General features: G+C 40.9%; 3 long non-coding RNA genes and 1 pseudogene across 5 annotated transcripts; 3 read left to right on the plus strand and 1 right to left on the minus strand.

Annotated features, from left to right (window-relative positions):
• The first annotated feature begins 473 nt into the window (after positions 1–473).
• On the plus strand, positions 474–5,961 carry LOC120540407 (annotated as a pseudogene).
• A 3,420-nt stretch (positions 5,962–9,381) lies between these two features.
• On the plus strand, positions 9,382–54,688 carry LOC120541534. Of its 3 annotated transcripts, none has more exons than XR_005636022.1 (7): positions 9,382–9,423; positions 26,716–26,892; positions 36,353–36,942; positions 37,150–37,224; positions 47,953–48,045; positions 51,922–52,073; positions 54,089–54,688. It is a non-coding gene; the product is annotated as an uncharacterized LOC120541534 (long non-coding RNA). The 3 variants fall into 3 exon arrangements; XR_005636021.1 differs by lacking the exon at positions 9,382–9,423 and adding an exon at positions 25,488–25,636; XR_005636023.1 differs by lacking the exons at positions 9,382–9,423; positions 36,353–36,942 and adding an exon at positions 25,488–25,636.
• Positions 54,689–59,173: 4,485 nt separating this feature from the next.
• Positions 59,174–74,048, plus strand: LOC120541535. Its single transcript, XR_005636024.1, has 3 exons — positions 59,174–59,383; positions 68,380–68,456; positions 73,899–74,048. It is a non-coding gene; the product is annotated as an uncharacterized LOC120541535 (long non-coding RNA).
• A 1,020-nt stretch (positions 74,049–75,068) lies between these two features.
• On the minus strand, positions 75,069–157,305 carry LOC120541536. Its single transcript, XR_005636025.1, has 7 exons — positions 157,110–157,305; positions 148,060–148,252; positions 104,333–104,467; positions 101,253–101,427; positions 91,388–91,559; positions 82,950–83,043; positions 75,069–78,799 (listed from the first exon to the last, which is right to left on the minus strand). It is a non-coding gene; the product is annotated as an uncharacterized LOC120541536 (long non-coding RNA).
• Positions 157,306–288,358: the final 131,053 nt, after the last annotated feature.

The raw sequence follows: 288,358 nt of genomic DNA on the forward strand, positions 1-288,358 counted from the left end.
CCTAAGGTGTATTTGAACTAAATAAATTAACCAGTAAATGTGATTGTCCAGAAATAAATTTAACTCTATTTTTATACAGTTTCCATTGAGGTGTAAACTTTTCTTAAATAATGAATTAACAAAAAGTGATTCATAATTCATAATTTTTTATTAAAGCACTATTGTTTTGTGAAGGACAGATGACATTTTTTTGCTTTTGATGTTTATATAATTCTTTCCTTTCATTTATAAGAAATGATAAGATGGATCAAACTGGAGGACAGCAAGCAGGTCAACCATATCTTTTAAGTTACCTATTACCTCAACGTCAGAGGATCGACAGCGGAAATATATACACTAGTGTTACGAAAATTGCTATTTTTAACACCTTATAGTAGAGAATGACACAACATCTGATAAGAAGAATATATAAATACAGAACTATGGTTTGACGGTACACAGTTTCCATCCTGCATCCTGCATCATCCTGCATCATGTTGTTCTTTGTAATTGCTGCTCTGATCGCCTCTTCAGGTATAGTAAATCACAATTTTATTGGATATGTCTTTCTTTCTTTCTTTCTTTCTTATGCAAAATGGTTGTAAAAGAGAAGGTAATGTCAGTAGCAATACCTCTCTCTTTCCCAGTCTCAGGTTCAAATCTTGTTTGAATAGCAATATATGGAACTTTCCATGTTCTCACTGTGTCCACATTTGCGTCTGCACCCAGCTCTGACTTATAGCCATATCGTGAGCCTTAATAGCAGGCAAACATGCACCAGTGAGTTGTGTGTACAAACCAGTACTCATTTCAGTCTGGTCTGCTGTATCTGCGATAAGAAGTGACACACCTACTGTATAACATTGACTACTTCAAATCTGTTTGTTTTTACACTTGGAAATTTGTATTACCCAGAGATTTGCAGAAAAACAGGAGCAATGTTGCTTAATGTTCTGTATTTGTGAATTAATAGTAGGTGAGGTATGTAGATGCATCCATTAGTGTATCACCAAATCATACGTACTGCAAGTCAGGTTGCGATGCTGAGGGTCTAACCAAGTGTAGACATCCAGTTCTATAAATACTCATTAGCCTATTAGAACTTTAATCAGTTTTTTTGTTGTTCACTTCTGATTTACCAGATCACTCCATGTTTATCTTACTTAGAACCTTACTTAGTATTTTCTTCAAGCAGACCTGTACAGCATTATGAGCTATGGCAGATTTTCATGAGACATGTTCAGTGTACTTATGGTTTTGGAGCCCAGGTCTTCATACACTGCTTAACAGAATGTAACGTGGATTTTGATGTGTCTCGAAGAAATTCCTTCCACAGTTAGTGATCAGTGCTGTCCATACATTTAGGAGATCTAATACCGACTGTCCTCTTGCTCTTTTTCCCCAGTGGCCTTCCCACTTGAAGATGATGATAAAATCATCAATGGCTATGAGTGTCCTCGACATTCACAGCCTTGGCAAGCCTTTCTGACCACCAACAACAAACCCTGGTGTGGAGCTGTTCTCATCAACGAGTGGTGGCTGGTGTCTGCTGCCCACTGATATAAACCGTAAGCACTTCTTGCTAAAGCGCTTTACTTTATTTTGAAAAAGGGGCTAATAGCATACTAAGTGAGATATTCTTTACCAGGAAAGTTCCTTACTCTATTTTTTTTTTTACCAGTTTGCTATGCTACCTCAGAAGTTATTCTGGTCATTACAGCACAGCCAATTAATATGTCTATCATACAATTCTGGTTAACTAAAAATGTAACTTATTTGTCAGCTTTTTTTACAGTTACATAATCCCATTCATATTTATTATTTGTAATCTAGGATTAATATTAAATTATCCTACTAATGTTGCAAGTGTAGAAATTTTGGGCATCATTGGCGTGACTCGTTAATTTGGTCAAGTGCTGATGGTTGGCGGCCATCACTATTTACCTTTGGATTATCCTATTTAAGGGGTTTAAATATCCTGCTAACTTTTAATTTCTCCTGTTTGAGATGATATTGGAGCAATCATAGTTACCTTTGAAAAAGCCAATTTGAAAAGGTTCTGAGTCAACTCTTTTAGTTTTCCTGGATGAGAAGGTGCAGGATCAGTCCGTGGTTACCTTTGCATTTACTTGACTGATTCACATTTATTTTAATTTAGTGTGGTGCTCTGGACCAAATCTGTTTACCTGGCTAAGAAGGTTCTGTGTTAGTTCTGGTTAAGAATTAAAGAAAGAGAAAAAAAAAGATTTAAACAGTCTATTCACTTCAAAACGTCTGATGAATTTCTATTCAACTAGCATGAACAAAATAATATGCTGAATTAGGAACCCCATGGATTCAGGGAATCAAAGGTCAAAGCCTCCCACTCCTAGGACACCACACCACATCTCACCTCATCTCACTTCACCTCACTACTCCATCAGACACACTCCTATTGAACAGCCCATACTTTTACGATAATAATAAATCAGATATACAGTCTCATAAACATGGACCACCAGACACCTGCTGTGATCGTGCCCCCACTCACATTAACCAACCAAGGCTCGCATTTCTCCTATGAAAGCTTTTCATTTCAGTCTGACAGGTTTTTCAGTTGAGAGAATTAAAGTGGGATGGATAGTGGATTGCTGTGAATGTTTGTGAAAATTCCACTTATTAGGCATTTTTCTCACATATATATAAAGACCCCAAGTCATCCTCATAGTAGATCCAGCCATGTTTGTCTGAAAAAAAAACTGCAATGCACACTCTTAATGAGCTTCGATGTACACCCTGGTGTCTTCATTTTGTAATCTCTTCATAATTTAAATATCTTTACCTTCAAGTATAATTTTTAAATGAATTTATAATTATCACTAGATTATTTAATTACCTAATACTGAATAAACTGCAAGTCAGTAGACATAATGTATGCACTATTGCAGCACTGTAATCAAATTAAATTTAATATCACCTACACTGCCTATCTAGGGAGCAAGAAATCAGATTTATTATGAAGTGCACCTTCATAGATATTGAAGAATCTGAAAGATTAGTGAAGGTTCAGCATATTTAATTAATGAAAAAGCCTTAATAGATGGCTACCATTCTGTAAAGAAACTTTGGAAAGATCCTTGCAAAGTGAATTTGATTGTTTTTCTACTGTAGTTTGAATTTAAACAGGACATCTCTTTCCTATTTTGTGACGGTAAATGAATTAGGATTCTTCCAGTTGAACAAGACAGGGTGACGTGGTAGCAACAGAGTGTAGGTTACCACAACAGACTGTTCATTAAGCACTGATGTATTGCGACAAAGAGAGATGTTATAGATGTGATGAGTAATTCAAAATATTTTCCAATAAGATCAGAGTAGTGAACATTCAAAAATATGTGCCCCAATGAGGTAAAACCCAGACAACAGCATTCTTAATTAGAATCTTAACTTGGGTATATTTTGGGTAGTCTGTCATTCTGAGATGTCTATCTCTGCTCGATTTCAGCCCCAGCACTTTGACCGTACACCTTGGGGAACACAACCTTGTTGAGGAGGAAGGCACTGAGCAGCACATCAAGGTTGCCAAAGCCATCAACCACCCCGGCTACATCTCCTGGACGGATGACAATGACTTCATGCTGATCAAACTCCAGAGACCTGTTCAGTTCAATGAGTACATCCAACCAATCCAACTGGCAAGCAGCTGTGCCCCCGCAGGCAGCCAGTGCCTGGTATCTGGGTGGGGAAACCTAAAAATATCTGAAGGTAGGCTACCTTTTTATTTACTATTTAATAGAAAGCAAAAAACATTTAAGTGGCAACATCTCAAATTTCGATTTGGCTTATAGCATCATGACAGAAACAAGATTGTAAATCTTGTCACCCACATCCGACATTTGTAGATGGGCCCAGGAGGAAACTGGAAATGACAAGTATGAACAATTATGACACCATCAAGTACAGTCACATCTATCTATCTATCTATCTATCTATCTATCTATCTATCTATCTATCTATCTATCTATCTATCTATCTATCTATCTATCTATCTATCTATCTATCTATCATTACAAAGAAAGCAACTCATTCAGTAATAATGTAAAATGCATGGGATTTCTTTCAAGGACATAAAGAACATGAGTTTACTCTCAAAACAGCAACTAGTTAAAATTAATAACATCAAGAGAAATGCCAAGTTTTGATTCTGCCTGTTTTTAATAAAAATTATTAGCTATGCCTTTAAAGTACCAGAAGACGAGAGAATCTATTCTGATTTGACTTTTATTCTATTATTTTCAAACAATTTGTATCTATTATTCTTTTTTTCAGTTCAGTATCCTGATGTTCTTCAATGTCTTCAAGTCCCGATTCTCTCTGATGCAACATGTCGTCAAGCTTATAAAAACCAAATTACGAGCAACATGTTCTGTGCCGGCTTCATGGAGGGTGGAAGGGACTCATGTCAGGTAAGATCAAGGCATCTTCCACTTTGTCCTGACGTGACATTGTTTGTGTTGAATTAAAATATCTGGCTTTTTAGTACTGTTTTATTGTGTTTAAGTATACTGTATACCATATTTTAATTATATAAGATGTGGTAGTAATGTAGTTTGAGCAAAGCAATTTTAAATTATTTTTCGGGCTGTGTTTTTACTGAGGCCCAGTTGTGATTGTATCTAAAACCTACCATTTAAGCTTTTTATCTCAAGATCCACTGCAAGCTGGCATTTTTCCTACCTTGTATGAGGCACCATTAAGAGACAGCAAAGTTCATGCAGCTTTTTAATTACTAAGGGTCCTTGTAGGTAAAGGGATATGTTTAACGTGACCCCCATGTGAAGTTACCTGACACTGTGAGGCTGTAAATTTGATTTTATGTGATTCTAGTAATGCTGGCATTTTTCAGTCTCATCTTCTCTGGACCCCGGCTTGATCGTCTCATGTGGTGCCTTCCCTGCATTTGGCACAGTCTCCTTAAGTCTTTATGCCTGCTTTTCTTCCTATGTCTAGAATCTGCTTCATAACAGTTGAACATGACAATTTATTGATTGTTGTGTGCATTAAGGTGTTATACAACATACTGCCATCCCAAATACAGACTTTTCCTTTGCCTCTATAGTTGCTGTTTGACGCGCCTTATTTCAATATTTAAAAACTGAACTAATCAATAGCTCTGTTTATTAGTTTCTGTTGCTGCTTTTTCCACTTATGAGTTACAGAGAACTAGAACCAGTCCCAAAACTTTGGGGATCAAAACCAAATACGGTGCCAGTCCATTACAGGTTGTACTCACTCATACAAACACACACACCCTGCCTCATTAAAGGTACGTGTAAAGATGTCTGCAACCATAACATGCAGTTATCTGAGACATGAGAAAAATATGGAGTACCCTAAAATCACAACGCTAATCACTTTGCCACCATGCATCTAGGTATTTATTACTGCTATCTACATTTCATTAGCTACTCTAAACAGTGTGAATGTTCAGGACGCTGACACAGGGCCTGTGCTTTCATGCAAGTGATTCTGAGGTTTATCATGAACAGGAGTGCAAATTCTGAATAAATGTCTTTACAAGACTAACAATCAAGTCAATTTTCAAATGTCCTGTCACGTGTCACTCTGTATTTCCCAGGAAAACACAACTCCCAGAATTTTTTTTCATTGTCATCTCTCATCTCCTGTGTAATTTAATTTGGCACAGAGCTAACAATTTGAAAATAAACTGAAGTGTGTGTCACATGTGTGGATTTGTGTGACTGACTGTGAAGGGAGCAATGAGTTCACTGCATGGAAAAGCATCTAAGATGCTAGTAAAAGCCTAATTTGTTATTTTTGTTCTTTTAACAGGGTGATTCTGGTGGTCCATTAGTCTGTGATGGAGTGCTGCAAGGCGTTGTTTCATGGGGAGATGAATGTGCCAAAGCAAATGCACCAGGAGTGTATGCCAAAGTATGCAATTATAACGCATGGGTCGCAGAAATTATTGCAAAGAACTAAATGTATGAATGGATTGATTGTATTCACTAATAAAAGTTTTGAAAGCAAAAACGTTTTCTTGTCTTTTATTATTTTAGTGTATATGAATGGTCATGGGAATAATGGTGACCAACATTCACTGCATTTGGCACATCCTCCTTAGTCCTGTATATCTGTTTTTCCTTCTAAGACTATAATTTGCTTCATAACAGATAAACATGATATTTTAATGAGTGGTGCATGGACTAGGGTGCTACACAACACACTGGCATCCCACAGGCACAGACGTTTGCTTTGCCTCTATAGTTGCTGCAAGACTCCCTTATTTCTATATTGCAAGAGGAAAGTTTAGAAACTGGACTAACCAATGACTCTGTTTATTATTCTATGTTGCTGTTATTTTACTTTTGGGTACAGGAAACTGGAGCCACTCCCAAAGGTTTGGGGATCAAAATTGAATTTGGTGCCAGTCCATGTCAGGTCCTACTCATGCATACACACACCCTGTCTCGTGCAAGTCTCGTCTATGTAAAGATAAGTGTTACCCTAACATGCACTTGTTTGGAATATGAGAGAGAAATAAGATACTCTAACTGACAAGAAAAAAATCACAACTCTAATAACTATGCCACCATTCTCGCCGTGTATTTATTAATGTTGTCTACATTTTAAAAGCTGCTGTAAACAGTGTGAAATTTCAGGACAGTCACACAGAGACTGTGCGTCTCTCTATCATTAACCTAAGTGCAAATTCTGAATAAACGTCTTCACAAGATTAACAACTACACAGGAGTCAATTTTCAAAGGTCATTTCCACTTTACTCTTGACGCTTATGATGAGAATAAAGTCAACATGTTGACTTTATTCTCGACATTTCCACTTTAATCTTGATGCTTATGACAAGAATTTCGACTTTATTCTCGCCGTTTGTTGAGATTAAAGCCAACATGTTGACTTTATTCTCGCAATTTCCTATTAGGTAGAACATCGTAAACTAAACTTCATCTTAAAATGAATATTTAATTTACTAGATTTTTCCAAACCCCATCATAAGTTATGTAGCACATTAAATGCTTTCTGTTAAGTGTTCCCTGACCCATGTTAATCGGTACGTGCTTCTTAAACTGATTTCCTCTTGCACTAAGAGGAGGTGCAGGGAGTGATCATCACACAGAATACATTGATTTCATGATATTCCTTCTCCCTGAACATTTAGAATGCTAAGATAAATACTTAATATAATTTTCATGATGAAATGCATTAAAGCATGTATTAAATACGTGGGGGCACAGTGGCAAGGAGGTTGCACTGCTGCCTTGCAGCAAGGGGGTCCTGGGTGTTCTCTGCCTTGAATTTGCATGTTTTTCTGGTGGGTTTACTCAGCGTGCTTCAGTTTCCTTTCAAAGTCATATAGGATGTGGGGTTTTGTTATGCTATATTGACCCTGCTAGTGCATGTGTTGCTCGTATTCACTCTGTGATGTGCTGGCGCCGCCGTTTAGGATTTGCTCCTGCCTCGCACACGATGCTTGCTGGGATGGGCACAACCCTGAATGGAAGGCATAATTAAACATGTATAACGAAGATTGTTTTAAAGTTCTGAACACTCTGTGATCTAAGTTTATAACTAGTTTTAATTTCACAAAAATGTTTATCGTGTGATGATTGGTTATGTGGAGAAAGAAAAAGGAAGGATAGGAACTGAGGTTTTGGTACGTCAGATAGAAACAGCATGTGTGCAATAAATGAAGCCCGCTGAGAAGAACATCCATTGAATTCTGTGTTTGTGTCTCCAACCACCAGATCACAAACCCAACATTTACACAATATTTAAGTTAAACCTGTGCGATACCCATTCATACATCCAGTTTTTTGGAGCCTCATCACACCTGCCATAAAGTTCTCTACACCGAACTTAGACCTGGGAACCCTTTACTGCGAGGGAGCAGCACTAGCCACACCACCTTGCATGTTTGACATGCTTTAATGCATTTCATCATGAAAATGATATCAAGTATTTATCTTAGCATTCTAAATGTTCAGAGAATATAAGAATATAAGTGAATGTATTCTGTGCGGCGATCGGTGCCAGCGCATCCTCCTTGCACGAGGAAGTCAGTTTAAGAAACATGTAGTGATTAACAACTGGGTTGGGGAACAAAACACAAAGCATTTAATGTGCTACATTAATTTATGACGGGGTTTGAGAAAATCTAGTAAATTAAACATTCATTTTAAGATGAAGTTTAGTTTACGACATTCTACTGACAAACTACGAGAATAAAGTGGAAATGTTGACTTAATTCTTGTCATAAGCGTCAAGATTAAAGTGGAAATGTTGAGAATAAAGTCAACATGTAGACTTTATTCTTGACATATAGTTTTTTTTTCTTCACTGTGTCTGTATTTGACACCCCCAACACAGGTGAGCCCATTTTCCACTAATTTTCAACTGAGTCTGACTGCACCCAATGGGCGAAGAGGGGGCGGGACTACACCGCCCAGTACTCGAACCCAAAAGGCTGCTAAGACTATCCAATAGGATTTAGAGGAGATGAAGAAAGGGAGAAAGATGTCATCTGCCACCAGTACTATCCACTTGCAGAGACACAGCACCATACGTCACCGCAGTTCTAGACCCACTGTTGTAGACCCAGAAGTGACGACTCTGTTGTTTCAGGACTGAATTCGTAAAATTACTTTTGGAAACCAGGTCTCGGCAAAGCCTGGAAAGTAACGTCAGGAGAAGGACCCGTTCAGAAATTAAGCGATAAAAATGAGAAGGGATAAACAGTACATTAAACCAAATAATATGCATCATTGCAAAGTTCAGAGGGTTTCTGCCATCACATTGTGTCATACATCAAACTAAACAATACGGATCGTTTCTGTAAAGTATTAATATTAACATTTACGTTGTGTTCGGGTCTGTGGGAACAATATAACATGTCGACAAAATTAAAATCATCAAGATCTGTGTTAATTGAAAATAGTTTTTTGTTTACATTAATGAAATTAAGTATACAATATGATTATAATGTTTACACCACGTTAGAGTTTAGTAAAACATTAATAATACAAGTGATTAAGTTTTTTAAAATGTACTTTGCATGTGTGCAATATTGTTCTAAATCAATTTAGAATAAACATTTAAGCCAATCTAATATTTTTAAACATGTATGTGAAGAAAACGGCAATACATATTTTACACTGAATTATGCTGTATAATAATTGCATTATATAGAATTACTCTAGTTTTTGTCACTTATCTCTATATATAAAAAAAAAAAATCCTTGAATGAAAAAGCAAGGCAACGATACATGATACATGACACGCCCTTCTTATCAAATAAGAGCACGGAGAGCCAGCAAAACATTCAGTCATGTAAAGTCACGTGGCACACACAGATCCTGTGCTCTCAGCAAAAAGAAAGAGCAGTGCGGAGAAAAGAGACCCAAGGCGCGATACATATGGAGAGAAAGGTACAGAATATGAAAGTAAAATTCGAAAGTATTGTAGCGTCCCAGCCAAGTTGAAGCCTTTTTTGTTTTAAGTGACTTTTAGGTTCGATCGAGGGAGGGCAGAGTGCAGCACGGAAGACTGATAGCTGGGTGCTGATTGATGCGGTAAGGGGGTGGCGAGACCCGTGGGAGGAGGGGTTGGAGAGGGTGCTCGAAAGTTGTGTTTGGGGTTACGCAGTCGCCGATTGTTAAAGTAGAACTTTTGTGACACTTTATTACATCAGTCGCTGCAGTATCAAAGAAAAGACAGCACAGATCGCATTCAGAGAATTTAAAAAAAACGGGGTTTAACTCACATGCAGTTATTGGTTACTTTGCAAAAAAAAATATTAACTGCTGATGATGTAGATTGTTTTGTCTGTGCTGAAATTCCATACAGAGAAACGTATCCTAAATTATGGTACAAAGTCATTAAACACAAGTCTCACAGACCTCCTTTAAAAGATTCAGCATACTGGGACACGAATGATTCCAAATATTGTTTTTACAGAAGTTCTGAAATAAAAGTGAAACTAATGAAATAGCAACAATTCAAAGGAAAAAAATCTTACAAGTGTGTATCCTTGAAAACCAAACACGGGAGTTGGCGAGCAAAGCAAGCAGGGGGCAAAGCCCGCTAGTTATTATAAATGATGGGCCATCAAAAGAAAAAAAATAAAAATACTAATAACACTATTTATATAGCACCCTTCCTATGCCCAAAATTCAGAAAGGACCTATATACCATTGGCTACAAATAATATCTTCACTAAATAAAGATAAATACAGGATATACAAAACATTCAAATAGAATGCATAATAACTTACTTTTACACAAACTGGGACAGTAGCTCCTCAGGAGGAAGGTAACAATACTTAGCACAATGAGGAAAAATAAGCCAGAGCTCCCATCTCAACTGCTGGCCACACAGAATAGTCCAGTGAAGACCTTCACGTTTTTCTAAACAAATAACACATCCTTGGTGCACAATGTGACCTGAACAGGGATAGGAGATGCCATGGCTAGAAATGATAATGGACTATAATGCTACAAAAAGATGAGTGGAGAATTTAGACAAAACATTATGCTGTATGCTGGCCACAGGCAATTTTTTCAACATATTGAACATCTCAGAAAAAATACTTTTGTCATCTGGACAACCTTGAACTGAGACTGGAACAGGGAAAAGGAGACAAAGCCTTCTTGAGGAGCAGGGTAAAACATTGGTGAAACTCCGGATTCTACTGGAACAATATGTGCCAAAGACCTCAGAATGTACAGCCATTGTGCCAATTCAACAGTCCAATCCACAGGGGAACCAATGATGGCACCTGTAGTACAGTATGTATGCATAATGAGTGTGTTTGTGTGTCTCACTGTGTGAACTGTACAGTTATTAGAGTATTGTGTAGAAAATGAAAATATTCAGTTCTGCTTGATAAACAAATAGAATGTGATCTAAGGGTAAAGAGTAAACAGGTTATTTACATCGCTTGTTAAAATAAAGTGACCATCTGATTTAAAAAAAAGTCCCTCAATAGTACATATGTAGCAAAACTGTAATCATAAATTGAGATTCAGCACAATTATTTTTCATGCTTCTTAAAGAGAAATTAAAATATGATGTTTGTAAACTACTGCATTTGTGAAGGACTGAAGTGTGGGGCTATCTAAAACTATCATTGAGTGTATTTCAGTAATGTGTGTAGTGACTTAGAAAACCGCAATATTACATTAAAATATGCTGCTCAGATAAATTAAAGGAACCTTTTTTAATCCGAGTATAGCATCAAGTCAATTAAACTTTTGGGCTATTGATTTGGTCAGTGAAGTAGCAGAAGGGCTGTTATCAGTTTCAGCTGATTTGGTGCACTAGAGGGTCAACAATGAGAGATCCCCAAACAGGAATGAATTGTTCACCAGGTGGAGGGAGGCCACTGACATTTTTCCCTACTCATCTGCTTTGTCACTCATTTTGTATTTGGCTATGGTCAGTGTCACTACTGGTAGCATGAGGTGATACTCGGACACTACAGAGGTGGCACAGGTAGTTCAACTTCTCTAGGACGTTATGTCAATACGTGCCATTGCCAGAAGGTGTGCTGTGTCTCCCAGCACAGTCTCAAGGGCATTGAGGAAATTCCAGGAGACAGGCAGTTACTCTAGGAGAGCTGGAGAGGGCCAGAGAAGGTCTTTATCCCATCAGGAGGACCGGAAGAACAGAATGAGCACTGGCAGAGCCCTACAAAATTACCTCCAGCAGGCAGGCCGCTGGTGTGAATGTCTCTGACAAAAAGAAACAGACTTCATGAGGGTGGCCTGAGGGCCCGACATTCTCTAGTGGGCCCCTTGGAGCTTGAGGGTCCACCACTGGCACCCTGTGCTTTTCACAGATGAGAGCAGGTTCACCCTGAGCACATCTGACAGACGTGAAAGGTTCTGGAGAAGCCGTAGAGAACGTTATGCTGCCTGTAACATCGTTCAGCATAACTGCTTTGGTGCGGGGTCAGTAATGGTCAGTCTGGGGAGGCATATCCACAGAGGGACGCACAGACCTCTACAGACTAGACAACAGCACCTTGACTGCCATTAGGTATCGGGTTGAAATCCTTGGACCTATTGTCAGACACTATGTAGCTTATGTCATGTCCAGGGCAACCCTCGTGCCTTAATTTATAATATAATAATTAAGTTATCTTAATTTTATAATAATATAATCTTATATCACAGCTCCAGCTGATTCAAAACTCAACTGCAACAGGCCTGACACAGACTGGCAACAGCGACATCACAGCCATCCTGCTGCACCTTCACTGCTCCCTGTGCCTTACAGGATTGAATATCAAATTCTGTTATTAACCTGCCCACTAAGGTCCTCTCATTCTGTGCCCCTCACTAACCTGTACTCTGTGGGTGACAGCAAGGCCTTCAGCTCTATAGCGCCCAGACTGTGGAATGACCTCCAAAAATGAATGACATCAGCTGAATCCATTCATTTGTTTTTAACTCATTTGTTTAGGAAGACATTAAACAGACCTGACATTCTTCCCCTTCTTTCAGTTTACCACCTTTATCTGTCCAGGTACTCAGGGTTTGCATTTTTATCACAATTTATGCAATTATGTTCAAGATTTTTTTGTAGTATTATATGTTGTATTTTAGTCTGAATTATTGTCTTTTATTTTATTTGAATATTTTGTATACGGTGGCGTGGTGGGTAGTGCTGCTGCCTAGTAATTAGGAGACCCGGGGTTCGCTTCCTGGGTCCTCCCAGCGTGGAGTATGCATGTTCTCCCCGTGTCTGTGTGGGTTTCCTCCAGGTATTCTGGTTTCCTCCCACAGTCCAAAGACATGCAGGTTAGGTGCATTGGCGATTCTAGTGTGTGCTTGGTGCATGTGTGTGTGTGTGTGTGCGCCCTGCCCGGGGTTTGTTTCCTTTTATTTAATCACTTTTATTATTAATGTTTTACTTAACTCTAACATGGTGCAAACATTGTAATTATATTGTATATTTTGTTTAATGAATGTAAACGAAAAATGTTTTCAAATAACATAGATCTTGATGATTTTAATTTTGTCGACATGTTAAATGGTTCCCACAGACCTGAACACAACGTAAATGTTAATGGGGTATTTCACAGAAACGACCCTCATAGTATTGTTTAGTTTGATGTACGATACGACGTTATGTCAGAAACCCTCTGAACTTTACAATGCTGCATATTATTTGGTTTGATGTTCTTTTTTTCCCTTCTCATTTTTATCGCTTAATTTCTGAACGGGTCCTTCACCCGACGTGTCTTTCCGGGCTTTGCCGAGCTTTGCTGAGACCTGCTGAAACCTTCCAAAAGTAATTTTACGAAGTCAGTCCTGAACCGACAGAGACGTCACTTCCGGGTCTATAACTGCGGGTCTACAACTGTGGTGACGTATGTTGCTGTGGGTCTACAAGTGGATGCTACTCTCTGCCGCTGGTATTGTCAATGAGATTCGCATATGGAAGGCCTTCTCAGAATTGAATTGTCTTCTTGATATCAAAATTCAAATTTCTGACATGTCTTTGAAATTTAATAATGACAAGATATCGGCGTTTTTAAAATTGATATTAAGTTTCCTAATTCTGTTATCAGCATTTTAAAATGTGACATCTGGGCTGACAAGACAGCACAGTGGCGCAGTGGTTTCGTTGCTGCCTCACACTAAGGAATTTGCCTGCGTATGTTTGCTCCGGGTGCTGCGGTTTCCTCCCAGTGTCCAAAGACATACAGGTTAGGTGAACTGCTGAGTCTGCGTTAGCCCCAGTGTGTGTTTGTTAGCCATCAGAGCACAGCAATCCATGTCATATGTCAGTGGTTAATAGACTACGTCAGCCTACATCTGATCTGATCACTGAAAAATTTCTTAACTTTTTCCGTGGTAAAATTATCCACCCACTCTGATTTTCTGCAGAGAATCATGTCTGGGTCATTGCTTCAGGAGTCTAAGCAAAGACACCCAGAATTCTCTTTTTCCTGCCACGTGCTCCAAATCCCCAAGGGGGACACTGATTCATTCCCACCCAGCCTTGGTTTTCACCGAAGTCCCCTCCTGGTTGGACATGTCTGAAACATCTCCCCAGGCTGGCGTCCAGAAGGAGTCCTATCAGAAACATCTCGTCTGTGCTCCTCACCCCTTCTCGAAGGCTAAGCCCAGACACCCTGAAACTCATTTCCACCGCTTGTATCTGTGTCTAAGGCTTTGGTCGATACGGACAGTATATGGGCATAGGTGACGGTAGGAACTTAGATCGATCAGAAAATCATTGGCTCAGAACCCTCTTCATCACGACTGACTGGGACAATATCCATAGTCTGCTCTGATCCCCCAGTTGACCCCTTCTTCCCTCACTCGTGAACAAGACCCTGAGATATTTATACTCCTCCGCGGGAGACAGTACCTCAGTCTCACGTTCTCTGCTGTGACACTGCTAGCTATACGACATTGACCACCTGTCACTTACTGACTAGGAGAATATCAACACACCCATCGAATGGGCTGCAACAAATAGAAATGCATTGTGATAGACATGGTGAGTATAAACCAGGCTTAAAAAGAAGGCGGATGAAGGATTTTATCCCAATGCAACTCAGTCACAGCACGATGTTTATTAGGAGGCTAAACCTGTGCAAAAAAACTTTAAGAAGCAAACTTGAATAGGGGGCTGGCATCCGTGAATAAGTAACTGTGGTCTGGCAGAGAGATCAAAATAATAAAGAAATTCATTAACTAAAACATTAGCAGCATAAATACCCTAAACTGTGTTTAAATTGTACAAAGTTGGGATAATATTTGAATGTTTTGTTTTCAAAATTGTGATATTGTGAATTGTGATATTTACTCGTGTACCACGCGCCCTCGTGTAAGACGCGCACCGTAATTTTTAAAAAGAAAATCGCGAAAAATTTTTTGCCCTGTGTACGACGTGCGTTGTGATTGTATAGGAAGCATTTAGAGAGAGAGAGAGAGCGCTGTCGAGCGAGAGATAGAAAGAGTGCGAGTGCACGAGCAAGCGAGCAAGAGAGAGAGACTGTGAGTGTGCGAGCAAGCGAGCCCAAACAGAAGAAGTAAACATTACAGAATTACATTTCCTCGTGTATGGAGCGCACCTGATTTTCTAATGCTAATTTTCGGGAAAAAATGTGTGCGTGGTACACGCGTAAATACGGTACTTACTGTAGAAATGAAACTAACATGCCGTCAGTCCTCTATAACCAACTGATATTACATACTAAATGGAAACCCAGGTTAATAAAATGCAATACATTATAATGAAATTCCATAATAATATATATATCTTCTTGGTAAACTTTGGGTATACTTTCCTGAAAACAGAACATGGACTCCGCTATGGTTGTGTAAAGTATAAAGCAGATATACTGCCCCCTAGTGGTCACTGTCTGTTCAGACTGGTGTATGACAATAACCTCTCATTGCCAGGTGTGTCACCACCGACCTCTTCACGCCTCACGACAGGTCCTTCTCATGTCTCCTACCACCCTGGTGGCCCCCTCACCAGCCAGTCAAATCTCTTCAAGAGAAAACCCAGTAAAGTTCTTTCAGAGAAAACCAGCACATGGAAATGCAAAGGCTATGATTGGCCTGAAATTAGGTGTACCAAGGGTTCAACACACCCTTAATGTTTAAAAAGACTGGAAAAAGGATAAAAAAAATGTCAGAAAAGTTTTTATTTAAATTGCCTATTAGACCACAAGAGGGCAGCATTTACACATATCCAGTGTTGGAGGTTTTTAATTTGCATATTGATTTTCCTTTATCTTAAACTATTTGTATAAATATGTTTAGATTTAGATAGAAATATTATTGTAGATGCCAGTGCAGATGTGGATGACCACTGTGTGCTGGATGGTCACTGCATGCAGGTTCTGAGTCGATGTCCAGTGTGATGGAGTAGAATGTGGAGACCTGAGCTGAAACCCTGAGCCCTGAGCTCCCCGCAGTGAAGAGACTCCTGATAAACAGTGACACTCGGAGGGAATTATCTGAATGTTCACTTTGGTTTTCTTTACAGAGGTTTTTAAGCCAACATTGGGTTCCTTCTTCACTCAAATTTAACTTGCCGTCACCCTTATTGCTCTGCCACAAGAAAGCAGGTTCATTTTCAATGTTGACCTTGCTGTTTGACCCTGAGAGAATCACACCTGCTTGAGAAACTACAGTGTGAGTTTCCATTAGTAACTGTAGACTGTATTGTCAACACAAAAGGCACTATATAACACAGAAAATCTTTCCCTTTAATGGTATTATTATTCTCCATTAACTCTGCAGTATTTTCTTTATATTTTTGCTCTTTTTAATATAATCAGTTCATAAATCTCATCTCACTGAATAAGTCAAGACATCACCACTTGACTGACAAATGACACGGGATCAAATTCCTCACTGTTTCTTCATATTCACTTCACTGATTTGTATGACAAAGTGTTTAAATTCTCCATTCTGGATGAGAAGCACCATTTCTGGCGCCGCGCAAGTGGCAGCCATTCCAGCAGCTCCGTGTATGACTTTATCTTTTTACCTTTTTTTCTATTTTTCTTTATTTCACTGATCACCTCTACCACTTTCTTTTATGTGGAATCGCTCCCTGGACACTTTTTACTATTTTTACTACTTGACATGGATTTTTACACTCTGAGACTCGCCTATTCAAGTAGTCAACTTAAAGCACTGAGAAGAAATGCTCATGCCGGTGTGGTTCCCTATTTACCTGACGAGGTAAGAAGACGATATCGGGGCAGCCGAGCGGTGCAAAGATAAAAGATAAGATAAAAGCCAAGCAGCTTGAGAGAAAATGGCGTTATAAACCGTCGGTGCCTTCTGTGATCCTTGGAAATGTGAACTCACTACCAAATAAAATCGACGAACTGGCTGTGCTGGTGAAAAATGTCAGAACCTACAGAGAATGCAGCTTGCTGTGTTTTAATGAAACGTGGCTAACAACTACCATCCCAGATGCTAACGTGGAGCTACCCGGGTTTAGCACAGTTAGAGCGGACAGAGACGCAAGTACCTGTGGAAGAAGAAAGGAGGAGGACTCGCTCTCTATGTCAATACAAAGTGGTGCAACTCAGGACATGTAAGCGTTAAAATCTCCACTTGCTGCAGGGACATCGAACTGTTGGCCGTAAGTCTGCGTCCCTATTACTTGCCAAGAGAGTTTGGACACGTGATTGTTGTTATTGTTTACATCCCCCCGGAGATAGCGAGTGAAGTCATCCATTCCGCAGTTGCTAAGTTACAAACGCAGCACCCTGAGGCTCTTGTGCTAATCGCTGGAGACTTTAACCGTGTGCACTGGACAAAACATTACCTGCCTTCTCCCAGTATGTGGATTGTAACACCGGGAAATAGGACTATTGACCTACTGTATGCAAATGTTAAAGGCGCATACAGTGCCACCCCTGCCTGCACTTGGGAAAGCAGATCATAACCTGGTTCTGCTTCAGCCTCACTACAAACCAAGAGTGAGGCGCTACCTACAACCACACGCTCATTCAGGAAGTGGTCCCTGAGGCAGAGCAGGCTCTGAGAGACTGCTTTGGAACTACAGACTGGGATATATGTTGGGTCACATAGTGAGAACATTGAAGAGGCTGTTGACTGCACAACTGATTACATCAACTTCTGTATGGACATTGTAGTTCCAGTAAGAACAGTACGCTGCTATGCTAACAACAAGCCATGGATTACAAGTGACATCAAGGGCCTTTTGAACCAGAAGAAAAGGGCTTTTAAAGGTGGTGATCAGCATGAGCTCAAGCGTGCAGAAGGAACTCGAGTCCAGCTCAGGGTGAAGAGCAGTACAGGAGAAAGCTGGAGCAGAAGTTGCAGAATAACAGCATGAAGGAAGTGTGGGATGGGATGAAGATCATCACTGGCTGCAGCTCGAACGGGGTGCCACCATCGAGAGAGACGTGGAGAGAGCAAACCAAATGAACAACTTCTTTAATAGGTTTGACCACCCTAACCCACTCTCACCTCGGAGTACTGCATCCTCCAACCATCCTTCTGCTGATACCAGCATAGGTGAGACATCCCCACCCACAATTACAGCAGCCCAGGTGAGCAGAGAGCTGAGGAGACTTTGCCAGCAAAGCAGCGGGTCCAGATGGTGTATCGCCACACTGCTGAAGGCCTGTGCGTTGGAACTGGGGAGTCCTCTACAGCATCTTCAACCTGAGCCTGGAACAGGGAGAGTCCCAAGGCTTTGGAAAACATCTTGTATCACCCCAGTCCCAAAGGTATCACGTCCTAGTGAGCTGAATGACTTCCGGCCTGTTGCTCTGACGTCACATGTGATGAAGACCATGGAGCGGCTGCTGCTTCACCACCTGAGGCCACAGGTCCACGCCCTCGACCCTCTGCAGTTCGCATACCAGGAGAAGGTGGGAGCGGAGGATGCCATCATCTATATGCTACACGATCCCTCTCCCACTTGGACAGAGGCAGTGGTGCTGTAAGAATTATGTTTTGGACTTCTCTAGCACCTTCAACACCATCCAACCTCTGCTCCTTAGGGACAAGCTGACTGAGATGGGAGTAGACACACCTGGTGGCATGGATCGTGGACTATCTTACAGACAGACCTCAGTATGCGCCTTGGGAACTGCAGGTCTGACATTGTGTCAGCAATACAGGAGCCGCGGGGACTGTACTTTCTCGGTCCTGTTCAGCCTATATACATCAGACTTCCAATATGACTCGAGTCCTGCCACGTGCAAAAGTTCGCTGATGACACTGCTATTGTGGGCTGCATCAGGAGTGGGCAGGAGGAGGAGTACAGGAAGCTAATCAAAGACTTTGTTAAATGGTGTGACTCAAACCACTTACACCTGAACACCAGCAAGACCAAGGAGCTGGTGGTGGATTTTAGGAGGCCCAGGCCCCTCATGGACCCTGTGATCATCAGAGGTGACTGTGTGCAGAGGGTGCAGACCTATAAATATCTGGGAGTGCAGCTGGATGACAAATTGGACTGGACTGCCAATACTGATGCTCTGTGTAAGAAAGGTCAGAGCCGACTATACTTACTTAGAAGATTGGCATCCTGCAACATCTGCAATAAGATGCTGCAGATGTTCTACCAGATGGTTGTGGCGAGTGCCCTCTTCTACGCGGTGGTGTGCTGGGAGGCAGCATAAAGAAGAAGGACGTCTCACGCCTGGACAAACTTGTTAGGAAGGCAGGCTCTATTGTAGGAGTAAAGTTGGACAGTTTAACAACTGTAGCAGAGCGACGGGCACTAAGCAAACTCCTGTCAATCATGGAGAATCCACTGCATCCACTTAACAGTGTTATCTCCAGGCAGAGGAGCAGCTTCAGTGACAGACTTTTGTCACTCTCTTGCTCCACTGACAGACTGAGGAGATCGTTCCTTCCCAACACTATATGACTCTTCAATTCCAACGGGAGGAGTAAATGCTAACATTATTCAAATTTATTGTCTGTTTTTTTTATTACTCTTTAATTTAATAATTTTTTTTTGTTGTTTTTTGTATCAGTATGATGCTGCTGGATTATATGAATTTCCCCTTGGAATTAATAAAGTATCTATCTATCTATCTATCTATCTATCTATCTATCTATCTATCTATCTATCTATCTATCTAGAAGCTCTTTTTCTGATAACATTTCTGATTGATGTGTTGTGATGGCTGTTTAACACTCAGTAGAGTGAATGGAGATCAAGTAATCTGAGAACGTCAGCAGTCAACCACCTAGAGCAGACCTGGTGCCCTTAGAGTTTTACTTTAAGTCGGTTTATTGTATTAACTCATGTCTCCACCCGTCCATCAATTTTCTAACCCGTTTATCTCTTTATACATTTTTATTTGTTTTAGTTTGCTTCTCACCTGTCCATCCATTTTCTGGACCGTCTTTTTCAAATTTCAGATTTTAAAGATATTGCAGTCTCTACCAGCTGCAGTGGGCTCAGAGCAGGAAAATATAAACCCAGATGGCAACCCATCACAAGGGGATGTCATTCACTGGTCAGGGGTCAGATTGGAGCTGAAGGATTTAAGAAAAAGCTGACATGAGGAGAACATGCAAAGAGCACGCAGACAGTGGCTGAGGTACCAGAGAGTGAAGATGTGAGACAACTGTAAATTTTAGAAAAAGTTTGTCTGGGTTTTGAATTCACAGTTCATATAGGAAAGTGAACTTTTAACCATCCTTTAAACCTATAGCATTGGTTACCACAAGTCACAACATCTGAGGACACTATCCTAATGATGAGCTAACAAAATGTGGGCAGCAGTAACAAACTAAAATGGTAGCCAAAATTAAAAAATCAAAAATATATAACACAAAGGGTAGTTGAATATTTAAAAAAAAAAAATCAGTAATTCTCTTACACAAAAAACGACAAGTGTGAGATCAAACAAAATGATGACAATACAAGAGTAAAAATGACATAATTTGAAGCGTAATTTCATAGACCAAAGATACCCTGTACCTAGAAGAGTGCCTGCAGTTGCCATGAGTTAATAAAAATTATCATCATAGAATACATTAAAATATTTATAAGACAATCATCCTATCTTATAAGCTTCCTTCAGCTGTTTTCAAATGGGGAATAAAATTCATACTTGCCTAAAATGTATTTTCAAAAAACATTATTATTTATTAATGATCATTTACATTTTATCATTATTTGGTTAATTATCATCTTGTCACCATTTATTTAAATTTTATCATTATTTGGTTAATTGTCATCTTCTTACCATTTTGTTTCTCATGTGCGCCTCCATTTTGTGTGTTTCCCTGTATTGGTACCACAATTTTGGAACTTTTGATGGCTATATTGCTCTGTGGCTGTTAAGCACATGACGAGTGTCACTAAGACACATTGACTCTCAAAGTACTGGTTTAAATAAAGACACAATACTCTACTCACTATTCATGATTTGAATAAACAGTAAAAACAAAACCCTTACTTTATGTGTTTCTAATCTTGTTCTGATTTTGAAGCTTTTCCCCTTCTGTCTCCAAACTTGCTTAACATTCTTGCTTTTGGTGCTCTGCTTCTTGGTTGTTTGGTAATGACTCTTTCATTGGTGTTTTGACTTTGATTCATTTCCTGGTACAAAATATTCATTTTGCTTATACTGCTCAGCAACTTGAATGTACAATCAGCCAAGGATATAGAGAACACTGCAGGGCCAATTACTCCACACTGCAGCCAGAAACAGGCTGGCAGCATGTGGCATGAAGACAATTCCAAAAACCACAAAGAGCAAGATTTTGCTAGATAAGTAATTACATTGAACCTATGATAGAAAATTGTAAAAAACAAATGTCCAGGAAGACAGCTTAGGGATGTTAGAAACATTTTAATAATGAGCTTATTCCTTATTTTACACAATATCTGGTAGGGGTGAGTAGCGAGCAGAAGAATGAAAGTGGCATCTCACACACACACATAGAGTTTTACAGTGTCTGAAAAGAATAGCCGATAACTAATCAAATTAGTCAGTAAAGTTCAGCTCGAGTAAGGCCGATAGTGCAGACAGCTTCACTTACAAAAAATTCTTAGTTAATTTAGAATTGGTCAGGAAAATACACACATTGGAGGACCACGTTAGAAACTTCATAGCAATTAGGCAAACTGAAAACTGAATAGACTCGATATGTTTTTACAATTTGGTTACTAATAATTTGGCTTCAGTTTCTTTCCAGGTCCTATTGTAGTCAGTGTGAGGCTGAAATCAACAGCACCAATTCAGCCGCAGGGTGAGTAACAGAACAATGAGATGGCAGTCTAAGAAGCCAAAATTTAGTTCCTCTGCACCCATGTCACCAATTTGGTGGCACTATTCTGGACACTCTGCAGCACACCTGTGGATCCTGAAAAGAAAAAAGGGGTCATAATTGGTAATTTCATATGCATAATGTCAGAATTCCAAACTATGTTAAACCAGCAGTTAAGGTTAAATGACTTCTAGGGGTGAAGGTATCTGACATTCAAGGCTAAATTGGATCCTCTGGCCCATGATGAAATATCTACCTTTTTGCTACATGTTGGCACTAATGATATTTATTTACAACAATATGAGGTACAGTAATCCCTCCTCGATTGCAAGGGTTGCGTTCCAGAACCCCCCGCAATAGGTGAAAATCCGCAAAGTAGAAACCATATGTTTGTATGGTTATTATTAGATATTTTAAGCCCTTGTAAACTCTCCCACACTGTTAACATTATTAGAGCCCTCTAGACATGAAATAACACCCTTTAGTCAAAAGTTTAAACTGTGCTCCATGACAAGACAGAGATAACAATTAAAAGAATGCAAACATATCCTCTCTTCTAAGGAGCGCCGTCAGGAGCAGAGAATGTCAGTGAGAGAGAGAGACAGAGAGAGAGCGTGACAGAAAAGCAAACAATCAAACAATCAATGCGTCTTGTTGGGCTTTTAAGTATGCGCACCGCGATAAAGCAGCTGCAAAGAGGGGAGCAATGTGAAGGTAGTCTTTCAGCATTTTTTAGAGTATCGTCCGTATCTTCTAGGCAAACAGCCTCTGTGCAAACAGCCCCTCTGCTCACACCCCCTCCGTCAGGCGCAGAGAAAGTCAGAGAGAGTGTAAGAGAACAAGAAAAGCAAACAATCAAGCTCCGCTCGGGAAGCGCATCATATATCATTGAGGAGTTTTATTTAATATGTAATACATGCTCTGAATGGGTAGCTTCTAAGCCATCCGCCAATAGCGTCCCCTGTATGATATCAACTGGGCAAACAAACTGAGGAAGCATGTACTTTAAATTAAAAGACCCATTGTCTGCAGAAATCCGCGAACCAGCGAAAAATCCATGATATATATTTAGATATGCTTACATTTAAAATCTGCGATGGAGTGAAGCCGTGAAAGTCGAAGTGCGATATAGCGAGGGATCACTGTATTAATATATGCACCATAGCCAAAACAAAATGTTGGAATTGAATTGTATCTGGCACTTTACCAAGATTATATAGAGGGGATGTGATTTATAGCAAATTGCATCCCCTTCACTGTTGGCTAGAAACCTGGCATGCAAATAAAAGAACAACTGGGATGATTTTTGGGAAAGCCCTTGATTTTTCAAGAGAGATGCTCTTCATCCTAACTGGTGGGGATCTTTTGTATTATCCCAAAATATGGCAGTACAACTATGTGGTTGACTGATTAGACCACCATCCAGACTGCAGTCTTGTGATCTTAAATCATAAGCTGTTGTTTATCTGGAGCATAGATGAAGAACAACAAAGTTGCAGGTAACTCAAATTGCATAGACGGAGAGTGTTAAAAAATATCAAAAAGCTCTCTTTAAAGTTCGCTCAGACTACTATTCTAAAATAATACATAATAATAATAATCCTTGTGTACTGTTTAGAACAGTGGCTGATTTAACAAAGGTGAATTCAGAACCACGGTTCAAAATACCAACAGACATTAGCAATACAGACTTTATAAACTTCTTTAATGATAAAATTAAAAATATAAGATCCCAGATCTCAGCATCACAGTGCAAACCTCATACTAGCTTGGCAGACCCTGTCTAGCCTGGCATTCAAAACTTTAGAAATTTTAATCCTGTAACAGAACAGAAAGCCTTAATTTTAATTTCTAAAATGAAACCTACTACTTGTTCTCTAGATCCAGTGCTAACAAAACTAGTAAAATTCACAATGGGTGTTTATGCAGCACCAATTCTTAGAGTTATCAATAGTTAATTATTGCATGGTACAGTACCTGATGCACTGAAGGTGTCAGTTATCAAACCTTTATTTAAAAAGTCAGACTTTCACCCACATATATTTAATAATTAGAGACCCATATCAAATTTACCCTATCTCTCTGAAATACTTAAAAAGTAGTTGACAGTCAGCTTTAGTCCCACACTTATGCATCACAATTTATTTGACAAATTCCAGTCTGGGTTCTGTACTAATCATACTACAGTAACTGCTCTAACGCGTATTGTAAACGACATTCTGCTATCATCTGATGTAAGAAATTCCACTGTAATTACGTTGTTAGACTTAAGCACAGTATTTGGCACAACTGACCATTCTATTTAACTGCACAAGGCTGGAAAATTAAATTGGGCTTACAGTTAATGTCCTTACCTGGTTTAGTTCTTATTTATCAAATCGATTCCAGTACATACAGAAATGCACTGACAGTAGTCCATCATTATACATAGAAGTTCAATATGGAGTCCCACAAAGCTCAGTACTGGGATCTTTACTGCTTTCACTTTTCATGCCTCCACTGGGATCTATCATTAGAAAACATAAAGTTAATTTTCAATTATATGCAAATAACACCAATTATACCTTTAGACCAAATAACTTTTCTCCGATGTTGTCTTTAATTAGATGTGTTAGTGAATTAAAGGAGTGGATGGATGAGAACTATTTGTCTTTAAACACAGATAAAACAGAGATGTTTATTATTGGAGGAAATAATGCTGATTGCAACAATATTTTATCATTATTTAAATTGGTTGGAATCACCATTAATTTTACTGAATCAGCCCACAATCTAGGTATTATCTTCGACTCCAAAATGTCATTTAAACCTCACATTACAAAACTGTCCAAAACATTTTTCTTTCATCTTTAAAAGTTTGGAAAATGAAGGTGTTGTCTAAATATTCAGGATAATGAGAAATTAATCCATTCATTTATTTCTAGTAGGATTGACTACTGCAATGTGGTGTTTACTGGATGTTAAAATTGTTCTTTATACAGCTTTTAGGCAAGATGTAATCATTGCCTGATTACATCTTGCCTGAAGAAGGGGCCTGAGTTGCTTCAAAAGCTTGCATATTATAATCTTTTTAGTTAGCAAATAAAATGTGTCATTTTGCTTAACTTCTTACCACATCCATAATGGTTAACATGGTACAACACCCAAGTACTATAGCTTTCAGTTAATTCAAAATGCTGCAGCATTAATTATTATAAGAAAATATGAACATGTTACTCCAGTTCTTAAGTCCTTACACTGGCTCCCGGTTAACTTTACGGTAGATTTCAAAAATCCTACTTTTAACATGTAAAGCCTTAAATGGCCAAGGTCTGGCTTACTTATCTGAGCACATCAGTACTTACAAACCAGAGCACACATTTAGATCTTAAGATACCTGTCTGCTTTTGATTCCCATGCTTAAAAAAGTAACATTGAGAAGTTGAGCTTTTAGTTACAAGGCCCCTAAACTATGGAATAGTCTGTTGGGTAGTATAAGAGATGCCCTTCAGTTTCAGTTTTCAAATCCCTGCAGAAGACTAACTACTTCAGTTCGACATACCCTGACTAGAGCTGCTGATTAACTGTGCATCTCTTTTGTTAGTCATTAGCACTAAAATATAAGTAGTATGATATTTATAATTTGTTAGTAACGCTCACCTATTCTGTTTCCCTTCTCAGTACTCAAATGTGGCAATTGGTGCCACTAGCCCTACTGCCAGGATGTTTGCCTGCCTATGGAAATGTCATCTCTGATAGAGGAGCAGTGGAATCATTGGGTAGAAGGGTCCTTTTATCAAATTGGCTGGCCCAGCACTGACTCAGCTAAGGAATGGCCAAGGAGGGGGGAGGTAGCTTGTTGGCCAATGTCTACAGGACTCTTAACAAAAATGATTTTTCATACAGGTATATGATATACAGTAATCTGCTCTTGCATTTTTGCTTTGTACTAGTACTATTACTGTTGTACTATTGTATTGTATTTCTGAAGTGGCAATGATAGATAGGCCATCTAGATCTGTGAAGAGGATTACTCGTGTTCTGTTCTTTGTATTGTATTGTATTGACCTCATTTTTTGACACAAATTGCATGCCCAAAGCGGTCTCTCACTAAATTGCCTTTCCCAAGATTACCTCCAATTTTCTCCCAACAAGTGATTTTCGGGAGCTGTTCTTGTCTTCTTAGGGAGTCAAGGCTGGGGGGCTGTCAAAAAACAGGGCCTGTTAAAGGCCATTGTGGCATTCCTTGTGTGATTTTGGGCTATACAAAATAATAAATTAGTATTATTACTTTGCAAAAGACCTAAGACTTGTATTTTCTCATTGTGAGATGGCACTTTACAATCCCTTTTCGCTTTCCAGTGGTTGTGTTGATGATTTTTTTCACAGAAACAAAGGGTGCACACAATGTGATGTGAAGGACCTCACAGTACTTTACAGTTGGGGATTGAATGGCTTTTGTTTAGAGACATGCCTGGCAGCCCCTGCTGTTGTGTCCGTGTGTGTCCCGGTCAATAATAACAGTTTCTCAGGTTGAAACTTTAGTATCAGTGTACTGATCACCTACAGACAGTCTCTCTGTGTGTGTCAAAGCCCTTTTGCTTTTTGGAATTTCTGGCCTTTTATTTTGTTCGATCTGTGGTTTGTTGAATACGCAGATGTGCAACCCGTGCATATGAACTATGTGTGTATGTAAGAGCCAAACTCCTTAATTGAATGTCCTTGGTGGACCCTCAACAGCAGACAAGAAGAAGTACTGAGGAGAAATCTATTGTAATATCTCACACACTATTCACATGAAGACTGACTTTCTGTAATGGGAAGAATCCTAATATTGTCTGAAATTTACAAAAATATATGAAACTCTCTTTGATGAAAAGTTGAGGAATGTCAGCCATTCATTATTGGTATGGTAGAATGTCATCTAATTATTAAGCCTGATGCAAAATAGAAAAAATGTACAGTATGTGTATTATCTGTTTCAGGTGACACACTCATGAGTGCACAACAGTGGATGCTGAGCCTTGAGAGGCAAGTGGTGTGTAACGGGCAAAGTTCTGCCACATCAATGTGAGTGCAACTGCAGACGTCTTTTCAAGTTTCTACATTTTTAACTTTGCATACCAAGAAGAAGCCTCATTAACCCTTGAATTTCTACAAAGGTACAAAAACAATATAATTTCATGTCAATATTTTTGCTCTTTTAAGGGGTGCCAAAACTATTCAGTCTTCTTCCTTTGTTTGGTTCATCATATTCTGTAAGTTCTCATGGAACTACTTTTTCTTATTAAAAGACTTGTTCATAATGGCATGCTGGGTTACATGAAATGTAATTGTTTGGAAAATCATAACGAAAACCTTTTTAAGTAAAAGCATTTTGTTTGTAATTTAACAATTAGAGACAACAGTTATTCATATTTATTTGATTTCATAGTATTGTGACTTTGGCACATAATTGTCTTCTGGGAATCAATCCAGAAAAAAATTCCAAAGCCTGCCATGGGAAGCATGTCATCCAGCTATCTGGAAGAGTGGTCCAAAAACGACTGCAGCCCTTGATGCGTTTGTGGGCTGTCCTCTCAGAAAACGTAAAGATTTCGAGTGGAGTGTAGTCTAAGAATGGTAAGCTTTGTTTCAGTAGAGCAAAGAATAGCAAAAGCGAAAAAGACTCTTATTGTCAAGTCTCCAAGTTTAGATTAACAAATTTCACTTAATGTGGTGTTGTCCAGGTGGAACGTTTAAGTTTACAAACTTGTCTGTACGCAGTTTATTCTTTCCCCTTTATGCTTGCTAACTGATGTCTTTTTTGCATTCATATTATTTTCCAATTTTCTACAAAAGACAGTGAAAAGATATAACTTCTGCTAAGCTTGATTTGTTGAAAACAGTGATATGTACACATACACACACATTTCCAAGGCACTTATCCCCATTTCTCAGGGTCACAGTAACTTAGTAATCTCTGGCATCATAGGGTGTTGGGCAGGGGACTCCCTGGAAAAGGTGCCAACTTCATCACAGGACACACATAAACAGAGAGACACCCAGTAACATACACAACCAGTGTCGCCTCTACATGCCACCTAACATCTATGTCTTAGGATTATGGAAGAAAACTCATGCAAGGACAAGAAGAACATGGAAACTCCAGCCAGACCGCATTTTACCCATTAACTCTGGCACTGAAGAGCTTCAGCGCTAAGCAATACACTACTGATCGACAACACTGCCAACCTAATAGGGACTTGCTGAACTAAAAACATAAGTAGTGATAATTATTCTGCTTCCATTACTTTCACACATAGAAAGTAAAAAAGTGTTGCCTATATATCTTTATATTATTTGTTGCTAAACAGGCATTATGGAATACTAAATTGGCATTTCATAGAATGTTTCAAAACTGCAATAACTTTAAAAGTACAAAGGGGAAAAGGTGGCACACCATCTGCATAACAGGGCCTCAGCGCATGGCAAATTGGAACCAAAGCAACGTGCAGGCACAAACCAGTGAAGTCACAGAGCAGTCTAAAAATGTCAGGTTTTTCAGTGTTTTCCTTGTGAATGCAGTCAAACCTAGTTATCTCCAGGTCTACTGAGTCACCTCTGAAGAAAGAAGATGTCGCTGTGCTCCGTGACATAACAGTGTCCTTGATGTTGAGGAAATCGTTATGTGTCATATTTATGCAGACATTGTATTCATATGTTCCTACAGTTTTATTCCTATTCCACCAATTTAAATCACTGTATAAGTGTATTGTTTTTGCACACTTGCCACCATATTGTCAGGTCGGGGTTTGAAATGTGCCAGTGTTCTGACGATTTGTCATATTTGTCGAAGTATCCTACCGTAGTTTATTGTAAGTCGTAACATTAAACTTATAACGTTATACCATGTCATCATTTAACATGTATTTAGAAGTCGTCCATCAAATTTATGGAAATGTTAATATTTCTCAATTTATTATATATGCATCATTTAATGCCCGAAAGAGACACAGCCTGATGCAAAGATTTGACAAGACGGTCATTACTCGTGCATGGATACATTGGCCTGTACAAGACTAAAAGTCACACATGCAAAATATACAATTTATAAAATGTTGACAATAAATACCTATGCAGTAAACTGTAATAAATGCATTAATGTAGTAAGGCTAAGTTGCGTAATTTTGGTCTGCGCATGTGTAGTATCAGTGAGTAGATCATTTCGATGGGTAGGATATTTCATTAGAACACCGGCAGCTCGCCGTCTAACGTGGCTCTTTGACACCTGTGAGTAGTCGCTACTTCTGTTCGTGAAGTATTCGGAAAGAATCGGAAGAGCATAAATATGAGGGTGAAGGCAGGGGATCATAAATGCTAATCATGCAGTGGTAGAACATTACGAGACAAAGAGCGATGTGACGTGTCGTGGCCGAATTGACCTGTGCGCTCCGTTATCTGCGCTCTTTGATGCCTAATTAACGGCATAAATGAGACACTTGAATGCGGTTGTGTCTTTTCTGTGTTTTAGGATGGCCGCGTTACCCGGCTCTGCTTGTCCTTCTCTTAATCTACTGTATTATGTTAGCCATATAATGGCGCTTTTCCACTGCATAGTACGGCACAGCACGGTTCAGTACAGCTCACCTTGGATCGGCTCAGTTCGGCTCGGTTTGCGTTTCGACTGCAGTTTAGTACCGCTTTAGAGTGGGCGGGATTATTCACGTGTCGTTATAGTTGCACCGACTTCCTGAAAAACTTTTTCATTCCGCGTCGCCCCATCCAGCTCTCACTGGATCCGCTCCTCGGCTACCAACGAGAGGAACGTCTGTACTTCCTCAATAGACCACAAAACAGCCATTTTTGGTTAAAACAAAATGGTGCGTCCGAACCTTCGCTGGCTGTGCTAAAAATCTAGCGAGTCTGTTGTGTCTCGTGTCGCAAGTTCAGTGACGCAGTAATGACGATTTTCTCCGGCCAATCAGTGACCAGCAGAGTTTACACGTCACGCTTTGGTAACGGTTCGGCGCTTGGAACCTCGGCTGAGGTGGTACTAAAAAAAGGACCAGGTACTGTTCCCAGTGGAAAACCCCCCAAAAGTGAGCTGAACTGAACCGTGTCGTGCCGTACTACAGTATGCAGTGGAAAATCGCCATAAATGAGCTTTTAAAGCGGACTTTTACAGGGAAATTCAACATCAGAGGACACAAACGAGGGAGGCCAGTGAAGTGAAAGGCGAACTTTGGCGTCAAAAGTCCGACAAACGACAGCCTCCGCTTTTCTTTTGGGATTGGACTTCATAGAACTGTGGAGCACAGGGAACGGACAGGTTTGAAATCGCTCCCTTATGGATTCAAAATCGTTGGATATCCTGATAGGATTGATTTATGGACAATTGTTACTGGCGTTGTAAAGCGAGGAATTCGTAGCCGGCGTGTCCGTCATGAAGGAGAACTTGTAAGGACAGACCACAAGATTCCATGGAGGGAGTCCAAGCTTTTACTAAACAAGGCATGTCTGCTTTGATTTGAGGGTGGAGTGGGTTGACTAAAATGTGGGGTGGCTTTATGCTTATTGTTTAACATGGGCTTACAGGGACAGTAGCATGGGGACATGGTCAGTTGGTAGTCCCCAAAAGAAGTTTTTGCAACAAACCAGGGTCATCTTAATGCATGGGAATGCTGGGCAGTTGCCTGGGGGGCCCACTAGCATAGGGGCACCATACTACTCAGTTTGTTGTGACTTGCTGAGTGGTTGGGTAGGTAGGGGCCCCAGTGCACTGCTTTACCCCGGGGCCTATAATGCTGTTAAGACAGCCCTGCAACAAACCTGGTGGGTTTGGTGGCAGCATTTTTCACAGAATTATTTCCTGAAAATTCACCATTCAGTCACCTTAGGCACACATTCTTTTTACTCCTTTGTTCCTGATGGTGTGTGATACTAGTGTGACACGTGTTGAGTATTTCTGGGTATAGTATTCTGGGATAGATTGTTATAGCAATGGCCAACAACCGCCCCAAAACCACAAACAAATATGTCATTGTGCCAAGGTGGTAAATTTCAACTTTTCTTATTTGTAGATTCCTTTAAGTTCAAACATGTTGTGGGGGGAAAAAAATGAAAGAATACTAATTGTAACAATTGGCGATTGGTCCCTGGTGTCTGGCCATAGTGATAGAAGCCTGAGAGATGAAGGTTTCATACTAGTCGGGGTCCCCAACTCTGGTCATGGAGGGCCTCGGTGGCTACAGGTTTTCATTCCAATCCTTTTCTTAATTAGTGACCTTTTTCTCCTAATTTTGAATTTTATTTTACTTGCTGTTGATGACTCAGACCCCTTGTTTGTTTTCCCTTAATTATTAGCCAAACAATAATGAGATATAAAATGACCCACAACATGACCAACATTGTTGATCATACAATATCTGGAAATAAAGAAAGATGAGGGTCTCAGGAATACTGTTCGGCTCAGGCCCCCAAAACATTTATGGTGCTTTTTAGAAAAGAGAAAATCAACAATTTCTGAAGTGTATGCCACTGCACAATGAGAGCAGCAACAAGCCATGCCATTAAACAGCGGGTTTAGTTAACAACTGGTTGGAGTTTCAGACCCTGACTTAGTTGGTCTTCTGCTGGCTTACTGACTTCACATTTCATTTCTGTTTGGGTGTCATTTTAAGGAAAGAAATGAAGCAATTCAGAGGAATGATGAAGAAATTCAGGGAACAAATAATAAAAAAAGTAAATTAAAATGTATTCAAATTAGCAGCAAAAACAGGTCACCAATTAAGCATTAGAATTAAAACCTGCAGCCCCTGGGGCCCTCCAGAACTGGAGTTGGGGACCCCTGGTTCATCGTGTACTGCTGTGCTACTGGGGTTGTGTGTGGTGGTGGTGTGTGGGTTTTATATATATATATATATATATATATATGATGCATATGTTTAATGTCACTGTCCAGTATTCTCCCAGTATCTAAGTTGAGTGCTGTGTGTTTCACTTTATTAACACAGCTTGCTGCTTATTTTGCCCATAGCATTCTTTGTGATACGAGTTTAGAACAGACAGTAATTGTATTTTATCTTTTGGTGTTCCTTCTGTTTTTCATTTTTTGACAATGGTCTTGCTCTGGGCAGATAAGTTAATTTAGTACTAACCTCTTTACATTAGAGAGAAAAAAAAACAAACTTTCAGGACATCTTCCCAAACAAAGACGATATTTTCAGACTTTTCGTAATGTTGTCTGTCACAAATGCATTGCTGAGTGATTGTCATCCAAGCTCAAGCTGGTCTCAGACCTCCATGACAGACTGAATCGTTTGACTCCGATGTCCACCTTTGAAACCGTGATCTGGTCAAGGACTTTGTTAATTTTCTAACCTGGTTAATCCAGACCAGGGTCTTTTGGGGGGTGGGGTGTTTGCGTTTTGGGCAATGGTGGGGTTTATCCCAGCTGGTACAATGCTGCAATTGAGTAAGGCAAGCCTTGTGTTCTTGTACAGTGTTTGCCATTCCCGTGTTTGCAGTTAGGTCTGTAGTGGGCTCTTCAAACCTTGGTCTGTAACGGTCATCTGTGCAGCAATGGCTAATGAAGATCTCCACTTTGATGGAGCACAGATTGTCTCATTTTGGAGAGGCAGTACTTTCTTTATTATGTATTAGATGTCTGCCATTAAATTTAAAGCTAAGCCTCTGTAGTTGTCATCATTGACTTTACTTGGTGTGATTCTGAGACCTTGATGTGTGGAGCACTCAGTGTTTTGGGTAGGTGGCTCCCCAAACATGTGTGTAGCCCAGGAGCCCTCAAACCTCCTTAATGTGGCTTTAAGGACTTTTAGATTGTCTATTGGAATGGCTGATCTGTGTGCATTAAATTCACAGCTGATGTTTCTTTTGTTCCATTATGGAAGTGGTGATTTGGTTTTGCAGAGTTTATTAATGAGAAATAGCGGAGATATTTTATGTTTAGTAAATAGTTTTTTTTTATATTTAAGAGGACCCTGATGCTATGAGACAATCAAGCTCCTCTTAATTACAGTATTTATTTTAAAGCTATATTGTATTTGATTTCTTTGGGGTTGTGAGCATCCTTAAGAAGAAATTTCCCTGAAGTTTCTCATCTTTATCACATGATCTCTTATGGTCAGCATAAACCCTTCTGTCTCTCCAAACATCCTGCTGCATATTAGCCAGCCGTTGGATGCCATAGCATATCCACACCAGGCTGGATATTTGAGGATGTCTGGCAAGTGATGTAGTTCTGTCTGTCCTCTGATGTTGACTGTGGTGTGGAGCTTGTGTCTGCTGAAACTTGTGCTGTGTATAGTCTTTATGTCTGCTGTTTTGTGGGGAAAGAAGTCTCTTAAATTATAAATCTGTTTTATATAAATTAGTGACATTTAAGACACCATCCTGCAGTTCTTTGGCTGCTTTGGTGGGCTGCTGTTGGTATCTTTCTTTTGGTGCTGTTGTATGTCTGCACTTGGTGCCACGGCCCACCTGCCAAGTTGTTTTGCCTGCCTAAGGTAAAGTCATCCCTGATGGAGGATCGCAGGAATCTTGGGCTAGAGGGGTCCTTTCATCGGATTGGCTGGCCAAGCAATGTTTCAGCTGTGGAATGGCTAAATGGGGGAGGCAGCTTGATGGCCGAGGTCTCCAGGACTCTAAACAAATCCAAACCATATTATGTGATATCATCTACTGTTAAATTCTGCTCCATGCTTGTAAAATTCTTATTTGTTATACTGTATTGAGGATTTGTTCTGTTCTGTGTATTGTATTGTATTGTATTGACCCTCTTCTTTTTGACACCCACTGCACGCCCAGCCTCCCAGTAAAGGGGTCTCTTTGAACTGCCTTTCCAAAGGTTTCTTCTGTTTTTTCCCTACAAGGGGATTCCTGGGAGTTTTTTCTTGTCTTCTTAGAGAGTCGAGGCTGGGGGGCTGTCAAGAGGTAGGGCCTATTAAAGCCTATTGCGGTGGTACTTGTATGATTTTGGACTATACAAAAATAAACTGTATTGTGTGTGACCAGTGTAGGACTCTGAAAGAGTATGCGAGGACTGGCGTGCTGTGTGTGTTGATGGCTGTGATTGTGCGGTCTGCATATTGGTGTGATTTTTTTTTTTAGTATGTGCTTTTGTGTAAGGTTACACTTCACTAGGTTTGGTGACAGAACCACAGAGTCATAAGGGTGTCTTTCTGGATGACACCTCGTCTTATCTGCATTGAGTCAGTATGAGTGTCATGTACTTGGTATATCCCATGGAGTGGTGGTCTGAAGCATCCCGTTAGTTTTTGTACAAGGGAGACCACATAATAAAGTCCAATTTTAGCCTGGTTTGGCCAAGGTTTCTAGAATTCTGCAGCTTCAACTTGGAGCACAGAATGATCCAGGCAATAAGTGTGATGTGTGTACAAATAATTGCACAGTCGGAGTATCTTCATTTTTAAAAGTATTAGTAAAATTCAAAGTTAAAACTGTTCCCACTAAAGAGAACAATGAATATTTCAAATATCTTGTATACAGTTCTGTTTAATCCCTGTAGTATTGTTAATTTCTTTAAGCTCCTATCCTACACTTGCAGGACATGCAATAGGTCCAGATGTCTATCCGTATGGTCACAAATCTGCCTGCTTTTGCTGGTAAGCTCACAGTCCTTGGTTCTAGCAGAGAGGTGAAGTTCTTCCTGGCTAATTGTTCTTCAACATTTCTGTAATAAAAGAATGTTGTATTACAGTATGTGTTTGCATATGGGCTAGGCAATTATATCACTATCAAAGTGTATATGTGCAATTTAAATTGCTGAAACACTTGGGTGAATTTGAACAGTCTTATTTCTAAGATTGGCTTTTACAGTAATAATTGTGTTAGCCACGTGTCGGACACTGTCAAATGCGTTTTGGTTTTATTTGTGGTCCATTTTGTTTATCTTTTGTGTTTTGATTTGCTTTCTTATGCATGTATTAAGTATTTTGTATGTTATAGACAGACAGCTGATAGATCTGTTTTTGTTGTCTGTGGTGTCTTTCGACTTGGGTTTCATGTTTGTGATGTCATCTATCAACCTTCTTGGTGGTAACACAGAGTTTGGCTCACACTTGTAATTATGCATAAATATGGTTAAGCCAAAGTCATGCACGGGGAGACATGTAATGATCTGCTTTACCGTGGTAGGCCTGAATAACTCTCTTGGGCCTGTGTTTTGCTAGTGGGTAAAATCTTGCTTCCAACATTTGAACAATTTTCGTACAGGCAACAACATTTATTTATATAGCACATTTTCATACAAATAATGTAGCTCAAAGTGCTTTACATGATGAAGAAAAGAGAAATAAGAGACAAAGTAAGAATTAGAATAAGACAACACTAATTAACATAGAATAAGAGTAAGGTCCGATGGCCAAGGAGGACAGAAAAAACAAAAAAAACTCCAGACAGCTGGAGAGAAAAAATAAAATCTGCAGGGGTTCCAGGCCCAGTCCCCTCTGGGCATACTACCTAACATAAATGAAACAGTCCTCTTTGTATTTAGGGTTCTCTTGGAAGGACTTGATGATGGTGGTCATGCAGACTTCTGGCTTTTAATCCATCAATGTAGGAACATCATGGTGCTTTGATTAGGTGGTGGTGGCGCAGGTCACCACCACAGAAAATCAGGAAAAGAAACAGAAGAGAGAGTAGGGGTCAGTACAGATTTTAGAGCCATCATGAATAGTTATTATAATGAATTGAATATACAGAGTATCAGGATTAGATGAAGGTGAAGTTATGAGAAAGCCATGTTAAAGTAATGAGTTTTTAGCAGTTTTTTAAAGTGCTCCACCGTATCAGCCTGGTGAATTCCTATTGGCAGGCTATTCTAGATTTTAGGTGCATAACAGCAGAAGGCCGCCTCACCACTTTTAAGTTTTGCTGTTGGAATTCTAAGCAGATACTCATTTGAGGATCTAAGGTTACGATTTGGAATATAAGGTGTCAGACATTTGGATATATAAGATGGAGCGAGATTATTTAAGGCTTTGTAAACCATAAGCAGTATTTTAAAGTCAATTCTGAATGACTGCCTGTGCTGTTGCTGGTTAGGTTGAGTTGTTTGAGTACAGTTACTGTGTAATGCGCTCTTTCTCTACCTCTTTTAATCTGCTTGAGGTTTCACTTCAAAGGAAAGCTGAGCATTTGGTAGTATACCACCGAACTGCAGTGAGATGCCGCAGTCCAGTCCTGTGACTGCGTAAAGCTGTGTCGTGGTGCATGACAATCGGGCAGGGCAAGAAAGACCTCTGTCTCCTAAGCACTGTTCACATGCAGCAACTGTCCATGTTGGTGTCTGAGGAAGTCATACTAGGAGTACGTTTATCAAGTGGATCAACCTCTGATGTTCTACCCTCATATGCAAGCAAGAGACCAAATATTAGAAAAATATCTTTTAACATCCGCTCCATCTGTGTCTGTGCATTGAAGACTCTTTTAAAACATCACACGAAGCACCGATACTAAATCTAATCTGCGTCAGTACACCATTGGACTTTTGACATGCGTTTTGTACTGTGTTTATGTTGATGTTTTGGGATTTAAATGTTTCTTTTACATGTTTATTGGCTTATTGCGTTCTGTTTTTTTTCCCCTTCCCCTATACAGTCCCACAGATTTAATGGAGAACAGCAGTCGTGAGCATCTAAACATTGATGCAGTAGTACAGGTTTTGGAGGAACATATACTAAAGTTTCTCACTGGCTATAGGAATTGTGATGTAGTGAAGCATCCTGAGCTGGCTTCTCTTTCCAGCAATTGACTGCCGGCTTTGTCCATACCCTAGCAGCTCTTGAAGCAAGAAAGTATCTGTTATACCTGTGTGCCCACTTAGGATGGAGTGTGTGAGCACCAAACAAAAAGGGGACTTCCACCTCAAGTACCCAGAGAAGAACTGCAACTTCAGCACAAGAACAGTGTTAAAGATTTCAAATGTAGGCCAGCTGCCTGCCACGGTGCTATTATTTTGGATACTCCATATCTGAAACCTGGATTGTGCAGTTCTTCCCAGAACACTTGCATCCTGCTTTCCTGGGGCACATGTTCTGCCGATTTATGCTGCACGAGGACAGAAAGCTCTTTAAAAAAAAAAAAAAATGTCGGTGCTGTGGTTTTCCATGTGGGAACAAATATTCACAATTTCAGGTTAAGGGTACAGAAAGAGGACTTTGGATCACTGCTTCACATCACTCATGAAGGTACCTGGGATTTTCCTCTCTGGAACATTGCTGATGGTTAGATAATACCTTTATTTATATAAAATGTATTATCCAAGTGTCATAAATTGTTGAGGTTAAGTTGAGGCTTTTAGTTGCTGGTTTTCCTTCAATGCCTGTTTGAAGTCTTTCTTTGCTGAGTTTAGCCTTTCCTACATTGACAATTTCACTTTGTTCCTGGTGCAACAGGGTTTTTCCCCATGAAGAGATGGACTACATCTGCACAGGCCAAGCACCCAGGTCCTCTCAGACAATAACGCTAAGGTAATTAGACAGTTTTGTCTCTTTAAAACCCATAGACATAGTATATGTTAGTTCAGCTACCAGTTTGGCTAAATTTGAATTGTCTAAATAACCTTTTTATATTAATTCACATGTAACCAATATACGCATTAAAAACTGTATAGGGTGAGGGATTCATGTCCACCGTCTAATTGATATTCTTGTCATTGTCTGGTGGACTAATGCCAGTCCATGACTTCAAAACTGTCCTTGCATTGCTTCAGTGCTTTAACTTTTTGGAAGGGTTAGGTGTACAGGACTGGCAAGCTTTGGTGGCTGAATGGTCTGTTCTTGTCCAGACTATACTAATGTTCTAACTAGTCATTCGTTCTGTGTTAAGTGTGATGACGACAGTGGGGCTGATTTAAACAATCTGCATAGCTGGAGTATAAACCTCTGTTAGGATCTGACCTATGGATGTACCCTCTGTTGGCGCTACAGTAACGCACCACAGTCTCTCTAAAAGGTCTGCGCAAAGCAGGATAAGCATGAATGACTTTGAGAAATTAACACTCCTATACATGCTGTGCTCTTTTGAGCCCTTAAATGTGGCTATACTTAATATCGGAGCATTAACCACTTAGACACATTTCACTCAATGTAAGAGAGTTGGTTTTCCTGACACTTAAGATTGTTAATGTAATAAGTCTGAGTAGTGACTGTGGAGCCATGTTAAGTGTCTGCAAATTAGGTTTGTTCATTCTGTTTGCTGAGATAAAGGCAGTGCTATAGTGAGTGTTTTCTCAAGCCATTTAAACTAAAGATGCCTACTTTTGTTTTGTGTCCTTAGATGATCTTGGCTTAGTTTTTCAAGGAGTGACATAGTCTCTTGTATTTACTGTTAACATTTCAGAGGTCTATTATGCATCTTTCATTGCTCTCACTTTGAACTAGTTATCCATAAGAACTAATTACGATAAGCTTTACGATTAAGACTATTTGAACAAACATAATAAGTTTGATACATAAAACAAGTTTCAGTCAGATTTTTAGAACAAGTCATAGTAGAGAAACTGCATTGGTTAAAATCATATAAATGACCTGCAGGTTATTGAGGATGGAGACCATGGATCTCTTCTTGTTCTACTTGAGCACATCATTTGTCACCATAGACCACTGTATTCTTTTAAATCATCTTAATCAAAGGATGGGCCTCTAATCTTAATGCTCTCTTTAGTGCAAATTATCTCAAAACATAAGGCGAGTTGCCACAGCTATACAGATGACCCACAGGTTTACTTCTCTGTAGCACATAACCCTGATGTTCGCTCACTTAATGTCGGTCTGGTGTTTCTGAATGGATGAGTATTTCTTTCCTTTAAACTAAATGTACAGACAGAAATCTTAGTCGCTTTTGGTAATGGTAATAATGAAGGTGTTAGAAATATGCTTGATCTCATAGAATGAAAAGTCAAGGCACAAGTTAAATATTTGGGTGTAATCATTGACTTTGACCTAAACTTTAAATCACATATTAACCAGATTACGAGGACTACATTATTCTATTTAAAGAACATTGCAAAAATTAGGCCTCTTAGAACCTTGTAAGATACTTAAATTAATTCAAGCTTTTGTTCTTAGTCGGCTAGTAATGCAGTAAAGACAGAAATTGGCAGTGCAGTAAATTCAGAATGCAGCAACAAGAATCTTAGCCAGAGAAGAAGACAAATCTGAGCACATCTTACAAATTTTAGTATCATTCCATTGTTTATCCATGTCTTTTAGAATTGACTTTAAAATGCAACTAATAATATATAAAGCCTTAAAAAATCTTTGATCCTCCTTATACTTTGGCATGCCTGCCCCCCTACATTCTCACTTGTACCCTTAGATCTTCCAATAGTTGTCTGCTGATTATTCTAAGAGCCAAGTATAAAAAGTGGTGAGGACACCTTTTGCAGTTTTACATAAACAATCTAGAACACTTTACAAATAGAGAAATGCCAGGATAACACTATATCATTTATATATATATATATATATATATATATATATATATATATATATATATATATATATAAATAGTCCTAAAATTCTCTAATTTAGGGTGTTTGTACCTACATTTTAGTTCTACCCTTAATAAAGTAGATATGCATAGTGTTAATACTCTTCATTGAATCTGCAGCCTTGATTTAATCAAAGTCCTGCGCAGCCACCTCTAATGACTGAATGAAAGCAGATACCCCCAACCTGCCACAAGCATTGCCCCCTGCATTGAATCCTTGAAGTTGAAGCCTAAAAACCAATAAAGGAACAACTTGAGAAGATTTCTATTCGGTAGAATGGCTAGTTAGAGCTAGGTGGTCATTTGCCCCAACCACACTTGAACCCCTGCACATTTTTTATTCCCCTTCACCTTAACTTTCTTTTTATTCTGAACTTTCTTTCTGTCCACCCTGGCTATTTGAGCTTGTCATAGGGTCATCATTTAGAATCTTAAACAGTTCTAAATTTAAGGACTCTTTCTGTTAAATGTCTATGTAAGTGTGCATTATTAATTTGTTCTTTACTATTTCTGCATTGTTATGCTTATCTAATTTTAATTTGTTTTTCTTTAAGTCTTATAAACATCTTGTAGAGTAATTTGAATGCATTATTTGTATGAAAATGGGCAATAGAAATAAATGTTGTTTTTTGCAAACTTCAAAGCTGTTGCCTTTTTTTTTTTTTTTTCTGGGATAAAAATATTGCTAAGAAGACTAAAACCTGGTGTGTGTTATGAGTTGTGTGTACTGTCCATCGATTTCTCTGCAAGTGGTGAACCTATTTAACCATAACTTGTAACCTCCATCCATGCCAGAACCTTACAGCTTTGTGTTCTCCTCATTATTCCTGTGAAATCTGCTCAGGTGTGGATTGTGTGAAGTGCCTTGGCGCTAAACTGGTGGTGTTATGTCACTCCTCTTCATTCCAAGCTGCTGAACATCATGAAAGCAGAGGGCAGACCAGGGGCATCATGCATAACGCTGTGTGTAGAACTCGCACTATAACATGACGTAAGCACAAAAGCCGAAATGTGCTTACACACAAAAAAATTCCAGAGGCAGGAATCTGTGCGTTCACCAACTTCCACGTTTCTTCCGCTACATAAATCCCGGTCAGTGTGAAAAGTAACGCTCGTGCACGCGCCTGCTGTCCCGCCTCAACTCCTCCCAGAATTATGCCTCTTTGAATATGCAAATCAATATAAATAGCCCTTAAGCTCAGCGTTCTGTGTAAAGGCAATGGCAAAAGCACGGGGGGAATAGAAGAATTTTAGCGAATACCAAGTGGTGGCAAAGAAAAACGTACTATTTGTTGGTTTAAACAGTGGTATAAACAACAAAAGTAAATCAATCAAGTGACATAGCGTGTTGAAGAAACTTGAAAGCTCAAGTTCACAAAGTCGCACAGTGCCGGAAATAAAAAAGAAGTCACATATCAAAGTCGCTGTGAAAAGGCGAGTTGTAGCCCTGAGTGTCGTATGAAAGCTTATTATGGTACAGGGAAAAAAGCATGAAATGTCAACTTTAATCTCGAAATTTCCACTTTAATCACGTAGTTTATTTTGTCATTAAAGTAGAACATCATAAACTTCCTCTTAAAATTGTTTAATTTATTAGTTTCTCAAATCCCATCGTAACTGAAGTAGCACGTTAAATGCCTTGTTTTGTATTTGATCTTCTATGTGCTCTATGTGTGTGAATCACTATGTGCTTCCGGGCTTTCTCTTCCTCCAACAGGACACGGAATCCATTACATTCGTGATATTACAGCTCTCTGAATAATTAAAATACTGAGAAGTATACATGATTTAATTTTCATGATGATATAAGTTAAATCATGTTATTAAACATGGGAACACGATGGTGCAGTGATTGTTCAGGTCTCCAATGCTTGCTGTGCCATGCGCGACCTTCGATGAAATGCTTTAGTACAGAAGTACTGTCTCTTTCAAACGTACTAACCTCCAATTCCTGTCCTTACTTTTCTTTCTCCAAATTCCCAATCGCCACACAATCAGCTCTGTAATAGACGTTAAGCCATCTGTAAGCTTAGAACGCCGATTCTTCAAAACTTTTAAGGAACATTGAAATATCTTCATAGTACGTGTTTAATTATTCTATCCATCTATCCTTCCAGTGTCATGCCAGTCCCAGTAAGAATACAGCGTGAGGCAGGAACAATCCGTGAACAGAGCGCACGCTAATAGCTAACGCTGCGGCACTGTGTCCTGGCATGTTTAATTATTGACAATATAGATTATTTAAATGAAGTTAAAGTTTTATCTGTATGATATAATAAACATTTTGCTGCATTTCATCTTAAAAATGATATCCTCATCATATGTAAATACGCGCTTTATGAAGTGCCTCAGGTTGTGCAATATTATAACTGTATCGCAAGTTTACAGTGAGGTGATTGTACTAATAAGTATAAAGTGTTCTACAAGGAGCACTTGATGGACTGATTGAGTGCGTTTAGAGCTCTTGGGATGAAACTCTTTCTGAACCGCGAGGTCCGTACAGGAAAGGCTTTGAAATGTTTGCCGTGTGAAAGCAGTTCAGTAGACAGCATGGCTGAGGCAGCGTGTGCTTGATTCTGTATACCAATAATTCTCTTTCTCAGCTTCTGTAGATCTTTGATTCCCCACTCAGATACAGTGATATAAATACTCTGAGTGTTGCAGTGAGAGTAATATGGAAAAAGATGATCCGCTGTGGCAACTCCTAATGGGAGGAGCTGAAAGAAGAAGAAGAAAAATAAGAAGAAGAGGAAGGTGCGGTGAGAGTAACAACGCTAAAGCAGCTATGGAATTTAGCATAGTTTGACCATTCTGTGCACCATTATATTGTTACAGGTTAATTACAATCGGATGCATTAAACTAATAAACAATATGCGGTTAATTTCAGTGTATTCATAAAGCCGCGTCAGGGATGCTGATCTAAAAAAGAAAGGGTAACCACACAGGAACAGTAGCACTGCTCTGACGCTGGGTGTCGCAAGTCTGCAAAACCGAGCGCAGAACTTGCGTACGACAGGGCATGAGGTACTGTGGAAATGTGCGTGGCTTTACGCCAAGTTTAGGTTTTATACATCGGGATTTGAACGTGGAAACGTTCTTACGCTACATTTCTGTGCATATGCACCATTTATACATTGTTTCCTTTTAAGGCATTAGCTCTCCGTAAATGTGTTCTTTTAAAATTGCACCACATTAAGTAACTAAACAATATAGTAATATGACAGAAAAGGCGATATCCCTCCCATCATGATTACGGCGGTATAAGAATCACATGAGAAAAATATACTTTAGCTTACATTTACTGACGGTTGAAGCGGTTACAGACGGGAAGCATATGACAGACTTTATGCAGGCGTGGGAGTCTGGATCTACGCAGTCCGCCATTTTTCGTCACCACGCTGAGAGAGTTTTCGGACGGAGGTCCGAGCAGCTTTAAAGGGTTTGGCTGTTGTCCAAGCCTTTTATACTGTCTACTTCACTTGCTGGTCTTCTTTCTCTCCAAACAAGGGCACGTAAGGACTGAACTCCTCCTCCACAAAATACAGAAATAGCATAATGCCGGTTCTCATTCTCCCAACAAGGAAAGAAGGTTTTGTACTAATAGAGGACAGAAATATTATTCTGTGTTTAGGCTGACTATACAATCCTCCAGTTGTCCTTGGCTGTCTAAACCAATGCTTGGTTGGCAATTCTAAATGCTGAGCCCCTGTGTGCCAAACTTAGCATGAATGGATCCTTTAACAGTGTTGCCCAGAGACAGTGACAGAAATATTAAAAAAAAATGTATTATAACATACATGAGGCCTCTGGACTGTGGGATGTTGTCCTGTTCTGATGTCCCACTGTTGTGGTGGTCAGTATGTGTCTGTCTGAGTTTTTCATGGTTTTCAAATAAAGTTGTGGTGTTTTCATAGAGTGCATAATTTGTACTGTTTTAGCTTCTATTTTTTGTTTAATTGTATCTGTGTGTTTGTCTTTGAGCTTTATGTGTTTCCATCCATTATCCAACCCGCTATATCCTAACTACAGGGTCACAGGGGTCTTCTGGAGCCAACCTCAGCCAACACAGGGTGCAAGGCAGGAAACAAACCCCAGGCAGGGTGCCAGCCCACCACAGGGCACACACACCAAGCACACACTAGGGACAATTTAGGATCACTGATGCACCTAACCTGCATGTCTTTGGACTGTGGGAGGAAACTGGTGCACCCCGAGGAAACCCACGAGGGAGAACATGTAAACTCCATGCAGGAAGGACCTGGGAAGCAAACCTGGGTCTCCTAACTTCAAGGCAGCAACGCTACCACTGCGCCACCATGCTGCCCTTTTTTGTATTTCATGTGTCTTTATTCTTATTTTGAAGGTTTCTTTGCTTATCTCTCTCTCTTGTTTTGTCTGTTCTTATGCTGTGTTATTATGTGTAAGTTACGTCTGATGTTCTTAATCTGGGTTTTCTATTTGCTGTTGCCAGGTAGGTTTCGTGGGTAGGTGTGATGTTCTCGTGTTTTTATTCCAGTGTGGGTGATGGTGGAGACTGAAGATGCCTTTTTAGCATCTGTGCACCTGTTTAGTGTTCTGAATGTCCATGTTGTGGAAGTGAATTTTCATGAGTTTTTTGATAGCGGCAGTTTGTGTTCAATAGCTTTTAGTATAAGGAAACACTTGCTGGGCTCCGTCCCCGTGATTTGTAGGCTTTCTCTGTGTAATGAGTTGTTTCCAATTCTGGAGTTGTATAATATGTATCCATAATGATCATCTTAGATATTTTTGTCTTTTTCTTGTGCTGCTTCATCTTACCTGCTTTGGTAAACTGGGGTTTGCAGGGACCCCTAGATCTGCTATAGCAACTTTGGTCTGGTAGTCCACCCCACCACTGCTTGGCCACTGCAGTAGCCATATTTGAGCTAGTGCTGCTCTCACACTGTGAATAACTTTTCAAACATGGGGCTCTACAGTATGTACAATGGGGAAATAAGTATTTGATCCCCTGCTGAATTTGTAAGTTTGCTCACTTATAAAGAATTAACGCTCACTATTTTTATGTAGTTTTATTTTAATGGAGAGAGAATATCAACCAAAAATCCAGAAAAAACACATTGCATAAGTTATAAATTGATTTGCATGTCATTGAGAGAAATAAGTCCCCTTGATCCCCTACAACCCAGCCAGAAATCTGTCTCCCACATATTGGCTGTGCGCCCACATGGCACACATTTTACAATCAAGCAATCAATTACAGATTCTCCTGATCTCACTAGTCGTGTATAATCAATTTCTTCCATTACAACCTTTCCACCACCATGGGCAAGACCAAAGAGCTGTCAAAGGACATCCAGGACGAAACTGTAGATCTGCACAAAGCTGGAATGGGCTACAAGACCTAAAACAAGAAGCTTGGTGAGAAGGTGACAACTGTTGCGATTATTCTGAAATGGGGAAAAATATAAAATGATCATTAATCGCCTTCGGTCTGGAGCTCCATGCAAGATCTAGCCTCATGGGGTGAAGATGATTTGGAGAAAGGTGACCCCAATTGGTAACACACTTTGCCGATTTCCATTGTGTCATGTTTGGTGCCTGTGTGCTTACAGTTTTTGTACTGATGTATAGGATGAGGTTTTGTCTGCTCTGGTATGTTCCATATGTGCTCGAAGGTGTATTAGTATGTTCAAATTTGTATTATTGACTGATGAGTAAGACTTAACAGGTTAGTTGTATTGTTCTACACTTGCATTTAGTATTCTAGATAGGGTCCTGTCCACATAAGTATGTATGAGTGAGGACTACAATGCCCATCACTCCTCGGTACAGCGCACAGCGACTCACTATTTCCCACACTAACTCGTTTGTTTTATATACCTCATACCAACCAATGATGTCTCACTTCTACTGCACATGTCCTCTCTATGGGGGTGTGACGTTTCGGCCTTGATAACCCTGCAGGGATGATCAAATGGCGATCTCTGCTGTACCTGGTGCCCGATTAATTACTTTATTTCTTCAATCACTTGAGCTATAATGACAAAGTTTAGAAATGTAACAACATCATGTTTATAAAAGTATAATAACACCAGCAGAAGAGTTTAATAGAAAATAAAATACATAGCAAAGTGTGTAGGAATGGAGTCTTAAAAAGCTTACTGAAAATCATCATGTTAAGTGTTGACGTTGTCCTTGGAAGCTTTTTGATTTTGCAGTTGGCGTGATGCATATGTTATGTTCTCGGACATCTGCAGACAACATACATCCTGTTACTGGGACAGGAATCCCCTTAAGAAGAAGAAGTGGAACATTGGTATGGAGTGCAGTGTCAATAAAGACTTTACCACCTCCACAAGGATAATGCCTGGAATACGTCACCCAATAATGGAACAGGGTGAGATTTTTGTATAAATGCAAAATATCCCATGCTGCAGTTCGTGGTGCCTGTCAGTCATGGATGCGATTCTTTGGAACCATGCTGCAATGACAGCCATCTCCAGATCCAGGTGCCACCTCGAGTCAAAGGGTCCTTTGAGTAGAGGTTTCTATGCTGCTGTAGACAAATTCCTAATTGGCTGACTGAAGAACATGAGGGCTGAGGGAGGGATCAGGAACATTTTGGCTTGACCCTTGTGGATCCAAGGACCCTTGTCTTGGGCAACCTTCGTCAAACTTAATGTTGACTGTGAAAGAGAGAGAGAGAGAGAGAAATATGAATTCACAGTGCCTTGCAGCAATCAGATGGGCACCATTTGTGAATATTTTCAAATTGTTGTCCAAGTTTTAACCTGCCTTGTCTGTATTTGTTTTTTTTTTTTCTATGTGTTATTGGAATCAACTGAGAAGGCACATTTAGTGTTCTTGTGCAAACACAAAAAAATAAAAAACATTGAACTCTGATGTTCATTCTATGCAACTAAAAGCAACTCAATTTGTTGATGTAGAAGGGTGACTGTCCCTACCATCATAGGGTGTTTGCTTTTTAAATGCACTCATTTCAGTACATTTTTCAACTTTTCCTTCGCAAACTGCACTATACATGTAACAAAATAAAAAACAACAATCATACAGCAGTATTCCACTATCTGTACTGGACATGATAAGCCCAAAAGAATGCAGAATGGACTTGAACATGGGTGGTAGACAGCAGATGAGCTGACACAGATATAACAGTACTTTGCCAACAAACAATATGCTAGGAGCTTCAGCAAACTCATGGATGATACACAAAGAGCTCTTAGCGAGTGAACATTGCTAAGATTGAGACGCGGGCTTATCTGAGGTAGTTTCAGTTCCACTATAGAGGATTGGGGCAAATCCCACTTGGTAACCGTGGAAAGTCTGGTCCATACTAAGCTAAAGATGAAGCTTAGTGGAGTTTTGTCAATTGAGGCTTCATGAAATTTGTGATCAATGAGAAAACAAAATCTCTGGGAGATGTTCCAAGGCTTTTTATTATTATTATTATTTAGCATATACTACATACTATATTTTGCTGAATTCTGGTTTAAATTAATCGTACGTGTCCATTACAAAATGGTGAACCACTAAAATCTGAACTATCCATTGACGATAAATTACATAAGTTATTGCATTCATTGCCATGGTTTTTGTAAGTGATATCTGATACGTTTGTTACAAAATGATAAACTATGAACTACTATACTGTTGAAAATGTCAAGAATTAAGAATATACCATGTTTATGATTATACCATTCATGTCTGTTGATCTTTTAAGTCAGCAAGAGACAATAGGAAAAGATTTAATAATGAAAATAAGTTAATATGGTGAGTTCCATAATTTTAAAATTGACAGTTATAAAAACTCCCGATTATAAGTCAGTAAACCTCAAACACTAAAGTAACAGAAAATGTCAACGTTAAGATCCTCTAGGATCAGCGCTGGTGTGCTGCTGTACTTGTGTTCATTGTTGAGCTTTTAAAGCAAAAGCCAAAAAAATGAATAGAAAGAAAGCCGATGGTCATTTCTGAAGTAGGACATGTCCTGATAATATGAAGATGTGTATTGTATCATAATAAAGAGTAGCGTGCTTAGCAGGTTCACTTGCACACTTTCATAATGAACTATTAGCTCTCTACTTTATTAATACTTTATTAGTAGTAAGATATTAAAAATACAAAATGTTCTGAGGGTCTTCTAGTAAAATTGAAACACTCCTAAAAGCTGATAAGTCTGGTCAGGCACTGGTCTTGACGATTTTCTGTCAGATGTTTTGTGCTTTCATTCAGTGTATTAAATGTCTTATTTTTATCAATGTTTAGTTGAAGCCATACAGTAATGTACTATGTCATCGGTCTGCTATGGACTTCTGTGCCACCTGTCCTGGTTTCTCTTTTGATTAGTTGCTGAAAAGACCGCCACTGTGTGTCACATGTTTTGCTATTTTATGACAGTCATATAAACCTTTCCATTTTTTCCAATAACACACCATACACCCACCAGCTTCACGCTTAAAGTTGCAGGCACTCAGTCTTGAGATGTTGCTTTCTGCTCCTGTGACTTGGTTTTAATAGACTAGACATTTGTTAAACATTTGAAGGTTTTAAACAGCTGCTGACTTGTGATGGTTACATTTTGCTCAGTAGTTCCTCACACAGGATAATGCTTATTTCTACCAAGCTCTGATTTTTAAAATGGTGTACATGTCTGGTGGACAAGAGCCTTTCATTTCACTTTGCACTGCTTGCTCTCTCCCTAAAGGCTCAGAATGGCAAGAAGTCTCATTTGGTGACAAATCTGGAATGAATTGGCAGACTGTGAGTTGGAGCAGACACAGAAGTGAAGAGCACACTGGTGAGTAACCTTTTATGAGGTTTTTATCAGCTTTGTCATGAGTGACACAAACATATGATGGACAAGTCAGCAGTTCATGGTCATTAACAGGTAGGTGCCATCCATATGATTTTTCAGATTGTTTCTTGTACTTCTCTGTTGAATGTGAACTAGTCAGGCAAGATCGAGATTGTAAATATGAGCCATGAATTATCAAAGCTCCAGAATGGTTTATTCAACTCCTGAATGAACACACAAATTAGAAAAATATATCATAGTTTGAGTACAAGATATTTGCAGCAGTCCGTGCTTACAACAAGAACAAACACGTTTATCTCTATATCACATTTTCATACAAAGAATGGAGCTCATAGTGCTTTACAAGATGTCAAAGAGAAAGTTACAAGAAAAGAAATACAAATAAGAGTAAGCATGAATATTTAATGAATAAGTAACAAATAAAAAAAAAAAAACAACAAATCTATACGATATTATAAAACAGATATACAGTAGAACTAGTAGAGGAGTACCATCCTTGCATACGGTATCATTGTGTAAGTCTCTAAAGATTAATCAGAGTGTTACAGCAGCTTGAAGTGGTAATTAAGTTAATCGCATTTATCCTGCCATGTGTGGATTTTTTATAAAATAATGGCTCGTTGTTTTAGTGCTAATACAGTGCACATCTATAAGTGAAATAGTAATTTAGTCATTTGCCTTTATACTGCTCTGTCCAGGTTTTTTTAATTAGACAATGTTCTGTTATTATAGTTCTAATAACTGCATATCTATAGGTAAGCCCACTACAGAGTTATCCCATTCTAACATGGAATTATAGTAAACATTAGGACTAAAGATACATAGTCAAAAAAAAGACAGTGTCAAAGATTACTCGGGGACTGAATCTGTTTGATTACAGGCTTTTATGTTTGGAACATAAACAAAACAGGTCCCCGCTCTCAAAGAAGACAATGTTATGTCTGCTCACTTTGGACAGCCAGGGGCGAACCAGCCACCCAAACCGACACAGACAGGAAAAGACACGAGTACAGGTGCAACACACGTTTATTTTTCCCTTTTTCCATGGGAAACACATTTCCCAGATTCCCACATGTACAGCACAGTTTGGCACTACACAAAAGGAGAAACACAGTTCTCTTCTACTTTTCTTTATTTCTTTGCCTTCATCCTCATCTAGGAAGCTTTGTTCTATACCACCTGAATCTGGCTAAGGGAGAAGTGCCTATTATCATCCAAGAATAAAAACTTTGATATTATTTTTGAGCCAGTCACACCTCCATTAAAAGGAAATTAAAGAAATAGTTGTCTGGCTGTCTCATTGCACCAGCAGGAGGAGACTATTTAGGTCTATTTTGTTTTCCACTCCTGTCACATGCCGTCCTGTTTTAAGCATTAATGTCCATTTACTCTAAAGAGCCAGAACCCAGAGCTAAATTAATGCATTCCGGGTGTTGAGCAACACGTCTCCTCTCAGGTAAAGGCTTAGTTTGAACTCCGCTTCTGTAATCGACTTCACAGTAAACCTAAGCCTTTAATTGAGAAGAGACGTGCTGCTCAACTTATGGTATGGGTTCGTTTATCTTTGGGCTCCGGCTGTTTAGAGTAAACACTAACATTAATGCTTAAAACAGGACGGCATGTGACGGGACTGCAAAATAAAATTATCCTATATAGTCTCATCCTGCTGGAGAACTGAAACAGCCACAAACCTATCTTTGAGTTCAATTTAAAGCAGGTATGACTGGCTTCAAAATAAAACCAAACATGTCATACCCAGTGCATTCTTGCCTGTATGGAAATTGTTCAAATGTTGGAAGCAAGATTTTACCCACTAGATGGCAGCAAAACAGTCCTGAGAGAATTATTCAGGCCTACCACGGTAAAGCAGATCATTATACGTCTCCCCGTGTGCGACTTTGGCTTAACCATATTTATGCAAAATTATAAGTGTGAACCAAACTCTGCGTTACCACAAAGGAGGTTGATAGATGACATCACACACATGAAACCCAAGTCGAAAGACACAACAGACAAAAAAAAAAAAAGATCTATCATCTTTCTGCCTATACCATATAAAATACTTAATACATGCATAAGAAAGTAAATCAAAACACAAAAGATAAACAAAATGGACCAAAAATAATTAAAAAGTAGATAAATAAATAAATAAAACACATTTGACAGCGTCCGACATGTGGCTAACACAAATATTACTGTAACCCTTGTAGGGAGAAAATTGGACGTAATCTTGGGAAAGGAAATTTAGTGAGAGACCGCTTTGGGCATGCAATTTGTGTCAAAAAATGAGGTCAATACAATACAATACAAAGAACAGAACACAAGTAATCCTCTTCACAGATCTAGATGGCCTATCTATCATTGCCACTTCAGAAATACAATACAATAGTACAATAGTAATAGTACTATTACTATACAAAAGCAAAATGCAAGAGCAGATTATATCATATACCTGTATGAGGATTATTTTTTGTTAAGAGTCCTGTAGACATTGGCCAACAAGTTACCTCCCCCTCCTTGGCCATTCCTTAGCTGAGTCAGTGCTGGGCCAGCCAATTTGATAAAAGGACCCTTCAACCGAATGATTCCAATGCTCCTCTATCAGAGATGACTTTTCCATAGGCAGGTAAACAACCTGGCAGTAGGGATAGTGGCACCAATTACCACATTTGAGTACTGAGAAGAGAAACAGAATAGGTGAGCGTTAGTAACAATTATAAATATCATTCTACTTTATATTTTAATGCTAATAACTAACAACAGAGATTTGCATTTAATCAGCAGCTCTAGTCAGGGTATGCTGAACTGAAGTAGTTAGTCTTCAGCAGGGATCTGAAAACTGAAACTGAAGGGCATCTCTTATACTACCCAACAGACTATTCCATAGTTTAGGGGCCTTGTAACTAAAAGCTCAACTTCTCCCTGTTACTTTTATAATTATTGGAATCAAAAGCAGACAGGTATCTTAAGATCTAAATGTGTGCTCTGGTTTGTAAGTTCTGATGTGCTCAGATAAGTAAGCCAGACCTTGGCCATTTAAGGCTTTACATGTTAAAAGTAGGACTTTTGAAATCTACCCTAAAGTTAACTGGGAGCCAGTGTAAGGACTTAAGAACTGGAGTAACATGTTCGTATTTTCTTGTAATAATTCTTGCTGCAGCATTTTGAATTAACTGAAAGCTATAGTACTTGGGTGTTGTACCATGTTAACCATTATGGATTTGTAATTTTGGTTAACTTGAAAGATAACAATGCGCAAGCTTTTGAAGCAACTCGGGCCCCTTCTTCAGGCAAGATGTAATCAGGCAATAATTACATCTTGCCTGAAAGCTGTATAAAGAACAATTTTAACATCCAGTGAACACCGCATTGCAGTAGTCAATCATACTATATAAATTAAATAAATAAATAACATAAATATAAATAATAATAAATAAATAAATAATATATAAATATTAATAATAAATTCATGAATTAATTTATCAGTATCCTGAATATTTAGAAAACACCTTTTCCATACTTTTAAAGATGAAAGAAACATGTCTTGGACAGTTTTGTAATGTGAGGTTTAAATGACATTTTGGAGTCAAAGACAATGCCTAGATTGTGGGCTGATTCAGTAAAACTAATGGTGATTCCAACCAATTTAAATAATGACAAAATATTGTTGCAACCAGCATTATTTCCTCCAATAATAAACACCTGTGTATAAAGACAAGTATTTCTCATCCATCCACTCTTTAATTCACTAACACATCTAATTAAAGACAACATCGGAGAAAAGTTATTTGGTCTAAAGGTATAACTGGGTGTTATCTGCATATGATTGAAAATTAACATTATGTTTTCTAATGATAGATCACAGTGGAGGCATGAAAAGTGAAAGCAGTAAAGACTTCTGTAATGAGCTTTGAGGGACTCCATATTGAACTTCTATGTATAATGATGGACTACTGTCAGCACATTTCTGTATGTACTGGAATCGATTTGATAAATAAGAGCTAAACCAGGTAAGGACATTAACTGCAAGCCCAATTTCATTTTGCAGCCTGTGCAGTTAAATAGAATGGTCAGTTTTGTCAAATGCTGCACTCAAGTCTAACAACATAATTACAGTGGAATTTCCTACATCAGATGATGGCAGAATGTCATTTACAACATGCGTTAGAGCAGTTACTGTAGTATGACTAGTACAGAACCCAGACTGGAATTTCTCAGATAAATTGTGATGCATAAGTGTGGGACTAAAGCTGACTGTCAACTACTTTTCAAGTATTTTAGAGAGGTAGGGTACATTTGATATTGGTCTTGTGGAAAGACAGCCCCTGGGCACAGACAGACAGACACCAAATGTCCAAAACACACGTTTATTGCTGTCCTCTCTCTATACAGCACCACACAATGCTATATTAGCCAAACTCAGTCCCTTCTTTCTCTCTCTGTCCTTGAATCCTTCTGCCACCTCTACTCCTCTTCCCACAAGCTCTGTCTTCCTCCTCCCGAATCCAGCTGATGAATGGACAGAGGTGGCCTCTTTGTCCCCACCCGGACGTGCTCCAGGTGCCTTCTGATGAACTTCCTGGTGTGGCAGAAGTTCCATATGTGCACCCGGAAGCATTCCGGGTGTCCCTGGTATTCCTTCCGCCAGCACCTCTGGGTGTGGTGGAAGAGCTGACATTCAGGGCTCCACCATCATCCGGGCGCCCCCTAGTGGTGGCCACTGGCCCCTATAGGGTTGAGCTTCCATGCTCAATTTCTATGGCCCCCATACAAACCAGGTTGGCTGCACTCTTGTGGTCCGGGGGAGGCATAATCCTTCTCCCAGTCCTTCCAGGCGTCCCAGCTGGGCACAGCCCTCAGCCTCCCGCCAGAATCTCTAATTATTAAGTATATGTTGGTGAAGGTCTGACTTTTTAAGTAAATAACTTTTGATAACTGACACCTTGAGTGCATCAGGTACTGTACCATGCAATGATTAACTATTGATAATGCTAAGAATTGGTGCTGCATAAACACCCATTGTGAATTTTAATAGTTTTGTTAGCACTGGATCTAGAGAACAAGTAGTAGGTTTAATTTTAGAAATTAAAATTAAGGCTTTCTGTTCTGTTACAGGACTAAAATTTCTAAAGTTTTGAATGCCAGGCTAGACAGAGTCTGCCAGGCTACTATGAGTTTTGCACTGTGATGCTGAGATCTGGGATCTTTTTAATTTTGTCCTTAAAGAAGTTTATAAATTCTGTATTGCTAATGTCTGTTGGTATTTTGAACTGTAGTTCTGAATTCACATTTGTTAAATTAGCCACTGTTCTAAACAGTACACAAGGATTATTATTATTGTTATGTATTATTTTAGTAAAGTAGTCTGAGCAAGCTTTAAAGAGAGCTTTTTTTATATTTTTTAACACTCTCCGTCCATGCAATTTGAGTGACCTGCAGCACTGTTGTTCTTCTTCTACGCTCCAGATAAACAACAGCCTATGACTTAAGATCAGAAGACTGTGGTCTGGATGGTGGTCTAATCAGTCAGCCACACAGTTTTACTGCCATATTTTGGGATAATACAAAAGATCCCCTCCAGTTAGGATGAAGAGCATCTCTCTTGAAAAATCAAGGCTTTTCCCAAAAATCATCCCAGTTGTTCACAACAGCTATGCATTTATTTGCATGCCAGGTTTCTAGCTAAGAGTGAAGGGGATGCAGTTTGCTATAAATCACATCCCCGCTGTATAATCTTGGTAAGGTGCCAGATACAATTCAATTCCGACCTTTTCTTTCTGCTATGGTACATAGGGAGATGCAGTTCCCCTTTAATACCTCATATTGCTGTAAATAAATATCATTACTGCCAACATGTAGCAATAAGGTAGATACTTCATCATGAGCCAGAGGATACAATTTAGCCTGAATGTCAGATACCTTCACCCTTAGAAGGCATTTAACATTAACTGCTGGTTTAACATAGTTTGGAATTCTAACATTCTGCATATGGAATGACCAATTATAACCCCTTTATTCTTTTCAGGATCCACAGGCGTACTGCAGAGTGTCCAGAATAGTGCCACCAAATTGATGACCTGGGAGCCGAGGAACAAAATTTTGGTGGCTTAGACCACCATCTCACTGTTCTGTTACTCGCCCTGCGGCTGAATTGGTGCTGTTGATTTCAGCCTCGTACTGACTACAATGGGACCTGGAAAGAGACTGAAGCCAAATCATTAGTAACCAAATTGTATAAACACATTGATTCAATTCAGTTTTCAGTTTACCTAATTGCTATTACGTTTCTAACGTGGTCCTCCAATTTGTGTATTTTCCTGCCCAATTCTAAATTAACTATCGGCCAGAAAGCCTGAATTGTATGTGAAGCAGGACACACAACATATAAACACGCCCTCAACGGGCAGAGGGCAGATGCAATTTGCATTCAGACGGATGTTGGCATTACTCCAGCTGAACTTTACTGACTAATTCGATTAGTTATCGGATATTCTTTTCAGACACTGTAAAACTCTTATGTGTGTGTGTGAGATGCCAATTTCATTCTTCTGCTCACTGCTCAGTCCCACCAGATGTTCTGTAAAATAAGGAATAAGCTCATTATTAAAATGTTTCTAAATCCCTATGCTGTCTTCCTGGACATTTGTTTTTTACAATTATCTATCATAGGTTCAATGTAATAACTTATCTAGCAAAATCTTGCTCCTTGCGGTTTTTGGAATTGTCTTCATGCCACATGCTGCCAGCCTGTTTCTGGCTGCAGTGTGGAGTAATTGGCCCTGCAGTGTTCTCTATATCCTTGGCTGATTGTATTTTCAAGTTGCTGAGCAGCACAAACAAATTGAATATGTTGTACCAGGAAATGAATCAAAGTCAAAACACCAACGAAAGAGTCATTACCAAACAACAAAGAAGCAGAGCACCAAAAACAAGAATGTTAAGCAAGTTTGGAAACAGAAGAGGAAAAGCTTCAAAATCAGAACAAGATTAGAAACACAAAGTAACGGTTTTGTTTTTAGTGTTTATTCAAATCATGAATAGTGAGTAGAGTATTGTGTCTTTATTTAAACCAGTACTTTGAGAGTCAATGCGTCTTAGTGACACTCGTCATGTGCTTAACAGCCACAGAGCAATATAGCCATCAAAAGTTCCAAAATTGTGGCACCAATACAAGGAAACACACAAAATGGTGGCACCCATGAGAAACAAAATGGTAAGAAGATGACAATTAACCAAATAATGTTAAAATTTAAATAAATGGTGGCAAGATGATAATTAACCAAATAATGATAAATTTTAAATGATCATTAATAAATAATAATGTTTCTTGAAAATACATTTTGGGCAAGTATGAATTTTATTCCCCATTTGAAAACAGCCGAAGGAGGCTTATAAGATAGGATGATTGCCTTATAAATGTTTTAATGTGTTTTTTGATGATCATCTTTATTAACTCATAGAAACTGCAGGCACTTTTCTAGGTACAGGGTATCTTTGGTCTATCAAATTGCGCTTTAAATTATGTAATTTTTATTCTTGTCACAATTTTTTTGATCTCACACTTGTCGTTTTTTTGTGTAAGAGAATTACTGATGTTTATTTTTAATATCCAACTACCCTTTGTGTTATATAGTTTTTTTTTTTAAATTTTGGCTACCATTTTAGTTTGCTATTGCTGCCGACATTTTGTTAGCTCATCATTAGGATAGTGTCCTTAAATGTTGTGACGTGTGGTAAACGATGCTATAGGTTTAAAGGATGGCTGAAAGTTCATTTTCCTATATGAACTGTGGATTCAAACCCCAAACAAACTTTTTCTAAAATTTACAGTTGTCTCACATCTTCACTCACTGGTACCTCAGCCACTGTCTGCGTGCTCTTTGCATGTTCTCCTCATGTCAGCTTCTTCTCAAAGTCCTTCACCTCCAATCTGACCCCTGACCAGTGAGTGACGTCCCCTTGTGATGGGTTGCCATCTGGGTTTATATTTTCCTGCTCTGAGCCCACTGCTGCTGGTAGAGACTGCAATATCTTGAAAATCTGAAATTTGTAAAAGAAGGTCCAGAAAATGGATGAATAGGTGAGAATAAAACAAAAAAAAAAAATAAAAATGTATAAAGAGATAAGCGGGTTAGGAAATTGATGGACAGGTGGAGACATGAGTCAATACAATAAACCGATTTAAAGTAAAACTCTAAGGGCACCAGGTCTGCTCTAGGTGGTTGACTGCTGACGTTCTCAGATTAGTTGATCTCCATTCACTCTACTGAGTGTTAAACAGCTATCACAACACATCAATCAGAAGTGTTATCAGAAAAAGAGCTTCTCGTCCAGACTTTGTCATACAAATCAGTGGAGTGAATACGAAGAAAGAGTGAGGATTTCTTCCCATGTCATTTGTCAATCAAGTGGTGATGTCTGACTTATTTAGTGAGATGAGATTTAGTCAGTCAGTCAGTGATTACCCAACCCATTATATCCTAGCACAGGGTCACAGGGGTCCACTGGAGCCAATCCCAGCCAGCATAGGGCAGGAACAAATCGCGGGCAGGGTGCCAGCCCACCGCAGGACACACACACAGCCACACACCAAGCACACACTAGGGACAATTTAGGATCTCCAATGCACCTAACCTGCATGTATTTGGACTGTGGGTGGAAACCAGAGCACCTGGAGGAAACCCATGCAGACATGGGGAGAACATGCAAATTCCACGCAGGGAGGATCTGGGAAGCGAATCCAGGTGTCCCTACTGCAAGGCAGCAGCGCTACCACTGAGCCACCGTACTGAGATGAGATTTATGAACCGAATATATCAAAAAGAGCAAAAATATAAAGAAAATATTGCAGAGTTAATGGAGAATAATAATACCATTACAGGGAAAGATTTTCTGTGTTATATAGTGCTTTTTGTGTTGACAATAAAATCTACAGTTACTAAGCACTTTCAGCTACAGTATCTGTATGAAAATGTGCTATATAAATAAATGTTGTTGTTATTGTTGTAATGGAAACTCACACTGGAGTTTCTCAAGCAGGTGTGATTCTCTCAGAATCAAAAAGCAAAGTCAACATTGAAAATGAACCTGCTTTCTTGTGGCAGAGCAATAAGGGTGATGGCAAGTTAAATTTGAGTGAAGAAGGAGCCCATTGTTGGCTTAAAAACCTCTGTAAAGAAAACCAAAGTGAACATTCAGATAATCCCCTCCGAGTGTCACTGTTTATCAGGAGTCTCTTCACTGCAGGGAGCTCAGGGCTCAGGGTTTCAGCTCAGGTCTCCACATTCTACTCCATCACACTGGACATCGACTCAGAACCTGCATGCAGTGACCATCCAGCACAAAGTGGTCATCCACATCTGCACTGGCATCTACAACTATATTTCTATCTAAATCTAAACATATTTATACAAATAGTTTAAGAAAAAGGAAAGTCAATATGTAAATGAAAAACCTCCAACACTGGATATGTGCAAATGCTGCCCTCTTGTGGTCTCATAGGCAATTTAATTAAATTTTAAAAAACTTTTCTTACAATTTTTAATCCTTTTTCCAGTCTTTTGAAACATTAACGCTGCGTTGAACCCTTGGCACAACTAATTTCAGGCCAATCGTAGCCGCTGCTGTTTGCATTTCCATGTGCTGATTTTCTCTGAAAGAGCTTTACTGGGTTTTCTCTTGAAGAGATTTGACTGGCTGGTGAGGGGGTCACCAGGGTGGTTTGGGACATGAGAAGGACCTGTCGTGAGGTGTGAAGAGGTCGGTGGTGACACACCTGGCAATGAGAGGTTATTGTCATACACCAGTCTGAACAGACAGTGACCACTAGAGGGCATTAGATCTGATTTATTCTGTACAGCACCACAGAGGAGTCCATGTTCTGTTAGTTATTTTCAGGAAGGTACACCCACAGTTTAACAAGATATATGTATTATTATGGGATTTCATTATAATGTTTTGCTTTTTATTAACTTGGGGTTCCATTTAGTATGTAATATCAATTGGTTATAGAGGACTGACAGCATGTTAACTTCATTTCTAAGTATATCACAATTCTGAAAACAAAACCTCCAAATATTATCCCAATATGAGAAATTTGTACAACTCAAAAACATCTTAGTTTATTTATGAGTGGGTGCTGAGCCTTCACCTGTGCCCATGAACTGTCCGTATTGACCGAAGCACTAGATCGCAGATACGAGCGGTGAAAATGAGTTTCAGGGTGTCTGGGCTCAGCCTTCGGGAAGGGGTGAGCAGCGCAGACGAGATGTTTCTGATAGGATGCCTTCTGAACGCATGCCTGGGAGATGTTTCAGACATGTCCAACCGGGAGGGGACCTCGGGGAAGACCAAGGCTGGGCGGAAATGAGTCGGTGTTCCCCAGGGGGATTTGTAACAGGTGGCAGGAATTCTGGGTGTTTTTGCTTAGAGTGCTGCACCAATGACCCAGACCAGATTCGCTGCAGACAATCAAAGAATGGGTGGATACTTTTACAACGGAAAAGGGTAAGGAATTTTTCAGTGATGAGATGTAGGTTAAGTAGAGTAGTAACCACTGACATACGACATGGATTGCAATGCTTTGATGGCTAACAAACACACACACGTCAAACACACACTGGGGCTAACGTAGAGTCGGCAGTTCACCTAACCTGTATGTCTTTGAACATTGGGAGGAAACCGCAGCACCCGGAGCAAACACATGCAGGCACGGGAAGAACTGGCAAAATTCTTAGCTTGAGGCAGCAGCGCAACCACTGCGCCAAGTGTGCTGTCTTGTCAGTCCGGATTTTAAAATGCTGATATCAGAATTAGGAAACTTGCTATCTATTTTTAAAACGTCGATATCTTGTCATTATCAAATTTCAAAGACATACAATATCAGAAATTTGAATTTTGATATCAAGAAAGACGATTCAATTCTGAAAAGGCTTCCCATATTCGAATCCCGTTGCCAACATCAGCGGCAGATGACAGGCAGCTTTCGCCACCTCCTCTAAATCCTATTGGATAGTCTTAGCAGCCTATCGGGTTCTAGTACTGTACGATGTAGTCTCGCCCCCTCTTCGCCCAATGGGTGCAGTCAGAGTATGTGGAAAACGTACTCACCTGTGGGGGGAGGGACGCCGCCTTCGCCTCGCCTTTCACGCTGACCGGTCAGACGAAACGCTCTTTTAATGTTTTTTTTAAGCACGTTAGTGTTTTTACAAAACTATTAAAGTTTAGTTGAGGGGAGGCGGCCGGAACCTGCTTATTTCCTAAATTTTAAACCTTAGCCAGAAGCAAGAACAATTCGGGTCACGTTAGCAACGCGAAACAGGTAATTGTTGATGGAATTCTGTATCATCACCTGTGTTACTGTGGTTGTTGAAGCTAATTGAAGACGCTCATCCGAATGAGCCGTCAGCACGAAAGAGCTGCTAATGAGCTTAAAAATGTAAAACTGAAACAAGTGGACAAATGTCGAATGTTCTGACTGGCAGACATTGTTCCTGTTACGTGTGTGATGTGCATGACAGGCATGTCGTTTAGTTTTGAAGTGAGGTATCTGCTTACCCATTGCGTTAGAAAGGAAGGCTTTTTTGGTAACGAAGCCGAAGTCTTAAATTCTGAGTTGTAATCGTGATGACTCTGTCCAGAAGACAGGTGTGTATCAGTGGACAGGTCGAGCTGTTAGATCTCGAGTTGTGTTTTTGAGGTGATATTTCCAGATTCCAGTAACCCTGCTCTGCTGTACGAGACACATAAGGTGGGTTTCTACCCATAGTTCCCAATTTGGCATACGAGGGCAGAGGCCGAGTTCATTTACTGCCTTAAAAACTGTAGTTCATTTATTGTTACAAGGTAGTAATCCAATCGACATGCGACATCTCCCGTTTTGAGGCCAGGCACCACGAACTGGGACTCCTCAATTGAGCTCACCGCTCGTCTTTAGATGTGTGAAGCACACTACCATGTTATGGGAGAACATGCGGACTGCACTCGGATCACACGGTGTGTGAGCGCTGCCTCCTTCGATATGCCCTGGACTTGTTCCTGTTCAAGTTGGTTGGCCGCGTTAGGAGTCTTAAATAACGGGACTGCTTAGAATGGTAATATGTTTAAGTGACTGTTTTATTTGAATGGGTCTCATGGATGGGAAACAATGTTTATAATGCCGTACGTTCATGATCAACCGCTATTGACATAAGTAACAATTTTATAGCCCCCATTTCATGATCCAGTGCCGTTATTGTCATATACCAGGGCATATTAAATGTGATTTACCTGATTTTGAAGCAGCAGTTAGAACATTAATTGTGCCGTACTTTTAGGTTTTCCCGGCCAGTGTCTCGCGCGCTCACACGCTCGGGTCTGCGAGCCAATGCCCCGCCTTGCATTACAGGTCACCGAGGTGCCTTCTCGCCCTCCACAGCACTCCGATCTGAGGTGCAGTGGAGACCACCTAATGGCACAGGACGCTCATTACAATACCCATGGGGTTACACGCCAGTGCAGTTGCCGTTGTTAACGCGTAACCTTTTTTCTTGTTCTTCTGAACGTAACCGCATTCCACCACAATACGTAACGTTTGAAATTAATCTGGACACAAGACAAAAGAAAAAAAAATTAAGAGGGTTACAGAAGCCCCCCGAATTGTTTCCTTTCCCAGACCAATGCACATCTAAAACGTTTTTGATGTTATTTTTTTAAGCTCGTGTCATGAAAAGGGAATTGGGTTCAAATTTTGCAGCATGTTGGGGGCGTGGAAGGGCGAAATCGGTAAGAGACTTCAGGACAGCAAGAAAATAACCATTTAGCTAAGGACTAATTAAAAGAGACATGTTTTGTTATTGAGGATGAATTTGGGTTGTACAAATAATAGATTTTTAAATATCTTTTGTTAATTGAATTTATTTCAAAAAGTAACAGTGTGCAATAAAACAAGTACAATTTGTACACCAACTAATTCAAAAATTAATCCAGAAAAACGAACAGAATTGTTTTTAATTATAAAAGAGGACAGAGACGAAACAATACCTAACAAAACTTGAACAAAAATTCAACTCTCACCCAAGAGAAGGAGATGAAAGCCCCCCTATACTCTCCCCTACACAATATGTATGCTTATTCTACAATTTTTTAAATGAAGTGCTGCAATGTTTTAAAGACGTTTTGGACAGACACTACAGGCAAGACTTAGATTTTTTTCCAACTGCCAATAATATACAACATTAGTTCTCAGTTCTACAAGGTGGGTTGGGAGTCTTCCAGTTAAGGAAGATAATTGTACATGCTAGCAGTGTGGTATAGGCTGGTATGATCCATTTGTCCCCTCCGCTGTAAGCCCACCTTTGAGTCCTCCAAGTACTGCTGATGATGGGTTAGAAAAGATTGAGACCCCAATGCTGTCTGGTAAACATTCACAGAATTTTGGTCCACAATGATAATTTGACACATTTCCAAAATGTTTATTGTGTAGACTTTACTAGAGGGCCTCAAATTCCAGTCACTTCAGCACTTTAATCAGGTATTGTACTTTAGGACTGCTTGTTTCACTTGTACATCTATAACCTCAGGCAATTTGACACAATGAAAGAACAAGCAGGAGTCAAATTACACATTTAATAATGTATTATTGATAACCAGTAACAGCACACTGCACGATAACGTGTCGTGAATACACCTGACTTGAGCATTCCTAGTTTTCCTCCTCTTTCTCTGTATGTTTAGCATTCATTTGCTCAAAGGTTGATGCACTTTCTGCTTCCTGAGCAGCTCTTCTTTTCTCCACCCTAGCGGCCTGGTTCTTCTCCTCTTTCATCGGCATGTTTTCGGATTAAAACCGATTAAGTCAGTGTTTGTTTTGCAATTACTCAGTTACATTTTCTTTAATTTTTCACTTAAGCTGGCACTTAAGTCTTCAATCTGCCTCAAGAATGATTTAAGATATGAAGAGGTAGGAGAAGTGATGGTGAAGATGGTAGGGATGAGAATGGCGTCCGTACACATGCGCAGCACAGCCACCCTGTTGGCTGCTGCCGAGAATTGATTCTACATTAAAATAAAAATAAAAAGAGGAATAACCTTGGAGGTCAGTCATCACCCTGAAAGTGAATAGTAGATGTCATGTAGTATATGTGTACCAAATTTCAGGTCAATAGTTCAAACGGTTTGCAGGCTACATGTGATTTAAAATCCTAGACCGACAGACAGCCCAGTAGCATATAATATAAGAAGACCAGTAACGGCACACTTGAGCATTCCTAGTTTTCATCTTCTTTCTCTGTCTCTGGTTAGCACTCGTTTGCTCAGAGGTTGATGCTCTTGCTTCTTCCTGAGCAGATCTTCTTTTCTCCACCCTAGTGGCCCACTTCTTCTATTCTTTTGTTGGCATCTTTTCACATTAAAACTGATTTAAGTCAGTGTTTGTGTTCCAATTAATTACTATGTTTTCCTTAATTTTTCACTTAAGTTGGCACTTAAGTCTTCAATCTGCCTCAAGAATGATTTAGGATATGAAGTGGTAAGGGAAGTGATGGGAACGATGGTAGGGATGAGAACAGCACCCGTATGCCTGCTGGCCACTGCCAAGAGCTGATTCTACAATAAAATAAAATGAGTAATAACCTTGGAGGTCAATCATCACCCTGAATGCAGATAGTAGACATCATGTAGTATACTGTATATGTACCAAATTTCAGGTCAATAGTTGTTTTGATTTGGGAAAATGGTTCAAGGGATTAAAACATAAGTAGGCAAAAATCAGAGAGAAGAGGTCCGATACTTCAATAAAATTTACTTAGTCAATTATAACATGTAAATACATATGAATAGTATAATGCAGTAACAATAGATTATAGAAACAAATATATATATATGTATATGCTTACAGTAATATATTTAAAGAAACAAACCTATGCTTACAGTAATATCAAAAGACTCAGAGCCATCATCCTAGACCAGTAGACTGAGGGAGCCCGCATGTCAGTCTCGTCAGAGGATCAACTCATGTGCCTGTCAAGGACCGGGCGGTGCGCGCATTCCCCACGGTTGAGCCTCCAAAGAAACTGAGGGCGGAACCTTCCCTTATATACTAATTAGGTGTCCTTGCCCAAAAGCGGCTTACGTGGAAGCAGTGTATGCAGAAGTGGTCAGTTTCAACCTACCCCCTCCTTCCGTGGGACACGGCGCTATTTTTCTTCTACTCGGCCTTGAGACTAGCACCTGATACCAGAAGACACAGTAATATGCTTACATGTGAAAAAAGCCTCTCGAAGTGAAAAACAACTCCTTACTTAGCCTTGGCCTATAACATTCCTGGCTGTTTCTCCCAAAACATTAGTCTCTGCAGCTGATTCTGCGCTGAAGCGATCAACGCCCATCTGCTCTCTTTATTTCACCTTTACTTTTTACAGAGAAAAATCCTTCCATTACAGTAGTTTAAACTGTTTGCGAGCTGCAAGTGATTTAAAATCCTGGGCAGACAAACAAACAGCCACAGTGACGTATTATATAAAAAGATATATTCATAAAAATAATATGGAAGCAAAGTATAATGTGAATGTTGGCAAACCATAACCATACGACCTGATAAATAAAAGTGAGATGTGTAGTTTCAGGCAGCACACATGTCTCCGGTCAAGTCATCATTTCTGGTCAGCTCTTTTCAGGATGGATAGAAACGCAAGAAAAGGGGAGAAATGCTAAAGTACAGGGTGGGCCATTTATATGGATACACCTTAATAAAATGGGAATGGTTGGTGATATTAACTTCCTGTTTGTGGCACATTAGTATTTGAGGGGGGAAACTTTTCAAGATGGGTGGTGACCATGGTGGCCATTTTGGATCCAACTTTTGTTTTTTCAATAGGAAGAGGGTCATGTGACACATCAAACTTATTGGGAATTTCACAAGAAAAACAATGGTGTGCTTGGTTTTAACGTAACTTTATTCTTTCATGAGTTATTTACAAGTTTCTGACCACTTATAAAATGTGTTCAATGTGCTGCCCATTGTGTTGGATTGTCAATGCAACCCTCTTCTCCCACTCTTCACACACTGATAGCAACACCGCAGGAGAAATGCTAGCACAGGCTTCCAGTATCCATAGTTTCAGGTGCTGCACATCTCGTATCTTCACAGCATAGACAATTGCCTTCAGATGACCCCAAAGATAAAAGTCTAAGGGGGTCAGATTGGGAGACCTTGGGGGCCATTCAACTGGCCCACGACGACCAATCCACTTTCCAGGAAACTGTTCATCTAGGAATGCTCGGACCTGACACCCATAATGTGGTGGTGCACCATCTTGCTGGAAAAACTCAGGGAACGTGCCAGCTTCAGTGCATAAAGAGGGAAACACATCATCATGTAGCAATTTCGCATATCCAGTGGCCTTGAGGTTTCCATTGATGAAGAATGGCCCCACTATCTTTGTACCCCATATACCACACCATACCATCAATTTTTTGTTCCAACAGTCTTGGAGGGATCTATCCAATGTGGGTTAGTGTCAGACCAATAGCGGTGGTTTTGTTTGTTAACTTCACCATTCACATAAAAGTTTGCCTCATCACTGAACAAAATCTTCTGCGTAAACTGAGGGTCCTGTTCCAATTTTTGTTTTGCCCATTCTGCAAATTCAGTGCGCCGATCTGGGTCATCCTCGTTGAGATGCTGCAGTAGCTGGAGTTTGTAAGGGTGCCATTTGTGAGTAGCTAATATCCGCCAAAGGGATGTTCGACTAATGCCACTCTCCAGTGACATGCGGCGAGTGCTACGCTGTGGGCTCTTGCTGAATGAAGCTAGGACAGCCACTGATGTTTCTTCATTAGTGACAGTTTTCATGCGTCCACATTTTGGCAAATCCAACACTGAACCAGTTTCACGAAACTTAGCAAGCAGTTTGCTAACTGTAGCATGGGAGATGGGTGGTCTCGTAGGGTGTCTTGCATTGAAATCTGCTGCAATGACCCGGTTACTGCGTTCACCAGACATCAACACAATTTCTATCCGCTCCTCACGTGTTAACCTCTGCGACATGTCAATGGCTGTAAACAAAGAGAAACTTGTAAATAACTCATGAAAGAATAAAGTTGTGTTAAAACCAAGCACACCATTGTTTTTCTTGTGAAATTCAAACTAAGTTTGATGTGTCACATGACCCTCTTCCTATTGAAAAAACAAAAGTTGGATCCAAAATAGCCGACTTCAAAATGGCCACCATGGTCACCACCCATCTTGAAAAGTTTTCCCCCTCACATATACTAATGTGCCACAAACAGGAAGTTAATATCACCAACCATTCCCATTTTATTAAGGTGTATCCATATAAATGGCCCACCCTGTACAATCCCTGATAAACAGTGGAAGTCAGTGGGATTTGAGGCCTTCTGAATACGTCTGTGCTCCCCTTTTGTACTCTTTATTGCGTAGAGTCACAGAGGACAAAGACAAAACAGTCCTTCTCCATAGAAATCCTTTTTAAATAAAGTACAACACAGAAATTCTATGTAAAAGTGGTATAATACTGAGACCAGAAGCATCCTTTCATAACGAGGAACATATTCTTTAATTGGGGCAGCACTGGGGGGGTGAAGCTAAAATGGGCATCATGTTCGAAAAACAGTCATCTAGGTGGGCAATCAAGAAAAAGGGAAAAAAATTCTAAATAAAGACACAGACAGACAAGAGAGGAGGATATTACAGGTGTTAAGTAATGGCAATACTTAATTTAAATCAAGATTTATTTTTTAATTAAAAAAGGAGTTAATACAAATTTGGATTATGACCCCAGAATTTCAGATGTCAAACCGTTTTCAGCAACTTGTGGAAATGGACAGTGACTCGGAAAACACTGAGGTGGTAGGCCGCTATGTGGTGGGCTTAGTCTGTAGAGGTATTGAAATGCAGGTTTCCTCCGGACTCGGACACTGTAGTACGGTGCATTGTCTTCTGGGTCCACAGGTGGAAGAATGCCCTGAAAGGGTGGATAGGCTCTTGGCCAGAGTGGGGATGGATCCTAGATGTCATTGTCCATGTTGGAACAAATGATATGAATGAAGGTAGGTTATTTGTTCTGCATTCAAATGTAGAATTGACAAGGTGGACTTCTCTGAAGGTCTTCCTGAGCTGCCCAGCCATCCAGGTAAAACCTTGGAGTAGAATAGACAGGTATAGGTTTATGAGACATTCTGGAAAAGACGGCACCTGTCCCGTTGTCATGGCTTACATTTGGACAGAAGTGGTATCGATATTTTGAAGAAGGATAAGAGTAGGGTAAGTCTAGGAATAGGGGCCAGGGAAAGCCACCACACTGACAAATAAATGTGAGGGCAGCGATGCAGCTGTTTTGAACATTTACTAAGACACCACCACTTCCCTGTCTTCATGTCAAATGTGACCATCGTCCGCACCAAATAACTCCAGGTTTCCTTTTTTTCCTGTAAATACTGAGAAGTAAACCTATCTCCCTGAATAGCCATACCTCTCGTGGAAAACAGGGTACACTGTACCTACTCCTTCCCTGGATGCTGCATTATTTAACTGAATACACGTAATTCTTCTGGGCCTAGAAATGAGCCCTTCCAACAACACATACTGTATGGCCTCAACATAAACATCTGCAAGGGGAACTCGAGGCAAGTGCTCGCACTTGACACCAGGTTGCCCACTTGGCTTTGCTAGAGCTATGAAATCTCTGCAGTCTGCCACATCACAGGCAATTATCTGTGAGGTTGATGAATTGAAAACCTGACACCTTTTGTTTTGTTTTGAAGTGAAAAAGATAGCATTTGCTACATCAACACAAAATATGGGCTCATTTCAGTTGGAATGACAATGTCTTTCATGTCTTTTGAAGTTTATAGAAGTAGCAAATGAGGAATGGCAAGAATTGTAAATTAACTGTGCTCCCAATGAGGTTTTAATTGGAGTGTCCCCATTATTACCTCGCATCTTTGTTTGGTCACATAAAAACACTTTTGTTTGGCCTATTAAAAAGACTTGACACCAGAATATTAACTCCTCAAACTGCAATATGAACTTTGTATATGCTTTTATTTTTAAATTAAGGGCACTGTCCTGTGAGAGTCAAACGTGACAGTACAGTACTGCATGCTCAGTGCTCAAAAATACTTTTAAAGAGGAAGAAAGAATTGCAAAAAAGAAAGCTTTATGGTAAAAATTACAATTTAATTACCTGCCATACAGAACTAATACGCAACACTCGGCATTGTTTATTATTCAAACATTGTAAACAAAAACACATATTGTGGTGTAATGCTGCTCAAGTTCAGAAGAAAAAATAGTTCCAATGCAACTGTACCTACATAATGGCTCCTATCTGTTGTAATGAGTGTTCTGCCCCATTGGGGGTCTATGCTGGACCTCAGGTCGGCGTGCTACAGAGTGCATGAAGGACCTCAGTAACCTGTTGATGCAAGGCGAGGCATTGGTCTGTAGAGCAGAGACACTGGCCTGTGAGTGTGCTACTGTCCGTGTCTTGTGCGTGCGTGCCAGTGGCCCGTAAAACGTAACAGTACGGTACACTAATGCGCTAACTCCGTCTATGACTTTGGCATCAGTTGTTCCCCTGTTAGTTCAGTAGGGGGCTTTTCTATGTCAAAGTTTAATTGGATGTTGGCGCAGAAAGGGGCGTTTCTGTACGTCCATCTGTGAAGCCTATTGGAGATTCGAGTAACAGGCGTTTCTTTTTTTTAAAATTGTATTGGATACTGAACTAATGGGCGTTTCTGCTCCGCCTCTTTTGGCTGTCAGTAAAACGACTGCGCCACCTCCAACATGCTCTTAGGCAAGGGAATAAAAAAGGCAAAAAAGAGCGAAACGCAAGGATTTGAACAAATGTTTGAATCGGGCTGCTGTTGATATTCGTTTTACAAAAACATATTGTAATGAGTAAGTAAACAAGGAGGAGCTGATTGAGAAGTAGTGAGCTGGATGTTCGGTTTTATTAATTAATCATAATTAATCATATTGAAGAGAAGAACAAGAAATTTGACAAACGAGAGAACACTCAGTCCATCAAGCGTGTTTGTTTAGCTAATAGCTTGTTTTCCAGTATTTACCTTTAGTGTTTTATGTGGATATAATTTTGTATCTAATATTGTATGTTCCCTGTTGCTTTTTCTGAATTCCTGTAAACGCTCTTTGAATATGGGAAATGCGCTATATAATTAAAATGTACTATAATAATTATTATATTTTTGTAGTTTTTATTATTTACCTCTCTTTACGAATGCATAATGCTCAGTTTTCTTATTATGATTGACTATTAAAAGTAAGTTTTGGTTTCTGTTTTCCTTCTTTTGCAGGCCATATTTTCTCCAGATGATGGTAGGAGGGGGATTCGAACCCTTTGCCTGTTTTATCTTGGCTGGTGGATCTGAAGGTGTTTATCCTAAAGAGCTACTCTTTGAGCCCTTTGGCGTTTCAGCACTTTTAACAACTAATTTCTCCATCCACATGTCAAATAAGAGAGTTTTTCTTTTCCTCAGTCTTCTAGGTCCTCCTCCACTCGGGGCACCCCTTCGGTTATCGGTGTCGATCGCGGGGCCGACTCGGTCTTAGCTCATGGGGTTGTTTGCTTGTTTCGCTATGCCACCACAGGGTTCCCCTTTAGCAGAAAGATATAGAAATCATTTATACCGTTGAATCTTCGGTGGCCACAGCAAATAAAGAGGCTGTTTCCTAGTTGCCGCTATGATTTGGGAGCAGTTTTGAACCCGCACCCTTCTACCTTGTATTGGTGGTCCAACCGGTTGAGCTAGTTAGTGCGTCGACCAGATGCATTTAATGATAGCGACAGGTATGCAAACCCCTTAAATAAATGGGTTGGCCCTTTATCACTGCTGGAGAGGACAGTGCTCGAACCTTACACCTCCGCTTTTTTAGTGGGATGCTCAATCGGCATGTTTAGCTCAGTGAGCTAATCCTCCTGTTGTACAATACAAGAAATCTTCTATATCATTGACAGAATGTAGGGCGCTACAAATAAATGGACACGTTGCCCTTTCGGCAGCTGATCTCTCCGTTGACGCTTCAAGTTATGCTGATCCTCATTCTGCTCCTCAGCGGTTGGGCGTCTCGATCGCGGGGCAAACTCGGTTCTGGCAAATAGTCGCCTGTTTGTTTCACTATGCCACCACGGGGTCATCTTTATAAGAATGGTATATAAATCATTTATACCGTTAACTCGTCAGTGGCCACAGCAAATAAAAAGGCTGTTTTTTATTGTAGTTGCTGCTATGATTTGAAGGTAGACTCGCACCCTTGTACCTTGTATGAGTGGTCTAACCAGTTGAGCTACAGAGTCTGACTTGCTAGCACGCCGACCAGACGCATTTAATGTTAGCGACAGATCTGCGGACCCTTTAAATAAATGCCTGGAGAGGACGGCACTCGAACCCTGCACCTCCGCTTTTTTGCGAGAGAGCTAAATCTGCTCGTCTATCTCGGTGAGCTAATCCTCCATCTGGAAGTAATCAGAAATCTGTTATATCATTGACAGAATGTAGGGTGCTGCAAATAAATGGGCTGTTTACATGTTATGTGAGGTGAATCCTATGGGGTAGAGGCTGGGCTTGAGCTCAAGGCCTTCTTAAGCTCGGGTCTGCCCCTTCAAACAGTGTGGTTGGTCTGTTTGAACCACGTGGCTGGTTTGGGTCGTTCTCTATTCACTATGCCAACCCCTTCTAAAAACTGACTACTTTCTATATCAATACCCCCCTACTCGGGTTGGGATTTGAACTCTCACAACTCATGCAGGGTAGGTTATATCAGTGGTCTACCCAGTTGAGCTACCACAACCGACTCAACACTCTGACGGTCAGTCGTGCTTTATACCAGTGACTGGTCAGCGGACCCCTTAAATAAGAGTCCTTTACTACTTTACCTGGGACCTCATGCATAACGCTGTGCGTAGTATTCGCACTATAACATGACGTAAGCACAAAAGCCGAAATGTGCTTACGCACAGAAAAATCCAGATGCAGGAATCTGTGCGTACTCCAACTTCCACGTTCTTCCGCTACATAAATCCCAGTCAGCATGAAAAGTAACGCATGTGCACGTGCCTGCTGTCCCGCCCCAATTCCTCCCAGAATTACACCTCTTTGAATATAAATAGCCCTTAAGCTCAGCGTTCTGTGAAAAAACAATGGGAAAAGCACAGGGGAAAATATAAGAATTTCAGCGAATACCAAGTGGAGGCAAAGGAAAAACGTACTATTTGTTCAAATAAACCGTGATATAAACAACAAAAGGAAGTTGATCAAGTGACATAGCGTGTTGAAGAAACTTGAAAGCTCACGTTCACAAAATCGCACAGTGCCAGAAATAAAAAAGTCACATATCAAAGTCGCAGAGAAAAGGCGAGTTGTAGCCCACCGTCTGAGTGTCATATGAAAGTTTATTAGGGTACAGAGAAAAAAAAGGTACACAGTGGGGGAAAAAAGCACGAAATGTCAACTTTAATCTCGAAATTTCCAATTTAATCACGTAGTTTATTTTGTCATTAAAGTAGAACATCATAAACTTCATCTTAAAATCATTTAATTTACTAGTTTCTCAAATCCCATCGTAACTAAAGTAGCACGTTAAATGTTTTATTTTATGTGTTCTTCTATGTGCTCTATGTGTGTGAATCACTACGTGCTTCTGGGCTTTCTCTTTCTCAGACAGGACACAGAATCCATTACATTCGTGATATTACAGCTCTCTGAATAATTAAAATACTGAGATGTATACGTGATATTTTCATGATGATTGGAATGAAAGCATGTTATTAAACAGGAACACGGTGGCTGAGTGATTGTTCATGTCTCTCACAAGATGCTGCTGCACCATGCGCGACGTTCGGTGAAATAATTTATTGTAGCAGTACTGTCTCTTTCAAACATACTAACCTCCAATTCCTGTCCTTACTTTTCTTTCCCCAAATACCCAATCGCCACACAATCAGCTCTGTAATAGGCGTTAAGCCATTTGTAAGCTTACAACGACGATTCTTCAAAACCTTTAAGGAACATTGAAATATCTTCATAGTTCGTGTTTAATTATTCTATCCGTCTATCTTTCCAGTGTCGCGCCAGCCTCAGTAAATATACAGCGCAAGGCAGGAACAATACGTGAACTTGCTAGCGCTGCGGCACCATGTCCTCACATGTTTAATTATTAACAATACAGATTATTTAAATGAAGTTGGTTTTATCTGTATAATATAATCAACATATTTTGCTGCATTTCATCTTAAAAATGATATCTTCATCATATGTAAATACGCACTTTATAAAGTGGCACAGGTTGTGTAATATTATAACTGTAGTGCAAGTTTACAGTGGGGTAATTGTACTTATGAGTACAAACAGTTCTACAAGGAGCAATTGATTGAGTGCGTTTATAGTTCTTGGGATGAAACTGTTTCTGAACCGCGAGGTCCGTACAGGAAGGGCTTTTGCCACGAGGTCCGTACAGGAAATGTTTTGCCGTGGCTGAGGCAGCGTGTGCTTAATGCTGTATATCGATAATTCTCTTTCCAATCATCTGCTGCTGTGATTGCCCACTCAGATACAGTGATATAAATACTCTGAGTGGTGCAGTGAGACTAATATGGAAAATGATGATCCACTGTGGCAACCCTTTACCGGGAGCAGCTGAAAGAAGAAGAAGAAGGTGCAGTGAGAGTAACAACGCTAAAGCAGTTATTGTATTTAGAATACTATGGCTATTCCCTGGACCATTATATTGTTACAAGTTAATTACAATCAGAAGCATTACACTAATAAACAATATGCAGTTAGTTTCAGTGTATTTATAAAGCCGCGTCAGGAATGTGAATCTAAGAAAGAAAGGATAACCACACAGGAACAGTAGCACTGCTTTGACGCATGGTGCCGCCAGTCTGCAAAACCGAGCGGAGAACTTGCGTACGACAAGGTATGAGTTACCATGGAAACATGTGTGGCTTTATGCCAAGTTTATATATTATACATCGCGATTTGAACGTGGAAACGTTCTTGCGCAACATTTTATACATAAGGCCCCTGGACTTGCCGGTATTGTAGCGGGTGGGTTGAATTACCCCATTTATCGGGTGGAGCTAATTCTCTGCTGTGAAGTCTTTAATATTAGTGGAAGTTAGAGTGCACTGCATGTAAACTGAAAATTAAGAAATAATTTGAAGTAAATCCTACATGGTGGGTATGGGGGCTTGAGCGCTTATCCTCCTGAGCTACTCGCCCACTCTTTGGTAACCTCAACATCTCCCAAGTGATGTGCGACACCGGATGACTCAAAGGTTGCTCAGCAGGCGACGTGGGGACGAAATCCGCTCATTACTGTCTGTTCATGTAAACCAAATAGCAACAGCAGACCGAGGTAAACATTTTTCAAATCTTAGCGTTTTGCTTTTTAAAGGGGTCTGTAAACGTCGCCTTGGATAAAGGGGTCAGTCAAATAACTAATAATACGCCCGTTGTGGTGTTGTGCTTACAGAATCCCAGTTTGATATTCCATCTCTGTGGTTGTATGAGCGCCAACCCCCCACTAATACGGTGGGACCCTGAGCAAGTGAATTGAACTGCTTGTGCTGCAACTAAGGAGCCAATTGTGCCTCGCCTTGTGTGAAGATTTTAGTAAATATTAATAATTTAGCTCACCGACTTTAATGATGAAGTCAATATGAATGAGCTGATTAAAGAACAGTAGCCTGGCTCTTCTGTTTTTAATCCATTGTTCATCTTTGTGTTTCTTACATTTATGTTTATTTAGTGTTTTATGTGGATGTTGTTTTGTATCCCATTTTATATATACATTTAGCAAAAAAAGAGTCCCTTTTTCAGGACTGTGTATTTCAACAATAACGTTTTAAAAATCCAAATAATTTTACAGATCTTCATTGTAAAGGGTTTAAACAATGTTTTCCATGCATGTTCAATTAACCATAATCAATTAATTAACATGCACCTGTGGAATGGTCGTTAAGACCTTAACCGCTTACAGAAAGTAGGCATTTAATGTCACAGTTCTAAAAACGCAGGACACTAAAGAGACTTGTCTACCTTCTGTGAAAAACACCCAAAGAAAGATGCCCAGGGTCCCTGCTCATCTGCGTGAACGTGCATTAGGCATGCTGTATAGAGGCATGAGGACTGCTGATGTGGCTAGGGCAATAAATTGCCATGTACGCACTGTGAGACGCCTAAGACAGCGCTACAGGGAGACAGGAAGGACAGCTGATCATCCTCGCAGTGGAAGAGCCCGGATCTCAATCCCATTGTGCACGTCTGGGACCTGTTGGATCACAGGGTGAGGGCTAGGGCCATTCCCCCCAGAAATGTCCAGAAACTTGCAGGTGCCTTGGTGGAAGAGTGGGGTAACATCTCACAGTAAGAACTGACAAATCTGGTCCAGTCCATGAGGAGGAGATGCACTGCAGTACTTCAAGCAGCTGGTGGCCACACCAGATACTGACTGGTACTTTTGATTTTGAGCCTCCCTTCATTCAGGGACACATTGTGAAACATTTTTAGTTTATGTCTTATGGTGTTGACTCTTTTACTGTTCATACAAATATTTACACATTAAGTTTACTGAAAGTAAAAACAGTTGAAAGTCAGAGGACGTTTCTTTTTTTGCTTAGTATATTTCCTGCTGTTTATTTTGTTAAGCACTTTGAGCATGGGAAAGTCACTATATAAATAAAATGTATTATTATTATTATTACATTTGTGTAATTGTTAGCATTTGCTTCCCTTTAGAAATGCAAAATAGTCAGTTTTCTTTATTAATATTAAAAGTAAGCAATTGGTGTCTGTTCTTTCTTCCAATAAAGGACGCAAAGCAGCTTTTCTTTTGATGAGGCTAAGAGGTGAGATTTGAGCCCACCGCTTCTTCCGTCCTGGCTGGTGGTCTGGTGCAGAGCTGCTCCTTGGACCCCCGTTACACTGGAGCTGCAACACTTTTAAGAACCAATCTGTCTGTTGACGCTGCAAATAAAAGAGAGTGTACTGCTTACCATCATTTTTCTGGACCCCCTTCGACTCGAGCTCCATTGCAGGTCCAGCTTATTGCCGGGGGTTCGTTCTGTCAAAGCCTTAACCCCTATGCCTGCATACCCGAGCTAAACCCGCTTAAAAACTTTGTGCGGCTGAAAGTCTGCTGAATTCGTATCTCCTTTTAGATGACGCAGTCTGGACCGGCCGACAGGGGGGGTGTCCCTTCATGTGGGCCCCAAGGACCATCTTCTTTTAGCCAACCCATTCAAGGTTCCGACAAAAGCGTTGTCACTCCTTGTGACCTGTTATTGTTGATTTATTTTTTTTTAATGAGATCTTGGATGGGTGATTTCTTTTTTATTTAATGACGAGGGTGAGTGTATCATGTACTGTAAAGCGGGGTCCTACATCCTACTGGGGTACTTTCACAGATTTTTTCATTTTTCCTTTTAGGTCCCCCATCCTACCCTGTGATGGTTCTGTTTCCTATGCTTGCTGCAATCTTCAATTCCATTCTTACATTCAATTCAATTCCACCCGGGGGAGTAAATGCGAACATTAATTTTATTTTAATTCTTTTCATTTTTATTACTATTTAATTTAATATTGTTTCTTTGTATCAGTATACTGCTGCTGGATTATGTGAATTTCCCCTTGGTATTAATAAAGTATCTATCTATCTATCATCTATCTATCAATCGGCACCAGCTCCTCTGGCCAGGATAAAGCAGGTGTAGACGATGGATGGATGGTCCCTGTTCTTCTCTCTGTGTCTTTTATTGCAGTACTTTGAACTGGCAAAGGTGTTATAGCTGGAGACACCAGCAAGTATGTGGCTGGCCAGACTCTTATTTTTTGAGCTATCCTTTGGAAGCAATAAGATCTCCGCACATATAAACTCTTATTTTAGATTTATTTTTGATATCTCCCGATGTAGACTGTACGTAATCTATCCATTGTGAAACTTGAAAAGTGTTATTTTTACAGGGATGTCTTCTTTTGCTTAGTTTTTTTAAATACACTGCTGAAGTCCCTACTTGAACTGTGTTAATAACAATTAAAGCAGAAATAAAGATTACAGTTTTATACATTGCATTTCTACAACCATTCCCTGTACATAAAATACTGGACATCTCTTACAGGTATGCCAAGTCAATGAGCGAGACGTACAGTAGGCTTGACCACAGGCGTATCTTCAAAAAACAAACACAACGAAAAATAGTACTTATGTACTGCGATGTTGCATATCTACCACAAGAGGGCAACAAGATGGCAATTTTGAATTTTGTTATTTATCATCATTTGCCATTACTCTCGTTTCTTTTAGTTTCTGTCTTTTTTACTTCATATAACACCTTTCATAAATGACAATATTGTATACTACTTAATGAAGGTCTAGTCGTTCTTTGTTTTTTTCTTTCTTTCATATAGCGTCTTTCATATTGGACACTTTTATGGTTCTCTAAAGAAACTTCAATATTTCATTTGTTCCTATAGCTGCTATCACACTGGGTACTATTATATAGCGCTTGATGACTGTTATTCGTTAGTTTCTTTTTTTTTTAGTATATTACCTGTTAGTGTGGACACTAATGTATGGCACTTGTATCACATGCAGTTATTCTTAGTTAGAAAGAAATTTTTTTTTTTTTGACCAAAAGCGCATCTTCTAAAAATAATTTTTATGTACTGGAACTTTCTACGGCTACCAGAAGAGGGCGACAAGACGTCAACTTTACCTTTTGTTATTGATCATCTCATTTTCATATTGGACATTATTTTATACCTCTTAATGACTGTTAATATTTATTTACATCTTGTAGTATCTTTTATACTGGATGCTGTTATACAGCACTAAAGCACCTTTTTATCATTCTTTTTTACTTTTGTTCTTTTTCATATAGTGCCTTTCAAAGTGGACATTAATGTATAGCAGTTGTAGCACACAATGATATGCTGAGTATTTGAGAGATCGTTTTTACCATAGGTACATCTTTTTACAGTATTTATGAACTGCATCTTTGTATTTCAACCACAAGAGAGCGACAATATGTGAAGTTTGCCTTGTGTTTGTCATCACCATTCCCCATTACTCTCATTTCTTTCTTACTTTCTGATTTTCTTTCATACAGGACAGGCTGTGTTGTTGATGAGGCACTTCCCGGATCAGATGTGCCACTTAAGAGCATTGAATTTTCACTGCTCACCTCATTTCCTTCTTCGCTCCCACTTTCGCTGTCAGTTGTAGTAGATAATGTGTTGTAAGGTCCTTCGCCTATCTCCTCAAGCTGGTCTCCAAAGCTTTTTTTAGAATGTCCAATATGCCGCAGGGTTGTTGCCCATATAATATTTCAAAAGGTGAGAAAATCATGGAGGCTTAGAGGACTTCCCAATAGGCAAATAATACAAGGGGAAGCAACTGGTCCCAGTTCCTTCCGTCCTCACTGACCACTTTGCATAGAATTTGTTTTAGGGTCTGGTTAAACTTCTCTATAACACCTTTGCTTTGAGGATGGTATACCAGGTTTTTTAAATGCTTCACCTGGAGTAACTTGGCCATTTCCCTGAATGTCTTCATGGTAAAAGGTATCTCTTTGTCTGTTAGGACTTCTTTAGGGATGACGACTCTCTGCAGCTGTATGCAGAGGGACAGCTTCAGGATATCGGGTAGCATAATCAACAAGGACGAAAATATATTTATGTCCTCTAGCCGAGGACTCTTGGGGTCCTACTAGGTGAACTCTGATTCACTCAAAGGGAATATGAATAAGGGGAAATGGGACTAGCATAGCTTGGTCCGTTTTAGGAATTTTGCTCAATTGACAGTCCGGACAGGAAGTGCAAAAGCATCAAACCTCCTCATTAATCCCCGAATCAGAGCTTAAGGTGCTCTAGAGTCTTTTCAGTTCCCAAATGGGCTCATAGAAGATGGGAGAGTGCTAGTTCACAGACTTTCCACCAGTAAGACTGTGGCACTAACAACAATGATCGAATCTCCCCCTCACACTTGGCTCCTCAATAGAGAAGACTGTTATTCAGGGCAAAGTGTGGGCTCTGTGGAATAGGATGCTGAATGTGTTGGAAATTAACCAGAATGACTGCATTTTTCACAAGCTTAATGAAATCATCATTCCATTGCTCCTCTTTTAAGGAGGCCAGAGTTTACCTGAATTGAAATTGTAATGTAGTGAGAGGATCAGAGTCGACCTCAATCAACATGGTTTCATCCTGAGATTTGTCTTACGACATGACTCCTCAAGGCCAGCTGTGAACACAGCATGGAGGCAGCTTGTGATGAAATATTCCCATCTGTTACAAGGCCCAAAACCTTCTTAGGAGTGGTTTGTGTAAAACCACTTTTAATGTCAGACAAGTCTTGCCACAGTATCACCGGATATGGAGGATTCTGGAGGACTGCTACTGTGAGTGTTTTTAGTGAGCCCTTGTATTTGATGAAAACTGTACAATTGGATTTCATGGTAGATACAGTTCAGACTGGTCTTACAATCCAACTACTGTTGCTGTAACACAAAATAACAAGCAAAAATGGAAATGCTACTGGGAGAATCTATAAAGCTGTCACCTTATGCACATTAACTAGTACCACTCATGTGCAGGGAAGAGACAGAGGGTTAGCAAGGGAACAATACCCTTTTCCCTTCACCCAGCTACATTCCATAGGCCCACTGAGTTGAGGGCAGTGGGGGGGTATGGTGTACCAAACGTCCCCGCATTTGAAATAGCACGGGGGTTTGTGGGCTTGTACTTTGGCTTCGACATGGTCTCCATTCTGCGGCAGGCAGGCTCTTCATTCAGAACATATCCTATCCTGGTTTGGCTTTTAGACCATTCTGCCCTCCAAGATAGTTGCCCAGTGATGTTCTGTGGTAACGATGGAAGCCTCTGTATTTTTAACAGACTGCCTCTGGACCGGCTGGGCAAGGTAATCAGGAAGGGCATTTATTAGAAGATCAAAAGAGATTTGCTCAGGAACTTGTCGCAAGTCATTTACTATAGACTGCAGCAAGTGTCCTGCCTTGCTTCACAAATCAAAGTCCTGTGAGTGTGTTGGCTTCTCTGGGTCAAATCGCCATTCATGACAAATCTTGCCTACTGGTCCGGGGAAACGCCATACCCTTTGAGGACCTCAGTCTTCAGAGCACCATAATTGGCGACTGTCTCCTCCGCGAGGTCATAGGAAGTCTTCTGTACTTCTCCCTTTAGGAATGGCACTATTATGTCAGCCCATTCCGCACACTCCCAGTGATTCCTGTTGGCTGTACGTTCAAATATTAAAAAATAAGATTCAATATTGTCGTTAATCTGGAGGGACAGAGCCCACACCTTGGTGGACAGTGACACGTGCTTGTACTCACGCCTCGGATTCTGCATTCATTATTCTCCCACACCTGGAGTTTCAGGTTCAGGTGCTTTGAGGCCATATTAACCAGAATTGTGTCGAGGTCCTGCTCCTGGCTCATCTTCGGAGCAAATCCTGTTGAATATGCCAACTGCAGAAATAAAGAGCAGAAGAAACAGAATGAAGTTTGGGGTAGCCAGCCCGTAAACTTGTTAACAAGTAGGCTGAGTGAAGACTGGAGTCCAAAACAGAACAGAGTAATAGCATTGAACATTGCCATTATAGGAGAACTGGTGGAACTGGAACTGGAAGTAATGTCAGTGAAGGTGGAACTGGAAGTGACATCCTTAGACTCAGGCAGGATTTCCTTCAGCTGATCTGCAGAGGAAAGAGAGGAAGGATCATTGCACACTGCCACACCCTGACATGTAATTACAACCATTTGAGCCCTTTAGATGCCTCCCATGTGCATGTGTGTGACAATAAATATATATATATATATAAAAATATATAGTCGATTAAAAAAATTAACTAATTAATTGCATAAATATATGTAATTAATCATGAGTAATCACGTCTAACATTAAAGCATGTAATTACAAAATTAATAATATAAATACACACCAAATAACAAAAGTAATGTAGAATCAACACAAAGAAATTAAAAATAAAATAAGGGCATGGTTTAAACTGAAACTTCTTCATCTTTTGGCTGCTCCCATTACGGGTTGCCACAGCAGATGTTTTCCCATGTCTACCTGTCCTCTGCATCTTATTCTGTTATACCAATCACCTGCATGTCCTCTCTCACCGCATCCATAAACCTTCTCTTAGGCCTTCATTTTTTCCTCTTGCCTGGCAGCTCTGTCTTTAGTATCCTTTTCCCAATATATCCAGCATCTCTCCTCAGCACATGTCCAAACCAACACAATCACCCTATCATATGCATTCTCCAGATCCACAAAGACACAATGCAACTCCTTCTGGCCTCCTGTATACTTCTCCATCAACACCCTCAGAACAAACATCGCATCTATGATCCTATTTCCTAGCACGAAATCATACTGCTGCTCACTTATCATCACCTCCCTTCTCAACGTGGCTTCCACTAATCTTTCCCATAACATCATACTGTGGCTCATCAATTTTATCCCCCTGTAGTTACTACAGCCCTGCACATCCCTCTTATTCTTAAAAATTGGCACCAGTACACTTCTTCTCCACTCCTCAGGCATCCTCTCACTTTCCAAGATTTCATTAAACAATCTGGTTAAAGAGAGTCAGAGTCAGGAGGAGAGGGACTAAGCTTGCCGGAGAGGAGTGGTGAAGATAGAGGGTGAAGAAAGGAAAGTATTGTTTGCCGTATTGAGCTTTGGACTGTGTTGTGGGCTCATGGGGACGGGGAAGATGTTCCACATGAGCGAAAAAGAAAATAGAAGCACTTTATTTTAGTAGTGTGCCTCCAGTGTCTGTCTGTGTTGGGTTAAGCGCTGGTATAGCACCATCAACAGTCATAACATCTTTCCCAGCTTGGTTCCTCTGTCTAGCCAATCGATACAGGTCCTTTTCTCCCTCCTTAGTGTCCAACCTCTCATACAATCCATCATACTCTTTTTCTTTAGCCTTTGCCTCTCTCTTCACCTTACGCCTTATTTCCTTGTACTCCTGTCTACTTTCTTCATCTCTCTGATTATCCCACTTCTTCTTTGCCAGCCTCTTCTTCTGCATACTCCACTGTACTTCTTACTCCCTCAACTAAAAGTTGCAGTCTTCCTTTTTCAGCTTCCACCATTTGAATCATAGGTCTGTTCTCGCTCTCCTCCTCTTCTTGATCTCCAACATCATCCTACACTATCATACCATCAAACTATCATATGCTGCCTAACTACACTTTTTTCTGCCACCACTTAGCAGTCTTCAGTATCCTTCAGATTGACCCTCCTGCATAGAATATAATCTACCTGTGTGAAAATATTGCCACCACAAACCGGATAAAGAACAAAAGAGAAAGTAGGGGTAAGTACGGATTTTGGTGCCACCATGAATAATAATGATAATTAATTGAATATACAGAGCACCAGGATTAAATGAAGATGAAGCTATGAGAAAGCCATGTTAAAGTAATGAGTTTTAAACAGGTTTTTTTTTTTAAAGTGCTCCACTGTATTAGCCTGGAAAATTCCTATTGGAAAGCTATCCCAGATTTTAGGCGAATAACAGCAGGAGGCCGCCTCACCACTTCTTTTAAGTTTAGCTCTTGGAATTCTAAGCAGATACTCATTTGAAGATCTAAGGTTATGATTTGGATTGTAAGGTATAAAACAGTCCAAAATAGAAGATGGAGCGAGATTATTTAAGGCTTTGTAAGCCATAAGCAGTATCTTAAAGAGAATTCTAAATGACACAGGTAACCAGTGTAGTGACATCAAAACTGGAGAAATGTGCTTGGATTTTCTTTTTCTAGTTAAGATCCTAGCAGCTGCATTCTGCACTAGTTGCAGTTGATTGATGTCTTTTTTGGGTAGTCCTGAGAGGACAGCGTGACAGTAATCTAGCCGACTGAAAACAAAAGCGTGACCTAAATTCTCAGCATCTTGCAATGTTATAAGAGGTCTAACTTTTGCTGTATTTCTTAAGTGAAAAAATGCTGTCCTAGTAATCTGATTAATATGTGATTTACAATTCAGGTCAGAGTCAACAGTTATCCCTAAATTCTTTACCTCCTAATGCATCAAGTTTATTTCTAACAACCTCATTATATCCATTATTGCCAATCACTAAAAGTTATGTTTTCTCTTTATTTAGTTTGAGAAAATTACTACTCATCCATTCAGAAACACAAGAAATACATTGTGTCAGTGAATCAAGAGAGTCGGGGTCATCCGGTGCTATTGATGAATACAGTTGTATCTCTTTAGAGTAAACGTAGCCAGTAGCTATTAAACAGGAACATTATATGACGACAGCGCAAAGCCAAATAGCGTTAATGGACATCTCCTGCTGGTGCAATGAATCCAGATACGTATCTTTAGGTTCCCTTGAATGAAGGCATGACTGGCTTCAACATAAAACCAAACTTGTCAAACCAGGTGTTTCGTGGGCACATCCAGCAGTGGTTCAAGTCTCACAGCATTATAGGAACGTGTAGGAACGCATAGCTTCCGTAATAGATTAGATTTCACAGGAAAAACTAAGCACTTAATTAAGAGGAGACACGTTGGTCAACACAAGGAAATGGTTTATTTATTTCAGGGATCACGTTCTTTAGAGTGAACGCGGCCAGTAACTCTTGCAAAGTACATCATGTGCAGAGTGGCCAATGCCACACAGCACTAAGTGGTTTTCTCCTGCTGGTAAAATGAAAGAGCCAGTCACATGTCTTTAGGATGCCTTGAATGCAGTAATAACTGGCTTCAAAAAAAAAATTAACACATCGTGCCCAGTGTTTTGTGGGGAATTCAAGCCAACATAAAATAGCAATTGAGATACACGTTTAAAGTCTCACTTCATTTATCCTTTAGAAATGTCTAGAAACGAGAGGCGGTTGGTCTCGTCCGTTATGAGAGATGGACATCTGAAGCGGAGCTCTGTTAGCAGCGGCTTTATTTTTTTCACTTATTTCTTATTATTTTGAGGTAGCCTGTATTTACCCAACCCGAGGGGTTTCCACTACAATATATGAACATGAGTAACAAGAAAGGGGGTCAGAAAGAACCGGAAAGGAAACTTAAAGCTACATCCAAGTCAAGACAGACATCAACAGGCAGGCAAATGCACAGACTTCCCAGGACCCCGCTCCACTGCAAATTCTCCAGTAGAGAGCGAAAATGGGAGCGAAGGTGCAAGTGATGCAGGTCACGAGAGCTCGCCAATTCCAGTAGATCACTTGAAGCCAGAAATGGGCTTGCCATCCGTGCTTTCATTCATTCCTCGCGAGCCCAAAACATCGGCTGTAACCGTGGTTGCCACTCCACCTGCAGAGCACGAAAGCCGAAACGATTTCTCCGAACTGAAGGAAATTTTCACAACATCAGCCACGGCCATAAGTGAGCTTAAGAAAGACATTCAGAAAAATATGAAGAAAGATAATAAAGACCTGGAAATGCATCTATACAATTGTTTTGACGCGACCTTTAAAGGTATGCTGGGGAAAATTGAGGAACACATCCAAGAAAATACGTCTAAACTGAAGAAACTTGCTGATCAGCTGGATGACATTGAGCAGACATTCACAGCCCGAATTGAAACAGTGGAACAATTGGCATATACCGCTGATGGAAAAGCTACAGCTGCAAATTCTGAATGCAAGAAACTCGGAGACAGACTTGCTGCTCTGGAAGATGGATGCAGAACTGGGCCGGTTCTAGACAGGCATATTTAAGGGGGCAGACAGAAATGTGAAGGGGGCACATGGTGCCGACGGAGGCTGGAAAGGGGTGGGGTGCTCTGGATAAGTGTTTTTGTCATGTAATTGAATTGCTCTTTGTCAGGCCTCTACCCTAAGACCTGTCCAACTTGGGTGTCCCACCTGAAGGTTAAGCTTCTGCTGGTGTAGCTCTTAGGGTCACTGAGGCACGCAAACCCCCTGACCATGATAAGGTGGTAATCCAACAGGAGGAAAACTGAAAAATAAAAGAACAAAAAATAAAATATTCCTCATCAGATTATAACAACTAAAAACATGACATTTACCTTAATTGGATGGCCTATATCAAATATATTAGAACCCAACAATAACACTTCTCACTATTGCCAATATTAACAAAACTAAAAAGGGTAGGCCAAGTTATTAAAAAAAAAATCAATTCACCAATTCTTGAAAAATAAAACTGAAAAATAGAATAAAAAATAAAATAAAGAATAAAATATCCATCCAGATCTTTACAACCAACAACATAAAATTTATCTTTATTGGATGGCCTAATTCTCAAATAAATTTGCAAAATAAAGTAAGAATAAAATAAGACCTCTCAATATAGCCAATATTTGCAAAACTAAAAAGGGTTGGCATAGTAATTTAAAAAAAAAACAATTCACCATGTCTTTTCCTACAATTCTCAAACTAATTTGTAGAACACAACAGATTTAGAACAGCACATTTGAACTTTTTTCTTCTTTTTTTGTCTTTTTGTCTTGTTTTCAGCTTGTTTGTTTTGCAAGCAACTGAACTCTCTGTTTGTAACTGAACAGCTCCGCTCTCCTTTCTCCTCAATCCACTCTACAACAACAGCCTCCTGTCTCCCTTTGCAAACACTCTTCCAAATTCATCCATATCCAAGTTATTTGTTATGGACTTCTCAAGGGCCAAGATCACCAAATTCCTCTTTCTTTTGTGTAACATGGTGCGTTGATAGGGGGTTAGGACCCGTGACAAAGTGGAGAAGGAACTCTCACACGGTGCTGAAGACACACCAATGACCAGGGCTGTTACGTATAATTTATGCAACTCAGGAAAGGCTTCCTTGTACTCCTGCAGGAGTTTACACACAGTGGACAGGTCTGTTTCCTTTGAGCATTTTTTGAGCAGCATCTGTTTTGCCACAAGAACTTCATTTTTCAGACTTACAACATCTGCTACAGTGCCAGCCATCACAGCCAGAGGGTGCAACAGGGTGGGATCTAGAAATGCGCTAGATTTGGGTGCAAGACTAGATATGGCTCTCATCAGGTCAGTCTTCTTGTGTGAAAATCTAGTTTCCATTTCTGAAATGGCCGTGTCAAGGATGTTGAGCAGGGATCTTTACAGAGACTGATGGGGGGAAATGGTAGGGTCACTAGAGTCTGTATGGCCCAAAGTTGAGAGCACAACACTTTGACCCAGGTGATTGCTCATTGTTCTCCTTCTCTTTGTTGGATGTGACTCATCCTCAGCAGGAGATGACACTCCCCAACAGTCATCCTCATGGATGTTTTTTAAGGAGTCCAGTGCTGCACTAACAACCTCAGAAACACTGCACAGATCAAATGACTGAGACTGTAGAATAGCATTTGCTGGTTTCAAGACACCAAGCACCCATACTGGGAACTTTCCAATCTCAAAGAAGTGATGCTTCTTAATTTGGCATAGCAGGCCTCATGCCTCGGTGCACAGGTATACTGCAGCATCATCATCCTCTGTCATCTCAGATAGGATACTAAGGATTTGTTTTTGATTGTCCACAGTGCACATTGTCACCTCATAGTGGCTTGTCCATCTGATGTCAAGCAGCCATTTTAGACAAGGTGCATCATGTTTATTGAGCACATAGTGGTGGTGAAAAAGGTTGTAGAGTGAACTAGATAGGCTAAAAAATCTTTTTACACACAGCTCACTCTGCATGGCATGCACAAGCACTAAGTGCAGTTGGTGGTTGTAGCAGTGGATGTATGGGAAATATCTGTCAAGCCTCTTTTGGAGCAGAGCTTGTACACCACCTCTAACCCCACTCATCACAGAAGCCCCATCATAACACTGGCTCAGTATACTGTCAGCACTGTAGCCAGCATCACAAAGGTGTAACAGGATCTCAGAGGTGATGTACTAGCTTCTCATCCTTTCTCTAAGTTATATTCCATCAGTTTTAGAAAAAATACCTGAAGCAATGTCATCATCATTACCCGCTGCATCATGTCTCAAGGTTTCTGCAGTCCCACGGACCCCCAACTCATTTGCACAGAGAAACCTTATAGCACTACCAATACTCTTGACATAGTAATGGTTTTTTTCAAGTTGTGTTTTACCAACCAACATTTAATCCACAGTCCCAAACGTGGCCTCTCTGCTTTTATGCTCAGTCCAGATGGATGAAGCATGCACATGGTTGTGGCTGGACACATGCCTCTGTAGCCCCTTGTCTCGATCAAGTGCTGCTTTCCAGTTGTTAAAACCAGTTAAGGTAAAAGCTACATCCCTCTCATTAACAGTGCTGCCATAATTCGACAGGGGAACAGAAGCATGCGTCCCACACAACAGAGTACTCCAGCCATGGTCGTGTGCGGTACCAGGCAGGATTGAATGATCTTAACGTTGTAAAACCTAATACACGTTTGGGGTAACTAGCCAGTATTGGCAGGGATGGTGTACAGTAATCCCTCGCTATATCGCTCTTCGACTTTCGCGGCTTCACTATATCGCGGATTTTAAATGTAAGCATATCTAAATATATATCATGGATTTTTCGCTGGTTCGCAGGTTTCTGCGGACAATGGGTCTTTTAATTTATGGTACATGCTTCCTCAGTTTGTTTGCCCAGTTGATTTCATACAAGGGATGCTATTGGCGGATGGCTTAAAAGCTACCCAATCAGAGCATGTATTACATATTAAGTAAAACTCCTCAGTGATATAAGATATGCTTCCTGCGCGGTGCTTCATTGTTTGCTTTTCTCAGTCTCTCACCCTCTCTGACATTTTCTGCGCCTGACGGAGGTGGTGTGAGCAGAGGGGCTGTTTGCACAGAGGCTGTTTGCCTAGTGGATACGGACGCTCCTCTACAAAATGCCACTTTACCGTGGTGCTTCGGCATACTTAAAAGTACGTATTGATTTTTTGATTGCTTGCTTTTATCTCACTCTCTCTCTCTGACGTTCTCTGCTCCTGATGGCGCTCCTTTGAAGAGAAGCTATGTTTGCATTCTTTTAATTGTGAGAAAGAACTGTCATCTCTGTCTTGTCATGGAGCACAGTTTAAACTTTTGACTAAAGGGTGTCATTTCATGTTTAGAGGGCTCTAATAATGTTAACAGTGTGGGAGAGTTTATAAGGGCTTAAAATATATAAAAATAACCATACAAACATATGGTTTCTACTTCGCGGATTTTCATCTATCGCGGGGGGTTCTGGAATGCAACCCCCGTGATCGAGGAGGGATTACTGTATTGCCATTTAAGTCACAGGGTAGCTGAGCGGGTTGCTTTGGGACAGCAATTGTTGGCAGAGGTACAGGAGGAGCAGTGCCTATTGATGCCACAGGAGTAGACATGCTAGCTGCTGTCTCTGAAAGACCAGCAGCAGCATCATTGCTACTGTTATTGGTACAGGCAGGAGCAGCGCCACACTTTTTAAAAAGCTTGGAAAAAAGGATGCATTTAACAGCATTAACTTTCCCTTTGTGAGCTGCTGGAAGCTGGGGTGGAAAGTGAATAAGCTTTACTAAAATCGCTGTGATTACATCAGTATATGAAACGAGAAAACTGTTGAGTGCAGAGTTGAAAGCTGGGGCGGGGCTTTGTGTCGGGGTCTGACAGACAGACACAGGTCCTCCAGTCGGCTCTATGCAGCAGACAGGCTCACAGTGGTGCTTGTGGGATCGAGAAAGAAACACTTCTCTGCCAGACTGAAACTGTGAGAAGAACAACGGACTAGTCCGCCATTGACTGTACAAATATAGAGGTATTTTTTAGTTGTCGTTAATTATCTCACGAGTCGCTATGATTTTGAAGACAGAGATTTGCTGCTTCCTCAAAACCTCCCACTGTTGACAAACTCATTTCGCTCTGCCCTGCCTACTGAGAAACCTGACACCGGGTCATTAGCATACTGACAGTGATTGGATGTTTAGCTGGGGGGGATCTCTGCCGAGTGTTGTGTGAGCTGAGCACAAACAAAGCACAAAGGGAAAGAGCGAACAAGAGGTGAAATCTATCATCTCATTTGTGCCTTTTCCAGTGGATTTTCAGGTACTGTAGTAAATCTTGTCCATATTCAGTTTGTGGGTAATCTATTATTTTCTTTCTCAACTTCTAAAAGTTTGATTTAAGGGGGCAGGACGTTTGTTTAAGGGGGCATTGCCCCCTCTTGCCCCAGCGTACAGCCGGCCCCGATGCAGAAGGAATAATATTAGAATCGAAGGTCTACCTGAGAATCATGAAAGTCCAAACCCAGTGAAATTCGCAGTTGAACTATTCTCTAAAATAATTGGAGAAGAAGTTAAATCAGATACCGAGATAGCAGCAGCTTATCGCATACGCAGATGAAATACCTTTAGACCTAGGTCTTTTGTTGTCCGCTTCGAGAGATTACTATGTAAACTAGATGTGATGGCACTTTTCAGACACAAGCAAGAGATTATATTTGAAAATAACCACATTTGTATTTTCCCGAATTTCTCTCCCGCAACAGCTGCTAAATGTGAGGCCTTTTACATTAAACAGCAGTTACGGCAAGCCGATATCAAATACAGCCTCTTGTATCCTGCCAAACTGAAAGTGGATTTTCAAGGCCAATACCACGTCTTCTCCAGCAAGGAGGAAGCAGAAAAGGAATTAAGGAAGCTGATCCCGGCACTTTTTTGAAACACAATAGTGCGTGGCATCCTGTCATGGCATGGCAAGTACTGTAGTAGATATCACCTGCTGTCTGATCCACTTGTAATGATACGGGTATTATAATTATACATCCTTTTCATTACTTGGACACTTTCTGTTTATGTTTTACTTAAAGTTATAGATGTGTGTGTGGAGGAAATTAATATTTTTTTTTTTTACTGCCCTGAAGGTGACTGTTTAACATCATACCCTTGGTTTATTGTTACTGTTATTACTGCATTTGGATTTACTATGCTTATCCTGGACCACTTTTTTCTCACCATTCCCTGGGTTTTATTATCTTAATACTTTAGGACTGCTGAAGATTAGACTCATATGTTTTCTGACTCTTGGAGAGCCCTTTAAGGTTTGTTTTTATCAAAGCTGCTCCATGTGGCTTATTCTTATATATTCAGTATCTTCCCACTTACCTTACACCAGTGTTTCTCAACCTTTGTGGTCCCACAACACAGTTTTTCCTTTTTAAATCCAATAATGACCATTAGTAGCAATTTCAAACTGTCCCTTGGTAAAATGAGCATGATCACGCATCCCTCTTTGTAATACAAGCTCACTTAGAAATGGGGGACATATTTACAGAGCTTTCAAGCACTTAGGCAACCCACTCACAAAATAGTGGCAGCAATTCTGTGACCGGCCAAGTGGTTGAGAAACACTGCTTTACACAGACCCATTATTCACACACCAAGACTTGAGGATCAGCTTATGCTACTCGGTACTGGCAATTAAAGTAGGTGTACCAGTGACCCACACCAGACCCATATATAGCCTCAATTTCAATGACCCGTACACTCTGTAACCAAGATATGGCCATTTATCCCAAGTGGAACCGTAAGTCTGCACATGACTGTATGTGTGTGTATTATTGATTCATAAAGAGTTACTGGTAATATTTTGAGTTTTTCACATCCATCAGCTGAAAATCATATGGCCAACCTCCCAGAGATGCTTCATTCACCCTCCACTCTTAAAAGGTAAATCATTTAACGCTAATGGATTTTAGCAGTGTTTCTTGCAGCTTACAATGGCACAAGACTATCCACCCCCATCTGCATGCAAAACCCAAGGTTGATTTACATAAGGAAGAATTAGTCCAGGAAATGGATTAATATATTGCAGAAATTATATAAATTTGACATTTAAAACATACAGTATTGAAACTTTAAAAGCTTAGTGTCATGGTTTAGGCAATGGCTGTGAAATGACTGTCTGTAGGGTAAAACCCAGCCATCCATCTTTCAAACTTGCTTCATCCTGAGAGCAGTTGCAGGGAAGCTGAGGCCCAGAAACAATCCCTGGAAAAAAATGGCAGTTGTGAAAACACACACTAGAGCCAATTTAGCATTGCCAGTCCAACTAAGCAGCATTTCTTTGGACTGCGGGAGGAAACCAAAGCACTAAGAGGAAAAAACGAGCAAACTCCATGCAGGGAGGACCTCGTTTTTGCAAGGTAGAAGCACTATCACTGTCCTACCATGCCACCCTAGGGTAAAACCTTGTGAGTAATAAGGAATAAATGCTTCAAATATTAGAAAGAGTATATACAACAATAGATACAGTAACTGAATATTAAGTACACTGAGGCAGCTGAAAACAAATATAGGAGATTTAAAAAAAAAAAAACATATATATATATATATACAGTGGTGTGAAAAACTATTTGCCCCCTTCCTGATTTCTTATTCTTTTGCATGTTTGTCACACAAAATGTTTCTGATCATCAAACACATTTAACCATTAGTCAAATATAACACAAGTAAACACAAAATGCAGCTTTTAAATGATGGTTTTTATTATTTAGGGAGAAAAAAAAATCCAAACCTACATGGTCCTGTGTGAAAAGTAATTGCCCCTGAACCTAATAACTGGTTGGGCCACCCTTAGCAGCAATAACTGCAATCAAGTGTTTGCGATAACTTGCAATGAGTCTTTTACAGCGCTCTGGAGGAATTTTGGCCCACTCATCTTTGTAATTCAGCTTTATTTGAGGGTTTTCTAGCATGAACCGCCTTTTTAAGGTCATGCCATAGCATCTCAATTGGATTCAGGTCAGGACTTTGACTAGGCCACTCCAAAGTCTTCATTTTGTTTTTCTTCAGTCATTCAGTGGTGGATTTGCTGGTGTGTTTTGGGTCATTGTCCTATTGCAGCACCCAAGATCGCTTCAGCTTGAGTTGACAAACAGATGGCCAGACATTCTCCTTCAGGATTTTTTGGTAGACAGTAGAATTCATGGTTCCATCTATCACAGCAAGCCTTCCAGGTCCTGAAGCAGCAAAACAACCCCAGACCATCACACTACCACCACCATATCTTACTGTTGGTATGATGTTCTTTTTCTGAAATGCTGTGTTCCTTTTACGCCAGATGTAACGGGACACTTGCCTTCCAAAAAGTTCAACTTTTGTCTCATCAGTCCACAAGGTATTTTCCCAAAAGTCTTGGCAATCATTGAGATGTTTCGTAGCAAAATTGAGACGAGCCCTAATGTTCTTTTTGCTTAACAGTGGTTTGCATCTTGGAAATCTGCCATGCAGGCCGTTTTTGCCCAGTCTCTTTCTTATGGTGGAGTCGTGAACACTGACCTTAATTGAGGCAAGTGAGGCCTGCAGTTCTTTAGATGTTGTCCTGGGGTCTTTTGTGACCTCTCGGATGAGTCGTCTCTGCGCTCTTGGGGTAATTTTGGTCGTCCGGCCACTCCTGGGAAGGTTCACCACTGTTCCATGTTTTTGCCATTTGTGGATAATGGCTCTCACTGTGGTTCGCTGGAGTCCCAAAGCTTTAGAAATGGCTTTATAACCTTTACCAGACTGATAGATCTCAATTACTTCTGTTCTCATTTGTTCCTGAATTTCTTTGGATCTTGGCATGATGTCTAGCTTTTGAGGTGCTTTTGGTCTACTTCTCTGTGTCAGGCAGCTCCTATTTAAGTGATTTCTTGATTGAAACCAGTGTGGCAGTAATCAGGCCTGGGGGTGGCTACGGAAATTGAACTCAGGTGTGATACACCACAGTTAGGTTATTTTTAAACAAGGGGGCAATTACTTTTTCACACAGGGCCATGTAGGTTTGGATTTTTTCTCCTAAATAATAAAACCATCATTTAAAAACTGCATTTTGTGTTTACTTGTGTTATATTTGACTAATGGTTAAATGTGTTTGATGATCAGAAACATTTTGTGTGACAAACATGCAAAAGAATAAGAAATCAGGAAGGGGCAAATAGTTTTTCACACCACTGTATATATATATATATATATATATATATATATATATATATATATATTTCTGTATTACAGCATTAAAGTAGAACAAATCTGTCAAGCTAGTGAAAATAGTGAGCATGATCAATGGAAGTAAATGGTCACAAGGTGGACAAATAAGATTCCATCTATTTTACATACCAGTATGATGCTAAATTATGATAAATCCATAAACCATTACAAGGTAACCTCCGATTGATTTTCATTTATAGTTTATGCAAGATTGCTGTAATCCACAGTTTACAAAATGCAGGGTGATCACAATGCAAAAGCTTTCGCTGGAGAGTCCCAACTGGCACAATTAAAAAGAAAAAACACTATACATGTTTGTATTAGCTATGAAATAACATTTCATTATTTAAGAGAAGATTCCCCAATAACAATCAATTAGTGCTTTACCTTGGTACAAGGCTGTAGAGATTGCAGACCAGATTCCCACCACTATCCTCCTTGCCGAAAGTTCTGCAGCATCTCCAAGGCCAGTCTTTTCTCCTCCAGTTCTTTCGGACAAACAAGGTGTCAAGAATGAGGAGCTGATAACAACGACTTACACAGCTGTCAGTCAGACTGCCTAGAAGAAAAAAAAACTTTCTTGTCTAATCAGTCACTTAATCAACTTCACACAACTGGGTGACAGCATTGATTATATTCTAGAAATTCATTGTCGTGATATGAATACTGCATTTGTCAGACAACTGTTCACAAAGTTTACAATGCAGAGTCGTAGCTGGTGTTTCAGTAATGTTCATCATGTTCTTTGAAAATTATACGCTAAGAATTACTGATTGAAACGAACATGTTCTTCCTTCCAGATGGTAGCTCTGGCATTCAAAGTGAAAGTTTCTCTTCAAAAATAATTTCATTTTCAGAGGCTGAAGATTATCCCTGAAATGCTTCACTTTGAAATTCTGAAAATTTGTTTTACTTGCAAAGACTATGTTATAAAATATGTATTTTATTTCACATACATCTTTTTAACACACACACGCATAGATTATAAATGGCCTTCTGCTATATAATTAAGTTGTAGAGGCTACCTAGCACTTTATTCAGGAGCTGCAGCTCAGGACTGCAAATAAGCCTGGGGCACAACACACACTTCTGACCCCATACGTGTTTCAGGAATAACCCAGGAAGTAGAAAGTTTTCAGGGCTCAAAAGCATATCACTGAACTTGGGGTCAGTGGATGAGAAGAGTAAGGGTTTTACTTGTGGGAGTATCAGTATGAGAAAGTTCATTTTTAAACAGTGGGCAACTGTGTTAGGCATCCTGCCAAATGGCCAGAGGGACAAACACAATGTTTTGTTAGGCCCAGTGGAACAGAAAGAGTATAATTTTTGCTGTTTATTTGTTACTTTTCACATCCTTGTATTTATCATTTCCTCTGTGGTTATATGCTATAAAAACATACAATAAAGTATTAATAATAATTCTTTAAATTTATATAGCACTTTTCTTTCAGGACTCAAAGCACTTTACATAGTGAATGGGGAGCCACATCAACCACCACTTATGTGCAGCATTATACACCTGGATGATGCCACAGCAGTCATTTTTGTGCCAGTATGCTCACCACACATTAGCTGTTAGGTGTGAGAGTTAGTTAGCCATTTCGAGACAGGATGACTAGGCCAGGTCATCAAGATATACCCTACTGTTTACAAAGGATACCCAGGGATCATTTATGACTACAGAGAGTCAGGACCTTGGTTTTACATCTCATCCAAAGGACGGTGCCATGTTTACAACACAGTGTCCCCATTCCTGCACAGGGCATTGAGATCTACTGTACATTCAGGCCACATGGTATGCATTCCCTGCTGACCTCACCATCACTTCTTCCAGCAGCAACCCAAGCTTTTCCTAGATGGTCTCCCATCCAAGTACTGGCAGGGCCCGAACATGCCTAGCTTCAGGTGGATTACCTGTTCTGAAGTTCATGTAGTATGGCTGGCCATACAAGAAAAAAGCCATCAACAGTATGCATTAGAATTCTGCAGGTACAGTGCATCCAGAAAGTATTCACAGCGCATCACTTTTTCCACATTTTGTTATATTATAGCCTTATTCCAAAATGGATTAAATTCATTTTTTTCCTCAGAATTCTACACACAACACCTCATAATGACAACGTGAAAAACATTTACTTGAAATTTTTGCAAATTTATTAAAACTAAAAAAATCAAGAAAGCACATGTAAATAAGTATTCACAGCCTTTGCCATGAAGCTCAAAATTGAGCTCAGGTGTATCCTGTTTCCCCTGATCATCCTTGAGATGTTTCTGCAGCTCAATTGGAGTCCACCTGTGGTAAATTCAGTTGATTGGACATGATTTGGAAAGGCACACACCTGTCTATATAAGGTCCCACAGTTGGCAGTTCATGTCAGAGCACAAACCAAGCATGAAGTCAAAGGAATTGTCTGTAGACCTCCGAGACAGGATTGTCTCAAGGCACAAATCTGGGGAAGGTTACAGAAAAATGTCTGCTGCTTTGAAGGTTCCAATGAGCACAGTGGCCTCCATCATCCGTAAGTGGAAGAAGTTCAAAACCACCAGGACTCTTCCTAGAGCTGGCCAGCCATCTAAACTGAGCGATCGGGGGAGAAGGGCCTTAGTCAGAGAGGTGACCAAGAACCCGATGGTCACTCTGTCAGAGGTCCTCTGTGAAGAGAGGAGAACCTTCCAGAAGGACAACCATCTCTGCAGCAATCCACCAATCAGGCCTGTATGGTAGAGTGGCCAAACGGAAGCCACTCCTTAGTAAAAGGCACATGACAGCCCGCCTGGAGTTTGCCAAAAGGCACCTGAAGGACTCTTAGACCATGAGAAACAAAATTCTCTGGTCTGATGAGACAAAGATTGAACTCTTTGGTGTGAATGCTAGGCGTCACGTTTGGAGGAAACCAGGCACCGCTCATCACCAGGCCAATACCATCCTCACAATGAAGCATGGTGGTGGCAGCATTATGCTGTGGGGATGTTTTTCAGGGGCAGGAACTGGGAGACTAGTCAGGATAAAGGGAAAGATGACTGCAGCAATATACAGAGACATCCTGGATGAAAACCTGCTCCAGAGCGCTCTTGACCTCAGACTGGGGCGACGGTTCATCTTTCAACAGGACAACGACCCTAAGCACACAGCCAAGATATCAAAGGAGTGGCTTTAGGACAACACTGTGAATGTCCCTGAGTGGCCCAGCCAGAGCCCAGACTTGAATCTGATCGAACAACTCTGGAGAGATCTTAAAATGAATTTAATCCATTTTGGAATAAGGCTGTAACATAACAAAATGTGGAAAAAGTGATGCGCTGTGAATACTTTCCGGATGCACTGTATGGGGCACAGTATACAGAAAGTGACAATTTTGTTTTAATAATTTGTAGGGCTCTTTTTGATTTTATTATTGACATTATTATCCATAATTTGTGTTGGAAAAAAGCTACCTGGAAAGCAAAATCTTTTGTCCAAAGAAATTCTGTTCAAGAAAGGCAACAATAAAACAAATCTACAAACACTGATGTAGTATAAAAAGAAGCAAAGACAAATCAGTTGCAGACAAAAAAAAGAATTGTTAGTGATCTAAAAACTCATTATCCTCCCAACCCCTAAAGATATGTGTGGTAAGTTAATTAGCCTGAGCTGGTATGAGTGCAAGAGCATGTGTATAAGTGTGCCCTTTGATGGACTGGTGCCGTGTCCAAGATTCACTCCTGCTGTGTAGCCCATTTTTCTTCCTCTATTTTTGCAAGATTTGACATTTTATAGCATCATAAAAAAGCATTTTTTTTTCTGGATTGTAGAGTTTTATTTTGCATCAGCATTTTCTCTGTTTTTTAGATTTAGAAGTAAATAGAGAATGGTGATAGAAGAAAAAAAATGTAATTCTTGCTGTGAAAAAAAAAACTTGCCAGCCTGCTCCCAGCTAGTGAATTCCACCTAAATAAAATGGTTATTAGGATCAGCTGCTTGAATAGTTTGGTAAACATTCAAGCCTGACTTTGGCCAGCCTTGACAAACTTTGGCTCTTATTTTTAGAGTGACGTTTTCAGGTTCTTTAGGCACATCACGCAATGATCAAAAAAGAGTCTGAAAACATATGGAAGAAAGTTTATCTGAGAAATGTTCCAAAACCATTTCCAGGGCTCTGAGGCTCACTGAACCACAGTCAGACAGCTATACTGTCCAAATGGAGAAGGTTTGTGACAATGATTAATCTTCCCAGGACGAGCCATCCAGCCAAAATCTGTCCAAGAAATTAAAGCATAATGTTTTCAACAGAGTTAAAAAAGAGCCCTAAAACAAAAGAATCTGCATGCTGCTCTTGCTTTGATTAAGGTTCAGTGCTCACGATTTGTGTTCAGAAGGAGTTGATGAAAAAAGCCATCCATGTTAAAGAAGAATTGAAGCCAACACCACTGCTCAATGTTAAAACAGAAATGTTAGCGTCACCTTGGCCAAAATGTCCAGTCCAGGATGGTCCTTAAATGTGAAACAATGTTCAATGGGCAGATAAGTCAAAACTGAAACTTTCTGGTTAACATGAAGGCTGTTATGTCTAAAGAAAAACTTTCACAGACAAAATCACTTCTTGTGAAAAATGCTTCCATTTATGAAAATGGAAGTGAAATGAAGCAAGCTCACACTATGTATCAAGTGAAAACCAGGTTGTATCCATGTTTCTTAAAAAAATGAACAATACTTAAAAATAAGTCTTCATATCACTGTATTTGGCTCTGTCATTTTTCATTTTCTTATCCATAATGTTATTTATAAACAAGTAAATAACCATTAATAGAGTGCCTATACACAGTGAACTCCAACTTATAGTTCTTTACAAATGCAGAACTACACTACATCCATTTTCTTTCATCGATTTCTTCCAATTCAGGATTGTGAGAAGCCATAGCCAATTCAAGCAGCATCGAATGCAAGGTAGGAAGCAACCCTAAACAGAGTGCCAGTCCATTACTGGTAAGAAGATAAGAACTATAAGACAATTGTTTTAATGTTTCTTTATAATTAGTTTGGGTCACACGGTGAGACAGAAATTGTGACTAAACCTTCTCCAGTCCAGCACTTAACCATTGAGCCACACTATACAATAAGTATAGTTTTGTGATTCAAGGACACTGCCCAAAAAAGAACATGTACACATTCCTGAGTCAGAAAATGCCAACATTTATTAAACAAGAAGTCTTAAATGTTATGCATTTGCCTTAATCCACAAGTTATCTAGGGCTGTCATCACATATTAATGCTCTCAGTCCGGAAAATAAGCAGATCACATTTATGTCTATGTCTGTCTTTCATTCTGGTACCAAAAACTGTGGACCATCCCCAAGTCTACAACACCCTTAACCATGTTTGTCTCTGGATTCATTTCACATCACACTTTGCAGGACAAAATCAGCATTGTGAAAGAAAGTAATCCTGTTCATCATCAACTTCATTAATTCCAAGCAGTTTGTGGACCCTGCAAACAACACATTTTGCATCTGTTGGTTATTTCAAAAATAAGTATATGAAGACATTCCTAGTAGACTTTTTTTGCCATAATGAACACTTCTCCAACCTTACCAAAGGTGAATTTCAGGTGCTACACACTCTCCACCATTGAGATTATATTGTCATCAAATCTGCAGACATGGGAGGTGCAGTGGTAGTCAGGCAGAAAGACCTTTATATTTCAAAAGCATGCTAACTGCCTCATTACTGAAAACTCACAGATATCTCAGTTTTACCTTCTCCCCAAAATCCACAAACTGGACAATCCTTGACACTCTAATGTTTCTGCATGCAGCTGTGCCTTTGCTCATCTTTCAGCTTTCCTCTACAGTCTTATGAGACCATTGTTTGAATTTTAGTCATGAGTGCTTTATCTTTACCATGGACGTCACATCTCAGTACACAGTCGTTCTTTACAATGAAGGTCTTATTGCCCTTAGACAGGACTCTCAACAGACGTCCATGTCCAGGATTCTCTCACAAACACCATCATCAGACTAGCAGAACTGGTTCTTACCCCCAGTTCTTTCTCTTTTGATGGCAACATTTTTCATCAGATCAAAGGAGTTGCAATGGGTGCTAGAATGGGGCCTATCTTTGCCAACATCTTTGTTGGCTGGTTAGAAGAGCATTTAATTTCCTCCTACCTAGACCTTGTACTGGACCTGTACAAAAGATGTACAGTATTGATGATTGTGTTGGTGCTGCTTCTTGTTCCAGAAGCCAGCTACAGGAATTCATTAAATATTTTACTAGTTTCCATCCATTTCTCAGGTTTACAGTCAATATTTCCACCACAAGTCTACCATTTATAGATATCATTCTTTCTATCACCTTTCTAGAGCTTAAAATATCTGTCTATTACAAGCCTACTGACAAAGTTATATTCTGTACAGCTCCTTCAATCCCTGGCATATTAAAAGCACTCTACTTTTTTCACAGTTTCTTAGAGTCCGCTGCTTCTACAATCATGAGGTTGACTTTTACAATGAAGTACTCAGAATGAAGAATTTCTTTGTCACTTGCAAATATGTCACCAACAATACGATTTCCTTCTAATAAATTCAACATTAGACAATAGGAATCTTGCCTGTCTAAAAAAATCTTATTTACTGCCTTTCTTGCACAAAGTGTCCAGCCATCTACATGAATGAAACAGGGAGAAGGCTAGCAGAATGTTTCAGGTAGTATGTTTGAGCCATTAAAAACAAATGATCTCTCTAAGTCTGTTGCAGACCACTTAACATCCCTTGGTCATAGCCACATTGATCTCTCTGTTTGTGTTCATTCATAGGGCTTCAAACACAAAAGAAACTAAACTCATTTTCCTACTGGGATCACATATTACTCCAGGGACCTCATTTATAAAGCCTGCACACGTGCGATCAGATGTTCAAAATGTGCATATGCAACTTTACATGCAAAAGTCTAGAATTATAAAAGAAAAACTGATGGGGCAACATGCATATATTTACAGCAACTCTGACCCATGCTTCTGGAACATTTTGGAAAAACTAAGAAATAAGGACACCCTTGATCAAACAGGGAAACACAGACAGACCTGCTAAATGATGACTCGTGTGCATAATAATTCTTACCACTGACCAGTTATTATACTGTGTGTTGACGTGACAAACATTTTACACCTGATAAACGATGAATATGATGCAAAGACTGTATTTCAGTTCCCTTTCAAGAGGGACAATGCTACGTATTTGCACTGAAGAACTTTTTTGGCTTTTCATCTATTCATATTAACTACCTGTTGTCACTTCTCAGAAAACTAGTCAACAGGTCAACATTATCTTAGCCAAGCTTCACTCTGTCTTGCCTGTTGTTTTTTAAGCCATTTATCAACACTACATCCAGTTTTTGTATGGTGTAAGTGTACATACAATAAAACATTTTGCCAACATAAAAATGCAATTTGCAGTAGTGTCTGATCCTTCTAATGTAATCAGAGCAATTGATTACACTCATATTGCAATAAGGGCACCTGGCAAGAATAAAGATGCTTTTGTTAACCTTAAGATTACTGTAACGCACTCCTCTCAGGACTACCCAAAAAAGATATAAATCGTTTGCAACTAGTGCAGAATGCAGCTGCTAGAATCCTAACTAGGAAAAGAAAATCAGAAAACATCACACCAGTCTTAGCGTCACTACACTGGTTACCTGTGTCATTCAGAATTGACTTTAAAATTCTACTTATGGTTTATAAAGCCTTAAATAATCTCGCCCCATCTTATATATCGGAATGTCTGACACCTTATATTCCAAATCGTAACCTCAGATCCTCAAATGAGTGTCTCCTTAGAATTCCAAGAACAAAACTTAAAAGAAGTGGTGAGGCGGCCTTCTGCTGTTATGCACCTAAAATCTGGAATAGCCTGCCAATAGGAATTCGCCAGGCTGATACAGTGGAGCACTTTAAAACACTGCTGAAAACACATTACTTTAACATGGCCTTTTTATAACTTCATTTTAATCGTAATTTAACTTAATCCTGATACTCTGTATGTTCAATTCATCATAACAACTATTCATGGTGGCTCTAAAATCGGTACTGACCCCTACTCTCTTTTCTGTTTCTTTTTCCGGTTTCTTTGTGGTGGTGGCCTGCGCCACCTCCACCTACTCAAAGCTTCATGATGCTCCAACAATGATGGACGGATTAAAAGGAAGAAGTCTACGTGACCATCATCATCATCAAGCCCTTCCGTGAGAATCCTAAATCCAAAGAGGACTGTTTCATTTATGTTAGGTAGAATGCCCAGAGGGGACTGGGCGGTATCATGGTCTGGAATCCCTACAGATTTTATTTTTCTCCAGCCGTCTGGAGTTTTTTTTTTCTGTCCCCTGGCCATTGAACCTTACTCTTTTCGATGTTAATGTTGATTTATTTTTTATAATTATGTCTTTCATTTTTCTATTCTTTAATATGTAAAGCACTTTGAGCTACTGTTTGTATGAAAATGTGCTATATAAATAAATGTTGTTGTTGTGTTAAGTAGTTACATTTGATTAACACACAAGTTATCTGTGATGCCATGATGTACCTGGGAAACGTTGTGTCTCAGTGGCTGGAGTCAACTGGTGATTCATTTATTTTGAGGCAAAGCAGTTGTGGCAGATAGAACAGTACTGTATGTGGTAAATACCTTGTCGGTAAGGTAACTGGCTGAACCCTTAGTTTTTCATATGGCTGTATTATTCATTGTAACAGCAATCACATTATTACACATGCCAAGTGATAGTGGCTATCTGCTCAGATGCTGGCAACTTATTGTGTCTTTAACCTTTTCATTTTCAGCATGGAAATAGCCTTTAACATTTTTTTCCTTTGCAGATGCATGCTGATGCAGCCCTACACTGACACCCTGATGTATGAACATGAGCTTGCTATGTTTGCATTACGTGGCAACGTAGTTTTTTGGTTGGTACAATATCACTTCCTATAGTCATTGCCTCTTGCCATCAGTAGCCAACTGTGCAGAGCACAAAGGACCAAAAATCTAACATACTCATAAGTATACATAAACCCTCTTGATACAGTGGTCCAAAAGGTGCATTGAATCTATTAATAAAGACATTCCCAAAGGCAGTCTTGTAGTTACTCTTCTTCCATCTGTTTCCCAATTGTTTATTTACTTAGAACATTAGAACACTAGAACACTCTAGACGAGAACAGGTCATTCAGCCCAACAAAGCTCGCCAGTCCTATCCACTTATTTCCTCCAAGAAAACATCAAGTCGAGTTTTGAAAGTCCCTAATGTCTTACTGTCTACCACACTACTTGGTAGCTTATTCCAAGTGTCTATCATTCTTTGTGTAAAGAAAAACTTCCTAATGTTTGTGTGAAATTTACCCTTAACAAGTTTCCAACTGTGTTCCCGTGTTCTTGATGAACTCAATTTAAAATACAAGTCTCGATCCACTGTACTAGTTCCCTTCATAATTTTAAACACTTCAATCATGTCACCTCTGAATCTTCTTTTGCTTAAACTGTAAAGGCTCAGCTCTTTTAATCTTTCCTCATAATTCAATCCCTGTAGCCCTGGACTCAGCCTAGTCACTCTTCTCTGGACCTTTTCTAGTGCTGCTATGTCTTTTTTGTAGCCTGGAGACCAAAACTGCACACAGTACTCAAGATGAGGCCTCACCAGTGCATTATAAAGGTTGAGCAGAACCTCCTTGGACTTGTACTCCACAGATCGTGCTATATATCCTAACATTCTGTTAACCTTCTTAATGGCTTCTGAACACTGTCGGGAAGTTGATAGCGTAGAGTCCACTATGACTCCTAAATCCTTCTCATAAGGTGTACTCTCAATTTTCCGACCGCCCATTGTGTATTCAAACCTAACATTTTTACTTCCTATGTGTAATACTTTACATTTACTGACATTAAATTTCATCTGCCACAAATCTGCCCAAGCCTGTATGCTATCCAAGTCCTTCTGTAATGATATAATGGATTCCAAATTATCTGCTAATCCACCTATCTTGGTATCATCTGCAAACTTAACCAGCTTGTTACTTATATTCCTATCTAAATCATTTCCATATATACTGTATCTAACTTTACATAAAGTTAACTATTAATCATTTTACTGAAAATACTTTTTATCTAATTATTTGGTCATCAGGAGCCAAAGCCAATCAGGCAACACTTGGTATATTATTGCTTATTTTGTTTTACTTGCCATATACACTACTTGAAAACATTTCAGACAAGGTTTCCACTACCTTACCTTTTCATGTGAAGGTGTAAAATCCAACAGCTTCACCATCCTGCCAAGAAATCTTGCCATACTCATTTGCAGGATGAGGACTGAAGCAGGTATGCTGGTAAGGCACTCTCTCCACAGACCCAAAAATAATCATATTCAAGATGAACAAGACTACTCTTTGTCCGGCACATTGTACCTGTTGATTAAACACAGAGTGAGCACACCTCTTAGTGACTGGGTCCCTGACAAATGTTAAATTATATACTCTGTAAATAATAAACCATTTAAATGTTGTTTATATATTGATGGATCCCTGCTAAAACCCAGTTCTTTCACAGACTATGCTCTTTATTTCATTTTAAGTGATAAAGTCCCTGCACAAAATGAAAAATGTGCTTGTCCACCTGTATCAGTCCCTGCCTGGTAGGGTTGTTTGTTTTTAAGGCTTCATCCACAGACCACCACCTCTTGTGCACATACAGTGCGATCACTATATTGGGAAGGAAAACATATCTGGATATTTCAAACAAAACTGCACAATTATCATTAAATCACTTTTATTACTTTGGCTTAAGATATGGATGAAAATAAAATGTTCAAATCCAGTATTCCAGATATTAAAAAAATTACCAAGAACAGTAAAAAGATATTTTTAAAAAATGACATACTGTATTGGGAAAGCTCCATGGATTCAGCAGACTCAGAAGCTCTGGACAATGAATGTTGATTCTGTCCATGTTAACTTTAAGACCACAGTTTGTGTGGCTTGAGAACTGCCTGCCAGACATGATCAAGAGTAGCACAGGAGTTCCAAAGTTTACGCTGAACACCTCACACTTTAGATGCAATACCAAATATTGTCATCTATACAAATTGCCTCATGACACAGCCATAGTAGGGTGTATCAGCAGTAGGCAGGAGAATAAATACAGGAAACTAATGAAGGACTTTGTTGAATTGAGCAAACTGAACCACCTGCACCTCAGTGTCAGTAAGACAAAGGAGATAATCATAGACTTTGGGAGGGTCAAGCCCACTCTGCCTCCAGTTCCCACTGGTGGTGATGAGGTGGAGGTGGTGAGGACATACAGACTGCTTGGGGTGCATCTAAAAGACATGCGTGAATGGAGCACCAACACAGAGGCCATCTGTACACAAGAAGAGTCAGAGTCGCCTGTATTTGCTGAGGAGGCCGAGATCATTTGGAGTATGCAGGCCACTCTCACATGTTTTCTATCAGTCTGTGGTGGCCAGCATACGTTTCAATGCTGTAGTGTGATGGAAAATGGCATTAATGCAGGTGATGACAACAGTCTACATAAACTAATTGAAAAAGCTGGATCAATCTTGGGAGTCTGGCTGGACTTACTTGGGTGGTAGAATAGACGGTCACTCGGAAATCAGCTGACTATCCTAGACAATGACACTCACTACCTGTATGAGGCTTTGGCTAAACACACATTCAGTAACAGACTGAGACAACTGTGGTGCTCCAAGAAGTTTTACATGAGGATGTTTCCACCCTCAGCTATCGGCTCTATAATGAGGTGGTATTGTTCCCTGATGAATGGTAGTAAGATGATCTAATAAACACCTTAACAGACAATGATGCTATGTGTGATATACTGTGTCAGGGCTGTACTGTAACACTATAACTTTTAAGTATCTTTAATTCTAATAACTTTACACTTAGTAAATACCTACACTTTTGTTCATCTACTTACAGATAACTCTTGTTACAATGTGTATTAGAACCTTGTTAGCATACCTGAGACTATTATAATTGTTTTTTACATTTATAATTGTACTTTTTCTGCCTTTTGCTATAACTCTACAAGTTCATTTGAGATTAATTAAGTTTCTATTTGCCTTTGTGCCACAGTAGCACAAATAAAGATTTTTTTTTTTAATGGATGGAAGTATGGTGGTACAGTGGTTAGCAATTCTGCCTCATACCTTGAGGATAACAGTCTCAATTCATGGTCCCATTCACTGAAATTTGTATTTTTTCTCTGTATATCTATAGGTATTTCTGTGATTACTCTGGATTTCCTCCAACATCTCAAATGCATCCAGATTATGTGGGTTGGTATCTCTGAAATGGCCCATTGTGAGCAGGTGTGAGTGAATAACGAAGCTGGCATGTCCTGTGAAGGACTGGCACTAAGCCCAGGATTGGTTACTATGTCGCACTCGATGCTGCTGGGATAGGCTCCAGGTTCCTGTGACCATAAAACTGGAAAAAATTAATCATGAAAATGCATGGATATAGTATAGAAACTATCAATCCTCCTTGTGAACTGGACTATTTAATTACAGGGCTGTGGAAAGCTGAAGGCTATCCTGGCAACACTGGAAAAAAGACAAGGAATAACTTCATGCACTCATGCACATATCCACAGTATTATTCCAAGCAAATTTAGTTAAAATATGCTTCTCTGAAATTCAAGAGAAAAACAGAGTAGCCTAAGAAGATGTACATAGACAATCAGAGAACAGGCACACTAATATTTGACACTGACTTGGCTAGGGATCAAACCTAGGCCTGTGAAATTGCCCTACTGATCCTCCAAAATAATACTAGCCTTAATATTTACAGTTTAAAGTCTTGAATGTTATGTATTCAGAATGTACTGTAAATTATTACTGAACTTTACGTTATTGTCTTAATGTCACTACAAACAGCCATGTGCTATGTATACTGTGCCCTGTGTTGGACTGACACCCTACCCAGGGTGGTTCCCATCTTTTATCCTATTCAATCTGGGCTGTTTACAGCTGTTATGACTATAAATTGGAATAAGTGGGTGAAAATGAATAAATGGATAAGTATACCTATATACTTTAGTCATTTCAACTATAATAATTGAGGTTAAAATGGGAGCGAGCATGCAGTGTACCTTTACCTTGAGATTTCTCCAGCACCAGGAGCTGATAAATGGGAGTATCCTCCTCAAACAGTGAAAGAAATGAGACATTGTCCTTTGTAATTTGCACTTATTAGGTTGTATTATACAAAAAAAGCAGCCTGAAATATTGCTTTGTGAAACCTATATTGATACCATCAGAATCACAAACTTAAAAAGAAGTGGAATGCCAACCTTATACCCATTAGGTAAGGAAAACCATTCACTCTGATCAGGTGGGTCAGAATTCAGCCTACTGACATACTCTTCAGCACTCTGAAATATTTTCATAGCCAACAGAGTCCAATATATCAACCAGAAGGTCGTGTCCTATAAAGAAAAAAGAATATTGTTTTAAATTAAAGTGAATAAAAATTAGAAAAGAGGACTGTAGATTAAAAAAAAACATGTAGTCTGATTTTATTAATTGTAAGCATGTAAATCCAGCAAGATGAAAAAAAAAGCTCAGGAATGAAAAGAGAGCACACTTTGCCTCCAGCATTACCAGTCTTGCTGGGTTTGCAGATAACCTCCTCTGGTTCAATTCCAATACAAGATTGTCCATTGTCATTCTTTAAAAGCTGTCTGGATGACATCCTGGAGCTTCACATGCATTAGCTCAACAGATAAGCAACACAGGCTCCAGAATATAGATCTGAATTTCTTATGTGGACAGACACTGCTGTAATAACACAAACATTAGAAAATGATATTTAAGGAATGTTGCTTGCCAAGGAGTTGCACGTTTACAATCTGTTCCTTTAAATTAAATATTTGTCAAAGGGAAAACCCCACTCTGGGCTTATAAACAGTTTTTATAAAAAGAACCACTCATATTCTTCAACTGAATATCCTTCTGTGATTTAAGAGATGACTGGGCAAGCACCTTGGATCAGCTAGCTAAGCAAACAAATTGAAAGGACTTGACGGAATCCTCAAGTTTTAAACTAGTAAACACCAAATACAACTGTAAAATCACTGGGTAAATAAACAAGTATTTCTAAGGGTACCATCACAATGTAAAGTGACTTGTGCACATAGGAACATGGCTATATAATGACATGCCATGATGGAGAACCAGCACCCCTAAACAAACTGACCAAGCTGTGCTGCACCTCTCTATCTAGATAAAAATGCACATGCAACAAATTCCTCTAAAGTTTCCCTCTCACCTATGGAAGAAACATCCTCAGTAGCTAGACATGCTAACCTTCCTCCACTAAAAAAGGATTCTTTCAAAGTAAAACCGCATTAAGGGTATCTGATTAAATGCATGCAGTTAGGGATTCCTCACAGATGCCTTAAAATGCCATAAAGTGTCACATCATAGACCTCATTTTAAGCAACATTCACTTATGAAATCCTCTCTGTTCCCTGACCTAGTCCTTAACCCTGGATTTCTACATTATGAGTTTTAACTTCTAGTTTTAATACATTCTCCCTCAAAAAATTCCATGTCTGAGGTGTCATATGCCTATAACTGGCTTACTACAGAACTCCCTGATTTGTATTTTTCCCAGCCATTAAACAAAATGTATCAATTATTTTTGTTATTCTAGAATATTTCTTTCAGTAACGTCATCATGTTGGTGAGAATGGGGATGAGGGATAATCTATCCCAGCAGCACTAAGCATAACAAGGCAGGATGCCAGTAAACTTAATTCATTTCACTCCAAAAAACATTCAAAGCCTCAAGAGACAAAAAATTTAATTATTGCATGACACAAGAAAATAAAGTATACAGTAAAAAAAAAGGCTTTGACCATAGACAAAACACATAAAACTGCTACAAAAATGTATGATGGTTTTTGACAAAAACAGGACATTCAGCCCAACATAACCGTATCTCATCAACCCCTATTCAAATAACTTGTACAAAATATCAAGTGAACATCTAAAGGTCCCCAAAATAAAACCATCTACCACAACTCTTGGCAGCTTTTTTTCATAGCTTTCTATGTACAGAAAAGGTTTCTAACATTTGTGCAGAATTTCCCCTTATCCAGTCGCTATTCGTGTCCCTGTATTTCTGTTGATGAAATCATTAAAAAGCAATAACTGTACTGACTTCTTTCACAATTTTAACCGATTCTAATAATAATAATAATAATAATAATAATACATTTTATTTATAGGGCACTTTATAGGGTACATTAGCAGTAAATCTCAAAGTGCTACATAAAACGTTTAAACAAAGACAAACCAAGATAAAAACAGAGATAAAAACACAATAGTTTTAGCATTTTTGTTAATATGCTTTCCTAAATAGAAAAGTCTTTAGCTGTTTTGTAAAACAACCCACAGTCTGCTGTGTTCTTAGGCTCTCTGGTAGGCCATTCCAGAGCCGTGGAGCCGCGGCTGCAAAGGCTCGGTCACCCATTGTATGAAGTTTGATCACAGGGGGGCCAAGGCGGTGGGTATTTGCAAAACGGAGGTTTCTTGCAGTGGATTGTAGTATTAGGAGTTCCTTCAGATATTGTGGAGAATTTCCATGGATACACTGGTGAGTGAGCAGACAGAGTTTGTATTCGATACGGAGGTGGATAGGGAGAAAATGAAGTGACCGAAGGATTGGTGAAATGTGTTCATATTTCCGCACCCTCATCAGGATTCTTGCAGCACTATGGTGAATTTGTTGGAGCTTTTGAAGGCTTTTGTTGGGGATCCCGATGAGGAGTGCATTACAATAATCCAGCCTGGATGAAACAAAGGCATGAACCAGTTTTTCAGCATCACAGACGGAGAGGTAGGGACGGAGTGGCTATCACATTTCATCTTATGGCCATATCATATTACATAACGTTTCCAGCGATTTTCAGTCTTATCCTTCATTAAGGCCAGACATACACCATGCGATTTTTAGAAATCATGGTTACTACACGAGAGACGCCAGTCATATACGTGCTCAAACTGTTCATGCATGCTTGGTCCAAATGACATGCCATGACAGGGCCAGATTGAGACCTTTAGAGGCCCTAAGCACTTAAAAGATTTTGGTGCCCCCATATATACGAGTTGCACTCACTCTCAGTGGATGACTGAACGGGACTACCAACACGACTAAGACAAGAATGATCGCCTGAGCCTTGGTGGACCAGGTAGCAGTTATCAGATCCCGATTTTGTTGTCTTCAAAATTTACACCATTAAACTCTATTACTACTATTTTATCATTATTTTTACAATTGTATATATATCTATATAATTTTTAAGCCCCTTTTTGTGAAACCTGTTTCAGCTGCACAATTTGCAGTTTTGCACTATATTGTCCAAGGTAAATCCAGAAATGGAAAACTTCCATGGTGTCGCCCCAACCCCAACTTCCCCTGAAGCACTAAGCACGTGCTTATTTTGCTTAATGGTTAATCCGGCCCTGTGCCACGATGTGGCTATTTAGACAATATGTTTATATGGTGCCAACAGATAGCTTTACTCATTGATATTTTGCAATAAACGTTTACCCATCCAAATAAAAAAACTATATGGCCACAGACTTCTCAAAATGTCAACAAAGAAAAAAGCTATATTGCTGACTCTTGCTGAACTTGTGCTCTGAAATTACAAAAAAAAAAAAGAAAGAAAGAAAAAGGCATAATTGGACACCAGAAAGATGATTGACAAGGCATTGACAATATGGCCTGTCTATTTTACAAACAGAATTATTTAATTTACCATTGTGTCTGTTTATTTCGGGTTCTTCCAGTAAACGTTTCCCAAGTTGTCAATGGCCATTTAGTTGTATGTGTGTTACTATATGATAGTTAGTTTTTTCAAATGGAAAAGGTGAACATAAGTAGCAATATCCAATGTACAATGTCCAGCTACTATACTTCAACGTACTGAAATGCAATGCCAATCACTTCTTAGTTCTGTTACAGCAGTATTTTTCAAAGTCAAATTCAATATGTCATCTGCCCAACCTGTTGATCTAATTGTCATTTTTAATCATGGCGTTCATTTCCTTTTATGTTCTAATATATATTGATGATATAAAGGCTTTTTTAACCTTCTGCGCATGTTGTTATTATTGTTGCCACACACACGTACTCACTGCAGTCACTGTACAATGAATTTCAGGAAATGTGATGGAAACATCTGGAAATTGGCTTACGAGACAGCTCAGACTACGTCCAACAACCCAATCATAAGATACTGTCAAGAATCCCATGATTTACAAACCCACTCAAACTGCATGTGAGATAATGAAGCTGAAAATTAGACCGAGTAAGAAAACGAGTCAGCAACTGCAAATCAGTCCTCAGTTGTTCTAATAAGGTTTACTTTCAAGTTTCAGACCCACCAGTTTCTTGTCCCGTAAACTTTTGCCTTCTGTGTTCTGGCCAGTTTTTCGCCATTCCACACCCTGCACTAGAAGTCTCACACCCCCTTCTGTTATTATGAACGCTAGTCTCTTAAGTCTTAGTTTCAGATCAGACTAAGCATTATGCTAATGTGCTTTAGCGGTGCAGTACATAACTCATATCAGTTCCATTCTCAGGCGGTTTCAAGAGTTCATATTAACCTCAGGCAGAGTAAATCCTTACTCCCATTCATTAGCGTTCAAAAATATTAGTTATGAACTACTTTAGTACAGACTCAGTGGCGCAGTGCATCATCAGGATGGGCCTCTCGTATTTGGACAGTGTCTATGTTGGCTGACTGAGGAGGAGGACTAGTAGCATCAGCACACAGATCAAACCCCAGGTATTCCCTGTTTGATCCACTACCTTCTGGTAGGTGCTATTGGGTGATCAAATCCCACAGAAGCAGTATGAAAAATAGTTTTTTTTTTCCGCAGAATGGTGGCCTCCATCATCCCCCTGTTCAGCTGCTGAGAACTGATCTAAACCCCACCCTGGACTGTTAAAACACACAGAGACACAATTCTGCACCCAAGTACTGAATCTATTTATTTACTATTTCATTGTAGTTATAATTTAATACTCTTTCATATGTATATATGTAAGTCTGAGTTATTTTCCTTTGATACTGTGCTGCTTTTATGAAAGATGTCATACCAAACCTCACTGTATATAAGTATATTGACAATAAAGTTACTTCTTCTGTCTTCTTTTTCAATAGGATGCCAATTATCGTCAAATTCAAGTTAGATTGCAGATTATTAAAAAATAAATAAAATACAAGAATGAGCAAAGGAGCTCTATGGTTTATTACTACAAGGTTTCATTATTTGCCATGTACTCCAATGTACATTTGTTCAAGTAAGCTTGATGTGTAAAAACAGTGGTGTAGTTGGTAGGAACTGTGGTGTAATGGTTCAAGCATTTGGACTTCAAGCCCTGAGATTGTGGGTTCTGCTACGAACACGGTGGGACCATGAGAAAGTCACTTTACCTGCCTGTGGTCCAGCCGTAAAAGCAAAAGAAATGAAACCATTTGTTATCTCAAATGTCGTAAGACGCTTTGAATAAAGGTGGAAGTTAAGTAAGTAAATATGGATGTTTTCAGGTCTATCTTTGTATTTACGGTGCACAAATGTGATGTATATTAAAAAAATAGATTCATACAATAACATTTGTCTTTATTGAAATGTTAAATGTTTATCCAAACTAAATTGTTCAAAAATTAAAGGATGTAACAGTATATTTATTTGCTTCTGTAATGAATGGGTGTCTTGTTTATTGATGGTGAAAGTGTACCTTGAAAAAGTTTCCTTTTTAATTTATATAATTTCAGCTTCAGAGTTTAATTAAAGTGTACATACATAATACATTTCGGTTACACAGAGTATTATGTTTTAAAGACTTTATCTAACAGTTGTACAGTATTCAGAAACTCCTTTCTCTGCCTCTGTTACTCCTAGGCATTGCCTTTCACAAAACCATAAATAATGGATTAAACATAACATTAGACAGGCAATCACTTAATCCCATTTCCAAAATATATACGACTCCAGTTAAACTATTAATCAAGTCAAATCGGCCCTGTATTGGAGTAAATTAGGCAACTAGATTTTATGAAGAAAGAAGGACAGAAACATTGGATATAGCGAAATTCAATTTCAGGAGCAGAACACTAAGCTTTTTTATAAACGGTGGAAAACGACAAAATAGCGTATAGAAAGAGAAACTGTGAAAAGCGGAAAAATTATCAGCTGTTTTCCCAACACTTTAACATTCGTCTATACGGAACGCTTTACCGTCGCGTCTGTTTTCCAGACGGAAAAAAATAAAAGTGGCGTTTGGAATCTGTGCAGCTATTGAGGATCATTGGTTACTTGTACGTGAAAGCGGCCAATTACCAAAAAGACCTGCTGTCCGGAACGCCCCCACTAAGCTACAGGGGATTGATTTCACAGTGCAAAAGAAAAACAACTCGAAAGGCACGTACGAACTATAAGCCGTCCTCCTTAAAGGCCGTCCCAGGTTTACAGACCCATATAATATGGTGGGGAATGATTTGAAAAAATGGGACGCGCCTCGTTCGGTGTCTCCACCTTATACTACTTGTTTCGTGTCAGACACGTTCGTTGTTTTACCAGCTTTCTTGTTCGAAGTGTGGCGCGTCCTCTTACTCCGCTGTGGGTCGCTGACAGGTGAAGGCGTTCAGTGGACAGGAAGTGAGTGCAACGACGGCACAGAGAAATCACCAAAACGGGGAGGCGGCGGGGATCTGTTCTGTTTATCAGGTCACTTAAGTAGGGCCGCTCCCTAAGCGAGACGCCAGTGCAAGAATCCTGCATGCGATATATTTAGAAAGAAGGTCTAATAAAAGTGTCAGGCTTATTTTCAGTCTGCTTATTATTTGCACAGTATGCAGTAAATAACTGCAGCTTAACTTTGGCAGGGCAAATGATGCGGCAAAGTCTAACAGGGATAAACTGGGACAAAGTTTAAAGTATGGAGACAGTTGAGCACATTTTAAAACGATTTACATACAATTATAATACAGGGTAGGTTCAACACAAAATTTGAAATTAGCAAAGAATAAAAAAAAAATTTGCACTGAATACATAAGAAGATAAAAAGAAGCTACAAAGGAACAAACAACAGCTGTGTAAATTAAAATATAGAGTGAAATAGCAGATGCTGTAAACTTGAGTTTTTCTTACGTTTTCACCTGTGTGGAAACAAAGTGATGATGGCCCAGCAACAGGAGATACTGAGTGATTTGGAAATTGAGAAGTACTGCTTAGTACTTTGCCAGAATCAAACAAATCACCAAGAACAGATCATTTATCCTCGAGGTAGTGGCGGGACCCTAAAAACATCACACTCTCCATTTGCTATACAGTAATCTTTGCTCTCCCTTTAATATTAGTATTTTTGAGGTGACAGCAAAGTGTTCTGTATGATGATGTATACTATTCTTGTCCCATTTTTCAATCTGAACAAAGGAAAGCCAAGCATATGCAGTAAACATGAAACAGCCAACACCGAGTGTGCTGAATGATTGTTTACTGTGCAGCCTAATTCAACAGCATTTGCTCTCAGCTCTTGCTTACTGTTAGGACTGAAGCGATGGGTTTTCCAGACCAGCTGCAGAATATTATACACCTTTTTAATCAGTTGATGATGTTTATGAGTGTTTTACATACCTATTTCCAATCTGTGCAGTAAGTAGTGAAATGGACTTCATGTTCTCCTATCTCTCCTCTTAGCAGTTCACCTGTTTTGGCTGATGCACCCACATTAATGCTGGCTCCATCTGCCTCAAATCCACAGATTTTATATTGCCACCAGTTAGTCTAGTTTGTAATTGACAGGAAGGGGAACTTTTGAGAATTAGAACAGGGTTAACAAAACAACCATTGGAACTTGTGATCACTGCATTTGAATATTATGAGTGAGTTTATGGAATTCTTAGTTAACATATAATGTTTTACAATCTATTATAAGTATATGTACTATATATATATATATATATATAATCTATATGTATTAAATCCAATGCCTGTCCACTTTTCACGAGAGAACTACTTAATGGATTTAGATCAGGTTTTTTTTCTATAAATTGCTAGAACATTCTGGTTGATTTTGCAACCTCTCTCATCACGCTAAGTATGGTACCAATTTATTTCCGCGAATCCAAGAGACACTCAACGGGCCAAGGGGAGGAGGCAGGGCCTTCCTCACTAACGCATCAGCTTAGCTAGCGAACGAGAGGACTACTTAACGGATTTAGATCAGGTTTTTTTCTGGAATTTGCTTGAACATTCCGATTGATTTTGTGACTTCTCTCATTGCACTAAGAATCATAGTTCGCTTGCAGGAGCGATATATTCATGCTAATCCGAGACAGAGGCAGTGTGATATCAGGAATAGGGAGCCAGGTGGGGCCCCTTCTCACTCACGCGCCAGCCTCTGTTCGAATTGCTGTATCTCTCACCACGTTTTGGAGTGGACCTTGCCTCCACTTAGCTAGAAATACCTGTTTGTGTATTGATTTTTAAAGTTTGTCCTGTTTTACTAATATGCTTGGGAAGCCATAGGGAACGACTAGTGTGTATATAAACTGCTCAAAAAAATTATAGGAACACTTTGAAAACACATCAGATCTCAATGGGAAAAAGAAATCCTCCTGGATATCTATATTGATATAGACTGGGTAATGTGTTAGGAACGAAAGGATGCCACATCGTTTGATGGAAATGAAAATGATCAACCTACAGAGCCCTGAATTCAAAGACGCCCCAAAAATCAGAGTGAAAAAATTATGTGGCAGGCTAGTCCATTTTGCCAAAATTTAATTGCAGCAACTCAAAATTGTACGCAGCACTTTGTATGGCCCCTGTGTTCTTGTATACATGCCTGACAACATCGGTGCATGCTTCTAATGAGATGACAGATGGTGTTGTGGGGGATCTCCTCCCAGATCTGGACCAGGGCATCACTGAGCTCCTGGACAGTCTGAGGTGCAACCTGATGGCATTGGATGGACCAAAACATAATGTCCCAGAGGTGTTCTATTGGATTTAGGTCAGGAAAGTGTGGTGGCCAGTCAATGGTATCAATTCCTTCATCCTCCAGGAACTGCCTGCATACTCTCACCACATGAGGCCAGGAATTGTCGTGCACCAGGAGCCACTGTACCAGCATAGGGTCTGACATTGGATCCAAGGATTTCATCTTGATACCTAATGGCAGCCAAGGTGCCTTTGTCAAGCCTGTAGCGGTCTGTGTGACCCTCCATGGATATGCCTCCCCAGACAATCATTAACCCACCACCAAACTGCTCATGCTGAATGTTGTTACAGGCAGCATAATGTTCTCCATGGCTTCTCCAGACCCTTTCACTTCTGTCACGTGCTCAGGGTGAACCTGCTCTCATCTGTAAAAAGCACAGGGCACCAGTGGTGCATCTGCCAATTCTGGTATTCTATGGCGAATGCCAATCGAGCTGCATGCTGATGGGCAGTGAGCTCAGGGCCCATTAGAGGACATGGGGCCCTTGGGTCACCCTCATGAAGTCTTTCTGGTTGTTTGGTCAGAGACATTCACACCAGTGGCCTGCTGGAGGTCATTTTGTAGGGCTCTGGCAGTGCTCATCCTGTTCCTCCTTGCCCAAAGGAGCAGATACTGGTCCTGCTGATGGGTTATGGACCTTCTATGGCCCTCTCCAGCTCTCCTAGAGTAACTGCTTGTCTCCTAGAATCTCCTCCATGCCCTTGAGACTGTGCAGGGAGACACAGCAAACCTTCTGGCAATGACACGTATTGATGTGCCATCCTGGAGAAGTTGGACTACCTGTGCAACCTCTGTAGGGTCCAGGTATCGCCTCATGCTACCAGTAGTGACACTGACTGTAGCCAAATGCAAAACTAGTGAAGAAACAGTCAGAAAAGATGAGGAGGGAAAAATGTCAGTGGCCTCCACCTGTTAAACCATTCCTGTTTTGGGGGTCATCTCATTGTTGCCCCTCTAGTGCATTTGTTGTTAATTTCATTAACACCACAGCAGCTGAAACTGATTAACAACCCCCTCTGCTATTTAACTGACCAGATTAATATCCCATAAGTTTCATTGACTTTATGCTATACTTGTTCCTTTAATTCTTTTGAGCAGTATATATATACTGTATATATGTTGTTGGTTTTTTTTTGTCACAATACAAAAGTCAGTGTCCGCTAGTAGTTCATAGCCGGATGGTGCTCAAGGTGACCCAAAACACAAATAAAGCACAAAGTATTTTGAAACCAAAGTCACCGTTTATGGCAGGAAAAATCATAATCCTGTATTTGTTGGTGAGTAAAAGAGCAAAAATTCTCAAAAAGAAGGTGTGATGAAGAGGTAAACAGTCCATAAAAACAAGATAGTCATATCCAACAAACAGGACAAATTTGATAAATTATTGAAAACATTCATGCAGAGTAGTTGCAGGCAAGGGCTCATAAAATGTACACAGTACAATACTGTCAAAAAAAATATGGTAGAACGAAAAAGGTTGAATAATTGGTCCAATTGCTCTCCAATCCAATCTCTCACCCCAGTGCTGAAGCTCTCCCAAAATCTTGGAGACACCCTGGCTTAAAAAGTTTGAAAAAATATAGTACCTTTGAGACAGTCAACAGTGGGGGGGTGGGGGATACTTTGCAATACGCATTATAGCGACACCTATCCTCATTACTGATCTTTTGAACTAATTGCACAGTGGCCTTTTAAACATTTCATACTCACTCGCCTAAAGGCAATGGGCTCATACCATTCTGCTAAGCCGGTAAGTGAAGGCATTGTATAAAATCTAAAACATCTGGGGCTTCATGTATAAACACAAAAATGTTGCGTAGGCCCATTTCCACACTGTCATCGCAATGTATAAAAACTAAACTTGGTGTATAGCTACGCACATTTTCACGCCAGCTAAATCATTGGCGTATGCAAGTTCTTTGCTTGGTTTTGTTCCAGTGTGGTTTCCCTTTCTTTTTTAGATCCACATCCCTGATGTGGCTTTATCAGATACACTGAGATTAACCGCATATTGTTTATTAGTTTAAGGCATCTGATTGTAATTAACCTGTAACAATATAATGGTCCACGGAATGGCCAAACTATTCCAAATACCATAGCTGCTTTAGCGTTGTTACTCTCAAGTATTTATCCCACCGTATCTGAGCGTGGAATCACAACTCTACAGCAGCTGATCGGAAAGAGAATTATCAGTATACAGCATCAAGCACACACTGCCTCAACCATGCGCACTATTGAACTGCTCTGATACGACAAACACTTCAGAGCCTTTCCTGTATGGACTTCGCGGTTTAAAAATAGTTTCATCCCAAGAACTATAAACGCACTCAATCAGTCCATCAAGTGCTCCTTGTAGAACTGTTTGTACTTATAAGTACAATTACCTCACTGTAAACTTGTGATACAGTTATAATATTGCACAACCTGAGCCACTTTATAATGCGTGTATTTACATATGATGACAGTATCATTTTTAGGATGAAATGCAGCAAAATATGTTTATTACATTATACAGATAAAATGTTAACATCATTTAAATAATCTATATTGTTAATAATTAAACATATGAGAACATAATGACAACGGTAGCAACGAGCTGGCACCCCGTTCAGGGGTTGTTCCTGCCTTGCGCTGTATGCTTGCTGGGACCGGCGTGACCCTGGATGGATAGATGGATAGAATAATCAAACATGTACTATGAAGATATTTCAATGTTCCTTAAAAGTTTTGAAGAATCTGTGTTCTCAGCTTACAGATAGCTTTATATCTATTACAGAGCTGATTGTGTGGCAATTGGATATTTGGAGAAAGAAAAGGAAGGACAGAAATTGGGGGTTAGTACATTTGAAAGAGACAGTATTGCTGCAATAAATTATTTCATCAAAGGTCACACACAGCACAGCAAGCATCTTGTGTGAGGCAGGAACAATCTCTGGACAAGGCACCAGCTCATCACTATCACTGCGCCACTGTGTTCCCATGTTTAATAACATGCTTTAATTCCTATCATCATGAAAATGATACAAAGTATACATCTCAGTATTTAAATTATTCAGAGATCTGTAATAACACGAATGTAATGGATTCTATGTCCTGTCGGAGGAGGAGAAAGCCCGTTTAAGAAGCACGCACTGATTCACACACATAGAAAAACATATACAAAACAAAGCATTTAACGTGCTACTTTAGTTATGATGGGACTTGAGAAACTAGTAAATTAAACGATTTTAAGATGAAGTTTATGATGTTCTACTTTAATGACAAAATAAAGTACGTGATTAAAGTGTAAATTTCGAGATTAAAGTTGACATTTCAAGCTTTTTTTCCCCACTGTGTGCCTATTTTTTCTTTTCTCTTTACCCTAATAAGCTTCCATATGACTCTGAGATGATGGGCTACGAATCCTCTTTTCAGGGTGACTTTGATATCTGACAACTTCTTATTTATTTCGGGCACTGTACGACTTTCTGAACTTGAACTTTCGTGTTTCTCCAACACTCTATTTCAATCAATCAACTTCCTTTTGTTGTTTATACCACTGTTTAAACCAACAAATAGTATGTTTTCCTTGCCTCCACTTGGTGTTTACTGAAACTCTTCAATTTCCCCCCGTGCTTTTGCCATTGCCTTTTCACGGAACGCTGAAGGGCTATTTATATTGATTTGCATATTCAAAGAGGTGTAATTCTGGGAGGAGTTGAAGAGTGGCAGCAGGTATGTGCATGTGCGTTACTTTTCATGCTGACCGGGATTTATGTAGCGGAAGAACGTGGAAGTTGGTGTATGTACAGATTTATGCATCTGGATTTTTTTGTGCGTACGCACATTTCCACTTTTGCCTGTAAGCCATGTTTTAGTGTGAATTCTACGCACGGTGTTATGCATGAGGCTCCTGATTGTTATTGGAATGACATCCTAACATGATGCATCTTGTAGGGATTCGTTTAACTTTCAGCACTGCATGTGTCAAATCTAGGCTGTGTTATGTTTGGTTAAATATCGTTGGCTACTGGTTCTTCTGGCTCATTGTAGATGGCAAAGGACCCGGTGACGGTTCTACTACCATCACATACAGAATATATATATATATATATATATATATATATATATATATATATATATATATATATGTGTGTGTGTACATATGTATATGAAGCTATAACAATTAATTATTTAACATAAGGAAAAGGATTGAATTTAACTGAGTGTTTAACTAAATGTAATTTAAATCTGAAACTCATGAAAGGCCTGCCTTGTCCAATGTAATTTTCCAAAGTTTGAATGAGATAAATAAGTAATAAAAATCTCCTCCAGAAAGCATGGATAAACTGGTGGGAAAGCCCATACACCCCTCCTATGAAGCGGTATGATAATCCAGCAGACATCCTCCTGAACGATGCAGTACTTAGAATAGTGGGAGAGTCAACAAGAATCAGAAATTACTTGGTGGCATTAGTTGATTGGAGGAGGTAATAAAGGTTCTGCATATTAACAGTCAGACGACGTGATGTATTAGATAAGGTGATGGTAATTAGAAAAAAGTACAAAAGCAGATGAATTGTCTCATTGATTGCTCACTCCATGGACTGAAACAAATTGTGCATAATTTGTGCAAATAAAGAATTGCTCTGCATTCTCATCTGAACTCTCTAACTGCCTTCTTCGAAGACAGAGAAAGCTTTTTCCATGACAAGTTCAGATAAGACTTCTTGCTTCTCCACTCTCCCAGTGATTGTATCAGTTTGTACATATAGAGAATTGTAAATTCAACATAAATCAATCTTAAAGCACTCCGCTCATCTGGAGTTGAAGAGACATGCCTTGTGTGGACTAAGCCCCGGACACAGACAGGCAGACATGTTAAATTCACCACCACACGTTTATTCACAGTTCTATTTACAAAATCCATAAAGTGCTGCACAACCCACTTTACCCCAAAGTCCAGGCCTTTCACACTCTTGCCTCACTCTTCAGACCGCCTCCACTCTCTTCTCCAAGCTTAGTCCTCTCCTCACCCGACTCCAGCCTTGAATGAAGGGAGGTGGCCCCTTTTATAGTTACTCGGATGTGCTCCAGGTGCTTCCCGGCAATCTTCCCCCGGCACTCCCCAGTGTGGCAGAAGTACCGGCTGCGCACCTGGAAGCACTCCAGGTGTCCCCGATCCTCTTCCCCCAGCACTTCCGGGTGTGGCAGAAGTGCTGAGGTCAAGGGCTCTGTAGGCATAGCAACCCAAAGCAACCAGGGGGCCTGCCCTGTCGTGGTCTGGAGGAGGCGCAAGCCCTCCTCCTGTTCTCTTGGGCATCCTAGCTAGGTACCACCCCCAGGCACTCGCCACACTTGTTAGTAATGGAGTACTGGATTTTAATATGAGAATGTCTGGAAATTGCATCATTCATTTTAAAGCTTGTACATTACTGTGACACTTGTGACAGATCAGTGGTCTGACAAGACAGTGCCAGGGAACAAAAGGCATTAAGAAGAAGAAGACTGTACATGCCAAAGGAGGGCCCAAAGTGGTAAAAAAAAAAAAGAAAAATGAGGCAGTATCTGCTAGTGGGACCTTCACTTCCCTAAAGGCTTTAAGCACTTAGTAGAAGGTTGCTGAAGTTAAAGGAGATGCCTTAAGGAATGGTTTACAATGTGGCCTCTATTTGAGTGAGTTATTCCTTTTATTTGATTACTCTCAAGCAATATAGATTCTCTATATGATTGATGATAGGTGGAGACATGATCCACCTGGAAATGGTTAGATCAAGTTTGCAATGCCCCAGGGTGGCTTTATTCATTACTTCAATAAGCAAGAAAATAAAATAAAGCAAATTCCATAGTAGTAGTAATAGTGTTACATGTGCAGTGAAACTCATGTCTGGCCAAAATTCAACAAGTTACACACCATGATAAACAAGAATGTATCTAAATACATACTTTCCCTTTTGCTGTCACTGATAGCTTAAGGGCATTTTCTGGGTTTGCCCAGGTTGTTTGGTTGGCGCCCACATCTGTGGATAGAAATTTTTATGACTGGATGCTCTTCCTGACACTGGCCTCCTTTTTTATTTAATAGACAACACAAATCAGCTTACGTGACGTACAGCTTACTGCCCATAGAACATAAGTGTACTTATTAATACCAATAAATAAAATGTTTTCAAGTATTGTGATGTATGAAAGTATGTTAGGAGAAAGGAAAGTGCTAAGCACATGAAAATTAGATTATACTTAAAAGTCTTTTAAATTGTTAAAGAAGATATGTAGCACAAACTCATGCAATTTGAATTACATATTTAGCCTACTACTTATTTACATAAACTTGTGAAGAGAGTTTAGATAGAAACCAGATTAAAAATGTTAATTCAGCAGTATTTTTGATCATCTCACATCCTTACAGCTCCAGGAGACTGAGTTTTAGAATTTTGCCTAGTCAGTACTGTATATGAACATTTGAAAGTTTTGTTGGTGTCTGTAAGGTTTTGTGCCAATGATCTGATAAGAATTAGAGTGGATGAGACAAGGACTGTTCACTATGATGGAGTGGAGCCCCATCCAAAGTTAGCAATTGTATTCTGCCTGATACGAGTTTAAGAAATGTCTGGATGGATTTTATTTTTTATTTCAGTTTTCAATAACCTCCACTATTGATAATCTGTCTACTTTAATTGTCAGGCATAAAAACAGTTTTTATTGATCTCAATTCTGTTTCTCTGATATCCTTTTTTGTTCCTTGAAAATGGATAGTGTATACAGTACATCCCATACTGTATATCAATGCAGATCTTGCTCTTGAGGACTGTAGAATTGATGCCTGCTTTGCAACCAGTTTTTTTATACATCTATCCATTTCCCAAATTTGCTCCATCATGCAGATCAGAGCCAGTGCTACCGGCATCAGACTCAAGCATCTGGCACTGTACATACAGTATGTGAGATGTAGAAAGAGGTTTGGACTATTCAGAGAAAACACAATCAGATATGAGAACAAGTTATAGTCACCAAAAAAGGAACAACATAGGTTCACTTTCTCTTAATTAGATGTTTAGATGTGGAAAACATCCTGTGTGATCCCAGTGCTAAAGAATGGGCATTCCAGTGATCCCAAGGACTTCAGACCAGTTGCTCTTATTCATACATCATGAAGACTTCTTTAAGAGGCTGGTCTTAAAACGGCTATGATCCCTAGTTTCAGAACATGTGGATCCTCCGCTATTTGCTTATCAGACACATATAGGTGTGGAGGATACTCTGATCTACATGCTTCACAGAGCCTGCTCCCACTTGGACAGAGCCAGCACCATGTCTTTGACTTTTCCAGTGCCTTTAAAACCATTCTGCCTCACTGAGTTGTTGAAAAAGCTGATGTCTCCACAATCCTGGATCATGAACTTCCTGACTAACAGAGAGCACTTTGTGAGGCAGAGGGACTGTGTGTCAGAAATGGTCATGTGTAATAGGGGAGCACTTCCAGGAACTGTCCTGTCTCCCATCATGTTTACCCCTCTACACAAGAGACTTCAGCACAATACTAGCACTTGCTATCTACAGAAAGTTTCAGGTTACTCATCCGTCATAGGCAACATTAACAATTGTTGAGGACTACATCTTGTTGTGCAGAGAGAACCACCTGCAACTCAACATCAGAAGGACAGAAGAGCTGGTAGTAGACTTCCAGCTTGTCAGCAAGCCTCTGAGACCAGTCACCATTCAGGGGGGACATGGAAGTGGTGCAGAGCTACAAGCACCTGGGAGTTCACATGAACAACAAAATGGACTGGTCTGACAATACAGTGGCGCTGTACAAGAAGGGCCAGAGCAGACTGAACTTGCTAAAGAGACTTAAGTCTTCTGATGTATTCAGCAGGCTGTGGGAAATGTTCTACTAGTCCATAGTAGCCAGTGTGGTGTTCAACAATGAAGTCTCCTGGGGAAGCAACCTGAGCACAAAAGAAACACAATGCCTGAAAAACTTATCAAGAAAGCCTGATCTGTCACACGGAGAACCCTGGAGACACTGAAAGCTAATGGAGAAAAGAGGATGGCAGCAAAATTGGATGTCATCATGAAAAATCCCCTTGGAGATGTTCTCTTGGAACAGTTTTTAGCACAGGCTCATTCCACTACACTCTGCTAAGAAGTGCTTCTGGGCATCCTTTCTGCCCACTGCTATCAGGTACGTCAATGCTTCCACCTGATGTACTGATTACGTTTATTTTTATTTATTCATTTACTTATCGACTGTATTATCTGTCATGTGAATCTGTATCCTTGTTTTTTAATGTTGTTGCTGCTGTATGCATGTGAATTTCCACCTGGGATTAGTAAAGTTTTTCTAATCTAATCTAATACAATCTATTCTCACATTAGTTCAGTTCCTTTCCTAAAGTGACTTTTGCCCCTTCGTTTTCAAACTTACGGTAGATTGCTCCTGGTCATATTGGTCGCTTTTTATCCTCAGTTTTGTGAAGTGCAGCCACTGGAAACAGCGTGTTTATTTCTTAGAAAAGCAAAGCATGTAAAGTAAGAAAGACTTCTAAAAAATATAACAAATTCAGCTGCATTTTAACAAAAAGTGCAATGTCTTTTTCCAAAGAGAATCAATAAAATGAACTGGTGTCTGGTTCAAAGACAGTGGATACCGTGGTCCTCTAGGACTGGAGTAATGCTCCACTGCAATTATGTACGTGCTGCAGCTCAGACATATGAAGACTCTGTTCTAAGCTGCCTGCTTTTGTTAAAAGAGAGAGAATGTTGCCTGCTTTGTAGCTTATATTCAGACCTCACAAAAACAACAAAACAAAAAGAGGACTGTGTCAGCCTTAATGTGGAGGGACCAAGAGATGATGAATACACACTGTGAAAGGAATAAATAGAGCCAGCTTCTTGTTTTTAAAAACACTCCCACACGGGGACACAGATTTAGTCCTCAAGTGACTGTGTCATCCTTAGAAAAATTAGATTATCTCTTTGTGACATGAAATATGTTGTTTTGTTTTTTTTTCCTTTAATTAGTTCTACCACTACTCTGTTCATAATTAGTCCGCCCTTTAGTTGAAAAATACACCCACGCAGACCACAGGCTGAAGCTGACTTGAAAAACATAGCAATGTGCAGTTCAGTCAGTGAACCACAAGATAGCACTGTTGGCCACTATCTGGACACAACAACATCCACATTCCCTTCTGCTGGAAGCTTAAAACATGTGTGACTGTGCTGTGTTGAGGCATGAATCTAGACAAAACCTAACTTATTATGCCTGCAGTACTCTCCATTAGTTCATCCACTTTATGAAAGATCAAATTATCATTTCTGCATGGAGATACAGTGCCTCAGTGGTCCTACGCATGACACTCAGTTCAAGGAATGATGATTATTTTAATGTCATCTGATAAACACGCAAACAGACATATATTTGTACATCGTTTTGTTTGAGGTTGCATCATGTGTTAAAGGTGTCATAAGGAGGAGACACCCACCTTTGCCTTGCTGTAACCAACTTTAGGTAGAACTCTATTAAATCACTGACACCCGGACTAGTTACTATATTGTGTACATCTCTGGTATGTGGAAAGCATCCTTCCACCCATTACTCAAAATGGCTTAATTAAGTTTTAGTAGCACAGGGAGGCACAGCCTGCCCTAGCAGCATCAGGCATCCATCCATCCATCCATTTACCAACCCGCTGAATCCGAACACAGGGTCACGGGGGTCTGCTGGAGCCAATCCCACTTCAGGACACACACAAAAACACCCACACACCAAGGCCAATTTAGAATCGCCAATCCACCTAACCTGCATGTCTTTGGACTGTGGGAGGAAACCCACGCACACGGGAGAACATGCAAACTCCACGCAGGGAGGACCCGGGAAGCAAACTCGGGTCTCCTAACTGCAAGGCAGCAGCGCTACCACTGCGCCACCGTGCCACCCATCATCAGGCATAAGATGAAAAAACATCCTTGGATGGGTTAACAGCTCAGCACTAGGCATACGCATTAATTGTTAAAGTCATCAATAACCTTTCATGTATTGTACATATAAGAGATGTGGGAAGAAGTTTTGACTATTCAAAGAAAACACAATTAGACACGAGAACATGTAAACTTCACATACAGTAGACTGTCATACACACAATTGTAAAACCCTGCAGTGTTTCATTGATGACCTTAGTTTCAACCTTGGGTTTCTCACTGAAGTGTTACCCACACCTGTTTTTGGCACCTTACTACAGTTGCAGTTATGGCTTCTTTCCTTTCATTCTTGATTGATTACTGAGAATAAATTAAGCAGAGTTCTGAACTTATTGGACTGATGCATATTGAAGGCTTTTGTAGCTCAGGGCCAGAGGGTCACCTTTATATACATCATCCATGTTCACGTTTTACAGGAATAAATTTGCAGGTGTTCCTGGACAGGAAGGTTTTGCTCACCATTACATGGCAGAATGGAATAGGGTGCAATTTTCTCATTCCTAGCACTTCGTTTTGGTGAAACTGAGGTACTCTGGAAACCCAGCCAAGTAGGCATGAGGCCCTGCTTCTTATAAGGTCAGACTGACTTTAGTAACTTTCTATGACTTGATTTATTTGGCAGCTTTAGGAGATCAGGAAGTGACAAATTAGGGTGAGCTGAATGACCACTGCTCCTTTCTTACTATTCATTTCCTTCAATATTGACCACTGCCAGCTCTCAGGTATATCTATTAAAGGCCTATCAGTTATGGTTATTGTACAAACCTAACAGGCACATAATTCAGTTAGTTGTAGTAAATCTACAACCCGATTTCTACCAATATACAGATTGTTTTTGTTAAATCATAGATTTTTTAAGATGAATTTAATTCAAGCCATTTGGACTAAACAGACCATACAGATGAGCAATGTGAAATTTTATCACCCCATTTACTTATAGCAGGCTACATGAGGCACTTGCTCTATAAGATTAGTTATATCTGTTAATACTAGATTGGTGTTTGCTGGGATCACAGTTTATTGGGAATTCAGTCAGAATATTGGTTGATGGAGTAATCGACAAATGAAAAATATCCAACTGGTGGGGTCCAGAAAACCCTGCTTTGGCTCAGTAAAGTTCATACTGTAAAAGACAGGATCAGTCTTGGTCATAATTCTTATGTTCCCTGAAAAATGTGCTTATCGGAATCCTGTGGTAAAGCCATTAAAGGTCAATGTGAACTTAGGGATTATCCACATTTTTTGACCCAGGTACAAAATTCAGGCCCTTCCTCAGAAGGTAGTGTTTATGCTTTTAATGCCAAAGAGTATGATGACTACAAGTTCATTGTTGGGAAAAGGTGGAGTAAGCTCCCTTAACTGACTTGTTTTTGACAAAGGAGGTAGGTGTGTTCTCCTTATTGCTGCCGAAGAATACACAAAGCCTGGAATTCATAATAAAAGTACTGCAGAGCCATACAATACAGGAGGCCTGTCTTCCTTTGACAGCATCATCTGTTAGAATAAGTTGTTGTTTCAGTTAATGCATAAACTAATCCAGGTTGAAGTTTTAAGTGGTCTTAGTACCAAATGCAGCTTGAGGATAAAGTCTTGGGTGTAGTGGCTTGCCAGAGCTTGAGTGATGGGAGTAAGAGAGACCAAAGTTAAAGGAAGCCAGGGGGGCACTGTAATGGGATATGGGTAGGTTCTCCACTGACCCACATAGCAGTGAAGAATTTGAACCTGTGGAGGAAGACCCAGAGTGTTTTGTTTCCCCTGTTTTACTTTGTGCTCTCTTTTACCTTATGTTAAAATTTCAAATTATTATTTCCTTTTTAATGTTATCAGTACTTTGTGTTTCTTTGTGCCATTACAGGTTCAGGGATGCTATGAGAAAACCCCCTTTAGGTAACTGTTTATGTAGGAGTTAGCTAGCCTCATGTAGTACTGTAGTAGGTGCATGATCATTCAAATGAGAATGTTGGGGAATCAGAAATTCAGAGGCCACTTGTGAGCAGCATGTCATCTTTTACTTTTGCAGGTAACTCAAGATTTGATATAAAATTCCTCTCAGGTGAAATTGAGTTTGGAAGCAGTGAACAGTGCCCCACTGCTTCCAGAAACCTAACTAACGAAAGAGATTAATTTTCAAGGAAACAATAGGTATGAACAAAGGAGAATTTGAAGGTAGTTGTTGGCTCAGACAAGGTGAAAGGGTTTGCAGCCTCCTCAAATAGCCACACAACTAGACCAGCCCAGAAGAAGCTCACCCAAACCTAGCTAGCCCCCAACTGCAGAGCTAGGCCTAAAGTGGGGGAAAGTGGTTTCTAAAGTTCAGAAAATAGTTTTGAGTCTTACCAAAAAAGCCTCACAAAAAAGTGAAACAGTGAAAAACTCCACCTTGTAAAGACAAGCCTAATGATAAACTGAAACAGACTGTCCAAATACAACAAATGACTACTGGATCTGTCTTGCTTATATCTCTTTATACCTAGAGGGAGGCTTCAGTAGCAGTGACATCAGAGTGAGCCTGCCTCCCAGGGCTCAACCTACAAAAAACAGGTAATGTAAGAACATTTAAGGAGACAATGCATAAATCTTGAAAAGAAAAAAAAAAAAAAAAACACTGAAAAAAGCATAACAGAAATGACATAAAATGATGAAACATAATCATTTAAAAATAATCACATAACAGAAAATAAACACTTTTTACAATTAAATGCTGTGATTTACAGTATAGGTTTGATCTGGCATCTCTAAATCTGTTATATCTGGAGTTGGACAGCAGGTACTTCTTTCAGCATCTATAAATGCATACAAGGCAATTCAATTTGAATTTGTCAGTGAAATGCTTCTTCTTCTTCTTCTTCTTCTTCTGGCTGCTCCTGTTAGGGGTCACCACAGCAGATGAACTTTTCCATATGTTCCTGTCCTCTGCATCTTGCTCCATTACACCCAATAGCTTCATGTCCTTTTTGACCACATCCACAAACCTTCTCTTATGCATTCCTCTTTTCCTTTTACCTGACTCCTGTCCATCCTTGTCACACCCAATACAAATCTTAACATTTTTAACTCTCACCTCCAGTTCTGTCTCCTGTAGTAGTTTTTTGGTCAGTGCCACCATCTCCAACCCATATAACATAGCTGGTCTCACATATCTCCTCACCATTCCTCTGACCTCCCTCTCATTTACACAAATGTGTTCTGTCTTGTTCCTGCTGATTTTCATTCCTCTCCTCTCCTCTCCTCAGGGACTCAGAGCCAATCTCTGTTGTAATCCCACCTCTACCTTGAATGAATACGTCACTCCTATCACAGACCTTATCACTGTCACACTTCCCTCGTGCATATCCTGTACCATTCTTACATACTTCTCTGCCACTCCCGACTTCTTCATACAATACCACAGTTCCTCTCTAGGCACCCTGTCATATGCTGGTCCACAAAGACATAAAATAACTCCTTCTGTCCTCCTCTATACTTCTCCATCAATACCCTCAAAGCAAACATCACATCTGTGGTGCTCTTTCCCAACATGAAACCATACTGCTGCTCACTAATCATCACCTCTCTTCTTAACCTATCTTCCACTACTTCTTCCCTCCACTCTTTCCTATAACTTCATGCCATGGCTCAACAATTTTATCGCTACAGTTCTGTACATCTCCTTTATTCTTAAAAATCAGTACCAGTGCACTTCTTCTACACTTCTCAGACATCCTCTCACTTTCCAAGATTGGATTAAACAGTCTGGTTAAAAACTCCACTGCCTTTTCTCCTAAACATTTCCATGCTTCCACAGGTACTTCATCTAGACCAACAGCCTTTCCATTTTTCATTTTCTTCATACGAGTCCTTACTTCCTCCTGGGTAATTAGTGTCTCTAAGGTGGTCCTATATGAGTGAAAGAGAGCTGGTAAGAGATGGATCTTAACTTAAAAGTGATGGGCACGAGGTGGAAACTAACCCAGAACAGCACAGTGGTTAATTCTGCAAAAACCTACAATCCTTTAAACTTGGCATATTTACATCAGTCATTAATCTGAGGAATGTTTTTACTGTGGAAGGAAACTGAAGGAGAACTTTTAAGAAAACTTTGAAAGAACCTGCAAACTAGACATAGAGTGTGCTCCTGGGGAAATGTGCGGTGGTGTGGCTGCACTACTACCCTCATGCTTCTCTCAGTAGCTTGAACTCATTATTTTATACAAGAAGAGTGCTAGAGGAAGCCATTTCCTTGAACCAAATTAGGTAAAATGTGATTTGTGTAACAGTTACATTTTCAAGTGAAAGTTATGCTATGTCCTTTTACGAACTTTCACCCCATCCATCAAAGACTGGTTCCCACTACGGCATTGGCTGTGACTCCCTGCAGTCCTAACCAAACCAAGGAAAAATGAGATCCTGAAGTCAATGAATGGAAGTTTTATTATATTTTATATTATGGTTTATGCAAGTCTGAAATTAATTTAGACTAAATCTATAGGATATTTATAGATTATTCAATTCTTATTGTTAAATGGGTCCTTTTTTTAACCACTTATTAAAATATTTTCATTTTCACTTAACCAAATTGTAACCTTGTACCAATAAGCAGGACAAACAGCCTAGAAAATAAACAGAATCTTCAGCTTTTAGAATACAAAGCATCAGCTATTCCACATTGTAAAATGCAGCATTTAAATATATCACTGTGCTTCATGACATCCTGTTAAAATATCAGAATGCATAACATTCGGTAGTGTGCAAATTATACAGAGATCAGTGTGCAAAGTGTAGATCTGCATTGTTTGTGTTTCACTTTTATACTGCAGAAATGCAGCCTTATGCTGAGCCAACGTATAGGCACAATATGGCACTTTGCATCTTTACGATGGCGATTGGAAACCCGTGACTGGCATGCCATTCACATGTCAGCCCCTATTCTTGGCTCCACTTCTCATCCCTTCACCCCTTCATATGTCACAAGCATATTTACCGATCTGGTCTCCTCACATAACCAGAAGGGCTTTTGCTTTTAATCAGGACAAGTCCCTGTTGAAGTGCCATAACATCTTCTTCTTCTTCTTTCGGCTGCTCCTGTTAGGGGTTGCCACAGTGGATCATCTTCTTCCATATCTTTCTGTCCTCTGCATCTTGCTCTGTTACACCCATCACCTGCATGTCCCCTCTCACCACATCCATAAACCTTCATTTATGCCTTCCTCTTTTCCTCTTCCCTGGCAGCTCTATCCTTAGCATCCTTCTCCCAATACACCCAGCATCTCTCCTTTGCACATGTCCAAACCAATGCAATCTTGCCTCTCTGACTTTGTCTCCCCACCGTCCAACTTGAGCTGACCCTCTAATCCTGTCCATCCTCATCACACCCAATGCAAATCTTAGCATCTTTAACTCTGCCACCTCAAGCTCTGTCTCCTGCTTTCTGGTCAGTGCCACCGTCTCCAACCCATATACCATAGCTCATCTCACTACCATCCTGTAGACCTTCTCTTTCACTCTTTCTGATACCCATCTGTCACAAATTACTCCTGACACTCTTCTTCATCCATTCCACCCTGCCTGCACTCTCTTTTTCACCTCTCTTTGACAATCCCCATTACTCTGTACTGTTGATCCCAAGTATTTAAACACACCTTCGCCAACTCTACTCCCTGCATCCTCACCATTCCACTGACCTCCCTCATATTTACACAAATGTATTCTGTCTTGTTCCTACTGACCTTCATTCCTCTCCTCTCTAGAGCATATCTCCACCTCTCCAGGGTCTCCTCAACCTGCTCCCTGATATCGCTACAGATTACAATGTCATCAGCAAACATCATAGTCCACGGGGTTTCCTGTCTAATCTCATCTGTCAACCTGTCCATCACCATTGATAATAAGAAAAGGCTCAGAGCTGATCCCTGATGTAATCCCACCTCCTCGATGAATGCATCCATCGCTCCTACCGCAGATCTCACCACTGTCACACTTTCCTCGTCCAAACCCTGTAGAACTCTTACATACTTCTCTGCCACTCCCGACTTCCTCATACAATACCACAGCTCCTCTTGAGGCACCCTGTCATATGCTTTCTCCAGGCCCAAAAGACGCAATGCAACTCCTTCTGGCCTCTTCTAAACTTCTCTATCAACATCCATTAGAGCAAACATTGCATCTGTGGTGCTCTTTCTTGGCATGAAACCATACTGCTGCTCACTAATCACCACCTCACGTCTTAACCTAGCTTCCACTACTCTTTCCCATAATTTCATGCTGTGGCTCATCAATTGTATCCCTCTGTAGTTACTAAAGTCTAGCATATCCCCCTTATTCTTAAATATCGGCACCAGTACACTTCTTCTCTACTCCTCAGGCATCCTCTCACTTTCCAAAATTCCATGAAACAATCTGGTTAAAAACTCCACTGCCATCTCACCTAAACACCTCCATGCTTCCATAGGTATATCATCTGGATCAACGGCTTTTCCATTTTTCATCCTCTTCATAACTGTCCTTACTACCTCCCTGCTAATAATCCATTGCACTTCCTGATTCACTATCTCCACATCATCCAACCTCTTCTCTTTCTCGTTCTCTTCATTCATCAGCCTCTCAAAGTACTCTTTCCATCTGCTCAACACACTCTCCTCGTTTATGAGTACGTTTCCATCTTTATCCTTTATCACACTATCCTGCTGCACATCTTTCCCAGCTCAGTCCCTTTGTCTAGCCAATCAGCACATGTCCTTTTCTCCCTCCTTAGTGTCCAACCTCTCATACAACTCATAATACGCCTTTTCCTTAACCTTTGCCACCTCTCTCTTCACCTTGCGCCTTTTCTCCTTGTATCCTTGTCTACTTTCTGCATCTGTCTGACTATCCCACTTCTTCTTTGCGATCCTCTTCCTCTGTATACTCTCCTGTATTTCCCCATTCCACCACCAGGTTTCCTTTTCCTCCTTCCTCTTTCCTGATGTCATGCCAAGTCATGCTGTCACCCTTACTACATCTGCTGTAGTTTTGCAGCTGTCTGGTAACTCTTCGCTGCTACCCAGTGCCTGTCTCACCTCCTCCATAAACTCAACCTTGCAGTCTTCGTTTTTCAACTTCCACCATTTGATCCTTGGCTCTGCCCTCACTCTCTTCCTCTTCTTGATCTCCAACATCATCCTACAGACCACCATCCTATGCTGCTTAACTACACTTTCCCCTGCCACCATTTTGCAGTCTTCAATCTCCTTCAGACCAACTCTTCTGCATAGGATGTAATCTACCTGTGTGCATCTTCCTCCACTCTTGTACATAACCCTATGTTCCTCCCTCTTCTTAAAAAACATATTCACCACAGCCATGTCCATCCTTTTTTTCAAAATCCACTATCCTCTGACCTTCTTCATTTCTCTCCTTGACACCATACCTACCCATCACCTCCTCGTCTCCACTGTTCCCTTCACCAACATGCCCATTGTCCCTTGACCACACTGTTCATCACTTCATCCAACTCACTCCAAAGTCTTCTTTCTCACTCATTGCACTCCCAACTTGCAGTACATGTGCACTAACAACATTCATCATCACACCTCCAATTTCCAGCTTCATAATCATTACTCAGTCTGACATTCTTTTCACCTCCAAAACACTCTGACATACTGTTCCTTCAGAATAACCCTACTCCATTTCTCCTCCCATCCACACCATGATAGAACAATCTGAATCCACCTGCAATCCACCTGGCCTTATTCCCCTTCCATTTAGTCTCTTGCATGCACAATATATCAACCTTCCTTCTCTCCATCATATCTGCTAACTCTCTCCCCTTACCAGTCATACTGCCAACATTCAAAGTTCCTACCCTCAGTTCCACTTTCTTTACTTTCCTCCTCTCCTGCTGCCTCTGGACACGTCTCCCCCCTCTTCTTCTCATTCTTCTTCTTCGGCCAACAGTAACCCAATTTCCGCTAGCACCCTGTTGACTAATAGTACTGGTGGTGGTCGTTGTTAACCCGGGGCTCGACTGATCCGGTATGGAAATTTGTATTGTTGTCTGCATATTGATTTTGCAAAATTTTACACCGGATGCCCTTTCTGACGTAACCCTCCCCATTTTTCCGGGTTTGGGACCGGCACGAAGAAACATAAAGTGCCATAACATAGTGCCTCTAAATTCTGCCTTGAGCTCATATGTTCTATTTAATGTTCAAAATTTGGGCTGTGTTTTTAGATTCAATTTCTTTCCTGTGCAATGGTCCTATGGTATTCTTTTGATTCTTTCTGTCTAAATGCTAAATTAACTAGTTTAATTTCTTTACTATGGCCACAGTTGCTGCTTATTGCCAAAATGTACAATTTGACCCACAACACTGACATGGGTTCAAAAGGCTCACCAAAAATCAAGTAGTCTGCCTCCCTTGTGTAGTCATCTTCTAAGGTGTGTCTTTATTTTGTATCATCACATGTCCCTGCAGTTCTGAATGATAAAAGGCTGAAAAAAATCAAAGGATAATATGCAGTAATCCCACTAGATTAATTTTATTTTGGCACAGGTAATGGTTTGCTTCAGGTAATTATAGCTTTGAAAGCCATGCCCAAATGACAATGTTATTTAATATAGATTACAAGTCTTGCATTGTTTTAAAGAGGAAGTGAAGAGACAGTGTCCAGAAGCAGGAGGCCCCCCTACCACAGCCCCCGTGACCTTGAAGCCATTCAACTGATGACAAAACAAAAACAGGGAAAAACATCAAAAGAGCAGTAATAAAGCAGTTTGCTTTGGGAGTTGCAGCAGACGGCCGCCTAACCCCAGCCCCCTTTAGTGAGCTCTCCTTTCCATTACTAGCCCACAGAGCAGGGCCCCCATGTCAGAACAGAGTGAGCATTGCCCTAAGCACAGCTATAAATAAATATCTTGAGTTAATCTGTACAATTTGTGTCCAGCAAGTGGAGACAGAGTAAGATTTATGCAAGCCAAACATGACTTGTTTGTTACAGCAAATTAGTTGGACTTGCTAACTGGGCAAAAAAAAGGAAAAGTCTGATTTTCCCTTGAGAAAAGAATATTCCCATAAAATGTAATATTTATAGTGACTTGCATTAGTTGCATTTTAATACAATAATGTTGCGTCTGAAAAAACATCTGTTGCATTTTTAGATGTTTACTGTATGTGGCCTCTCCAGATAAGTCACAAAGAGTCTGAGCTGTACGTTAGTCTTCATTTTGTGATTTGAGGCCTTTAGCTCCCAGCTGTGTTAACAGCCACCGATTGGCTCATTGTGGGGAGTTAAAGCCTGCACTTACAAAATCAGACATAAGGCAGGAACCAGTCCTGGATAGCAAGCCAGTCTTATGTATTTATTGTGTTCATTAGAATTACTGATGAATGCTTTTGAAATCACTTTAGTTTTGTTCTTTCTAGTGCCTCCTGATTCACAACGGATACACCATTTGACCTGATGGCTAGTAGTGCATTGAGATTTTGGGTATCCCCCCCCCCTTATTTTCAGCCTGAAAAAAACTTCATTTTTAGGCCATTTTTGGAACATACTTTGCGCAGGATAAATGATAAAGAGTAAATGAACAGGTGTCTTTAGCAAAAGTGGTCAGAAGGACTTGAAGTTATTCACGTCACATCAACTGACCTTAGCGGTTCACCCAGTAATAAGATATGAGGGGTCAAAGTTACACCTTTTCACAAAACCTCGAAAAAATGAGGAATGGTAAAGCAGGCATGTGGAGTATCGTTTTATGCTGTTTCAAGGTTGCTGATCGCAAATATGATCATATTTTTAATACTGCATTCCATTTGAACTGGGAAGTCAGAATTTCTGAGTTCCTAGTTGGAATTTTCAACTGGAATGGCCACACAAGTTGGATTTCCTACTCAGAATCTTGGCGCTGCTCTGTCATCTCCGGGTTTGTCCAATCTTAGATTATGACATCAATCCAAAATGGCGAACTTTACTGAAAGTTGTAGTACAATACTGTTTCTTAGCACTTCTGTCTGTGTGTGTCTCATTAAATCAGTTGTATGCACAGTATTGTTCAACTTCTAACCGTGGACATGTTGCTACAGTGTTTGGTTACACAAAAAGACACGTAAGGTGTTGTTCAGTTGTTATCCGCATTCTGAAAGAGCAAGCACAACAAGGGATTTAATGGAGGCATCCATACTGGTTTTGTGAACGATCAGCTGCACAATTATTCCCAGCTATGACTTCCAACTTCTGAGATAATTGGAATGTAGCATAAGAGCCAATCCCAGAATGTTAAAAATGACACATTTCAAACATAAGTATATGGAGTTATGTTTTGGACTGTTTCAAGGTCAGTGGTTATGAAAATGATGTCATTCTTAATTTTTTATCCTTTACTAGAGATCTATCCCTCTGTAAACCTTTTTGGAAGGTGAAAAATGACATATCTATTACAATCTAGAAAATGTAGATCTGAAACATTAAGGTCGAAACACACATTTTAATACTTAAAAATATTTTATGCAACTTTTTTGTTTATTATGTACTTCTGTCTCATTAACTAAATCATTACATTTGGGTTGAATTTGGGTAGCTTACGCTAATTCAGATGTTCTGTTCGTTCTGTTGTGTGTATTGTGTGTTTATATTCATTTTTGAAATTGACGTTCTAAATAAGATTGTAAGAGTGACCTTCATCAGTAGCCATCACTCGGACTATATCTTTATTTCTTTAACTCACTTGAACAAGAGCACACTTTAGCTACCAGGAAACCCACATTGAAATCCCGCCCGGTGACTTACAGCCAGGGTCACAAAATCTTTGGTCACTTTGGGACTTTGCAGCTGGCCCCTTTAGGTGATGATGATAACTGCATTGTATCAGCTGTGCCTTTGTGAACAAACATTTTGGTGACTTCTCTGTATTTGGTGAAATCTGAAATGTTACAAAGCTTGATGGATAAATGCAGAAGATCAGAAATAAATTAACAAAGGAGTTTTTTGCACCAAATATTCATCCTTATTTACTTATTTTTTAAAGATTGGCCACACCTTTTATTGGCTAATTAAAAAGATTAAAAAGTTGCTATTTTGCTTGACTTCTCATACCATCCATAATGGCTAACACGGTACAACACCCTAGTACTAAAGATTGACCACGACATTTTAACTGTTTATTGTACAAAGCTGTATGGATCCAGCACCCTGGGTTCAGATTACCACCACTGGTTTGTTTGCATTTTTCATGTTTTATACTCCAAAGACATGCATGGTAGATTAATTTCTTACTTTAAATTGACCCCATAGGTGAGTGTAAGTGTGTATGTGATTTGGTCCTGCATGTTCAGAGCTGATCCTTCCTCTTGCATAATGAGACCCTGGATTGGATTAAGCAGATTAGAGAGTGTTGTTTTTTAATCCACAAGCAAAACACACTTCAATCTAAAACAAAAATAAAGGATAGAAATAAATATGTTCCAGAGAAAATCTGTCAACCTCATGTATTGTATTATGGTAATAGCTGCTCGTTCTGGACTGAGTACTTCATGGTCTATACTAGAGGAAATGGGACGGTTAGGACATTCGTGTTATGTCTTTCTGTTCCAAGACATGCTGCAAAAGACGATTTGCATGTGAAGGTGTTCCCTGCTGGCAAGAAGTTGCCAAAGAGGGAACCAGGTCGGGAATGGCCTTCAAGAGACTGTGAAAGAAAGAGATTAATGTGCCATGCCATTGTAGATCTTGATCCCTGTACGTGTAGTGTGTGTCTGTGAATTGTGACTATCAAGTGTACCAATATGGCATATGAGATTACTGACCTGCAGTGCCATCTGAAGGCCAAGCCAGAGCTGTCAGCACAGTTTCCCTAGCAAGAGAGGCAGGTGCCAGGTTGTCGTTTCAAGGGTAAGGTCAGAAAGAACTGGTAGTAACACTTGAGTCTTCATAATGAAGGAAAACTGGAGTACACAGAGAAAAAAACCTGGACAAGCACAGACAAACACTCCGCTTCCACACTGGGGATGTCTAAGCTGGGATTTGAACGCAGGGTACTATCTTTAAAAAAACAAAAACTGCAAATACAAAAGTAGCACATAAAATTGCACGTAAGCATAATAAAGCCTGAAATCCAAAAAAACCAAATTTTCATATGTTACAAAATATAAAGTTTTACAAGTTTACAGTGCTTTTGTTAAAAACAGTTGAAGCACCTGAAGAAATATGCCAGCTGATGCTGTTGGAAATGTTATTTACACTGGAAATTCCTATACATCCAAAATAAAAAGAAATTAAAAAGGCTTCACCAGGAATGGTTAGCCAGCGTCCTTTATTTCTCTTGTCTGGGAATGTGTGCCCTTGTCTGGCTCACCATTTCCTCTGTTATTTGCCCACCTTTCTTCCTCTCTTTCCCATTTTTCTTAGTTTCACTGTGCTTTCTTAAAGATGTCTGTGACCTTGTTCATTTTGGCTTCTCGGTTTGGTGGACGTGCAGGATGTAAAAGCAGAACATGCAAGTTCACCATACGTAGATGACCAAAACTAAATAAGAAATGAAACAGGAATGAAATGCAAACAAAGGTATCAGGTAGCACCACTGATGGCATGTTGGTATAGATGGATTCACACATCCGATTCAGGGTGCAGATCTCCATTGTTCTTCTCTCACAGCTTTGACACCACATATGAAGGCATACTGCACACTGGAAGCACTGAATGCAAACTTTGCTGTTGTTTTGTTGTACCTCACTAGGTATATTGTGGGCTTGTGCTGCCAGTTCATTCATTCTTTTGGCCAATCAGCTCAATGAAAGGGCAGAACGTTCAATGTACATATGACAAGTGACATACTCAAACCCACTTAATCCAGTTCAGGGTTACAAAGGGCTGGAAGACCATCAGTAATGGGCACATGAGAACATTCAGACCTGAATGGGATGCCAGTCCATTGTAGGTCCTGCTCAGCGCCAATAGTGCCAATGTAGAATCAGCAGTTAAACTGAAGCTCAGAGACTCTCATCAAGGCACCAATAGTCTCTGAGTTGGTAAGACTGACCCTGCTGTCCTTTTGTCTTATAATGCAGTGAAAGTCTAAGATAAGCCGGAACTTTTATAATGTTGGTTTGAGATACAGTCTGAAATATGGTGCCATCTCCCTTCTACTGCGTCAGTGCTGTTTGACTTGAGAGTTAATAAGCAACATGTCCAGTCTAGACATCTGAGCAGAGATATTTTCATTACTGTTTGTGAAAACTGCCAATCTTGCCTTCTACTGAAGTTGGGAGCACATATAGAGCTGCTATAGAATGACATTAGTCCAAAGTTCACCTCTCAGGGAATAAGGAATTTAAACGCCTGCCAAGGCAACAAATATCGACTTTACCAAGCCATTGTTTTCACTCAAAGCCTCCCAAATAATTCATGTGAACCATCCTCATGTTGCTTAAGAATCTAATCCTTAACAGCAAAGGGCAGTGAAGGTGTTCTATTGAACAAAGGCTAAGGAAAGTTCACCTTCTAAAGGGCCTGGGATGGGCTGAAAAACACAGAACAATTCAGCCCTTGCAAAGCACCTGCTCTGAAACAGGAACATATTTAATACAAGCCTGTCTTTGAAATAGCAGCACCCAAGCTGCATTAGCTAGGAAAAAAAAACGTCAATAGGCTTATTGTGGGCCAAGAGACAGAACGAGAAGAAGGCAGGATGTGGAACAGTTTGTGCCAGAGCAACCTGCAGAGTGCGTCCCCGCCTTTAAGCTTTGAATTCTCTCTTCTTCAAAGCACTGCTCTTAGCTCACATACAGTACGTCTACCTCATGAGCCCTTGCAATTCTAAACAGTCCTTCCAGCTTTACAGTGTCTTGGTTCCTCCTGGGTGATGTCTGTCCTGACTGCCCTGTGTCCCTTCCGCGGCTCTCCTTGGTTGCCATGTACGAGCCCCTTAGTGAAAGAGCTCTTTGTTGCCATGGTCTCCGACAGCAGAATTCTCTGCCTTGGTGTCTCGAGACTCAGTGTCTGCTGCTTGTTTTCTAACAGGTTGAAAGGCAGTTCTTTGTGCGTTCACTTTTTCATCAACAGTAACAACTGAGCTTTATTGTAGGGTTTCGCAGCAGTTGCCGTCAGCTAGGCATTCAGACATGACTTTAGTTTGTACCACCTTACGAAAGCTTGGCTAGACCCAGATTTTTTTTTGCCTTTAATTCTTCTAACCTGTTGCACAGATTTCAGTTTGCAGTGTTTATCATTAGCACTCAGTATTTTGTATGGTCATTCCTCTACAGAGTGAGCCACTTAATCTGAACACCTTTACTTTTCCTTAATGTTCTCTTTCAGCTGTTTGCCACTAGCCTAAGACATGCAAGAAAGGTCATCTTTCTCAAGCTGTGCCATCATATACAGCATTTTATTTTTTGGATTTCATTCCATCAAGCTTAAAAAGGAGGTCTTCCATGTATGATTAGCATGGGAGGCTCCTGACGCAGTAGAGCAATACTGACAGGCCAGAAGGGCTGTGGCCTTGATGGTCAGGGAAGCAAAAATCCATTTGTGGGAGGAGTTTGGAGAGACCATGGAAAGCAACTCTCAACTGGGCTCAAAGTGGTTCTGGCAAACCATCAGGCCATTCAGAAAGGCGGGATTCATTCAGGCTGTTCTCAGCAAGGGTGGAGAAGTGCTGACCCAGAATGAGGATGTTGTCTGGCAGTGGAGCCCATTTGAGGAGCTCCTGAACCTAATGGATATGCCCCCAGTGGAGGAGGTGGAGCCAGAATCTGATGGGGGAATCAATGCACATTTCCCTGAGGAAGGTCACTGAGATAATTAAGCACCTCTGCAGTGGCAAGGCCCCGGGACGGATGAGATCTGCCCAAAATGCTGAAGGCTCTGGACATTGTTGGGTTGCCATGACTGACACACCTGCTCAATGTTGCGTGGTCATTTTTAAAAAGGGAGACAGGAGGGTGTGCTGCAACTATTGGGAGAATCACACTCCTCAGCCTCCCTGAAAAAGCTTATGCCAGGTTAGTAGAAAGGAAACTCAGTGTAGGAACCTCAGATCCAGGAGGAACAATGTGAAATCTACCCAGGCCAGGGCATGATGGAAAGGAAGTATGCCCAGTTGCACTACATGTGTTTAGTGGACTTAGAGAAGGCGTATGACCATGTTCCTCAAGGGATTCTGTGGGGAATGCTGGGAGAGTATGGGGTTCCAGGGTCCTTAATAAGGGCTATTTGGTCCTTGTACAAAGTTTAATCACAGTGAGAGCTGTGCCCGCATACTCAGAAAAAAATGTCAGCATCATTACCAGCATGTGTGGGACCCCTCCAGGGCTTTGCTTTGTCTCCTGTCCTGTTCGTGGTTTTAATGGACAGGATAACAAGGCACAGGTGGGGAGGGGAGGGTGTCCAGTTCATTGGCCTTAGAATTGCATCATTGCTTTTTGCAGATATCCTGTAGGCTTCATCGAGCTGTGAACTCTAGCATGCATTGGCATGGTTTGCAACCGAGTGTTTAGCAGCAGGAATGAGGATCAGCTCCTCCAATTCGGAGGCCATGGTCCTCAGATGGAAAAAGGTGGACTGTCAAGTCTGAGTGGGAGGTGAGTTACTTTCTCAAGCGGAAGAATTTAAGTACTTCAGATTCTTGTTTATAAGTCAAGAGAAAAAGGATGGTGAGATCGACAGACAGATTGGGGCAGCGAGTGCAGTTATGGGGTCACTATACTGATCTATAGTGGTGAAGAAGGAGCCGAGTCAGAAGGCAAAATTGTCGCTTTACCAGTCAGCCTACGTCCATACCCTTACTTATGGTCATGAGCCTGGGGTTATTAACGAAAAATTAGATTGTGGGTACAAGCGGCCAAAATAAGCTTTCTCCACAGTGACTGGTCTCTCCTTTAGATATAGGATGAGAAGCATAGACGTCTGGGAGAGGCTCATAGAGCCATTGACCCTCCACACTGAGAGGAGCCGATTGCGGTGGTTTGGACATCTGATACGGATGCCTCCTGGACACCTTCCAGTCGAGGTTTTACAGGCATGAACAGACAGGAGGAGACCCTGAGGAAGACTCAGGGCTCACTGGGAGGATTATACCTCTCAGATGACATTGGAACATTTTCGGATCCCTCAGTATGAGTTAGCAAGTGTGGCTGGAGAAAAGGTGGTTTGGGCCTCACTGCTAAGATTGTTGCCCGCGTGAAACAACTTCAGATAAGTGGTGGAAAATATAGGATAAAATGATTTTATTCCACACTGATGGTCATCTTGTGTGTTTTTGGGATCACTGCAATTTTTGTCTAGGTAGTTATTCCCATTGTTAGGGGGCATGTCTCCTAAGATCATAACCCATGTTTAATTGCACTAACAGCCGACCTGTGAATAAGAAACCTTTGTTAAACCTTATTTGAGAATTCCTTGTTTTTGAATTAATCTTGCAGGTTCCAGATATTTTCATCATTCTTCTGAACCTGATTTTCCTCAAGCTCTTTGGCTTTGTTGTTTCAGTTCTTTTGAGTCTCTTGGATTTGACCTTTTTCAGTTTCGTGTCTCTCCCCGGGCTTGTCCTTTAAATTTATTTTTGGTTTGTCGGTATTACAGCTAGAGCCAGTACCCCTGATGCATGATTAGGTGGTCCCACCTCACTAAGCTCTTCATGAAGGGGACGCCTATATAACTAATATTAATATTATACAGACAATCCAATGCAATCAATAAACACCATAACATTACTCAATGATAATACAAAACCAAAAACAGAATGCCTAAGACAGTATCCAAAATTATATTTAAAAACAAGGAAATTTAAATAAACGAGAAATAAAGTTAAGCCGGGGCTGAAACATAACAGTATCTGCCCTGAAGTTATAGCGTTTTTGTGTTGTGTTTCTGAAGTTGCATAATTTTAACATCTTTTTGTTTTTCGCCACCATTTTGTTGGTCTTCCGTGAGCACGGCCATTTTGTTTAGAGTTTGCTTTCCGGTTGCCATCATGTGATTGTCATTGCCCAGTGTTTGATGTTAGTGATCCTGACACCATTTCAAATAGCATCTTTCAGTATCTTAGCTTTGGGATGTAAACAAAAAAAATCAACAAATTTTATATGCTTGTCTTTTTGTGGTTAGGGTCTTTGAGTTTGAGCTTTTTTTCAAGTTTGACTTTTGTCTTACATTTTGGTATAAATCTCTGGATTAACTCATTGGTAGCAGCATCTGATCCATTTGCTGATGATTCGTTTGTGTTGTGCTCCTCGTATGTCTTTTTTTCAGATCTTTAAAAATGTGGCCTTTGAGTAGCCATCCTTTGGTCTGTGCTCAGTTTACTGTACCTGGTTTCTCCCATGTCTGTATGAGTTTTCTTCCAAGTGCTATAGCTGCCCTCCCACATCCTCAGTTGGAGACTCACAACTGTCACTGTATGTGTGAGTCCTGTGAAGGACCGGCCCCCCAATCCAGGATTGGTTCTTCTGTGATAGGCTTTGTCTTCTCGTGCACTGAATTAGGTGTGCTTTGAGAATGGGTGTATGACTGGACTGATAAACTGATATGATTGTTGAGCTTCATTCTTTTAATTGGCCCAGTAATGTTTCAGAAGTTATAGGAAGCAGTCCACAAAGCCTACCTTTAACAAAATGGCGCAGTTTGAAAAGGACTCCCCTAAAATTCAATAATCTGCCTCTTTGTTTCTGACACTAAAGACCAACTCAGGTGGAAATGATATTTCCAACAATTTCCTATATACTGCTACCTAATCCATAGAGGTTAAAAACTGGCTAAAATATGGGCTTATAATTGGCATGACACATTCTGGCCTGTACTCCTTTTTGCAACATATGTTGAGGGGCTGTTATTTGAATGAAAATAGATAAACAAAATGAACACAGATTATTATTCAAAGGATTAGTTATAGCTGATTAGATGGCATTGCAGGCCTCTTGACTGGGTCATTTACTGCTGCCCTTATACACGTTGGAGTCATGTTGGCTGCAATGAAAAATGTATCCTTCATTTTTATTTTTCCTGTAGAGATTCCTGTAGAAAATATGTTAGGACCCAATAATACCCATCTGACCACCAGAATGTGATCAGAGAGTTGTTTAATCAGAGAGCCATCAAACTCTGTCTGTCTTGGCATTAAACCAACTTGATGATGTAGTATGGTATGCTGCAATCGTTTAAAATGAGAGTGTTGCTTGTCCTTCTAGTTCAGTCCATGTAAAATTATGTTTGGAATACTATTTTGTTGATTTACTAGCTGGGCTACCCCATCAAAGATGAGGTGAAATCGAAATAATCAATGTAGACCTCAATGTTGATGTTTACAGTGCACCATGTAATGCCAATGTCTCTGTTATATGTCATTTGGTATGGGATTCATGAAAGCAGCGTTAAGTTTGTGATGCGCCATCTGTTGGAATGGCAAATGCAATGCATTTTATCACTAAAAATGTTTGTTCATCTTTTAAAATGATACAGACGGAGCAACAGACAGACACAAACATACAGTAGATACACAGACACTTATCCTTATATTAGGGTGGAAATTTATGGAAATGAGCATTTCAGTGGAGGAGTAGATGAATTTTATGACATTCACATACACACACATTACATTTGCCCTGCAGCCCATTGACAAAAGCATGTGGTCATCTTATTATGAATCACCTGGCTGGGAGATGGGAGGAATGAACAGGAACAAGCAGAGTTTTCATCAAAATTCTGAAAGGCATTTGGATACTCAAAGAAGCACACTAAATATATTGTAAAAGCCAGGAGAACACTATTAGAAAAATTAAATCAGAATCAGAGAGACAAAGTGAAAGCAGTTTCAAACTTCTTCTACCTCAGAAACAAAGAAGTAGTAAAGAAAAGGAGACGATGCGTCGATTTCATGTATAGCACGCCACCAACTTAAATAGGCAGGAAGTGATGATGCAGTACAACACATGATCCCTCCAGCTAAGTCATCTGATTGGAAACAAGCATGGCAATGCAAATAGCAGAAACGGAGGGGACCATACAAGACACAACACCAAATGGTGTTGCCAAAATTAAAAAGAAAATGGGAATAACAGTAAAAAGAAATTAAAAGAGGCCAAAAATGAAACAGATTGCATCCCAGGATGTTAAAACCCGGATTCCCCGATACTGCCATGCTGCATGGTGTAGATTTCTGTTTTCAGTGAATATCATACATCCATCTGTTTCTTTTCAAATTTCAGTGTTGTGTCCATTTTAAAAGCAATAACATTTTAAATTTTATTTTGCAAATAAAATAAACAGTCCCAGGCCTCCTCACAGCCAGACTTCTACATGCAGATTTATCTGGTGAGTACTGCAAATGTTGTGTGTCTGACACTGGTGTCCTAGTCCAAGCTTCCTGTTTATATTTCCAAACCACAAGATGTTGCTTCAAACAACAAGTAATCAGATAAGCAGAGTAGATGACACACATCTACTGCCAATGTCCACATAAGATTTAACTTGTTATTTAAGAGATTATAGAAGTAGGAATGTAACTAACCTAACACAAATAAATAAAAGTAAATAAATGAATGGTATTCTGCCAAGATGAAAAGTGGCAAACCAAAACGGAAATCACAGGAAGGACCAGAAGATGAAAACAAGAACTTGTACAACGAAAACAAAAAAGGGCTCAGAACCAGGAAGTCAGTCAGATCTTTTCAAGTAAATAGAATAATTTTTTATTTATTATTTTTTATTTGTGCCCATTTTTTTTGTTGATTTTGTGTTTGCCAATTAATAGATAGTGTATGCGCAGCATTGTCCATAATGATACTCAGTTTTGGTTTCATTTTCTTCTTCGCCACTACCTCCTGGGGGTCCAGAGTGTATCCCATAGCCAAGCCTGCCTTTATATTTAGCTTATTAATTTAGTGGGCCTCTCTTGAAGTGATGTTATCGGCCCAGCACATTACAGCATAGTAAATCATAAAGTTTACTATCATAAAGTTGTGGAAGATGTGAAAGATGTCACTACCCACATTAAAGGAATGAAATCTCCTAAGAGAAAGGAGCCTTGTCCGCTCTTTCTTATATAGTTGCACTGTCTTCCAAGACTAGGCCAACCTGTCAGTGATGTGGGCCCATCACTGCAGAAGTGACTGAATATATAGGCTCTTGGTATGATGAAAGTAAAATAACCGATTCCTTGGTTTTTGTGATGTTTATATTGCAGACAATTCTCTTTGCACCGAGATGCAAAGATCTCCATCTGACTCCTATACTCTGTCTTACCCCCCTTATCAAAACATCCAATACGTGCAGAATCATCTGAGATTTTCTGTAAGTCACATGGCCTGGTGTTATATTTATAGTCTGAGGTGTATAGAGTGAAGAGAAAAGGAGACAGGACTGTTCTGTTGTGTTCCAGTGTTGTTCACATCTGTATCAGAAACACAGTCCTTGAGTCTCACAAACTGTGGTCGGCCCATGGATAGTCCAATATCCAGGACACCATAAGCTCCTCCACCTGCATATCTCTGAGTTTACCTCTTAACAGGGATGGCTAGATGGTATTGAAGGCGCTGAAGAAATCAAAAACATAATCCTCACAGTGCTGCCAGCTTTATCCAGGTGAGAATAAGCCTTGTGGAGCTGATAGATAATTGCATCCTCCACTCCAATCTTTGCCCTATAAACAAGCTGTAGTGGGTCCAGGTGGTCTACCACAAGAGGGCTTATATATTCCAGGACCAGTCTCTTAAAGGTCTTCACAATGCGAGACATAAGTGCCACTGGTATGTAGTCATCAGGTGAAAAGGCACTTGCCTTCTTTGGAACAGGAACAATTCAGGATATTTTTCCACAGCAGACTCACTTTCAAGAACTTTAAGGACAGACTGAATAGGTGACTGAGGACACCACAAAGCTGGTCAGCACAGGCCTTAAGAACCCAAGGACTGACTAAATTTTGGTCCTGCAACTTTTCCTCTGTGTAGCATTCTCAGATGTCTCTTTACTTGGTCTTCAGTTATGGACAATCCACACTAATGGTCAGAGGTGGACCTGTCAGTGGACATTCCATTTGACGTGGTAGGAGTTGTTGATGTAGTAGGGATAATGTGGGGAGACTGATCATTGAAAAAACTGCCAGTGGGAGGGAAAATGTATTAAAACATTGGATCAGGATGTTAGCTTTATCCACATTTCCTTCTTGCACCTGAGCTCTGGATTGCCTGAGTCCAGTAATTATATCCAGTCCATTCCAGACATCTTTCATGGTGAGTGAGTTTGTTTTCTATTTTAACTTTGTAAGCTTCATTTCCTTCACTCAGCTTTTTCTTTAGCACACACTGTACATCTTTCAGAGCCTCTTGTCAACAGATTTGTATGCTTTCTTTTCCTCATTCAGGAAAAAATCCTCATTCTTTTAGCTCCTTAGTAATCCAGGGCTTGTTATTTAGAAAGCAACGTACTTGTCTTTGAGGGTACTACAGTGTCGACACAAAGTTAATACACTGTTGTCTGTGATGCAGTGACAGAGTCCCTCAATATCATCCCTATGTGACTTGTTGTTCATTTGCCAGTCTGGCCTTTCAAAGCAGTCATTCACATCCATTTCAGCTTTCAGGCTCCTCACTCTTCTGGTGGGAACAGGTTTCTGTCTAATAACAGGCATGTAGCTGGGAATAACATGGATCAGGTTGTGGTCAAATCTGCCCAAAGGTACCAGTAGTTTACACTTAAAGGAATCTTTAACATTAAAAGGAACATCAGAGTTGATAGGAAACTAACTAGGGCTGTTCCTCAGATGAAAAAGGCAGTTGGGGTGCTCAGAGATTTGGAGATAACAGGAGCTATTAGATGGAGGGAGGTATAAAGCTGCCTGCATGCATTAGGTCAGGTAAGAGAGACAAAGAAGGAATGAAGTATTTAGTGGTGGTAATATAGTGGGCAAGTGGATGAGCAGCACCTCTGGATCTGTTTAGGCAGGCCTGCATCCCAACTTCTGTTTGTTTTGACTGATAAGGATAATATTTTTATACCTTTTGCCTCCTTGTATTTGTATGCATGAAGTCTGCCATGAGGGACCCTCCTTTTGAAATGGATTATTGAATTTCAGGAATGCATTCAGTAGTTTAATATTTTATTTCCGGTCTCGTTAATTCAAGTCTGGCAGTAGTGTAAAATGTATACTGTGGTGTCAGGTACAGGGTGTTGGAATTTGTATCTGCCATTTTTGAGTATATACATATTATAACAAAATGATAAGACTATGTCTAAAAAATGAAACTCAAAATTACATGTCTACTACAAACACACACACAATTCTTCACCTCTAAATCCTTAGTTCTTTTCTTGAAGCTTTGGTGCTCTCTATTTTGTCTTTTATTGTCCACCTTTAAACTCTTTAAGAAAAGAAGAAGGAAACCAATCCATAAGAACCTGACCCCTCAAAGAATGCAAAAGAATACTCCACCTTAATATGATATGATTTTTAATTGTCACTTACTCCGAGACGGGTCCAACTGCAGACCTCCACAGCTCTGCAATTCAGTAACTCTGCTGAACAGCCAATTGTATTGCAGGTTTTTGTAACTTGGTTTACTTGATTTGAGTCAGATAACCCTTCCCCAACCTTAATCTCAACCATAGTGTAACCAGGTGTTATTGCTGTCATATAATATAAAGCGACAACCTCCTTAATGGAGTGGGGCTCTGGAGGTCCACAGCTGGAATCTATTGCTTACCCCATGTGGTATAGTAGTGATGATCAAGAAAAATGATGAATGTCATATTTTCATGTGAAATGGAGCTAATAGAGCTTATCTTTAATGAAAGTGGGCAGCGACTGGCACTGGAAAACAGCAGTCAATATCCAAAAGTCCATGAAAAAGTTTCGCATTACTGTACTTGTGTCACATAATCTCCATTAAGTCATCCAGTCGTACATTCAAAACTTGCAAAATGCATGTTTTTTTCTTAAAATATTGTTAAATCGATTCCCACGGTAAAATGAATGTTGCCCTCAAACCAGCAGCCATTTCACACAAAGCCATGCTCTTGAATTGAAGACCCGTGTCACCCCCAATACACTGCCTAAAAGTTCTGTCTTCAATTCAAAAGCGGGACCCCATATGAAAGGGCTAAAAGGTTGTGGGCTATTCTCATTTTACTGACAGAACCAATGGATATGCATTTGAGGCTGGAAGTATGTCCTTATGGAGTTCATTTTGGTTATTTGTCTTTTGATGAGTGCTTTCTCATGAGTATTTTAGTTTTCTTGTTTTGGAAGTTTTGCTTCTGCCTTTTGCTTATGATTGGTGAATTACAGATGCAGGATTCTTTGCTTTGGGTGGCCTTGCTAGGCAGTCTTTCGCCTTATACAGAATGGTCCAGATCTAATTATGCGGATCCAGATCATCTGGATGACTTTGATTTATGCGGTGACGATTCCATTTCGGCACAAAGACAATTCTTCATGTTGTCAGTTTACACACTTCTCGATGGTCCAGGATTTTTCGGATGATTTTCTATGTAATAAACTTAATAAGTTATAGCGTAATGAAAATTGCATAATTAGATCTGGACCACCCTATAGTTTTTTTGGCTTTGTGCTAATGTGCATGCTTTTTTTAATTCTTTTAATTCTTCTTTTCTTTAATTCTTTGTGGACTTGTTTCTCAAGCCAAAGGTTTAACAGTTTTCCTTTCCCTTTAGAAGAATTTTGATAATTTTTGGAACATTTAAAGTATTTAATACATTTAAAAGCCTTTTTTCCCCATTTTTGGGGCCTGGACAGGCCAAAGCCTTCCAGTAGAGTTTGGGGTCAGGCTGCTTGGGGTAAAGCCTGTTTTTGGGTTCCAGATCAGGGGACCAGTAGTTTTGAATAGTTTGAGGCCTGTTCCCCATTTTATATGCAGTAATTCACAACAACATTCCAAATGGGAAAAATATAAAAACAAGAATACAGAAATAACTGTGCCTATGATTGATTATATACACCTTCTTAAATAGAGAACCAAAAATAAAGTCTAAACGGTGAAACACTAAATGGTCAAAAGAACTCAAAATCCCAAAGAGCATTACAAGCCCTCAGGAGCAGTCGCTCGACCTCATTACAGTACCTGCCGGTTGTCATTTAATCTGCTGACTTGACACAAAGCTTAATCGCAAAATTAACAAATAAGGAGTAGGATGTTTTGTATCGCTTTTTATATTATAACCAGGGTTCCTCCCCAGGCTGGGATTCAGATCCATGTTTTATGTCCTTTTTGTTCTTTGTGTAGCCATTTATTTATGTTAATGTTACTTTTGTTATGTTATGTTCTGTGTGTTTTGTGGGTGGACCCAATCATTGCCAGGAACTGCTCTCCATCCTATAAAACAAAAGGGTCTCCCACAGGATAGAAAAACAAATTAGGAATGATCAAGACATTATAAAATGGTGGATGAAATAGCCCACAAAATACTCCATAATTAAACTGAGAAATGTGGGCACAGGAATTAGATTCAGTGACACCCAAAAAACAAATTGAATGTAAAAGTACCTAAATTCATACAGAAATTCTTATACAATTAGGGGAAATGGAACTAACTCCTAACAATAACACTGTGGACAAAGATTGCTTAAAACTGTCTGCATTTTTCATTGCAAAAACAGAGACCCAAGAAGGGTTTTATACACCCGCCAGTGTAAAATGGTGCTTTGTGATGGCATGGCTGATAAATAGGCAGACATGCATGTGCTAGGCATTCATGACGTTGCAACAGATGATCTGCAGCATATGTAGTGCCTTCATCAAGCAATAGTAGCAAAGCATATAAAGACAATAAATTCAAAATGAAATGCCTCCAAAATCTACTGAGACGCTGTCCCCTGGGATATCAACACAAGTGTGCTTTGTACAACCTTATATATAGATAGACAGGCAGACAGACAGGCAGACAGGCAGGCAGGCAGGCAGGCAGGCAGACAGACAGACAGACAGATAGATAGATGGAGCTTTATTTGCCCCCAGGAGGAAATTTGACTTTTTACAGAAGTTCTTTAAATAAATATATACAAAAATAGGTTGGTAGATAGACAAAGAGATAAATAAATAAATAAATACATACATAATAAACATACACACACACCTGTCAGCAGTCAGACAAGATTGTCATGTTCGTTGAGTCACGTATAAAGTCCTGGCCTTTTGGGCCTGATGAAGTGTCTCTGCCAAGTTCTTTTTCAAGCGACTGAGTCACCGCATACTTCCTCGGACAGAAGGTTTTAGTGCCCTGGATTGACAGTGCTGTGCAGGGTGTTCTGAACGGGGACAGGTTTGACCTGAAAAAGATAAATACTTTTTGAATCGTCATAGTCATTTGGCAAAAGCACACCAATACATAATTGCATATGAAATCAAATACATGAAAAATAAAAACTCAAAATAAACAAAAATATTTGCATAAATGACACTGTAAAATGCACCATTCAACAGATGGTGAAAGGGAATTACTGGTTCTGTGAGCAGTGCACCAAAAACAAGAAGAAACAAGAAATTCTTGAGTTCCCCATAGGATTTCACTAACACTGCAGATCTTATAAAAAGAGGTCCTCATCAGTTGATGGGAAGATTATCACAACAGATGGTTGCCATTAAGATCGTGACAGCTTGTACTTCATTATTTTCAGGCACCATCTTTTTTAAGGGTTAAATGGTGAAGCATGCTTTCATTTATTATGTTTACATGCACTTCAATAAGCGAGTTATTCAGAGAAACCTGGTTCCTAAAATGCCATATAAAATCCATATTCCGATTAGACAAATCAGGGTATTAGCCTCTTAAAAACCTGATTAACAGAGGTAGATTTCTGTACGAATAATCTGATTATGTGTCCATAGTTAACTAGGTTATTGTTAAGGAGTTTGTTCACCTGCTAATGTGTTAGCTTCGCACATGTTTTTAATAACCACGGGCAGAAACATCCACAAAATACATTTCTAGAGGCAAATGTTCTGGCAATTGCATTATTCCACCTCCTAGCCGAAATGATCTCAATATTTCAGAAATCACTAAATTTATTTTGATAAGCTGAACGTACAGTGCTAAACTCAGCAACACCACCTCAAGAATAGTAGGGTAACACATTAAAAGTAATGAGCGTTAAGTAGTTCAATTACTTTTTAAAGTAACAAGTAACCTAACACAGTACTTATTGGAGTAAAAATACTTTCATTATTATTACTTATTATAAACCTGTTAATAAAGCATCAATTTGATTAAACATATTTATAAAACACAAGAAAACTATCACAGGCATCATGTTTAGTTTCAAATTCACGGTGATCATTGATAATGGCTAACTCTTCTTTATAACAAAGTTTTTTGCAATGAATAGCCCAATATTCACCCTAATCACCTTATATGTGTGCATGTAAAGGCACAAAGTTGATTAAATTCCGCTTTGTTGCCAGCTAGACCTGCTTTATTTTTATGTTAAATGCCTTTAAATGTAAATCTGTGCCACAACTGGGCAGATCTGACTACAGTTCTATTCATCATACTCTCATCTATAAGCCTGTAATTAGATAGCAACAGCTGTCTAATCATTGATTTTGTTATATTTCAATTTATTATCCAATTGGAGACAATTATACATTTATCCATCTATCAATGATATAGTGCTCTATCTATCAGAACACAGCCTGTTGACAGTGACACTTGTCACCCAAACACTGTGGCGTGAGTCCAAAGGCACACATGGTAAGAGGGCTGTCGTGTGTCCCCAAAACCTGCATTCTCTTTGCAGATACAGTGTTAAGAATGTCATGGAAACAGTTTAGGAGCTCTGTAAAATTTTGTTGTTAATTTGTAATTAGCCTCCCTTCCAGTGTTGCTTGCTATTCAGTCGTAGACAAAAAACTTATTTCAGAAAGTGACGGTAAAGTATATAAATCACAGTTGCATCTATGATCAGTCAATTGGAACTCGGGGTCACCCCATGACTCTGAACTGCAGTAAGCAGGTTTGGTACTAGATGCATGGTTAAATTATTTTTAGTTCTTGTTCATTTGTTTGTGATAGATAGATAGATAGATAGATAGATAGATAGATAGATAGATAGATAGATAGATAGATAGATAGATAGATAGATAGATAGATAGATAGATAGATAACAAGGAAGTGCAGCAGGGATTAATCATCTGATTTCAGTCCACACTAAAGTAATCTTTTGAGGCACATCTGGAATTCAGCCATTTTCCAGTGGTATAGGTGAAGCACAGCAGGGCAGCTATGTCCACGTTTCAGGTTTATCCAAAGCAGCTTAATTAACACGTCATATGTTACATTTTACAGGCATATGCAAACTCACCCTGGGGCCTCCATGGCTTGATGGCAGCAGTTCCTGTTTCAGCCATAACTATGCAATTACTCTGGGGTGATGCTGCCATCACTAATTGGACCCTTATTTAAGTGAAGTCCCTCTCAGGACAGCTTACAGGCTTGCATTTCATTTGAACATTTCTGCACGCTCCTCAGTCTGCTGCACCCTCTTTAACTAAATAGGGCCCCTATTCTTACTCAATGGGGGTTCATTTCCCTGCTATATTTTGCACATTTAAAAATACACCTCATAAAATTGGCCAGCAACAGTGATGTGCTCATTAAGTCTCGTGTAGCCTCCCAATTCCTTCTCACAAAGGTGTTTACAATAAATACTGAACACAATAATTACTCTTTCACAGGAACTGTGGTAGGAGAGTTTCAAAAGTTTTGATACAACAGTCTATTCACCTCACTATGTAACTTGTGAATTTAATTTGACTACTCCATCCAGAATAGTGAAGGTCCCCGCTGTTAGACACCTTTCGCTGGCTAGTTCCACAGATACATCTTCAGAAACAGCTACAAGAAAACTTTCAGAAAACAGCAAGCCTTGGGCCCTGGTAGACTTAAATGGAAGATTAGGCCTCAATGAGAAGAGTAACTTTCTGTAATTTATACAATTTTTTCATTCAGCATATTTTTGCATTGCATTGAACAGTGAAAGAAGTGACCAAGCAGGCAGGATGACTCAGAGAAGCCAAGAAAGGTTGGGGTTCAGTCATCCCACTTGGGTACTGTTTCTTGGCTGCAGAGAGGGAAAGAGAAGATGAGGTTAGTGCCAGTGTCCCCTCTCATTCTGGGGTGGTATTGCTTACCTCATCAGAGCCAGGAAGATGATTCTTAGACGTGCATGTGTGACAACAGTCATACAGTAGGTCCTGCCTACGGACCCTTGGTGTGCATGTTGTGAACTTTGACCCGGACACACACAGACGGACATCTTTGTTTTCACCCAACACACCATTTATTTACACTACTATTTACAGATAATAAACTCAGTGCACTTCCCAGTGCCTTCTGCACCGTTCCCCCAAATGTCCAGGCCTCACAGTCCTTGTGCCTTTCTTTCCTGGCCGCCTCCAGTCCTCTCTCCAGCTCTGTCCACTTCCACCTGACATCCACCGCTCACTGAAGGGAGGCGGCCCCTTATATATGCTTCCCGGACAAGCACCAGGTGTTCCCGGCATTCTTCCCTTGGTCACGCCCCAGCGTGGCGGAAGTGCCGGCTGTCCTCCCGGCAGCTCTCCGGGTGTCCTCCAAAGTCTTCCCCCCGGCACTTCCTGGTGTGGCGGAAGTGCCGGGCTCCCGGGATAATAAGGCACTGGGGCGCCGCCTGGCGGTGGCCACGGGTCCCTACAGGGCTGGGCTTCCAAGCCCTCTACCCGAGGCCCCCAACATAACCAGGACGGACGCCCCCTCGCAGTCTGGAGGAGGCACAAGCCCTCCTCTCGTTGTCCTGGGCATCCGGCCGGGGACCACAATGTATACTTGACTTTTTTTTTTTTACCAAGCATGTGCACAGCTGTCCAGAAGTTGCAGATATATGAGCCATCACCACCTATCTTAGCTTTACAGTGGAATTCTGTTGTATGCTCAATATCACCTGGGTCTCATTTGCCATTATTCATTCATAAAAAAAAATAAAAATTAGAAAAAAACTGACTAATTAAAACATCCACATGCTAATAAAAAACTCCCTCATCCATCGTATTTATTCTATTGCCATAAAACACTTTGTGTAAAGACCCTTTGGAAAGTAACATCTCAGAGTCACACTCCATATTCGTGCCACATCAAAAAAGCTCCTCAACACTGGAGGAAGGGCCATACAAAGAATGTCACCCACCATGATCACTCACTACATATATCACAAGATGCAGTGTGACTTCTGTTAAGTCTGATGTCATGCTTAATGTTTTGGTCTGACGTATTCCCTCAGAATTATGGTCGACACACTGCTCAGTCTGAAAAAGCTCAGCACTCAATGTCTTCTATTTTAACCCAGTATTCCATACATTCATCACAGAGCTAAGCGGGAAGTTTCCCTACTGGGAGCTTTTTTGGCATCCCCGGAATGTCTTGATGAGGGAAAGGCCTTTGCTTCTCTTGTGAGCTCAGCTTTTCCAGTGCGTCGCTTTTATCATTGAAAGGGATCATTTGTCACTCAGCTGTTAAGTTTCTGAGGGCACATGGCGTCTGGGTTTCTGCAATCAGGGGTGCGCTTAGACAAAAAAGTTGGGATCAATCACGGCACCTGTGCTTGCTACGTGTGATGAATTATATCGCTGGGATACATCACATCAGCACTTGCGACCTTCAGGGGAATTTACAACATCCTCATTCTCAGCTGTTGTTTTGTGATGTCAGACCTGTACAACATTACAATCCCACCCAGCCTCCATGCCTCCACAGCAGAAAACCACCCTGGCTAAAAAAGGGACTGGAAAGCTTAAAATAAGTCTAGATATCTGTAAGATATATCAGCATTCACTAGTCATCCATCCACCTCGTAGCTCTTGGGGCCCAGGATTACTTCTTGGTTTAGGTGGCCTGTCTGTGGAGCCTCAATATTTCTTCATTCCCCTTAGTCCAAATCATGAAATTAGTTTAACTGGTGTCTATAATATACGCAGGCATGTGTGAGTGTGGCCTGAGTGAGCAGATCAGGCCCTGTGATGGAATGACACCCTTTTCATTGTATATACGTTGTGGTAGATACGTAGATGAGCAAGAGAACTGCAAGCAGGAGATACCTATGGAAGAACCGATCAGGGTTTAGCAGCACAGGAGGACACTTTTAGTGCAGCTTTTCCTTTCTCACTTCACATCTCTCTCTAGACCATGTCTTCATTTTCTCCCACTAGTTAAATATTTCCTCTTACTGTCTTCTTGCTGTAGATGCAATGTGCCCCAGAGACACCGTTCATTAAATGTCAGCCTAAAACCCGTTAAAGAAAGAATAAATCTAAACTTTGTCACTTGAGAGATTAGATTCAGACATCCGTCATAAAGCTTTGAACCTGGGGTCTTGTTTAAAAAACTTTGCATGGATTCAATCATGAAAATATGTATACACTAAAAAAAACAGGAAAATGTGTATGTCAAAAAGAATATCTGATATATATATATAGATATATATATATAGATATATATATATATATATATATATATATTGTAAAATACAGAGGGTGCCACTGAGCTCCAAAACTCCAGACAACACCATATTAAACAGTCTCAAGTGCAAAATAAAGGTTTTATTTTCATGAAATACCTTGTATACAGACCAATTCCATCATCTTCCAATAAATACTCCTCCTTTTCCTCTTCCAGATGAGATTTATCTTCTTCCTTCTGACTCTGACCCACTTTTTTGGCAGGAGTACTTCAGGTACCAGGGCATAGCCCAGTTGAGTACTTGTGGGTCACACGGAGACCCTGGCAGCACACAAGGACCCTGACAGGATTGTCCCTCAGAACTACAACTCTCATACACCCTGTGGGTGTCCTTATCTCCCATATTGGAAGAGGAACTGTCCTTGATCCACCAACTGCCCCACATTATCCATCAATGTATCCCTTTGTGTGTCATACTGCTTCAGTCCCATCCCGAATGGGTTATGCCCCTTTCCATACTGTCCTTCCATTATAGCATCCCGGCCGGGAAAGGGTCCAGCTCACTATATATATATATCTATCTATTATAATAAAAAAATCTTAGGTCGAGATGTGATCATCTCGGAGAGACACAGTATATATATATATATATATATATATATATATATATATATATATATATATATATATATATATATTGCTGGAGGCACACGGGATGGACAGGCATCTTGGCAGGAAGTCAAGAAGATCCTTTACCTGGAAGGTAAACAGAAAGGCATCCTGGCCAAGAGAGAGAAGGATGGTGCCCCCGAAACAAGGCTGCCATAAGGGATGGATGGACATCTCAGCCAGAGACAATTCCCTAACCAGACGGGTGGCCTCAGGCAAATGGACAGGTGTCCAAACCTGATATGATTTCAGTACCTTCCCTGCATGGAAGAAAAGAGAAGGACAGGGAAGGACAGTCTCTAAGGGTTGTTTACTCCATCCAAGTGGCAAAAGCCCTCCATACTAGTGCCCATTTGGGAGCCAGCAGGAAATGCTGGGAGTTGTAGTCCAGCAGCACAGCCCTGGTGGACTCTGGGGTTCCACAAGTATATTGGACTTCCATATGATCAGGAAGTACTTCCAATAGGCAGCAGCCCTAGCACCAGAAGCACTCCTGGGCACTCAATAAAAGGACCGCACTCCCTTCTCTACGTGAGTTTGAAAGCTGGGAGAAAGGAAAGTAAGGCGACTGGAGGAGAGCAGTGAGGTGGAAAGATGAGAGGTGATTGGAAGAGAGAGATATAACTTGTGCTTGTGTCACTTTGTGGAGGAATTGTGGTAAAATAAACCATCCTTTATCTGAAGTTGAATCTCTGTTTGTGTTCATGTTGTGGTTTCAGGCTTGCTGCCACCCCAGTTCCATCACTATATATATATATATATATATGGTTGAATAGTTTTACTGTCAAATAATGCAAAGAGTACGCAACACGTGTTTTTCCCTAATTCTGGGCTCATCAGGCGTACACACTCACTGCACCCCCTCTCAGGGAATCGAACCTCGGACGTCAAAGCCTCTTTACATTGCAGCACGGCATGTAATTCGTTTATTTGACAGCATGTAGATCGGGGTAATTACATTCATGGCATTCGTAGTCTGAATTACAATCTGATTGTATGGGTGGTTACCTTCTGTACCAGGTAACGCTTGTGGTTGGTCGGCAAGTCTGCAAACATCCACCACGGTGCACTCATTCAGTTGCGAGAAGCAGATCATAGAATGGTTGAATAGTTTTACTGTCAAATAATGCAGAGTATTAGTACCAAACAAAACAAATGGCCACTGTAGTGTTGATGCTGTGCCAAGAAGGTGTGGGCTGACTGACAGAAATCAGCTCACCTCACCATGGAAGCACGCAGCTCTCAGTGGTTGGTCAGAGACTGGCTGCATGCAGCTGATAGATGGAGCTCTCCTTTTAGCTCACTCTGCAAAGCATTTGCCAAACACCGCAGGTTTGTAGTTCCCATCGGCAGTTCAGTTTAAAATGTGTAAACACAAATATTCAATGTGAATGAAATAATAGAGCATGAGTACACAGTGACACATTGGCAATAGCCAAGGGAGGGGTGTGGGAGTCAGGCCCACATTCCCACAGTCACCTGCACGTTGACTACTCATACTGTACAGTCGAGGTGGTGGGCCCCTATCTTCCCCTCCCTAGCCCCTCCTAGGAAAAAAGACACAAGGCTTTGAACCCTAGGCAAGGGTGGAATCCCGGATAATTTAATTGTGTTTTACTGAATAACTTGTCCGGGATTTCTCTCTTGTAAGGGTTCAAAGTCTTATGTCTTTTTTCCTCAATTTTGAGTTGTTGATGTATATTAATGTTTCTTTTATTTATTGTCTGCTTTTTTATGTCTGTGCTATGTTTCTTGGTCCCCCAAGAGGCAGGAACACCTGCAAATCACCACCAGGAACTGCCCTCCATCCTATAAATCTGGAGGGTCTTCCACAGTTTCTGGCAGCTCTTTTTGAATCAACTAGAGGGTTTGGTGAGTGATAATTGCTGTTTTGCTGTGCTTTGCTATTTTGATTAATTGGATATTTGATCATTTTGTTCTGTGTTTTGACTTTGTCATTGAATTTTGTATCGGGACTTTTTGACTTAAGTTGCACTTCCTAGTATCTCCTTTTTTCCTTTTTGCCCTGTGTGCTCTGTGGAGCTTCATGTACTTACAGAGTATTTTTGTGATGATTTTTAAATTAAGGTACTATGTTGCCTATTTTAGTATCAAGCTGGGTTTTTTGACAGGATTTCTCCCTCTATGGGACTTTTTGGAAGTGTTCTTGGAACTTTTTAGTGCTTTGGGACTCTCAGTCATATCATATACATTTTTATGTATGTGCACGCTGGGATCACCTTCTTACCTCTGCTGAGGTAACTGCCTCTTCTTTTCTAAATGCAGCTCAAAGAGACCACCCAGTGAGGGCACTTAACTGGCCGCAGAGCCCAGAGCTGGCCCCGTCCCTTTTGGCTGGGGCTCTATAAAACTGGAAGGTTCCCAGAGGATGGCGTCTGACTTTAGACCCAAAACCCAACCAGGAGCAAGCTCAAATGAATGATCTGTGGTTTCCTAACCTGGGAAAATATTTATCTCCTAGGCAATTTTGACGTCCTTTTCTGTTTGTGCCCCCATGCATGTTTTCATTGGTTTGGCTTGTTTATTAAATGGGAACTCTGTAAATATATATATATATATATATATATATATATATTTTTTTTTTGTCACAGGCGGCTGGGGGTGGAGCCTAGCTGGGACGCCCGAGGGGAACAGAGGAGGGCTGGTGCCTCCTCCTGACCACAAGGAGGCGATCGCCCTGGTTTTGTTGGAACGGACGGAGCTGGAAAGAGGACTGGAGGCGGCCAAAAAGGAAGGCACAAAGGACTGTGGGGCCTGGACTTTGGGGGATCGGTGCTGAAGGCACAGGGTTTGTGCACTAAACCCTACGGGAGCGGTTCTCCCCACGGACCGCCACCGGTCTGCGGAATGGTCATGTTCCCCTGGTGCGGAGGAAGGAGAACGGCCGTTGCCGGAGTGCAGCGGGCTCTGAAAGTCGCGCTGTTGGGAAGGACAGCCAAGCCGAGTGACGGGATCCGGGAGGTAGGTGCCCTGCCCCGTAGTAGTAGGCCCTTCGGGGTCGAACTTACCTTGTTTTCTACAGGCAGGGATGATCCGGATCCACATCCGTGGCAGGAGCACGCCGGTCCACAGGCTGTCGGCAGCACGAGGGCGGCAGCAGAGGAAGCTGCGAAATCGGAGCCACTGCAGCCCAAAAGATCGCAGCAGCTGCGAGGCTGCCAGGAGGCACGCCACCGCACCTGGCGAAGGGGAGACAAGATGGCCGCAGACCAGAAGTCCCACCCACTGACAGGCACGGGATTGGCTGGTGTGTCTTGTGTGCCCGCCAATGACTGCATAGAGGCAGGACTAAGGAATATCAGCGCTGCAGGTGTAGAGATCGGAGGGGTGTCCAGGCAGCGCTTCTGGCCCTCCCTTTTGTTTATTCACAGGACTGAAGCTTTGTCCGGTAGTTCATAACCAGTCTCTCAGATTATTTGTATCTCTGGTGAATGAGCAACCCACAACCATTCCAACAGTTGGAAAAATAGGAAATGACTTTTCTGTAACATATGCCAAAAGTACACACTGGCAAGCAAAACATCATGAAGACAAACTATCCTTAGTTTTGTGTTAAAAATGTGTTATGTTATATTATTGCAGTGTACTCTTTTGTGTTAAAAGAATGTTCCAAGACAAATCACAAGCCTTTTAAAGCAGGCCTGTCTCTGTTCATATTTTGTATTATCATGTTTCATTTTTATTCCCTCACATGGACAAGGCGTGTGGCCACGGAGACGTGAGTATCGGTTTGTGTTACTCTCTACTTGCTATTAAAGTATGCATACCAGTGACTCACACCAGACTCAGTTGTGATGACCAGAAAACTTTGTGACCGACATATGGCCAATCTGACATAATGTCATCCATAAGTCAGCGTATGACTCAATATTCTTTATCAAAGTCCACACACTTGATAAAAGTGCAGATATTTTCTTCACTCTATGTGCCCAAAAAAATGTCAAATCAACTTAAAAGAATATTCTGAAAAGCCTTGAAGAATTTTAAATAAAAGCCCCATGAGAGGTAAGGCTTGAGAGAAATACTTTACAAATTGTAGAGGCAGAGAAATAAACAAAGGAGTCAGAAAATGCAGCTCATGCATGTTAATGCCACAGCAAAATGGTGGTGGCAGCTGCTGTCTTTAGAACTTAATTGCATTTGGGAGCTCTTCCGCTTACCTTGTGAAACTTGCAGTAGAATGACAATTTCTACTATGATTCTCATTCATTTAAGTGTATATATTTATACTGAAATACTCTGGTTTACTTCTATTGTGCATTTGTAACCTTTATTAAGATTCATTGTTCTATTTTTAACAGCATTACAACATATTTTTTAGAAAACATCTTCCTGCTTCTCATTAGAATTTTAGCTTATTTCAAGTCTCATGATATACTAGTCTTGAGTACATACATACACATTGTGGTATAGCAGGTCCACAACTCAGAAAAACTGGCCATTTTAATAAATAAATAATGAACATGCTGGGGAGTGGGAGCAGGTGCGAGTGGCCTGCAATGAAGACGTCCCATCTCCGGGTTGGTACGAGGTGGTCAGCTGTCCGTGCATTGCCTTGCCAGCACATGCAGGCAGTCTAATTGCCTTATTGCCAGCCCAAGGCGGCAATCAGGCGATTGCATCTGCAACAGCTCCCCAGCATATAAAAGAGGAGTACACATTAAGAAAGAAAAGAAAAGGAAACAGACGGTTAGAGCAGAGGTTAAAGGACGGGAGAAGCAGGCAGGAGAAAGAGAGAGGAAACAAGCTGGTGAACAGAGTAGAAGCAGGTGGACAGGAGTAGAGCCCTAAGGAGGAGCGAGTGGCCATCGCTCAGGAAGGGGCTGTGGGTCACTCCAGTTGAGTGTCTTTGGGAGCAGGAGCGACCATCATGCTCTGGAGGTGCTCTCGCCAGGAGGAGCCTTTGAGATGGCAGCGGTGGGAATACAGACAGCATGCGCCAGGTGGAGTCTGGATTGGCAGCAGTTTGGGCAGTGCAGGGCTCAGTGGTTGTCTGTGAATGCTGTGGGATTGGTGGTGGGGGACAAGGGCCGGATGAAATGGGAATCTGCACCGGCTCATTGACGTCTCTCTGGGCTGCAAGGTCCAAATAGGATAAGTCGGAGAGGTGTCAGTTTTAAGGGAAAGCATCAGTGTTTATGGATTTTAATGAGTTTCCTGCACTGCGTTGTTTTAACCTCATTTTAATGGATTGTTTCTATTTATTTGGTAATTTTAACCTTCACATGAACACTTTTTTTTATGGATTATTTATTTAACTTTTTGAGCACTGAACTTTGACACATTTGTGTTGAGAATTTTGTATAATAAAAGCTCTTGCACTTTTCACCATCTCCTTGCTTGGTGTGTTTTGTCCTCATCTGCCATCTGGATCAAGAGGCTCCCAAAAACAGAGAGATCAAGGAGCCGATCCACACCCTGACACACATACATATAAATACACAAAGATAATCATGGCCCATCTATATAAGATGATCGATCATGTGGTACTACTCACATCAGGGTTTATAGACTTGTCTGAGACCAGCAATTTTATTAGATAAATGATCTAACTAAGGTATCGGTAATTCCTGTTTGTTTTTGGATGATGATTTTTGCCAAGTGTTTTGCGCTCTGACAATCGGTTTCCCTTTCATCTTTTAGTATTCAGATCTTTTCGGGTCACATTTCTGGCTGTTCCTTTCCGAGTATATTCATAATCCTGCTTGTGTGTTTCCGTCTTTCTTTTGACTCTAATGATTTTTCCTATAAAAACCATTACAGATGTCATGTCTGCTAACGATTACTCAGTATGTGACTCTATTGTCAATAGAAGGCTGTAGTTATCTCTGATGATTAAAACAAACCTTTTGGATGAGAGTTTCTTGTTGTAAGTTTTGTAAGCTTCAATCAATAACTGTTTGTTCCCAAACTAAGTTAGGATACTCCACACAGAATGTGCATGCCATTTTCCTGTTCTCAAAATGATTATTTTCTTCCAAAAGGACGCCTTTCCAGACCAATTCAATTTATACTCTCCGGCCTTGTCCCCATTTTGTAGTGAGTTCATCTTGAAACAAGTGTATCTCTTACCACTGGCACTGCCCACAACTCAGCAGACCACAACCCCCCCCAAAAATAGCAGAAGATGGGCCCTCACAAAAAAAGCATTTGTTTTAAAACCTGCCTGCCTCTGCTCTCAAGTCACAAACTGTTTAAATAAACTGCTTTTGGAAACACGGTGCCTTAGGCAATTCTGGCATTAACATAAAAATAATGAAACTTTTTGAGACTCAAGGGTTTTATTTACTTATTTATGTTCAAATATTGTGAATTGTTATTTCCTTGTGCATCTGGGGCTGGTGGCTTGCTGGGCTCAAACACAATGATGTCCTGTCTCTTATTGAGAAATCAACAGAATATAATGCCTCCAGATAATTAAACACTCTAACATGTCACATATCTCAGATTTAAGTGAAAATAAGTTATCTTCAAGTGTATTAAGTTGTTTTAAAATTAATATTTGAAATTTGTCCTGAAGCTAGGAAAGTAGGAAGATGGATGGATAGATGGATGGATAGATGATTATAAGAGCAACAAGTTTAGAAATAAAAGAATGGGTCGTTTAGAAAAACATCTTCAAAAAAGTCACTTTGAAAGGTTGCTTAGTTGCAACTCTTTATTTGTCCGCACCTCATCAGGCGGTCTTGTATGAAGCTATTAATAATGCCATTCACATGATTTAGTGCTTGTTTATATAAACTGGTCGGTTAAATTATTGGCTCAGCGATGGAATGTGAAATATGTGGAATGCTGATCTGAGAGCAGCCTGAGAGCAGTTACATGTAGTAAACAGTCATAACCTAGACATGTGCAAACGGCGTCATTTATGCTTCAATACAACAACAGGGTTCATCTTCAGGCTTTGCTTCATTGTGACCTTTTCTGCAGCAGTTTTAGAGTATGCCAATCACTTCATCAGCTGTAGGAAAAATTCATGAAGAAATAATAAAGAGGTGTATATCGATCAGTCTTGAGGACTCAGACAGCATTTCTATAGTATAGAAAACATTTTAAAGTCCCTTCCTTTCAAAGATCCCAGAGTACAGTGGGAAAAGGATCTCTCACTCAACATCTCAGAAAAGGAGTGGAAGGTAGCCATGCACAGAATTCACTCGAGCTCCATATGCGCAAAGCATTCACTTGTTCAACTTAAAATCTTTTATCGAGCACCTCTGCCTCATTTAAATTTGTCAAAAATGTTTCCAGGGCAAGATCCAACCTGCGAACGTTGCAATCAAGCTCCAGCTTCACTGGGCCACATGTTTCGGGCGTGAGCCAAATTCACATCATTCTGGGCATGCCTTTCAGACAGCCTTGGTGTCACAATGCCTCCTAACCCACTAACAGCTGTGTTTGGTGCACTCCCACATGGGCTTAAAGTGGAGAAGGACAGACAAACTGGAGTTGCCTTTACTACATTATTGGCACACAGACATATCTTGCTCCTGGAAGAATCCTTGCCCACCTCTTTTAAGTCAGTGGGTAACTGCGGTTATATACAGTACTATTTGAAACTGGAAAAAAATCAAATTCTCACTTAGAGGGTCTGTTCAAACCCCTTTTAAAACCTGGCAGGACCTAATTAATAACATTATACTGTAGAATAAGCACTCATATTGCAGAAGAGGATTCTCTTGCTTTTCTACTCTTAAAGTTTTACTCTGGCTGTTGACCTTCCTCTCTTTCTTTTGGATGGGGCTTGATTTGAATTTAGTTTTGGTAAGTTAGACTTGTTTGCACTGAATGTTACTTGCTTTTAATAAAATAAAATAAAAAAAAAAGTTGTATTCCTTATACTTTATTAAAAATATCTGTTACTATACAATGACAAACCCAAGAAAGGACTGCACCAACTCCATCTGCTGGCCACAGTGCTGAGCCATTACTCCATCACTAGAATTACTTGATGTGAAAGTTCAAATGGTACATTGGCAAAAGGATGTAAAATTATCATGGTGGAACAAGAAACTATTACTTAGATAAAATGAAATAGCATTTATCAGGCCACCTTTTGGCACAGAATCTATAAGTATGACTATTGCTGTGAAGTATTACTTTTCCCTTGTGGAGTTAATAGTAATTTTGCTTGTGAAGAATTTAGATTTTCCTTTTAAAGCATCTTTCTGGTAGCGTTTTGTAATTTTTACGTTTCTTGGGAAAATTTCATTATTGTTATAATTATTACTATAACAGTTATTTTCCGAGTCGCCGTCTTGTGTTTCTGTTATTGACGCCTGTAAATTTCCCTGCACAGCGAAACAGTTGATATAATTAGCGTGTCACTATAAATCCAGCATTGACTGTGATTGGATTCAGTTCGTTAAAAAACTAAACCTTTGCTTCGTTTCTCATTCTTTTGGTATTCTGAATCTTCATTTGCTCTTTTTGACTACAAGTTTGTTTTGCATTCTGGCTAAAGTTGTTTTGTTATCCCGGTTATGATTCGCCTCCTGTTCCTCAGCTTTGATTCATTTCCAGATCCTATCAGAGCATATCCTTTGTCACTGTCTGTAGCCTCAGTTCAGTCAGTCGGTCATTTTATGACCAGCTGAGTCCTAAACAAGGTCACAAGGGTGTGCCTATCCAGCTAGCATAGGGCACAAGACAGGAACAAATACTGATCAGGGCGCTAGTCCATCGCAGGGCAAATGCTCACAAACACGGCAAACACACATTGCTTTTGACAATCCACCTATCCTGCATGTCTCTGGCAGAAACCCACTCAGATACGGGGAGAACAAGCAAACTCTACACAGGGGGGACCAGGGACATGAATTGGAGTCTCCTTACTGCCAGGCAGCAGCACTACCACTGCGCCACCGTGCAACCCTCAATTCAGTATAATTAATAACATTATAGATGCCAGCAGAAACATATTCTACATTCAGCTTCCCAGAAGCCTAAAACTAAATACTGACCTTACAGCAACTGTTCAATATTATTCACAATTATTCTTCTTTCGGACATGATGAAGTGAAACCATCTGTTGGTGTTTTCTACATCCCAAAGTAGTTCACATGTAGCTCTGCATTGATTATCTTATATATCTTAATACTATTTATTGACAGTGATTTTTATTCTGAATATTTTTATCTTTCCTCATTGCTTTTCATTCTAGATACTAAAATGTAATCATTTAAATACAGCTATGTAACTGCAGTACTGGTAGATCACTCCGTGTAATAAAACGTTACCTTTGTGTAATAAAAATAGACTGTGGTAATGATTCAGTGCCAGCTGGAGACAGCAACTGGCAGCACCACTAAGCAACCCTGTCAAGAAACCTCTGGCAGGTGGTTATGTGACATCTCTAAGGAGCGTAAAATGGGGTCCTCACTCAGAAGCAACATGAGTATGGATGGAGCTGACCGGACAGGACAAAAATGAATCAAGTGCTGTGCATGTGGAGACGCTGAGAAAAAAGTAAAAAAAAATCTGAGAAGATTTTGTGGGTATGCAAAATTGTCCAAGCTGGGCAATTTATGGGCCTATTCTCGCCTTTGTTTATCTGCTCTCAGAGAATGTGTGTGTGTGCCACACACGATGAAATAAAAGATTGAATTGCTTTCACTGGGCTCTCTGCCCTCAATTTGTGAGGCTGCCACATGGCACCCTTTTCACAATTGTTCGAAAGAGCAACTTATAACAACAGAGAAGGCTTGTTGAGGCTTTTGTGAATGAACCTGAATGATTTCTTTCTTCGGTTTTCTTGCTTCCCTAAATAATCACATCCGTTTGCACACTGAGGCAGCTCTGGTCATCTTGTGTCAGCTGTCCGGTTACCAATGAGTATCCAAAAGTAACCCTGAATTATACCGTGATGGCCGTGTACATTTTTAAAAAATACTTTTGCAATCACCATCAACAACAACAGCAACATTTATTTCTATACTGTAGCACATTTTTATACAAATGATGTAGTTCAAAGTGCTTCACATAATGAAGAAAGAAGGCTACAAGGGGAATGAGAGAAGTGCTTTGTGTCACCGTATCAAAAAGTTCTGCGTCTTACTAAAAACTTTTAGAAAATGAAGGCAAACTTGTGAGGTTTGGGGTGGATGGTGGAATTTGGGGGGTTAAGAAGGTTAGGTGGGTAATAATGGACAGAAGTGTCACCTACAGGGTCCATTTCTATTTCACTCCAACTTGCTAGAACAATTAGATCTTGTGCAACAATCTGAGTGAAACTGATCAACCTGAAGCCCCTTCTGTTTCAGGGGTCACCATCCATAGTTAAACATAAGTGCTCTTAATCACTTTCTTATCATACCAGTGATAAGATGAACTGGAATAAAAAGCTGTATGATTTTGCACACATTAATGCATTTGGCAAAATTAAGCAGGTGCCTCTGTTGGCTGCACATGGTCAGGTGAGTGAAGCAAGCTCTTGTAAGCTCTACATGCCGCTGATGCTTAGCTTACTATTTAGGCTAATGGTAGGGTCTGTTGGATTTTGGCCTTCATTTTGTTGCATAAATTTATCAAACTCAGCAGTACAGATTGTGCCACCAAAAAAAGTCTCTCTGCTCATTTTTAAATGCCTTATTCTCAGGCAGAGTGGTGGCTCTGAGGCTAGGGATCTGCACTGGCAATCGGACGGTTGCTGATTCGAATCCCATAAATGCCAAAAGAGACTCTGCTCTGTTAGGCTCTTAACCTGCAATTGCTGAGCGCTTTGAGTAGTGAGAAAAGTGCTATATAAATGCAAAGAATTATTATGCCTGCTGGTTGTGACCACAGCAGAGTTCTAGGTAGACATCTAAGCAGTGTGGAGCTCTGCCTTGATTATCTCTGAGGACACCCATTTCCTCCCAGTTCTCAAAGAAATACATGTCAAATGTGTGTGCATGGGAAGCAGTCTAAGGGCTCTAGCAAATGTAGTTACCATCCGAGCCATGGGTTGGCGCTGTTTTCTGATTCTTTCTCTCTTTCACCCTCCCCTCCACAAACAGCCCTTTCATCATAGACATATATAAGTAGACCCCGCATTCACTGTGTTGCCTAGTCGACACACGATATGTCAGCGCGTCCGCCACACTGCAAGGGGCAAAAGTGCCATTTAAATTAATACAGGTAGACGAGGAAATCGGGTTTTCTGATGAAAAAACAGTAACGTTTTAAACAGTATCGCTTACATACAACAGATTTTGGTGAATCGTTTAAATGCAATTATTTATATCCATTTATACACTAAAAATGGCAATTATTAAATAATAATAATAATAATTATTATTATTATTAAATAATTCCTCCCGTATAAGTAACATTTCTCGGACTGCCTTCTTCCATCTCCGAAACATTCCTAGACTTCGTCCTGTTCTTATGCAACACAGTACTAAAGTATTGGTTAATGCCCGAGTCACCTCACGTATAGATTACTGTAATGCTATTCTATCTGGCATCCCACAAAAACGTATCCATCGCTTAAAACTTCTTCTTATCATCACCAGCGTATGAATGTGTGTGTGAATGGGTGAATGACTGTTGTGTTGTAAAGCGCCTAGGGGGGTTCTTGAGCTCTAGTTAGGCGCTATATCAAATACAGGCCATTTTACCATTTTTTTTTTTTCAAAATTCTGCTGCCAGGATAATAACCTGCTGTTCCAAATCCACTGAACATACTACACCTATTCTCTCTCAACTTCACTGGCTCCCTGTTAACTACAGAATACAATACTAAATACCGCTCTGAACATTTAAAGCTCTCCACAGCCTCACTGATCTCCTACAGACTGACACTCCTCTCGCTCTCTCACATCCTCATCTGCAGTTCTACTTTCTGTACCACACATCAGACTCTGTGCCATAGGAGCTCGAGCGTCTCTCATAGTGCTCCTCAACTCGGGAATTCTCTTCTGTCTCATGTACGTCAGTTCAATTCAATAACACATTTTAAAACTGCCCTCAAAACTTATCTTTTTAAACTGGCATACCAATTGTGAATTTTGCACTGTTACTGCCAGGTATCTTTGTTTGTTTGCTAATTATTGCTGTTTAATTGATCATTCTCTTGTTTTAATTTTACTAATGTTGTTTAATTTTATTGTAAGGTTTACCTTGAGTGCTAAGAAAGGCACCTATTAAATAAAATGTATTATTATTATTATAATTATTATTATTGACACAAAAACTTGACCAATGTCAGAAAGTCAAAATAGTAAGACTGCAACTGGCAGTCTGGTCTTTCTTTTCAATGACAAAAATAAACAATTTTATTGTATACAAATTAACTTAATAATTTCTGAAAACATTTTACTCATTCCTCTCTCAAACTCTCTCTCCCACACACACACAATGTGGTTACTTAAATATATACAGGATAGGATCTAAAATCCTTGAAACAGAACGGTCTTACATAGCTTTTTCCGTGTGTTGCCACTCTGTAATTTGAGAGTATTCAGTCTGGAAATATGATGCAGCCTTAGTTTGTGGAAGACAGACACAACCAAAGACATGAGCATGAAATGATGGTTGTCAATTTCAAACTGTTTCCTCGATGTGCTCATCATCTGAACCAATTTCAGCCCGAACAAACTGATTGATCAAAAATACACTGACAGCTTGCCCTAATGTCGACTGTCGGATAACATGCTCAGCTACTTTGACCACCTCGACTGTACCTTCAAAGCAAGTGGTAGCTTTGATCATATGATGCCGGTACAGCATCTGTAACCAAACTAGCATGGCACACATCACAGGACAGCTTTCTCAAAATCCCGTCTAAGGGCTACCTCCAACTGCTTCCTGAGGTGGATTTCTTTGGGGAACCTTCAAAGTTTGAGAAATGTTAACAGCTAACAACAATCTACATAGTTAGTGACTAAATACGTTTAGCCAAAACATTGTTTGGAGGCTCACTTGAGGACATAAATGCATAGCTTTGCTAGCTTTGCCTGGCGTAGCTAAAGTTAAGACTATAAAACGGGATTTTCTAATGGCCAAATATAACCAAAACAATTGTTCAGCCTTACCTATGAAATGTAATCCCCCGGGATCTGGTTTGGAGCGTACAGCGGTTTTGTACAATCCCAAGCAACACATGCGTGAGGCATCTTTATCCATTACTTCACACCACAGCAGTGCCACTCGCAATATGGTGGCAACGTTGACGTACGATGCTGCTGGTCATGCACCGTCTAGTAATTCTATGTCTATGGCTTCCATCACTGATTACATCTCTGGTGTCCATCGTCCTGGACTCGCCTCTTCCTACCTTCGATTTTCATAACCTGGAAAACCACCTGCCTGCTTCAGTTCTGTTTCAAACTTGTGTCTGCAAAGACATCTCTACAATTAACTGCGTGTTTATTTTCCTCAAACCTTTCAAATTATACAAGGCCACCAAGATGGTACCAAATCTCTTTATCTGTATCCCTTGTATTATTTTACACAGGTCAATTGTTGATTCTGCACTGGGTGTGAGTGAGGAAGTGTGCAGTGTGTCCAGTGATGGACTGGCACTGTTTCTGGTTTGAGAAAAATGGCACCTGGACAGGCTCTAATTCCCCAAACATCCTTTATTGAAATAAGCAGGTTTGGAAGAAGAATGAACCCAAGATAAACCTATATTAAAATTTACAAAGTAGCAACAACAGAAAAAAATATTAATAAAAGCTTTGCACAGTAGTGTGACAATTTATGGCTGACTGATTTCTGGCCATTTGTACTTACGGCCAAGGGCTGCAGGAAATCAATCTTATATATAAATGTCTAAGCGTCAAAGTGTGTGTGTCTGTCTGCCCGGAAGTGAGAGGTGGAGTCGGGGAAACAGAAAACTAAACGTCTACACGTCACATGGAAGTGTGTGTGTCTGTCTGACTGGCCCGGAAGTGCGAGGTTATTACAGCATGAAGCTCAGAGAGTCGGCAAAGTGGCCCCAAATTAAAGAGAAGAAAAAAAGCGACTCTGTTGCCAAATTAAAACCGCCGAGAAAAGAGAGAAACTCTTATGTAAGCGAGATGAGCACATAACCCAAATGGTATCCCTTTTACTTTTCCTCCCACTGCTAATATACAAGCGAGGGGAGCACATTGGCAAAATGAAACCTAGGAGAGAGATGCCCAGAGTAATTCCTTTCAATTGCCTGACATCTCTACATTTCAGTTTTTTTTTTCTGATGATTTCAATAGTTTATAGAACCCCAGGCTTTTTACAGCACAGGCTTACACAGCTAGCCATTTTCAGGAAGGCTGCTTGAGCCTATGTAGATGATGATCTAAAGAGAGCTAATCGGAAATGATCTGACCAGAGAAAATCCAGAGTATCCATAAGTGTAGGCACCACCTAAAACTACATATCTAGCACTATCAGGTTCTATGACAAAGCCACATTTTATTTACTTTTATATGTCACTAGCTGTAATAAAACTTATTTTCTATAATACATAAATACACGTGGAACTTTCTTCTGCCTGTTCTTATACTCTGTCTTACTACCTGGGGTTACAGATGTAAAAGGAAGGTGGTGTACTGCAGTGCTGACAGTGTGGTAAGAGTGTGGGATTTGAGGCCTTCCTGTTAAGGTCTACATAATAAAGAGTATAAAGGGAAATATGATCACCCTAGCACCCTACCGCTACAAAATACTCATATAGTCTGCAGTGATGGCCGAGAAAAATTTGTAATATTAAATTTTCATGGGGAATGGACATAACCATGTTTCTAATTGAACAGGAGGATATGGTGACCATTTCTGGTCAGCAGCAAACACTATCAAAAACCTCCATGAAGAAATCTCACGTTACTCGTGCCGCATAATCCACACATCAAGTCATCCAGTTGTTTACTTACAATGTGTAAAAAACATGTATTGTTTGCTAAAATATTATGAAATAAATATCTCTGGAAAATAAAAGTAGTCCACAAGTAAGAAGCCCCTTCATATGAAGTTTCACTTTTGAATTAAAGACTGCATCTACCTCTCATTCATTGGTGAAGAGTCCTGTCTTTTTTGAAATGAGAAATTGAACCAAAGAATCTTTATAAATGCAAGAATGTACTAGAAAGTCACACAAATCACAAAAACACAAACAAGCATCATCTGAATCAAAAGCATTTGCCTAAAAGGGCAAATCCAGAGCAAGGAATTGCCAAAATGCATCTAAATAATGAAAACTTAAGAACAGAAGTGAACATCCAAATAATCAGAAAATTGAAAAAGTACAATAGTTGTTCACTAAAAGAACAACACAGAATTAATGAACCACTAAGGAGGTTGCTTCCCGGCCTGAATTTGTCGGCAGGATCAAAGCAAGGTCATATCGGTGGTCCCACCTTTTAGGGTTCCACCCACAAACTACAAAGAATTTCAAAAAGTATTAATACATGCTGCACATAGATCTCAAAAATTTAACACTATTAACAAAAATTATAATACCTACACATAATGATAAAACAAAACCAAAAAAAAAAAAGAATTAACATAATAAGAAACATTATATTCAAATAATAAAATTAATATACAAAAAAGAAAAAAACCTGCAAATGCTATCTAAAGAAACACAAGCTAAGCTGTTTGATTTTTTTTTTGTTTTTTTTTTCCATAAACTCAAATGATTTGGAAGTACATGGGATGACCATTATGTAGGGTTGCTCCGAGCAGGCTGTGTTAATGCTAACATCGACCACTGATACCGATTTCATGTTGCTCGATCAGGCCGATTCCGATAATGTTTCTGATTTGTTTTCTTTTATCCCTTTGAAAACATTTTACACTAACCTCCTGCATTACCAGACACATACTGTACAAGCCCTATGGCCTACTTAAATTGTATTTGAAATTCTGTAGGTTTATTGTTTAATGACCATAAAAATACTAAACTAAATACATTTCCTTAAAATGCATACATTAACTAATAACATATGCACCAAAGAATGTATTCATAATACATATGGCATAAAAGAAAATAAAATGCTTCTCATTCATTACAAGGTGTCATACTGTTTATTTTTTTCTGTAATCTGAAACAAGACTTCATTTAAAAAGTAGTTTTCACCTTCTTCTTCTTCTTTCAGCTGCTGCTGTTAGGGGTCGCCACAGCAGATCATCTTCATCCATATCTTTCTGTCCTCTGCATCTTATTCTGTTACACCCATCACCTGTATGTCCTCTCTAACCACATCCATAAAACTGTTCTTAGGCCTTCCTCTTTTCCTCTTCCCTGGCAGCTCTATCCTTAACATCCTTCTAGATAGATAGATAGATAGATAGATAGATAGATAGATAGATAGATAGATAGATAGATAGATAGATAGATAGATAGATAGATAGATAGATACTTTATTAATCCCAAGGGGAAATTCACATACTCCAGCAGCAGCATACTGATACAAAAAACAATATTAAATTAAAGAGTAATAAAAATGCAGGTAAAAACAGACAATAACTTTGAATAATGTTAGCGTTTAACCCCCCCGGGTGGAATTGAAGAGTCGCATAGTGTGGGGGAGGAACGATCTCCTCAGTCTGTCAGTGGAGCAGGATGGTGACAGCAGTCTGTCAATTAAGCTGCTTCTCTGTCTCGAGATGACACTGTTCAGTGGATGCAGTGGATTCTCCATGATTGACAGGAGCCTGCTCAGTGCCTGTCGCTCTGCCACGGATGTCAACCTGACCAGCTCCTTGCCTACAATAGAGCCTGCCTTCCTCACCAGTTTGTCCAGGCATGAGACTTCTTTTTTATGCTGCCTCCCCAGCACACCACCGCATAGAAGGGGGCACTCGCCACAACCGTCTGGTAGAACATCTACAGCATCTTATTGCAGATGTTGCAGGATGCCAACCTTCTAAGGAAGTATAGTCGGCTCTGACCTTTCTTACACAGAGCATCAGTATTGGAAGTCCAGTCCAATTTGTCATCCAGCTGCACTCCCAGGTATTTATAGGTCTGTACCTTCTGCACACTGTATCCTCTGATGATCACGGGGTCCATGAGGGGCATGGGCCTCCTAAAATCCACCTCCAGTTCCTTGGTCTTACTGGTGTTCAGGTGTAATTGGTTTTATTCGCACCATTTAACAAAGTCCTTGATTAGCTTCCTATACTCCTCTTCCTGCCCACTTCTGATGCAGCCCACGATAGCAGTGTCATCAGCAAACTTTTGCACGTGGCAGGACTCCAAGTTGTATTGGAAGTCTGATGTATATAGATTGAACAGGACCGTAGAAAGTACAGTCCCCTGCGGCGCTCCTGTGTTGTTGACCACAATGTCAGACCTGTAGTTCCGGAGACGCACATACTGAGGTCTGTCTGTAAGATAGTCCACGATCCATGCCACCAGGTGTGAATCTACTCCCATCTCTGTCAGCTTGTCCCTAAGGAGCACAGGTTGGATGGTGTTGAAGGTGCTAGAGAAGTCCAAAAACATAATTCTTACAGCACCACTGCCTCTGTCCTAGTGGGAGAGGGATCGGTGTAGCATATAGATGATGGCATCCTCCGCTCCCACCTTCTCTTGGTATGTGAACTGCAGAGGGTAGAGGGCACGGTGGACCTGTGGCCTCAGGTGGTGAAGCAGCAGCCACTCCATTGTCTTCATCACATGTCACGTCAGAGCGACAGGCCAGAAGTCATTCAGCTCACTAGGACGTGATACCTTTGGGACTGGGGTGATACAAGATGTTTTCCAAAGCCTCGGGACTCTCCCCTGTTCCAGGCTCAGGTTGAAGATGCGCTGTAGAGGATTCCCCAGTTCCAGCACCCAGGCCTTCAGCAATCGTGGCGATACTCCGTCTGGATCCGCTGCTTTGCTGGCACGAAGTCTCATCAGCTCTCTGCTTACCTGGGCTGCTGTAATTGTGGGTGGGGATGTCTCTCCTATGCTGGTATCAGCAGAAGGATGGTTGGAGGATGCAGTACTCTGAGGTGAGAGTGGGTTATGGTGGTCAAACCTGTTAAATCCAGTGATGATCTTCATCCTATCCCACACTTCCTTCATGCTGTTATTCTGCAACTTCTGCGCCAGCTTTCTCCTGTACTGCTCCTTCGCCGCGCTGAGCTGGACTCAGAGTTCCTTCTGCATGCGCTTCAGCTCATGCTGATCACCGCCTTTAAAAGCCCTTTTCTTCTGGTTCAAAAGGCCATTGATGTCACTTGTAATCCATGACTTGTTGTTAGCATAGCAGCGTACTGTTCTTACTGGAACTACAATGTCCATACAGAAGTTGATGTAATCAGTAGTGCAGTCAACAACCTCCTCAATGTTGTCACTATGTGATCCCTACAGGATAGCCCAGTCCGTAGTTCCAAAGCAGTCTCTCAGAGCCTGCTCTGCCTCAGAGGACCATTTTTTGAATGAGCGTGTGGTTGTAGGTAGCGCCCTCACTCTTGGATTGTAGTGAGGCTGAAGCAGAACCAGGTTATGATCTGCTTTCCCAAGCGCAGGCAGCAAGGTGGTGCTGTGTGCGTCTTTAACGTTTGCATACAGTAGGTCGATAGTCCTATTTCCCCGGGTGTTACAATCCACATACTGGGAGAAGGCAGGTAATGTTTTGTCCAGCGTTACATGGTTAAAGTCTCCAGCGATTAGCACAAGCGCCTCAGGGTGTTGTATTTGTAACTTAGCAAATACAAGTGGAATGGATGACATCACTCGCTATATCCGCGTTCGCTCAAGAGGTGATGTAAACAATAACAACAATCACGTGTCCAAACTCTCTGGGCAAGTAATAGGGACGCAAACTTACGGCCAACAGTTCAATGTCCTTGCTGCAAGTGGAGATTTTAACGTTTACATGTCCTGAATTGCACCATCTTGTATTGACATAGAGAACGACACCCCCTCCTTTCTGCTTTCCGCAGGTACTTGCTTCTCTGTCCGCTCTAACTGTGCTAAACCGGGGTAGCTCCACGTTAGCATCTGGGATGTTAGTTGTTAGCCATGTTTCAATAAAACACTTCTCCCAATATACTCAGCATCTCTCCTCTGCACATGTCCAAACCAATGCAATCTCGTCTCTCTGACTTTGTCTCCCAACCGTCCAACTTGAGCTGACCCTCTAATGTACTCATTTCTAATCCTGTTCATCCTCGTCACATCCAATGCAAATCTTAACTTCTTTAATTCTGCTATCTCCAGCTCTGCCTCCTGCTTTCTGGTCAGTGCCACCATCTCCAACCCATATAACATAGGCGGTCTCACTACCATCCTGTAGACCTTCCCTTTCACTCTTGCAGGTACCTGTCTGTCACAAATCACTCCTGTCACTCTTCTTCACCCATTCCACCATGCCTGCACTCTCTTTTTCACCTCTCTTCCACAATCCCCATTACTCTGTACTGTTGATCCCAAGTATTTAAACTCACCCACCTTCACCAACTCTACTTCTTGCATCCTCACCATTGCACTGACCTCCCTCTCATTTACACACAAACGTATTCTGTCTTGTTCCTACTGACCTTCATTCCTCTCCTCTCTAGAGCATATCTCCACCTCTCCAGGGTCTCCTCAGCCTGCTCCCTACTATCGCTACAGATCACAATGTCATCAGAAAACGTCATAGTCCACGGGGACTCCTGTCTTATCTTGTCTTTCAACCTGTCCATCACCATTGCAAATAAGAAAGGGCTCAGAGCCAATCCCTGATGTAATCCCACCTCCACCTTCAATGCATCTGTCACTCCTACCGCAGACCTCACCAGTGTCACACTTCTCTCGTACATATCCTGTACAACTCTTATGTACTTCTCTGCCACTCCCAACTTATTCATACAATACCACAGCTCCTCTCGAGGCACCCTGTCATATGCTTTCTCCAGGTCCACAAAGACACAATGCAACTCCTTCTGGCCTTCTCTATAATTCTCCATCAACATCCTCAGAGCAAACAAAGCGTGTCCAGAGGGCACTGGGTGGTCTCATGGTCTGGAATCCCTGCAGATTTTATTTTTTTCTCCAGCCGTCTGGAGTTTTTCTTTGTTTTTTCTGTCCTCCCTGGCCATCGGACCTTACTCATATTCTATGTTAATTAATGTTGACTTATTTTATTTTCTTACTGTGCTTCTATTTTTCTATTCTTCATTATTTAAAGCACTTTGAGCTACATTTTTTGTATGAAAATGTGCTATATAAATAAATGTTGTTGTTGTTATTTGTGGTGCTCTTTCTTGGCATAAAACCATACTGCTGGTCACTAATCATCACCTCACTTCTTAACCTAGCTTCCACTACTCTTTCCCATAACTTCATGCTGTGGCTCATCAATTTTATTCCCCTGTAGTTACTGCAGTCCTGCACATCTCCCTTATTCTTAAATATCGGCACCAGTACACTTCTTCTCTGCTCCTCAGGCATCCTCTCACTTTCCAAGATTCCATTAAACAATCTGGTTAAAAACGCCACTGCCATCTCTCCTAAACACCTCAATACTTCCACAGGTATGTCATCTGGACCAATGGTTTTTTTCAGTTTTCATTCTCTTCATATCTGTCCTTACTTCCTCCTTGCTAATCCGTTGCACATTCTGATTCACTATCTCCACATTATCCAACCTTTTTTTCTCTCTCGTTCTCTTCATTCATCAGCCTCTCAAAGTACTCTTTCCATCTGCTCAACACACTCTCCTAGCTTGGGAGTATTTTTCCATCTTTATTCTTTATCACCCTAACCTGCTGCATATCTTTCCCAGCTCAGTCCCTCTGTCTAGCCAATTGATACAGGTCATTTTCTCCCTCCTTAGTGTCCAACTTGTCATACAACTCATCATATTCCTTTTCTTTAGCCTTTACCACCTCTGCTTCACTTTGTGCCTTTTCTCCTTGTACTCTTGTCTACTTTCTGCATCTCTCTGACTATCCCACTTCTTCTTTCCCATCCTCTTCCTCTGTATACTCTCCTGTACTTCCCTATTCCACCAGCAGGTTTCCTCTTCCTCCTTCCTCTGTCCAGATGTCACACCAAGCACCCTTCTTGCTGGCACCCTTACAATTTCTGCTGTAGTTTCCCAGCTGTCTGGCAACTCTTAACTACCACCCAGTGCCTGTCTCACCTTCTCCCTAAACTCAACCTTGCAGTCTTCCTTTTTCAAATTCCACCATTTGATCCTTGGCTCTGCCCTCACTCTCTTTCTCTTCTTGATCTTCAATGTCATCCTACAGAACACCATCCTATGCTGCTTAATGACACTTTCCCCTGCCACCACTTTGCAGTCTTCAATCTCCTTCAGATTGACTCTTCTGAAAAGGATATAATCTAGCTGTGTGCCTCTTCCTCCACTCTTGTACATAATTCTGTGTTCCTCCCTCTTCTTAAAATACGTATTCACCACAGTCACGTCCATCCTTTTGGCAAAATCCACTATCAACTGACCTTCTTCATTCCTGTCCTTGACACCATACCTACCCATCACCACCTCGTCTCCACTGTTCCCTTCACCAACATGCCCATTGAAATCCGCTCCAGTCACCACTTTCTGTCCCTTGGGTACACTGTTCATCACTTCATCCAACTCACTCCAATAATCATCTTTCTCCTCCATCGAACACCAAACTTGCGGGACATATGCACTAACAACATTCATCATCACACCTCCAATTTCCAGCATCGTAATCATTACTCTGACACTCTTTTCACCTCCAAAACACTCTGACATATTGTTCCTTCAGAATAACACCTACTCCATTTCTCCTCCCATCCACACCATGATAGAACAATTTGAATCCACCTCCGATCCACCTGGCCTTACTCCCCTTCCATTTAGTCTCTTGCACTCACAATATATCAACCTTCCTTCTCTCCATCACATCTGCTAACTCTCTCCCCTTACCAGTCATACTGCCAACATTCAAAGTTCCTACCCTCAGTTCAACTCTCTTTACTTTCCTCCTCTCCTCCTGCCTTCGGACATGTCTCCCCCCTCTTCTTCTCCTTTTTCTGCGGCCAACAGTAGCCCAATTTCCACCAGCACCCTCTTGGCTAACAGTACTGGTGGCGGTCGTTGTTAACCCGGGGCGCAACCAATCCGGTATGGAAATTTGTATTGTTGTCCACATATTGATCTGGCAAAATTTTACACTGGATGCCCTTCCTGACGTAACCCACCCTGTTTATCCAGGCTTGGGACCGGCACGGAGAAATACACTGGTTTGTGCATCCTCTGTGGGATAAAAATAAAAAAATGATATTTATTTCTCACAAAATGTGGTGGATGTGGCAACATGCTATCAGTGCATGTTCCCGACCTCTCTCTCTCTCTCACAATCGATTAATTGATATTGGCAATTAAACACTGCTTAAATGGAAATATATACATGCAATTCCTGATTTTAATCATTTTAATCATTCATTACACTACAGCTTTTCTTGCTGTTAAAATATACATTTACTATACTTATAAAAGTGTGTTTTTATCTTCAGTGTATCAGCTAGACATTTGTAATTCTTGAGGTGTTATTATAAATATGGGTAATCATTTTAATTATGTTATGTTTAATTATTGTTTCTTACCAAAACGTATGTTTTATATGACACACAGAAATAAACAATAAACCCAGTACAAATTTTTAAAAGGCCAAAAACGTATCGAATGTTCATAAGTTGTTTATCAAGAAGACACAAGATTAACATTCTTAACTGGTTTATAAGTAAAAACACATTTTGGTGTTAAGCTAACAAGCCTATTGTTTACTAAGCAGGAGTTTCACATTCTTCTTTATCTTTTCTTTTTCCAATTAAAAATATAAGCTGCTGCACTCGCTGTCAAGCCCACTGTCCAAACTGAAACGGTTTGTCTAACTGCACAGGACGACACCTCCAATTCCTTTTCCTCAGTTGAGTTCATTACTCCACTTTCTTTAACATAAAGGCTAACGTTTCCAATCGCCTCTCACGCTGTGCTATGCAGAAGAGTCCGCACTGCTAAAACAAGCCTTGATGTGCTGCTCTTTGCTTATGCAGCAGGACATCTGTTGCAAAAAAAACAAAAACGCACTCCAGCTCAACTACCGTAATACCTGGCACAAGGAACACTGCAACTAAATTACTGTAAGGCTTAGAAAAGCTGGGGCAGAAACAATCATCCTATGTGATTGGTCAATTTACCGATCACTGATCAAGTCTTTTTTAGTGAAAATTGGCTGATTTAGATCAGCAGCCACTGCATCAGAGTGTCCCTTCGTTTATTCCATCCTAATGATGATAAGACTCCCTCCACACTTCTGGTACGTTTCCTTAGAAACATGGTAGCGACCACCCCACAAAATGGTGGCATCTGCAATAAGCAAGATAGCACCAAAAGTCATAAAAATATTTAAAATGTATGAAATAAACTAACTAATAATAACTAATAAATGAAAAAAGTTAAGAAAGTTGAAAACTTTACGTGTTTCAGAACCTAATATGAGCATGAAAAGACTCAATGCAATAGGAAAGCCAAAAAATGAAATTGTAGCCAAATCATAACACATCCAACCTTAGGCATGTTGAGGTTGGGGCTTTGAGGTCTCCAATATAATACCATTAGTTAGTGCTACATCTGCCAACAGGTTATTTTCCAGAATGTGAATTCTGTTTATATGATATTTATCAGAAATCATCATTCCATTGACCTGGTCTCCTTTGCATCCCCAGGCTATGAAAGACCTACCATCATGTTTCACAGAAGACAACAGGGAGGCATAATTTTTGCCAATTAATGTTCTGATTTACTGGCTACTTTGCAAACCATAAATTTGGACTGAACACTCTTTAAGAAGTTATGCCACTGGTTGACCCCCAGTGCTTCATGATCTTTAACATGCTTCAGTCTGTTCCGCTTGTTGCCCTTCCACAAAAATAGTTTAACAGCTGCAACATGAATGGTCCTAGAAGACCATTTCTTTTCGTCGTCTTTACATGGTCAAAGAGTGTTCTTTAGCATCACTTGCTCACTAGGCTTTTTTGTCCCATAAGGAAATTACCATAAAGTTGTATTCGTCTAATGCAGGTGTCTTTTTGGGTCTTTCCCTTTGTATTCTGTCTTCAGTTTCCTCAGTTGCTTCAAGTTTTTTTTTTTTTATGATCACCAGGACCAGATAATATGTATCCTCGTGTTCTTAAGGAGGCTAGTGAGTACATATATAAACCCTTGAGACATATTTTTAGGAAGTCACTGAGCATTGGAGAGATTCCGAAGGACTGTAAAATAGCAAATATCATCCCATTATATAAAAAGGGTGACAGGGCAGATCCAAGCGGCTATAGGCTAGTAAGCTTAACATGCATCACAGGAAAATTAATGGAAGGAACTATTAAGGATAAGATTGAGCAACACATGGCAAGGACAGGAGTTATTCTGAACAATCACCATGGAGTCAGAAGATGGAGGTCGTGTTTTACTAACATGCTGGAATTCTATGAGGAGGCAACAAAAGGATGCGATTACGATCAAAGTGGAGCTTATGATATTATTTATCTGGACTTTCAGAAAACATTTGATAAGGTGCCACATGAGAGGTTGGGCATCAAGTTAAAAGAAGTGGGAGTTCAGGGTGATGTTTTTAGATGGGTGCAGAATTGGCTCAGACACAGGAAGCAGAGGGTGATGGTGCGAGGAACCTCATCAGAACTGGCTGATGTTAAGAGTGGTGACCAGCAGGGGTCAGTGCTAGGGCCGCTGCTATTTTTATTATATATAAATGATTTAGATAGGAATATAAGTAACAAGCTGGTTAAGTTTGCAGATGATACCAAGATAGGTGGATTAGCAGATAATTTGGAATCCGTTATATCATTACAGAAGGACTTGCATAGCATACAGTGGTGGGCAGATTTGTGGCAGATGAAAATTAATGTCAGTAAATGTAAAGTATTAAACATAGGAAGTAAAAATGTTAAGTTTGAATACACAATGGGCGGTCGGAAAATCAAGAGCACACCTTATGAGAAGGATTTAGGAATCATAGTGGACTCGACACTATCAACTTCACGACAGTGTTCAGAAGCCATTAAGAAGACAAACAGAATGTGGACACTGCAACGTGATACACCAGACATTGAATACAAAAAATCAGGAGCAAAACACTTTTAATCCTGTTGAATTTAATAGCTTATGTGAAACATACTGTAAACGTGACTAAATACGTTATTGTCAGTAAACATATAAATTTAATATGATGTTCCTACGTGATGCAGTAAACCCAAAACTATAATTGTGCATACCTAGTAGGTACCTGTGAAAATCAGCAAAAACTTTTCAGGAAGCAGGACTTTTCAAGAAAACTGTTGTGCAGTGTAATGTTGTGACAGCTTGAACCCAACATCCTGAAAGTCCAGTTTGGTGTTCTATTGCTCAGAGTCTACAATCAAGCTGATTATTTGATTTGATATTTTTTGAAGTGCTTTAGCATAATTTATTAATGATTAGTAATTTCCAACTCTCCTCAAGTCACCCCAGTATTTGTGATTACCATCCATTACAACCATTCATTTTTCAAATTGTACTTACTAGCATGCCTTCTTTGGATCATCGCTAACTCGTTCATTTGAATCAGGTGTGCTATTGGTGGAATTCAACAACTTCCATGGGATAGCTGGGATGTCTCGATGAAAGATTTGGGAAGCTTGCAGACCCCATGCAAACCTTACCACCCCCTGAGGTGATCTAGCATCTCCCAAGATATCAGAAAGGTTTTGGAAAACAGAAGAAATTCTTGTTACTTCTTACTCTATCAATGTTTAATTTTATTTAGTTGAATGTTATGTAATTTTTTAGAAGCACATAAACACTTACAGTCCAGCAGGCCTGCAGGAAAAAAATCAAATCACGTTGTTCCACGTGAGCATACTGGGAGCATCCCCATGGCACCATTGAGGTAAGGGCCAGTGTCAGGGGAAACACAGCTGCTAATGGACTCACTTTTTTCGCCTGCAGCCCGGACAACACATTGTCCCTTCTGGTTCAGGTACTGCCTCTTCCACCCCGAGGCATATTTAAACAACAGCCAATGTTCAAACAGAAGCCAAGACTGAAAAGTATGGAGCTATGCTACAAAGAAGTGAATCATTTAGCTGGAGCGGAGGCACAGAAGGACACACAACATCCTATTGCTGAAACTTTATCTTTTTGCTAATTTTTCCTTTTTCAATTAAACAGGGCTTAGGCTGCCCCCCAGCCCTTTGTTTTCTTCCTCATCTCTTTATTTCCATCATAAAAATCTTCTAATTTACAATTCAATATCGATTCACAAATTTCAAAAAAAAATTTTTTTTAACTTTGTGGTCTCAATTTTCTCTTATCTACATGACGCTTCATTAAGAGGAAACCTCCGCGTGCGCACAAACACACAAGGATCCCAAAAAAGACAACATACCACAAGTTTTTGTACATGTAATGGAGTGCACAGTGTTATCATGGCTAACATAACTGCACACTTCATCAGAGATAATTATGATGGCATTGAAAAATACATTATTTCAACAAGTCATGCCTTCTTCACTAAAGGCAACCATTTAGACAAATTCCGTTTTTCACAGTCACTCAGGGTTGAAGGAATTTGACATGGTTTATACAGTATGCAAATTACTGCAAGAGGAAAGTGAAATATTTTGGGAATACTACCGACTTGAGGGCTCACATTGTATGCCATCACAAAAAGACAACCAAAAACAACAGCCTAGTCCGACATGGGGCTTTTGAACACACACTACACCACTGCCTTTCTCAAAAGCCAGGGACACAGGAAGAGCTCAGCCGAGCATGTGGAACAACTTCTATTTTTACAAAGGAACCTTGAAATTCCAGCCTATGCTGGTCTGGGGCCGTCAACTGCTTACACTAGTATGTCTCTCTATCCCGTTACTCTTGTTTCTCGTTATAATTACATTCTCTCAACCAGTTGGATCATCTTGCCCCATTTATAGCTCACACTGTGGCTTTGACACCCTCTGCTCCATGGTTTTTTGTTGAGCTGTGCCACATGAAAGGTTGTGGCCAAAGGCTTGAATGCCTTAGTAGGAAAATGAGCTTGGCTGTTCATGTGACTGCCTATGAGGAACATGTTGTTCTTTATGAACAGGCACTACAGAAGGCCCAAAGTGATTCTTATACAAATAGCATCCTACGTACCCAAAGCACTTTTCTTTACTGTCATTAAGATCCTTACACCTGATAATAATTTTTCTTTGACTGTCTTTTCTGAACTCTGTCAGGATTTCCTGTTCCTTTTCAACAAGATAGATTTGATTATGATTAAGTTTTCTCTAAATGAGTGAATTATTATTTTGAAGGCTTGTGCTTTTGTTCTTCTTTTGGGTTCTCTACCCTCTTTAGTAAGAATCCTGAGCAGTATTCCTTTAAAGATGTATTGCTTAGTTTGAGGTTAAGGATTTTGTGTTTTGTTTTAAGGTTCTTGCTCTTTGTCAATTGAATGTCTATCCATCCATTATCCAACCTGCTATATCCTAACTACAGGGTCACGGGAGTCCGCTGGAGCCAATCCCAGCCAACACAGGGTGCAAGGCAGGAAGCAAACCCCGGGCAGGGTGCCAGCCCACCACAGGGCGTCAATTGAATGTTCTGAATCATAACCATAGGTCTGAAAAAAGTACACCTTATAAGAAGGATTAAGAAGTCATGGTGGACTCGACTCTATCAACTTCCTGACACTGTTCAGAAGCATTCAAGAAAGCTAAAAGAATTTTAGGTTATATAGCGCCTTGATGTGTGGAGTACAAGTCACAGGAGGTTAAGCTCAGGCTTTTTAACGCATTGGTGAGGCCTCATCTGGAGTCCTGTGTGCAGTTTTGGTCTCCTGGCCACAAAAAGGACACAGCAGCACTAGAAAAAGTCCAGAGAAGAACAACTAGGCTGATTCCAGGGCTACAGGGGATGAGATATAAGGAAAGATTAAAAGCTGAGCTGAGCCTTTACAGTTTAAGCAAAAGAAAGTTAAGAGGTGACATGACTAAAGTGTTTAAAATTATGAAGGGAATTAGTCCAGTGGATCAAGACTGTTACTTTTGTAGTGCTTTCTCAGCCCTTTAAGTAATGAGCAGTTCGTACAACAAAATATAAAGGTGTTTTGTGTTTTCAAAAGCCCCTTTCTATTTAAAAGTAAATTATTTTAGTTTTAATCTATTCACTTCCTGTTCTGCCCTTGTGTGACGTCCTGAGGCTTTGTGAGATCCTCTTAAAGTTGCTGGATATCATGGCCAGCCTGTACACTGGTGCTATGAGTGCTGTGCAGAGTGAAAGCAGGAACTCTGTGTTTTTCCCAGGTGATTCTGGGGTTTGTCTGGAATGTGTTTTTGCTCCAACTCTGTTCAATGCTTGCATGGACTGGGTGTTGGGCAGGGTCGTGGGGTCCAGTGGCTGTGGGGCATCTGTTGGTGAAGAAAGATACGCTGATCTTGACTTTTCTGACATTGCTGTGATCTTCGCAGAGTCAATGGAGGCTCTGATCGGGGCTCTCGAAGTGTCTGAGTGTATGGGCTTGCGAGTGTCATGGATAAAACCAAGATCCAGGCCTTTAATGATCTCTTAGGCACAGCTGTCAGCAGTGTGTACGTCTGCCAAGAGAGTGTCGACCTTGTCGAGAGGTTTAGTATTTACCTCAGCAGTAACATTCATGTCTCTGGTGACTCTTCCTATAAAGTTAGTAGATGGAATGGAAGAGCATGGGGCATCATTAGGTCACTGGAAAAAGGTGTGTGGCGTTCCCAATACCTATGCAAAGGACGAAGGTCCAGGTCTTTAGAGTAATGGTGCTTCCTGTCTTGCTATATGGTTGCGTGACATGGACGCTATCCAGTGACCTGAGATGAAGACTGGAGTCCTACAGTACTGTGTCTCTTCGGAGAATCCTTGGACACCACTGGTTTGACTTTGTGTCGAATGAGCGGTTTCTAACGGAGTCCCAAATGAGGCACATTACCTGCATTGTGAGGGAGCATCAGTTATGGCAGTACAGCTATGTGTCGTGATTACCCGAGGATGATCCAGCTCACAGGATCCTCATGGTTGGCTGGACCAGGCAAAGGGAATGCCCACGTAACACCTGGCTGTGGCACATAGAGGGTGGGAGTGGACTGCACATCTGCCTGGGGAGTTGCCAACTAGGATCCCGAGCTGGTTCATTGTGTGGTGGGTGCAGCAACATACTGTACCAGTGCATGCTCCCCAACCTGACCCGACTTCTCAATGGCATCCACACCTCTTAACTACCTCACTTATCAAATTCAGTGCCTAATGAAAATGCTGAGCCCAATTGTTTAGATAGATAGATAGATAGATAGATAGATAGATAGATAGATAGATAGATAGATAGATAGATAGATAGATAGATAGATAGATAGATAGATAGATAGATAGATAGATAGATAGATAGGGGAAATTCACATACTCCAGCAGCAGCATACTGATGAAAAACAATATTAAAGAGTAATAAAAATGCAGGTAAAACAGACAATAACTTTGTATAGTGTTACTGTTTACCCCACCATAACCCCACCCCCCACCGGGTTGAATTGAAGAGTCAGTCTGTCAGTGGAGCAGGACAGTGACAGCAGTCTGTCGTTGAAGCTGCTCCTTTTTCTGGAGATGATACTGTTCAGTGGATGCAGTGGATTCTCCATTATTGACAGGAGCCTGCTCAGCGCCCGTCACTCTCAGATGTCAAACAGTCCAGCTCCATGCCTTCCTCACCAGTTTGTCCAGGCGTGAGGCGTCCTTCTTCTTTACGCAGCCTCCCCAGCACACCACCGTGTAGAAGAGGCAGCTCGCCACAACCGTCTGATAGAACATCCGCAGCATCTTATTGCAGATAATGAAGGACGCCAGCCTTCTAACTAAGCATAGTCGTCTCTGTCCTCTCTTGCACAGAGCATCAGTATTGGCAGTCCAGTCCAATTTATCACCCAGCTGCACTCCCAGATATTTATAGGTCTGCACTCTCTGCACAGAGTCACCTCTGATAATCATAGAGTCCAGGAGGGGCCTGGGCCTCCTAAAATCCACCACCAGCTCCTTGGTTTTGCTGGTGTTCAGGTGTAAGTAGTTTGAGTCGCACCATTTAACAAAGTCCTTGATTAGCTTCCTATGCTCCTCTTCCTGCCCACTTTAAAGTTCAAATATTTAAAATATTTATTAATAGAAAAGTAAAGCAATTCAATAAACATATACAAATTAATTATTCAAATAACCTGTTAAACTCACTTATTGAATTTCTTTGCTGTCCCAATGCACTTCAAGACCCTGCATTTATTTCTAGATTTGCTTTACATTTTAAGTCTCAAAATTTCACAATGAACTATTTACAGTCTTATAGGCTTCAGTACCTCTCACTAAACCTTATGGACCCACACAATAAACAGCAAACGATACATCCATCCTTCCATCCATTATCCAACCCACTATATCCTAACACAGGGTTACAGGAGTCTGCTGGAACCAATTCCAGCCAACAAAGGGCACAAGGCAGGAAACATACCGCGGGCAGGGCACCAGCCCACCACAGGTCGCGCACATACACACCAAACACAAACTAGGAACAATTTAGAATCACCACTGCACCTAACCTGCATGTCTTTTGGACTTTCCAAACACAAATAACAGAGCTGATGTTGGGCTCCCTCGCTTACTTCCTGGTCTTTTTTTAAGTCTTCCCTATTTGCTACTTTTAGCCAATCCCATTGCATGAACAGAATACAGACACTCACACAACCAATCACAACACAGATACTGTCAGGATTAGTTGTGCTCAGCATGTTCACAATATCTATGCAAAGGACGAAGGTCCACTTCTCAAACAGCGATTCACAAAGATTCTTTTTCTTTTTATAGTTTACTAGCAAAATACCCGCGCTTCGCAGCGGAGAAGTAGTGTGTTAAATAAGTTATGAAAAAGAAAAGGAAACATTTTAAAAATAACGTAACATAATTGTCAATGTAATTGTTTTGTCACTGTTATGAGTGTTGCTGTCATTAAGAATTTGATTATCATTACTTCTTTCAATCAGACTCATATTTGGAGGACGTGTTGTGTTCAAGTTACATTCTGTGTTTGTCAACCGTTGTAAAGATAACAGGTTTCATTCATCGAAGTGTTCACTACCCAAATCGTTACTCATGAATCTAAGATGTTTAACAGGCATTCCCGGTATTAAGTTGTGGAATTTTCTGCGAGTATTTAGCAACAGCGTCTCTATGAACTTGTGGATTTGCCTGAGAGTATTTGGCGACAGCATCACAAAGTTGTTTTCGTCTCGCTGCATCAGAAAATGTACCACGACGTCTGACACGCCTCCTTTTTAATATTTTCTCACAGCTTGGATTGCTGCTGTCATAATCGCTTTGAGTTTCACGGTTTGTTTCAATTACGTTAGTATTTGCAGGACTTGTGTTGAAGTGACATTCAGCATCTGTCAAGCAGTGTAAGCATACAACCACCTTCATTGATAACTTTGCATCGTAATAAACGAACAATAAAACAGAGGAGAAGCCGTGGAATAAATAAAAAGGCTGCAGTTATCAGCAGGGAGACATGAATACCGTGGCGAAGCAAAGAAGGGAATGAAGAGACCGGAGTGACCGACAGCCTTATATGGGAAGGCAGTCAATTACATGGGAGGCGTGGGGATGGGGGACGCAACGCTGCCTCACATGGCGACCGAGCTGCAGGCTATGGACGTATATATGTACATAAGTAGGATTCAATTATGACCGTTACGCATAGAATTTCGAAATGAAACCTGCTTAACTTTTGTAAGTAAGCTGTAAGGAATGAGCCTGCTAAATTTCAGCCTTCTACCTACACGGGAAGTAGGAGAATTAGTGATAAGTGAGTGAGTGAGTCAGTCAGTCAGTAAGTCAGTTAAAATTAAACCAAAGTTACTCTGAAACTTAGCATGGCTACACCTTAAAATGAGTTCATCAACAACACGCAGACACAGTTGAAAACTTGTCAAGGGTAAATTTTGCACAAAATTGCATTAGGAAGGTTTTCTTCGCCCAGAGAACCACAGACACACAGAACAAGCTACCAAGTAGCGTGGTAGGCAGTAGAACTTTTGGGATCTTCAAAACTCAACTTGATGTTAATTTAGAAAACTTAAGCAGATTGGACTGGCGAGCTTTGTTGAGCTGAATGGTTTGTTTTCATCTACATTGTTCTAATGTTTTGAAAATTATTTTGGGAGGCATTTAAGTTTTGGGATAATTATTATTTTTTGAGATTGTTCAATCAGGATCTTTTACTGTTGATTGCAGCTTGGTTTAATTGCTTCTTTTGTGTTTTTTTTTTATATTCTTAAATATGTAAATAACTCTAATAAATTGACTATTTTTGAATTGTTCCACAGCCACCTCCATTTAGAAGCCTAACAATCATAACATTGCACATTCAGGTACAACAGTGTGCATCAGACATCACCAATTCCACCAGGCAGTGACCACAGTAAGCAACACACTTCACCGATTAACGTCTTCTAATTATTTTGTGACACTGCGCGTGCACAATATAAGTGTGAAGGATATACTGTAGATCAGAAGGCCAATTGTGGTACATGCTGTATGTATTGTAAGTGCCCAGGAAGACAGATGGACACCCCGGCCAGGATCAAGGAAGAGTTCTTGTCCAGCCAGGAAGACATAATGCAAGAATGGCCAGGTTATGGACATACCCAGCTGGGGCACCTTATAATTCCTGTCCTAGATGGACTGGTGAGAGCTGGAGGCCAGAAGCAGTTCATTCCCCCAAATTAACAGCAGGCAGTGTCCCTCTCAAGTAGTCCCAGTTTGGACACTCACAGGGCTACATTGGAATTTCAGTTCAGAAACGCAGCCCTGTAGGGGTCCTTGGTGACGGTAGAGGGTGCTGCTGGGGGAGGACCTCCCTGGATTCTGTATGGCCCAGAAATGCTTTCAACAAGCCACGGAGTGCCACCAGAAGTATTTCCAGTAGCAGCTTTAAAGGAGCCCACTGTCATACCTCAGGGAGTCAGAGTTGGGAGGCAGTGGGTGAAACTCACTTAGAGGACAGAAGGAGATAAGAGAAGACATCAGTTTTTTTGGCAGTACATATTGTATTATTACAACTGGTTGGATTAAAAATCCATTTATTGAACCTGGAAATTGTGTTGGGTCATGTGTGTCTGGGGTTTGGTGGCTCAGGGGCTCCCCCTACTGCTCACAGTGGCAAATATAGAGAACAAAGGTGGAAAAAAGTTAGTATAATAGAAACAGGTTTATGGGAGAACACCCTATAGATAGAACACCCCAGCAACCTAGCCATGTTAAACAGCCAAGTAGAAATGTCTTGTGTAGAGCAGTTAAATTATAGAATCAGACAGGTCACATAAGGAGATCTCTGGACAAACACTGCATTTAAGAGAAGCTCGTGGAGGGACTGAAGAAAAGAAATGCTCAGCAATATTAACAGATTTGATCACAGTATTATATAGGCACTAAGTAAGGGCAATCGAGAAAAGCAACACTGACAGGAACGAATAAGAGGCGTAGACCTGGCTTCCATTAAAAACACAATTTTAGGAGGGAATTTTAGAAATGGAGCAGGAGATAAAAACATCTAAAGGGGTAAGGAGGTCAGAGATGAAAGTCAGGCTGGTGTTATCATCAGTAGTATAATTTATTAGGTAAAAGTTCTATGTCATTTCTAGTTTTGATATCCAAAGAATTCCAATCCAATATTTTTGAATTTTAGGTCGATAATTTTTTTTTTCTAACACTATTTTGTTTTTTCACAGGCACCACCATTTAGTGGTTTCATTCAGTGAGTTAGTGGATGTGGTCTTGGAGCTCATGACTCACAAGTGTGCCAGTGTAAAGGTTGGCAGAGTTTACTGCCCGGCCATCTGAGACTACAGATTCTGAGAGTTTTCTCAGTGACTTCAGTGTACTGATCTTGGCCTTCAACTGTTAGTTTCTGTTTGGGCTTTGGTTGAACAATAGGATGTATCTCAGGTTTAAATTTGTGTCTTATTTTCTGACTATGTTTCATCTTCTGGTGCCATAACATTCCTACTTGCCTACTCGCTCTTTTCAGGCAGGACAGCTGGAGGTCAGTACACGGAGAAACAGAATAAGGAGCTGATTGCCAACACCCTGTGTGCAAAGTCCAGGCAAAAATCAGAAAAAACTAAACAAAATACTAACATTATTCTTTGGAAGTTTCCTCATTCTCGCTATGAAGAATTGTGTAACAAAGAATTCAATCCAAAGCAAGAATACCAAGGCAGGCTCATCACCATCTCATACAGTACAGTATGTGTTGCAGTTCATGGTTGTAAGTGCATTGTTTGTTATTTTCACTTTTTTCACAATCTTTTTTCAGAATCTATTTACGGAGATTTATATCAATTTTAAAGCATTTTTGTAAACTTTCATTTTGTTTTCTTTTGTTCCATTCTTTGCTTACACAACACAGAAGACTAGTCACATGATTGTGATCCTCATGCTTCTTAGTGACTGTATAAAGACAGCGGCATGTCCGTGTTTCAGTATCGTTTGATTGGATAACCAAAGACTTTAGCATAGTTAGTCTGTATGCAGAAAGGCCAAGTGCTAGGTATTGTTTCAGTTTTTGAATTCACTGTGTCGTTGACTTTTGATTCTCTGGTTTGCTATTGTGTTTTGCTCGACTGGTCTCTCTGAGTATTCTGGCTTTGACATCTTTCTGTCCCTCACTACACTGAAGTTTTCTATTCACAATAATACCTGGAGACAGGGCCAGCTTTAGGCATAAGCCGATTAGGCCATGGCCTTGGGAAGCCATGACATTTCCTAGTTCCCCTCCCTGCTTATTGATATTATATACTAATATCAATTGTCACAAACTCGAGACAGAGTCATATAAAGGTTTGGGGCAGCCACCCATATAATCTGGTTTCCTGGCTGCAAAAGTAATTTTTAATGAATACAACACTGATGTGCTCAAAACCAAGTCCAAAACAGAACTGAGGGAACAGGGAAAAGCTGGTGGCTTTTAAAGGGGAAAACAGGAAGTGAAGTCAAAGGGGTCGGGATCATGTATGTCTTCTGTCATTGGTGCAAGCCTGGATGTGACATGACAGGGGCCGGAGCCAGCAAGGTCTCCTTCTATTGACTCGGTCCCAGAAGTGACGTCACGAAGACCAGGTGGAATCTCCTGTGAATGGTCTGCCGGCAAGGGAGAAAAAGAGTCAGTGCACTCTGCCACATCCCGGTATGTCTCGGAACTGTTTTTACTCAAGCTGCCTCCCATGCGCACGTGTGTGACACAATACACTCCTATCTTAAAAAGGATCCCCCCTACTCTTAAATCCTATCTGATGTTAATATTATTGGGCAAATAACCCTACTCGGCTAATGTATCATGTAAAAGTTATCACACATCACAAGGAAGAAAAAGGAGCTGACTACACAGAGTACTGCCAGTGATTTGAATCCGCTGTAATATTTTTTTGTAAAATTTGTCAGAGGGGGCACCATTAGTGGATATGGCCTAGGGGAGCCATATTTCCTTTAGCTGGCTCTGCCTGGAGATTAACCTGTGTGGTGGATGGCCGGCCGGGATGCCCAAAGAAGAGAAGTATGAGGGAAGTCACTACTGTGGGACACTGCCTCCCCCAAGACGCCAGATGGCGAGTTCCCTGCAGCATAGCGGGATTTGGAGTTCGGCTTCTCATCCCTGCTGGATACCATGGGTGCCGCCAGGACACATTGCCGGGGGACCTGGGGATTTGTATCTTTTCCATAGCCAAAGTACTTCCGGGCTGAAGAAGAAAGCAAGTTCTCTATCTGACCCAGAAGTGCTGGCAAGTCACGTGAACAGAAGAGGAAAAGCACTTCCAGGTCAAAGACTATATAAAGGACTGCTGGAGACCCAGCAAGCTAGCAGGAGTTGGAAGGTAGAGGACAGAGCTTGGTGGGAGGCGTGGAGGAGAGATTTGTGTGTTATTGTGGTTATTATGGGTATTGTATTGCCTGTGTATGGTGGCAGAGGTGCTTCAGGGCACTACAAGAAGAAGAAAAACAATTAAAAACCTTTGATTTTACCTTGTGTTCAGTGTGTCTTTCTGTTGGGTTGAAAGGGGCAACAGCGACCCCTAGTGTCTTACACCTGTCACTACAATACAATGACGTAAAAACCACACTTGCATGTCTTGTGACTGACAATAGGCATAGTGATAGTAAACGTTATGGCCATAGCCTTGAAAAATGGCAGCATCTAGAAAACAAGATGGAGTCAAGATCTGATGACACAAAGCCGAATAGAAAAAAAATATCAAAATCTACTCTATATATATAAAATCCTAAGCCTAAAAGTGCAACAATTTTATGTGGCGTTTTTGTCACACTTTAAATCAGGCTTATTTTAAAACCTACATATATATGTTTAGTATCATTCTTTTCAGAATTTATTGAACTTTAATGTGGTGTTGTTAGAACAACGGCCACGGTCCAATCACTTCTCATTCGTGTGAATGCTATTGTCAGACACAGTTCCTGCACACTCAGCTCCAAGCAGGGACAGAAATAAAAAACAAAGAGTAGAAGACAAAGTAGAATGATCTAAAGAGGTTCAAAAAAGTTGGCGTGATACACATGCAGAGCAGGTTAGAGATAATGAAAGTACAGTCGACCCTCGATATACGACCGGCCTGACATGTGAGCAACTTGGTTTACGACCAAAATTTTTGTTTTGAATTGCGACCAACATCTTGCGTTATGACTTGAAAGCGATCACATGTATCCGCTTGTGCGATTGCAAACAAACAGCCGAGAGCATTCGTTAGCGTCAGTCGAAGCCCAGATACGTGTGTGTGTGGATGTAATTTCGGTCAGTGCAGTGATTTATATAATTTATTTCAATAATTGCTAAGGAAGGAAGAGAAGGTAACAAAGATAAAGAAAGCGATCACAATCAAAACGAAGAAGGAAATTGTGCGGAAATATGAGAGTAGCGTTCGTGAGACCGATCTCACTAATATGTACAGCATGTCAAAATCCACCATCTCGACAATCTTACAAATAAACAATTTGTATATGGAAGCTCCTTCTAAACAATAACCACCTTCCATTTCATTCTCCTCCTCCTCCCTTGTGGCTTGCGCAAAGTGCAGGCCGAGGGGGTGCCAAGCAAAGCGAGCAGGGGGCAAAGCCCCCTAGTTCAAAATAATGTTTAAAAATTAACATAAAACCCACATGCTGGGAACATGAGAGTCCAGAATATAAATCATAACAGTGGTAATATTACTAGTGTGGCGCTGAGGTGTCACCCACAGCACTCGGGACCCAATCCAGGTGGTTTGTCGTGTGGTGGGTGAGACAATGCACTATCAGCACATGCTCACAAACCTTGGCAAATATGATTCATTTTCTTGAATTCTGCTTAATGTTTTGATCGGGTTTTACTTCAAGGAATTCAAATTCATTCATATTGTCTTTATACATTGTGTTTTTTTGACGTGACACTGTGTGATGTCATTAGCCAGCACTTCATGCTTTTGCAACATCCAAGATTGTGGACTTTTTCTCTATAAACTCGAGTGTGTGCTTTTCTGAAGGATTCTTTGGTAGTTTAACTCCTGACTAGGTTTATTATCATTTCTAATTTTGGTTTTGATTGATGATCTTCAGTCATTACATTTTTGTTCTGTTTTTTGGCTAACATTTATTTCCTGGTCCTTCTTCCCAGTCTTGCGGTCTGTCATTCTTTCCATCTCCTGCCTGAACAATAGGAGACCTCAGTACAGTGGCTATGCTGAGGAGCTAAGGATGGGAGAATTGAGATTGTCAGAGTCAATGATGAAGCTCAAGTAGAACATCCAAGAAAACCATGGATTTGTGGAAGTAGGTGCTGCACTACCTGCCGAGGCAGACAAAACTCGTTGAATAGGATTGGAAAAGGATGGGAATCACAAGATGTGAACAAATGCTTATAGAGGAAGGAGTGTGAGGATGAAGATGAGTGAGCACTCGTGCCGGAACGTAACTTCAAGTATAGTAAGCTAAGTCATGCAAGAATCAAACCTAGAATTTCAGTAAACCAATCTCTAGTCTTTTTTTTCCAAAGCTTGGGTATTTTCATAATGCAAACAGGCCAGTTTAAATATAGGCATATTTACTGACATCATGACTTGGCGTCCCTGGCACCCTGATATACAACACTCAAAATGATGGTGTGAATACCAAGGCAAAGATGGCCTAGCAGCAATTGATGAATGCTAATAAACTGACAATTATAAATGAAATGCATAACGTATTACTTCAAAAAGGTAAATAAACAGACTTTGTAACGCAAAGAATATGTGCAAAATTTAATCATCCATGGCAAGCAATCATAATCAGTGAAGCAGATTCATGGCAGGGCCAGGAGATTCCGGTGATTGTGGTAGCTGAGTGGTTAGCGCAGGAGATCAGATTTTCCATTCTGTCATTAAAGGAAGTACAATGGCTTAAATACAGCCAAATTGTCATTATTCACCAACTCTGAGTCAGTGGTGCCATCTGTCCACACTAACAAAAGGGTACAGACAGGGCAAGACCTTGTGTAAGGTATCAGCTCATCAAGTTTTATTATTAAAATATTCTTAGTTGGGTGACACCTGTTACATATTAAGCTGCTAAAAATACTCGTACACTGAGAGAAGGAACGTTCTGGAGTTCTACCAACACTTTCAGAGCTGTTAGGAAAATATTAATTGTTAACAGAAGCTACTTAAAGTGTAATGTTAAAAACATCCATCGATTATCAAACCTGCTTAACCTCAGTCTGAGTCATGGGAGGCCCAAGCGGAACCAATAACATCGGGACCAGCTATGGACAGGATGCCAGTACATCGGGGGCACACTAATGCCCTCACTCATATGAGATCATGTCACTTGGGATGTGGGAGGAAAAGAGAAGAAAAGCCCTCATTGGCATTTGAAGGTATTGCCAACTCAATTCACTACGACAGTCACTGGGCTGGGGTTTGAACCCAGAGTTGTGTGCCAGCAGCACAAACCAGTGCACTAAGATGGAAATCTGCAAAGAGGAATCATTAACAGCTGCTCCAACAGAGTGCATGTCTGGTTTTCACAGTCGCCTTTTAATGCCTTGCCCAGTTTTGTTGTTCATCTCAGATGATGACAACATGCGCTGAACAGTAACTGCGTAATGACATTATGATTTGACTTAAAATGGCTATCAGCTTTCCATGGACAAACTTTGCTTTGCTGCTCACGACAGGTGTTCCAAAACATAAATATGTTAAGTATGCAATTCTAACTGGCATTGAGTCCCCATCTGCACTAAGCTTGAAGCAGACAACCCAAGGAGACTGAGCGCCATTCAGCTCTGAAAATAACATGTTGTACAGTGTCATGTCAGGAAAAAGGTTGTCTTGCCCGATGGAGGAAGCGACTGGACATTTTATAGTCTCGAGGACACCATTCCAAAGGACCAAATGTAATGCAAATTACAGAAGAGAAGCTGCTAAGTGGGGTTGTACTACCAACCTCCACCTGAGGCTTTATCTGTTCCCATTGTCGGGCCTAATTAACAAGAAAAGTAAAAAGTGGCTCATCAGATGGGCCTTGGCACCTTTTACTCTGAATGCTGGCACCAAAGTTAAATCATCTTTCCATTTTAAGAACTTTCTTAAGCCAGTGCAGCAATGCAGGAGTCAGCATTGTTGAGAGGGTGCCATTCAGTGGCCAATTTAGAATCACAAAACCATCAAAGGTGTGCTTTTTAAGTGATTTGGAGAAAGAAATAAAGAACATGAAAAAAAAATATGGTTGGGCTGACCATTAAACACGGGTCATTGAAACTGTGAGGCAGCAAAGCTAACGACTGAGCCACCATTACCCCAAAATCTATATCATTGAAACAGCACTAAAATGGTGTGCATCCATTTTCTAAAACCACTTTAGATTTTACACTGTTGCAAAGAGGGAGAGCCTGTCTGAGCAACTCCATCATTCAACTAAATTTCATTGTGTCAAAGTAACCCTTAAGAAGAGCCGACCTGACAATGCACTTCAGGTGTTGAGTTAACACTGGTGGGTAAGCTGTGTGGCTTCATCACGAGGTGCACGCATAGTTTAGTGAATTAGTAAGGCCTTACGTGCCTGTAGGTGAGAAAGTGTGCACACAATTGAAGGGACAGATGGGGTTGAACCCAAATCCCTGGTGACATCTTGTACAAGTCTGCCACATTGCTTTGAAACACCGAAAGATTAAGACACCACAGTTTATAAAGAAATGAGACGATACAGTGAAGCTCCACACATAAATGGAAAATGATGTGAGAGGACAACAGGAACAGTACGTAATTAAACCTGGTCCAAGGTCCAGTCAAAGTTCATGGAGATTCCTCACCTCTGGTATCCAGGTCTAGGTGTGCACCAACAACACTTGGTGTTAGGCTGTGCAGCCTACTGGCTGAGGTTTTTCAGAATCTGAGTGACAACGAATGCTATAAACTCCCAGTGACAGGTCTCACCAATGGGCCACTGAGAGTGAGGCCTCTTTTGCTGACATGAGGAGTCCACGAAATAAGTAGGTCCCCTGACTTGGAGGACTCAAACTTTGTACCTTTGGCCCTTTCTGGCAGATGGCCACACCTGCACATTGTATGTATTTCAGGCACAAGCATCTGTCTGAATTAACATAAGCATAACCTGAAATTCTCAAACCTACTAAACACACGTCAGTGTTGTGATGAAGAACCTATCAGAAACAAGCCACTGTACATCACAGGGCCTCATCACACACACACTCACTCTCGTGGGGCCAATTTACAACACCTAGGAATTTAACACGAGACTTTCTTACACCTGATGTAAGTGGTTGCTCTTGACTTTTGGAGAATAATTCTGTAGTATAATTGCATTTGCACTCTGGGATAGATAGATAGATAGATAGATAGATAGATAGATAGATAGATAGATAGATAAGAAACTATATACTCAGATAGATAGATAGATAAGAAACTATATACTCAGATAGATAGATAGATAGATAGATAGATAGATAGATAGATAGATAGATAGATAGATAGATAGATAGATAGATAGATAGATAGATAGATAGATAGATAGATAGATTATTTATACCCAGGGGTAAATTTGTTATTTTTACTAAAGCTCATCAAATTAATAGATAGTGTGGCGGACTGCTGGGGGTGGTACCCAGCCGGGATGCCCAGGAGGACCAGAGGAGGGCTTGCGCATCCTCCAGACCACCCTGATTGTGTTGGGGGCCACGGATGGAGGGCTTGGAAGCCCAACCCTTTAGGGGCTTTTGGTCACCGCCAGGGGGCGCCATAGTGCCTTGGGAGCCCTGGACCTCAGCACTTCCGCCACACCAGGAAGTGCTGGGGGGAAGAGAAGCAGGAACACCCAGAGTGCTTCTGGGAGGACAGCCGGCACTTCCGCCACACTGGGCCGTGTCGGCGGGTGATTGCCGGGGAACACCTGGAGCATGTGTGTGGATAAAAAGGGCCGCCTCCCTTCATTCGAGGCTGGAGTCGAGTGAGGAGAGGGACAAAGCAGGAGAAGCGAGAGAGAAGGCGGTGTGAAGCAGTGGAAAGGCAGAGTGCGAGAGGCCTGGACTTTGGGGAATGTTTCCAGGGCAAGATCCAACCTTTGAACGCTGCAATCAAGTCCCAGCCTCACTGGGTCACATGTTCTGGGCTTGCACCAAATTAACATCATTCTGGACCAAAATTTTTAATTACCTCTCAGACAGCCTTGGTCTCACAATCCCTCCTAACCCACTAACAGCTGTGTTTGGTGTTCTTCCAAATGGGTTTAAAGTGGAGAAGGACAAACAAATTGTGATTGCATTCACACAGGCTTATTTTGCTAAACTGGAAGAATCCTAACTCTCCTCTTTTAAGTCAGTGGAAAACCAATGTGTTATATTATTTGAAATTGGAAAAAATCAAATAATCAGTTAGAGGATCTTTACAGATATTTTTCAAAACATGGCAGGATCTAATCAGTAATATTTTAGAATAAGCTCTTAAAGCACAGAGGAAGCAATTATTTCTGTATTTCTTTTTCTTCTCCATTCATCTCTATTGGCTTATCAAACTTATCAATGTAGGTAAGTTTACAAGCCTTAAGTTTTACTCTGTTGGCCTTGCTCTCTCTCTCAGGGGTGTGAGTCAACTTGTTCTCAGTCCTACTTTTTGTAAAATTTGATTGATTTGTATGGAATGATTACAATAAAATTAATAAAATTTAAAAAAAAAAGAAAAGAAAAATATGTGCTTCCAACTTTCCAAATAGTTTGGGGAAAACCCTTTTCTGTTCTAACATCACAATGTCAGGTCCATAAAGACATGGTTTGTGCTGCACTGTAGGGGAATGGGCCGATGAGAGGGTGGGCCTCTAAGTTTTTTTTTTTCTGCCAGTGTCTCTAGCGAGCCCATGCTATAGTGAGTATGGTATGAATGGTGTTATATAAAATAAAGACTGACTGACATGAAGCTCTCACAGACTGAACAGTCATTTATTTCCCTTCCAAGCTCCACACTTCACTGTATTCATTGTGTTCATGAAGCTGCGCCCAGTGGGTGCCACCCAGGGTTGTTCGCTGTAATCTGCTGAAGTGGACATTCCCTCTTTCTAGCGGAGGCTGAGTTCCCTGTTAGTCAGTGCAGACGACAAGTTTCTCCTGAAGAGAAACCCTAATAACATGAAAGGTCAGGAAGACGATTTGCTGCTGTGTTGGCCTCGGCCGGCATTGAAGTACAGAGCAGCACAAAACTCCACGAGCAACTGATGCAAGTGGCAGACGGCTGAACGTTTGCTACAGCACTTGAATTCACTTTGACTTCTACTCTTTTCATCCACCTGCTGCTGATTAGAGTGAAGGCACGAATTGGAAGCAAAGAGTTAATTCATTGCAGCTGAAAAAACACACAATAAAGCATTTTGAGTAAATGCCTTTTCTATAAGTCATCTTTAATCTCCAAAGGGATTGTCCCCTAAGCTGCTGCAACTACTGCTGAGTCACTGCTCTTCTGAAGGTCATGGCTAAGAGGAAATTCAGACTTGGCTGAGAGTTTCATAATGCACAAGAGTCAGCGCCGGCATCTGAGCTGGGAATCTCCTGGTGTAGCCCAGAAAGACGCTTCACTCAACAAAGCGCTAGTCAGTAGTTTAGATGGGATTTCTCCCTCGTGCTTGTCAAATCTAATGTCAGGCCTTGTCCTTGGCCGCACATCTCACTTGACAGTGTTACTTACTTCCCTGGCTTCGTCGATCTTAATTTATTTTAATATTTAGGCAGGCTTTCATCCTGAGTCTTTTACTAAGTATAGCTAATCTCCTGTTTCTACTTTGCTGTCAAGACTTTGACCATTTTAAGCCTTTTTGCCCATCCATCAATCATCAACCCTGCTTAACCCATCGCTCACCCAAGCAGCATCTCCCTGGAATCAGCCCTGGACAAGCCACCATTAGATGGTGCACTAAAATGAAGTCATCAATTAAGTTACCATGCATATCTTTGGCACAGAGAAGGAAAATGGGAGTATGGGACGGTCCGGGTTGACTCCACGCCCCCTTGTCACTTCCTGGAGCCTCTTGAACTCGAAATGAGGACACATACCTTGAGGACATGGTGCAAAAAGTGTCAGTGCTTTTATTAAAATGAATCCAGAACAAAGTGCAAAATAGTGCAGTTATTCAAACCAATAAATAAATAATCCCTAAAACAAGTTCTTGAGTGAAGGTTAAAAAGTCCATTAAATAAGTTATAAATCTCTTTATTATAATACAAAAAATCCTGGGACGAGACAAGACTTTTTAGCCTGGGATGAGACGTGAATTTTTTCATTTAATGAGACACAAATAGACAAAAGTGCCAATAAACAGTATACTACTACAGCTTGCACTAAAGTCGCCATTTTGGATTGACGTCATGATTTGAGGGATTAACAGGCCAACCTTGTAGATCGTCTAATTTTTGTTGCCATTCGATGAAAAGTAGTGTTTCTTCCCAATGAAGAGGCGTATCCATGAGAATGAAGAGGTCTATCTGTGAGAATTAAAGGTTTTGTTGTTTGGTGAAAGTGTAATCCACATACGTGAGCGGTAGAGACGCAAAGTTGCTGGTGCATAGCACAGGCAAGAGGGTTGGCAAGCAAAATAAATCAAGATTACAATCACAGGCAGGAGGGTGTCCCTTAAAAGCACATAAACCCGAATGCTGTCTTCTTCAACACAACGTCTCCTCTGCCTACCTGATATGGGCTCCTGTAGCCAGAGGAGATGTCCTTCCGACAGGTGCAGTCAAATGTAAATACCAAGCTCGGTAGCCATTGCCAGTCCTTGGGCACCATGGGGTGCTGTGCCAAGCCACACATCACATTTCCTGCCACCAGTTCTTTGGTGTCTGTGGGAGACCCTACATAACGGGCCACTCCTTCTCCCCAGTATCACTCAATAGGAGATCCCCTTCTTCAGCCCCAGGCTCCTCCCCCGACCACCCACCTCCAATCCTCTGTAGCACGAGCTTTCCCAATCCTGCCTTTTGATTTCTTTTTCTTTCTTTCACTTTAATGTCTGTTCCCTTCTTTTTGTTCTGTTCTTTCTCTCTTTCTCCCCGTTCCCTGTGCCATGAAGGCTCCTTTATATAGCCTGATCAGGTACAGATGTGACCCTCCGCCCACTCCGAGGTGTGAATGAGGCACCTGACTGATCTGCTTACATTTACAGGTGAGTGTGCAATCAGCCAATCACCACAATCAACCCCGGAGCGGCACCATCATACCAACACCAGTGCCCATTCTGAGCCTGCACACTCTTACCTGGAGAAAAACCCACACCTGGACAGGAATTGCAAACTGGTGCCCACTGTAGCTGGGGACAGCAGCCCTGACCACTCATTTCCTGACTGGAACTTTTGCTTTGCCCCCTTTGACAATTACCTGTGCTGTGACATTTTTTTGTGCTTTTGACGTCAGCCTCTCCATTGGTCTTTTGACTCATAGAACCTAATCTACCAGTTTACAGTTGTGTCCTCCAGGTGACCATCTCACGTATTTAAATCTATTTGAAAAAAACTACCCTAACAGCACTTACCCTGGTTAGAGTCCTCTGCACACAAACGTCTGGTCTCTCAACATACATGCATACCTGAAGGTCAGATGTTGGATGAGCTTCACGTGCAGTAGCAGCAGCAGCAGCAGCAGCAGTATGACACCATTGACAATTAGCTATAAGCAATCATCTGGGACTAGAACTGGACACCCCAGGTAGACAACACAAATGGAGCGTTATGCGTGGTTTTTTTTGTCTGTATTGGGGGTTTGACATTTGAGGATTCCACTTCTGACATGTATTTGAAAAGTGGAAGTAAAATAACAAAGGTGTTTTGTCTTATCAAGTTTTTGTTTGTTTACGCAATGCTGTTTGGAATTAATCACATGATCTGTTTTATCATGCCGGTGACATCACAATAGCAACATCTAAATATGGAGATGCTATGATCTGAATTTATATGCATCTTTTTCGGATTGTTCCTCCTTTGGTGTTTAATTATGTGTAGAATTGAATTTACTTAAAAATTATTGAAAGTATATTTAAGAACATTAAAAATATTTAACATATTGCTATGGCACCATTATTATTTTTTACGTGCACCAAAATTTTGTGGACTGTTTTGTTTACTGTTACTAAGGATTTGTTACCCAAGACTCACTGGGAGTGGATGTCATATGATGTCATTAGTGTGACAGTTTAAAGATCACTTGTGATTGGATTAGACACTGAGAGCAAAACTGTATTTCCATTTACCTTGAAAGTCAGATGACGGAGCTAGGAATGACGTCACACCCGAGTAAAATCTTCGGAGAAACGATATGGACACGTCCAGGATGTTTGCTCCATCAGTATAAATAGCAATTGATTACAAAGCAGTATGTGGTATTTTGGGCATCCAAACCCCACAGCAACATGTCCACAGGTCGAAGTTGTCCAGTGCAATGTGTACGAATGATTTAATGAGACACAAATAGACAAAAGTGCCAACAAACAGTATACTACTACAGCTTGCACTAAAGTCGCCATTTTGGATTGACGTCATGATTTGAGGGATTGACAGGCCAACCTTGAGTTTCCAGTTTGGAAATCTGACTTAAGGGGCATTCCAGATGAAAATTCCAACTAAGGACTCAGAAATTCTGACTTCTCATGTCAAATGGAATGCAGCATTAACGAGTGTGTTTCTTTTGTGTGGCAATTACTTCTTGACTACGATTTCTGTTTATTTCTTGTTTCAGATTGAAGATAGGACTGATATTCCAGCAACAGACGTTAGCTTGGTTAAAGATTACATCTCATCTTCTGGCCTCTACTATTAATAATTCTGCATCCTTCCACTGAAGCATAATAGGAAGCAATCTCAAAGTGTGGTGTATGAGAATAAGCTCAAAATTATTCAGTGTTATTCAGCTCCTTTTCAGGTAGGCCCCAGCTATTGTCAATGGATTTGTTATCCATTTGTTAAGTATTTTTGTTTGTCGGTTTATGAGGTTGACCACTCATTTTGGGAGTTTCTGGACCCCTAGATTCTGAATCTCGTATTAGTTTGTTGATTTAAAGGTTACATTTATTGTTGTGATATTTTTATTTGCAGTTTTACCACTATTGTAGTCATCCCACTTTTGTGAGGGAGTGTGTCCTCATTGGTCCTGAACCTCCAGCGATGATACCACAGGTTAAAAAGTCATCATTTCAGGCGCTTCTTTATCCACGTTTGCAGATTTCAGAAGCCTTTTTGACAATCAATGTTTTGTTTAAATAAAACCTTTTTTTCTGAACTGCTTTTTTGGTCAGAACTCATGCCTGAATATTTGGGTAAGATTTTTGATTTGCATTTTGGATTTTATAACAGTTGCAGCAGTCTTCTCAGTTTGGACCGCTTTTTCTGGCTTTGACTACATCTTTTCTCCCGTCTCCTTTACAAAATCTGCACTAGCATTATACTAGCATTTGGATCGTGCTCTGGTTTTTGTCTTTCATTTTGTACTCGTCTGGGGCCTCATGTATAAACGGTGCGTACGCACAGAAATGTTGCGTAAGAACTTTTCCACGTTCAAATCGCGATGTATAAAACCTATAATTGGCGTAAAGTCACGCACTTTTCCACCATGCCTCATACCTTGTCGTTTTGCAGACTGGCGGCACCCAGCCTCAAAGCAGTGCTACTGTTCCTGTGTGGTTACTCATTATTTTCCTGACGCGGCATTATAAATACACTGAAACTAACCGCATATTGTTTATTAGTGTAACGCATCTGATTGTAATTAACTTGTAACAATATAATGGTCCACGGAATAGCCATAGTAGTCCAAATACCATAACTGCTTTAGCGTTGTTACTCTAACTGCACCTTCTTCTTCTTCTTCTTCTTCTTCTTCTTCTTCTTTCAGCTCCTCCCGTTAGGAGTTGCCACAGTGGATCATCTTTTTCCATATTACTCTCACTGCACGACTCGGAGTATTTATATCACTGTATCTGAGTGTAAATCACTCAGCAGCTGATCGGAAAGAGAATTATTGGTATACAGCTTTAATGACACGCTGTCTCAGCCACGGCAAAACGTTTCAAAGCCTTTCCTGTACAGACCTCGTGGTTCAGAAACAGTTTCATCCCAAGAACTTTAAATGCACTCAATCAATTGCTCCTTTTAGAACTGTGTGTACGTATAAGTACAATCACCCCACTGTATACTTGCACAACAGTTATAATATCTCACAACCTGAGCCACTTTATAAAGCGCGTATTTACATATGATGACGATATCATTTTTAAGGTGAAATGCAGCAAAATATGTTTATTATATTATACAGATAAAACTTTAACTTCATTTGAATAATTTATATTCTTCACTGGGAGTGTCATGAAGGATAGAATAATTAAACATGTACTACGAAGATATTTCAATGTTCTTTAAACGTTTTGAAGAATCGGCGCTTTAAGCTTACAGATGGCTTAACTTCTATTAAAGAGCTGATTGTGTGGTGATTGGGTATTTGGGAAAAGAAAAGCAAGGACTGCAGTGGCGGCTACGCCAATATATATTGAATATAAAACAGAAAGAGAAAATAACAACACAGCTAAAAACGCAGCGACAAATTTCGGTAAAAGTTAAATGCTTGTGTCATGAGCACGAGGCGGCTATGCAGTGTCCACAACGGACGTGGCCATCCACCGTGCATAAGATACCATATTGACATTGGACTTTCTCTATTGGACAGAGCCGCCCATGAGTACTGCTGCAATAAATTATTTCATCTAAGGTCGCACACAATCACTGCACCATGAAACCCATGTTTAATAATGTGCTTTAACTCCTATCATCATAAAAATGACATCACGTATACATCTCAGTATTTTAGTTATTCAGAGAGCTGTAATATCACGAATGTAATGGACTCTGTGTCCAGTTGGAGGAAGAGAGCCAGTTTAAGAAGCAAGTAGTGAACCACACACATAGATCACATACGAGTAGAAGATCAAATACAAAACAAAGCATTTAACGTGCTACTTTAATTTCAATGTGATTTGAGAAACTGATTAATTAAACGATTTTAAGATGAAGTTTATGATGTTCTACTTTAATGACAAAATAAACTACGTGATTAAAGTGGAAATGTCGAGATTGAAGTTGATATTTCGTGTTTTTTCCCCACTGTGTCCCTTTTTTTCTCTGTTCCCTAATAAGCTTTCATATGACACTCAAACAGTGGGCTTACAACTCGGCTTTTCACGGCGACTTTGATATGTGACTTCTTTTTTATTTCCGGCACTGTGTGACTTTGTGAACTTGACCCTTCAAGTTTCTCCAACACGCTATGTCACTCGATCAACTTCCTTTTGTTGATTATACCACGGTTTATTTGAACAAATAGTATGTTTTTCCTTTGCCTCCACTTGGTATTCGCTGAAATTCTTATATTTCCCCCCGTGCTTTTCTCATTGTCTTTTCACAGAAGGCTGAGCTTAAGGGCGATTTATATTCATTTTGCATATTCAAAGAGGCGTAATTCTGGAAGGAGTTGGGGTGGGACATAAAGCGCGTGCACGAGCGTTAGTTTTCACGCTGACTGGGATTTATGTAGCGGAAGAACGTGGAAGTTGGAGTACGCACAGATTCCTGCATCTGGATTTTTCTGTGCGTAAGCACATTTCAGCTTTTGTGCTTACGCCATGTTATAGTGCGAGTTCTACGCACGGCGTTATACATGAGGCCCCAGCTGATTAACGTCTTGTCCTTTGAGACCTGGTTGACTGGCTAGTTGTGATCTCTTGGTTTTAACCCTTTTCTTTCCCTGACCATTTCTTTGTGTTTTGATTCATCTCCTGTTCTTCTGACACTCACTGTAATCCTCGGAAACATATTGGGAAAGAGTTGAGGGGTCTCAGTATAGCAGGCAGCGAACTGGCCAGGCTTCATGATGTCAGATCAAGTGCCACAGACGGACGCCTCAGGAGAATGAGGGACAGAGTCTGAGACTGGAAATGGGAAATCAGTCAGTAAGGATCCAAGCAGTAAATGGCTGGAATGCAGAGTGCATAAAGTCTACCTAAGAAGATTTGGGCCGTTATGACAAAACATTCAAATAATGAAGCAAGAACACCATTGTGTCCAGCAGAGATGAACTGCGGGTGATTTAAATGATCAAATGGAGTCCATCTACCCCTAAAATCATTACGTTAATATGGTAGCCATAAGACACCTTGCTGATCTCTCAGAACATCCTGAAGAATTGAGAGAGATTATTCCTTCTTTTTACATTGCACTCCGTCTAAAGATGTACTGGGATGATGTAAGGGGCTAGAAGGTGAATGACAACCCACTTACAGCAAGAAGGCTAAAGGAAGACAAAAGAAGGCTTCTGTCATTCCTAGCAATGTGTCTCCTAGTCAAATCCACCCCTAAGTGCTGCCAGGCGCCTGCCAGGAGATCCCCCCGCTCGAGACAGGCGGCTGGCCGCGGCTCAGCCGCCTGCTGCTCTGTTTACGTTTTTCATCCAATATTTCAAGTCTGACTAATTTCAGCGCCTTTGGCTTCACTGATTTCTCCATCACAGGGCGTTCTCCCAAAGGTTTCTCTTGGATCAAGAAACAAACATGTTTTCAACAGTCAATTCAGGTCAATTTGATGGGAAAAATAGGCCACTCTTGGCTTTTTTCACTGACAAAAGTCTTGTTCTTTTTTGTTTTTTTAAAGGCAAAGCTGTCAGTCCCCTCAAGGACATCACTCGGTTTCTATTCGACTGGATTTTGCAGTTCCTGGGTGTTATTTTCCAGGGACCTGATGAGATAAAACGTGGTCAGTCAGCTTTTGTATTGTGCAGCTCTTCTCATACTGAACCCTGGAGGATTCCTGTGGGAGAAATTCACGTTACTTGTCAAATTTTGAAATTATTTCTGAAGTCTTTGTAGCACCCCATTCTGTGCCCTCCTACACCCCTGAATTGGAGGAGTGGGGTTAAGTCTGTTTTGTTGTTATTTCAAGCCAGTGTGCACTAATGATCACACCATGGACATGATACTGTAGAACAATGACTGCCCCTCTTTAGCAATCCTTATTATTTTCATCCTCTCTCTGTTAATTGTTCCTATCTAGAGGCAATGAACTTTATTAAAAAATTAATTCAAAGGAAAAAATAGACTCCTATGTATTAAAACCTATGGCAAAAAAGATTAATCAACTTAAATTTATTACTCAAGTATTGTGTCTTTCTAACTACAGAATGAGAGCAGGAAAAGGTCAGCTAATTAAACTCCAAAATTGATTAGAATGAAATACTGAAGCCACAGGGATATGCTGAGGCCAAGACTGAGAACCGTTGGCATTTTCTGTTCCGTGGGAAGCATTTTCACATATAGCTAAAATCAAACGTACCCGCATGTGTAATGTGATGGAGGGGCAGATGGCAGACTGTGAACACTCCCTGGACAGGACAACAAACTAACAACAAAGTGTGGGAGGGCAATGTGGCATTAATTTGGTCATTCAAACTGCCCCAGGTCTTCTGGGTGGAATAGTTTCCTGTCTATAATAATATTTAACTACTAGGAAACATGCGGACCACCAGTCCTCAGAGAAAGGTGCGAGATGAGGTTTTCCTTTTTACGTAAGATAGTGTTTTGTTTTCACTGTGAAAAAACAGGCCTTCACAGCAGTCTCATTGGTGATGAAACTTTCTGAAGTGGCGCCTGTTTGTCAGGATGCATTTCTCTCTTGCTGTCATTCTTGCATTTTGCATCTTCTGTGATGCACCTGCTGCTTAGCAGATGTTGCTGATCTTCTTTTTTTCCTGCTTCATACTGCAGGGTTCTTTGGCATGATCCATGATCGATAAACACAATATATACTGTATGATACTGGCAATGTGTGAAAGCAGGTATTCATTCTGGAGAATGTGCCACATTTTTAGGCAAAGCATGAAATGTCTGTGTTACTTTAATATGCTAAATACTGTACCTTCCCTAGGCATTTTACAGAATGACTTTCCAGTTACCTTTTGGCATTGCATAGAATATCTAGGAAATGTTTGAAATTTAATCGTTTTCAGCAGTCAATAGACTTCCTTGGCATTCTACACAATGCCAAATTTCATACATTGACAGTGACACATACACTTGATTATGGATTTGGAAGATTTATGTAGCATTTCCTGGGTAATTATCAGTAGACAGGCATTCAGGAATCAAGCTTTTATTACAATAACATTTTCTGCCCCCCCCCAAAGAAAGACAGTCTGGAGATGGCACCGGTTTTCATTCCACCGTCTCACTTTCTTGATCATTTTACTTTTCCGAGGTTGCTCTGACTTCATATATTTTGGCTTTTCATTAATGGTTCAGGTTAAAGGGTTTTGATTAAGACCAAGTTCTAGCTCCAGTACCTTAAGGGTGTCATACTTGATTGACGCTCAGCAGACATTTCTTCTTGACACTTCTTCCTATCACATAGGGCCCTTGAGCAAGGCCCTTAACCTGACAATTGCTAAAGGGGTGCTGTACAATGGCCATCCCTGAGCACTGACCCCGAAAGGGTGAAAAGACACTTTCTATTCAGGGATTAACACAGTGTACCAAACACCAAAAAAAAAATCAGCTTCTGCAATTTGATTCATGCTCAGCAGATGTCATCACTCTTCTTTATCTTTCACCTTCTCTCTCATTTTGATGTAGACATGAAGACAGCTCACATTTTCAAAGCTGGCACTACCTAAATTTCTTGATTGACCTATCATGTCATAAGCTTTAATTAAAACCAAGATCAAGATTGTAGTGCCAGTAGTTTACAAATACCTCCATGTACGTGCTTAACACTCAGCGGATGCCACAGCTGTCATTCTTTTTCAAGCTATCACATAATCAGCTTCTGCAATGTGCTTCACACTTAGCAGATGTCACCGCTCTTTTTACCATGTCACCTTCTGACTCATTTCGCCATAAGTAACACACAAGCCCAGCTCACTTTGTGGAGGTTGGCACTCCTTCGAATTTTTTGATTCACCATTCAAGTCATAAGCTTTCAATGAAGATTAAGATCAAGGTTTTAGTCCAGGGAGTTTGCAAGTACCTGCAGGCTGACATATCAGCATGACAATCAGCAGATGTCACAGCTGTCGTTCTTCTTCTACCTACCCCGTAATTGTTTTTGGAAATTTCCTTCATGCTCAGCAGATGCTGCTGTTCTTCTTTTCCTTTCTGTCATGTCTCCTTCTCAATCATTTTTCCTAGGCGGGCACTGCCTCAAGTTTGTTGATTCCCCAATGTGTATCAGGTCATATGCTTTTAATTAAGACCAACATCAAAATTCCTGCCCAAGCCATTCAAGCTAATTGCATGACAGACAAACCCACTTTAGCACTTTATCTATTTAAATTATAGTGGTGTGTCTTGCTGGGAAAACCTTGTAAAGATGAAGGGTACCAGCACGTGAAAACAAGACACTGTCAAGAGAGAAAGACAGAGGATGAGTCTAGTGGGGTCAATAAGACCTGAATAACAGAGCAACAGGCCAGGACACCACCACAGAAGAGCTGAGGAAAAAAGATGATGGCCTTCCAAAACATCATTGGGTAGGCAACACAGCAGACCCTCTCTGTTAAAGAAAACAGTGAGTATGGTGGGTTGGCAGGGGGTTTGAGCGAATTCTTGTCAACAGGAGGTTTGCACAAAGTGTATCTACACAAGTCAGAAGGCTACCTTCAACCAGGGCTGGAAGGGCTGAGATTTCGCTTTTAAGACTTTGAAAGGCTGACAGGCTCAGGACTACCAGGAACCACTAAGGCCAGTTTGCGCCCAGTATCCTTTTAGCAAAAGGTGGCCCACCCCAAAAACTGAAGTGATTCCAGGATTTGGCAGGAGGTGACCACAACCAGGGGTTTAAAGTATTCTCATGTTAGAGGAGTGGTGGCACAGACAGGAGAAGAATTCAGGGCACAGGCAAGAGGAAGATGCCAGGGTTAAAATAAAGACACAGAGGGAGAGGCAGAAGATGAAGGTGGGCACTGGTAAGGGCAGACAGGGGTTCAAGTGATTTCTACTGTTTTTTCCTCTATTTTGTGTATTCCCTTCTTTTCTTGTTTATACCTTTTGTCTCTTTGGCATCATATTGGGCAAAAAGGTTTGCCATACGAGTACCATCACCTGTTACAATAAAAGAATAATATAACTATTTAGTCCATTCAGTTTTACATTTTTGAGCCCACTCTTTCTACTACAGACATGAAAATAGATAATATTTTATTTGTTTTTGTTAATATTTTCTATCCCTTACCAATATGTGTATATTTTTAAATTCTGTTTTAGGTCCAGAATGAAGGCAGTGCTTTGCCTCTGGGAAACTGAGTAAAAACGACAGCTCCTGTGGAAAATCTCAGACAATCCTCCGCTCATTCTGAACTTCCAATCGCACCAGAAGAGTCCCTGCAGATTTAAAATATGCAATGGTGCTTTTAAGTGCAGCCATCAGCTTCTGAGCTCCACACAAGACAATGAAGGTAAGTCCTCCAGTGCTTGAGGTTCATTAAGTAGTGAAATTCTTACGGGGGTGAGTCCATATTTACAATTATCTAACATCAAGTAACAACTAAAGCTAATCAGAAAGAGACGCTGAAACAACACAGCCCTGTGTGGTGATCACAAACTAATGGAAGTGCAAATTGAAGAGCTAAAGGAGAGTTAAACACCGGTGGGGAATGGAGTGGAGGAAACCAGCACCACAGATGACATGAACATCATGCTGTGCAACACTCACTAACTGTAAGAACTTGACCTTAATTATTATCTATCTATATATATAATTCACTAAGGCAAGACAACCATGGAAAGCACGCCGGAAGGGGCGTGGATTCACTAAGCTGCCAACAAGTGAGACACCTATGGCGCATGCAGGAAGGAGCCACGCCCACCAACTCCAAGACCATTGGATATGACAACAACTCGCAGGGCCACGCCCACCAACTCGGACGCGACAACACAGAAAAAATGGCGTCATTTATTTTCGTCTGTCGTAGAGGTCACATGCAGTGCAGGTCAGGTTAATGTCATGTGCATGTCATGCACCTCCGAGCTATGTTCTCGCGGAGGTGATTCGTCATATGCAGCGTGTGAAACGGTTTGCGACGGGTATCCCATGGGATCCTTAAAACAATCCTTTACAACTGAGGTTAAAGCACAATGAAGTAAGCAGTCTTTAAAAAACGAGTTTTTGGTTATGATGCACGACCGCGGGCACCATAGAAAATTGTTTTACACGCTACACACAGCTATTCGCATCCGCGACAAACATGCGTCTTCTTAGATGCTCCCGCAGGAACAAGGAAGACGTTTTCCTGCCCACCAACACTCCTTTTTCACCGGCCGGCGTCTACCCTCGCTCTCTAGGCATTCACACTGCCTGCCCATTCTCCCGGACGCAAAAACTCACCGACCACCCAGTTAGTCACTTTCGTCTGTGGTAAGAGTCCACATGCACGTCTGAGCCACGCGGCGTTTGTTGTGCCGCGGGTTCACTATTGTGTTGTATTTTGCTCTCTCCAGAGTTCCATCTTTTCATTCGCTTACTGTTGTATTCTCACACCAACCTGTTTTAGACATCCGTGTCTTTCCAGAAGTGTTTAGCATTCAATAAATAATTATGCATGACATTGAGCGTGTGTCTACCCAGCGCAGAGAGGCATGGGTAAGCCGTTGAACCCCATTCGGGCTGCAAGCCGTGGAATTCCCACTAAGTGTGACTCATACGCTCCCACTCATTATGTCCCTACCCTTTGTGCACACCCCCCTCCTACCGTGGTCGGGTATCTTGGTGGATTATATATAGAAAAGCAGCCAAAACCGAGGGGTATCCCATGGGGTCCTTAAAACATTCCTTTACAACTGAGGTTGAAACACAATGAAGTAAGTAGTCTTTAAAAACCGAGCTTTCGTTACAACGCATGACCGCGTGCACCATAACAAACTGTTTTACACGCTACATACAGCAATTCGCATCCGCGACAAACATGCGTCTTCTTAGATGCTCCTGCACTTTGTTCACACCCCCCTCCCACCTCGCTACTACTGTGGTCAGGTGTCTTGGTGGATTATATATAGAAAGGCAGCCAAAACCGCACAGAGCAATGAAAAGTCTAGAGTTCCATCTTTTCATTCACTTTCTGTTGTATCCTCAAACCCTCCCTTTTTAGACAACTGTGTCTTTCCAGAAGTGTTCAACCATCAATAAATAATTATGCGGCGTTTGTTATGCTGCGGGTTCACTATTGTGTTGTATTTTGCTCTTTCCAGAGTTCCATCTTTTCATTCGCTTACTGTTGTATTCTCACAACAACCCGTTTTAGACAAACGCGTCTTTCCAGAAGTGTTTAGCATTCAATAAATAATTATGCATGACATTGAGCATGTGTCGACCCGGCGTGGGTAAGCCGTTGAACCCTATTCGGGCTGCAAGCGGTGGAATTCCCACTAAGTGCGACAGGAGGAGAAGGCGCGAGGACGGTCCGCCAGTTTTCAGTCACGGACGATTGTGTGTTGGTTCGTTCCGTGCATTGTTACAATGTTACTTTTGTTGCTGATTTATTACATTACCGATTTTTCAAATGTTAATTTTCTCCCTGTGCTTAAAAATCATTAAAAAAAACGGCCTGATTATGTATGGTACGCCGCGGGTTGGCTAGTTATTATTATTAGTAGTAGTAGTAGTATTGTTATTGGTCAAATGGTGAGGCTATTGTCTAATAACTCCAGTCTCAGTCACTGGTGCATGTTGCCCTCATGGCTCTTATTAAGTCCATTTGCTCATTAACACAACAGCCAGTCACATGGCTACAGCTCAGTCTATATTGTACGCAGACGTGGTTTGGCCAAATATTAGAATGACCAGGACCTGTGTGCAATGATTTTAGATTAGATTAAATTAGATTAGATTAAATCTTTATTGTCACATACACTGCAAGAGCATGCTGAACGTTTTGTGCCACAGTTGTAGGTAAATATATACGGGCAATAAGATAATACGATGACGTATGAAAAAATGAATAAAATAAACAAGAGTAAGAGAGAAAAACAGCCTAATGTACATAGCATAGAACAGAAGGAGATAACAACTTGTTAATAAGAGTGTGAGCAGACAATTGCCAGACTTGTTTAAACTAAAAGAAAGGCCACAAATAGAAGAATAACAAATCTTTACATTACAACACATCACAACATGAAATCGGTTAGCTACAGCAGAAGATCACACTGAGTTCCGCTCCAGTCAGCTAAGAACAGAAAAAGTTACCAGCAAAACTGGCTGACTGAAGATATCTGTCTCTTGGTCTGGCTAATCTCAATTTCTACTGCGACATGAGATAGAAGGGTCAGACTCCATTATAAGCAGAGCCACAAATCCATCATGCCTTATGTCTATGGCACAGGTTGGCGTTGTTAGTTTAATGAGGTGAGGAATGTTGCTGCAAGCAAATCCAAGGACTGTTGCTCATGACATGCAGCCCGACCTTTTTCAAATGGATAATCCAAGCAGGATAATACACCAGGTTGCAAAACTCACGTCATCTCAAACTGGTTGCGCAAGTATAGAAATGACTTCAGTTTATTCCAAAGGCCTGCACAGTCCCAATACTTTCAATCCACTGGCACATCTTTAGGGTGAGGTGGAACAGGATGATCACTGCATGGATGTGTGTCTAATTATTATTTACTTTTACTTTTTATCTGTCTATTTATTTCCCTCTGAGGACAAATAAACTATCAATCTATCTATCTACACTGGCAACTGGAGATCACCTCTGCATATCAGTAAGAAACCAAAGCAATATTCTGAAGCTTTGATTCTAATTTTTACTTTATATCACATTTGTTTCTTTCTATAGGTGTTGCTGTCTTCATGTTTTGTTACTTAGATTCAATTTACACTCAGTAGGTACTTTATTAGATCACGTTATCTAGTACACTCTTTTGTCCCCAGAAGACCCTGATTTCTTCGTGGCACAGTTTCAGCCAGATTGGTTCACGAGGACTTCGTAGCGTCATCAAGTTTTGGCATATTTTTTAGATAGATAGATAGAAGAAAGGTGCTATATGATAGATACACTCTAACGAGAGTGGGCACTTGATTCACATTAATTTAAAATTAGAGTTTTATGTAAAATATTATTCAGAATTTTATGTGCAGCTAATAGGAATAATTGAAAGGTTCTGTTTAAAAGAGAAAATAAAAATGGTGCTCTAGTTAATGGTGAGCCATGTAAAACCCAATCCTGTTCTTTTGAATTGACAGTGTACAGCAGTGTCAACACACCAGCATAATGGCAGAACAAATGGAGGGTCACCTGCATTTATTTGCTGTACTAATTTCCAGGACTCGTACCCAAGTCTTCTTAATCCCCATCACGGTATGTACCTTCCTCCCCAACCTCCTTGTCTGCTGATGACTTCACCACCTTTTTTCAAGATAGGGTGACTGCCATTAGCAGTCAGTTCTCACTCTCACTCCCACCCATTATGCCTCCTTCCAAACATCACCCAACATTCTCCACATTCTCCACATTCTTTCCATTCCCTGCCACTGATGTTTCCAACCTCCTCTCCAATCACCTGTCCATTTGAACCTATCCCCCCTCACTTCTCCTACAGGAGATCTCCCCCTCACTCATTCCTGCAATTGCATAAATCATTAACACCTTACTCAGCTCAGGCACATTTCCTACCATCTTCAAACATGTTCTGATGACCCAGTTCTCAAAAAACCAACACTCTGCCCATCCCAAATCAGCAATTACATGCCTGTCACTTTACAGAATGGATTGAGCACACCAAACTGTATGGCTTCAACAGGAACTACTCGACTGAGATTACACTATTAATGGTGGTTGACCAACCACAACCTGCTAGAGTTACCAGCATGTCACTGGTCCTGATCCCGCTGGATATCTCTTCTGCCTTTGACACAGTCAATCACAATGTCCTTCTTGCCACCCTCTCTGACACTGGTATTACTGGAAATGTTCTCAGATGGTTTGAGTCCTATATCTCAGGCACATCCTACAGTGTGTCCTGGCGAGGGGAGTTATCAAAGGTACACCAGACATGCACAGGTGTACCTCAAGGATTGGTACTGGGTCCTCTAATTTTTGTCTCTGTACCCCACCTCGCTGGACTCCATCATCCAATCACATTGGTTCTCTTATCAGTGCTACGCCGATGATACACAGCTATACTTGTCATTCCCTCTGGAGATCAATATGGTATCCGCTAGAGTCTCTGCATGTCTTACTGATTTCTCAACCTGGAAGAAGGACCACCATCTACAGCTCAACCTGGCAAAACCAAGCTTCTTGTGGCCCCAGCCAGCCTGTTCAACTTCCCATCTCTGTACAACTTGGCTCAGTGTCGCTAACACCTGCCAAGTCTGTATGTAACCTTGGAGTGGTGATTGATAAGCAGCTATCTGTTTCTGACCACAATTCTACTGTTTCTCATTCATGCAGGTTCATGCTGTACAGCATTCGCAAGATTAGATCTTTTCTGACAGAGTATGCAGCACAACTTCTTGTCCAGGCTCTGGCCTCATCATGTATGGACTACTGCAACTTGCTTCAGGCAGGAGTACCTGCATGGGCTATCAAGCCACTGCAGATGATCCAGAATGCAGCAGCCTGTTTCGTATTAAACCAGCCGAGACAGGCACATGTCACTTCCCTCTTCATGTTGCTACATTGGCTCCCTGTAACAGTACGCATTAAGTTCAAATCCCTGATGCTTGCCTACAGAGTAGTCAGTAGGTCAGCATCTGTGTATAAGCAGATACTGGTGAGGTTCTCTACTCCTTCTTGCCCACTCAGGTCTACCAGTAAACATCATCTGGTGAGGCCACATATGCATCGTAGCAAGTCTTAATTCAAACTCTTTTTCTGTGTAGTTCCCAGTTAGCAGAACAGGCTACCTACCTCCATCAATACTCCTAACTCCCTCAATGTATTTAAGGAACAATTGAAGACTCTTCTGTTCTGTGAATATTTGTCTAATTGATTGAAGGAGATAAAAAACTATTATGCTTTGTGATCCTTCATATTGTTCGTTGATTTATTGTTACATTAAGTTTAATTACTTTATTGATTGTGTGGTCTCTGGCCGGCTTGTTATCCCTACCAATACCCCCAGGCCCCCAGATGGAGCCCTCCCTGCAGTATGGAGTTGCCCCAAAGACCAGCAGGGAGTCATGGACTATGTAGTTTTTATACACGACCCTGCTGGATACCACAGGGGCCGCAAGAGGGAACTGCAGGGAGGACCGAAGACTCATTTGTGCCCTATAACCCGGAAGTACGTCAAAGGAAGAGCGACGTGCTTCCGGGGTGAGAAGAAGGACTTGTACCTGACCCGGAAGTGATATAGAATCACGTGGACTGGGGATTGGAAACACTTCCTGGTCAGGGAGAATAAAAGGACTGTGGGAGCTCCCAGATGGCAAGCTGAGCTGGGTGGTAGTAGGGCAACGCGTCTGGGAGTGGTGGATTGGTTATTGTGATTGTTTTCAGTATATGTATGAGTATTGTGGAGGAGAGGGTGCTTTGTGCACTGTGGCTTATGAATAAAGTCAACATTTGGACTTTTATCTGGTGTCTGGCGTATTGGACAAGGGTTCAAGTGAGCGATATAACCCTAATCTGTCACAATTGTAATCTATGATTGTAAATGTATGAGTTATTACGTCTGTTCACTTGTGGCAATCAACTTTTATTACCTGTCAGATTACACTAACTGAACTAACAGCCTAATGTTACTACATTATGTTTACCTCTGTTGTAAGTTGTTTTGTATAAGAGCGTCTACCAAGCAAATCAATGTAAGTGTAAATGTAGGATGCTTTATTCTGCAATGTAGGACAGTAATGGCACTGCACATTTTCAAATATTATGCATGTTGTGTTATGGGTTTTGTTTTTGGTCTTTGGTTTCATAATTGACCCAACCCCTGGTTTTGGTTTTGTGTTGGTTTGGTTGCGTTTTTCTTTGAATCAGTAAGTTTTAGTTTGAATTTTGGTTTTTGTTTAATTTATTTGTTTATTGTTTAATGAATGTCAGTCATTTCCATTTACAACCCACTATATCCTAACTACAGGGTCACGGGTATCTGCTGGAGCCAATCCCAACCAACACAGAGTGCAAGGCAGGAACAAACCCCGGGCAGGGCGCCAGCCCACTGCAGGGGACACACATACACCAAGCACACACTAGGGGCAATTTAGGATCACCAATGAACCGAACCTGCATGTCTTTGGACTGTGGGAGGAAACCCTCGCAGACACGGGGAGAACATGGGAAACACGGGGAGAACTCCACACAGAGAGGACCCGGGTCTCCTAACTGAGAGGGAGCAGCGCTACCATTGCACCACCATGCTGCTGTTTAATGAATGTAATTTGTTATTTTTTTTTTGTTTAATTTTCCCTTCATATTTCCTTAATTTATTTGGTTCACAAAGCAACTAAATAAAAACAAAATTAAAGAAATACATTCAAAACCAAAATTCGAAAACTAAAGCCTTAATTAAGAGTTCAGCATCAAATAAATGTTATTATTATAATTGTTATTATTAAAAGAAGTGATGGAACAGCCTGTGGCAACACTTTCCATGAAGTGTTTCTTGTTCAAGTGTTCTTACACTGCCATTACTTGGCAACTAGCATTATTACTCTGTTATTACTGTGTAATTGGAGCATTGATAAAGCTCAGACTCTGCCAGACTTTACAAACTCAAGACCAATGACACATACCCACAAAATCAGCCGTACCCCTACACTCAAGGATCAAGCTTTTAGCCTGATGTTCAAAAAATACTTAGGAAAGAACCTAAGAAACCTCTGATCCAAAGAACTAAAACAATTTACCTTTATATTTAAAGGTTTACTAATAAAAACAAAACTGAATAAATAAAAAAATTCAAAACTGAAATTCCTAAAGTAAAGCCTTAATTAAGAGCACAGAATTAAAAAAAAGTAGAGTATCAAAAAAAAGGTATTTACAATAATCCAAAGTAAAAAGCCAAAAGACTGACATGGCATCTCCAATACTGAAGCAGCGTGGTTGACACACGTGTGCTGCAGGTGCTGTGGTTAGTCGTCTCTGCAGCCCCTGAAGTGTTGTGAGGTGGAGTCTCAGACATGGAGGTGTAGAGACCACCAAACATACAGTGAGCCAAGACGCAGGCTAGAGGCTTCACAGGCCAGCTCAGAAGAGGCTCACTCAGGTCAGCTTACTCAAAACTATGACCAGTAGGCTTCTGGCTCAGTAGGCCTCACGCAAGGAGAGCTGGCAGCAGAAATAGAAATGTCCCAAAATAAAGCAAAAGTCCCATTGTTGTTTATTTATGAATATTTCTGATTGTTTGCTTTTGTTTACTTTGAATTACAATTGTTCTTTTTGTGTTATTTCTGTTGATTTTTCTTTATTGTCTGTTTAATAAGGGATAGTCTCTAGGTTTGCATGTATTACTTGTGCTTTGTGGGTGATTCCCCAAGAAGCAGGACCACCCAGATGTCATAGCTGCTGGGTCCCCCACCTGGCTTTATATTCGAGAAAGGATTCAGCAGCCAAACATTTTGATTTCTATGGATTTGTAAGTATTGCTATTTGTTGGATTTTTTTGGTTTCCTAATTCTCTTGCAGATTCTGTTTTCTGAATTTCATTTTGGAACTTTGTTTGTTTAAGATCACCTTTTAGGCAACTCCTGTTTGCCTTTCTTGCTTTGTATTTTTCAATTTTTTTATTTTTGGTTGATCTTAATGAAGATCATTTTGTGGCTCATTTGTTCACAAGTTGAGATGTAGGTTGACCCTCCTACCTGTGGGGCTTTTTGGTATATTTCTGGGATTTTTAAGTTTCTTTAGAAGACTCCCATTCCTTTTTGGGCCTGCTAGTTAAGCCCCATTGGCATGAGGCATTTCCAGGCTGTAAAAGAAGGCATGGCCTGACCAGTAAAGCCTTTCAGTGAAGCCTTTTGGAGGCCTAACATTATCATTATTCGCCATGTTTATGCCTCCAGTACCTAACACCCACAAGGCGAAGGGTAACTGCAAACCCTGTCTTGTGTACAGAAGGGCAAACAAGAAATCTTTAGAAATTAGGAGTTATTCTGAAAAAGAGAAAATGACAGGAAAATGCTCAATAGAGCAAAAGGAGTTGCATACCTAAAGTAATCCATTCTCAAATCACAATCCAGAAAACAGAATCCTTAAGCCTGATCAAGAAAGTCAGAAGAACAAACAGCAATACTTACAAAGGTCCTAGCAAGCACAATTATCTCCTGATGTGAACGGACAGAGGGAGGGCACAGGAGTGGTGATGTCAGGGTGGCCCCGCCTCCTGGGGCTCCACCCACAAACTGCAAGGAATGCAGTAATAGGACATAATTACAGGGGTGGCTCGAGCTTTTTTGCTGCCTTAGGCAGAAGTGAAAATGTCGTGGCCAAACCAAGGCAATTGTTGTACATATTGAGAATCATATAAGCGGTTTCACATTTCATGTTTTGCACACAAATGTCAGATCGAATATCATGATGGGGCGTCTCTTTGGGGAATCACATGAGTTGTATTTAGATGTATTATTGAAGAACAGGTGATGTCCCCCTTGAATATTCCCATGAGTCATGTGAAGAGCAGGGTGTGCAAGATCAGGAGGGAAAATCATGGGCTGCACACCGGAATCACACACTTCCAAAGCCAACGGCAAAGTCTATTTTGTTTAACAAACTGCTGCCGCACAATAACTTTGATGCCTTATGTCAGTGACTCCCAAACTCGATCCTGCAGGCTTTTGATCTCACCAAGCTCTGTCTTGAGATGGACTCCTAGCGTGATTAAGTCAGCTGTTATTTTCAAGTTTCTGTGTTTCAGGATCAATGTAGAAGGTAATTTTGGGAAGTTTTTATTAAAATGTACTTAGCAGTTATATGGGGATAGTGTTTGTTTTTTTCTACTATTTAACAATATTTTCATCCTGATTTGCATTCTGCTTTTCCAGGTTATTTTTTACTAATTAGCCAGTCTGACACTGAAGTAGTCACAGCCTTTCATCATTCAGTGCTGTTTGGCTGGGTGTCTGCTCTGTCATTATTAGGATACAAGGAAGAGTTCAAAAAACAGAAAAAAGGGCAAAATAATAGAAAAACAGCAAAAAAAGAGTTAAGCAGTTAAAGCTATAACAAAAGTGGAAATATTTCAACATCTCTATTTATATAAAATCCAACGTCTGTATATCTGTCCGCTCTTCACAAGAGAACTTTAGATCGGGTTTTTTTCTATAATTTGCTTGAACATTCCGGTTGATCTTGCGGTTTCTGTCATCATGCTGAGTTTCGTAGTTTGCTTACAGGAGTGATTTATTCGTGCAAATCTGAGACAGAGGCTGCGAGCCGAGGGAGGGGGAAGCGTGGCGTCAGGAGTGGGGAGCCGGACAGGGCCCTCTTCATTCACGCGCCAGCCTCTGTTCGAATCGGCCTATCTCTCACCACATTTTGGAGCAAACCTTGCCTCTGATTAGCTAGTGAAACCTGTTTCTTTATTGATTTTTTAAAGTTTGCCATGTTTTACTACTACGCGGGTGGAGTCGCGGGCGACAGCAAGTATGTTATAAATGTAACAATCATACTTCTGTACTTTTCTGAATGCAGAATAAGAGAAGGTAAAAAAAGATCAGCTAATTAAATGAGATCAATTATTATCAATGATTGTGAATCTGTGGAACAAAAATCTGCAGCCACAGGACTGAGTTTGGGAACCACTGCCTTAGCTGACTGCCTACTTCACCTACAGTATATGTTAAATCATAGACAAATATAACAGAAATTGCATACAAAACATGAAAAATAATTAAAAAATGAGAAAAACAAGGATAAAACATAAAATGAACACAAATACAGGCCATAAGGTACATAAAATGAAGTGCTGTTATGGGTTATTCAGTCCCCCCAGGTGCTGTGATTTGACTGCCTGTTGAGGACCGAGGGCTTGTATATATGTTTAGGCCTCGTTTAGGCCTTTAGGACGGCGCCTGCTGGGTTTAGTAAAGTGTGTCTTTGCTTTGAATTTTTGGATTATCTGTGTCTTCCACTTTTTAAATTTGTAGCGAGGAATTTCCTAAATTCTGTGCTCTTTCATTTGTATATAAACATTGTTGAGTGTGCAGAGGTTTCCCTGCTAATTAATGCAGCAAAGAATACATTAAAATAAATATGTTTGTTTTTGAACCAGGGTTCTTTAATGGTTTACCTTCCTCTTTTAGCCTAAATAATGTCAGGCTTGTTCTGTTCTTGTTGTATTCATGTAATATGTTGATGTGTATTATTAAGGGTCTATGTATTCATTTTCTGAGTTATCTGTCCTGCTTCCTGTCATGGAACCCAAGGATGCAGCTGTGGGGCTGCCCTGGCTGTGTGAAGAGAGAAGCAGCCATTCTCATATTCGACATTGGCATTGCATTGTTTCCAGTTCATGTGTTTTGTTGAATCTTATTGAATTTTGGATTTCCTTGAGTTTGACCCCTGCTCTTGTTTGAAGGTGTTGTTTTTAATTAGTGTTTATTGGATTTCTTTGCCTTTAAAGGAAACCCTATTTTTGTTCCTGTCTTTGTTTTGCAATCTTTTTGAGTTATCTCAATAAAACTTTTAATATAAATTAACATAGTTTGTGGTTTACCTCTCATTTTTTGGACGTTTTTAAAAGCCACATATTTTTGCCTGTGCGGGCTAGACTCCTGCCTTTTGAGTTTGTGGCTAGGCTGCCTGGAGTGAGGTTTATTCAGAGAATTCAGACCTAGGAAGAGGGTAGGTCTGACATTTTTTGTGTTTTTTGAAGGCCTTCATCCCCTTTTGATATTTTTGTGTGGTACCATCTTGACAACACAGGCTGTAGCTACTTAGTAATACTCAATCTAGTATAATAATGTATTTTCACTGTTTATTTAGTGTGTATGGATAAATGCATAATCAGGTATGGGATGAGGATGAGAAATGAACAGTTACCTGTTACAGTACAGACAGGGTTTCATCCCAGGTTTTAGTGTATTTTAACTTATTTATTTTTGAATGTTTTGAACATATATTTTTATATGCTTGTTCTCTTGACTAAATACTGCCATAAACTTGTGAGTCTCAAATCACGACAGTTCCAAAAAAATATTTGAAAAATCAGTCTAGTCACACAAAGGTCAAGTACAAAATTTTATTTTCAGAAAAAAAGTTTTGTGAAGCAGTAAAGCTCAGAAGAGCACAAAAGATACAACAAGGGATGCCTGAAGAGGCAAAGGCAATCCAAGGCAAACAAGTCCAAATCACAAACCTAGAATATAAAGTCAAAAGAAAATATTAGGTCAAAAATCCAGTAGTTCACAAAAAAAATCCAAAAGAGCAATATACACAGGAGAGCCCACCACTACCATGAGTGCAATCAATGAACCGCAAGGGACTGCAGGTTGACCCTGCCTTTATAGTGCTAACGGCAATCCCTTGATGGTAATGGGTAGGTGGACCCACCTCTTTGCTACCACCCACAAAACACATGGGACATAACAAAAGATGCCAAGTCAATAAAGAAGAAAGAAACTAAATGATCAATAATTTAACACAAAAAAGAACAAAATATACATAAAAGAGACATTTCAACTATGGCTGAAATATGTATTATATATAACAAATATATTCTCTTGGTTTAGGCATTTGTTCCTTTCATTAAGTGTCTTGTGCACACTATGTTAAGAGTAGGGGGTGTGGCCATCTGACGCTGCCGCTCAGGATCCGCCCCCAGCACTATTTAAGGTCTGGAAGGCGATGAGCGGACTGCTTCAGTATTGCAGATGCCTCTTCAGTCATTTGGCTTTTTATTTTGGATTATTGTCTGGCAGAGTCTGAACTTTACCAATCCTCCAATTATACAGTAACAATGCTAGTTACCAAGTAATGGCAGTATATGTACACTTGAATAAGAAACACTTGGAAAGTGTCGCCACAGGCTGTTCCATCAGTTCTTTTAATAATAGTAATACATTTTATTTAAATAGTTCGCTCCCATGCTCAAGGAAACTTATGATGTAAGTAGATGATCACTTTAAAACATTTTTACTTTCCTTGTTGTAGGCTCACTCTTCATGCCTGCCATGGTTTGAATGAACCCTGGCCTTTATGCTCGCACTCCATCTACACACACATATAACTGAGCGCAGTGTCAAAGCTAAAAAATATTATGGTGCCCCTGCTAGCTCCTGCACCAGTCCAAAATGTCAAACAGCTGCTCTTTACAATGATACTGTGGAAGAGGACAAAATTATTATTAAAAAAAAATGTACTTTATGTACATGTTTTGTTTTTGGTAAGCTATAGCGAATATTTGACACACTTCCATTGAAACGTAAGACAGAAGCTAATGCTGGCTGCTTAACTGCTGTTCTCGGACCCTCATCCATCCAGCTTAATTTGCTTCAAGGTCACAGAAGGTCAAGGCCAATCCCGGATGTATTGGGCCCAAGGCAGGATTTAAATTTATGACATATTTAATTGGTTTCCTTCACTTACCACTAGTTCGGTTTACTTCGATGTAAATTGTGTCACTTCAATTTGATTTCATTCTCTTGCCTTTTTAGAAGATTTGATTCAAATTGGGTGTAGAAACACATCCTGGAAGGAATGCCAATCCACTATAAGAACAGAGTTTGAGGAGATGCAGTTTATTCTACAAGTATGGTACACAACACTTAGATAAGAAAATGACCATTACAGTAGAACGTTAAGGACAGTGAGCAGGGCTCCTCCATTGGTCCACAGCACAACGCCATTTTCTACATTTATCCTGTTCAGTTACAGATATGCTCAGCCATTTTGCACCGCTCCACTTTGAATGCCGAGTTTAATGAGTAAACTCAGTTTTCTAACTGGATTTATTAACTCCTTCATTGTATCATGTGACTCTCTCACCTCGGAGTCTCAAAGGCAGCCTGTTTTAGCCGGTTTATTCACAAAATTAATGTTATGTTTTTTGACACTCTTCTTGTTCTATTGAATTAAACTGCCATTTTCATGTTGTAGTCATTTACAGTTTTCTTGTGAACAGAGGTGCTCCTCTGAGATGAATAAAAAAAGAAATGCACTTAAAATTTTTTTTCTTGAGTGCATGAGTTTGTGATAAAGCTGCGTACATTTGCTTTGGAATGCACTTTGTGTTAGATTAGAGTCCATCTTATGGCATGTACCAGTATTGAGACTGAGAGCTGAGTGGTGAGCACTTAAGTATCTGCGGCTCAGCTCAGTCGCCTTTTTGTGATGGAGAGATCATGCAAACCTTATTTTAATCACATATTTCTGCAGATGGCCAAGGCCTCTTTGTATGCAGCATTCGTGAATTAGTATTTAAGATGGCCTCTTTTAATGGCTCCTGAGCATCACACCACCACAGGTTGCTTCACGAGTCGCTTTCTGCACATTGTGTCTCAATCACATGGTGATACAGTGAAGAAAGTATAAAGGGGACTGACAAAAAAGAGCAAAGACCTGACTGGGTCAGGGGTGTAAAGGGACACGGTTAAGGTTAGGGTTAGGGGAGCTCTAATTTCGGACTCTTTTCTAAAATAATCATCTCTCCAAGCCCACTTCCATAGTTCATTGGTGTGGTTCCATTTCTGTCTAGCTTTTTGAGGACTGGGCTTCACCTTCACTGGTGGCTTAGCATGCTTGACAGGTTGTCCAAAATAAATTTGTACAGGAGAGCTAAATAATGTGTAGCACGTAATGCTGCCTGTTGAAGGAGAGAGACCAAGAGAGAAGCAAGAGAGAGAGATCTGGTGTAAAGTAACATCCCATTGCTGGTTGCATTATCATTTTTTGGGTTTATAGGGTTTCAATTGTCATGTGCACAGAGTACAGTGAAATTCATACTTTCATGTGCTAATCGGCATGCATATAGCATATCTCTATAATCTTTTTGTGTGCAACATGAAAATCTAAAACATGGCCGGAGCTAAATGAGACCATTGCTCATCATGTATGCGTGTGTCAGGTGTTTGAGATTTTATCATTTCATTATGCCTTCTTGGTTGGCTTGGGTCTTGATGTAATTTTTACCTGAGCAATGTAATGGAATCACTTATTTTTTCTCTATACACTTCATTTAGAATTTCATTTTGACTTCAGCCATTTTGTTTTCCTCCGACACTATTATGTTGATTCCTGTTGTCAGGACGTTCCCTGTAACAGGATGAAAGGTTCACTTCCTCGTCTGATTAAATGGATTCCAAAACCTTTCTTAGCCATTAAATTCTTGATCTCCTGGTTAAGAACTTTTTTATTTCAATGTTTTCTCACGTTTCTAGTTTTGGTATTTGTTATTTTGATCTCCTGATAGTGACCCTTGCTTCATATTTTGTCTTTTGTCTTTTCCTCCCAGACATCTTCCAACTTTCTCTCCCTTTGGGTCTGATAGTGTGCCACCTAGTGGAATGCTTTGAGTGCTACACTTAACCAATCAGCTTGTGCCCTTACTTCACAAATATTAGGAACACACTGGGGATTGGTTTCTTTCTTTATTTTTAATTCCTGAATATCATTACATTCAGTTTTTATTCTCTATATATATTATGAGTATGTGGTGACATCACTGCGTAACCATCATGTATATTAATGGGCACTGCCATTTTCTGTTTCTAGTAGATATGATGTTGTGTGGTTGCTAAACGCTTGATGCTGCTTGACTTTATTGCTTATCTTATGTTTTAGTGTTGTTTTTGAATGATTATTTTTCAGATTTTTATGTCATTTTTGTTATGTATGTAAATAGGTACTGCTTCCTGTGGGTGATCTCCAAAGACGTCACACTCCTGAGCCCTCCATCTGGCTATTTTAGCCCAGATGAAGGAGCAGTGTTTTAATGGAAGTTATTGGAGTTTCATTAGCATTGCCATTTATTTGATTTTGCTGGTTCTCGTATTGTTTTTGCTACTGTGTATGGATTTTCATGTCGGGATTGCTTATTAGGACTTGATTGACTTTTGGATAGCTCCTATCTTCTCTTCTCTTCTCACCACTGTAATTATGTTGTTAGACTTAAGTGCAGCATTTGACACCATTGACCGTTATATTTTACTGCACAGGCTAGAAAATGATGTTGGCCTTGCAGGCACTGTGCTTGCTTAGTTTAGTTCTTATTTATCAAATCAATCCAATACGTGCAGAAATGTGCTGACAGTACTCCGTCATTACACACAGAAGTGAGATATGGTGTCCCGCAGGGCTCAGTACTGGGACCTTTACTATTCTCAATTTACATGCTTCCACTGGGTTCTATCATTAGGAAACATAATGTTAATTTTCACTTATATGCAGATGAAACCCAGTTACACCAAGTTTCTCCGATGTTGTCTTTAATTAGTTGTGTTAGTGAATTAAAGGAGTGGATGGATGAGAACTACTTGTCTTTAAACACAGATAAAACAGAGACGTTAATTGTTGGAGGGAATGATGACTGGTCACAACAATATTCTGTCATCATTTAACTCAGTTGGTATCTCCATCAATTTTACTGAATCAGCCCAATCTAGGTGTTATCTTTGACTCTAGCATGTCATTTAAAGCACATATTACAAAGTTGTCCAAATCATGTTAGGAAATTAAGACGCTTTCTAAATAAACAGGATTCTGAGAAATTAATCCATGCATTTATTTCTAGTAGGATTGACTTTTGCAATGCGGTGTTTACTGGATGTTCAAACTGTTCTTTATACAGCCTCCAATTAATCCAAAATGCTGCTGCAAGAATTATCACAAGAACAAAAAATATGAACACATAACTCCAGTTCTTAAATCCTTGCACTGGCTCCTGGTTAAGTTTAGGGCAGATTTCAAAATCCTCCTTTTAACATATAAAGCATTAAATGGCCCAGGTCCGACTTACTTGTCTGAACTCATCATGACTTACAAACGAGAGAGCACATTAAGATCTCAAGATGCCGGTCTGCTTATGATTCCAAGGATTAATAAAATAACAGTGGGAGGTCAAGCTTTTAGTTACAGGGCCCCTAAACTGTGGAATGGTCTGCCTGCTACTATAAGAGATGCCCCTTCGGTCTCAGCTTTTAAATCTCGGCTGAAGACTCACCACTTCAGCTTAGCATATCCTGACTAGAGCTGCTGATTAACTGTACGTACTGCATCTCTGTTGTTAGTCATTAGCACTAAAACATAATTAACATGATAGTTATAATTAGATACTAACCCTCACCTATTCTGTTTCTCTTTTGGTGCTCAAATGTGGCACTTGGTGCCACGCCCACCTGCCAAGTTGTTTTGCCTGCCTATGGTAAAGTCATCCCTGATGGAGGATCGCAGGAATTGTGGGTAGAGGGGTCCTTTCATCGGATTGGCTGGCCCAGCACTGTTTCAGCTGTGGAATGGCCAAATGGGGGAGGCAGCTTGATGGATGAGCTCCAGGACTCTAAACAAATCCAAATCATATTATGTGATGTCATCTACTGTTAAATTCTAAACTTCTAAACTTTTTATTTTTATACTGTATTGAGGATTTGTTCTGTTTTGTGTATTGTATTGTATTGTGTTGACCCCTTCTTTTGACACCCACTGCACACCCAGCCTACCTGGAAAGGGGTCTCTCTTTGAAATGCCTTTCCCAAGGTTTCCTCCATTTTTTCCCTTCAAGGGTTTTTAGGAGTTTTTCTTGTCTTCTTTGAGAGTTTACATCAATATTTTTTCATTTAGAAAGCAGGAGTTTCTGAGTAAAAGCAAAACCTTGTAGTGTGTCCAAATCTGCTTAGGACTGGGCTTGAAGACTTTTGTGTGTTTTATGAAATGATTTTCGTGAATGTTTTGGGCTCGGTATTCTCAGGATTTGTGGACGTTCTGTCTCTGATTTTTGCTTTTTCACTTTCTTTCTCAAATTTGTTTCCGTGGACTGCTTTTTTCCTTCTCTGGCTATAAAAGAGACCTCTTGATTTTAGGAGATATCACATTATCCAATTTTTAAAATTCATAAAGTTCAAAAGATATTGCACAGATAGGCCAGTGGCAGTTCTGCACCTTAACTCCATTTATGCCGTAAAGTTTCTGATTCATTCTCGGTTGAATAAGGCACACCACTAGCAGTGAGCTTTCAAAGGGGCTTTGGCCAATCTGTCCCCCTAATAAAGGCTGATTTATACTTCTTCATTGAGCCTACGCCATGGTTGCACTGTAGTCCATGTCACCTCACGCAATATCTATGTAGCCTCATGCACACCTCCTCAATTCAATGCAAACTACGTTAACATTGTGTTTCTATTCATCTTCAGGTTTGGAAGTTGTTGAATATATGAAACGTGAAAAATGTGAGGGACAAACACATTCCCCTCTGAAAGAAAATGGACAGCAAGAGGAACGGTGATCCTGGAGGATAAAGATTGCTGCATTTTAATGGACCATTCACTTTTCTTGCGTGCTACAAACACCAACAGCTAACATTCAGGCATATGCCTGTGCAGTGGCGCACACAGAAGTATAAACTGCTTTTGATGGCGTAGCCTACGCATAGCTACAGCATAGGCTCAACGATGAAAAATAAATTAGTGATCTGCCGACATGGCCAGAGGCAGTTTAATCACACCACCCAAATATCTGCATTTTCGCTTAACTGGTATGTCTTAACATTTTTTTTTAAAAGAAAGAACTTTGCATGCTAATTGGTTAAATGTTCACGGATTTTACCACGTTTCAAGCCAGGTTACAGAGCAAGCTGACCTATGCAGTAGGGAGACCTTTTTAATATTGCAATTTCTATGTAATTTGACAAAACATCAGATAAACAAATTGTTTGATATGAACAGTTAACTCAAAAAAAAAAAATCCGTTGGGATAAAGGAAGTCAAAATAGCTGGTAAAAGCAGCTTACGTCCCAGTCCGGAGTCAGATTGAAGTTGCAAAGCTTGTATTTGAGGTGGGCTGCCACAGAAAGTACCAACTGGCCTGGCATGAGGGCGCCTGGGATGGGCTGTGGCTCTTTGTAAGCATGGGCTGGGCTGATTGAACCTATTATTATTATTATTATTATTATTATTCTTAAAAGTAGATTGAGTGTGCCCCCCTGGGCCATTACAGGATCTATTAGGCGTAACTGTCAGCTGGCTAATTAACTGATCAAAATGGATTTCAGTCCAAGGATTATTTCCTCAAGAGTTCCTTTGGAGAGGCTCCGTCTTTTTTATCTTCTTTGAATTATTGTGTGCTTGAAGGTTGTATTTTTGTAAAAGTGTGTGCTGTTTCCTGTGTTTATGAGTGTTTTCTTTCTTGATATATTGATTTTGAGAGCTCAGTTGCCTGGTGAGTACAGTAGACCTGTGTGGATTTTTTTTATTTTTTTATCCAGGGAATATTTTCAACTCATTATCTGTACCTTTTATTAAAAATTGAAAAGAAAATGTTCATTTATTTTAGTAAAATGACAGTCCAATCTGTATTTTTATTTAAGTTTAATCTATCCTTTTTAAAACCCAGCAGGAGGTTGGTGTCTATGACTGGGACCATCTTTGGGTGGGGCACACAGCCCCCCAAAAGACGCACTCTGACAAATTTAGAATCACCAAAAACTGTAAAATTATTTTTTTAAATGTTAGTCTTATTGATTTTGTTGACTGAATTGTATTTGAACTTTATTGCCAGGTAGGGTAGTTGCTAGGAGTTTTTTCCGTGCACATAACAAAAGTAAATACAATTAACAGCACAATAATATAATTCATTGGGTGTGGGCAACTTCAGTCCTGGAGGGCCACAGTGGCCACAGGTTTTTTTTTTCAACCCAGTTTCTTAATGAGAAGTCAATTATTGCTGATGAAGCACTCAAGTGACATTTTGATGCTTCACTTTAGTGGCCTCGCTTGTCAAGGTTCCCCTTTACCGGGGCTACATAATAATAAGTATTTGTTTTTCGTCTGTGCTTTCTTTTCATTGTCCCGTTTGCTATACTAAAGGTATGTAGCAGTAAATGTTGTCCCAGTAAGTTAAAAGGGGAAAGATGATGAAGAGAGACCACAACCCCAAGACGGAAATCACTTGTTGAATCCACCAGTTACATCCAGGACATTCTGCATTTAAATAAAAGGATTGAAAGGCAAAAGAGGAAAGGAGACGAGAGAGAGAGTGTGAAGAAAAAGAGTCATGTGCACATCCATATTTCAACTCATTTCCGTTCATCATACAAGTCCATTACTTGCTTCTGAAGCATCCGGATCATTATCACGACTGCCCGGGGTTTGGATATTTATCAACCATTGCTGAGGACACTTACGGTGAGGTTGGTTTTTATATTGTAATATCACATCAGCCAATATTCAACTATTACCGGACTTTATTAGCTTTTGGACTCATTGATCAATTTCATTTCAAATGCCATTTATCGTTCATCTGTGCGTATGTTTTTCATGTTTATTTGTTTATTATTTGGGCAAAGGAGGGTTTTTCTAAATATTGTGTTTTCGTATAATTAATAATTATTCACTGGTGTCATCAGGATAGTGGTGATTTGCATGCACATACTGTATATATTATTGAATATTCATCTGTCCTTGTGTGTATTTATCACTGTCAATATATCCGTATTTGGTTTTACATGTCTGTCTGCTGTTTGCTTGTTATTTCGTTGTGTCCTGATAAACAGGACAATCTGTAAGGAGTACAGCTTGTTATCATCTCGAGAGTCTTCAGGCTAGTCCAAGGAAATAGTCTTGGTAGTGTAGTGGCCGGTCTGGGTAAGGGGTCGGCCGTTACACCCCACCCTTAATCGCTTATTTCAGTCTTAAACAGCTGCAGTCACTGTTATTAATGGCTCTTTATTAGCAATAAGATGCAAATGACAAAGGAGCCTGCAGTTCTCCATCTAACTTGTTTCCATTTACACCTGTGTGGATTCATCAGGCGCTATCTGTTTTTATAAAACACTTAAGAGAATAATGTGACAGACTGAAAATTATCCATTTTAGGCTTCAAATTATTTGGGTGATATCCTAACAATGCAGACTAATACGCCATACAATTAAGTAAGGTCTGTGATTGGCAAGGACTGGTTTCTAATTAACCATTTGGGTTGGAACGAAAACCTGCAGCCACTGTGGCCCTCCAGGACCGACGCTGACCACCCCTGCAATCCTTGCTGCCTTCCCAACATTACAGTATATACAGTCATAGATAATATAACATATTGCTCAAAAGCGCAAATTATATAAAACAATCTGACAATGTAAAATTGTACTCATTAGCATGTAATTTCAACACACATCTTTTTAGTAATATCAAAAAGGCTTGTTTACAGGGGGATATTATAGTCATGGGGGACTTTAATTATCCAAATATTAACTGGGATAACCTTGCAGATGGAGGAGCTCAAGAGCAGGAGTTTTTAGAAGTAATCAGTGACTGTTTTTTAACACAGCATGTTAAAACACCAACACAGGGTGAAGCCTGTCTGGATTTAGTATTCTGTAATAATCAGGATAGAATTGAGGGTGTAGAGGTGATTGAACCACTAGGGTCAAGTGACCATAATGTAATACAGTTCTCAGTATTTTGTAAGAGTACAGATGCAAAGACTAAAATTGTTAAGTTGAACTTTGGTAGGGCTAATTTTGAGCAGATGTGACAAAGTCTAAGTAGGATAGACTGGGATAAGCTTTTAAATGTGGAGACAGTCGAGGAGCAGTGGAACAGGTTTAAAAATGTTTTACATGTAATGCAGGGCGGATACATACCTTCATCCATCCATCCATTCTCTTCCGCTTATCCGAGGTCGGGTCGCGGGGGCAGCAGCTTAAGCAGAGAGGCCCAGACTTCCCTCTCCCCGCCACTTCTTCCAGCTCTTCCGGAGAATCCCAAAGCTCCCAGGCCAGCCGGGAGACATAGTCCCTCCAGCGTGTCCTGGGTCTTCCCCGGGCCTCCTCCCGGTTGGACGTGCCCGGAACACCTCACCAGGGAGGCATCCAGGAGGCATCCTGATCAGATGCCCGAGCCACCTCATCTGACTCCTCTCGATGCGGAGGAGCAGCGGCTCTACTCTGAGCCCCTCCCGGATGACTGAGCTTCTCACCCTATCTTTAAGGGAAAGCCCAGACACCCTGCGGAGGAAACTCATTTCAGCCGCTTGTATTCGCGATCTCGTTCTTTCGTCACTACCCATAGCTCATGACCATAGGTGAGGGTAGGAGGTAGATCGACTGGTAAATTGAGAGCTTTGCCTTACGGCTCAGCTCCTTTTTCACCACGACAGACCGATGCAGAGCCCGCATCACTGCGGATGCCGCACCGATCCGCCTGTCGCTCTCACGCCCATTCTTCCCTCACTCGTGAACAAGACCCCGAGATACTTGAACTCCTCCACTTGGGGCAGGATCTCTCCCCAACCCTGAGAGGGCCCTCCACCCTTTTCCGGCTGAGGACCATGCTCTCGGATTTGGAGGTGCTGATTCTCATCCCAGCCGCTTCACACTCAGCTGCGAACCGATCCAGAGAGAGCTGAAGATCACGGCCTGATGAAGCAAACAGGACAACATCATCTGCAAAAGCAGTGACCCAATCCTGAGTCCACCAAACCGACCCCTTCAACACCCTGGCTGCGCTTAGAAATTCTGTCCATAAAAGTTATGAACAGAATCGGTGACAAAGGGCAGCCCTGGCGGAGTCCAACTCTCACTGGAAACGGGCTCGACTTACTGCCGCAATGCGGACCAAGCTCTGACACCGGTTGTACAGAGACCGAACAGCTCTTATCAGGGGTCCGTACCCCATACTCCCGAGCACCCCCACAGGATTCCCGAGGGACACGGTCAATGCCTTTTCCAAGTCCACAAAACACATGTAGACCGGTCGGGCAAACTCCCATGCACCCTCCAGGACTCTGCTAAGGGTGAAGAGCTGGTCCACTGTTCCGCGACCAGGACGAAAACCACACTGTTCCTCCTGAATCCGAGGTTCACTATCCGACGGACCCTCCTCTCCAGAACCCCAATAGACTTTTCCAGGGAGGCTGAGGAGTGTGATCCCTCTATAGTTGGAACACACCCTCCGTCCCCTTTTAAAGAGGGGACCACCACCCCGGTCTGCCAATCCAGAGGCACTGTCCCGATGTCCATGCGATGTTGCAGAGACGTGTCAACCAAGACAGTCCTACAACATCCAGAGCCTTAAGGAACTCCGGCGATCTCATCCACCCCGGGCCCTGCCACCAAGGAGTTTTTGACCACCTCGGTGACTTCAGTCCCAGAGATGGGAGAGCCCACCTCAGAGTCCCCAGGCTCTGCTTCCTCATTGGAAGGCATGTTAGTGGGATTGAGGAGGTCTTCAAGGTACTCCTCCCACCACCCATAACGTCCCGAAGTCGAGGTCAGCAGCGCACCATCCCCACCATATACGGTGTTGACACTGCACTGCTTCCCTCCTGAGACGCCGGACGGTGGACCAGAATCTCCTCGAAGCCGTCCAAAGTCGCTCTCCATGGCCTCTCCAAACTCCTCCCATGCCCGAAGTTTTGCCTCAGCAACAACCGGCAGCGTCCGCTTGGCCTGCCGGTACCTATCAGCTGCCTCCAGAGACCCACAGGACAAAAAGTCCTATAGGACTCCTTCTTCAGCTTGACGGCATCCCTCACGCGGTGTCCACCAACGGGTTCGGGATTGCCGCCACGACAGGCACCACCACCTTGCGGCCACAGCTCCGTCAGCCGCCTCAACAATAGAGGCACGGAACATGGCCCATTCGACTCAATGTCCCCACCTCCCTCGGGGCGGGTTGAAGTTCTGCCGGAGGTGGGAGTTGAAGCTACTTCTGACAGGGGACTCTGCCAGCCGCTCCCAGCAGACCCTCACAACACGCTTGGGCCTACCAGGTCTGACCGCATCTTCCCCACCATCGAAGCCAACTCACCACCAGGTGGTGATCAGTTGACAGCTCCGCCCCTCTCTTCACCCGAGTGTCCAAGACATATGGCCGCAAGTCCGGCGACACGACCACAAAGTCGATCATCGACCTGAGGCCTAGGGTGTCCTGGTGCCAAGTGCACATATGAACACCCTTATGCTTGAACATGGTGTTCGTTATGGACAATCCGTGGCGAGCACAGAAGTCCAATAACAAAACACCGCCGGGTTCAGATCGGGGCCATTCCTCCCAATCACGCCCTTCCAGGTCTCACTGTCATTGCCCACGTGAGCATTGAAGTCTCCCAGCAAAACGAGGGAATCCCCAGAAGGTATGCCCTCTAGCAACCCTCCAGAGACTCCAAAAGGGTGGATACTCCAAACTGCTGTTGGCGATACGCACAAACAACAGTCAGGACCCTTCCCCACCCGGCGGAGGGAGGCCACCCTCTCGCCCACCGGGTAAACCCCAATGCACAGGCTCCAGTGGGGGCAATAAGTATGCCCACACCTGCTCGGCGCCTCTCACCGGGGCAACTCCAGAGTGGTAGAGAGTCCAGCCCCTCTCAAGGAGATTGGTTCCAGAGTCCAAGCTGTGCGTCGAGGTGAGTCCGACTATATCTAGCCGAACCTCTCGACCTCGCGCACTAGCTCAGGCTCCTTCCCTTCAGAGAGGTGACATTCCACGCCCCAAGAGCCAGTTTCTGTAGCCGAGGATCAGACCGCCAAGGTCCCGCCTCGCCACCACCCAACTCACATTGCACCCAACCTCCTTGGCCCCTCCCATAGGTGGTGAGCCCATGGGGAGGAGGACCCACGTTACCTCTTGGGCTGTGCCCGCCGAGCCCCATGGGTGCAGGCCCGCCACCAGGCGCCGCCATCGAGCCCCACCTCCAGGCCTGGCTCCAGAGGGGCCCGTGACCAGCGTCCGGCAAGGGAAAACGTTGTCCAGTTTTATTTTCATTGGAGGTTTATTGAACCGCTCTTTGTCTCATCCCTCACCTAGGACCAGTTTGCCTTGGTGGTTCTACCAGGCATAAAGCCCCGGACAACATAGCTCCTAGGATCATTGGGACACGCAAACCCCTCCACCACGATAAGGTGACGGTTCAAGGAGGAGGGATACATACCTAAATTTGTAATTAATAGGAAACTAAAAAAAACTCCACGATGGATTAATAAAGATTTAAAAAAGAAGTTGCAAAGGAAAAAACTGCTGTATAAGGCATATAAGACTAATGACTGCAAAGAGAACCGTAGCGCGTATGAGAAAATGAGGGCAACCATTAAGAAGGATATCAGAGAGGCTAAAAGACAGTTGGAGAGGAATATAGCAGATAAGGCGAAAGAAGACCCCAAGAGATTCTTTCAGTATTTTAGTAGTAAAAGAACAGTTAAGGAGGAGGTCAAGTTCATCAGGAATAGTAAAGGGGAATTAAAAGATACAGACAATGAAATAGCAGATGCCCTAAACTTACATTTTTCTGAGGTGTTCACAAGTGAACAAGTGGATAACCTGCCAGAGGTAAACACAACTACTAAGGAGGTACTGAGGGATTTGGAAATTGTAGAGGGAGAAGTGCTGCTCAGATTAAATAAGATGAAATCAAACAAATCACCAGGACCAGATAATATTCATCCTTGTGTTCTTAAGGAGGCTAGTGAGTACATATATAAACCCTTGAAACATATTTTTAGGAAGTCACTACGCACTGGAGAGATTCCGAAGGACTGGAAAATGGCAAATATCATCCCATTATATAAAAAGAGTGACAGGGCAGTTCCCAGCAGCTATAGGCCAGTAAGCTTAACATGCATCACAGAAAAATTAATGGAAGGAATTATTAAGGATAAGATTGAGCAACACATGGCAAGGACAGGAATTATTAGGAACAGTCAGCATGGAGTCAGAAGAGGGAGGTCGTGTTTTACTAACATGCTGGAATTCTATGAGGAGGCAACAAAAGGATTCAATCAAAGTGGAGCTTATGATATTATTTATCTGGACTTTCAGAAAGCATTTGATAAGGTGCCACATGAGAGGTTGGGCATCAAAATAAAAGAAGTGGGAGTTCAGGATGATGTTTTTAGATGGGTGCAGAATTGGCTCAGACACAGGAAGCAGAAGGTGATGGTGCGAGGAACCTCATCAGAACTGGCCGATGTTAAGAGTGGTGTTCCACAGGGGTCAGTGCTAGGGCCGCTGCTGTTTTTAATATATATAAATGATTTAGATAGGAATGTAAGTAACAAGCTGGTTAAATTTGCAGATGATACCAAGATAGGCGGATTAGCAGATAATTTGAAATCCGTTATATCATTACAGAAGGACTTGCATAGCATACAGGCTTGGGCAGATTTGTGGCAGATGAAATTTAATGTCAGTAAATGTAAAGTATTACACATAGGAAGTAAAAATGTTAGGTTTGAATACACAATGGGAGGTCGGAAAATCGAGAGTACACCTTATGAGAAGGATTTAGGAGTCATAGTGGACTCTAAGCTATCAACTTCCCAACAGTGTTCAGAAGCCATTAAGAAGGCTAACAGAATGTTAGGTTATATAGCACGATCTGTGGAGTACAAGTCCAAGGAGGTTATGCTCAACTTTTATAATGCACTGGTGAGGCCTCATCTTGAGTACTGTGTGCAGTTTTGGTCTCCAGGCTACAAAAAGGACATAGCAGCACTAGAAAAGGTCCAGAGAAGAGCGACTAGGCTGAGTCCAGGGCTACAGGAGTTGAATTATGAGGAAAGATTCAAAGAGCTGAGCCTTTACAGTTCAAGCAAAAGAAGATTAAGATGTGACATGATTGAGGTGTTTAAAATTATGAAGGGAATTAGTACAGTGGATCGAGACTTGTATTTTAAAATGAGTTCATCAAGAACACGGGGACACAGTTGGAAACTTGTTAAGGGTAAATTTCACACAAACATTAGGAAGTTTTTCTTTACACAAAGAACAATAGACACTTGGAATAAGCTACCAATTAGTGTGGTAGACAGTAAGACGTTAGGGACTTTCAAAACTCGACTTGATGTTTTCTTGGAGGAAACAAGTGGATAGGACTGGCGAGCTTTGTTGGGCTGAATGGCCTGTTCTCGTCTAGAGTGTTATAATGTTCTAATGTTCTAATTTGCATGAGACCCCTTCGCTACTAAGTCAAACTACAGTGGGCTATTAATGGGTGCCCCCCACACCTAACACTGTGACGGCTCTGCTTTGATTTTTACTTCCCCAGCTTCAACCTCTAGCTGCACATCTACCATAAGGATCCATCTCCCTCAGCACCATGGCCTCCACATTCTAACGCGGGCCCCTAGGCCAGGATCTCTGGCGGGGCCTTCACTTAGGGTTAAGGAAAACGTGATAGCCAATAGGATTTAAAATAAAATAATTGATGCGAAAACATAAGAAGTTTTATGTACATTTATTGAATATATTTATAAAGTAAAGATCCTAATGAAAAACTTACAATAGTATCAAAAATTATTGCAAAATCTGTTTTCTAGCTTTCTTTGACGCACAATTTTCAATTACCTCACTAAAATCAACATGTTTAGCTAAATCATTTTCAATGCACAGAATTGCTAGATGATTAAGTCGTTTTTGACTAGTTGTATTTCTTTGCCATGTTTTTAATGAATTTGCCAATCTGTTAAACGATCTTTCTGCTGAAGAAACTGCAACTGGGACTGTATAAAACAATTTAATAGCGAGACAGATATTGGCAAATATACCTTGTAGTTTTCTGTAATAAATTGCATTCAAAATTCTAATTGGGCTTTTTTCAACACCAAAAACTGTCTTGTAAATACTTTTGAAGTGAAAGATTTCATCCAGTAAGTCATCTGACAGATCTTCTGCATATGCATGTACAAGTTTTGCAGCTCTTGCGGTGAGTTGACCATTGTCCAAGTTCTGAAAATTCAAAGGGGGTGAGAATAATTCACATATGGCATCAGATCTTGTCTTTAAATCGCTGATGATAAAATCCAATACTGGGAAAACTACAGAAATTTTGAAATCATAGTCTGGTTCTGTAGAAGGTTTTCGGTTAATTGGAAATTGAGTTTGTACTGCTACTACCTCAGCAACTGCTCTCACCTCCTGAATAATACTTTCCCACGAGTCACGTAAATGCTGCATTTCTTGAACTAGGTCTTTTACAAGTGAGGTTTCAACATCGAGTGTTATTCCTTTACTTTGTATGACAACGTTCTTGTTGTCAATACTTGCTAATATTTTGTGCCAAAACACTGTCATCAGCAGACCTTGATAAGATCCAAAATATTTTCTTAGGCCTTTACTTGTATTCAGTGCTGAAGGGGTTAATTAAGTATGTATATTTTATATTGCTCTGTTCGATTCAACCAACACCCTGTATATATGAGAATAAAGAAGGGTAAGTCAACTTTTTAAAAGTACATGTAGAATTTGAATATTCATGGAAATGAATTACTTACAAAGTTTTTAAATTACACACATAACTATATAAAAGTAGTTAATAGGTACTTACTTCCACGCATGTAGGGGGTAGCGAAATCGGCTGAATCTGAATTTCTTGATAACAGGCTAACAAATCCTCAATGGATCTGTGCAGCTGAGCAAATTCTATTATTTTTTATAAATTCTAGTTTATTTATCTGCAATAGTCAACTACTCATACAAATTAAATAATATTACTTGTTGCTTGTTTTGCCTTTAAAAGAATTAGAACAGTCTTCTTATAAACTAATTGTGAATATAAATAGTATTGTTTGCGTTTTTAGATTTAACTTTAGGTATACAATTTAATTGAAGATCCGTACGGTTCTATGACGCTTAGTTTTTCATGTACTCCAGCATTTTTGATATACTTTTCTAATGTAGAGCTTCCTATAGGAAATTTCCCAACTAAAATAATGGCAGTTGTCGCAGGCCTCAATTTTCTTGCAAAAAGCCGGAAATTACGACTTTTTGAAAATGGTGGCAATTTTGAAAAAAATCTAAATTTTAAATTTAACTCTTTATATCTGCAGAAATAAGTGACAAAATGTTTAATTTTTTTGTGCAGTATTTCTTATTTAATTGTGTTTAAAACCATGTATAATTTAAGTTTATTGTTTATAATATTTATTAATAAAGAATATATAAAACTACATGACACCAAATCAGCAATTAATATCGGAATTTTTGACCATTGGAGAAGTCTACGTTTTATTTGGATTCGTAAAATGTCAAGTGAGAAAGTTGTAGAAAAATGTATGTAGAAATTTTTCTATCTGAAACTTTTTTTGATATTGTTTTTGGATTTCAAAATTTTTTATGCTGAAGTTGACACTCATCGCTGTAGGATCAATTCTTGCTTTCTGTTCATATGTTTTGTTTGTGCATAATATCTACTTATCCAGCGCTGGGCCCCTGTGATCCCAGGCCCCCTGGCTAGAACCCTGTCAGCCCCCCCCCCACCATGCCCAGCACTGGTCAGCACCAAACCTGTTTCTGCCTTTCGAGGGTCCATGGGGTGCCATCCTCAGCTGCACATCAGCAGCAGAACAGCCACTCTGGGGCGCTTATAAGGCCAGTCGAATGGAGGTGGGAGGAAGGAGTGCTTTGGCACAGAAAATAACATAAATTACAGCCATAAAACCTTGTAGTCCTGAGATGCGGGTCTCTGTGAGTTCATTTTATTTCTAATATTTAGTACCATATGTAGTGAATGTCACAAAGAACACACACATAAAAATTAAAGCATCGTTTCCAAATTACAAGTAGACATCATCAGGTTAATTATAGCTAATGAACATTGTCCTCATGGAAGGAAACAGAAGGGTCTCTTGTCCCACAGCGCCTTGTGAAACAAACTGGCCGCTGTCATTAAAAAGTCCAATTTTGGGCTGGCGGTAAACAAGTTTATTTACACTTGAACTGTGCCGAAGAATGAGCCCATCGATGGCGACGTATAGTAGGTGGGCTCCCTCTTCCGATTAGCACCAGCATTAATGAGGTCCTAACAAATGAGAGGGGACAGGCCCACTATTCTTTTGGCTCAAAGGGGGTCTTCTCTCAGACACTGAGCACTTGTTGAACACTGACCTGCTCCTGTGTTCCCTTGGGTGGTCAGCGCTGTTATTGTTATATTCTTGTCAGCTGTGGAATATTACAACGGTTGTGCCTGACCCCTTTCCTGTCACCGCTGAGGTAATCACTGGCACTATTAATATTTCTTTTGTGTCAGCCTTTTTTTTTTAGCCCGGGAAGAGACAGAGCCATGATTAAAGGAACATTGAGAGGTGTCAGAAGATATTATTGAACTGCCGAGTTCTGCAGGGTTTGGGTAATTGGAATGTGTCCTTTTTCATAACCTGGCAGGCTGTCACACGGGCCGCTCACCACATTGATTTGCTCGCTTTTTTTGTTTTGTTGGGTTTTTTTTGCATCTCAGAAAGACAGCATGTGGATTATCAGAAAACTGCGACAAACGGCTCCAGATTCCATCCTCCAGATAAGAAACGGGATGGAACGCCACAGAGAGAGGCGTTTGCAGAGTAAAACTTTGTTATGCTGTCTCGCGTGCATTGAGCTGCGCCATTCCAGTCCTGCTGGGACCCCGTTGATCTTAGCTGATATTATGCAGCGTCTCTCAGACGCTCCTTATTAAAAACAACCAGGGACAGCGTGCCCGCTCACGGCTGACACTTTATGGCGGCTGAGCTGCTTACGGCGATATCAAGTGTGACACATCTGCCAGGAAGGATGGAAGCTTTGATCTTTTTGCCTCCTTTTGTCTTTTATCACCCTAGGCATGGCATCACAAATCCTTGCCACTCTGCTCAGTTTTCCTCAGATCTTTGCAACACACAGCAGCTCCCAGAAGGCACCTGGAAAGTGGCAGGTGAATATCAGACCAGCGTGTGTGGACTGCCTGAACCGGCCATCAATCAGGCTCACTACAACACGGCTGTGGTGCACTTGAAAGAATTTAAAGCAGAAGGGCCTTTTCATTTATATAAAATATCACAGAATACTTGGAGAAAAAAAATAAAAAGGCTAAGCAGGCTTTGAAAATAACAAATGTTAATTGGGAAAACAGAGTAGAATTTCAATAAAAAGAAAAAATGATAAACTGGTTGGGCCAAGCGACAGCACGGTAGCACAGTGGTAGCGCTGTTGCCTCGCAGTTAGGAGACCCAGGTTCGCTTCCCGTGTCCTCCCTGCGTGGAGTTTGCATGTTCTCCCTGTGTCTGTGTGGGTTTCCTCCGGGTACTCCTGTTTCCTTCCACAGTCCAAAGACATGCAGGTTAGGTGCATTGGTGATCCGAAATTGTCCCTAGTGTGTGCTTGGTGTGTGGGTGTGGCGCCCTGCCCAAGGTTTATTTCCTGCCTTGCACCCTGTGTTTGCTGGGATTGGCTCCAGCAGTCCCCCGTGACCCTGTAGTTAGGATATAGTGGGCTGTATGATGGATGGATGGTTGGGCCAAAGTTCTGAGAGGGAAAGTGGTTTTATGTGAGATGTTTGCATCCCTGCCATAGAAGACACGGGTCGACTGGCACCCCAGCCATGGTGGATGGTTCCTTACTTAGCCTGGGAGCCCTGATAAAACAAGGAAATGGCTGGAGGAGGTTGGTTAGTGGTATCTTTACTGGTCAGAAAGCCATTATGAAAAAAGGACAAAGGGTGTCTGTCTCCCTAATAAATTAAAAGGAAGAATTAAACAAAACTCTAATAATAACTCGTTAATGTATTTTAAATTTGTGTTCCCCCGATACACCAGGTGGCACTGTCCTTCTGGTGTGGCTCCCGTTTGGACACCCGCAGGGCTGCATGGGAGTTTTTGTTTTGTTAGGCAGCCCTGTTGGGGTTCTCGGCTACTGGGGGCAGGCATCCCTGTTACAGAGGGGCTCCACCAGACCTCAAATTGCTTCTAGGTGGCAATCATGGGGCACTGGAAGTAAACCAGGGCTTGTGCAGCAGTCAGAGTCAGGAGGAAGTGGACAAGGCTGGCTCGGAGGAGAATGGAGGTGGAAAACGAAAGGAAAGAAATGAAACTGAATTGTGACTGGTGATAAAAATCTGGGGTTTGGATAAAACCTTGTAGTGCTGCCATATAAGTAGAAGTAATGTGTTTGTCTGTTTGTGTGGATAGTACATACAGACTGTGATTGACAGCTGTGCCCCGGAAGGTGGAATGTCCGGTTGTCGTTTTTTTTCTGGGAGTAATTTGCATAAAGCACACCGTTTTAAAATGAGAGAGGACAGCCAAGAAGAAGGTGGGAAAAATCAGACTAAACAGATCAGCATCTGCCCGGGCCATAAGAAGAGGTCCTGTAGCTCCTAACCCTGACTGTTAGGTGGAAGTCAGTGATTCACTCTTGAGTTGTGAATTTGCCATTCCGTTATTTCCCGTGGGTTTGGGTAAGCTCACGGAGACCTTATTTTTCTTTATCATGGCGCCGACTGACTGTAGAGCATATTACAGCTAAGACTTTCACCGTTTGGGGTCGGCATCCAATTATACTCTTCGCTTCACCTGCTGCCAACAGGGGCTGCAACTTTGAACACACCTGTGAACTTCGGAAAGGGAACTGGGGGAGTGATATTCCTACTATATGTATATGTATATGTATATGTATATATGTATATGTATGTATACAGCCTCCTGTCTGTGATTTTAATCTCGATTTTCTGGATTACTAGGGGGCTTTGCCCCCTGCTTTCTTTGCTCACCACCCCCCCGGCCTGTGCTACACGCCAGCCACTTCATGTCTCTACCACTCATGTATTTGGATTTCACTTTCACCAAACAACAAATCTTTTAATTCTTGTGGATAGGCCTCTTCATTGAGAAGAAACACTACTTTTCCCTGATGGCAACACAAATTAGACGATCTACAAGTCTCCAATTTAAAGTTTAAATCCAAACAACATATTTGGGCGCTTTTCACTGTTCCGTTATTTCACTGAGTAATTTCTGTTTGTTTGCGCTAATGCGATCTTTACTATCATTTTTTGGGACTTTCGAATCTTAGTACTTCCATTATCTCTAACCTGTTCAGCATGTGTATTGCGCCAACATTTTTGAAGTTTTTATGACATTCTTCTTTGTCTTCTACTCTTTGTCTTTTATTTCCAGCCCCGGGCGTGGTTAAATCTCTTGGCACAAAGACTCGTCTCGTGGGACATAAAAGTATTTCTCTGAGAATGTCACGTCTCGCCCCAGGAATTTATATATATATATATTTGTATCGCCACTGTAACACGTGTGCTTAGGAGGCAGTCAACAAGCCCAGAGGTGAGTGAAATATTGCGAGACAAGGGGTTGATATACGGTACTGATGCCTCTCTCCCTTTCGCCAGACAAAAAGAAGAAATATAACTCATCTCCCATACTTCCGGGTTCCCAAGATGGCTTACAATCGTCACTTCCACTTCTGACTCCTGATGATAGCGTCACTTCCAGTGCCTTCATCATGACGCCACTTCTGACTCCCAAAGATGATGTCAGTTCTGTTTGACAGCTATGACGTCATCTCCTGCCAACTCATTTCCGTCAGCCATTTTTCAACTGTATAAAACGCCATCTTTATACCATTATCACCTACTGTAAAGTACTTTGATCACAAATTTTGCCTTTTTGCATTTATTGTTCATTGGACATTATACCGGGACAGTCCTCAGCTCTTTTTCTTAGTTGTGGAACTCTTTTTTTGTATCACAGCACATGTAACTGTTATTTTTGTGTTGGAGGAGTGGATGAAAGGGATTGTCATTGTTCTTTTCTCCTCCTGTCTTTCCTTTGGTTTAATACATTTCTCAGCGTTTATGGATATTGTCCTCTAGTTCTCTTATACTGTAAATGGTCAGTCATCAGGTTTAAACTGAATATTTTAATAAGGTGTGTATGATGGTGTGCTGCAGGGTGTGATATTGGCCTATCCTTTTTATCATCTGCCTTAAAGTAGGACAGGTTAGCAGTAACAATCGACTCGTTTCATCGTGGTTGGCAGATTTGTTACAACCTTTCCTTGAACCCGGGACTGTGTGGTTTGGTTGTGTCTGGGTGGTTGAGGTGCACGGGCACCCCTTACAGGTCACATCTAATAAGTTAAAAGGAAGAATTAAACAAGGCTCTAATAATAAATTGCTTTATTTAAAATTTATTTATTTGCTGTATTTAAAATTTCTGAGTGTTGATGCCTACTGTAAAGGAAAAGGGATACTGCGTATGTAAATAAAACAGAATAAAAATAAAAATAAAAAATGACTGGGTGGGGTCGGCTCTGTGAGGTAGAGACAGTGGGCTCATAAATAAGTGCACATAGATAGATAGATAGATAGATAGATAGATAGATAGATAGATAGATAGATAGATAGATAGATAGATAGATAGATGCTTTATTAATCCCAAGGGGAAATTCACATAATCCAGCAGCAGTATACTGATACAAAGAAACAATATTAAATTAAATAGTAATAAAAATGAAAAAAATGAAAAAATTTAAATAAAATTAATGTTAGCATTTACTCCCCCGGGTGGAATTGAAGAGTCATAGTGTGGGGGAGGAGCGATCTCCTTAGTCTGTCAGTAGAACAGGACAGTGACAAAAGTCTGTCACTGAAGCTACTCCTCTGCCTGGAGATGACACTGTTCAGTGGATGCAGTGGATTCTTCATGATTGACAGGAGTTTGCTTAGTGCCCGTCGCTCTGCCACAGATGTTAAACTGTCCAACTTTACTCCTACAATAGAGCCTGCCTTCTTAACAATTTTTACAGGCGTGAGGCGTCTTTCATCTTTACGCTGCCACTCCAGCACACCACCGCGTAGAAGAGGGCACTCGCCACAACCGTCTGGTAGAACATCTGCAGCATCTTACTGCAGATGTTGAAGGATGCCAACCTTCTTAGAAAGTATAGTCTGCTATATATATTTAGCATATATTTCATGTTTTATAGGTTAATATATCAGTAAATTAAAAGGGAAAGGAAACAAGGCTAAGCAGGCCCTAATAATTCCTCACTTGAAATGTGTGCCCACTAATAAAATAAGAGGATACCATAAATGCAAAAAACTAGAATTCCAGTGTAATTTCAACAGATTAAGCAAGAAAGCGAAAGTGGTGTCATTTATAATTACGTACTTTATAATTTAATATTTTTATCAACTGAAAGGACAAGGACTCTCATGGCTTAGCACACTAATAATGGGAAAGACAAAAGTTACTCATTCATTGAGGGAATACTGTAGGATGTGAACAGAACCAAAAATGGCCAAGGCTGTTCAGCTCATTCAAATGGCTCAAGAAAATACATTTTTCATGTTATTGTTTAATATTTGTCACGCATGGATGTTAGAGGACTCCTCTAAGGGCCAGGGAAAGGTACACAATAACCCGCCGAGACGAGAGGGGGGCTTGTTGTTCTTCTTCCCTCACAGCTCCGAGAAGCTGCCTGGTAAACGCCGCCCCTTCCGGAAGTTGCGCTATAAAAGAAGCACCAACTAAGAAAAAGGCGCCTTTTGGTGGAAGACTGAGCCGCACAGCGGAGCAACATAACTCTCAAAAGTCCTTTACAAGGATCGGGGATAGTGCGTTTGCACTGTTTTTTGTAAATTCTTTATTTTATTTGTTTCATCTCATGATGATTAAAAGGGATGATCCAGTTGGCGTCCCAACATTTCGACTGTTTCCAGTCTGTCCTTCCACCGCCCGACTACATATTGCTCACTTTCCATTTCCATCTATCAAGTGTTGCTCACACATCTAATCACAGTGTTAAATAAAACACACAGTAGCATTCAATAAAAACTTCAAAGCACCATAAAATAATACTCCATCATAAACAGGACACTACAAACACAACAGAAACTAAAAGCCGGTATGGCGCAGGTGCAGAACAAAACAAGTGGAAGGTGACTCCGGCAGTAAAAAGGGTCACCGTCACCTAAAAAGCCAGCAGCGGGGGGCTACTTTCAGGATTACACCTGAGGTCCTCTGGGATTGACATTTCAGGGTAAGGCAGGTAACTTAACAGCAGTGGAAGATGACTCCACAAAGTCCTCAAGGTTGTTACAGGACATTGTGAGGGCTCCCTGTTGGATAAAAACAACCAGCAGTTCATAAGCCAGCTGAAATCCAGAAGTGCTGGGGCGCTCTTGGCTGCAAAAGGGACGCCTGGCATATTTCTCATGGCTCCTGCAGATTAGTAACTCCAGATGTACCGCCCGTGGTTGCTCTGGAAGTGGCCTTGGGCTGTGCCATCTCCATGTAGGTTAGAGGAGCTTGGTGTTGAGAGTCAAGTCAGTGAGAAGGCCAATTGGCAAAAGAAAAAGAAGCCGTTGTATGCAACATTTGAACAATGAAGATGAGAAGAGGCCATTCATCCTAAAAAAGATCGCCAGTCCTATTCACTTCATTCTTCCAAAACAACATCAAGTCGAGTTTTAAAAGTCCCTAACGTCTTACTGTCTACCACACTACTTGGTATTTTATTCCAAGTGTCTATCATTCTTTGTGTAAAGAAAAACTTCCTAATGTTTGTGTGAAATTTACCCTTAACAAGTTTCCAACTGTGTCCCCGTGTTCTTGATGAACTCATTTTAAAATAACAGTCACGATCCACTGTACTGATCCATCCATCCATTATCCAACCCACTATATCCTAACTACAGGGTCACGGGGGACCTGGAGCCAATCCCAGCCAATCCCAGGGCGCAAGGCAGGAAACAAACCCCAGGCAGGGTGCCAGCCCACTGCAGGGCACACACTAGGGACAATTTAGAATCGCCAATGCACCTAACTTGCATGTCTTTGGACTGTGGGAGAAAACCGGAGCACCCGGAGGAAACAAGCAAACTCCACGCAGGGAGGACCCGGGAAGCGAACCCGGGTCTCCTAACTGTGAGGCAGCAACACTACCCACTGCGCCACCATGCCACCCACTGTACTGATTCCCTTCATAATTTTAAACACTTCTATCATGTCACCTCTTAATCTTCTTTTGCTTAAACTGTAAAGGCTCAGCTCTTTTAATCTTTCCTCATAATTCAATCCCTGTATTCCTGGAATCAGCCTAGTCGCTCTTCTCTGGACCTTTTCTGGTGCTGCTATGTCCTTTTTGTAGCCTGGAGACCAAAACTGCACCCAGTACTCCAGATGAGGCCTCACCAGTGCATTATAAAGCTTGAGCAGAACCTCCTGTGACTTGTACTCCACACATCAAGGCGCTATATAACCTGTCACTCTGTTAGCCTGCTTAATGACTACTGAATACATTTTCAGGTATGCAGAGGAGTGTGCTTACTGCTATACTGCTGCATTGTTCAATGTGTACTTTGCATTTTTTTTTAACATGGAGAATCTATTTCAAGTACTTTGGTAAAGTTTAATTTTGTTTTCATTTGCCCCATTCTTTGTTTGCATGGCATGGGAAACGAGTCACAAAACCATGATTGTGTCACCCCTTATGTCACATAAAGATGGTGGCATTTACATGTTTCAGTAACCCTGTGTTTGATAAACAAACAAGGACCTTAGCGTAGTCAGTTTCTAAGCAGGTAGGCCAAGTGCTAAATATCATTTTAGTTTTTGAATTTCCTTTGTGTCCTTCACAGAGTGGTGGCTCTGAAACTGGGGATCTCTGAAAGCAAACAGAAAGTTGCCGATTTGAATCTCGTAAACGCCCGAATTGATTCCACTCTGTTGGGCCTCTGAGCAAGGCCCTTAACCTGCAGTTGCTCCATCCTGGCTATGACGGTATGACGTTAACCTACAAACAGGTCCTTCAACTTACAGGGGAAATTCAGGGCTCGGTGGCAGGATTGGCACTCCAACTGCTGTAAAAAAACTCACACTGTTTCTCTCCATTTGAACTTGTATGGTGCTGAGGTGTCATCCATTGCATCACTGCACACGGATCCTAATTTGGGATCCTGAGATGGGTGCAGCAACACGCTGTATCAGTGCAAGCTGCCCACCTCTCTTGGCTTTGGATTCTCTCGTTTGACCAGTCTCTCTGATCTGACCCTTTTCTGTCTCTTATATGTTTGGATCTGCTGGTTGTCCACTCTCTTCTCACAATAATACCTGGAAATAAATGACTCAGTACATTTCCTAGACAAGAGATAAGAGAGAGTTGTGGTAGAAAGTGCACCAGCCTCATTATACAGTATAGCCAGGCCCAGAGAGAGAGTTTTCAGATGGATTGTAATTTTACAATACTCACTGTAGATGTTTGAATATGGTTACCATGAAGGGGTGTTTGTGGTCTGTAACAGTTTTTAGGTAGGTGGTACGTGTCATTGTAACAACCACAGGAATTCCAGGACCCAAGGTTTCCCAGGAGAACATTGTCCAGAGCATCACGCTGCCTCGACTGGCTTGCCTTCTTCCTAAAGTGCTGCCATCTCTTCTCTAGGTGAATGATGCACACACACCTGGACGTCCACATGACCTAATAGAAAACGTGATTCATCAGACATTTACATTTATTTGCTTGTCAGACGCTTTTATTCAAAGCGATTTACAAAAGAGGTAAACATAATCGAGTAACATTAGACTAGGGCCTGTTTGTTCAGCACGTGTAGCAGGACCCAGACCAGGTCACATTCTTCCATTGATTCATAGTCATGTTCTAATGCTCACATACCCACTGCAGGTGCTTTCAGCAGTGGGTAGGGGTCAACATGAGCACTCTCACCGGTCTACAGCTACAAAATCCCATAAGCAGCAAGTTGTGATGTACTATGTGGTCTGACACCTTTCTCACATGGCCAGAAATACTATTTCAGCAATTTGTGTTACAGTAGCTCTTCTCTGGATGGGCTAACCTTCACTCTCCATGCACATCAATGAGCCTTAGGCGCCAATCACCCTTTCAATGGTTCACCAGTTTTCCTTCCTTGGACCACTTTTGGTAGGCACCAACCAGTACGTTCTGGGAATACCCCACAAGACCTGCCATTTTGGAGAGGCTCTGACCCACTCATCACGTCATCACATTTTGGCCCTGGTCAGAGTTGTTCAGATTCATATTCTTGCCCATATTCCCTGCTTCCAGCACATCTCCTTCAAGACCTTACTGCTCATGTGTTGCCTTGTATATGCCACCCCTTAACATGTGCCATTGTAATGAGACAATCAATTATTCACTTCACCTGTCGGTGGTTTTACTGTTGTGACTATATACAGTAAATGGAGTTAGCGTAGGGCTGTGTCAGGTTAACCGTTACTTCCACGCTGTAAAGAGACGAAGGTTAAAGACACAATGTTTTACCTGTATAGGTTTCATCCGGTGTGCAACTACAAAAGAATGAGCAGGTGACATATATAGAAGGGGAAGGAGGGAACAAAGGCAGGGCAGATGAGAAGAGAAGAGATGAGAGTAGGTGAGGAAAAGCTGCCATTAGAGAAGATGAAGGGAGAAATTAAAAAGTTAATCGGTCATTAAGACCTGGAGAAATATTTGTTCCCATGCAGAAAATGAGCTTAGCTTCTTCTGTTGTCTTTGAAAGTGTCTTTGAGACCCTGTGAAAGAGCACAGAGAGATCAGTACGACTATCATGGAGGGATGTGAGGTGTGCTACAGCAGGCTTTGTAAGGTCTTTGATCTTAACAACTTAAACATGCTCTCCGAAATAGTCTGCTAGCTGTCTCCCTTTTTCATTAATGATGGATACTTCCTACAAGAAATACAATATATAAGATTTTTGGACTAGCAAGAAGTCCATTGTTTAATATTGAATTTACTAGAGGGACCAGATACCAGGGTATTGTTGGTGACATATTTGCAAGTGACACAGTGGCTCCTGTTTCAACTCAAAGTACCCAGTAATGAATGGGCCTCTCCTCTGTGGTGAGCTGCACATGAGAAGTTCATTGTTGAATGGGAGGAGGTCAGGTGAAGGTTAGGGAAATAGGCTTCTGTGGACAGATCATTCTGCAAAATTGTAAAATTTTGTTTGATGACCTGTGGGAAAGATAAAGTGTTGGGGTGGAATGGGACGACCAGAGGGATGCGGATTCTACAATTAGGGTTCCTCTTAATGTGGATGTTTGGAGGTCTTCTCCTGGCTTGATTAAGGACTCTGTCCACAATATGAGAAGGATATTCTCTATCAATGAAGAAATTCCGCATTCTGAGTGCTTCATTAGGGAAGTCAACTTCATCACTACAGAAGCGGTGGAGTCTAAGAAACTCTGAAAGAGGTAGAGAGTTTAGTAAGCCAAGGATAAAAGGAGCTGCAGGCAATGTAACTCTGTCAGCAGGCTTGTAATAGACAGAGGTTTTAAGTCCTTAAAAGCTGATGGGCATACGGATATCTAAAACTGCTAGAGCTGTTGACTGTAAACCAGCAAGATGTATGGGAACCATTAAAACCATTACTGAATTCCTGTAGCTGACTTCTGGAGCAAGAGGTGGCACCAACACAATCGATGATATATCTTTAGGAAAAAAAAAATCAGGAGTGGTCTCCCCTAGACCTTCTCACATACTCAGATATGGTGATGGATATTTGAGGAGTAAACCACAAGACAATGATGATATTTCTACTAGGGGTTTCCCCCAAGCTTGCTTTGCTCGCCAACCCCCCAGCCTGCACTACGCAGCAGCCACTTCACGTCTCCGCCACTTATGTTGTGAAGAAGGGGGCTGAACGCACCCCAAGGAGACACGCTCGCTCCACCGAAACCCCCTCTTAAACGGTAATATAATGGGAAACAAATACAGCTTTTGTTTTACCTCCTATTGCTCAATCAGCTGCTGGCTTGCTGCTGCTGTCGTGCTGCGTGATCTGCATTTTGCATGGTGCTTCGAACATTTAAAAACCTGTACAGCAGCTGTCCTACTCTTTGTCTTTTATTTCCAGCCCCAGGTGTGGTTAAATGTCTTGGCACAAAGTCTCATCTTGTGGGACGCGAGTTCTTGATATTTTAGTTTATAATTTAAAAACGAAATAAGAATCTGAAAATCTAACAATATCACATTAAAGTTCATTAAATTCTGAAAAGAATGATACCAAACATATATATGTAGGTTTTAAAATAAGCCTGATTTAAAGCGTGACAAAAAACGTGACATAAAAACATCACATAAAATCGTTGCACTTTTAGGCTTAGGATTTTATATACAGTATATAAAGTAGATATCATGTACAAAGTACATTAAAGAACCATCAACATCAAACCAAATCAAATTAATAATATGTTGAGCAGTTATTATAAAATTAAAGTTGAATAAATTGGACTCTGCAGCTCCATGAATAAAAATGTACCACTTCCAGTTAGCGGAAATAGTTCAAACGTTGATAGAAATCTACATTTTGTACTTAATGCTTGTATGGAAAATTTGGGTTGACCTAAGTGAAAATGTACTCAGGTTATCGTGTTTACATACACAGACACACACGCACAGACATAACTCCAAAAATGGTATTTTCTGACTCAGGAAGGTCTGAAACGTTGAGATTCGTCAAAATTTCAAAATCGAATATTTGGACAATCACAATAATTTCCCTATACTTTGTATATGAGAAAGTAAAAAGAAATGTTTTTGCACCCAACCAACAAAGATATTGGCATATTTCTTGCTTGTTGTTATGTTATATTGGATGCATTTCTCTTTTATTGCGCTAATTTACATTATGTGTTCATTGTTATGCTTTATCAGTCTGTGGGCTGGTGAGTGATGGTGAAGCTCCTGCTTAGACACTGATTGGCTGATCGTGTTTTCTCAAAGCTACAAAAAGTGTTCCCACACCCTGGCATTTGAGAACGCCACAGCTGTTAAAGTCTGGACCCGCTGGAGCACCACAACCACTGGCCTGCTCGACCCTGGTATTGATTGAATTGATGCCCCCCCACACTTTAACATTTCTGATTCCAAACTTCCACACAAAGTGACTGCACCTGGAATTGGCTGGGGCACCTCAGCTAACAAAAAGAGAAAGAGTGTAAAAGAGTCATTTGTATTGTTATGTCGAGGTGATTATTTTGTTGCTGTTTTATCTTGTAGTGCTACAGTAAGTGATACGACCTTTTGTCACGAAGGAACGTCTGAGTGTCACCCTCCAGGTTCCTCCCAGGTGTGAGGGGACGCTGCTGCTTAACTGTGTTATCTTACTTTATCCCCACAGCAATGAAAAACCTCCCAGTGAGGGCAACTGACTCCGCCCCTTCTGTCCCTGGGCCATAACAAGCACAACCGCCCGGAAGGAGGTGTCACTGCTTGACCATCAGCTGGGTAGGCAGAGCTCATTCACAACTTGATCCATTTGATGCTACACACCCATAAGTGGCAGTATTTTGTTGTCAGTTTCACACCATTGTGAATTTGTTTTATGCTTAATTTTGAAGTAACCTGGGCAGCCAGGCTGTTGGCACTCGTAATATTTAACATTTGTCATGACCTGTCACTTTCTAAGACGACCACAGTGCATTTCCCAGCATTTAACCTTCTCCATTTGTGGCGGACACAAACAGGTACCTAGGGTGCAAGACAGCAGATAGTAGTAGTGCTAGTATTGCTATTGTCACAAGTGTAGCATAAAGTGAAATTCTTATTAATTAAACTAGCCAAATACCCACGCTTCGCAGCGGAGAAGTAGTGTGTTAAAGAAGTTATGAAAAAGAAAAGGAAACATTTTAAAAATAACGTAAGATGATTGTTAATGTAATTGTTTTGTCACTGTTATGAGTGTTGCTGGCATATATATGTATATATATATATATATATATATATATATATATATATATATATATATATATATATATATATATACAGACACACATTTACATACACTTCTATCTATATATATATATATATATATATATATATATATATATATATATATATATATATATATATGTATATATATATATATATCCTTTGGGGTGCGAGCAGCTGTTGCTGGGGGTGCCAGAATCCATTGAGGAAGAAAAATCTTAATTTATCTATCCATTCCTAAATAATTAAATGGGCAGGCTATTTCGTATCAGTGCAATACGCTGCTTGTTAAAACGGATGACTCCTGCTCTTACGTGCACTTAGTGCTGCGTGGGTATTATGAACTATCGTATTTGTTCAAGTTCTATTTAAATTTTAAATATAAGTAATTTTTATTTGGTTGACAGAAATATGTTTAGTAGGAATGAAAGTTAAATTTAATCATCATTGCATACATTTTTCTTCACCATAGAAATTTAAAGACTAAATCCAACTGCCTGATGGGCTCATCAGGCAGTACACACTCACTGCACCCACTCTATATTACTTTTGAGAATGCAACGTATAGTTTTGTCCAGGAGGAAAGCAATGTTGCCTCAAATCAATGGCATCGTTTTGTAGGGTCTGTCCCTGAGACTTATTAATTGTCATTGCAAAGCAGAGCCTTACTGGAAATTTGAGGCATTTCAATTGAAATGGGAGATCAGGGGGTATAACGGTGATGCCAGGAATACATTCAGAGTGTGGCGCTCTGCTGTTTTTTTGTGTAGTTGCCTTCACACAGCTTCTCCGCTGCTTTATAAACGAACGCCATATAAAGCCATCACCTTGTCAATTGTGTAATGCGTTTTTTGAACAGGTTTTATGCATGGAAGTGATCACTCGTACTGCGTTCAGTAAGTTCACGTGAGCTGCTCTCTTGTGTGATGTTGCGATGTCCACGGCTTTATTTAATGTTAAGTAAGACCCGGCACTTAAAAGTTTCTGGCTGCACTCTGGTTGTAATATGACGAAGCTGCGCGAGGTCACTTTTGAGAATGCAAGTATAGTTGTCCAGAAGAAAAGCAATCTTGCCTGAAATCAATGGCATCGTTTTGTAGGGTCTGTCCTTGAGACTTCTTACTTGTCATCGCGCAGCAGAGCCTTACTGAAAATTGGAGGTATCTAAATTGAAATGGGAGATTAGAGGGTATAAAGGGGACACGAGGAATACATTGAGTGTGGAGAAACTCTAGAGACAGGGTGTGTATTAACTTGTGGATTTTTCTGAGAGTATTTGGTGGCAGTAAGACAAAGTTGCTTCGGAAGACGGGCGTTAGCTGTGGAGCTCAGCTCAGAGCGAAATGAGATGAATGGGAGGGGAGATGATGACGTGACTCCTCCCCCCGCCTTAACAGTCAATCCCCCACAAACACAGTCTCTCGGAATTTTCATAAGCACACCCCTTCACCTACAATTTTAACTTAGTTACAAAGTGATCAAAACTCTCGTTTATATCCTGCGTCCTCTCATTAAACTTGTATCCCGCATTACCCGTGGGCATGAAAAACGCCAGCGCCAGCCTGTCTATGAACTTAATTTAAACTTTAGGTTTACACCGTGCTTTGTTTCCGAAGTAGCAGCACTCATGAATATGGTTGTAAATGTCAGTCGCTCGCTTCTTATTGTTTCGCTGCCTTCTGAATTATATAATGCATGTTTTCTTCAGCGCTTTTTGAAGCTCTTCCTGGTTTTCTACGTACTGCGTTGACAGTCAGTTCACGTGATTACGTGGGAGGCGTGATGATGTCACATGAAACTCCACCCCCCACGGCCATCCAGCTCAACTCCATTACAGTAAATGGAGAAAAATAGCTTCCAGTTATGACCATTATGCGTAGAATTTCGAAATGAAAACTGCCCAACTTTTGTAAGTAAGCTGTAAGGAACGAGCCTGCCAAATTTCAGCCTTCTACCTACACGGGAAGTTGGAGAATTAGTGATTAGTCACACAGTCAGTCAGTCAGTGAGTCAGTCAGTGAGGGCTTTGCCTTTTATTAGTATAGATAACCCATGGCAACTAGGGGGTTCCTTTGACCACTGAAATCTTACTTTGGTACTGTGAAATATGTGATAAATGAACTCTGGAGAATGCAGATAAGATATGAGTATGTTAAGCAGATGAATCACAACATTCATGGATAGGCAGTATGCAAACAAAATCCAGGCGAGCATGACATGGAAAATCTACACACTTAAATGCTGTCTGTCAAAAACTGTTGCAGCAGCTCATGCCGACCATTTCCCTCTGAACATTGACTCCCTTTAAACTGCATGGGGACCTTCTGTCAGCCCCTGTGTATTCCTGCTGACTGCTGGGAACTGAAGTCCTCCTCTCAATCGCAGCGTATAATGGGCTTGTTTATTGAACAACAATATACAGAAACACTGCGCTGTAAGAGCCTAACATGACTGATGATTTCATTATCCCATTGTTGTGTCACAGGAAGTACCACAAACAGATATGAAGATGAACAAGACGCAGCTGCCTTAGGATGATCCCAACATGAACACTTGTCGGCAATCACTGTCAAGCTCTTCATCATTACTGAGATGATGCTGCCTGCAGGCAAACACTGACGCTTGCATGGTTTCCGATTTCTTCCAAAATCTCCACCCACTGTCTTAAATCTTCCTCATTTAAAGGACGTGCTCTTCTACTTTGCTGATTGGCAGCTGCCGGTCAGACATCCAGCCCCACGCTGCCAGCTGCGACACACTCAACTCGTTCACCCGGCATGTAGTAGGTCTCCATGCTCTGCTACAATATTTTCTCACTAACTCAGTAATGAGCACCGAGTAATTTATGATATGGTTTTAATATTTTTTTCAGGTATCCCCCAGTATATTCTAGGCTCTCAGGGTATCCTTGAGATTTATTAGAGGTTCTTACCTTGCTTGCATGCCAGTCTAACATGCAACATATCACCAGTCTCTGTCATCAGGTATATGAAAATAAGCTCATTTCTTTTTACCCAGTCATAGAGAGAGACAGAGAGGTTTGGAGCACACGCTGAGACAGCGCATTGACGCACCCACCACATGACAAACCAACTCAGGATCCCAGATTAGGACACCAGTGCAGCCATGCAAAGGGTGACACCTCAGCGCCACACTACTGTAGTTCAGATGGAATGGAACCAACGTGAGATTTTTATGGTGGCTGGAGTGCTAATTCTGCCACCAACCCCCAGTCATAGAAATTAGTAGTTTTATAACACATGCATAATGAGCCCAGCTATATACTGCATGCAAATACTCACACATCTAGGTGTACTCAACAGCCGCCCATCCTGACAGCTGCATGCCCAGTGTGTGTTTCCTCTAAAACACTGGCTGATTCTTCATTTAATAAATTGTGCCTGTTGTTTGTATTATACTGCCTTCACTAGTCTGTGGGAGACATGAAAGTAAGAATCACATTGGACTGCCTATACGTGACAATGTGCTTCAGTTCAAGTTCAGGTCATAGTTTTGGCACATCTTGTTACTAACCCAATATTTCCATATAGCAGTTTTGGAGGAATTGGTGACATAACGCAATTCTTTGCTAATGCTGACTCAGAAAGCATTCCTACTAAATGAGATAACTGCTCTGTCATAACCTCTCCATCCTCCAGACAGTGCTTCCATTATAGCGCCCTCCCTAGTGAGCCACTCCCTATGGAGCAGACCCTTTTAATAATGGCTCAGGAGGGTCTGGGGGATAGATAGATAGATAGATAGATCTGAAGAACACTATATAATAGATAGATAAAACTGAAGAGCATAATATAATAGATAGATAGATCTGAAGAACAACACATAATAGATAGATAGATAGATAGATAGATAGATAGATAGATAGATAGATAGATAGATAGATAGATAGATAGATAGATAGATAGTGTGAAGGACAGCCGGGTCCCATGCCCGGCAGGGATGTTCCTGCTGCTTATGTTCTGGGGGAGCCACCATGGGCAGTCCAGTACCTCCCCCGGGACGCTTGGTGGCAGCCTCCATGGCTGACGGTGATTCCCCAACCACCCGCAGGGCTCCATGGGAGATGGAGTCCTCCACACCCTGGTTGGGGGCTCGGATGGTCGCTAGGGGAGCTGCATGGACTCAGCAGCCTGGCTGGACGAATCTTCAGCCCCACCCGGAAGTGCAATTAGGACCAGGTGGTCAAGCACCAGGAACACTTCTGGGTGGGTTATAAAAAGGGCCAGCCACCACCACTGAGGGAGCCAGGGTCGGGAGGAGGAGGACTACGCTTGTGGAGGACTAGTGGTTAAAGCAAAGGTTGTTGCTGCATGGTGGAGGAATAGTGCTTGTGGACTGTGTATTGCCTGTGGGTCATGGGGAAGACGTGTGCCCACGGGTAAAGAAAAATAAAAGTCTTGTTGGTTTTAGACGTGCCTCTGTGTCCTTCTGTGTCGGGTCAGGCACTTTTATATAGCGCCTTATTACAATAGATAGATAGATAGTGTGACAGATAGGAGGCGCTATCGCTCCCTTGAACCCCTGTCCACAAATCCAGACACCAGGTAAAAGTCCAAACGATGACTTTATTTACTTGCCACAGTGCACAAAGCACCCTCTACTCCACAATACTCATAAATAAACACAAATCCATAAAAATAATACTCTCCACCACTCCCAGACGCGTTGCCCTCCTACCACCCAGCTCAGCTCGTCGTCTGGAGTCCCCAGAGTCCTTTTATATTCCCTGACCCGGAAGTGTTCCCAATCCCCAGTCCATGTGATCCTGTATTCCAGGTCAGGTAAAAAGTCCTTTTCTTCACCCCAGAAGCAAGTCATTCCCCTTGTCCATGTCACTCGGACGTACTTCCAGGGCGTAGGGTAAATAACCGTTGTTCTCCCCTGCAGCGTCTCCTAGTGGCCCCTATGACATCCAGCATGGCTGTGTATAAAAACTGCAATGTCCATGATGCCCTGCTGGTCTTCGGGGAACCTCCATACTGCAGGGAGGGCTCCACCTGGCGGCTTGGGGGTATTGGCCGGGATAAACGGCCAGCCATACACCACAATAGATAGATAGATAGATCTTTGACTGTCACAAGGAAAAATGTTACATTTTATAGGACCTCAAGAAATACAGAAGTGTTATAACATACAACTACAAGCTCCCTCAAACACACATGTGAATTACCAAAAAAAGGAAAAGAAATTCTCTGACTTGAGTGAAGATAGGAGAGCAGTCATAGTGAGGCATTATAAATGTGTATTGCTGCAGGTATGACGACAGCAGAGCAGCATTTCTTGACACACTTCTGCTGAATGATTCATTGGCTGAAAGTCCTAAATGTTAGTGTGTCAGAGAGAGGATGTGCAGAATTGTTCATAATGGTACTCAGTTTTTGTCTTCATTCAGCCTTCTGAGGGGTCCAGAGTGTGCCCCTTAATTGAGCTTATCTTTTAATTAGCTTGTTGATTTGATGGGCTTCTCCTGAAGTGATGTAACCAACCCACCACCCTACAGTGTAGAAAACTGCACTGGCCATCACAGAGTTGCAGAATATGTGAAGGATGGCACTACCCAAATTAAGAAAACGGACTTTACCCTTTGTCTGTGGTATAAAAGCGTCCAGAAAAAGCTCTTTCAATTAATGAGGTTCTTCTATATTGCTGGACACGTTAACACTGGAAATGCCTAAACTGTTAGGCTTGATTCTCACATACTTCCTGAAAAGCATACCTATTCAACATTCACATGGCACAGATAAGCTGAAATACAAAGCAAGCATATCTCAAAATTGGCCGAAGCAAAGCTACCGTAACTTCAATACCTTACCAGGGGCTAGAAGCCGCTCTGCTCTGCTCATGAAGCGTCCTTGCTGGAACTCACTAACATGTCAATCCGCCTTCAGACTGCTTCTCCTGAAAGAGCTACACATCAGAATTCTCTAGCAAAGTGGGGAATAACTACTCCTGTGAGGCTTTTGTATCCCAATGGTTACCTTTGAAAGGGCTACACAATCAAATAGAACCCAATGGTTAATCACTACCCCCTGAGAGTACATAACCTAAATGGACACAGTTCATTTCATTAAAGATCATTGGTCTTCACTAAATGTTAGTAAACAATGGGACAACTTCAGCAAAGCAATACTCAAACCATTTCAGTCAACAAAGCCACACTAGCTGCCTTCAACATAAGGAGAGCAGCAGTCATCATTCAAACCCCAGCAAACACTTTACATATTCATCAGATTATTGCAGAAGATTCTAAGGTCAGATGTCACAGATCTAATTATACCAAAATAATAATAATTAGACCTTAGCTGTAGTTGTAAGTAGTTTATAGCACACTCAGCTTACAAATGGGAATGTCCCTCCTAAGAATAACCTGAACTGACTGGAGCTTTTTTCCCATTTTAGCCAATGCTGAGTCCTGTTTGGGACCTCATTTGACCTGCAGGGGTCACTGTTTTGCATCTGGTAACTGATACGCAAGTGGGCCGGCAACCTGGGCCCCTCAGGCTGTAGAAAGTCTCACCAGTTGGAAACAATCAAATACACTCTGGCCTACTTACAGGCTGAATGACAAAAAAAAAAAAATCCTACCAAGGGGCTCCTTCTGTCTCGAGTGCACGCACTCCATTTGTGGGAGTTTAAGGGAAACTTCATTATCTGATTACTCCGTGTTGCTGACCTCTCTCTGTTTGTACACAGACTGAAATCTTAAAGCCGGGACCACCTTGTGTTAGGGGGACCCTGTTAAATGATAGATTCAGGGTAAATCTGTCGGGTGGCCCCCTGTCGGATGCCTCATGCGATGCTAACTCAGGATTTTCTCCGATTTGCCCAGACGTGGGCCTCACAGTATGTCGCTCTGCGCTCTCAAGAAGACGCACTCCTGTTGCTCTGTCTGGGCATTTTAGGTCGAGGTCCTGAACAGCGAGTCTCTTCAGCAAGCAACATAAGTAATCAACACCAGGGCTTTATTATTACAGTAATGGATAACACAAAAACGAGGGGGACAGGCCAGAGCCGTTTTCCTCAACAGCTGCTGTTGGATTTTTGATCAATTTGTTTCTGAAAATGACCAGACAATTAAGCCACTCAGGCATGAATGATGTCACTTCAGCGGAATGCCTGCTGGCCACCGAGCCCATCAAACTACTTTTGATGTCTGAAACACTGAATAGAGGTGGCTGAATGAACAGTCATGAGATACACAGCTGCAGGAGTGGCTCATAACTCACCAGGAAGGTACAGTACAAGGCCTTCCGTCTCTCCATTGTTTGGGGTTTTCTTACCCATTCGCCACATTATTTGAAAACTGAGTTGGTGTCAGCAGTGTTAAGTCACTTAATAATAAACATCCTTAGGAGAACAGCAATTTCCTTGAACTTGTTATCACTTTACCTAATCAGTCCATCAAATCTCTTTTCAAATTGTAAATCCGCTCACCACACACTTTAGGCAATGAATACAATTGTTTCAATCAGATCACTTCATTAGCAAGATCACCTAAAAAACAGAAAGTTGTTGAGATTTAATTAGATGCTTTACAGGACAAAGAACCTACTATGAAGATGAGAAGATTAGAGAAGATTGTCAGTTCGCACTGCAGCCTCTGATTAAACCAAAGCAGGAACGCCAGAAGGGCTCCTATGGTTGTGCACCGGCTGTTGCCCTTAAGCTGGCACTGGCACAGGCACATGACATGAGCTATGGTGACCATCTAGCTTTCATATGGCAAAACGCTGTTAGCGACAGTGTTTATAAAAAGCAATCCCCCCCTTGGAAGTCTTCACATGTTACTGTTATACAACACAGAATCCCAGTGGATTTATTTACACTGATCAACACAAAAGACATTGTAAAGACAAAGGGAAAACAGATAACTGCATAGTGGTTTGAAGTCATTGCAATTATCAAACACAAAGTAATTGATCCCATAAGTATTCCCGTCAGTATTTAGTAGAAGCTGTAAGTCTGCGTGCGCAGGTCTCTCTCCTTCAACTTTGCAGATTCTCTTTGTAAAACTGCTGAAGCTCTGTCAGGCTGCATGGAGATTGTGAGGCCAGCCACAAACTTTCAGTTGGACTGAGATCGGCCACTCCAGAGCTTTAACATTGAACTCATTCATGTGCAGCTTTAGCTTCATGCTGAAGGTCGTTGTCTCCCAAGGTGCAGGTTTCTTGCAGACTACATCGGGATTTCCTTCAGGATTTCTCTGGATTAATTTTACCTCCACAAGCCTTCCAGGACCTGCTGTAGAGAAACATCCTCTCAGCTTGATTCTGCCACCATCAAGCTTCACAATGAGGATGGTGTGCAGTGATTGACATATGCTAATCGTGGTGTTTAGTCTGATGACTAAAAAGCTCAGTTTTGGTCTCATCAGACAACAGAAACCTTCTCCCAGCTGATATCAGGGTCTCCCGTGTGCCTTCTCTAGCCGAGATGTCTTGTGTTCTTTCTGATCAGTGACTTTCTCTTTCCCACTCTGCCATGAAGCTGTGACTGGTGAGGCAGAATTGTTCTCTGCAGTCTCTCCAGTCTCTGTAGCTCGTAACTCCTTCAGAATCTCTCAAACGTCTCTTGGTGGCCTCCCTCGCTGGTCGTCTTCTTGCTCAATCACTCACTTTTTGTGGACCGCCTGCTCCAGGCCGATTTACAGCTGTGCCACCCTCTGTGAATTTCTTCATGATTGAGTTAAGTGGACTCCAAGGGATATTCAGTGAGTTTTATATTTTCTTGACTTCATCTTCTGACTTGTTCTTTTCACACACCTTATCAGGAAGTTGCTTGGAGTGTTCTTTTGACTTCATTGTGTAGGTTTGGTCACCGTGTTTACACACCACAAGCTGGACCTTCCGGATCAGGTGCATTTAAACTACAATCGACTGAGACCCCCGACAGGTGACCTCCGCTTGACTAATTCTGTGACTTCAAAAGCCAACTGGCTGCACCAGTGAGGATTTACATATGTCATGTTAAAGGGGATAAAGACTTACATGATCGATTAATTCATGTTTTATATCTATATATATAATTCACTAAGGGCACGCAAGACAGTGAGTGCAAGACAGAGAGCCGCGCCCGCCAACTCACAGAGCCCCGCCCACCAACTCTAACCCTCTTCCTGCATCATGGGATACGCATAACAGAGCCCCGCCTGCCAACTCTAACTCTCCTGCCACGTCCACCCTCGCTCTCAAGGCATGCGTACTGCCTGCTCATGTGCCCACACGGAACACCTCACCAAACACAGCCTCAGTCGCTTTCGTCTCTGCTACAGTCAGTATGAACCTCAGAGCCACGTTGACTTTTCATTGTTCTTTTCGATATCGGCTGCTTTTCTATATATATAATCGGCCAAGTCGCCAGACCATGGGGTACGCACGACAGAGCCCTACCCGCCCACTCTAACCCTCCTCTTGCGTCATGGGGAACACACAACAGAGCCCTGCCCGCCCACTCTAACCCTCCTCTTGCGTCATGGGGAACACACAACAGAGCCCCGCTTACCATCTCTAATCCTCCTTCAGCGTCCACCATCGCTCTCGAGGCTAAAGAGAAAGCTAAATCAAACAGCAATAATTAGCAAACAAACAAAGATACCTGGCAGTAACAGTGCAAAATTCACAATTGGTATGCCAGTTTAAAAAGATATGTTTTGAGGGCAGTTTTAAAATTTATTATTGAATTGAGCTGACGTACATGAGACAGAAGAGAATTCCCGAGTTGAGGAGCACTATGAGAGACGCTCGAGCTCCTATGGCACAGAGTCTGATGTGTGGTACAGAAAGTAGAACTGCAGATGAGGATCTGAGAGAGCGAAAGGAGTGTCAGTCTGTAGGAGATCAGTGAGGCTGTGGAGAGCTTTAAATGTTCAGAGCGGTATTTAGTATTGTATTCTGTAGTTAACAGGGAGCCAGTGAAGTTGAGAGAGAATAGGTGTAATATGTTCAGTGGATTTAGAACAGCAGGTTCTTATCCTGGCAGCAGAATTTTGAATAAGTTGTAAGCGATGGATACATTTTTATGGGATGCCAGATAGAATAGCATTACAGTAATCAATATGTGAGGTGACTCAGGCATTAATGTTTCGGAGATGGAAGAAAGCAGTCCGAGAAATGTTACTTATACGGGAGGAATTATTTAATAATAATAATAATTATTATTATTCTTATTTAATTATTGCCATTATTAGTGTTTAAATGGATATGAATAATTGCATGTAAACGATTCGCCAAAATCTGTTGTATGTAAACGATACTGTTTTAACCGCTATTGTTTTTTCATCAGAAAACCCGGTTTCCACGTCTACCTGTATTAGTTTATATGGCACTTTTACCACTCGCAATAGGGCGGACTCGCTGACTTATCGTATTGACTGGGCAGCACAGTGAATGTGGCGTCTATCTATTGTGGCATATGGCTGGTCGTTTATCCCGGCCAATACCCCCATGGAGTCCTCCCTGCAGCATGGAGTTGCCCCGAAGACCAGCAGGGCATCCTGGACAATGGAGTTTTCATCCACACCCCTGCTGGATACCACAGTGTCCGCTTGATGGAGCTGCAGGGAGGAGCAAAGAATATTATCTGCCCTACATCCCAGAAGTATATCCGAGTCACATGGACAAGAGGAATGACATGCTTCCGGGGTGAAGAAAAAGGATTTTTATTTTATTTCATTTTGACACTAAAGAGTCTTGTTCTGTTGATGAGTGTCATAAGGCCAAATTAAATTCACTGTGATTCAATATTGTTTACCAATAAAATACGAAAAGATCAAAAGTGATGGTGAATACTTTTTTATAGCACTGCAACATCACTGTGTCGCTATCTGGTGTGGTAGGGGTCCTTTGTGGAAATGACCAAAATAATCTGTTTTCTATATTAAAGTGCATTTTTATCTTTAGTCAACTCAGCTCTTGCTGTCAGCTTTTGTGCTCACTGTAGTAAAGTTCTCTACAGTGGCCTCATTGCCTCTATTTACACTTTCATATTTCTATATTTATTGTAACGTTTGTCAATGAGTGTAATGTCAATGTTTTCTTATCTATCAATAGGAAATGTATTACTTGAGATTTTACAAATTAAATGAAAGGGTAATTAGTTAAAAAAGATATACACATTACAAATCTGTTTGTTCATCCACTACCTGTAAAGCCTGCTTAGTATGGTTCAGGGTCATGGGGGCCAGAAGCTAGCTCATCATCATCATCATCAATAATAATAATAATAATAGCTAGCCCCCTGCTCGCTTCACTCGCCAACCCCAATACCTGCACTACACACCAGCCTCTTTGCAGTTTTGCCGCTCACATATGGGGATGCAGATGTACAATTTAAACAGATTTTTATTTTCATGGGAATCGTTACATATACATAATAGAACTAGCTATTTTACATTATAGCGAGTAATTAACCATATTAAAAAAGAGTAAAACGCAATAATTTGAAAGTAAATTATGTTTCATGTTGCGTTAGAGTTATTTGTTGCGTTATACGATTTAGTTCTGTTTCGCTTTGAAATAAACACGCAAAAACTTTTTAAACTTACACTTTTATTGTAAAACTTCAGTAAAAACAATTTTTTTAATTTAATTTTCATCAATATCGCATTGAATTTTGCTTCATCGTGACAACGCAACATATAACTGCCTGTGATTGAATTTCGTTGTAGTATTGTCACATAAAAAAAAAGTATATATTTTTCTTTTCTTCTTTTCTCTATGTCAAAAAAAAAAATATACGGAAGATAAGATAGGCGGGTTAGATAGAGAAGACCTTTTGGGAGGTACAGGGCTGTTATTTGCAATTTCCGGGAGTGCCATGGAAACAGACGCACTATTTAAATAGAGGCGAGAAAAGGCAGGAGGAAGAGAAAGAAAAGACAGCCCGAGTTTTATGGCGAAGGAGGAAAGGACATGACCATTCTAAGTCCAGGACAAAGATTTGTTTTCGAGGAGCACCACAAGTCAACTGCAGTCTAGGGTGGCCACCTCGAAGTTTCCGGATACACTGAGGATACCAGGAAAAGGATACACTGAGGATACCAGGAAAAGGATTGAAAACAGTGTGAGCGGTAAATCTTTTTATTCTGGGATTGGCATGCCTGATGAACTGGACTATGGAGAAATAGCAAAAACAAGAAAAACACTAAATCAAAAGGGCGGAGGGGAAAGTCTTGGAAATATAATTTCATGCTTTGTGTTCATAGTATATATTGGAAGTGGGGGTGTTTTAAAAGTGTATTAATTATAGTTTTTTGTTTTCGTATTTTTTTCTCTGTGTGGGTTTGTTAATATCGTTTTTATTATTATAAATCACCTTTCAGCGCTGTGGGAAGGGGTTAAAGGCAGTTTGAGGTTGTCCTGCAATCTTCAGTTAAACTTAGTAAAGTGTAGCGGAAAAAAATCGTTACATCGTTTCTTTCTCTCTATTAAATAAAATTACTTTTTCGAATGTTTGGCTCTGAGACTTGCTCATTTTCTTTGTAAAAGCTATTCTGATGGGAAACTGTTAACATTTTAATACAAATGGCATATTAAGATCTCCTTCGTTGTGTAATGTTATCCTCTGAAGATGTATTATATTACCTTTCTTGGATACATCCTTCTTTCTACAGTAATTCGTGTGGTGGAAAACTGAATGGTGTTAACGGTTGTAGATATTCTTCGGATATTGTAAGTTGATGTTTTCATGTTCCGCATGATCACCACCAACTGTTTCAGCAGAGTCTATTGATACGTATTTAACCAATTTGCCGTGTAACCGATCCACATTCGTGGCAATTCGCTTGACTTCATCGTTTCTCGGTGCTAGGATTGCCTGTGTACTCATTTTTTCTGCCGATAACCCTTTGTGATGAAATTCTTCAATAAGTTTTGGACATAATACGTCTTCTTTAATTGGGAACTTAAAGTGAAGAAAAAGTTGAAATTTGTAAGAGCTGAGAGAGCAGAAATTGTGTCTGTCAAAAGCATTCACACGAATGAGAGGTAAGATCACCGTATACATGGTGTGACGGGTGGCCGGGGCCCATGCCCGGCCGGGACGCACCTTCACCACATCTGCCAGGGGCACAAGGGTGGGGAGCCTAGCATCTCCTCCTGGACGCTATATGGCAGCCTCCATGGGTTGCAGCGGTGCCTTGGACTCCCCCAGGGCTGCATGGGGGTTGGAGTTCTGTGCAGCTCTGTGGGGTTCTGCAGGTGCCGCCAGGGGGTGTTGCAGCAGAAGCTGCTGGCCCCTTTTGGGCACTGGTTTCGCCTTACCTGGAAGTGCAGGCGGATGTCGCCAATCAAGCACCTGGAGCACTTCCGAGTACCCAATTAAAGAGAGCCAGTGACCACCACTCAGCGGCCAGAGTTGGGTAGAAGAGGACGAGATTGTCAGGGAGGAGTGGTGGTGCCAGAGAGAGGAGTATAAGTGCTTGGTGAACTGCATACTGTGCTTGGGATTGTGTATTGCCCGTGGGACACTGGGAAGACGTGCGCCCACAGGGGAAAGAAAATAAATACATTTATTTAGTTTACACGTGCCTTCCATGTCTAATCTGTGTCGGGTCGGGCGCTACAGTATATAGGGTCCATCCTACAGTGGTTGAATATGATTGAGAGGAGGGTGTGACTTGAAAAAATCTCATGCCGAAAGTCTCATCTCATGGGACATGAAAAAATCTTACAAAACGTCTCATCTCATCGCAGGATTTTTTATATAATAGAGACATAATAATAATAAATATTATTTATATACCACCTGTGACCTTTAGGGGGCACAGAACCCAAATCCCATACACAACCACAGCAACACAAGTCCTGGTGTAAATACAAACTTTATTATAATTATTTTACCTTATCAAAGGCTTCTTCATCATAGATAGATAAGCACAATACTCTTCTTTTTCTAGTCAAGTAGCTTTTAATTTGTCATTTCAACGCTATACAGATAGCACCACACACAGTGCTTCACAGAACACACAAATACAGAAAACTATACATTTTAACATAAAGTGCTTGTGTGTAAGTTTGTGCAAACACTGCAGAACAGTGCAAAGACAGGCAGTGAGACAAATGAAGACAGTGTGGTGCCAAGTACACATTTATGATATCTAAAGGTACAAAAATTACCAGATTGTGCCAAAATGTGACAATATCTTAACAGAAGGAACAGATGTAAACATGACACTAGAAGTAGGAAGAAAGTAACAGTATGATAATAAATATAATAATAAAAATAAAGACATGGTCTAGTTGATTGGGAAGGTGTGTATGTGTTATCAGTCTAGTCCCTGAGTGTTTACGAGTCTTATGGCTTGAGGGAAGAAACTATTACACATTCTGGTAGTAAAGGCCCAAATGCTTCGGTACCTTTTTCCAGACGGTAGGAGAGTGAATAGTTTATGTGAGGGGTACATCTGGTCATCCACAATGCTGGTGATTTTGCGGATGCAGCTTGTGGTGTACATGTCCATGATGGAGGGAATAAAGATCTTCTCAGCTGTCCTCACTATCCTCTGCAAGGTCTTGCAATCAATCCATGACAGTGCAATTCCCAAACCAGACAGTGTTGCAGTTGCACAGGATGCCCACAATAGTTCCTCTGTAGAAGCTGGTGAGCTTGAGTAGCGGGAGATGGGTTTTCCTCAGTCTTTGGAGGAAGTAAAGATGTTTTTTTCGTCTTTCTTGGGGCTGGTATAGAGGGACCAAGTAAAGTTCTCCACCAGGTGAACAAAATGGAATTTGATGATCTTGATAATCAGCAGGATTGAGCCATCGATGTACAGCGGAGAGTGGTTGATTCTAGTTATTTTGAAATCAACAACTATCTCCTTTCTTTAGTATACGCTCAGAGACAGATTGTTGGCTTTGCACCAGTCCATTAACCACTGCACCTTCTCTCAGTATGAGAGAATAACTCATTATTCTTGTTGATGACACCCACCACAGTCATGTTGTCAATGAACAATCATGAGTCAGTAAAGTGAACAACAGCAGACTAAGCACACAGCCCTGTGGAGCACCACTCAGTGTGGTAGTGCTGGAGATGCCATTTCTAATCCTGATTATCTAATGTCTCTCAGTCAGGAAGTCTAGGATCCAATTGCAGAAGGAGGTGTTCAGGCCCAGAAGGTTTAGATTTCCAATCAGGTGGTTAGAAATGATTGTGTTGAATGCTGAACTAAAAGCTATTAACTACATTCTCACATATGTGTCCTTGTCCAAGTGAGAGAGAACCAGTAAGGAGGGTGGAGGGTGGTGGCTATGGCATCGTCTGTTGAACAGTTTCAGCAATATGCTGACTGCTGGGGGTCCAGTGAAGAAGACAGATGGGTCTTGATGTGTCTCATGAGGAACCTCTTGAAACACTCTATGGTGATGGGTGTGAATGCAATGGGATTATAGTTGTTCAGACAGTGCACTGAGGACTTCTTCTGCCCTGGAACAATGGTGGTAGCTTTGAAGCACGTTGGAACAATGGTGTTGCTCAGGGAGATGTTGAAGATGTCTGTGAAAACGTCCACCAACTGTTCTGCACACTCTCTAAGCACCCTTTCAGGGATATTGTCTGGTCCAGGAGCCTTCCTTGGGTTGACTCTGCATAGCGTTTTCCTCACGTCAGCCGTGGTCAGATGCACTACTTGGTCGTTGAGAGGAGGGGTGGTCTTCCTGACCACCATGTCATTCTGCACCTCAAACCATGTGTAAAAGTTGTTCAGTCTGGAAGGGAGACACGACCATCACAGGCCAGTGGTGTTATTCTGTAGTTAGTGATAGCCTGGAGGCATTGCCACATGCGCTGTGCATTGTCACTGTCTTGGACGTGGTTGTGAAGTCTCTGGGTGTGTGTGCACTTTGGTACCCTGATGGCCAGGGACAGTTTGTCCCAGGCTGTTCTCAGTGCTGCCTTGTCACCTGCTCCAAAAGCAGAGACCTGGGCCCTCAGTAGCACACACACCTCTGCAGTAATCCATGGCTTCTGGTTAGGGTGTGTGGTGGTGAACTTGGAGACAGTAACATCATCAATGCACTTTCTTATGTAACTGATCACTGAAGCCATTTACTTCTCCAAGTTATTGCAATCTCCGTTGGTTGCAGCTTGTCTGAACATGTCTCAGTCAGTGTGCTCAAAACAGTCTTGAAGAGCAGAGATGGCTCTTGCTGGCCAGGTTTTCACCTGCCTCAGAAAAGGATTGGATCACTTGACAAGTGGTCTGTATGTTGGAATTAGCACAACTGAGGGGTGTTCTGAATAGTGGAGGTGGGGGCAGTGTTCTGTCCGATAAATGTCAGGAATGTTTGTGTAAACAAAATCCATCACGTCCACATACTGATGGAGTTTATGCAGCACTAACTTGAGATTCGTATCGTTGAAATCTCCAGTGACAATAAACACTCTGACTGGGTGAGCATTCTGCAGTTCACTGATAACACCGTACAGTTCATAGAACGTGCGCTTCCGTAGTGTTTACACTGGGGGAAACATAAACTCTAAATAGAAGCACTGTTGTAAGTTCCTGTGGTAAACAAAAAGGTCTGCAATCAAGTCCCAGCCTCACCAGGTCACATGTTTTGGGCCTGCACCAAATTAACACCATTCTGGACAAAACTTTTAAGTGCCTTTCAGACGGCCTTGGTGTAACAATCTCTCCTAACCCATTAACAGCTGTGTTTGGTGTACTCCCAGATGGTCTTAAAGCGGAGAAGGACAAACAAACTGTGATTGCCTTTACTACACTATTGGCACACAGACTTATTTTGCTAAACTGGAAGAATCCTAACTCTCCTCTTTTAAGTCAGTTGGTAACTGATGTTTTATATTATTTGAAATTGGAAAAAATTAAATTCTCAGTTAGAGGATCTGTGCAGAACTTTTTCAAATCCTGGCAGGATCTAATCAATAATATTTTAGAGTAAGCTCTTAAAGCACTGAGGAAATAATTCTCTTCACATTTCTTTTTTTTTCTTTTTTTTATCTGCCTATTTATTGTTTTCAACCCTATTTTTTGTAAAAATTGATCTATCTGTATGGAATGATTACAATAAAATCAATTAAAAAAAAACAAAAACAAAAAGGTCTGCATCTAAAAGTCACAAACAGTCCACCAGCAGTGAGCAGAAACTAGACACCAGCACCAAGTTCTTGCATCATTCCATATTGATAAAACACACACACCCCACCACCATAAGCCTTACCGTACTGAGCAGCATTCTCCTTCTCCTTCTCCTTCTCCTTCTCCTTCTCCTCCTCCTTCTCCTTCTCCTTCTCTTTCCCTTTCTCTTTCTCTTTCTTCTCCTCAGTTCCTCTTAGGTTCTCCTTGCCCTCTTCCACAGGACTCCAACTCATCTAGATGACGTTGAGTGGCTCCTTTTATGTAAGACATGGAAGTACTTCTGGTGCCAGGATATCACCCGTAGGAAGTATTTCTGGGTCAGACAGAACTCTGAAGATATTATATATCCCTGCAGCGTCCCTTGGCAGCACCCACAAAACTCAACAGGCCTGCTCTCCAGGACTCCAACTCCCAGCGTGCCATGTGGATAACCTACAGTGTACCAAATCTCAGGGAAGCTGCCACCTAGAATATCGGGGAAGAAGATACTCATATGCTGTTGTCTCCCCCCAGGTCCTTCCACTGCATTGGCATACCAGTCAGATAATAATCCCAGTTCTATCCTGGCCAGAATGCCAGCCCATGTGTGCCATCCATTACATACCTTATCCCAAATCCAAAGTCACTTTACAAAATTAAATTCATTTTTAGGCGCACAGAAATTTAAAGTAAAAATGAATTATTTTAGATGATATATAAACACAACAGAGTATAAATAAATTTAAAATAAGTTCTGAAATTTACAGGTAAAGTATGATGTAGCAGGGCAGCAGAGTCTGGAATGGACAGGAGCTCCGCCTCCAGCCCCTCCCATTGTCTGCTATTTACCCATAAACCCTCCTATCTGGATCTGTTGCTAGGCAGTCACAGGAGTCACATGACTAGAGGAGCAGGGTAAACTGAAGGGGCAAATGCAGGTAGCATTTCAGGAGCCGCCAATCAAACTACTCATGAACTTGCTGGCCTTCAGCCTGCATTTTGAATTTGTGACTTTTCTAATTTTGTGGCTGTTCTAATTTTTGGTCCAGTTTTTTGAATTACAGTTTTGCCATTTGCTACATGAATTCCTGACTTTGTCTCACTAACCAGCTGGCCATTATTTCGATTACTCTTTCAGTTCTGCACTTGTGTTCATAAACAACATTGTGTTACTATTTCACCATGCCTCATTTCAAACCAGCTTGTCCTGATCTGCACACCAAACAAAATACACAGCTGCAAACCGCTCTTTAAATGCTACAGTCCTCAGATTTATTTTTTTCTGAGAACAAGCTGGCACCAAGGGGATGTACTTTGCGTCCTCCCATCTTTGCTAATGGCACATACCTGACACAATGTACAAATTTAATTTGGCTGGGGTGTCAGTCACAGTTGTGCACAGACTGTACTACTCAAAAATGGGAGCTATTGCAGCAAGATCTTTCAGGAAAGCTGCTAAACATTAATATATCTACAAGAACACATGTGTGGTATTAGCTATCCACATATAACCTAACATCTTTTGTCCAGATCAGTTACCAGAGGCAAGAGCCTATTCCTCCAGCTTTGGGCACAAGGCAGGATTCAACCCAGGACAACGCACCTGTGAATCACATGGCACCTTCATGGTCACTCATACAAGTCCATTTAGTGTTGCCAATCCACCTAGTGTACACATCTTTAGGACGTGGAAGGTCAAGCGGAGTACTCAGAAGAAAACCCATAGGCATATGGAGAGAACATGTAAACTCCACATGGATAGCGTCCAAGCAGTTAATTGAAGGCCAAGGCTCAGGAGCTGTGAGGCAGACGTCTACTGTATAATACCATTTGCAAATATGAATTTCTGTACTACATGAGACAAAAAGTCCAAATGTGTCTGTCTGTTTCACAGTACAAATACAGGGCTTTCAGAAAGCATTCGGACCCCCTCCACATTTTACACATTGTGCTGTGTTGCAGCGTTATGTTATATTCATTCAAATTCATTTTTTCTCTCATCCAACAACACTCAATCCCCCAGAATGACAAGTAGGGTTTCAAGACTTTTTGCAAATTTATTAAAAATAAAACACTAAATTATCCCATTGACACAAATACTCCGACCCTTTGTTATGACACTTGAAATCTGGCTCAGTTGCATCCCATTCTATTGATCATCACTGAGAAGCTTCTACATCTTCTTTGGAGTCCACCTTTGGACAATTCAATTAAATGTAAATAGCAGATAATGGGAGGGGCTGGAGGCGGAGCTCCTGTCCATTCCTGACTCTTTGCTGCCCTACTACGTCATACTTTACCTGTACATTTCAGTAGTTATTTTCAAGTTATTTATACTCTGTTGTGTTTATATATCATCTAAAATAATTTATTTTTACTTTAGATTTCTGTGTGCCTAAAAATGTATTTATTTTTGTAAAGTGACTTTGGATTTGGTGTAAAAAAGACAGCACAGATGGGCTGCCATTCTGGCCAGGATGGAATAGGGATCCTTTCTGACTGGTAGGCCAATGCAGTGGAAGGACCAGGGGAAGACAACAACATATGAGTATCTTCTTCTCCAATATTCTAGGTGGCAGCTTCCCTGAGATTTGGTACACTGCAGGTTATCCACAGGGCACTCTGGGAGTTGGAGTCCTGGAGTGCAGGCCTGTTCAGCTTTGTGGATGCCACCAGGAGTGCTGTAGGGATGTATAATATCTGCTTTGGTGGACTCCTGTCTGACCCAGAACTTCTTCCTACTGGCAATGCCCTGGCACCGGAAAGACTCCCATCTCTCAGATATATGGAGCCACTCAATGTTATCTAGATGAGTTGGAGTCGTGTGGAAGAGGGCAAGGAGAACCTAGGATGAGTTGAGGAGAAGAACGAGAAAGAGAAATAGAAGGAGAATGCTGCTCAGTGCGGTAAGTCTTACGATGGTGGCATGTGTGTGTTTATGTCAACATGGAATGGTGTGAGAACTCGGTGCTAGTGTCTAGTTACTGCTCACGGCTGGTGGACTGTTTGTGACTTTTAGATGCAGACCTTTTTGTTTACCATTGGGGTCTTGGTCACCTCTCTCCTCCAAGGGCCTTCTCTCCCAGTTGGTCAGTTTGGCCAAGCACTCAGATCCAAGAAGAGTCATGGATGTTTCAAACTTAGATTTGAGATTATGCTTTAGTTGCCAACCCAGGGCAAATTAAAATTATAGAGAAGTTCCCAAAAATGAACAAATGAATATAATAAAAACAAACACACATAAAAACTTCTGGCTTGGATTCCAGAGAGCTGCTGCTGTTAATTATAGGCTTGTAGATGAGGTCAGACCTGCTCAGATTGTGCCGCAGGTTTATATTTAAAGTCATTAATATTTGGATCAAGCAGGTCCAACTTGTGGTGTCCATGAACAGAACATGCTGAATAGACACGTGAGTCCTTGTTTGAAGTCACCAACTTTCAGAATGATTCATCCGAGACTTCTTCACTTAAGAGTTATGGAGGCCACTGTGCTCTTGGGAACCTTCAGTGCTGCCGAATTGCTTTGTAGCCTTGCCCAGATCTTTGCCTCGACACAATCGTGTCTGTAAGCTTTGCCAGCAATTCCTTTGACCTCATGGCTCAGTTTTTGCTTCCTGGTTATCACTGTGCGTGTTAACAGATTTCCAAACTAAAGGTACACTCAATAAATAACAAAGTCAAATGTTTATAGTGGTTTCATCTTTTCCTTAATTAAAGTAATTGAAATGTAAAATGGTAATTACCACCTACCACCTTTAGTAGCAAAAACTGCAGCCATCCATTTCCTGTAATAACTGAATGAATGAATTTAAGCTGACTGCTCCTTGTAGGATTGTTCCACCTCAGGGACAGCCGCACATTTTCAAGCATGAACTCTTTGCTTCAATTTCTCAGTAGGGTTTAAGTTCTGATTTTGAGTAGGCTGTTTCTTTTTCTTCCTTCATTACTCTCATGCTTAAGTATTTTTCTATCAGTGTCCAGCTTTATGGCCCAGCTGCACTGCTGCATCATCTAACATACAAAGAAGGCCTGGGACGTTCTTCCAAGAATCTTCTTAGAGTGCAGAATTTATGTCAACACTCTCAAGTTGTCCGAGCCCTCATGGTAAGCCATCCTGGTGTGAATGAGGTTCCTACCATGAAGTGCAATGTAGGCTTTGCACCGCACAGAAGCTGTAAGGTCCACGTCTGAGCCATTTGTCCACAGTGTGTTATCCCAGAACTCTTAGGATCTAGCAGTGATTTCTGCCCAGTGTTTTTCTTTCAACCTTAGAAAAGAGGTGACAGGCCTAAAGCTGCCTTGGTGGTTATCTGAGCTACTTTGTGACTTCGTTGACAATCAAATCCTACGCTCTTTGAGACAATTTGTTAGGACAGGCTACAATGAGAAGAGTGATTCTCATCCTACACTTTCCTTTTTAAGACTATATGGTTTGGACTTTTGTCCTATGTAGGCCCAGAGCTTTCACGGTCGACGTGTAAACAAAGCAGACTTTAATCTGAAGCTTTCAGAAACTCTTTTAATCACTGCATGTCGTGCCTTTAGACCCTTCATGAGTGTGGGACAAAGACCCTCACATTCCTGTTGGGCAAGACTAATCCGTTTCAGCCAGAGGCCCTAAACAGTTTGACTTCACTCACTTGACCAAAGATTGAATGTTTTATTACTTCGCACAACAAACAAATTAAAAATAAACAACTGTTGTCGTCATTTTCTTATCCCCAATATAATTAGTATGCAACACTTAGTCATCTTAGTAATTTCATTGTGAAAATTGTGTAATAATGCACTAAAAGATATGGGGACAAATTCTTTTTCACAACATTGGGGACATGCAAGTAAAAGCATTTCACTGACATTGCATTGACTGGTAGTGTGGCATCGTACTACATTATCTGGAATTGCAAAACATAAAAATGAGCTTGCGTAGAAGAACTGCATTCTGCCAATAAGATGAAAAGGCAGTTCTCATGTGGTGGCACAGTTGGTATCATCACTTCAGTCTTATTCTTGGGCAATGTGAGATCACAGTATCCACAAATTCCATTTCTTTGGAGTTTTTCAGGAAAGTATCCCCTTCAGATAATGAGAATTGGCTGCATATATCATGAAAATAATATTTCAGACTTTACAGATTTGAAGGCATGTCCTCTGATGATGTGCATAACAAGCTAGGACTGTTTGCACTCCAATCACACAGCAGGTCATGAGATACGATACGAGACAATCAGGGCAAAGCCTGTTAGAGACACTCATCACCCAAACACTGTGGCGTGAGTCCAAAGGCACACATGGTAAGAGTGTCTGTCTATCTATCTATCTATCTATCTATCTATCTATCTATCTATCTATCTATTACATAGTGATTTATAGACTGCTCTTCATTTCTATCTATCTATCTATCTATCTATCTATCTATCTCTATCTATTACATAGTGATTTATAGACTGCTCTTCATTTCTATCTATCTATCTATCTATCTCTTTCTATTACATAGTGATTTATAGAGTGCTCTTCAGTTCTATCTATCTATCTATCTATCTATCTATCTATCTATCTATCTATCTATCTCTTTCTATCACATAGTGATTTATAGAGTGCTCTTCAGATCTATCTATCTATCTGAGAGTATTAAGGACAGTTGTTGGAGCAATGAATGATAACTGAAGTTTTTACTTCGCTTTCTTTATGTAGACGGTGTGACCAAGCAGGTTTAACATTGGACTTGAAACACAAAGTTGCAGCAAGCTCAGATCCTGTCAGTGTCTCCTTCCATCCTGCTGTGTGTCTTTTAGCTTGTTGTACTTTCTTTACAAAGTATTTCTGTTCCTGTGGTTCTGTTCTGATACAGTAGGTACATATACAGGCTTTTTTGTGATTTCTAATCCAAATTGACTGTAAGAATCATGTCAGGAAGCTCTGATGTACATTAAATTTATGTCAAAATGATGTGTCTGCCTCATTGTATGCCTGAGACTGTTTCAGTGACACAGACGTTAATGGTGACCCTCTACGTCGCAGTCTTTTTTCTCTTACTGGTAGCTAAAGTAGTATCTCATCCAGGCACCAGAGATAATTAACACTATGATGGGCCTCTTTTCAGTCTCTTCTTCACCTATTGATTGGCACAGAGAGCTCTTGTATTTGACGCCATATGTGAAGAGCACTTGTAACAAACAGAATCCCTCTTTTCCGTTGAATTCCGCTCCTTTTTTAATCCAATACCTCACCACCCTAAAAAGTATTTCAGTGGGAGGGAGCCTATCCCAGAGAAGTCACAAAGATCTAAGGCTTTCTTTGAATGACAACACCCACGCAGGTGCACCCTGAGGCATACTTGTCAGCCCTCACAAACAAGGTGACTATAGGTGAATTCCAGGTAAGAGCTGGCAAATCCTGAGTCAAAGAGATCTGCGGTTTACCACCATGCTTTCCATAAAATACTTTTATTAATTAAAAATGAAAATGAGTCACAATGTGGCAAACGTCTTTCAAAGCTTGGCTTCCTGTCTGCCGACGTGAGTGGGCGTATTGGCTGAAAGATATACCTGTAGCCATTGCTCTGGAGCAGAAAAGCAGGACAACAGTAAGTCATTTATTTTCTTCCTGGCAGCTGAAACCCATTTAAGCCAGGTACGGAGCTTCTTAGTTCAGGCACCATTGATCATAATGTCCCATTTGCCTCCAGAGACCATATTATGGGCTTTTTCCATTATTGTCTTTTTGTGAGGAAAAGAGAAAAGAAATCAGCAAAGGAAACCGAGAAAACAGAGTGCCAATAATAGAGGCCATAACAGGAGGGGCACTTCTCAGGAGTTGGTTAAGCACAGGAGAATAGAAAAGGGCAAATAAATGGTGTAGGCCACATGGGCCTTGAAATCAGAGCGGTCCTGTCCTGCCAGGTGACTAGGAATGAAGCAACAACAATGTGAATTCCAGCTTAGCTATTCAGGAGGACATTGTCTGAACAACATTGAGTGTCACTGAAAAATATTCTGCGCATATAACTGCCGAGAGATCAATACATTTACCTGAAGGGAGGCGAACTATGCAGCTGGACTCTGTTTCCAGTCATGTGAATGTTTGATTTAGTAGTAAGATAATTCTTAAGTATGAGGAGTTTAAAAGTCTACATTCAGAGAGACCACACTGTTAATGGGTAGGGCCTCCTTTCACCTTCAGCGCAGCCGCAATTCATTGTGACGTGGATTCCACAAAATGTTGGAAACACTTCTTTGAGATTCTGGTCCATGTTGACATGATTTCATCGTACAGTTCACATTGGTTTGTCAGCTGGACATTCATGCTGCAAATCAGGTCTACTACACCGCAAAGGTGTTGTGTTGGATTCATGGTGACTGAGAAAACCAAAGAAGAACATCGTCATGTTCAAGAAATCAGTTTGAGTTGACTTTTGCTTTGTGACATGGTGCATTATCATGCTAAAAGTAGCCATTAGAAGGTGGATAAATTATGGTCATGAAGGGACAGATTCATGTGATTGGTATTAACAAGTCCAAAGTGTGCCTTGAAAACATTCCCCCCACTGTCTGCTGACATAAGGCAGGTGGGGTGCATGGATTCACCAAATTATGACCCTACTGTCTTAGCATTCCAGATTTGGTGAGCCTGTGCCCAATGCAGCCTCAGTTTTCTGTTCTTGGCTGAAAGAAGTGGAACTCAACATGAAGTTCTGCTGTTGTAGCCCATCCGCCTCAAGTTTTGAAGTGTTGTACACTCTGGGATGCTTTTCTGCTCAGTTATCATAGCGTCTCTATCAGCTCAAACAAGTCTGTCCATTCTCCTCCGACCTCTCTTATTAACAAGGTATCTCCATCTACAGAACTGATGCTCTCTAGATTTCTAGATTTATTTTTCACACTACTCTGAATAAACTCTAAAGACTGTTGTGCATGGACATCCCAGATGATCAGCAGCTACAGAAATACTCACACCAGTCTGCCCGGCACCAACAATCATGTCACAGTTGAAATCACTGAGATCACGGTTTTTCCTCATTCTGGTGTTTGACGGGAACATGAACTGATGCTCTTAACATGTATCTGCTTAACTGTATGCGTTGCACTGCTACCACATGATTGGCTGATTGGAGAATTGTACGGATAAGCAGGTGTTCTGATTAATTAGTTGAGTGAGTGTAGGTCTACAGGCCTCATATGTGTGTACGGAAATTGTGTGAAATTCTTACCTGAATGTGCTAATCAACATGCAACATGTCACCATTCTCCAGTGCCTACCCTGAAAATTTTGTCTTACTTCTAAATCTAAAAATATATTTGTCATTTATAGACAAAGAGAATAAAGACATTTATACCCCTCACTATTTTTATATCCCTGTTATGGAGAATTAAATAATAAAAAATGCAATTCTGCTTTGAAAAAATGCATTAATTAAGTTTTCTATATCCTGCATATATCTAATATTTGGATAAAATTCTATATTTCTTTGTTAATATTATGAGAATTCTGCCTTTATAACAGAATGACCCTTCTTCTTGTTCTAAATTTCTGATCTGACACATACACTTTCTCTCAAGGGTTTTCTTAATCAGTAATGAAAAGCATCCCAAATGAAAACATGGATTATGCAGACGCTCTAGACCCTGAATCGGGTGATAGCTGAACCCAAAGTGCGGTGAATAATTTGAATGGCTTTAGGGTCTCTCCTTCATAATTCTTAAGTTGAGTCAGGCTAAGAATTTAGCTCACTACTGAGGGAAGTGGATGTGTCTTTGGGATCTTAATATATTATATGAGTTGGGGGGAGGCTGATAAACTTTACCTGTAACACTACCGGCTGGCTATGTCTGAAGAGAAGGACACGAGGACAACACACAGGAAGTGGAAGAAGGGGGCAGATTTTTGCAGAAGAGTCTGTGCCATAAACCATAAGGGGATCTTTAACTTAGCCACACTGCTGCTTGCACTTCACCACTGCTTCATTAGACCAAATGTCCAATTAGATAGACAGACAGACAGACAGACAGACAGATAGATAGATAGATAGATAGATAGATAGATAGATAGATAGATAGATAGATAGATAGATAGATAGATAGATAGATAGATAGATAGATAGATAGATAGATTGGACGTACTCATTGGATGTCTGAGGAGAATGCAGGGGCTGCTGGGATCAAGACCAGCCAGTGTGGGCTTTGAAAAGGAAGGCTGGATAGTCAGAAAGAAAGTGCTAAGTCTGGAGTCTGAGTCTGTGTTCACCGGTCCGTTTTACCGTCAGTATCATCTGCCTTTGGAGTATCACTTGTCCTGGAACACCGCACTTGTATGAATGTATGGACTGCATCAGGATTACTGGTAGGACCATTTACATTACTTCCAGCAAGCTATTCTCTGGACTGTCTCTTCTGCCTCATTTCCAGATCATCACTTACCATTTCGTATGGACAGTGCATTGGACTTTGTGTTTATCGTGTGTGCTGTTGTTTACAGTGTTCGTTATATGTGTGACTGCCAACAGGGAACTGAGGGAGGGATTTTCTTTTGCTCGTTGTTTAGTTAATTATTCTTGTCAATTTTCATTAAATATATTCAATTTGATTATTGTTGAATCCATTTGTCAACATGTCCCTGTTTGTGAGTGGTGCAAGTCGGGCCAAGGCTGAGGGAATCCCTGGGATCCCCACCAAAAAAATAAGTAAATCTCCGTCCTAGCAGCTGTGCGAATCTCAGCGGCTCTGCATTTGCTACAAATGCATGATGCAAAATCCCAGTATTTCAGTAAATGGCTCAGAAAATGAACAAATGAATGAATGAAGGAGCGACCACCCCCATCCCAAACCCATGTGGGTCACTGTAGCTGCCAACTCTCCCCAAGCCCAGGACGCAGGGTGTGTACGTGAGTGTGCCCTGTCATCTTGCCTGGGCTGAGCTCCCAATTTCTTGCATCTCTGTAATGCATGAAGTGGGTGGATAATAAAATATGAAACATAAAGCACACAGCTTAAAACTAATATTTGTCTAGCCCGGCACAAGGGAATATAACAATACATTGCATGTGTATTGTAAATTCTTCCTATATAGAAAGTAATTCTAAAACATTCAGTCATATTCTGCTGCTTACTTACGCCATTGATGGAAAACGCATGGCTGTGCCTTTTACTGCCAGCTCTCACGGCCTTCTTCTGAATCATTTACAAGCTGGCTGTGCTGTTTTTGAGCCATTTTGTTGTATCGCTTGATATAATGTCCTGTATGACGCTTCATCTAGTGTTTTTCCCCTCATATGACATTAGCTCTCCCTTGAAAGCAATACCTGCCACTGTTGCTCTGTGGCGATCATTCAGATTACATATGGCAGCACAGTGTTGCGGAGGTGCTGCCCGGCTGACATGAAATACCATAGCTTTGGATGACAAAATAGTGCGTCTCTGTGGTTTTTGGCCATATCACAGATAAGCAGTATTTGTCAGAGTGTAAAATAACAGCAAACAAGTTTCCTCCTAACTACTCGGGGGAGCGACAAGCATGAGAGGTCAGTGAATCCTGACTAAATAGCTTTGAAATGAAGCCGATGAAAAGGACAAAGGATGCACAGATAGAGTTCCTTTGAATGAGCGCGGCCTTGAATTTCCTGACTTTCCGTTTGCTGCACAGCAGTGTGAATGCGGCACAGGCTTGTGTCTGTGAGCCAACAGAGGCCCAACGCGTCTAACTCCAACCCTGGAAAAAAAACAAAAAACACATGAACCTTATCAGCTTGCATTGTTTTCAGCGTGGAGTACATGAAATCGCACTTGCAAAGATTTGGGCTGAATAGACAGACTGGCTGGCTTCTATTTTGGCAATCTTAAAAGCTGTATAAAATCATTTTTCCGTTATAGAGCAAATCTGTCCTGACTGTTTGCTTTAAGAATGGATTCCTTTCAATCTGGAGGCACATTTCTAATCAGGTACCATTTCAAAGGCTTCCTTATTCACTGAGGCCAGGGGGGCAACCTTAGTCTAACCCTTGAGAATAGGAAAGCCGGCGACGCAGAACACACAGGTGGTGGTTTCTGAGATGCTTATCACAAGTTTATACAAGTCCTTCAAAGGATTCTAATTGCGTAAAGAAAAAAAACAATCCCAGCATTAAAGGTGCAGTTACAACTGAGGAAGACAAAAAGAATGAAAAGCAACAACAACAACTGCACCACAGATCGTCAGTTCAAAAGACTGAGAGTGGAGTCATCACGTGCTGTTGAAACACAGTGGGCATTGTACTGTCATACATTACATTGTGACTAGTTTCAACTCCAATTACGAATGCAGTCATATTAAAAAGCAAGTCCACCCTATGATGAGTTTTTCAACATATTTGAACAGGAAAACAGTAGGTCGTCATACAAACAGTGCCTACAGATGAAGGTGACATACAGGGTGCGCACAAAGTCCATACACCCCTATCTTTTGGAGGATTTTGAAAGCTAAAGGTTACCTCTTAGGAATCCAAAACATCTGTATGGGTCCCTCCATGATCTCTGCATAGCCGAATGCGCTGCCAGGTTCTCCTGCTCATGTTCTACAACATTTGCGGGGTGACTTTCTGGAACGCTGTGCGAACTGCATGTTTCAGTTCATTGTTCGATGAATAACTGCGCTTCCGCTAAACCCCCAGAGTGCATTATCCAGAGTTGTGAGATCAGAGCTTCTCGGAGGCCACGGAAGAGGAGCAGGATTGTTGTTTGATCCTCGTCCGATCCAACGAATCCCAAAAACTTTATTGAGGTGATCACGTACGGTGATTACGAAATGGGCAGGTGCCCCGTCTTGTTGAAACCAAACACTGTCAAGGACGCCCTGGTTTCTCAGTTGTGGGATGTGCCAGCCATTCAGCAGTTCCAGATAACTGATTTGGTTAACAGAACCATCAAAAAAATAAGGGCCAAACAAATGCTGTGCTGTCATTCCGGCCCAGATCATCACGTGTGGTGGGTTATGCTCAATTTCTTCAAAGAAATGTGGATTTTCTTTTCCCCAGAAAAACATGTTTCGGTTGCGAGAGCTGCGATAAATTGCGCACTCGTCAGTGCACATAACCTTTTCCTTCTCAGCATTTGTTGGAAATTGGTGCAGCATCAGATCACAAGCTCCCTGACATCTGTCCAAGTCAGCATCCAAACGCTCCGCAATCGTGAAAACACTTGTGTCACCCATCGCTTCGTCATAGAACGACCACCACGTTGTTGCGATTTCTTGAGCGGCAGCAGGTAGCAGCACCAGACAGGATGTCGGAAACACACCTCGAAATACCAGGAAGACTTGGGCTGATGTTCACAGGAACCAAATTGTCATGGTTACTCCTGTAAATGCTCCTAAAGATAGGGGTACAGTAATCCCTCCTCGATCGCGGGGGTTACGTTCCAGACCCCCCCGCGATAGGTGAAAATCCGCTAAGTAGAAACTATATGTTTGTATGGTTATTTTTATATATTTTAAGCCCTTATAAACTCTCCCACACTGTTAACAGTATTAGAGCCCTCTAGACATGAAATAACACCCTTTAGTCAAAAGTTTAAACTGTGCTCCATGACAAGACAGAGATGACAGTTCTTTCTCACAATTAAAAGAATGCAAACAGATCTTCTCTTCAAAGAAATGCGTGTCAGGAGCAGAGAATGTCAGAGAGAAAGAGAGAGAGAGAAAAGCAAACAATCAAAAAATCAATACGTGCTTTTGGGCTTTTAAGTATGCCGAGGCATTTTTTAGAGGAGCGTCGTATCCTCTAGGCAAACAGCCTTTGTGCAAACAGCCCCTCTGCTCACACCCCCTCCGTCAGGCAGAGAGAGTGAGAGAGACAGAGAAAAGCAAGCAATCAAGCACCGCGCGGGAAGCATATCGTATATCATTGAGGAGTTTTATTTAATACGTCATACATGCTCTGATTGGGTAGCTTCTAAGCCATCCGCCATTAGCATCCCTTGTATGAAATCAACTGGGCAAACAAACTGAGGAAGCATGTACCATAAATTAAAAGACCCATTTTCCGCAGAAATCCGCGAACCACCAAAAAATCTGTGATATATATTTAGATATGCTTACATTTAAAATCCGTGATGGAGTGAAGCCGCGAAAGTCGAAGCGCGATATAGCGAGGGATCACTGTATATGGACTTTGTGCACACCCTGTACTTAACTAAGAACACAAGGATATTTGGCCTTTTCAAATCACAACTAGCAACAGATTGTGGCCACCGGGGGAGTCTGAAAGCACCAAACCCAAGACACAGTATAACACCTCACCTTATATAAGTAAAATAAAGGATATTTATTCCACAAAGCACCTGTAGAGACCTCCTCCAGCAATGTGCCACAACAATAAATGAATGCAATTCTTCCTCCTTCTCTCCTCCACTGAGTGTTGCCTCCCGACTCTGACTCGTCTATGTGGGGCTCCCAGTGTCAAGCCGTATATTTCAGGAATCACTTCCAGGCCATTAAGAAAGTAGGCCCGACCATGCTCTTTAATGATACCCAGGGACCCCAACAGAACTGCAGTGCCAGAGTCCATCTCCCAAGCTCCCCTGCAAGTGTCCCGACTGGGTTTCCATACCAGAACCACTACCACCTGGTATATGGGAAATGGAACCTCTCCAAATCCTCAGCTTTTCTTAGCCACTCCATTATATCATACCAGACGGACACAAAGTTATTTTTCCATCCCGCCGGCCATTCTGTCTCATTCAACTCTGGTCTCCCATCCAGGTAAGAAATTCTCCCCCACTCCCAGCCAGGATCTCCATTCTCCTCCTACAAAATGTGATTGTCTACTAGAGAAAAAGTAAGTCCACCCTTGGCCTCAGAAGCTGGTATGGCACCCTTTAGCAGAAATTACTTCTTGTAGGCTTTTTACATAACTGCCCACCAGTCTCTGACATCAACACAGTAAAATTGTTCACCTCTCCTCCATGCCAAAATTCCTTCAGCTACAACATGTTTGTAGGATTTCACATGAACTGTCCGTTTCAAATTCACCACAAAATTTCAATGGGATTTAAATTAGGGCTCTGACTAGGTCACACTGTGACTCTCCATTTCTTCTTTTTGAGCCATTCCTTATTAGATTTGCTTTGGGTCACTATTGTGTTGAACCGTTCAATTTCAACTATCAGACAGATGGCCACACATTCTCCTTAAAGCACACTTTGATGTGATGCAGAATTCAAAGTTCACTTGATTACTGTAAGCTGCCAGGCCAAGAGACAGCAAATCAGCCCAACTCTGTAACATTTCCACCACCATGCTTCACCGTTGTTTTCAGGTTCTTCTCCTAAATGCTGTCTTTGGTCTGCACCAAACATGTCTGCTGTTACTGTAGCCCGACCTTTGATTCATCTGTCCAGAGCACATTGTTCCAGAACTTGATCTACTTCCACAGATGATTGTGGAATATTCTGTTCACAGCAGCAGTTTTCAACATCACCATCATCATCTGTTTGCAACTGAATTCCTAAATTTCCACCCAAACATTGTTTGTAATGGTATGTGCCAACCAGTTTTCTTCTGCTAATGCCATTGCAGCACTGGACAACAGCCAATGATGTACAGGTGCAAGTCTCCTAAGTTCAGAGGGAAGGCGCTATAAGAAGCGACAACAGCAGTCAGCACTGTGCTCACAGAGAAGATCCAAACATCCCGTGCTTAGGTCTCCAGCCTCATTTGTTTTGGCACACTTTTTGTCACACCTCTGACTTTAGCTGTCCACCAATAAGAACGCCTGGTGTTCCCAATGCCCAGACTGCAGAATGGATGTCAGCTGGTGTGATTCATAAATCACTGTGCTGAACACTTGTCAACACAACATCACAGAAAAGATGCCTACTGAGGCGCAGTGTACTGTTTTGATTTACTCTGCCCCAACTCACCATACATCCTAACACTGATCTTCAAGCACACCAGTGAATATTTCCAAGGAATAGCAGCAGAATTTTCAGTGTTGCCCCCTTGTTCCTTCCCTGACTTATAATAATTTCCTGTCTTGTCTAATTTGAAACGGCTCATCGTTATTTTTGCTTATTTCTGGCCATCACCATTTTGTGTCTGTGGTTGCAATGGAGAGAAGTCAGGCGGCTATGCAAATTGTGTCATCAGCACGACGGCATAAAGATCGGAACAACTGACCCGTAATTATTGCAGTTTGACGAATTCTGATTAAACACCTTCTGCCTTTCCTTTCATTAATCCCTTCTGATTTTGGTTTTTGGGCTCCATTGTGGGTTTGATGATCTCTCTATTCGCCTTCTGGTTGCATTTCCTGGTCACCACATACATTCTGGTTGCTTTTCGGTGCCAACTTTAACACTTGTGACGCTGCACCTTCTCATGATAATGTGAACTTCCAGTCGGAATTTTAGGAGAAATGCAAAGCTCCTGTTTCTTTGCTTCTTGGTATGCAGAAAAAACAAAAAGCTCTAATGTTTTCATGAAAATTAACTGCCAACTAAACTCGTTAAGTCAGTGACGCTTCGCTCGAAACACAATTGGACGAAAACGTGCCATTTCTGATTAGCCGGTAATTATTTTTCATCTTCTATTACTGAATATGGTTCTTTAGAGAGTTTGCAGTGGGCATTTATGTCATTGAGATTATTCACCCAGGACAAACACACACTGGATTTGATTTTACGCACAACTCGTCTCTTCAAGAGCTGCTGCATTCATCACTCGGTTCTTCTGTTCACAGCCTTACTATTAATCATCCTTCAGCTTCTTAATTTTCCTCATGAAGTTCCTTCAACACCAGAATATGGTGCTAAAGCCAAAGTTGTGTCATTGTTAGGTCACTTCTTGGCCTGGAAGCTGTCACTTTGGGTGAGTATCCATGTGAAGTTTCCTCCTTGGAAACACCTATTTTCCACCTGTCCCATGATCACAGAAGCCACTCCAGTCTGGATTTACAGAAACTGCTACTGCGATTTCTGAAACGAAAGAGAAAAGTGGTTAGCACTGAGGAGTCAAATCGAGTGGGGTGAGGACAAAGGTGACAGGTATGTGGATGTCATTGTGCAGGAGTTGTTCCCGCTTTGTGGCCACAGGGAATAATAGTACAGAAAAATGGCTAAGGACCCCATAAACACTGAAGTCAGATGTCACCTATAATAACCTCCGTCTACATCTCCAGAAGGGATCAGAGCAGAAGAAAAAAAAAAAAAACAACCCAGAGGCAGAATTATTAAAATGCTTTTTTTGTATACAGAAAGAGAAAATTTGAAGCAGAGCACAGGAGGACAACCCACTGCAAGCTGGAAAGCATTTTAAAGATCAAATGGAATAAACAAGCTAAGCAGAACAAGGTTACAGTGCTGAAATCTTGGAGGCCATTATCAAACAAATACCAGACGGCCAGGATGAGTTCATGAGCTTCACATATAATGATGCACTTGTTTTTATTTCAAAATCCCGTTTTATTTTTAGGGGGTCATTTTTAAAAGGTTAGAGAAGTGTCCTGGGCACAGTGGGACACGACGGCATCGGAATTCTTTGTCGAGTAAATAAGTAAGGAGCCTGCTGCCCTGGGCTGCCCCACAGAGGAGGGCTTCTCACTCCTTTCCGTCCACCTGGCAGCAATAAGTGTTTTACAGGGTTGCCAGGCACACATCCAGAGGCGTAATGAGCACAGTTGATACTTGTTTTTTTCCAATCCTTCACAGTCATTGTTTGCCCCCGCTGAATCATAGAGGACGCAGTCGATCCTTGTGACTGATGCAAGTTGGCAGCGAGATATCGGGTTGCAGTTTTGAACTTGTTTACCAGCTTTCATCATCGCACCGGCCCTGCTGAATCATTAATTGGGCTTTACTCGCAGGCAGGTACTGTTGCCGGCTAATTCAATAGAAAAGAGAATAAAAGAAAAGAATTGTTTATGAACGGCAAGGCCATACACCTCACTGCTTGAACCTACACAGGCTTGGATTTCACAGCTGTTCGCAGACAAACACTCCAAAAACAGAATTCTTTAGCCGGACTCCGCCAACTGACACGCACTTCAAAGGGGGCAATGAAAGGATGTTTGTTGAGTTTGCTGTTTAATACAAGCACAAATAAAATATCGGATGATTCAGCTGCCACAAGGTCCCTCAGTGAAGCAGACTTTTGATGCTTTAGGGCCTGGGAGTTGGGACTGGAGGCACCACATTACCACAGACAGAATGTTAATGGGCCCCAGTCACCAGGTGTCCTGGGAGAATCCAAAGTGGGCACATGCAATCTGGGTATCCATTTTGGTGGCTCAACCCTCCAGCCACAAGATTTATTCATTATTTGTAAGGCGAAAGACCATCTTGTCAAAGAAGGAGTCCAGAAGAAAGTGCCAGTAACATGTGAGGCGACTCACTCCCCGGTTCAAAACTTTGCTTGTTCTCCCAATGTGGTTTAAAGGTAACAACCGATTCTAATGGCATTTTCACACTCATAGTCTGTTTGTTTGCTTTGTTCCAAATATGGGGATGATTCCTTACATTATTTCAATTTAAATTTAGGTCAATTGTACTTTATGTAGCAAGCTTTCAAAAGTGACCTGAACCCATTAGTAAACGCCCTGTGGACAGCTTTCATTGGATTGTAACATTTTTTTCCTGGGAAAAAAAAGAATCTTTGAGGCTCGACAATGGTTGTATTTGTGCACTGCCACTTTTCAGTAATTATTTGGATTGTTCACCAAACACAGCTCCATGAGCTATTATTGGACAACCTGAAGACTTTTTGAAAATTATGTGCTACTACGCATGGTACAAAAAAAAACACATCTCATATCAGAAAGTGGACAGAAGCAGGCAGGCCAAGGGCCCACACTGGTGTGCTTAAGTTTTATGACAGTGGACGTGTGAGGCAAGTTTCATTTAGCAGTGTGTTGCTGCGTTTTCACTCCCCAGTAGCCACATACAAACGGAAACTCAACTTAATTCATTTCAAATTACATGTCTGCTGTTCTGAATCTTGTAAATATTTTTCAATAATGTTCATTTTGGAATGTTTAATTTACATTTACTACATATGCTAGAGTTAGTTTGTACACTGAGAGGACGCCCCACCTGTGTGCATCACTTCCTTGGCGTACGATTAGGGGGTTGAATCATCAGTCTCATAGGGCAATGCTGTTTGTTTCTTATCAATGAGTTATGTATTTTGATCGACCTCATCCCAAATGAGGTAATTTACACTTTTCATATGTGTATATCCAGTTTAATAAAAGGATAAGTGTCTGTCTATCTGTGTATTTGTATGCCCCTTCAGTTGCTATGTCGCTGTCATTCCAACAGATGGCACATCACAAACATTTCAAATAATAAAATGCATTATATTTGTCATTGCAACAGGTAGCATATCGCAAACATTAATAGTAATGCATTTTACTACTACAGATGCTTGTGATGCTCCATTTGTTAGAACAACAAATGCAATGCATTTTATTACTAGTGTGGACTATGGCCGGCCATTCATCTCGGCCAATACCCCCAGGCTGCCAGGTTGAGCCCTCCCTGCGACATGGAGATGCCCCAAATTCCAGCAGGGCATCATGGACTATGGAGTTTTAGTGCACAGCCCTGCTGGATAACGTCGGAGCCACCAGGAGACACTGCAGGGAGGCATAGAGACGGTTATTTTCCATATAGCCCAGAAGTACTTCCATGTCACGAGGACGGAAGAAATAAAGTGCTTCCGGGATGACGAAGAAAAGGAGTTTTCACCTGACCCGGAACTGTTGGGTAATCACGTGACCTGAGGGATCAGAAGCACTTCTGGGTCATGGACTATATTCTGAGTCAAGTGGCAGAGTGACAACGCATCTGGGAGTGGAGGATTCTTTATTGTATTTGATTATTAGTGATTTATATGAGTATTGTGGAGTGGAGGGTGCTTTGTGCACATTATTGTGCAAATAAAGTCAATTATTGGACTTTTATCTGGTGTCTGGCGTCTGATCTGAGGGTTCAAGGGGACAACAGCACCCCCTTATCTGTCACACTACATATATTACAAAATGAATTCAATATGAGAATGTATTGCAAATGATAGCATTCAGGTCCACAGTGATATATACAGTATGATATATATACAGTATATGTTGACACACACAAGGGCTCAAAGAAAGGTAATTCCATGCCAGGCCAGGAGGTGGCAGAGTGTAATACTCCTTTCTCTTATGTCATGGCAGACCAAACAAGGGAAATTCTGCCTGGATCTAATTACATCACTTCCGGTTCCAAGTCTGCTGATGTCACTTCCGGTTTCAGGTCAGATGACATAATTTCCCCTGACTGACCTTAAAAACCCACCATCTTCTTACTGTGAAGGAGTTATGTTTTAGACTCAAATCTGTACACAACTTTGCATCCAATTTACTATTTTTGCAGCCTTATTTCAAGTATATGGGAGGCTAACTCAATCCATTTTTGTGTGTCAAGGTGTTTAATTCCACATTGGCATAGTCGGCCAAATGATGCCTCCTCAAGGAGCCAGGAGCAGAACCAGAAAGAAGCCTTGACACCCAACAATTGTGAACTCCAGTCTTTAAGGGTCCAGGTGGGAGAGTACCATTCCCGAAGTTGCCGGGTGGGAGGTAGCTGCTGTGGGTAGGGGGAACCCGGGGCGAGCTCCAACCCAGGGGTCAGCACCAGACCACTGGGAGTGTGTGAAGGGGACCAACAGAATAGAGCCAGGATCGGATGGGGACATAACAGAGACTTATTATGGCCTCCTGGGAAAGGGGACCACCCAGCCAAATCCCACAAAGGCACAGCCCTTTGATATAGGTGGAGGTGCCCCCAGGCCAGCATGTGAGGAAACATTTTCAATGTGCGTTTAACCAAAACTTGCCAACTTCTTACCAAGCATTCTGTCTGTGGGCAAAAATCAGGTGCTGGCTGTGGCCAAACAGAAATAATGCTTGACAGGTGGTGGAGCAAATAGCTTGCACAATATTGCTCCATGCACTACCCAGTGATCTCACCAAGCCAGCCTGGGTACGACCATTTAACAACATGGTCACTTTAACAGAAATCATTGACGGGATAAAGGTGGAAACTCACTCACAGGAGACAGAATGAGTCCTGTGTGAACCTTGACAAACCTGCATCCTAAACCTGAGCCCCATGGTCACTGGTCGGAGCAAACTCCAGGGACTCCTGATACACGGCTGCAGTTTCTTCAGGGGGGGGGCTTTACAGAGAGACTCAGCAAGAGAGATGGTGTGCTCTAGCTAATTCTCTGGCCTGCCCACACACAGGAGTGGTATTAGTGAATGGATATAAAGTATCAGCCCATATTGATTCTGGCAGTAACATTTCCATTGTTGCTCGCCACTTGGTGTTACCGCGACAATGGCTCAAAGTCTAACCTGTGTACACGGGGATGTATGTCAGTACAAGTCCATTTCCTGCTACATTAGCTACGAGGGGACTATAAGAAAACTGATGGTAGCAGTCCTAAAAAACCCTCCGTTCCTGGTGATACTAGGCTGAGATTGGTTTGACAATAAAAGCGGTTTAACAATAACTGCTCCTAAACAAAAGTTGTGCCTAGTAATGGATGCCAACATTGTGTCCCCAGCTGCCTCCACTCCATGCATGTAGCCGGACGAGAAAGGAACTTTGACCGCCCACGGTGATGTGGCAATTCCCCAGAAGTCGCACGATGAAACGTCATCCCCAGCCACTAGAGCAACCTGGGATGAAACCATTCCATTTGAGGTTGACTCTGACCCTCTTACACAACTGCAGTCTCAATTTAAGCAGACTCTAGCTTAAAAGAGAGCAATGGAATGATGACTAACTTAGATTTGCAAAAAATTCAGTTGTTCTGGTAAATGGCCATCGCATTTAGCATCCTATGCCACAGGGCTCTTGCTTTGTGTAAAACAATGACCTTCTGTATCAGGTAGTGGAGCACGAGAGGGGGAGGTACGGGAACTGCTGTTAGTCCCGCAAACCAACTGGCGGCAAATCTGTGAACTGGCACAGACCCCCATCCTGGGGACCCACCTAGGCTTCAAAAAAAATTCTTGAGTGTATTAAACC

Source organism: Polypterus senegalus, chromosome 12 (genome assembly GCF_016835505.1).
Source record: "Polypterus senegalus isolate Bchr_013 chromosome 12, ASM1683550v1, whole genome shotgun sequence".
NCBI lineage: Eukaryota > Metazoa > Chordata > Cladistia > Polypteriformes > Polypteridae > Polypterus > Polypterus senegalus.